This window comes from Macaca nemestrina, chromosome 6 (assembly GCF_043159975.1).
Source record: "Macaca nemestrina isolate mMacNem1 chromosome 6, mMacNem.hap1, whole genome shotgun sequence".
Classification (NCBI taxonomy): Eukaryota; Metazoa; Chordata; class Mammalia; order Primates; family Cercopithecidae; genus Macaca; species Macaca nemestrina.
This window is the reverse complement of record NC_092130.1, coordinates 165,541,394-165,829,751: the sequence shown is the minus strand read 5'-3', so window position 1 is coordinate 165,829,751 and position 288,358 is coordinate 165,541,394. Positions and strand designations below refer to the sequence as shown.

The following is a 288,358-nucleotide window of genomic DNA, read 5'->3' as shown; positions in this document are numbered from 1 at the left end:
ATATCAAGCATGTTGGGATATTTGAAGAAACCTGCAAAGTAACACACTTTATATGCATCATCTCACTAAGCTTTATAAGCATCCTGAACAGTACATACTATCCCCGTTTTACAGTTGAGAATACTGACACAGAGAGATATGTAACTCTTCCAAGATTACTTACCTAGAAATGGGCAGAACTGGAATTTCAGGTATATCTGACTCTAGAATCATAGTTCATCATTTTCGCTTGTTTGCTTTTCTGATGAGTTTGTAGGTACTCTTACTCTTGTTGTCTTACTCTTGTGCCAATGTAAAATTTAGCTCCATAGAAAAGAGGCCACTGGGAATGGCCAGGTTGTAATTATCTAGTCATCAAACATTACAAAGGAACTGACTGAGCACGAAGGCTAGAAGAGACCAACTCTTGGCCTTGGTCACACCACTGGACAAGCAGGTGCTACTATCCCTGGTTAAGCAGGATGCCTCTGGGGCCAGCACAGCCTTTTACATGTGGGTGTCAGATATTGGCTGGACAGTTGGAGGAGGACTGGGCAGATAGGGTGTTGGGAATGCAACAGCATCTGGGATCTCTTTATATTGGTAAGTTCTATATTCCAGATTAATGTGTTAGTAAAATAACTAAAAAAACTATCAGATTCGCATTTCATGTAATACCTTAAACACTTGTGCATACCAGCACTAAGCAGAACCTGAAAGAGCTCAATCTGGATGGATTGTATACCTGGCTGATGGAAGACACACAGTTTAAAAATAATGGAAACTATGACCATGCTTTGCAGCAAAGAGCTCTCACAGTCAGGTGCAAATAATCATGCCTGAGAAGGTAGGAAAGGATGTAAAACAGACCAGGCTAGCTTTCGGAGTTTGATAAATTTCAGAAGATTTGAAATCCTGGATCATTTTATTGTTCTTTTACTTAAAGAGAAGTCTTGACCAAAATATCTGTGAACATAAGATTGAAAATGAGAGAATAAGCTTTTAATTTCAGCTCGTGTAGATGTAGGTCAGAACAGAGTGGAGCCTCTATAGTAACTTCCAGCTGTGAGCAGAACTGTTCTCTCTCACCCCTTCCCCCAGAAGATCCCAGGAGCTCTGTGTCACTCCCTGAAGATTTTACGTAGACAGGAAGTTGTTAAAAGACTCTCTCTTGGATCCTCACAGAGGGACTCCAGTGCACTTCCTGAAAACCTACGAAAAAATAGTTTTATATTTAGTGAAAATGAATGGAAACGTGAGTGTCAGCTGACATTGTCTTCTGAAGTCAAAATTTAGGAACAAATCCCGGATGTGGGAGATGAGATAGACACCTGTCTGGGTTTTTCCAGACACATGAATGTGATGAAAAACAAAAATGGTGGTAGAGAAGGGCTGTCCTAGATTTACAGAGACTGAAGAGACGTAATAACAAGTGCAATGTGTGAACGTTGAGTGGATCTTAGGTTAGGAAAAAAAAGTTGTGAAAGACATTTTTGGAGACAATAAGTATTTCAAGGTGAAGTCTTATAATGACTGTAATTTGCTATTAAACCACTCAGAAGAAAAAAAAAAAGGAGATCAAACTAGAGAGATAAAGAAAACATAGTAAAATATTAACAGTTGGTGAATCTAAGGAAAGAGAATACAGGTGCTTCATGATACTATTCATTCTGCTTTTTTGAAGGTTTGAAAGTTTTATAAATAAAAAGTTGGAGAACACGATCCCTAAGACTGCGTCTCTTTTCTGGAATGCCACATGCAGAACTCATCTCACAGATCAGCAACTGTCTTCTGAGTGCCCACCAGGTGCAGACATCTTCTTGAGACATGTTTTATGTTTTGCTTAATTCTATTTTGTCTTTCCCAGAATGGTGACTTGGCTTTGCACACACTCAGCACTTTGAAGTACTGCTATAATTTTTAAAGTAAATTCTATTTTAAATAAATGCTGCTTGCTAGATGAGTCACCTTGGACAATTTACTTCACATTTGAGAGTGTATCATCTCCCTGATTCCTGACACTCCCATTTGTGAAAACTTCATCTCCAAGTTTCTCCTCTTGGGTGGTTGGTTTCTGAAGATGCCCAGAGCTCATGCTGTGTCTGGGAGTGACCACAAGATGGCACTGTTTCAGAACACTGTTCTACTGGGAAGGAGGACATGAGAGTGTAGTTGAGCCATTGACAAAGCAAGCTTCAATGGCAGAAGGCTGGCAGATCGAATGCTGTGTTGGATATCCAAAATATTTGAAACAAAGACCTAGTAGGTGGACTGGGAGAAAGACAATATGAGTTGTCCTTGTTATATCCCTTGCCTAGAGCTCAATCAATTTATATAACAATATTCCCATGGAACTTGAAGTATTTTCTTGTTTGTACCACCACTGAGTTTGTAATTTTCCTCCAGCTGTCTCTGTTGTCATGTGTTAATGCAACTTCACTTGGCATTTTTCTTGGTTATCCATGACCCACTAAATTTACTATGTAAGACATACAAACTGCATTCTACATTATGCTCTCTATTTGTGGTACACGTTCTAAATATAACTAACAATGAATATTCTTGCCTCCTATATGTATCCATAGAATTATAGATTTTTGGATGTTACTATGATCCATCCATCAACCTTAAAAATCAAAGAAGAAAATGTTTCTCATTTAGAACCATTGTGTATGTTCTAACCATTATGTAGGTTGGACTTTTATATTCTGTAAGGATCTGGTGACTGAAATGTATGATTTTGATGACATTGCGACAAAGCAAACAAAAGTCACCTTTGTCCCAAGTCCAGTGGAGACTCAGTAAATTCCAGAAGAGTCTAATAGAAACAAAACTTGATGACTATGCAATTTTCTTTGGATGAGCTTCAGATTGAGGCTATAGATCACTGTGAATGTCTAGGAGAGTTCAGTGTTGCTGAAACCGACCCAAAGCTTGAGAAGAGGATAGGAGGCTGTTCTGGGATCCTCTTGCAAATGTGTCCCTTATTCCGTAAATCTGCTTGTCCTTGTCTCTGGTGAAGGCTCTTGGCAGGACTCTTTTCATTTCTGCAAGGTGAGCTTGATGTCTGGTGACGCATCATTTGGGGTCTTTTTCTCTGACAGCCTCCTGATAAATTCTTCCCCAAATAGACAGCCACGTGAGTAACTGTGTTTAATGGATTATCTCTTTAGGACAGTATAACCTTTGGATTATTCTGGGCTGAGTGAAGTACAAATGTTTATCTTCCACTTGGCAAACCTGCAGAATTAAGCTCATTTATCAGGTCAGCCGGCAAAATGGCTTCCTACTGTGTAAAGATGCAGTGGTGTGCATAGAAGAGTTTATACTTGGACTGGGGCCTATGAACCTAAATTGTCATAGGCTGCCTTAGTGGTTAGTGTATGTTCTGCTATTTCACAATTATGGATTATCTTTTTTTTTTTTTTTTTTTTTTTTAACATGGAGTCTTGCTCTGTCACTCAGGCTGGAGTGCAGTGGCCAATATCAGCTCACTGCAACCTCCACATCCTTGGTTCAAGCGATTCTCCTGCCTCAGTCAGTAGCTGGTATTACAGGGGCATGCCACCATGCCCAGTTAAGTTAGTAGCGATGGGGTTTCTGCTATATTGGTAAGGTGGGTCTCGAACTCCTGACCTCAAGTGATCTGCCAGCCTCAGCCTCCCAAAGTGCTGGTATTACAGGAGTGAGCCACTGTACCTGACCTACAGTTATGGATTATCTTTTGTTTCTGATTTTCTGAAAGCTCCAGGGATTAACTGTGAACTGGGATGAATTATTGTGAAGTCTACTGTTCTGCCTATAAACACTAGAGTCAGTATTTTGCCTCTGACATCATGATACACTATTGTTATCCAGACTCCATTCTTCAGATTTGCATTTGATCACTGATTAAGTTTTTCCCCCCTAAAGTGGAACACACTTTATCACCCTGGAAAGTAATGACTAGAGCTAAAGTTTTTATAACAGACCCTATCTTTTCCAATTGTTTATAAAACTTTAAAATTAGGAAAAGACTGGAATAATTTAGAAATGCATTAAGGCAGTTATTTCCTGATTGGTTGCATGAAGTTACCACAGTTTCTAACATCTGTTCCTTTCAATACGTTAGCAAACTGCACCATCTCAGGTCGTTAGGATAGGAACTGGCCAGGGCATCCCATTTTGCCTTTAAAGTAGTTCCAGTGTCCTGCAGGATGTAAGGATTCCAACATTAAACAATAGCTAATGGTAGCTATGCTGCCAGGAAGAAAGATTTCAAAACAACAGATTAAGCAAGATGACATACTCTTTTATGGTTCAAAGAATGTAAAATATAAGATGGTGTAAATATTGAATGAAAGAGAGTTGTTTTCATCTGAGTGGAAACTTAGTACTAAATCTCTCAACTGAGATGAATTCAGTAGTGTTGGAGATGTGAATGATTCTGACCTGATCCCTGATTCCTTCAAATGGCTGAGCCATGAGTCCTCACTACTGCCTGATAGGTTCTCATCTCTTTCTTTTTTCAGGATGTTTGAAATTTTAGATTTTTAGCACACAGAGCAACTCCACAGGTCGTCTTCTGTTTTCTTCTTCTTCCTCTTCCTCTTCCTTTTCTCCTCCTCCTCCTCCTCCTTCTTCTTCTTTGATAGGATCTTGCTCTGTTGCCCAGGCTGGAGTGCAGGGACACAACCATAGCTGACTGCAGCCTCATCCTCCTTGGCTCAAGTGACCCTCCCACCTCAGCCTCCTGAATAGCTGGGATTGCAGATATGTGCCACCATGCCTGGCTAATATTTTATTTTTTGTAGAGACAGAGTCTCCTTATATTGCCCAGGCTGATCTCTAACTCCTGGCCTCAAACTATCCTCCTGCCTTGGCCTCCCAAAGTGCTGGGATTACAGGTGTGAATCACTGCACTCAGTCAATATGTGATTTCTTAATCACCCAGAGCACCCAGCTTTATTGTTTGCCAAAGATCGCGTTCATGAGATACTCTGGCTGGAAAGGGTATCTTACAAGCTAAAAAATTTTTATGACAGAAGCTCTTGCTAAGAGCATTGAATTATGATGTTAATGTGGTGTCTCAATTTATTAAATTTACTTTATTAAGGGAATTAATATCATTATAACAATATTGATGATGGCATATCCTGAATTTACAAAGGACTTTTCTACCTGTTGACTCATTGGGAACCATCAGGGCGAAAGAGAACCTGTGACAGGAAATTAAATCTTGGGATCCCCAACTCATTCAATCAATGTGAAAAGTTAAAACTGGATCATGCCTCCCCCTTTTGGTTCCTAAATGACACAGCTACAGGATGAAGAGCTGCAAACCTTCCCCATATTTTGCCCACAAGGAAATTCCTAGTGAGCTGCAAGATCTTTACCCTAAGGTGTTTCTGTTAAGATTTCACCACGTCAATGTAAATTGATAGATTATCTTTACAGGTGCAGTCACCCCCCTGCTCACCAGACACAAATACATAGCTGATTGCTCCCCTGCCCCATTTTACATAATATCTTATGGAAAAATGCAGATTCTGGCTGGGCGTGCTGGCTCACGCCTGTAATCCCATCACTTTGGGAGGCCGAGGTGGGCAGGTCACAAGGTCAGGAGTTCGAGACCAGTCGAGACAACATAGTGAAACTCCGTATCCACTAAAGATACAAAAAATTAGCTGGGTGTGGTGATGGGTGCCTCCCAGCTACTTGGAAGGCTGAGGCAGAGAATCACTTGAACTCGGGAGGCGGAGGTTGCAGTGAGCTGAGATTGCGCCATTGTATTCCAGCCCTGGCAACAGTGCGAGACCCCATCTCAAAAAAAAAAAAAAAAAAAAAAGCAGATTCCCTGCATTTTTCCTCTGCCCCATTTGTCTATGTTATCTCATGTAAAAAATGCACATCCACTGAGCCAGACAAAAGCATGAATGACTATTTTTTCCTACCCCCCCTTACATGAAAATTGTGCACTTCTCAATATTCCACCCTTTCACTTTTAAATTTAGAGGTCTCAAAATCATCTTCAGAGAAAGGCATAGACCTGTCTCCCAGGCACGTGTCCTTAACTTGGGCAGAGAAACCTCCTAAAATGATTGAGACTTGTCTCATCATTTTTCTCGATTGACAAACCTAATAATTTAAGTAAATTTGACACCAATAGTTTTTATACCTTTCTTGAAGCAGCCATGTGAAAAAAATAGAAAGTGCCATGATATTAACGTCGTTATTGTGTAATGAGCTGAAAAAGAACAGTAGTTTACCAAGCATGTAGAACTAATAGTCTAAGAAGAACAGTTCAAAGAAACCCTGGATGAGTTCCCTGTCATTGAAACTAAAAAGAAGCCACAGAATTGGGATGTGTTGATACACGCCACTAGAGGGGCCTCCATGGGACTGATTCTAGTAGGAAGAAAAGTTAGGTTTATTGTCCATTGACAGCCATGCCTGTTCCAGTCGTGTGAAGCTTAACTATGCCCTAGGAGCTAGATATTTTTCAGCTCAGCGAGACAGAGCAATCAACCATGGTCTCACACAACCAGTATGTGGTAGGGTGAAGGTTATCACCCAGATCTGTCTGACTCTAACCAAGCCCTTTGCCTGAAGGCAGCAGTCACCTTTAGGAGCACGACAAGGTCTTTATCTGCAGAATAGACTGTATCAATCATTTCAACGTCACTGCTAGCCAGTGATACAGAAACAAACTCAATTCAACTTGGATTCTCCCTGAATCCTGAAAATGTCTCTGAGTTCTGAAATGGTTCTGATGGAAGCTAGAGATAATGGTAATCATCAGGACAATTAATTGACACTTCTCAGACTTCTTGTCTACCTTTCTACCTACAACTCAAAGGGGAACATTCTTTTTTTTTCTTTTTTAAAATTGAGATTATCAGGAAGAATCAGAAAGGCTCGGTCAGGGTGCTGCAAGGCCTGATTACACAGAGTTATTAATGACGTTTCATTCTTCTGCAATTGTCATGTTCGGATCTGCCCTCCAAAAGGAGAAACAGGTAAAGATGATCCCACCTAACGAGGAAATAACCTTCTCTACAGAAATGTGATGTCAAGACATTCAATACTTTTTTGAGGTTAGTAATGTAAGAATAACCACGTAGGGGCAGGGAAAGTCAGAGATGCTAGAACCAGGGTCTCGAATCATAGATTTCAGATTCTTGCAAATTGGAACGGCTAATGTGTTAGCTAATGGGTATCGAATAATGTATTCCCATACTATACCTCTCCAAGTAATACCCACATCCCATTATAGTACTTTTTCATTATTGTAAGTTAAAAAAGTTAATTTAGCTTTTTCTCAAATTGGGAGAGTTTGGCCAGAGAAGAAAAAAATTTCTATGTGCAAAAGGAAGCAATTTTAAATGCTTTTTGGTCTGTTCACGTTCACAATGCCTTGTATCCTTCTCAACCAAGGTCTCATATTACTTCAGGAACAGGGTAAAGTTTAAGTTAATGTTGATGATATTTGTGGCTGTCCTGAGGGGGAAGGAGAGGCAGAAGTTGCTCATGCAAGAGCATCACATGAAGGGAATATTGGGCCAAGAATAAAATGCTCAGATCCAGAGACTTCACCTTCCTTGTGCGTACCCAATACCTTAATTATGCAGAACAAATTCATTCCATGTCATCTCCCCTTCAGCTTTGATGCCCATTTTCCTTACAGATATTTATATGAAAATAGCATCACTGTTTATTAAGAATTTGTTTTTTTTCCTCTTTCTGAGGGAAACACTCCCTTTAAAAATAGTGACTTTTGTCACCAAGCCCTGAGGGATAGATCCACATTGTCCTGATTGTAACAATGCCTGTTAGTTGACAGGGAAACATGAAACTTCACAGTTAACATTGAAGTGAAGGCTCTGAGTTAAAATAGATACGCTTTTAGTGTAACTGGAAGCTGAAATATGCATAAACAATAACTTCTGCTGATAAATTCTGTATTAATTCTCCATAAAGGGCCATTGTTGGCCTTCTCAGATAGGCTGATGGTTTCAAAAAAGATCTGGTAAAAAGACTTCTTTAAAGCATCTTGCACTCTGACAAATAATAAAACATATTTTAGAAGATTTCCTTAAGGGATCTTGGGTTCTGACACATTATGTAAGAAATCTTAACAGTATTATTTATAACTAAAGCTTGATTTTGAGCCCTTGCTTTAAGCTAGGGACTGTGCTAAGCACTTGGCGTCCATTACCACACTTAATCATTACCACAGTAGTTGAGGCAGGACTTCTTACTGTCTGCATTTTACAGGTGAAGAATTTGTGTAGCAGAGAGGCTAAACAGCTCATCCCGGAAAATATAGACAGTCAACTGGCAGAGCAGAGGTCTGAGCTTGGGGAGTCTGCCATTATTGGTAGTGGACTTCATTAGCTGTTAAAAAACTATACTACCTCTCAACCATAATCCCATTGGTTGTTCATTCATAAAAGTCAAAATTTAAAAAAAATTCTAATTGTTAAAGAGCTGGAGAGTAAAAATTTCATTGCATAAGCAAAAATTTCCCACAGTGGACTCTTTTGTCTCATTAGGCCAATTCTAAAATCAATCGGAGCCTGAGTTTTTTGGCTTCTTTGTGCAAGGGCAGCATGAGCTTTTGAGCATCATTTGTTTTCGTAGTGACTTCAGGCATATCAATCCTCAGCGAAATGGCAGTCATAGGATTGGCGGAGTCGTCGTCTGACCCACGGAAAGCAGACCGGCTCTCACTTGTTTCCTGCTCTCTCCGGAGCACACACCCATCCTTAAAGCTGTTTGGTGAACAAGCCTCATTCAATAGTGAGACAGAATCAAGGGCCAGTGGGTGAGGAACAAGTCCTTCTAGAAAATATGTGGGCAAAGTGTTCAGTAGGGAGACAAGTTGTTCTCCTCTAATGTCCTCTTAAGGAACAGCACGCCTTTCTCTGCCAAAGAAATAATTCTCTCTTCAGAGAGCTGCCGCAGTGAATGTCCTTGAGTCCAAGTGGGCTGTCTCCTTAGGGGTGTGCTTGTGTGTCTATATCTGCTCTCTATGTATAGAGAATGATGCATGAGGCTTTGCAAAATGGAAAAGTAACTGGAACTGTTGATGAGCTGAAATGATAAAGGTAAACTGAAGTAAACAATATTTTATTTTAAAGAAAGGACAGAATGATACTCTCTTGGAGTTCATATTTTTCACCAAAAATGCCTCAGGCTTAATCACAGGCCTATCTTCACAAACATAGCTTCCAGGATGGCCGGATTAGATTGGGTCTGTTTTTTCATCTCAACCACTCAAAGCACATCATATATTTTAACTTTTGTGAAAACTCCCCTTAATAAAAACTAAAGTAGTAATTAACAGTCTGAGCAGTTTAGCTGCCAAGAGTCCCTATGGCTCTTGCCTGCTTGTAGATCTACAAGGACAGGCGCTGCATACCAACAACCGTGGAACAACATTGTTTCCTCTTTTACTTGTTCTCCACATACCTTATAACCAGTTCGGGATTACTACTATCCAATAAAAAGGTTTATTTTTTTTTCATTATTATGCTAGAAAATTGGTGATCAAATGTGTCTTTTAAATGCAAAACATTCTTCCAAATGCATCTTTTAAATGCAAAACATTCTTTTGAGTAAGAGGCATTTCAATGAGATACTTTATTTCAGGATTTTCACCATCACACTAATCTTGAAATGGCTGGACCTGTGTGTGTGTGTGTGTGTGTGTGTGTGTATGCACGTGTGAATGTGTATGCACAGGTAAGCATCAGTGTACTGGCTCAGTACCTGAACCTCCAGGGTGCAATATTTATTAAGGAGGCCCTCCCTCTTGTGCAAGTGCAAGATTGGTATTTTCAAGTGAGCACCTCCTTAAATATTGGCCTTAGGTGTCTCGTACCACACCCATTCTCTAATAGAAGGGGTGAGCGGTGGAGGAATTGCTCACTTAGTTTCCTATCCCCTCATGGATAGTGGAGGCCTGTGACGCTGCGGATGGGTAAAGTCTGTGAGCTAGGCTAGACATGGCAGGGCTGTCACCTCTCCAAGATATTAAAAATGAAAGAAGCTAAAGCAGAATTGCAAAATTTGCGATGAGTTTAAAATGTCTGTAATTTAACTCATTGATGCTTCCAACATACCTGGTAACTACAATGTATTATAAATGTGTTATTCACAAATTAATTCTATGATAAAAATGTGAATTCATAGTACACTCTAGGTGGTACAATCTATGAATGGGAGTCATGTTTAAAGTTGTCAGATAAAAATACTCTCTCGAAGCTGCTAGCATATCTTCCTGGCTGCATGCACCCACTCATTTGTTGATAAGGCCAGGAGTCTGCATTCCAGACCCTCCAGCTCTCCGGAGCCTGAGGCGAGTGGCCCGTTAGCCCCTTACCTCTTTTGCATAGGTCCTATATTGGGGGGTCTAAGTGACAGATGGTTATGAGCCCAGTCAGTTTCGAGAAATGTATTAGTCAGGGTTCTCTAAAGAGACAGAACTAATAGGATAGATGTATATATAAAGGGGAGTTTATTAAGGAGTACCGACTCGCATGATCACAAGGTGAGGTCCCACAATAGGCTGTCTGCAAGCTGAGGAGCAAGGAAGCCAGTCCAACTCCCACAGCTGAAGAACTTGGGTTCTGATGTTTGAGGGGAGGAAGCATCCAGCGCAGGAGAAAGATGTAGGCCAGAAGACTAAATCAATCTAGTCTCTCCATGTTCTTCTGCCTGCTTTTATTCTGGCTGCTTTGGCAGCTGATTGGATGGTGCCCACCTAGATTGAGGCTGGGTCTGCCTTTCCCAGTCCACTGACTCAAATGTTAATCTCCTTTGGCAACAAACATCCTCACAGACACACCCAGGAACAATACTTTGCATCCTTCAGTCCAATCAGGTTGACACTCAATATTAACCATCACAAGAAATAAATACCCAGTCCTGGCAACCTGACACTCAAAGGGGTTCTTCAGAGAAGCAAAGTGCAGGGTGACTTCTGAGCAGCAGCAGGGAACCCCAAATGGAGTTTAACCTTCAGGTAAAGAAGAGAAACTGACCAAGGCTCTCATCCTGTGAAACAGCAACCTTCAAATCAGCCAGTGGCTTTCCATTGGCTATGTGTTAGGACCACTTGGGGGAACTTTAAAATCTATAAGTGCCCAGGAATCTCCCCAGACCCATGAAATCAGAATCTGTCGAGATGGGTTGGACATTTCTAGTTTTCCAAAGTTCTCCAGGTGATGCTAGGGTGCAACTAGGGTTGGAAGGTATTTTCTGAGGAACTATGACAGGCTGGCCGGGTACATTTACCATTTATTTCTGCAAAATCTGTGACCTTTGTTTGGTGGAGACTGAAGGGGAAGGCCATAAAGGGCAAGGAGAATGGAGGATTCCTAGAAAAGGCACCATTTCCTGGTCAGTACAGCCTGGTAGGCAGGAGCGATTGTTTGGGAGTGAATGGGAAATCCATCATCCTTTCAATGAGAAATGGATGGGGAAATGAAATCATATTTCCTAGCTTCCTTTCATACTCCCTAACTTCTGTCCTACAGCTGCAATAAATTCTGAACCCTGTGCCCCAAAGATGTATGAGGACAGAAAGTAGCTAATGAAGTTCCTTTTCCTGATCATCAAAGACAGCGGTAATGATTTCACTTCCATCCCAGATCTGGTGGCCAAGGGGATGCTGGTTCCCAGATCAGAAAGATCGAGTTGACTGGAGATAAGGTTGCTTGCTTCCATGGTTTAAAACTTCAACTCATCTCTCAAGCTCGGGTGATGCCAAAAACAAAGACAAACAATGCACCAGAGAATGACATAAACTGTTCTGGAAACCTGTGAGACATTTAGGTTGTATTTGAAAACAACGGAAAAAAATTACAAACATAATTGGAAACTTTCCCCATCGATTTTCTCAGAATCTCAAAGGACTAAATCCAAATTTCTGGGACAGGTCTGTGGGTTATATAAATGTTAAGAGTGGCCTGTCCTGAGATGCTACGATTCTGGAACTGTGACCAAACAATGGCAACCTAGCTGCTTTGCCTTTAAAAATACTGTGTAGGTGTATTAAAAATAGCCAGAGAAAGCCTCTTAGCAGATACACATGACACCAGGGGGCCAGTCAGAGCCTTCTGCCTTAGACACACAGACAGATTTTCTCCTTCCAAAAAAACAAAAACAAAACAGATTCCATATTAGGCATTTGTGTGTGTGTGCGTGTGTGTGTCCAGGGAATCATTGGTCTGCTTCTGGTTTCATACTATAGAAAAACAATTCTTCATACATATATGATGAGTATATGGAGCAAACTAGTGGAAAGAACATAAACATGATAGTACTCTATACCTGATTTCATTTCTGACTGGCCCATTTACCAGCTGGTTGACTTCTTCTCTCACCTCTAGGATGAGATAAGAAGACCTCCCTGGCACATTGATGGTAGTCAGTCAATACAAGCTATTTCTTTTTTCCCTGTGACATGAAATAAGACAAATGTAAAACGTTTAGCCCACTACCTGGCACATAGTGAGTGCTTAACAAATGTCGGAAATTATTGTGTCTTTGCATCAAAAGCATTCTCTAGCATATAAAATACGCTGAAAATTTCTTTCTGATGCAAGAATTAGTGTCTGCACCATAATATATAACTCTGATGTCATGTTCACTTTGCACTGGGCACTGTTGTAACTGCTTAACTTCTGTAAATGAAATCCAGTCTTCTTAATAACACAATGATACAGGTAATATTACGAAAGCATTTGATAGAGGGGAACACTGGGGCAACAAAGACTCAACTAGTTTTGCCCCAGGAAGGGCCTCTGCCGTAATGCTTGCCTATACCAGGTCTATTTCCACCCTGATCTTCCAGTGACAACAAATCCATGCTGACTAACAGTGGAGCATTTCCTGGGGGCAATTCAAACCAGGGTGTAGAGAAAACAGGCAATGAGATGGACGGAAGGTTTTATTCCAAGCACCTAGTCTGGGAGACTTTGTTCTAAGCGTCTTGTAGAGCTTTAATATCTTGGGGAGGGAGGACTTTCCTCATACACATATTTAAGGCTTTCCCCAGAGCAAAGTCAAGTCAACAAATAACAGAGCTACCGGCAGTTCTCAGCATGAACATGCTCTGGCATGCAGGTGGCAGAGCTTTCTCTAGGTCCACGTGCTTCTTGAAGGCTGGTTGTGTCCACCCAAGCATCCAGTGTGTCCATCCTGGCCGCCCATTGTGATTCATTCATGGGCCATTTGCTGGTGGTGTGGTGCCAGCTGGGTGGACCTGGCCCTTAGTTACATTCTCTGAGGTCAGAATCTTGGTATGTGAAGACAAATCTTGGTATGTCCTGTGTAAGGACATTGACATAATAAATGAATCCCTGTGTCTCATCCTGACAGTGTAAAGTACCTTGAGGTGATAGAAATGGGCTCCATCTGGTGCATGATTTGATAAAGCTTGTTTTACTGCTCTTGTGACCCATCTATTTTGGCTCTGTGCTTCCCATTCTCAGGAAATGGAAATGTTATGGGTAGGTCTGGGTCACGGTGGAAAAATCATAGGTTGCACCCCTTTTGTTATCTAGCCTTTCATTATACAAATTGAAACTGTTATCTTTTTCCTCCCAAGTTAACTGCTTTCTCTCTCTGTGTGTGTGTGTGTGTGTGTTTTAAATCTTAGCCAATAAAGAAAATGTTTGAGGAAGAAAACCCTTTAATTTTAAAGTTCAAACTGTGAGGAAAGGAAAAGGGTCACTTTGATTATGCCACCATGTGTGGTAAATGAAAAGTTCTGAATTTCTCATAAATCATCACTCCTCATAACAAACATATCAGTGTTCTTTTGTTCCTTTCCACCCTAACCTAGAGAATGACATTTTCTCAGTTTGTCCATTTCTTTATTAATGGCAGATGCATTCCTCCTCCTCCTTTGGAAATAGCGTTTTTAATTCAAATGTCACTTGTTTCTGTTGCATTTTGCTGATGAGATGAATCATAAGATGAGGGGAACTGATGCATTTTTGTTTTTCTTTCCCTGAAAGCAAACACTTTGAGGCAGCCTCCAGGGCATTTACAACCCACATGTAACTCGTTAAAGGTTCATTAAGAAACTCTTAAATTGAATTTGTTTGTGTAACCAGTGTTTATATTTCTCTAGTTGATGATTTATCACTTAAGCTACAGTAGCACTCCCGGTAAGACATGTCCAGGCTGTGGATGGGGACTCAGACTTGCCCATGTTTCTTTATGTCTTGGTTTTCAGGTCGCCTGGATGTGGACCATCCCATTTGCTCGGAAGTTTCCTGGCTGCTATTGCAGAAGGAAATGTCTTTATAAAGGCAGATTCTGTAACGTGAGCAGTTTCATGCACAGAGATTTTCGAGCAAATTAGTGGCTTACTCACTTTGTCTGAATAAGGGAGCTGAAATGTGATACTCTTTCAAATGATGTGCTTGGCAGGTTTGGACAAATGCAATTTGCGTAGCACAATTGCGTTTATAAGCATTTTTGTGCATACAATTGTTGGAGCCTCAAAACGACTCTGTGAGGCAAGTAGGGTGGGGACTCTGAGACAAATAGTGTTCTTTTTCTTTATATAGATGTGCAAAGTTCTCAGGGGTTAGGAGGCTGGACTTTCACTTAATAGTTGTAGAGTCTCTAGATAACTGAAGCAGAGTTTGAAAAAAGTGTTACTTAAGCCTAATATCTTATATAACATTTTTCTGCTCCCCTGACCACAGCTGCCATTTTTAGAAGTTAAAATTTCATCAGGAAGTGGTAATCATATGTTGAGGTGGAGGTGGAAACTTCTTTTCTCTTTACTTTGTTTTCATGTGAAGGCACCTAAGTTAGAGTAATGTTCCTGGCCTGATACTTTTACCCTTGCTGTAGGTATCTCATGAATTTGGGGGAAGTAACTGGACATGCTCATGTTGTCTTTTCTCAGTATTAAAGCTGACAATTTGATATCTATGTTAGACCCAGGGTCTAGACTCCATAATTCATAATTTGATCCAAGAAGTTATGGTGCTTGATTTTTTACCAGAACTCCCATCTCTCCTCCTTATCCATCTACCCCTCTCCCTGCGACCCCCATGTGCACAAAACTGTGGCAAAACAATTTTCCCTCTAGCCAAAATTGTTGGCTTACTATCCATTTTGCTTTTCAGATTGTTATGGTTGGAGGAGAATGGTAAAATATAAAGATGCCTTTAAAATTTGTTATTGATACGTTGAGTTGTAACCAACTCAGGAATTTTTTGGTGGGGGACATGGTTAGGGACAATGTCTTATTCTTCTTTGTATTTTCCTAAATATAGGTAAGTTCTCATTGTTTAGGAGCTTGAATTGAATTGAACAAGACAAGCAATTGTTGCTATGGTTACCTTTCCTTGGGTGTAACTATTCTACCTGCAAATTCTACTACCTGTCCTTTTACATTGCTCTCTCTCTCTATATAAAATATATTATATATATTATTATATATTATATATAAGTTACAGCTGCTTGGCACAAGATGTGAAATATTTAAAAATATGACAAAAAGTTATCAATAGAGATAACTGCTATTAGTAATTTGATGTATTTCCTCTCAGTTTTCTTGGTGTCTGTCTGTCCTCTGACTCCGTTTTTCTCTATATTTGGCCCCATTTGGCTCTTATCTCTACACGTTTTCTTAGTCTAACCATCAATATCATCTTTTCTCTATGGATACTGTTTTCTCACTCCTTATTATGAGTATTTTTCTTGGTTCTTCAATATCTTCTTGAAAAATTTTAACAAGGTATCTTATCCTCTCATACATTATTAGGAGTTATACTTTGGTTGATGTTTAAGTTGTTTCAAGTTGTAAATAATGCTGCAATCACCATCCTTGAATATAAACCTTTGATCAAAGCTTTATCTCCTTAGCTGCAGTGTTACAGGACAAATAGGTATGCCTAATTTTTGGTCCCTTGATAATTATTATCCATTAATTTTTCTGAGCTTTTGGATTCTGGGATGAATAATTTAAGTCTTTTGACCCAGATGCCTTTTAAAAGCTCATCCCAATAGCCGCTAGTTTTTATGTTGCTTATGTGATTTGCAATGATATGGGATTCCCTTGGCCTAAGAGATACGTGTGCATACACATAAATGCACAAGTGATTATCATTTACACTGATCAGAAATGCTCATAGAAAACTAATTTACACAGTCATGTCTTGCAAAAATTTTGATACAATTACTTTAATTTCAAGTTTTCACAACAGCAAAACATATACAATCCTCTAACAGTCTTTTTGTTTCTATGTATTGGTACCAATGCATAGAAGTACCAGTAACATTGGTATTTCAGCTAGCAGAGGTTACAGGCCTGAGAATTGGCCTATCGAGGTGCCAGGGGTGTTTCAGGTCTAACTATTCCAGGTAACTTCTGAGATGAAGGCAAGACTCAGTGAAAGGCTCCTCACTTGTTTACACTCCAAAGGTTGACCAAATTCGTCACAACCAAAACAATGATTTGCGGGTTTTGTATTTGTATTTTCTTGGAAGGTTTGGCCATGCTGGTCACAACAAAGCAAAACTGTGGGTCTAAATGTTATTCCATTGCTCAACTAGGGCCCTCCCTGACTGCCTCTTTAAAGCAGAGAAGTGAGGATTGATGGTATTGGCATAATTCTCATTGTTCCTATAGTGGGAATTTTTCAGTAAACTCAGCCCTAGTATTTACAATGGTTATAAGGACACCACTGTGGTGAAAGTGGTTACTGTAAACTATAAACCATGCATGGCAAAAAATTGGCATGCAGGTCACCACCCCCTCCTCCCAATGCCGGGGCAGACGTCGCAGTGATTCGCTGCATTCCATGCCCCTGAGACTCCTCAGTAGGATGTGCCAGTGACCAGAGATCAGGGAGTGTCCATTAATTGGAATCTGTTTGCCATTCCTGCCTTAAACTGTGGATATACTGACTTTGGAAAGAAGAGATGGCTGAAGAAGCCCTTGATGATGTTTTTTGAATCACTTTAATACTCTTCTGTCTCTTTAACTTAAAAAAATTTAGTAGTGGTAAATACACATAATGTAAAATTCACCATCTTAAACATTTTAAAATGTACGGTTCAGTGATGTGAAATGCATTATCACTGCTGGGCAACCAATCTCAGGACTCCATTTTCATCTTGCAAAATGGAAACTCTGTATCCATTAAACAACTCCCCATTCTCTCCTGTCAACTATCACTCTGCTTTCTGTCTCTAAAATTTGACTACTCTAGGTACATCATAGAAGTTGGAATCAAAGAGTGTTTGTGTTTTTGGAGCTAGCTTATTTCACTTTAATGTCCTCAAAATTTATCCACATTGTAGCGTGTGTCAGAATTTTCTTCCTTTTAAAGAATTGATAATAATCCATTGTGTGTGTGTGTGTATATATATATGTGTATATATATATGTGTGTGTGTGTATATATATGTATATATCTCCCACGTTTTGTTTATTTATTTATCTGTAAATGGACACTTGGGTTGCTTTCATCTTCTGGCTATTACAGATAATGCTGCCATGAATATGGGTGTGCAGGTATCTCTTTGAGAACCTGCTTTCAATTCTTTCAGATATGTATTCAAAAGTAGAATTGTGGATCACAAGGCAATTCTATTTTTTAATATTTCGAGGAAGCGTTATACTATTTTTCATAGCAGTGGCACCATTTTATATTCCCACCGACAATGCACAAAAGTCCCAATTTCTCCACATCCTTGCTGATACTTGTTGTTATGTTTTTGATAGTGGCATCTCAATGGTCATGAAGCAGTATATTAGTCTGCTTTCACACTGTTGATAAAGTCATAACCAAGACTGAAAGAAAAAGAGGTATAATCGACTTACAGTTCCACATGGCTGGGGAAGCCTCACAATCATGGTAGAAGGCAAGGAGGAGCAAGTCACATCTTACATGGATGGCAGCAGGTAAAGAGAGAACTTGTGTGGGGAAACTCTCATTTTCAGATCTCTCGAGACTGATTCATTATCATGAGAACAGGACAAGAAAGACCTGCCCCCATAATTCAGTCACCTCCCACTGGGTTCCTCTCATGACACATGGGAATTTTGGGAGTTACAGTTCAAGATGAGACTTGGGTGGGGACACAGCTAAACCATATCAGGTGGCATGTCACTGTGGCTTTAATTTCCATTTCCCTAATGATCAGTGATGTTAAGCGTCTTTTCATGTGTTTATTGGCCATTTAAATATCTTATCTGAAGAAATTTCTATTCAAATTTTTTGCTCATTTTTGTATTTGTTTGTGTGTGTATGTATGTTGTAGGAGTTACCTATATGTTCTAGATATTAACTCCTTATCAGATATGTAATTTGCAAATATTTTCTTTCATTCCCTGGGTTGCATTTGCACTCTGTTGATTATTTTCTTTGATGCACAAAAGTTTTTCCATTTTATGTACTGAATTTTGTCTACTTTTGCCTTTGTTGTCCATGCTTTTGGTGTCATGTCCAAGAAATCATTGCTAAATCCAGTGTCACAAAGTTTTACCCCTATATTTTTTAAAAGAGCTTTATAGTGTAAGCTCTTACTGTGTCTTTAATATATTTTGAGTTAATTTTTGTATATGGTATAAAGTGAGGGTCCAACTTTATTCTTTTGTATGTAGATGTTAAGTTTTCCCAGCACCATGTATTGGAAAGACTGTCCTTTCAATATTGAATAGTCTTGGCACCCTTTTCAAAATCAATTAATCATATATGCAAGGGTTTATTTCTGGCTTCTATATTCTCCATTGACCTATATGTCTGTCTTTATGCCAGAACTACACTGTTTTGATTACTGTCGTTTTGTAATAGGCTTTAAAATCAGGAAGTCTGAGACCTCCAGCCTGTTCTTTTTCAAGATTGTTTTGGCTTAACACTATTTTAAGCAAATTTATGTTAAATTTATAAAGTTTATATCGTGGAACTTTTTTCTGCCCTATTTACCAGACAAAGTTTCCCACTGAAATGATTGTTTTTCTTGAAATAAATAACCACAAATCTGTTACCTATTTTAGGTACATTGATTCTTTGAAATTATTTGCCTATCCTCGTGGCTGATTGGAAAACTTCATTATGAGTCATGGAACCTGACTTCCAGGCCTAGGTCTGCCACCAGTGAGCAATTATGTCATCAGACAAGTCACATAACTTGATAAACTTCTTAGTTTTCCCCTTCATGAAGCGTAAAACTTTGACAAGATTATTCTTAGGGTCTCTTTTGTCTCTCAATGTCTAAGTTTTTATAAGGCAGATTAGCATTCAGATATTTGCCAAGTAATTATTTCTTTTGATGTAATATACATGTTTTTGTTCTTGTTAAACCTTTCTACTTTTTCATCATGACACATGTGCAAATATCTCCACATACATACATATGTATATATGTATGTGTGTACATATATATGTGCATATATATATGATCTATTGATGTCCTTCCTGTAAAGAGCATAGCTGAGCATCTCAGATATGGAACCAACCAGACTTCTGATATGCAAAGAACAAACAACTTTTTTTTTCCTCATTGCTCCTCATTAAACTTAATCTATGGAATAGTGTTTTTCCAACCCTGGGTAAAGTCTTTAGCATCTCAGCAGATTTGAACTTTGCTGGAAAATTAAAAGTCCACCCAGTTGTAAAATCATGGGACACCTTATGCCACACTTGCACAGCTGTTTCACGGTTAATTTGGGGCTTCTCTTCTACTCTGGCTCCAACCAGCCTCCAAATCAGATTCATGTAGTGGGTGTAGTGGGCAGAAATGTTGTCCTCATCATGGGCTGTTTCTCCCTCTATGAGATAAACTGTTCCACCCTATTCCTTGCTCACTAGCTGCTGTTTGGAGCCCTGAGAGAAGAAAGACTAGACGGAAAGGTAAGGAAGCAGTTGTTTTCCTGGTAAAGTTGTAATCTGGTCATGTTTCCATCCGGTGTGGTATCTTCAAAATGTTGACTTTTTTCTCTTGTTGCATGCATCCTTGTCCCTGCAAACTCTGGAAGTTCAGGTCATTACCTGCACAGTCCCACCTTTCTCTTTTCACGTTTAGACAGGTGGGAATCAGGGAGTCATCCTGTTGTCTTCTAAATTCTAAGGTATACAGCCAGCCTTTCCATGGAGTTCTCTTAAAACCTTCTTCACCTGGCTTCCAGGAAAGGGAAAACAGCAAATCAGAGCACTGTCTGCAGAGAAGGTCCTTACGACTGGACTTTTCAAAAACCCAAGGAATTCTGTCTTCTGTTATGCAAGCTAGAGGGAAATAAAAGGGCCACACCTGCAAAGCTGTTTCACAGTTTCTTGACTAGGACTCACGGCTGCTCTAGACTCTTGCTATTCAAAGTGTAGTCTTTGGACCAAGGGCAATGGCTTTACCTGGGAGCTTGTTAAATATACAAACATTGCGTTGTACAAAATCCCCAGGTGATTCTTGCACACTTTAAAATTTGAGAGGCACTGATCAAGAACTCGGAATGGATAGTGCCTTAAAATGTGTATAGGAGTCTCTGCTGAGGCCAGGAAAAGTCACGTTCAGCACCCTGTTACATACACATACACCATAAGGTTATAAACAATAAAATATTGAGACAGTACATGGATAGAAAGGAATGAAAAGAGAAGATGAGGTGACAAATTTTTAACACTAATTAGGTCAGATGGAATAAATTTTAGGGTTAGCAAGCGTTTCATCTGATGTCATCACATTGGTACTTGTAGAAGTCTATTTTCCATTTATTTTCAGTTTATTTTTCACTTTGAGTCTTGGTTGCATGTTCCCCCCCCGCCCCATCTTTTGTTAATTGCTTTTCCTGCCATGTCTTAGTCGTTGCCCTCCTAACCCCCCTGTGCTAAGTCAGCAGTTTGGGTTCTTTATTTGTTTAGTTCATGTGATTCAGAGATTTCTTTTTGTAAACTTGGTAAACTTTTCCATATTTCCAGTTATATTGTTAGTGGGTTTGGAACATTTTTTCCATTTATAGAACCCTTATTGAAGTTGTTGAGTCTTGGAACTGTTAACTATTCAGTTATTTGTCATAAAAATATGGTGTGTGTGTGTGTGTGTGTGTGTGTGTGTGTGTGTGTGTTTAATGGGAGTCAGTTAAAATAATTACAAAGAAATTGAGGCTAAATAAAACTGCAATTTGTTGTTTTGTCAGTAGGCCAGTATGCTCTACTTATACATTAAAAACATATACATTTCAACATTTTTGTTTCCTTTAATTGTAAATGACTTATCTGAAAAGCTTTGGGCTGGACTTAATTTCTGCACGCCATCTGTTACCACTGGATTTTAGACCATTCTGTTTGGCTCAGGCACATAGAACACAGTTAATTTCCCCATCACTCTTCTGAATGCAACTATTTATATTACAATTTGTGAAGTTAAACGTATTTTGATATATTAACTTCTTCATCTTCTTCTGGCAAATGAAACTTTTATCTTCAATTGGAGTTTTTAATAGTTGAAGACGTTTAAGATAAACAAACCTCAAGGACTTTTTCTTCCATTCCTACATTTCTTTGTTAGACACCCACTTACCCAACTCGTGTCTCTACCATTTAAGTATCATAATGTTCACTTTGTTTCCCTCACTCTCTCTTATTGCAGGGCTAGCCAGAAGCAACATTATGCAGCTGGTCTTTGGTAATGCAGCTTTTTCTTTTTTTTTAGAGCTTTAAATTTTGGAATAATTTTATATCTACAGAACAGTGGCAGAACTTTCTCATGTACCATTCACCCAGTTTTTCCTATTAACATACGACATAATTGTGGTCTAGTGATCACATCTAGGAAATTGACATTGGTCTATTTACTTGCTGTGATTTGAATATTTGTCTCCTCTAAAACTCACGTTGACACTTACTCCTCAATGTGGTAGTATTGAGAGGTGGGGCCTTTAAGAAGTGATTGAGTCATGAGGACTCTGCCCTCATGAATGGATTAATCCATGTATGAATGAATGAATGAGTGGGCTTATGGGTTATTACCAGCATGGGTCTGGTAGTTTTGCAAAAAGAGGAAGAGAGAGCCGAGCTAACATGCACATCCCCCTCACCATGTCATATCCTATGACACCCTGGGACTCTCTGCAGAGTCCCAGTAAGAAGGCCTACACCAGATATGGCCTCTCTGCCTTAGACTTCTCAGCCTCTGTAGTAAGAAATAAATTCTTTTCCCTTACAAGTAATGCAGTTTAAGGTATTCTGTAATAAGCAACAGAAAATGGACTAAGATATTACTATAACCAAACTATTTTATTTAGATTTCACCAGTTTTTCGACTCATGTCTCTTTTCTCTTCCAGGATACCATCCCAGATACCTCATTGCATTTAGTTCTCATCCCTCCTTAGCCTCCTCTGACCTGTGGTAGTTTCTGGGTTTTTCCTTGTTTTTCATGACCTTGTGAGTTCAGGGATTTTGTAGAATGTCCCTCAACTTGGGTGCGTCTGATGCCTTTCTCATGTTTGGATGGGGGTTCTACATTTTTGAGAATAATACTACAGAGGTGAAGTGCCCTTGTCATTGTGTGCAAATGGCAGTGACTGACATTGACTTGAGTTATAATTGGTGAAGCTGACCTTTACCACATGCCTAAGGTTGTATCCAGTAGGCAACCTTTCATTTATAATCTTTGGCACTACAACCCACTTTCTACACCATGTTCCCTTCTGCTTACCCAGAATGGATAATAATTCCCTTCTTCCCTTAAGATAAATCTCTCAGAATTTTTTTTTGTATTTTGTACTTATTTATTTGTTTTCTAACTTTTATTTTGGGTTCAAGTGTACATGTGCGGGTTTGTTACATATGTAAATTGCATGTCATGGGAGTTTGGTGTACAGATTATTTCATCTCCCAGGTAATAAGCACAGTACCTGGTAGGTAACTTCTTAATCCTTCCTCTCCTCCCACCCTCCACCATCAAGTAGGCTCTGATGTCTATTGTCCCCTTCTTTACATCCATGGCATTCAATGTTTAGCTCCCACTTATAAGCAAGAACATGCAGAATTTGGTTTTCTCTTCCTGCATTAGGGTGATGGCCTCCAGCTCCATCTATGTGGCTGCAAAGGATATAATCTTGTTTCTTCTATGGCTGTGTAGTATTTCATGGTACACATGTATGATATTTTCTTTTCTTTCTTTTTTTTGAGATGGAGTCTCGCTCTGTTGCCCAGGCTGGAGTGCAGTGGCATGATCTTGGCTCATTGCAACCTTCGCCTCCTGGGTTTCACTGTTCTCCTGCCTCAGCCTCCTGAGTAGCTGGGACTACAGGTGCCCGCCACCACACCTGGCTAATTTTTTATATTTTTAGTAGAGACAGGGTTTCACCATGTTAGCCAGGATGGTCTCGATCTCCTGACCTTATGATCCACCTGCCTTGGCCTCCCAGAGTGGTGGGATTACAGGTGTGAGCCACCACACCTGGCCTATATGTACCATATTTTCTTTATTCAATCTTCTGCTGATGGGCATCTAGGTTGGTTCCATATCTTTGCTATTGTGAATAGTGCTGTGATGAGCATACATGTGCATGTGTCTTTATGGTAGAATAATTTATGTTTCTTTGGGCATTTACCCCAAAATGGGGCTGCTGGGTTGAATGGTAATTCTATTTTGAGTTGTTTGAGAAATTGCCACATTGCTTTCCACAATGGCTGAACTAATTTATGTTTTGCTCAGCAGTGTATAAACCTTCTATTTTCTTGACAATCTTGCCAGCATCTGTTATTTTTTGACTTCTTAATAATAGTCATTCTGACTGGTGTGAAATGCTATCTCATTGTGGTTTTAATTTGAATTTCTCTAATGATTAGTGATGTTGATCATTTTTTCATATGCTTGTTGACTGAATGTATGTCTTCTTTTGAAAAGTGTCTGTTCATGTCCTTTGCCCATTTTTTAATCAGACTGTTCATTTGTTTCTTGTAAATTTGTTTTAAGTTCCTTATAGATTCTGGATATTAGATCTTGGTCAGAAGCATAGTTTGCAAATATATTCTCCCAGTCTTTAGGTTGTCTGTTTACTTTGTTGACAGTTCCTTTTGCTCTGCAGAAGCTCTTTGATTAATTAGGTACCACTTATCAATATTTGTTTTTGTTGCAATTGCTTTTGGCATCTTCATCATGAAATCTTTGCCAGGGCCTATGTCCAGAATGGTATTTCCTAAGTTATATTCTAGGCTTTTTTTTTTTATATATATAGTTTTGGGTTTTAGATTTAACTCCTTAGTCCATCTTTAGTTGATTTTTGTATATGGTGTAATAAAGGAGTCTAGTTTCTATCTTCTGCATATGGTTATCCAGTTATCTAATCATCATTTATTTAATAGGGAGTCCTTTCCCTATTGCTTGTTTTAGTCAACATTGTTGAAGATCAGATAGTTCTAGGTGTGTGGCATTATTTCTGGGCTTTATTTTCTGTTCCATTGGTCTGTGTGTCTGTTTTTGTGCCAGTACCATGCTGTTTTGGTTATTGTTGCCTTGCAATATATCTCAAAGTTGGGTAATGTGAGGCTTCCAGCTTTGTTCTTTTTACTTAGGACTGCCTTTGCTATTTAGGCTTTCTTTTGGTTTCATATGAATTTTAAAATAGTATTTTTCTAATTTTGTGAAGAATGTTATTGGTAATTTGATAGGTAGTTTGAATCTGTACTCTGCTTTGGGCAGTATGGCCATTTTAACAATATTGATTCTTCCTATCCATGAGCATGGAATGTTTTTACATTTGTTTGTGTCATCTCTGATTTTTTTTGAACAGTGTTGTAGAGATCTTTTACCTGCCTGGTAAGCTGTATTCCTAGGTATCTTCTTCTTTTTGTGGCTATTATGAATGGGATTGCATTCTTGATTCAGCTCTCAGCTTGGATATTATTGGTGTATAGAAATACCACTGATTCTTGTACATTGATTTTGTATCCTGAAACTTTGGTGAACCTGTTTATCAGATCTAGGAGCTTTTGGGCCTAGAGAAACTATGGGGTATTCTAGGTATAGAATAGTATAATCTGCACATAGAGATAGTTTGACTTCCTCTCTTCCTATTTGGGTGCCTTTTATTTCTTCCTCTTGCCTGATTGCTCTGGCCAGCATTTTCAGTACTATGTTGAATAAGAGTAGTGACAGTGGGCATCCTTATCTTGTTCCAGCTCTCAAGGGAAATTCTCCCAGCTTTTGCCCATTCAGTATGATGTTGGCTGTGAATTTGTCATAGATGGTTTTGAGGTATGTTCCATCAGTGCCTAGTTTGTTGAGAGTTTCTAATATGAAGGGATGTTGAATTTTATTAAGTGTTTTCTTCATCTATTGAGATAATCATGTGGTTTTTGTTTTTAGTTCTGTTTATTTGACAAATCAGATCTATTGATTTGTGTATACTGAACCAATTTTGTATTCCAAGGATAAAGTCTACTTAATTGTGTTGGATTAGCTTTTTGATGTGCTGCTGAATTCAGTTTGCTAGCATTTTGTTGCAGATTTGTGCATCTATGTTCATCAAAGATACTGGCTTGAAGTTTTCTTTTTTTGCTGTGCCTCTGCCAAGTTTTGGTATTAGGATGATGCTGGCCTCATAGAATAATTTACATAGGAGCCTTTCCTCTTCAATTTTTTGGAATAGTTTCAGTAGAAATGATACCAGCTCTTCTTTACATTTAGTAGAATTCAGCTATGAATTCTTCTGGTCATGGCTTTTTTTTCTGGTTGGTAGAATTTTTATTATTGACTCAATTTCAGAACTTGTTATTGGTCTGTTCAGGGATTCAGTTTCTTTCTGGTTCAATCTTGAGAGGTTGTATGTGCCTAGGAATTTATGCCTTTCTTCTAACTTGTGTACATAGAGGTGTTCATAGTAGTCTCTAAGGGTTTTTTGTATTTCTGTAGGGTCAGTGGTAATGTCCCCTTTGTAATTTCTGATTGTGTTTATTTGGATATTCTCTCTTTTTCTTTTCTATATTTTTAGTCTAGCTAGCAGTCTATCTGTCTTATTTATCCTTTCAAGGAACCCACTCCTGGAACTGTAGATTTGTATTTTTTTTATTATCTCAATTTCCTTTAGTCCAATTCTGATTTTGGTTATTTTTAATTTTCTGCTACATTTGGGGTTAGTTTGCTCTTGTTTCTCTAGCTCCTCTAAGTGTGATGTTAGGTTGTTAATTTGAAATCTTTCTAAATTTTCGATGTGAATGTTAGTGCTATAAACTTCCCTCTTAACACTGCCTTAGCTGTGTCCCAGATATTCCGGTATGTTGTATCTTTATTTTCATTACAAGGAATTTCTTAATTTCTGCCTTAATTTCATTGCTTATCCAAAAGTCATTTAGGAGCAAGTTTTTAAATTTCCATGTAATTGTATGGTTTTGAGTGATCTTCTTAGTTTGGTTTCTATTTTTATTGCCTGCGATCTGAGAATGTTTAATATGATTTCAGGTTTTTAAAATTTGCTGAGAATTGTTTTATGGCTGATTGTATGGTTGATTTTAGAGTATGTGCCATGTGCATATGAGAAGAATATATTTCTATTTCTTTTGGGTGGAGAGTTCTGTAGATGTCTATTAGGCCCATTGGGTCAAGGATCAAGTTCAGGTCCAAAAATATTTGTTTTCTGCCTTGATGATCTGTCTTATAATGTCATTGGGATATTGAAGTCTCCCATATTATTGTGTGGCTATCTCAGTCTCTTCATAGGTCTCTAAGAATTTCCTTTATGCATCTGGGTGCTCCTGTTTTGGATGCATATATATTTAGGATAGTTAGATCCTCTTATTGAATCTAACTGTTTACTATTATGTAATGCCCTTGTCTTTTTTGATCATTATTGGCTTAAATTTTGTTTTGTGTGAAATTAGAATAGCAACCTCTTCTTTTTTCTGTTTTCCATTTTCTTGATAGATTTTCCTCCATAGCTTTACTTTGACCCTATGGCTGTCATTGCATGTGAGATGGGTCTCTTGAAGACAGCATACGGTTGTGTCTTCCTTGTGCTTCTACATCCAACTTGCCACCCTGTGCCTTTTAGTTGGGGCATTTAGCCCGTTTACATTCAGGTTAATATTGATATGTGTGGGTTTAATTCTGTGCTCATATTGTAAGTTGATTATTATGCAGACTTGATTGTGTTTTTGCTTTGTAGTGTCAGTGATCTACATGCTTAGGTGTGTTTTTGTGGTCCCCAGTAATGGTCTTTCTTTTTCATATTTAGCACTCTTTTAAAGACCTCCCATAAGGCAAGTCTGGTGGTAATGAATTCCCTTAGCATTTACTTGTCTGAAAAGGATCTCGCTTCTCCTTTGCTTATGAAGCTTAGGTTTTCTGGATATGAAACTCTTTGTTGGAATTTTTTTTCTTTCAGAATGCTGAATATAGGCCCCCAATCTCTTCTGGCTTATAGGATTTCTACTGAAGGGTTCAATGTTAGCTTAATGGGGTTCCATTTGTAGGTGACCTGTCCCTTTTCTCTGGCTGCTTATTTTTTTCTTTCACTTTTACCTTGGAGAGTCTAATGACTATGTTTCTTGGGAATGGTCATCTTGCATAGTATCTTGCCGGGGTTCTCTGCATTTCATGGATTTGAATGTTAGCTTCTATAGTGGGGTCAAAAAAAATTTCATGAATGATATTCTCAAATATGTTTTCCAAGTTGCTTGCTTTTTCTCTTTCTTTCAGGGATGCCAATGAGTCATAGATTTAGTCTCTTTACATAATCCCATATTTCTTGGAGATTTTGTTCATTCATCCTATTATTTTTTCTTAGTTTTGTTTGTGGTATTTTAGAGAACTAGTCTTTGAGCTCTGCGAGTCCTCCTTTAGCTTGGTTAATTTTGCTGTTAATACTTGCAGTTGACATTTGAAATTCTTGAAGTGAATTTCTTAGCTCTATCAGATCAGTTTGGCTCTTTCTTTAAATAGCCATTTTGTCTTTTATCTCCTATGTAACTTTATTTTATTCCTTGGATTCCTTAGATTCCTTGGATTGGGTTTCAACTTTCTACTAGATATCAATGATCTTCATTCCTATCCATATTCTGAATTATATTTCGGTCATTTCAGCCATTTCAGCTTGGTTAAGAACCATTGCTGGGATACTATTGTGATCATTTGGATGTAAAAAGACACTCTGGTTCTTTGAGTTTTCAGAGTGCTTATGCTGGTTCTTTCTCATCTGTGTGGGATGATGTTCCTTTAATCCTTGAAGTTGCTGTCCTGTGGATGGTTTTTTTTTTCTTTTATCTTCTTTGATGTCTTTGGCAGTTTGATTGTGGTATAAGGTGGGTTCAGTTGACTGGGTTTGTTTCTGGAAGATTTTAGGTGGCTGAGGCTCAGCTCAGTGCTCCTTGTCTGCATGTTCTTACTCTGGGAGGCTGTAACTGGGTCTCTAGCTTTGTTCTGTGGCCCCTCAAAGTTAAAAACCTGCTGTGCCAGAGAGACCAAGGTGTTCCCAGTCCACTGGCCACCACACTTTGAAGGGTAGTGTTGGCCAAAGCACTTCATTGGGGTGTTGGCAGCATGATCCATGCTCACTTACACATGCCGGTAGCCATGGCAATATGGTGGGGTGCGTGTGTGTTAGCTGGCAGAAGCAGGGCTGCAGCATTCCTGCATGTGCTTCCACCTGCAGTGGGGCACAAGGGGGTTGCCTGCATGTGTTCATACTGTCAGCAGTGGTGGTGCAGGGGTGGGTGGGGTTGCCAGTGTCTGTGTGTGTGTTTGCACCAGCAGTGGTCTTGGCATGGGGGTGTGGAGCCACTGGTATTTATTGGTGCATTCACAACAATTGTGGTGTCAGCATGGATGGGGCGAGATTGCTGGTGTTTGTGTGCACATTTGCACCAGCAATGGTGGTGTGGTTGAGTGCCCACATGTTAGCTGGAGGTGGGGGTGGTGGGTTGCGCTCGTATCAGCAGCCGCAGCAGGGTCTACACACACATGCACTGGGAGGAGAGAGAGTGTGAGGCCCACACATGTGCACACAGCAGCAAAGAGGTTGGGGATAGGGGAAAGGTTGTGGGCAAGTGAACACCAGAAAAGTGGCACAAGGGAAGCTGTGATGAAAAGAGACTATGTGTGGGCTGGTGTGCATCAGCAGGGTTGCTCTGCTGGAGCTCTCTGATAGTCAGGCAAGGTCTACCGACAAAGGAGCTATGATGAGGGTTCCTGGAAGCACCCTGGTTGAGCATCTGAGGTTGCAGTGCCATCAGGTGTGGCCAGGCTGGGGCCCCAGCAGAGGCCAACAGACAGGAGAGCACTCAGGGTGGACTTGCCCCACCTCACAGACAAGACCGCCCTCCTCTGTCCAGGTCTGACAGTTTCCCTATGGCCAAAGTCACCTAGAGGACCATGACGAGCCTTGGGGAATTGGTGTCCCTGGCCAGCTCCGCTGCAGCTGCTCCCACACCAAACTCTGCAGGCTCCGTACAGGCTGGAGTCCTGCTCCTACCCCCTCTCTAAGCAACTCTCCCTGCCAGCTCAAGTGTCTGTGGCGGTCATGGGGTTTTCTGCTGCCTGGAGTCTGGAGGTCCATGGTGGGAGTGGGCTGCTCCTTACCTCTTCAACCCACCCCTTCCCCAGGAGTCGCTGGGGGCTAGGAATGAGTCCTGGTGCTCAGTAAACCTGTGCAGGGCATCCAGGTTTTTCCCCTTCAGCCCAGCTTGTGTCCTCACTCCATCCACTCTGAATGCCTTTCCTCTGAAGTCTGCTTAAAGGGTGCCAGTCTTCCTGACATCCCCGTCTCCCAGTCGTAGATGTTCCTCCTGGCTGCATCTAGTTGGCCATTGTGGCTGAGACTCAACTGCATTTTTTAAAGGAATATGTGATAAGAACATTGAAACTTGATATTTCAAATCATATGGACCAACTCCAAAAAATACTCATGCATTCCTATGAAAAGCCTCTTCACAATCAGAAAAATTTTTGAGAGAATTATATATAACCAATAAAACATTTAAATATTGTTTTCTCTCCAAGGTTATTTAGATTCCCAGCTTCATCTCTAATAATAGAACCATGGAAGAGAAGGCTTTGTCTCCTGTTAAAATTATTTCAGCCATCAAAAAGTCTGACAGGCAGCTTGGCGAGAGTTTAATCTTTTCCTAGGCTATGAGGCAGGCTCCAGGGAGGAAGAAGAGTTGGGAGGACTGTGTAGTTTCTCTAGAACTTTTGACATCATTCTACTTCATCTGCTGCCTTCTCTTCCATGCAATAAGTTCTGCCCTGGGCTCCCTATAATTTGTAATACTGTTAAAAAAAACGTAGTAAACCATGGCAAGGGGCTAGGTCTAAGTGAGGTCAACTTACCATTTAAGAGAGGAGCAGGCTAGGGTGTGTGGGTGCAAGATTGGGTTTCCCAGCAGCAAAAATGGGTAATGCAGATATTTGCCAATCATTTTGTTTTTGTTTTTGTTTTTTGTCTTGAGATAGTCCTTGTTGTTTTGACTAGGCAGTGTGTTGTACTTTGCATGTGATTATTTTCTGAGATGGTTGCTTACTTTCTTTCTCTCTTCACTTCTTCTTTGTCCAATAGGCTTTATTTTCTAATCTTCTTTGTGTCATGATTTCTCCCTCCCTTCTATTTTGCATGCACCTGTAGCAGATAGCTGGTGACCCATACTTATGCCTAAAGCCATTCCAGAGTCACCTGCCAGCAAAACCTGCACACTCTGATGGCTCTGTGCATCTCTTTGCCTGAGGGTGGTCTCTGACAGGGGGAGCAAGCCAAAAGACAAGGTAGTTAATTCTTCATGGATGACCCTTATCCAATAAGGGATAGGAGTCGGTGGATAGCTATCTTAGTTTCCTTCCCCCTCAGGTGAGACAATTCTGAGCCAGGATCTGCACCAGCACTGTCTAACAGAACTTTATGTACTAGTGGAAATGTTCCACCACCTGCCCTGTCCAAAATGGTAGCCACTAGCCACATGAAGCTATTGAGCACTTAAAATGTGGCTAGTGTGGATGAGGAACGGAAATTTAAATTTTAGTTAATTTAAATGGAAATTTAAATAGCCATATGTAGTGAGTGGCTGCTGGGTTAGACAGTGCACACACACAGTCTCTCAGAAGGTCTCTGGTAGGATTGAGCACCATTGTTGTCCCCCACTTATTACTCTACCTCTCATTGGCTTTCCTGTTTCTAGCCTCACTCCCCTACCCCTCTGTACTTTCTGGAATTACTCCCCAAGTAAATGACAGGCTTAGAAATTCTTTTCTCAGAGACTGTTTGAGGGGATCCCAACCTAAGAAGCATTTGTTCTGTCTTTTCTGGTCCCGCTCTGTCTCTCTCCTAGTGTCTCTGACCTTTTTTCTGTGCTTCTGCCTCTGCATTCCTGCCTCCCAGTGGGTCTAAATGTACTAGGGTGTCAACGTGGGACATTTCCTGTGCGCAATATAGACATCATTACAGTGCTGTGATGAGTGGAAACAGGCCTCAACTGTTTGCTTTCATTCTCAAAGGCCACCTTCTGACACTCTGGTGTGCACTACAGAGAAAATACAAAAGAAAAATTTTTCTTTATTCCTTCTGATTCTTGTTTTATTACCACAGGAATACATAGAAATCAAATTACCTATGCCCTTGGGCTTTTGCTGTAGGTCACATTCATCTCTTAAAAGGAAATAAGACAAAATAAAATAGAAATGACTATTACATATTCAAAGAAAGATCTTTTTCAAAAGACTAGAACAGTCTACTTGTTAAGAAAGATCTATTACCTTGCTGAAACTATTCATTTCTGAGTTTCCTACTTGCTTAGGATTGATGTTTGCCATAGAGAAGGATATTCCCCTCAAGGAAGAAGGGCACGGGGCACAGGCAAAGGCACAGATACAGGAAATGTGGGCTTCAAAGAAATTTATTCTCCTCCCCCACGCACACCTCTTGGAGCTCCTTAAATCTCATTGTGCAGGTCCTCAGTGCTCTGCCTGTTCTCACATCTCGGTCTTTTGGTTGCTTGCATTAATTCAAACTGATTAACTAACATCAAGAGTTTCTAAGACAAAATCTGCTATGTCAGTCCTATGAGCAGGCAGAAAGATAGAACAATATGAGGTGACATCCAATTACAACACAGGTGGGCTAGCCAAGGAAAACACTTTGCTTTTAGGAAGCATCCTAACGTTACTCTAGGATGCTAATGTCATAAAGAACATAAAGACAAGTTATTTTTGAATGTGTTTGGGGTTTTCTGCGATAAGTTTTACATTTTTTCTGTTATCTTTAATTCTTATTTATTCTAAATCCAGAATTGAAAACAAGAAAGCAAAGCTACCATTATTTCTACATACATGATATGTTATGTAGAAAATCCTAAAGAATGTATAGACAAACTATAAGAACTCATAGGTAAATACAGTGTGGGTGCAAAAATCAATTATATTTCTATACGTAAGCAACCAAAACTACAAAATCAAATTTAAAATATATGGTGCAATTCGTATGTTTATTGTGGCACTATTCACAGTAGCAAAGACTTGGAATCAACCCAAATGTCCATCAGTGACAGACTGGATTAAGAAAATGTGGCACATATACACCATGGAATACTATGCAGCCATAAAAAAGGATGAGTTCGTGTCCTTTGTAGGGACATGGGTGCAGCTGGAAACCATCATTCTCAGCAAACTATCGCCAAGAACAGAAAACCAAATACCGCATGTTCTCACTCATAGGTGGGAATTGAACAATGAGATCACTTGGGCACAGGAAGGGGATCATCACACACCGGGTCCTATTGTGGGGAGGGGAGGGGGAGGGATAGCATTAGGAGATATACCTAGTGTAAATGATGAGTTAATGGGTACAGCACACCAACATGGCACATGTATACATATGTAACAAACCTGCACGTTGTGCACATGTACCCTAGAACTTAAAGTATATAAAAAAAGAAAAGCCTTAAAAAAAAAAAAATATATATATATATATATATATATATAGTGCAATTTAAAACAGTGTCAAAAACAAGTGCCTGGAGTAAATATGACAAAATATGTGCAAGGTCTTGTCACTGAAAACTCCAAAACATTACTAAGAAAAATGAAAGAAAATGTTATAAATGGAAGAGTGTGTCAATGTCATGACCCCAAAGACTCAATATTATTAAGATATCATTATCTTCAAATTGATTCTTAAATCCACACAATCTTATTTTAAAGTCAAGCAGGATTGTTTTGTGGAAATTGACAGTCTGATTACAAAATTTATGCAAAGAATCAGGATCACACAAGTCAATCTTAAAGAACAAAAGCAAAACAGGAGCACTGAAGCTAAACTATGATAATCAAGGCCATGGTATTCATACAAGAAAAGAAACATCGACCAATGGAAGAAAATGGAGTTCACAAGCAGACCCCAATGTATACATTCATCTGACTTATGGCAAAGATAACACTGCAATGTAGCAAGGAAAGAGTGAGTCACTTGGATGTCCACGTGAAAAAGAAACATATCTGGACCCTGTCTCACACTACACAAAAAGTAAATTCTGAAAGAATTGTAGATCTAAGTGTGAAAGGTAAAATGATAGAATCCTTAAAGGAAAAACATATCAGAATATTTTCATGACCTTGGGAGAGGTAGAAATTTCTTTGAAAAATGAAAATGTACCCACCATCAAAGAAAAATCTATAAATTGGACCATATTAAAATCAGAAATTTGTATTTACAAAGATCATCATTGGAAAGTGTATTAGTTTGTTCTTGTATTGCTATAAAGAAATACCTGAGAATGGGTAATTAATAGGAAAAGAGGTTTAATTGGCTCATGGTTCTGCAGGCTGTACAGGAAGCATAGCAGCATCTGCATCTGGGGAGGCCTCAGGAAGCCTTTAGTTATGCAGGAAGGCAAAGAGGGAGCAGGCATCCTACATAACAGGAGCAGGAGCAGAGAGGGTGGGGGAGGTGCTACAGACTTTTAACCAGAACTCACTCACTATCAAGATGACAGTATCAAAGGGGATGGTGTTAAACCATTTGTGAGAAACCGCCCCATGACCCAATCACCTACCACCAGGCTTCACCTCCAACACTGTTACAATTGAACATGTGGTTTGGGTGGGGACACAGATCCAAACCATACCAAAAAAAAAAAAAAAATTCAGCCCATGTGTAGGATGAGATATTTGCAGGACATATATCCAAAATGTTCTATATCCAGAATGTATTTTAAAAAGCAACAAATAATAAAGAAACACGGAAAAAAACAGTAGAAAAACGGGTAAGAGACTCAAACAGACATACCACAAAAGAGGATATCTGGATGGCCAATAAGCATATGCAAAGGTGCTCAGCCTCATTAGTCATTGAGGAAATGCAAAATAAAATCACAATGGGATGCTACAACACACTTACTGAAATAGTTAAAATGAGAAAAGAATAAAAATGCCAAGTGTTGGCTAATCTGTGGTGCCATCAGAATGCCATATGCAGCTGACAGAATGTGCACTGATAAAACACCTTGGTAAGCTGTTTGGCAGTGTCTATTAAATCTACACATATGCATACGCTATGAGTAGTAATTCCACTCCTAGATAGATGCCCAACAAACATGTGTGTATATATATATATATGTACAATATATATGTAGTCTTGGAGGGAAGGTACTTTTTCACATTTTCTTGAATAGTTTCAAAGATAATTCATTACGAGATTAATTTTGACTCCTTTGTGTGTGTGTGTGTGTGTACACACAAATATTTGTGTACATACTAATAGTGTTGCTATAAATATTCTTGAACATTCCCTGAAAAATGTATATGTATTCTTGAACATTCCCTGATATACATATATACACATATATATTATTTTATAAAAATATTTTTATATATTATTATATATAAATATTTATATATTATTTATTATATATAAACATTATATTATATATAAATATTTAATATGTGTGTATGTGTATATATGTATATCAGGGAATGTTCAAGAATATTTATAGCAACACTATTCAAAATAGCCAGAAACTACCCAAATGCCCATCCACAGTAGAATGAATAAATTGTACTATAGTCACACAATGGAGTACTTTGGAACAATGAGAATGAATGATCTACAACTATATTATGCAGTATGGTTGAATTCACAAATACGATCTTGACTAAAAGAAGCCAGACACAAAAAGTATGTATGATGTAATTTCATTTATATAAAGTACCAAACAGGTCAATTGTCAGCATAGGGTTACCTCAAGAGTGTAGTAACTAGGAAGCAAAACAAGAACATTCTCTTTCTTGGGTGCTGGTTATATGCGTATGTTTCTTCCACGAAAATTCATTGAGCTTAATACTTTTGCTCTGTGTAGTATACATAATACTATGGTGAAAAGTGACAAAAAATCAAGCATTTGTGCTAGATATACCTTTTGATAGAAGGACAGTTTTTTCACATTTTCTTGAATAGCTTAAAGATGATTCACTATGGGATTAATTTTGACTCCTTTGGTCTCCCCACCCTTCCTATCTTTTGACTATTTTTTATAACAGAGGGAGAGTGGGAAGAAGCAGGAACAAGGGACAAAGTCCATTCACCCAGATGTTACGTTTCAAAAAACTTAAGGAATTAGTAAAATATTCTAAATAAATGTGTTAATATTATGGAAATCTATAGTACTTTCTTTGTGTATGACCTCTGATTTGTTGCCTGGGAATACGGAAACTTTTTGTGTGGAACATTTAATGTTTATAGAATATTTCAGTTATCTGTGGGACCTCAGTGTTGTTGCAGGGATAATAGATCAGATGATGCTAAAGCCTTTGTTGTTTTAACATATTAAAATGGGACCACACCCATTGTTGGAGTCCACCCTTCCATGTATATTTCAGTTAGGTTGTCTCTGAAATGTTAAGTGGAGAAACGTGTTTTCTTTAAATCCATGGAGGGACCAAACCTTAACATTATCCAAAAGTTTATTTCTGTCAGAAATTTAAAGTTGACAAAAGAATCTATTTTATCCCTTTTGTTGAGATCAATGACACATTAATTTGATATTTTATTCTCTTGATGTCCATATCAAGGATATTTCATATAAAATTAAACAACACATTATATACATGGTTGAAATTCTTCATAAGAAAATATTTTTCCCCTTGCTCCATCCTCTTTCCCCCACTTTTCTGTTCCTCTCTCCTTTTTTTTCCTTTGTCAATCTCACTTGACTGAAGGAAGAAGAATAATCTCATTTTTCAACCTACCTAGTGGGTTTATCTCTCACTAGAACACTTCCTATTTTCTTTGCTCATATCCCTTAAGAGTAGAAGATTGGGAGTGAGAATGACATCAGCAAGATGGTGGAATACACAGTCCCAGCCCTCACGTCCCCACAGAAACACTGATTTAACAAAGATAGGCAGAGCAAAATACCTTTAGGAGAAGTTCAAAATGCCAGAGAAGAAACTACAGTACCCCAGATGAGCACAAAACTGAGAAAAGCCATGTGGAAATTAGTAAGAAGGGAAATTTTTACCTTCCCCAGGTCAGACCTTTCTCCAGGCCAGCACAGCTTAGTTTCAAGAAAGCTTGCCTGGCCTGAGACTTCTCCCTCAGGGGAAAGAGAGAGTGAAGCAGGCACGGCATTCAGACATTGTCTGAAGGACCAGCTTCCCTCCTGTCTCACCCAGAGCCCTGAGGGAACTGGTGTCATTTGAATGCCTGAGGAGAGTTAAGAACAAAGCAAAGAGTGAGGGCAGCTTCCTGCAGTCAACAGGGCTCTGCAAGATAGGAAGAAAACACACAACCCCGAGACTTTCCCCCAGGAGGGAGGGAGGAGCAGGAGTGGAGTGTGCATCCAACATCTTACACTTTCAGTGCATTTCCCTAGAGAAGAGGAGCAGGTGGCTTACTGCAGCCAGCACACCTCTGCAAGACTGAAAGAAGACACACAACCCTGAGGCTTCTCCCTCAGGAGGGAGGGAGGGAGAGGAGCCTGCACCTCCATAGAAAAGGTTTGAGAATATATGTGTGTGTGTGTGTGTGTGTGTGTGTGTGTGTGTGTATATATATATATATATATATATATAAAATAACAACCACTGGAGACAATGTAGGGAAATTGGAACCCTTATATGCTTTGGTGGGAATGTAAAATGATGCAGTAAAATGGAAAATGGAAAACAGTATGGTGACTCCTCGGAAACTTAAAAGTAGAGCTACCATACGATCCAGCAATCCAACTTCTGGGTATATATCCAAAAGAATTGAAATCAGGACCTGAAAGAGATATCTGCATTCCTATGTTCATCAGCTCAAAAGAGCCAATATGTGGAAACAACACAAAATGTCCATGGGCAGACGAATGCATGAAGAAAAGATGGTATACATACACAATGGAGTATTATTCCACCTTAAAAAAGAAGGAAATCCTAGTATTTGTCACAGCATGAATGAACCTGGAGGAGATTATGCTGAGTAAAATAAGATAGTAACAGAGGACAAGTAAAGAAGCAGAGATTAGAACGGTGGTTGCCAGGGGCTGAGTGGAGCAGGGAATGGGAAGCTGTTCAATGGGTGTAAAGTTTCAGTTATGCACAATGAATAAGTTCTAGAGATCTGATGTACAACAAAGTTCCTAAAGTGCAGTACTAATAATACTGCATTGTGTCCTTAAAAATTCAAGAGAGTAGATATAATGCTAAGTGTTCTTACCATAAAAAAAACCTAAAAAAGCAAAAGAACAAAGGGGTATGAAAAAACTTCTGGAAATGATGGACACGTTTATTACTTTGATTGTGATGATAGATTCAGGGGTGTATGTTTCTGTCCAAACTCATCAAATTGTATTTATTAAATATGTATAGTTTTTGATATATCAATTATACCTCAATAAAGTTGTTAAAAATAGAAAATTGGGTAATTTTGTATTCCTCTAGCCCATATTTAGCACTGGATTTTCCTATAGCACCGCACTATATTTAATCCAATCCAAGTTTAGCTACAGGATAATCTTTTTTCACCACCGGTGCTTGGGTCATGTCAATTACTTGGGACACTCCAAACCTGCTCAATATTCCTCTCTTCTGCCTTTGTTTATGTTGCTTATGCCTTCCTTGGCTGGTAATGGCTCCCAGCATCCCCTTTCCTTCCACTTGCCACACAGGTAGAGTCTTTCTTCAGGGCCCAATTCACATGCTTGGAAGCTTTCTCCATTGTCTTCCCAGTTCTGCTCAGCACATTTCAGTGTGTGTCATAAAGCATTTGCCCTTCAGCCTGTGTTTGGCTTTGTTGCCTTTTTATCAGCTTCTCCCACTGTAAAATTGTGGTTTTATTTATGTTGATAATTCTCTAGTATCTAGGATGGTGCCTTTCACGTAATAGATGCCTAAAACATATTTATTGTTGCAATTTTTAAACTTATTTCAAAACATATAAATAAAGTTTGTGTGTTAGTAATATTTTCACAACTCTACCCATTTGGAGAAATATTGTGATTGAAATGGCTTCTTATGTGTCTGTTAAGGGGTTCTAAGCTAGAATATGTTGGAATTAATGTGGCTGGCTCATAAAGTGGTGTCTCTTTGACTCTGATATCTGTTTTGAATTAAGAAATTTCTGATACCAGAAAATACATATCACTCATTCACGCAAATAAGAAAGAAATAGCCAACCTAAGTCACAGATTAAATAAATTACATTTCGTTACTACCCAATACATACAACTTCTGGGTATATTAATATTTGACAGCTAAGGAATATTAGTAATTTTCTTCAATAAAGATAGTTATCTATAATAAGTATATATTGTTTGTTGAAAGGGCACTAATTAAACACTTTAAACTAGTTTGTGATTATAAATAGGTGATATAATGAAATTATAAAATGTCTGTACCCAAGTTTTGCTTATTATGTCAGTTTGTTTCCAAACCTGTTTTCATAGTTGAATTATAAGTAAACGTTATTCCAAATCTTTCCAAATTAACAGCACAAGAATTAATGAGAATTTTGCCAGGAGCACTTCAGAGTTTACACACACACAAACTGAAATCAAGTCACACATCATAACTCAAAATCAGTCACACTCACTTTTGAAAATGTTTTTATGAAAAAAGGAATAAGTATGCAACTCCATTGAATGACTATTGCCTCAAGTAAAAGAGCTATGTGGTTCTAAAATACTGTAGACAATGTTTATAAAAATAACTATTTATTGGCCCAAGGTGTCATTATTTCTGCTTTGGATAGAGTAAATCAGAGAAATCAACTAATGAGTTTTGCACAGGTTGGATGAGCATAAACTTTCTTGAACTTTAGTTTTCTCTAAGCCTCAAAGTTTCATACTTTTAAATCTTGTTTACTTTCAACAAGACATGATTTCTTTGCTTCAGAGTAAACAGGCTATAAAAAGTCTCATAAGTCATCTTGGGATTTAGAAAGCTCTTACCAAACAAAAATCTTAATGGGTTCAGTATCCATGATTCAGAAACATACGGATTGAATTTCCCTTAAAATACACATGAGCTTGAAAGTTAAGGGTGAAAGTGGTTGGCCAATTGTACTTGGGGTTTTGTGGGAGCCAAGACTTTCGGAAAGGCACTTGAGACATCTCTATATCCTGAGATTCAATCAGGTTTTCCAATTCGGAGTGAGCTCCTTGTTATCACAAGCGATGTGTGTATGTAGCATGAGGTGTTCCCATGGAGGTTGGACAACCCTTTGTAAAGACTGATGGCATGTGGCATGCTATATAATCAAGATCATTTGTTTTCTTTTTATAAAAACATTAACATATATCACTAATTGTCTTTTATCTCCAACATGAAAGAGCTTAACCTTTAATATTACAAGTATAGCAACATTATGACTCCTAGTAAGTCAATTTAATGTGGGTGATAAGTATCATGAGTGTAGACAACATGTGAGCTTCCATGCCATCTACAGTTTTCTCTCTTGAAGAGGGAGAGTATATAAAATCTTCTGTTTACTCAGAGCCCAAGCACCACCTAGTTCTTTGATTATGAGTTTATAATGACAGATTCCTCAATAGTATACATATAAGGTACTGAGACAAATTTTGATGAGTGGCTTATGGGATTGATTACATTTTTATGGCCATTCGCAGTATGTCTTTGAACTGATGGAAAGAGTTGTCTAGCACAGACAACTTTTTTTTTTTTTTTTTTTTCATAGCCATTGGAGGTTTTATGTTCTTTGGAATCTGATGGGTGGTTTCTTCACTGCTAAGAAGGGAAAATGCTAATTATACTTCCTAGCTTTAAGATGAGATCATGTATTTAAATGAAACTTTTAATGTGGTGGTAATTTGCAGTTGTTTTGGCTCCATAAACTTTGCTTGCAAGATGATATTTGGTTTGGAGTGGGATCATTTAAAGATTGCATAAAAAAGACCTCTTTGAACGTGATATGGCATGGTACACATTTAATCTGATAGAATGCTAAGCAAACCAAGGAATCCCAGCTTTCCTGATCAGGAAAACAATGCGTGAGCTCTGTCTGGTGCTTCCTGGTTGGTCAGTGGATGAGGCCCAGAAACGTTTACTCTGTCCAAGAGAACCAGAATGGTTTATTCTTTCTTCCTCAGTGTTGGGCTAAAAGGTAATCAGCTCAACGGCTTAAGAGTTAGAAACTCTTTCTCTATAAAACCTAAATGGAAGCTTCTCAATGAAAGTCAAATTGTAATATAAAATACGTTCTCTTCAAGATAATTTCTGTATGTTTTCGGATAGGCTAGGTAAAATCATTTCTTTTTAAAGCCTCTTGATCAAATTCTTGTACCTTTGAACACTTAAAAAAAAGGAAAAATCATTTTGAGAAGCTTAAGAGACAGAAGAGATGTTTTCACATAAAAGGTTTCCAGATAATTTCTATAGATAACTATGTGAATCAGATTGTGCTGAGATAAAAAGCAAACCCCCTATTTCAGAGGCTTAAAACTGCCACACTGAACATGTCTTGGGGTTCTGCCCCCACATAGTATTATCTTACTCTGCAATCCTGGCTAGACTTGCAAGCCATCATAGCAGAAGGAAAGAAGAAAATGGTGAAGTATGCACTGATTCCTCTGCTCAGAATTATTTTCTCTTCTTTTTCTTTTCTTTTCCTTTTTTTAGGACAGGGTCTTGCTCTGTTGTGCAGTCTGGAGTGCAGTGGAGTGATCACAGCTCACTGCATCCTCAAATTCCCAGCCTCAAACAATCCTCCCACCTCAGCCTCCAGAGTAGCTGGGAATACAGACACGTGCCACCATGCCTGGCTAATTAATTTTTTTTGTAGAGATAGGGGTCTGACTATGTTGCCCAAGATGGTCTCAAACTCCTAGGTTCCAGCAGTCCTCCTGCACTGACTTCCCAAAGGGCTGAGATTACAGGCATCAGCCACTGCACCTGGTCCCTTCTGCTCAGAATTCTTGTCACAAGGCCACCTACTTCATGTGGAGTTGGTGCGGTTCTACATATGCCTGGAAGGGGAGAGCTGGGATAATGGTAAAATGCCCCAATGGCTATCATACAATTTCATATGCTTACAACTTACAAAAATCAATTAAATTTTCACTAAAAATTTTATTCATTTGTCTATCTCTCGAGAATGCATTACAGGTTGGTTATCTTTTATCTGAAAAGCTTGGGACCGGAAGTATTTTGGATTTTGATTTTTTTAAGATTTTGGATATTTCATATACATAATGAAACATCTTGAAGATAGGCCCCAATACTAAATATGAAATTCACTTACATTTCATATATCCCTTATACACATAGCCTGATGATAATTTTATATAATATTTTTGATAATTTTATACATGAAACAAAATGTGCATGCAATGAACAATTAGAAAGCAAAGATGTCACTGTCTTTTGTCTGTGCTTGAAAAGTTTCAGATTTTGGAGCATTTTGGATATGGAATTTGTGTATTGGGGAAAAGTGAGTAATGTGGGGCTTGTTGAAAGCGAGCATTGCCCCTCCGTACCACAGTTAGGGAATCATGGCTTGCCACAAATAATAGACTAATTGACCAGAAGAAGCCATTTTATAAATGGAAAAGCTTTCACTTCATTTAGATACTTAGAAGTTTGGCTGAATGTGCTGATACTTTTTTTCAAAGAGGAAAAATAGTCTATGGGCAAGATTATAACATCCATCCTGAAATGTTTTGTTACACAGGTCGAAATAAAGGTAATAACATTTTTGTGTGTGTGTGTGTGAATGAAGAGAGTATTAGCCAGGTGTGGTGGCTCATATCTGTCATCCTGGAACTTTGGGAGATTGAGGCAGGCTTGAGCTCAGCAGTTTGAGACCAGACTGGGCAACACAGTGAGATCCTGTCTCAAAAAATTTTAATTAAAAAAAGAGAGTATTATTCTATAGCTACATAAATATCTAGGAATAAATTTAACCAAGGAGGTGAAAGACCTCTACAAGGAAAACTACAAAACAGTGATGAAATAAGTTGAAGAGGATGCAAACAGAAAGACATCCTCTGCTCAAGTATGCTCATGGATTGGTAGAATTAATGTGGTTCAAATTACCATACAATCCAAAGCAATCTACAGATTCAGTGCAATCTCTACCAAAATACCAATGCCATTCTTCACAGAAATTTGAAACAAATATTAAAATTTGTATGAAACTACAAAAGACCACAAATAGCCAAAGCAATCTTGAACAAAAAGAACAAAGCTGGAGGTATCATACTACCTGACTTGAAAATATTCTACAAAGCTGTAGTAACCAAAATAACGTAGTACTGGCATCAAAACAAACACATAGACAAATGGGACAGAAAAATGAACCTTCAAATTAGTCCACTTATCTACAGCCAACTGATTTGGACAAAGTTTCCAAGAACATTCACTGGGTAAAGGATCGCCTTTTCAATAAGTGATGCTAGGAAAACTGGGTGTTCAAATGCAGAAGAATGAAACTAGACACCCACCTCTCCTCCTACACAAAATCCAATGCAAAATGGATTAACGACATAAATGTAAGATCCCCAAACTATAAAACTACTAGAAGAAAACCTAGGGGAAATGCTTCAGGACATTGGTCTAGGAAAAGATTTTCTGAGTAACACCTCAAAAGTCCAGGCAACTAAAGGAAAAATGATCAAATGGGATCATATCAAAGTGAAAAGCTTCTGTGCAGCAAAAATCAGTTGACAGAGTAAAACTATAACTTATAGAATGGGAGAAAATAGTTGCCGACTATTCATCTGACAGGGAATTAATATCCAGAATATACAAGGAACTCAAAACATCTCAACAGTAAAAAACCAAACAATCCAGTTATAAAATGGACAAATTATCTGAATAGACATTTCTCAAAAGAAGTCATACAATGTCCAACAGACATATGAAAAAATGCCCAACATCACTAATCATCAGGGAAATGCAAATGAAAACCATAATGAGGTATCGTTTCACCCCAGTTATGATGGCTATTATCAAAAGATAACAAAAAATAACAAATGCTGGTGAAGATGAGGAGAAAAGGAAACTCTTACATGCTGTTTGTGGGAACATAAACTAGTACAACCACTATGGAGAACAGTATGGAAGTTGCTAAAAAAACTGCAAGTAAAACTATTATAACTTATTATATGATCCAGCAGCCCCACTACTGGGCATTTATCCAAAGGAAGGGAAATCATATATTGAAGAGACATCTGCACTCCCATGTTTGTTGCAGCACCATTCACAATAGCCAAGATGTGAAATTAACTTAGTGTCAAACAACAGATGAATGGAGAAAGAAAGGTGGCGTTTGTACACAGTGAAATACTATTCAGCCATAAAAAGATGAAATCTTGTCATTCATGGCAACATGAAGAGAACTGGAGGACATTATGTTAAGTGAAATAAGTCAAGAACAGGAAATTAGACACAGCAGTTCTCAATCGTATGTGGAAGCTAAAAAAAAGTTGATCTCATCAAAGTAAAAAGTACTACAGAGGATACTAGATGCTGAGAAAGGTAGAAAGAAGTGAAGAGTATAGGGAGAGATTTGTTAAAGGATACAAAAATTACAGCTAGATATGAGGAATAAATTCTAGTCTTCTATAGCACTGTAGGATGACTATAATTATAATATATCATACAGTTTCAAATGACTAGCAGATGGATATTGAATGTTCCCAAAAAAGAAATTATAAATGTTTGAGATGATGGGTATGCTAATTAATTACCCTGATCTGATCATTATGCATTATATGTATCAAAACATCATTATGTACCCCATACATATGTACAATTATTATGTCAATTAAAATTTTTTAAAAAAAGAATATTATTCTAGTCCCCACAAAATTATTTATAATTAGATGTTACTATAGAAAACATTGATATAATTTGCCTCAAATACATTTTAAAAAGGTTAATTAAACTTTAACTTGATCTAATTCTAACTTGGCTACCTCCTGAGTCTTGTGATCTCTTTATTTGCCTTTACTGGATTTCTTTTTCATCTTTTTGTTCACTTATCATTTGACTTATGGCTATGTGTTTCAAACAAATGTCAAAACCATTAGAGGGCCATCCAGTCATTATAATGGGTGGTATCCAGCATAGTTTCCTAAATAGACTACAATACAAAATATTAAGATGTATAGTGTAAAGTTACTGTTTAATGAAACTTTGGTTTCAGGTAATTATGTATATGTTTGTGCATGTATATTTTGTGTGTCTAGGCTGTGATGTTAGCACCTGTCAAAAAGTTTGAAAATAATAGACTGGAAGCTTATGTTTTGCACAAGGAGATTCAAATTGTAACTGAATAATTGAATCAAACTTGCAGTAAGAAAAAGGGCAATAGAGTAAAACATTTTTTTGTCATAATGCCTTCAAATGTCTGATTATAAACTAGAAGGAAAATATTTAAAAATATATAAGATTAAGTAAGGCAGTTTAATTACATATACAATTCTAGCAAATATCTGTAGCAAAGAACTGTTCACATATTCTTGAATCATGGTTCTGCTTGCATATCCGTTCTGGAATCCAATTAAAGTTGGATCAGAAACAGAGAGATTATAGTGTACCCTTGGTTTGTTTAAAATTCAAATGCTGAAATAGAACATGCCTTCATTTGCTATAATTGAAACAAATGATTTCTGAGATTGTATAATTAAACCAGTAAGGTCCAAGTTAGGAGGAAGCACACCATGTCTTATGCTCCAGGCTAAACTTCTGTTCACAAGGCCATTGTGTGCTTCTCTGTTGAGTAGAGCTTCTACTTGAGAAAAGTCCATAAATGTGCTTGAGTGTGGAAACACCTCCCCCATATGTTGGTTCTTCTCTCAGTGTCCCAGCAGGAAACAGGCTGTGCACTCAAAAGAGGTGATTCAGGAGGTGTCAATGAGAAGAGTATTTGCAAGAAGCAGAGAAGGTGAAGGTAAATGGGATAATAAGGAATAATAGAGGATAAATGGGATAATAAGGGATAATAGAGCACCCCAGGTTTAGCAGGAAGGGGAAGTTTCACCTCCCCAGGTAGGAAGAGGCAAGAAGAGCAGGTTATTAGATTGGTCAGACCTTTATCCATAGGAGAGCTCCACCTGGAAGGAGAGCAGTGGTTTTATGTAGAAGAGCAAACTCTTACAAGTCACCACTTGGGAGGGAGTTGGAGAAATAAATGCACCAATAACTCTGGCTTCCTAATCTTGATTTCCTGCTAATACCTTGCCTTGGCCAAACCATCCAGAAACCTGAGGTCAAGGGGCCATATTGCTACAGTCCATAGAAGTCAACATAGAGGCAAAAAGCAGGGTTAAAAGGATAAAGTGAGGTTAGGAATTGGAGAGATGAATAAAGTCCAAGTTAGAAGGAGAGTTGAGATTTCACCATACCACATGACACCATATCATATGAGAAAGGGAGATGAAGGGAAGTGAGCTGTGGCCCTTGTGTTGTATTCCTGGGAGGAGGGAGCTGAAGAGATTTGTCTTCTGGAACAAAGCCATCTGAAGGTAAAAGGGTAGGGCTATGATCCTGGGAGTGGGGTGCTGAAGCTAGTGTAAGAGCACCTACATCATATGCTCTGGGCTGTGGAATGTAGCCATCCTAAGAGGAACGCAAGCTATGTGTATGGTATGGGGGAACTTAAGAAAAACCTACTCAACAATGCTTTTTAGGCTGACTGACATCATTCAATTATTTTTCCATCTCAAATGTCTAAGTTTTCTCTGGACACAGAAAACCTTGCTGATATACAGATTTATGGAACTAGAAAGGCTTTATCATTGCATGAACAAACTGAAGAGAAAATAATGCTTTAATATCCGTGTTTTTGCAATGAAGCCAGGCAAATTTGCTAGCAAAAGTCAGACAGTATCAGAGAGGGGAATCCCCCAAACTGATTTAAAAACAGATATGATTAAATAGGAAATGATACTTATGATTGGTTTAAGGAAGATAAAGCACCAAGAGAATAATCACTTATTTTGATGTCTGTATTTGGTTGTAAAGTATATTGATAAATAATTTGAGTGCATTCATATCTTCGCTCTCCAACTGTCATGAGATCTTACATTTCTCAAACCTAGCTACTTCAACATGGGTGTTTTCAGAGTTTGATGGCCAGGGTTCTCCATCCTGAGGTCACAAATGAGGTTATCCTTAAGAGTGGCACGCAAGCAGATGAATTTTAATGATGCTGATGAATTTTACTGCTTGCATTATGCTCTTTGTGAAACTCTAATATTGGCATATTTATGACTTTATGACACTTTGCTTTTCTGTGAGGTTTGATGCATATTTGTAACTTTATGACACTTTGCTTTTCCGTAAGCTTTGATGCAAGTCTACTTTTATCAAGAATGAATTTGTATTCATGGGCTTTATGTAACTTTCATCTTCACTCAAAAATGTCATAACTGGTGGACGTTGCTATTCTTGAGGTGTGGTAGTCTGAAAGACAAACTGGCAGACAGTAGAACTGTCTGAGGACTTTCCAAATCCCAGCATTTGAGAAGTCTGTAATAACTGATTTACGTGTCTACTTTTTGTCTTACTGTATTCCCAAAAGGATTGACCGGAAATAAAACTATGAGGTGGGCTTTTTGTTCCTGGAACTCACATTCTTACTTTCCATTGCTGCTCACTAACCTTTGCATTCATTTAACACTAAGGTGACTTCACTGTGTGTTTACTGAATATCTGCTAAGTCCAAATCACTGTGGCAAGTAGATGGGAAACTAGTAGGTCAGAATTTGCTACCGTATGCTCACAAAATTGTCTTGGAAATAAAATGATCCTACTAATTCTGCACTCCAAAACTACTGTGGCACCCCATTGTGCACAGAATATACTCTCCAAATATTATCTTACTGTTCAAGTCCCTTTTTATGCTCCTCCTAACTTGGGTGCTTTTACTGTGGAGTTATACATTTTTTATTTGATTCTCTTTCCTCCTCATCCTCCATGCGTTGATTGCTCCATTTTCTCCCTTTCTGATTTTAAATTTTTATCTCTTTCTATAATTTTATTATATGTAATTACTATAACACAGCTACAATTTACAACTAACTACTTTAATGTAGTATAAAGGTATGGGTTATTTAAGTCACACATGATTGCACTTAAGGCAATTTATTTTTACTAGTTGGTTATGTCTGTGAGCAACTTGAGGGCAGGGATTCTGTCACTGAATTTTTATATCCCTAGAGCCTGGCACATAACAAATACTTTAACAAAAATGGGCTTAGAGAATAAAACAAGTAAGAGATAATAGAAATACACACACAGTTTTCTAAAATCAGTATGCTGTATACATGCTACTGAGTGGTATGAGCCACATACTATTGAATATTAAAGATTCTGGGACTGAGCTCGTAAGTTGGGGACATTAAGAATAATTTCAAAGAAAGGTTAAGTATTGAAGTGCTCTTTGGACTATCAGGACTTTGATAGCTAGAGATGGGGAAAATGCTTCTTTTTTTGACCATTTCCTACTTTCAGTTTACTCTCACTTGCAAAATCCTAATGCAGAGAAAGCAAGGTAAACTTTATCCCCCTTTCCAGCTCTGAATAAAAGTAGTAGCTGCCAGGAGCATGGTGTTGAGAAGGATGCTGAGGCCCAGTCTGAACAGGACAGAACTAAATTCATGGGTGCTGAGCAATTGACACATACTGGCTCACTATATTTATGTCACAGGATGGATTAGCTCACTTCAAACATTACAAGTAGCTTTCAGACTACATTGTGTAATATAGGAGGCAGGAAACTTCTTAGGGAAAGTATCTCCCCTTGTGACCCCTCCATTCTATTTCTGTCCATTTATTTTCTTATGTTAAGATTTTCCTACTTCTAAGACGAATCCTGATGGCCAAGCTACCCTATCTGTGATCTTAGAGACCAGGATAACGTAGTAGGGCTTCCTAGGTAAAATGATAATCCTCGGGGTGTGCTGTACACACTTTGTAGGGTTTTGAATGAAACAGTTATGTACAATCATAGGGTACATAGACCCTTTGATTCTAGAGTCCTGTGATAGATTACAAATTAAACTCTGGTGTTTCCTTCAAATGGGTCTGGGGAGAAGTGTGAGGCAATGTGACATCCCTACACTTTGTGCTGCCTGCGTGGGTGGAAGACTGCCTCCTCGTCCCTACCAGCATCAAGACACATCGTGTGTCCAGACTGTCATAATATTTATCCACAACATCTGGTATGAGACAGAGAGTGAAGTCTGTGCCTTCATTCAAATTAGATTCATGACTTGGTTTATTTGAACTGGTACAGAGGAAGAAAAAATCTTTATACAAAATAACATCTGGGAAGAGATGTACTTGCTTTTCAAAACACTAATGGTATCATAAATTCATGAGTTTCTAGAATGATGGCAGATGTCTGAATGGGAAATACTACAAAGAAAGAAAACTAAGAAGTAAAATGGATTTAAAGCACATAGCGCTCTGGTTCCTCAGGTATTTCCCACTAAAGCCAGAATTAACTACTGATTCTTCCTCTTTAGTAGGGCAGGAGTATGGGGGCCATACTGAGTCTGATGCCAGAGAGTCACTCATTTCTCTATGTGGTCATGGCCATCAGTGAGATGACTGAGCTTTGGGAAGTGCCAGGCTGAACAGTGAGGCAGGAAGGGGACATCTCTTATTGGAAGCAGAGTTTGCAGGGTGGTGCTGACTACAGAAGTTGGAGCATTTGTAGATGAGTTCCTCTGTGAAGGTGGATGGGGGTACACCTGTGGATGTCCTCTCCTGGTCACTGAAGATTGTATCATCACCAAAATCACCGGAATCTTCCCTATTCTTACTAAATGTTACTGTTGTTTTTTATCTCAGCCTGGGAAGGGACAGGAAGGGGTCACAGGAGGAACCAGAGTTTTAAAAAATATATCTTGAATGCCAGAGGTCTTTCTTGTCCTTCTTTATTGAGTACTTTTAGGCAAATAATATTTTGCAATGCCAAATGACACTTTTCTTTTTCATATTTCATTATACCTGACCCTCTTCCAATTCAACCAGAGACCTCCATTCCACAGGGAAGAGTTAGGATTGCTATAGAAAAAATTCAAAGACAGGGAGAGTTAATAGCTTTAAAATTCCAAAATAGGCACTTAAAGTCTATTGTAGGGGCAAGAGTTATGAAAGAAAAAGGCAAATCTTGCATTTGCAAGAGTTATTTGAGAGGTGTATTGAGTGTTTTGTCTATTTTTATTTTACTTTTTAGAAAATAAAGCAGAGTTTTGAAATTGATATATAATAGTTGTACATATTTTGGGGAGTATATGTGATACCTTGATACATGAATACAATGTATAATGATCAAACTGGGGAAACTGGGATGTCAATCACTCCAAAGATGTTGGGGACATTCAAATTCTTCTCCTCTAGCAGTTTTGAAATATATGACAAATTATTGTTGACTATTGTTGCCCCACCATACTATAGAATCCTAGATCTTATTCCTTCTGTAAAATTGTATATTTTCTTTGTTTAAAAAATAATTTCAACTCTTATTTTATCTTTAGGCGGTACATGTGAAGGTTTATTATCTGGGTATATTGTGTGATGCTGAGATTTGGGGCAAGAATGATCCTGTCACTCAGGTAGTGAACATAATACCCAATAGGTTTTCAACATTTGACTCCCTCCTCTCCTCCCACTTCTAGTAGTCTCCAGTGCCTATATTTGCCATCTTTATGTCCATGTGTACCCAATGTCTAACTGTGTTTTCGTACCTTGTAACTAACGTCTCTTCTTTCTCCCTCCTTGCTATCCCTTCTAGCCTCTAGTAGCCACCAATTAACTCTCTAGAGTTCTCATGAGAACTCTACAGAGATGGAAAAAAAACGGTCCTAAAATTCACAGGGAACCACAAAAGATCCTGAATAGCCGAATTCTTCTTGAGCACAAGAACAAAGCCAGAGGCATCACACTACCTAACTTCAACATATACTACAAATCCAAAGCAGCAGGGCATAAGCATGAACACAGACACACTGACCAATAGAAAAGCACTGATAACCCAGAGGTAAATCCACAGTTTACAGACAACTCATTTTTGACAAAGGTGCCAAGAACATACTCTAGGGAAAGAACAGTCTCTTCATTAAATGGTGCTGGGAAAACTGGTTAATCATATGCAGAAGAATGGAATTAGACCCCTATCTCTCCCCATGTACAACAATTAAGCAGGGGTATTTAACCATTTTTATGCCATGGACTCCTTTGGTGATCTGGTAAAGTTCATGGACTACTTAGAATAATGTTTATAAAAACATAAAATACATTGTTTACAAAATTGCAATTTTCTTGAAATACAGTCATCAAACTCATAAGGAATGACAAATGTCTCATAGGATAATATGTATGCTTCTTCCTTAATGCCTCTGATGACAAGATCTCATGGTGGATCTAATGACTTTATTATTAAGTGGTGATGAGTGCACATGATATTCTGAGATGTCTACATCTGCAATGTGATATGAAAATATATGTGAATTTTTTGGTAACAAGGCCACAAATTCTAAGTACTGTGGTTGGTTGCCTGCATTCATGTTGTAGGAAATGTTAATTTTCAGTTAGAATTTAGTGAAAATAAATATCTACTTTTTTTCTCATTTAAGTTCACACTTAATTATTATTATTTTTTTTTGGAGGTGATGTCTTGCCCTTGTCCCCCAGGCTGGAGTGCAATGGTGTGATCTCGGTTCACTGTAACCTCTGCCTCCCGGGTTCAAGTGATTCTCCTGCCTCAGCCTCCTGAGTAGCTGAGATTACAGGCATCAGCCACCACACCCGGCCAGAATCTTTTAATTCTATGGATTTACTGTATTAGTATGTTTTCATTCTGCTATAAAGAACTGCCAGAGACTGGGTAATTTATAGAGGAAAGAAGTTTAGTTGACTCACAGTTCAGTATGGCTGAGGAGGCCTCAGGAAACTTACAATCATGGGAGGAGATGGAGGGAAAGCAAGGCACCTTCTTCACAAAGTGGCAGGAAGGAGAAGTGCCGAGCAAAAGGGGAAGAGCCCATTATAAAACGGTCAGATTTCGTGAGAACTCACTATCAGGAGAACAGCATGGAGGAAACCACTCTGGTGATTCCATCACCTCCACCTGGTCTTTCCCTTGAAACTTGGGGATTATGGGGATTACAATTCAAGATGAGATTTGGGTGGGGACACAAAGCCTAACCATACCGCCTGCAGACCTCAAGTTAAGAACCCTTTAACTAAAGGCAGGTTTAATGGAGCCAGACCTAAAGTTAGTTTGTATACAACAGAAGCTGTCTGGAGAGACAGATGCCTCTGCCCTGAGGGAGGGGGAGCAGGGAGAGGGGAGCTGGTATCTGGAGCCTGCCTGGCCTCTGCTGAGGGGGCTCTGTCTTGGCATCCTTAAGATCTAGGTGTTACCCACCAGTGCCTACAGATGATCCCTCACCACACAACAAGGAGGGCACGCTTTCTGAGATGCAGATCTTGGACTTCAGAAGGAGCAAAACCAGTAACAAAGGGCGTGCCTAGTTCGCAGAGCACATATTCATTCAGTGTTTCATGAGCAATGATTTCTTGAGCACCTATTAGGTGCCAGGCCTGTGCTGGGTGCTGAGGATATGATGGTGGGGAGTACACTCCTGGTGCCTGCTTTCATGGAGGACACAGGCAAGCAATTAGTCAGAGGAGTGCTAGGACAGTGCTGTTCAGGTCTTAAGGGGCACACAGGTGGGTCATTCACTCAGCACATAGAGATCAGGAAGAAATTCCTGGAGGAAGGAGGTGGTGGAGAGCAAAGGTTGAAAATGGCTTCTCCCAGAGGAAATAAAAGCAGGAGAGGGAATGGCACATTTTGCACTCCTGAGGATGGCTGCTGCTTCAGATGTGGAAAGGGTGAGGGGAGGAGTGAAATTTGAAAAGTGAGGGGTGAGGGTGGAGGTCGGCTCACTGGGACCCTGGCGGTGGTGTTAAGGTTCTTTTGAGAGCCTTCAGGAAGCACTGAAGTGTTTCAAGCAGTGGAGTGGTGGAGCCAGATTTTCATTTCAGAAAGAATAGTCTGTCTGTGGAGAAGATCATGGATTAGTATGAGATGAGAATAGAGGCAGTGAGACCACAGCGGGGACCTACGTGGGAAGATGCACCTGGATGGTGATGGTTAGGATGGCAGTGCTGGCATTTGGGATAAGGAGAAGTGGACAAGTGCAGGAGATACTTTGGAAGTGGATTTCATCAAGTCAACAATTAGTTTTAAAAAACAAGGAAGAGGATGGAGTAAAAAATGCCTTCCTGGTTTATGGCCCAGCTCCTTACTGACACCACCCCACTCCATATCAATCCATAATATTATTGTTTCAGGAAAGTGGGGGAGGGAGGGAGAGAGAGAAAGGGGGAGAGAGAGAGAGAGAGGGAGAGAGAGAGAGAGAGAGAGAGAGAGAGAAGAGACAAAAAAAGTTTACTAAGAGGAAATTATCAGATATCTAGGAGAAAAGTAAGGAAAAATAAAAGCCCAGGGAGCATGTTTCCAGACGAGACAGTGGTCAATAATGCTAAATGCTGCTGAAACACCAAGTAAAATAAGCTTTGAGACGTAACTATTGCACTAACAACAGAGGTCATCAGAGAATATGGCATCAGCAGTTCCTTCAGCATGGTGGGTAGGGCACCAGGTTCCCATGAGTTAAGAATGTATGATGGGTAGGAAAATAGAGCAAAATTTTAAAGACATGTGGCTGATAAGGGAAATAGATAAAAGATTATAGCTGGAAAGAGATTTGTCCACTAGTAATTTTTTATTCCAAGAAACAGAAAACCTAAATCAAAGTGCATAAACACAAAAGCAATTTATTGTTCTTCATGGCTGTAATTAGGTGGTGATGTCGTCTGAGAATGAAGGGGACAAAGGTGAGACTGTAAATTTGAGAAGGGCATGTAAGGGGGACACTACTAAAGTTGGGAAAGAGAATCAGCCAGGGAAAAAGAGTCACAGCGAATAGGACGACTTAGTGCAGGCAGAAAATACAGGGTGTAAAATAGAAAGTACTGTATTTTTTTGTGTCAACCTATTTCAGATACTAAGCATTTACTAAAGAGCTTCTTTAATTTTGGCAAATCCAAAGTATTGTCATGCCATTCCCATTGAGTTCATCCTGTTTTGTATTAATTTCCCATTTCTGCATGACATATTAGTTCAAGCTTAGTGGCTTAAAGCAACACCCATTTATTATCTCGGTTTTCATGGGTCTGGAGCCTGGGTACTGGTTAGTTGTGTCCTCTGCTTAGCATCTGAACTGGCTGAAATTAAGGTGCTGGCTGGCACTGCAGTGTCATGTGAAGTGCAGGCTCCTCTATTGAGTTTGTGGGTTGTTGGCAGAATTCAGTTCCTTTGGGTTGTAGGACTGAAGTCCCTGGTTTCTAGCTGCCTGTTGAGTGTGACCACTGTCAGTTGTTAGGGGCTGTTCTTAAGTCATTGCCACATGGTCCCTTCCAATGTGGCAGCATACTCCTTCAAAACCAGCAGGATAAGCTCCTTGAATTTTTATTTTCAGGGCTCACCTGATTAAGTCAGCCCTATTCAGGATAATCTCCCTTTTGATTAACTCAGATTCAACTGATTAGCAACCTAATCATGGAAATAAAATCCCATCATATTCAAAAGTCCTGGCAACACTCAAGGGGAGGTAATTATACAAATGTTTACATGAGGTGGTGGCAATCTTGGGGTTATTTTGGGATTCTGCCTACTGCATTTTATAACTTTTTTTTCCACATAGCACCTTCCTAAATTATTAAATATTTTGTTACTGTGGTAAATTGAATAACTGGTTTTCATCGCACTGTTCTGTAGAAACATCACAACTACACGTCTGCATATCTGCCATGGTTTTGGGGTCAGGGAGGATAATTTCCCACCTCTTGGTTTTGGGATTGGCCAGGTGACTTGCTCATGAAGGTTAAAGGGATGGCAACAAGAAGGTGGAAAGAGTTTTCAGACCCAGGCGAAGAATTAATAGGTGCAGAAGTGGGGAAAGAGGAGGATTGGGGATAAGATAATCTCCAGTGCAGTTGGAGGAAAGTTTGGGTCAGAGTCATAGGGAATCCTCAAGCCAAAGTCACCCGGCTGAGTCCTGCATCTTGCAGGAACAGACCTGTGTTAGTAGCCTCCATCCCCAATTTCAGTCATTGGCTGGGAGCAGCCTAAGGGAAGTGCAGCATTGGCATGAATACAGGGTAAATTCAAAACAGCAACAATTGGTGTCTTCAGTTGATCAATCTCCTTGCTGCAGGATATCTGAGTGGTGCATTTTCATACATTCCCTGGCAGAGCAATGTTATTAGATGTGATGTGGTTAGAGGTTGCAAAGTGCTGGCTTGGTTGGATTGCTATTTGATGTGGTCACCGTTGCCATCACCCTGGGTAGCCAGTATGTGATATGTGGAGCATATCCACATATCTGCCAACTTGTAGAATCATGGGTGTTTTTCTTACACATAAATAGCTGACTCATAAAATGACTTAATGCAAAGTGCTTCATATAGCATTCTTCAGCAACATAAACTAAACAATGTTAGGTTGTATATTGTAAGGGCGAGGAGGAGTAGTGAAGTTCAGACACGATCACAAAATGAGAAGGATGCAGTATTTCCTACACAAATGAGTAAACTGGGATTTAGTCAGGTGAAATTAAGGGTCCTAGATCACAAAGAAAATTAGAAACAAATGGAAAAATAAGTCAGACTAGTCTGGGTCTTAATATATACCTCTACTGTCAATATCACAGATATTGCAAGGTGATGTTTCTTACACATGAAATAGATTTTCAATCTCTTGAATAATATTTGATCATAACTCTTCTTAATTAGAATGAGAAATGAGATAACTTTAAAATTGGGTATCAATTTTATTATAGAGTCACATCTGATTTCATGGCATTTTGAGTTTCCGAGCTAGGAAGTTTGGAAATAATCAAAATCAGAGAGAGAAAAATATGTGTATGCTGGAAAATACACAGAATAATAGAGATCACAGTGTGGCAGCCCATACACTCTGCAGGTGTGCTTTGTTGGCAAGCATTTTAAAAATGGAATTTTATGCCTTTAGTAGGGGAAGGTATTCTCCAGTTCCCCCAAATCCTGCTACCTTCCATTGTTTTATACACCTGGCCAACCTCACTTACTTAATATACTTCCCTAGCTCCTGAAGGTATCTGAGCTTACAATCCTTGATTCAGAATTATCTAATATGATGTTTTCCTTGTAGCTATGGGATCTCCACTAGTGGCCGCTACATTGTTAACTCCTTGATTCCCTAATTAATGTATACATTCATTCAATAATGTCTAGTCAGTGCCAACTTTGGACAGATACTACTAAATAAGTAAATCATGTAGAATATTTGAAGGTGAGAAATAGTACAGCAAAAGAGAGAACATAGCAAGGCAGAGGAATTGGTTTTATAATTTTAAATTGAATGGTCTCAATTTTAAGTGTGGACCTCACTGAGAATATAATGTTTGAGCAAAGACTTGAAGGAAATTAGACAGATGATTTTTGAAATGAGTAGGAAAATCTTTCCTGTAACTGAAACATATTTTTATCGAAAATAGTTCCCAAAGTTAGTGGCTTTTCTGTTTCTGGAAGAACAGCAGGGATAGGATCCCATTGCTTACATTTTTAAGGTTCAGCTTCTCCCCTATTTCAGGGCTTTTCTAATATTTCGAGCACCATTACAAGAAGTCAGCCAGTGTCTGCCTTTTCCTTGAATTTCTGTGTCATCTGGTTTATCCTAGCACTCTGCATTGCCACGTGGATTTACTTTTGTGTTTAAAGAGAGGAGACTCTGCAGGTAGAAGTAGGGTGCGGGCACCATTCCTTTCAGAAGGCATCAATGGTTCTATTGTGCAGGGGGCACATTTTTCCCTTATGGATGGCTTCCATGGAGCAGAGCTGGAGCTGAGCCACAGACAGAAAACAATTTCTGTCAAAGGTGGCAGAATAAAGCATCGACAGCCCATTGAAACACAATCGCAGGCTTTGACTGGAGTAGCCAAGTCTAATTGAAGCCATCATTTCACGACTGAGAGGGAACTTTCTCTGGAGAAGCTGAGGTATGCATTATCCAAACAAATTCGATCCAGAACTCAGAATTTCAGAGCTACAGAATTTGCTATGTTGGAAAAAAATTGTTTCCTTCTCAGACAGCAATACTGCACTAAAAGACCCCAGGGATTACAGCCGATATCTGATCTAACATTTAATACTGGAACACAGCATTTGTACCCAGACCCTGTGGCCTTACTGTTGAGATTCAAAGAGGTGGTTAAAATGTTTATGCTTCAGAGAAGGAGGCGATGAGAATGGGCACCATTTCAAAAATGTTGATTTTGGAGAAGTAATCCTACATAAAAGACTTTTTGTTTCTGTCCTTTAAGATGAAATGGCACTGTCTAGCCTTCAGCTTTGGGCTGAATTATCGTAAGGACTGTTTTGTGTGCATTTTCTCTCAGTTGTCAACACCAAAGCAAAATATAAAGAAATCCTTGTCACTGCCCAGGAATTTCTGGGATGTAGCTCACATTTAACTTTTCCAGGCATGTTAATGGGCCTTGGGTAATATTTTGGTAATTCCACCTAACAAATCGGTTGCTATGAATCGGCGGTGGGAGGTAAAAAGGTAATGGGGAAGTGGCAGTGGGATGAGGGACACTGCTGAGCACCAAACTTGGTCTCAGGTATCTTTTCCAAATGAATTCTGGCCACCCTCCAGCAGAGGGAGGGAATCTAAGAAAGGGACCTGTTCACTATTCGGGTAATGGGTACACTAGAAGCCCAGTCCCCATGAGCATGAACTATATTTATGTAACAAACATACATAAGTATTTCCTGAATCACATATATGTGTATATATATGTATATATATTTATGTGTATATATATGTATTTTGTTTTAAATAAAGAAAGGGACCTACATCCAGCTAAATTCAGGAGGAATGAAAGGATAGGTTGAGGCGAGGGTTTTAGTTTTGGTTTCCCTCAAAGCAGATACTCAGATAAGGATTCCAGAACAACTAGTTTCCTTGGGAAGTGAGGAAAGACATGGGTCAGGAAGGGAAGGCAGCCAATAAAGGTATGCTACTGGGCGGCTGGCATTTACTCTCTCTGGGACATTCTGGGAAATGGCAGAAAATGGAGCTAAGCCAGTGTATTCTCTCAGGACACTAACAATTTTCATCAATCCATTTGTCCAACAAATATTTTTGACAGCCACAAAAGCAAGACCCTCTTTCATGCACAGGGGCAATACATTGGTGAACAAAACCAAAATTTATGTCCTTATGTAGCTTTCATTCTAGAAAGAAAAAAGATAACCACAGAATGAATAATTAAAGTCTAAAACTATGTCATCTAGCATGGTAGCCTCTAGGTATGTGTGGCTCTTGAGCACTTGAAATGTGATCAGTTCAAACTGAGATGTGCTGTAAGTATAGAATACATGCTGGCTTTTAGAGACATTCTATTAATATGAAAAAAAAAGTAAAACGTCTCATTCATAAGTCTTTATTGATAAAATGGTGAAATGATAATTGAGATATGTGGAATTAAGTAAAATATATTGTCAAAATTAATTATACAATTAATTAATTGTCAAAAATTATGTAATTTTAAAATTACATAGTGGCTACTAGAAAATTTAAACTTTCATATGTGGCTCACACTATATTTTATGGGACAGGGTTGATTAGGAATGTAGAGCCTGACTACTCAGTGTGTTTCAAATTGTAGCCACATACCATAACAAGCTGGAAGCTTGTCAGAGATGCAGACTTTCTAGCCCCACTCAGGCCTACTGAATCAGAGTCTGTTGTTCAACAGGATTCCCACATAAAGTGTAGGCATGTCAATGAGAATCACTGATCAGTAGTGTGCACTTTTTGGGTGTTAAGGTGAAGAACAAAGCAGGGAAAGAGGATATGACATCCAGGTAGTTGCATGATTTTTGTTCTCATACAATTTTAGGTATGATGTCTAGGGGATGTCCTCACTAAGTCTGTGGGAAGATCTCCCTAGGAAAACAATAATGGAGTAATCATTCAGATATATTGGAAAGACTATTCCAGGAAGACAAAACAACCAGTGCAAAATACTGAGGCATGTATGTTTAAGAAGATAGAGATAGTAAGCATGGGTGAAGTCAAATGACTGCAGGTGTGGTTGGGCAGGTGGGGGGCCAAATCCCATAGAGCCCAATAAGTCATAATGATGACTCTGGCTTTTGTTCTGAATGGAACAAAATGAGGTCTTTTAGTGAAGTATAGCTGTCTGAGAAGGAAACAATTTTTTTCCAACATAGCAAGCATAGGAAGCCATAGTCAGATTTTGAGCAGAAGTATAACATGATCTCACTCTTGTTTCAATACAAACACTCTGGCTGAAGTGTTGAAGAGATTATAGTGAGTCAGGAGTGAAAACAATAAATCTAATTATATTGCAACAATCTAGGCAAGAGATCATAACGGTTTGCTACTGTGATAATCTAACTTAGATATAAGGTGGCTTGAACATGAGTAGTAGCAATTAAGGTGATGAAAAGTTAGACTCCTGGTTTAGTTTGAAGAAAGATTCAGCAGGATTCTTTAGAATAATCAATGATAACTCAAGATTTTTTGGCCTGAACAAATGGAAATTTTTGTCATTTTTCTGAGGTAGTAGACAGTAGGGTACATGCAGATGTAGGGGAAATATTAGGAGCTTGGTTTGAACAGGTAAAGACTAAGATGCTTATGGCTATGCAAGTAGAGTTGAGGTAAGCAGGTAGATTTATGAATCTGAGTTTCAAAGGGAGGTTTGTATAAACTTGAAAGATTTTGCATATAGTTGATACTTAATTCCTTAAGATTGGAAAAGATCACAAGAAGCTGAGAGTAGACAGAAATGAGGAAATAAACTACTCAATTTCTCAACACCAAATATTGGTATTTTAGATGGAAGGGGAGGAGCCAGAGAAGGAGACTGAGGAGTAGCCTGAAAGAGAACAGGAAAATTAAATGAGTGTAGAGTCCTGGAAATTTAGAGGAGATGGTGTTTGAGGGAGTAAAGAGTTATCAGGTAGGTCAAAGAATGTTGGTTCTTGTATTAGTTCACTTTCACATTGCTATAAAGAACTACCTGAGACTGTGTAATTTATGAAGAAAAGAGGTTTAATTGACTCCCAGTCCCACAGGCTTAACAGGAAGCATGACTGGGAGGCCTTAGGAAACTTACAATCATGGCAGAACATGAAGGGGAGCGGGTGCCTTCTCCACATGGTGGCAGGAGACAGAGAGAATGAAGTGGCAAGTACTACACACTTTTAGATAACCAGATCTCATGAGAACTCACTCACGAGACAGCACTAGGGAGATGGTGCTAAACAACTAGAAACCACTGCCATGATCCAATTACTTTCCACCCGGTCCCTCTTTCAACATGAAGGGATTACAATTTGACATGAGATTTGGGTGGGGACATAGAGCCAAACCGTATCAGTTCCCAATTAAGATAAGGACTGAGAACCAACTATAGAATTTAGTAGCATGGTATTGCTCAGTGATCCTGAGATGAGAAGTTTTTGTAACATATAGGTAAGAAAGCTAGATTGGATTTTATTCAAATAAGATTGAGAAGAGATAAACTGGTGGTAGTAAGTATAGTTAACCTTTCTGTTGTTATAAAATGAAGGACAGATTAGATGGTAGTTAGACTAGGAAAGTGGGGGGTCAAGAGAGAATTAATGTGGTGGGAGAAATAGCAGCATGCTTGGTAATGATCTAGTAGAGGAGAAAGTTGATGATGTGGAGAGAGAGAAAAACCACTGCTGATGGATGTCCTTGAGCAGGTTACAGGGCATAGTATCTGGTGGATCAGTGGATCTGGTGGATTAGCTGGGAATATAGACTATTTTTGCAGAAGAAAAGCTCATGACTGAGGATATATACATGTGCAGATGCATGTGTAGATGTACTGGTAGCAGCTTGAGGAAATTTCCTTCTGATTGCTTCAAATTTCTCTGTAAAGTCGGACAAGCCCATGAACTAAGAAAAAGGATGGGAGAGAAGCTGTCAATTTGAAAGGAGAGGAAGAAGGCACAATATAATGGTTCAGAAGAGTGGGAGGCAGAATGAACTGAGGATGCATAGCAGGATTGCTGGGTGGCATTAAGGACCCACTTGAGGTTAATGACTGTAGCAATGACTGTTAATTGTCAATCAAAACCCTTTATTACTTTCTTCCATTGTCATAGAGTTTTAACTGGGCACTTGGTTACCCAGCCAGTTTTACTGTCATGGCTTCCTCTGTAGCTTCATGTGGCCATTTTACTCATTTTAAAAAAATAAACTATGAAAAGAGATGTATACCCCAACCACATCTGGGCCATATCACTTTGGATATGAATTCCTCCTAGTTCTTTCCTCCTATAGCTTATTAAATAAGGTATATAAGATATATATATCTTAAAAGTAGCCAGCCCCCCAAAATATCTTTTATATATATTTATATACATCTTAAATATATACGAGAATATATGTTACATTTAAACTATGTATCTATTTAAATATATAAATATAAGTATCTTTAAAAATATAAGTATATAGATCATATATATGTATGTCTGTGTGTATATATATGTCTTAAAGAATATAATATAGCCTTTGAGGACTGTGGCAGATTTTATTTTTCAAAGTAGCCCAAATCAAGAAGTAGAGTCTATGTCTCCTTTCTCTTAAGTATTGGTGGAACTTTATGACTACCTCTTTCCATAGTATATGGTAGAAATGACACTATGTATTACAAAATGTCATACACTGCTACCTTATTTTCTTGGTATAGTAGCCTGTGGAATTCAACGACCGTGTTGGAAAGAAGCTCAATGGACAAGACTTAAAAACTCTGGCACACACTCCTGGCTGAGCTGCCAATTAACAGCCACTGTCAACTTGCCAGTCATTAGAGTAAGCCAGCTTCATTCTATATTCCCCAGCTGAGCCTGTCTAGTTGGTTCTGTTTGGAACAGTGACAAGCCATTCCTATCAAGCCATAACCAAATAGCAAATTCATGAGTAAAATTAATAATGGTAGTTGTTTTAAGTCACTAAGTTTTGGAGTGATTATGCAACAACAGACAACTATAACAGATTTTGTACCTAAGAATGAAGTACTTCCATACAATAAAAACCAAAACAAAAAACTAAAGAAATTTGACATAGACTTTGGGACGAGTAATAGGCAAAAGCTGGAAGAACTTTAAAAAGAATGTTAGTGAGAACCTAAAGGACCTCAAGGATAATGTTAATGGGAACGTAAAGGGAAGCTGTCAGTGAGGGCTCAGAGAAATGTGAGAAAAATGTTACTGGAAGTTGGAGAAGAGAAAATCCCTGATAGGAAGTTGTGAATGTTTTGCAACACTGTCATCTGTGGTAGCCTTGAAAATAGGGAATACACCTAATGAAGGACATCTTGAAGATTTAGATAAATTTCCAGAAAGGTTATCAAAACTTTTCTCCCTTGTGTATAATAAAATAAAAGAGGAGAGAGATGGGCTAAAGAATGAACTGTTAAAGAAGCCAGGACTTTCCCAGCTTTTCTGGACCTCAGTTTCCAAAGTAGACTAAAGATAAGATCCAGAGTGGAATTGTAAGGTTTTGTGTGTGTGTGTGTGTTTTTTGCACCTCATAAACATCTCAGGGGCTACCCTTTAGAACCTTTCTCTGGCTCTCAAGGCCAGAGGGCCAGAGAAAGATTCTAAGGGTCTAAGGATCTTAAGGCATCACTTCTCACAGATTCTCTCCTTTAAACACTCTGGCTTATAAGAATCTTAAGGGCATTGTCCAGCAGTAGCCTCAAAGGGAGGTAAAGAAGGCTTATCTTGAAGCATGTTGTGTTTTTGGCTTTTGTGTAGAAGAGAAAAGTCACAACATTTTTAAAAGACTTTTCTAAAATAAATACTTCCAAAGTGAGCTAAAAACAGACAGACTTAGCACAAAATAAGAGGCTTTAAAACAAACAAACAAACCATGAAGATTGTATCAATCAGGCTGATAAAACCACATAACTGCAAACATGGGCCACTTTTAATAGGAAGTCAGAAGGACTCAAGAACTTTTGGGGGAGAACGTCAAGGAATAGGATTTATAACTAATAAGCAACTGGCATCTGCTGCCTAGCTGGATTTCAGAATCACTGTGATCAATGACTGCTATGTACCACCTGATTTTACCATTTTTGAACAGGAATGTCTAAAGTGGTCATCCTATGTTTGTCCCACCATTGTATGTTGGGGGTATGTGTTATGAGATAACTTTTCTTTTTAGTTCATACATTTTCAGAATGAGAAGAACGATGATTAAAGAGCTGTACCTGAGAAGCTACACTTGCAGAACTCATCCATACCTGGATCTGATTTGGGAGATAATATTCTGAATCTTAAGCCTAAGCCTTATGCTGTGCAGTGAGATTTGAGGTCTTGGGGTGAGGTAGGAGGTGAGACTGAACATTGGAGGTGGGGATTCACACACTAGCCCAGATCGAGGACTGGCTAAAACAGGGCCAGGGTGGAAGCAGCTTTCCATAAGACGTACCCACTAATGTGCCATGTCAGTTTATCATTGCCATGATAACACCCAGACGTTACTGCCCCTTTCCATGGCAATGACCTGGCGACCTGGAAGTTATTATCTTTTTCCTAGAAATTTCTGCATAAACTACCCTTTAGTTTGTATATAATTAAAAGTGGGTATAAATATGACTGCAGAACTGCCACTGAGCTGCTACTCTGAACACACTCCCTATGGGGTAGTCCTGCTCTGCAAGGATCAGTACCTTTGCTGCTGCTGTAACACTGCTGCTCTAATCAAAGTTGCTGTCTAACACCAGTAGCTCACCTTTGAATTCAATTCCTTCCTGGGTGAAGCCAAGAACCCTTCAAGGTTAAGCCCCAATTTGGGGGCTTGCCTGTCCTGCATCAGGCGGAGGAAGAAAGTGTATTTTTGATGTGGGAGGGATGTGTATTTTGTGATGGAATGGAGGACTATGACAGATTGCATGTTCAAAGGTGTCTGAAAAATTATATCTCATCCTACATACTCTTAAGGAGACTTGCCATGTCTCCTTGCCTTGAATCTGAGCACTGTTTGTAATTTGCTAGACTATAGAGTATGGTGAAAGTGTTACTAAATAACTTCTTCTGAGATAGGTCATAAAAATGCCATATGCTTCTGGTTTGTTCTTTTGTGGTGCCAGCTCTTGGAACCCAAACACCATACTGTAAGGAAGCCCAAGCATCCTGTGAAGAGGCCCATATTAGAAGCATTTGCTTGCCTTGTGGCAGGTAGATCTTTCAATCCCCAGTAGAGACTCCTTACCTGATACTTCATGAGACAGAGATGAAATATCCTTGTCACATCCCGCCCAAATCATAGATTCTTGAGTAAAATGAATGATCATTTTTGTTTTAAGCTAGTAAATTTTGAGGTGGCTTTTTATTAAGCAATTAAATAATGGAAACTCAATTATATCAAGATACCACACCACTCTGTTTTAGCTTCCACTGTTGCTGCTCAGAAGTCATCTGTCAGTCTAAATCATGTCCCTCTACTTTTTATCTTTGTGCTTCTCTTAAGGCTAGACTTTGTCTTTCTTGTTTTTCAGTTTCATTCTGTTGTATATAGGTGTCAATTTATTTTAATTTATCTTGCTTGGATTCATTTGACTTCTTGAAACTACGCTTTGATCTTTCCCCATATCTGGAAAAACTTAAAGTGTTGCCTGTGTTCCATCCTTTCTCTGCTCCATCTGGAACTCAAAATATTTGGATGTTAGTGAATATTTGTTAGTTTTAACAATGAAATATTTAGAGTGCCAGGAAAGGAGAGAGAATGGAGCAGGCAATATTTGAAGTGATAATGGCTGAAATTTTCCAGATATACTCACTCTAATCTCCATGTGCCCTCTTCTGTGTCTAATACACTATTAAACCTATCTACCAAATTTCCATTTGTAATTACATTTTTCATTTTTAAAAGTTTATTTGCTTTCTGCATAAGAATACAAGATCATTACTTTCTTTTACTTTGTAGATATTTGCGAGCCTGGCTTTTAATTTTTACTCTGAAATGTTGGTTATTGTTAATAATGTTGGTTCCTTATTCCTTCAAGAATTAATTGTAGGAAGATTTTGAGGTCTAGAATGCAGGCAAATTCCTGCAGGTAAGATTTGAGTTTGCTGTTGCCAGGTTCTTGGGAGCCATCCTAGTCTGGACACTCTCTATACTGAATGCACTGCGTGAATTTGCTGATCTGAATTTGGGCAAAAACTCAGTACAAAAATTAGCTTGTCATTACCATTTATCTTTCTTCTTTATTTTTCTTTTCTTCTGCTTTGCTTATTGCCAAAGCAACTAAGCAATTTTCTTGCTGTCTTTAGTAATGGGGAGGTGTTACTTTTTCTTCCAGTTAATCCTTAAGCTGAAAGTAGAACCTTTTGGGGTCCCAGCTTTATGGGGGGAAGGCCTATTATTAGACCACCCACGTTGTCTGTGTTCTGCATGTTCTAATTGGAACATGAAAATCACCACTCCAGTTCCCACTTTGGCAAATGCCCTCAGGCCAAAAGGACTAAACCACATGGCTTCCTATTATAGCTTTCAGCTTTGCTTAGATTTTGGCCATTGGCCGCAGACAGTCTTATTATCTTGCAGCTCATCAATGCTTTTAAGATGATGTGTTTTTGTGTTTGTTTTCGCTAGAACTTTTAGTCATTTTTCATGGGAAAATCAGGCCTAATACCTCCACACCATATTACTAGAAATGCTTCTCTCCCTGTGTGGCATAGTCAGGCCTTCTAAGTGCTTCCCAGGTCCTTTGGGCCTTGTTCCATGTGGATTTTACAAACATGAATTTAAGCCAATGGCCAGATATGGAATATAGACTAAAGATTCCCGAAGCCCATTAGAGAGAACAGATGGGACTTGCTTCCATCACTACCCCACAATGGAAAGAAATAATTTTGGAAACAGAGGGAGTTCCTAGCAGAGTAACCAACATTATGTGCCTTCTTTTACACACATGGCATATTTAATCAGAAAACAGAATTTAAATGCCACATGCATGGCCTTCAATAGTCTTTGGCTTTTGATTAGGGATTGAAAACAGTCCCCCAGCTGTGGCTATTTGTTTATTTGCTAGCATAGAGTTTCTAAATGACATTTAGGGCAACTGTTCACTTGTGGTGGGAAGGTCCATTAAAAATACAGATGGCTGTTAGATGGGCTTTATTAAGTTTAAGACTAGAAGCAGTTTTCAGTAGATAAGAAAATGAGATGATAATGTAAAATAGCATAAAGAAAATGAGATTTGCTTTAAAATATCAGTGTTCAGAGTATTTGAAGAAATATCCAGGCACAATTTTACCTTAATTTCCCCGTCAATTTTTCTCCAAATCTTACATCTCACTCTGGAGTAAGTATTCATGATTTTGAGAAATACTTATGTATGTTTTGCAGTCTTAAGAAACACACAGCAGTTCCCAAGGGTATAATTTCACAAGAAAAAATACTACCCACAAAATTAGGATTTACTAATAGATAAAAGGAATCCTATAATGACATTTGAGAAGAACTATCAATTACCATGAACATAATTGTAGATGCTTGGGGCTAGGGACAGAAAGAACTAACACCAGCTCTGCACTGCATAGCTTATTCTTTTCCAAGTGCCTGCCACATCCAATCTCCACTTCTTAGAAAAAAAATTTTTTTAAAAAGTTTTTTGCATCTAGATTTCTAAGAGATGGGTCATAAAACCCTGTAGATTTAGCTACTACTGATGGGTTTGGGGATGATGTCTGGACTTAAGGAAGCTGAGTGACTTAGGATGTTATCCTGCATAAGGAGCTCTGTATAATAGAGGCAGTCTGTTCTTTTTGGTGCTAACTTTAACAAACCAATTAGATCTTATTTTTGGGGAAGTTTAAATGTAAGATAAGAAAGACCAAAATAGATAGTAGAATAAAACAGGGAGAAGAGGCTATCAGCAGAAAGCAATGATGCAGTAGAAGCTATGAATTGGCAGAACCTATGAGGTAGGGCAGCAAGCAGAGAGAGGCAATTTTGAATGGCCAGAGAAAATGGGAAGGAGGAAGCTGAGAAGAAAGCTGTTGGATGACAGTGCTATCATTGGGATGCTCATCTTCTTAGTTTCAGGAACAGCATCCAGCTCTCCAGGAAGACTATTTGATTACTACATCTGTTTTTTTTTTTAATCTTAAATTACTCATGTATCATTCCAATAAACTCTCAGTACTTCAAGAAATGTGTTTCTCTTCCTCCCTCCCTCCCTCCCTCCCTCCCTCCCTCCCTCCCTTCCTTCCTTCCTTCTTTCCTTCCTCCCTCCCTCCCTCCCTTCTCTCTCTGTCACTCTCTCTCTGTCTCTTTCTCCCTCTCTCTCTTTCCTTTTGACATGGTCTGGCTATATTGCCTAGGCTGGTCTCTAACTCCTGGGCTTAAGTGGTCCTCCCACCTAAGACTCCCAAGTGTCTAGGGCTATAGGCATGTGCCACTGCACCTGGCTTCTGTTTCTTAATAAGTGGAAGATATTAATCAAACCAACTCTGATGGACAATAAACAATGACCAAATGGGCATTTTAATAAATTTTTCATGAGCTGATTAGTCAAGGTGGTACAGTAGGTGTATATTTTGAGACCCCTTCCTCTTCTTCAAACCAAAGCAATAATAAATTTTAAAAAATTATATATTTTATATATATACACATATATATATGTGTGTGTGTATATATATATAAAATTTACAAAGAGAAAAAATTTAAAGTCATGGCCATAATGAAAATAAAGTTGTATTTGGGAGGCAGAAGGGGGCAGATCACATGAGGTCAGGAGTTCGAGACTAGCTTGCCCAACATGGAAAAACCCCTTCTCTATTACAAATACAAAAATTAGCCAGGAGTGGTGGCACACACTTGTGGTCCCAGCTACTCAGGAGGCTGAGGCTTGAGAATCACTTGAACTTTGGAGGCAGAAGGTGCAATGAGCTGAGATCGTGCCACTGTACTGCAGCCTGGCTGACAGAGTGAGACCCTGTCTCAAAAAGAAAAAAGAAAGAAAAAAAAAAAAAAAGAAAATCAAGTTGGAGATGTCTTGAACTGAAGCTGAGCTAAATATAACTGACACAGGAGCATAGAACCAACAAGGCAGAGGTCCAGATGAAGAAATGGGCAAGAAGACTGTGTGTTCCATTCCTGTTTGTTCAAAGAAAATAAAAGTGCTCTGTGTGAGCTGGGTGGCTATGACCAGCCTTGCTGCTTTACAGCATATGAAAGGGAGGTGAAAGCTGTGCCCATATTCTGCCCCAGACCCACTTCTTAGGGAATGAGGAAGAGGCAGACTCTGTCTCATCCGCAGGATGTGGCCAACTTTCACTGGCTCAGGGTCAGGAGCAATAATGGCCTAATGGGACAGAGCCTTGGGTAACTGGATGGAGGCAAATGGAAAACTGTTGGATAGAGAAGGGTGAGCTCAGAGCCAAAGAAAAAAAAGACAAAAGAACAAAAAAGCACCTACTCAAGCTGAACAGAAGATGGCAATTTAGAATCAAGACTGCAACATCAACTCTTACCTGAGCCTCCAGACTCCTGGCCAGACTTGCCAGCTCCATAATCCTGTGAGCCAGTCTTTCAAAATATGCCAATATGTGCCCTCCACCCTATATACTTTTGCTTTTGTTTCTCTAGAGAACCCTGATTAATACAACAACTATTGAGTGTCCAATTGGAGTTTCAACACACACACACACACACACACACACACACAAACACACACACACACACGAACAAGAGAGAGACAGGAAAAAGGAGAGAGAGAAGAAACTTTAGTTTGTTATGATGGCAGAGAACTCTAGTAACTTGGTATATTTAGCACTTTCTTTTCTGAAAAATCAGACTTCCTATGGAAAGGCATTCTCAGGGTCAGCTCACTTACTGGGGCTTCTCTAACTTAGATTTCAGTTTGGGTTCAAAGCAGCAACTCTAGTGCTCCTGTCTGTGGTGAGCAGCAGAATATTTCAGAACACTCTGGTCTCGGGAAGAAAAGACCCTGTGGCATTTTCAAAGCCAAAAGGATCATTGGTCGGAGTCAGCATTAAATGCAAGTTCAGGAGGTCTTAAAAGTCATTGCTCTTCAGGTTGTTTACTCTGACCTTTGTTTTCATTTTTCTTTTTCTCCAATCTTCACTTTTTCCATTTCATCCTCTCCAAGTGGAGAAGGATTGTGAAAGCATTTGGTGCACACCATTGGGCCTTTTTATTCATTTCAAAGAGTGCTCTACTATGGTTATGTGGATGTCACGTCCAGTCAATGGAGTTTAGGAGGTGCATAAGTTTAGGAGGTGCGTAAAAAAACATACCTGTAAGAAAGACACACAGTGATACTGGGTTAGGCATGAGGGATATAAACATGTGGACACATCCATTTCTTGAAAGTTGAAGAGCTTTAGGGAAGACAGACCAAAGAACAGAACATTTCAATACACAACATGATGAGCATGGTGGGCAGGTAACTCTTACAGGAGACCCAAACTCATGCCTAGGAGGGAATGAGCTGAGGTCAATAAGGCTCCTAGAAGAGGAGTCACACTTGAGTTGGTGAAGTGTAAGAGTTCACAGGCTAAGTTATGCTGGTTCACTTTAGGTCACAGGTCAATGTAAAGCCACTTAAAGCTTGTTCTGACCACAATTTAGCCAGATTTATTCTATCCTCCTATTTAACAACTGTATCATAACAGTAAATTGTGTGGTTGGAACATTGAACACTTTGCGTCCAACCCATTATGTTAGCCATGAAACTTCTTGAATAGATCTAACATATTAGGTAGATTTATTTAACATGTTTATTTTAGGGAAGCCTAAGCTGTATAGACAATTTCATTTATCCTGATATCAAATATCACTGAAAGGTTAAACTTGGTGTTCAGTGACATTGTGCAGCCAAAACTTCCAAAGCTAAAATGGAAAATAATGGCTGTGGCATCCTTTCCAAGAAATCTCTATGACACCCAATCTCAAAACTTCAGAGGACTCAGCTGTTTCAAACTGGAGCTCTGAATACTTCAACTGGACAGTGTCATGGGACTTGGATTCCTCTAGCAAGCAAGAAGTAGAAGGAAGGAAAGAGCAAGAAAGGGAAATAGAAAAAGAAAGAAGAAGGAAGAGAAGGAGGGAGGAAGGGAGAAAGGAGGCAGGAAAAGAGCACAGGCGAAAGAGAGAGAGAAAGAGAGAGAAAGTGGTTGATCATTAAAAGAGGTCCCATTTCCATTACTGATGAAAAGTAATTAAAGGAGATACCCTTGGAGGAGAGAAGTGGAGCAAATGGTGGGCTAGAAGGCCCTACCAATCATCCATTCTATGGGAACACCAAATTCAACAAGTATCTACACAAAAAAAGTATCTTCATAAGAGCCAAAAATCAGGCGAGCACTCACAGTAGCTGGTTTCACTTCATATCACTGAAATAAGCACTGAAGGGAGTAGGAAAGATAGTCTTGAATCACTGATGCCACTCTTTCTCATTCCCGTACAGCAGGAGAAAGGTAATCTGTGCTTTTGAGAGAGGGAGAGAACAGTGATTGTGAGGCTTTGCATTGAACTCAGTGCTGCCCTGTTACAGCAGAAAGCAAAACTGGGCTGAACTCAGCAGATGCCCACTCATGGAGGGAGCATTCTGACCAACCCTAGCCAGAGGGGAATCACACATCCCAGTGGTCAGAATGTGAGATCTGGCAAGTATCACCACTACAGGATAAGGTGCTCTGGGGCTCTAAATAAACTTGAAAGGCACTCTAGGCCACAAGGGCTACCAGTCCTAGTGCCGAGCTGGGTTCAGAGCTAGCGGATTTGGGGAGAATGAGACTTACTGACACACCAGCTGGAGCAGCTAAGGGAGTGCTGGTACCACCCTTCTCCCAACCCAGGGTAACATAGCTCACAGCTCCAAAAAAGACCCCCTCCTTCCATTTGAGGAGGGGAGAGGAAAGGGTAAAGAGACTTTTGTCTTACATCTTGGATATCAGCTCAGCCATAGTAGGATAGGGCAGAGGTCAGAGTCGTTAGGCCCCTATTCTAGGCCTTAGTTCCAGAACCAACATTTCTAGACACACTGTGGGCCAGAAGGGAACCCATGGCCTTGAAGGGAAGATCCTGTCTTGGTAGGATCCATCACCTGCTAACTGAAGAGCCCTTGGGCCCTGAATAACCAGTGGTAATTACCAGGTAGTACATGGTTGGCCTTGAGTGAGGCTCAGATGTGCTGTTTTCAGGTTCCAGTTTGACCATAGAGGGTAGAGCACTAGGCAGACTTTTAGGGTCCCCAATCCCAGGCCTTGGATACTGAATGGCATTTCTGTAGCTTCCCTAGGCCCAAAGGGGAGCCCACTGCACTGAAGGGTATGTTTCAGGCCTGGCAGCATTCACCACGAGCTGACTGAAGAGCCCTTGTGCCTTAAATGAGTATCAGCGGTAGCCTGGCAGTACTCCTGGTAGACCTGTGGTGGAGGTGGCCACGGAGTGAGGCTCCTCTTCCTGTGGAAACGGGAGGGAAGAGGGGGAAGAACCGTATCTCATGGTTTGAGGGCCAGCTCAGCCACAGTAGACTAGAACGCCAGGTACACTTCTAAGGTTTTGACTCCAGTGTGTAGCTCCAAGACATCTCTGGACCTGCCTAGGGCCTGGGGGAACTCACCACTTTGTAGGGAAGGACATAAGCCTGGCTGGCTTTGCCACCTGCTGATTGCAGAGTGCCAGGACCTTGAGCGAACATAGGCAGTAATCAGGTAGTGGGATAGTGGTAATAGCAGGCCTTGGGTGAGGCAGTGCTATGCTGGCTTCAATTCTGATGCAGCACAGTCTCAGTGGTGGAAACAAGGTTATTGTGTCACCCCATCTCAAGCCCAAAGAGGCTCAGCACAGACCGACCCCATTTCTTTGGGAGAAAGCTAGGGAAAATAACTGTATTTGTTCTTTTCCCAGTTTTTGAAAAGAATCAGCCTCTGCCTGGAAATACAGATGGTTATTCTGAAACTTATGCAAGACCACCAAGGTGGTACCTCTACAAGTCTGCAAGAACCACAGCATTACTGGGTATGGGATACCCCCTAATGCAGATACAACTTATATCACAACACCCAATTCCTTTCAAATACCTGAAAAGCCTTGCCAAGAAGGATGGGTACAAATAAGCCCAGACTGTGAAACTACAGTAAATACCCAACTCTTTGATGCCTGGACACTGATAAACATCAAACATCATTGCCGTCCAGAAAGAAACATGATCTCACAAAACAAACTAAGGCACCAGGGACCAATCCTGGAGAAGCAGATATGTGAACTTTCAGACAGAGAATTCAAAATAGCTGTGTTAAGGAAACTCAAAGAAATTAAAGATAACACAGGGAAGGAATTCAGAATTCTATCTGATAAATTTAACAGATTGAAATAATTAAAAAGAATCAAACAAAAATTCTGGAGTTGAAAAACGCAACTGAAATACTGAAGAATGCATCAGAATCTCCTACTTGCAGAACTGATCAAGCAGAAGAATTAGTGAGCTTGAAGATAAGCTATTCAAACATACACAGTCAGAGGAGACAAAGGAAAAAATATCGATGAAGCATGCTTACAGGATTTAGAAAATAGCCTCTAAAGGGCAAATATAAGAGGCATTGGCCTTAAAGAGAAGGTAGAGAAAAAATAGGGATAGAAAGTTTATTCAAAGGGATAATAATAGACAACTTCCCAAACTTAGAAAAGGTATCAATTTCCAAGTACAAGAAGGTATAGAACACCAAGAACACCAATATCAAGCATCTTTTGTCTTCACAAAGAAGACAACCTCCAAGGCATTTAATAGTCAAACTCCCAAAGGTCAAAGATAAAGAAAGGATCCTAAAAGCAGCAAAAGAGAAGAAGCAATGTATAATGAAGCTCCAACATTTCTGGTAGCAGACTTTTCAGTGGAAACCTTACAGGCCAAGAGAGACTGATATGACATATTTAAAGAGCTGAAGGAAAAAAACTTTTACCCTAGAATAATATAGTCAGTGAAAATATCCTTTGAACATGAAGAAGAAATAAAGACTTTCCCAGACAAACGAAAGCTGAGGGATATCATCAACACCAGACCTGTCCTACAAGAAATGCTAAAGTGAGTACTTCAATCAGAAAAAAAAGAACATGAATAGGCAATAAGACATCATCTGTAGCTACAAAACTCACTGGCAGTAGTAAGTACACAGAAAAACACAGAACATTATAACACTATAACTGTGATGTGTAAAATACTTTTAAGTAGAAAAACTAAATAATGAACCAATCAAAAATAGTAACTACAACTACTTTTCAAGATATAGACTGTCCAAGAAGACATAAATAGAAGCAACAAAAAGTTAAAAAGCAGAGGTATGAATTAAAGTGTACAATTTTTGTTAGTTTTATTTTTTCTTGTTAGTTTGTTTATGCAAGCAGTGTTAAGTTTTTATCAGCTTAAAATAATGGGTTATAAGATAGCATTTGAAAGCCTCATGGTGACCTCAAATAAAAAAACATACAAGAGGTACACAAAATTTAAAAAGCAAGAAATTAAATCATACCACCAGAGAAAATCACCTTCCCTAAAAGGAAAATAGGAAGAAAGAAATAAAGGAAGAGAAGACCACAAAACAACCAGAAAACAAATAACAAAATGGCAGAAGTAAATACTAACTTATCAAGAATAACACTGAATGTAAATGGACTAAACTTTCCAACTGAAAGACATAGATTGGTTGAATGGATGAAAAAGAAACAAGACCCAATGACCTGTTACTTATAAGAAACACACTTCACCTAAAAGACACACATAGACTGAAAATAAAGGGATGGAAAAGGATATTCCATGCCAATGGAAAGCAAAAAGCAGCTGGAGCAGCTATACTTACATCAGACAGAATAGATTTCAAGACAAAAACTATAAGAAGGGACAAAGATTGTCACTATAAAATAATAAGAGCACCCTAATATGAAGCAAATATTATTAGAGTTAAAGAGAGTGATAGACTCCAAACAATAATAGCTGGAGATTTCACCACCCCACTTTCAGCATTGGACAGATTTTCCAGATAGAAAATCAACAAAGAAATATTGAAATTAATTAGCACTATAGACCAAATGGTCCCAACAGATATTTATAGAACATTTCATTCAATGGATGTAGCATACACATTCTTCTCAGCACGTGGATCATTCTCAAGGATAAACCATATGTTATATCAAAAAACCAATCTTAAAACATTCAAAAATTTGAATTAATATCAAGCACCTTCTCTGCTACAATGGAATAAAACTGGAAATCAATAACAAGAGAAACTGTGAAAACTATACAAACATATGTCAATTAAGATCTAAGAAAGTGAGTGCAAACCAAACCCCAAATTAGAAGAAATAATAAAGATTAGAGCAGAGATAAATGAAATTGAAATGAAGAAAACAATGCAAAGATCAATGAAACAAAAAGTTGGTTTTTTGAAAAGATAAACAAAATTGGCAAACCTTTTGTCAGACTAAGGAAAAAAAGAGAGAAGACCTAAATAAGTGAAATCAGAGATGAAAAAAAGACATGACAACTGATACTGCAGAAATTCAAAGCATCGTTAGTGGCTACTTTGAGCAACTATATGTCAATAAATTGGAAAATCTAGAAGAAACGGATATCCTAGACAAAACCTACCAAGATTTAACCATGAGAAACTTCAAAACCTACATAGATCAATAACAAGTAACAACATTGAAACTGTAATAAAGTCTTTTAGCAAAAAAAAAAAAAAAAAAAAAAAAAAAAGGCCCAAGGAAAAGCCCAGTATTTGATGGCTTCCCTGCTGAATCCTACCAACCATTTAAAGAAAAACTGATGTCAGTTCTACTCAAACTATTCCAAAAAAAGACAGAGGAAGCAGGAATACTTTCAAACTCATTCTCCAAAGACAATATTACCCTGATACCAAAACCAGACAAAGACACATCAAAAAAGAAAACTACAGACTAATATAACTGATGAATATTGATGCAAAAATCCTCAACAAAATACTAACAACCCAAATTTGACAACACATTAAAAAGGTCATTCATCATCACCAAGTGGGATTTATCCCTGGTATGTAAGGATGGTTCAACATATGCAAATCAACCAATGTAATACATCATACCAACAGAATGAAGGACAAAATTTATATGCACATTTCAATGAATACTGAAAAAGAATGATAAAATTTAACCTCCCTTCATGATAAAAACCCTAAAAAAACTGAATATAAAAGGAACATACCTCAACATAATCAAAGCTATGTATGGCAGACCCATAGCTAGTATCATATGAAATTGGAAAATACTGAAAGCCTTTCCCCTAATATCTGGAACATGCAAAGATGCCTACTTTCACCACTGTTATTCAACATAGTACTGGGAGTCCTAGTTAGAGAAATCAGATAAGAGAAATAAATAAAGTGCATCCAAATTGGAGAAGGAGAAGTCAAATTATCCTTGTTTGCAATGATATAATCTTATATTTGCAAAAACCTTAAGATTCCACCAAAAACTATTAAAACTGATAAATTTAGTAAAGTTTCAGTATACAAAATCAACATACAAATATCATTAGCATTCCTATATGATAACAGTAAACAATCTGAAAAAGAAATCAAGATAGTAATCACATTTACAATAGCTGAAAACAAAATAAAATACTTAGAAATTCACTTGACCAAAGAAGTGAAAGATCTTTATAATGGAAACTAGAAAACATTGAGGCAAGAAATCAAAGAAAACACAAAAACATGGAAAGATATTCCATGTTCATGAATTGGAAGAATCAATATTGTTAGAATGTCCATACTACCCAAAGCAATCTACAGATTCAATGCAATCCCTATCAAAATACCAATGAGAGGCCAAGGCAGGTGGATCATCTGAGGTCAGGAGTTCAAGACCAGCCTGGCCAATATGGTGAAAGAAATCCTGTCTCTACTAAAAACATAAAAAATTAGCCAGGCGTGGTGGTGTGTACCTGTAATCCCAGCTATTGGGGAGACGGAAGCAGGAGAATCACTTGAACCTGGGAGGCACAGGTTGCAGTGAGCTGAGATCGCACCATTGCATTCCAGCCTGGGCAACAAGAGCAAACCTCCATCTCAAAAAAAAAAAGAAAAAAAAAAAAAAAAAAAAAAAGGAAAAAAAGACTAACAAGGCACATTCCTTGCCAGTCATGACCCATGGTCATAAGATGTTTATAGCTGAGGAAACAGCCTAAGATACCTACAAAAACACACCCCTACAAAAGCAAAAAGTCCAGATGTCCCAATACCCGTAACAATATATGCTTTCAAGATAATTGTAGTTATGCTTTGATGTATTCAAACAGTAGAATGCCAAGGATCCTTTTCTTTAAATCAATAGAATAATAAATTTTGACATGCTGTCAGCCCATGTGCACATAGGGACAGCTTAGTTTTGTCTTTATAAGAAAAACTTAAAACGGTGCACTCCTCCTTTTGCTTTCTGAGGATACCCTATGCTGTAATGGAGTAGCTTTCAGTAAACTATCTCTTCTCACAGCACTTTGTAACTTGCCTTAAATTCCTTCCTGCCTAAGATCCAAGAAACGTCTCTTGAGGCCTAGATTGAGACTTCTTTTTTTCTTAGTAACAAAACCAACTTTAGAAATGAAGTTGGTGAGAAGTTGTCAGATTTCATATATGTTTTGAAGGTAGAAACAAAAAGATCTGCCAATGGATTTGAGGTGTGAGAAGACAGGAGTCAAGGATGATTCAAAGGTTTTTGGTCTGAGCAAATGGAGTTAATATTTACTAAAAATAAGGAATATTACAGGAAAGGCAAAGGATTTGATTTGGAAATTCGTTAAGTCTGAGATGTCCAGTAGATATCAAAATGGAGATGTCGGCCATAGAATCAGCTATAAGTATTTGGAAGACAGTGAGAAGTACAGCTGGGAAATAAAGCTTCAAGTTAGTGTATAGATGGCATTTAAAAGCATGATACTCAGAAAGATCTCTCAGGTGCCAAATATATAAAGAAAATAAAAGTGAGCCAGAATTGAACTCTGTAAGGTGGACAGGACAGTTATTGTATATTACAAACAAGAAAACAGATTTAGAAAATTTAAAGAATTTGCTTAAAGGAGAGCAATTAGGAAGACCCCAGGATTTCAAATTAGTTCTTTGGCTTCCAATTTCTTTCTTGTTTTTAATAATGCAGTGTCTTTTTTATAAACCTTTCTGTAATAGGAAAAGTTTGATCAGTACAGATGGATTCTAACCTATTCTCTTTCTTACTGTTCCTGATTAAAAGATGTAATAACTAAAAATAAATTGAAATTTTAGTCATTTTATGGACACATGATTTTTTTCTCTGACCTAGTATAATAGCCTAAATTGTCACATTTATCCATATATTTACATCAGAAATGAGTTTGCATTTGAGACAATCTTAAGTAAACTTCATCAGTTCCAAACCTAATTCTGGATTTCATTAAAATGAAGTTATGCTCTGAAAATCTTATCTGATGGTATCTTATTGATGTTCTTCTCATTCCCATTTTGGGAATGGATAGCTTATGGTTGGTTTATTGTATATTGTCTTATGCAGCTGTGATTCTAATACAGTTTTGGCACACAGTAAGAGCTTAGTTAATGCTAGTTGTTATTAGTAGTATTTTCAAATAACAGAGAACCTAGGCTGATGCCCTAGCTCTTCCACTAGCCCTGTAATTTCAGATGCTATGTTTTCTATGAAATTTTGTTGAATCAAATACATTTCACTTTCCTGCTTAGTACAGTAATTGTGTAATGTAAAGTTGCACACCACCACAGCACGATTAAATTAAAAGCAACAGCAAAAGCACTTGTCTTCCAAAAAGGAAGAAATAAATTCTAGAAGCATAACTCCTAGAACATTAGAATGGAAAGAGACTTTATAAATCACTGATTTTAACTGCTTCAGTTTATAGCTAAGTAGAGCTTTACACTGGAGGAAACTGAGGCCTAGAGGAGTCTGGGTACAGGCCAGCTGGGACTGGAATTCCAGCCTTCTGATGTCAAGTGCTAGGGCTCCATCCCCATATGACAGAACAAAGAAAAGAAGAAGGTAAATTAATGCATTTGACTGGCACCCTCAAACATTTCATTATAGTATAGATTTAGAGGAGAACAGAAAATCAGGAAAGAAATGAAAAAGGCAAATTTTCTGCAGTATTTGGGACTAAAAAGTGTTTTAAGGAGCACCATAGCCAAAGCATAGGAAGCAAACCCTATCTTCATCATTCACTTACTAGGACATCTCCATTCCTTATGCCTTCATTTCCTCTTCTGTAAGATGGAGATAAAGATAATTGGGCTGTTTCGAGGATTGAATATAGTGCGATCCACAAAACATTTAAATAATGCTTGACACATAGTAAGAGCTTAGTTAATGCTAGTTATTATTAGTAGTATTTTCAAATAACAGAGAACCTAGGCTGATGCCCTAGCTCTTCCACTAGCCCTGTAATTTCAGATGCATAACTGAATGTTTCTGAGCTTCCGTTTCGTGCTGTACAATGGCATCATAGTAGTTTGCCTGCTGATCTTATGGTGATGTCAAGCACGAGGACAAAAATGACAATGGTAAGAACAAGGGTCCTGAAAGGGAGAATATCATTTTAATAATTCTTATTTCCATGCACTGTGTGTGATATTCTCTTTGTAAATACCTTGTCTGAATACGTTTTTAGTCATAGTGTTGACATGATTATTACTATATTAGTTGGAAGAATTAAGAGAGCAGCTTGTTTCGATATTGAAGAAAAAGATACAGGACGCTATTAAAGACCAAATATTAGAAGTTTAAAGAATGTAATCTAATAAATTATTTTATATCAAATGAGATCTTCCTAAAGTAATTAGTGAAAAGTACACATTAATCTAGTTTTCCTGGCACAGTGACAAGTCTAATTAGCTTGCTTTTTAAAGCAGTTGGATGGGATTTATAAAATGTTAAAATTACTGAAAGAGTATGGTAATTGTGAAACTTTTCTGTATAAATACCTTTTGGAATATGAAAATGGGGCAGAAAATAATTTTTATTAACCAGTGGATAATTAAGAATCAGAAGCCGTGATGCTTGTTTATGAGTTCCATTTGAATTTTCTGTAGGCACTTTCTTCATTTATGCTTCATTTATTTCATCTTTGAAGGTACTGTTGATTTTTAGCTCTTCTGCTCATGACACTGAATTATGAGGCTTGCATTATAAAAGCTCCCCTGAGTTAGTAACAGAATATTAACTATTGTTTGAGATAGTTACCCTTGTGAAAATACTATTTTAATTGAACAAAGGAAACATGATTAAAATTACAAAACACAGGGTGGTGGAGTATGGCATATTTTTATATATTTATAGTCTTACTTTTTAGTGACATATTCATTACATTTTTATGTGTAATTTTCTTCACAGTTTTAAAAATTAGTCACTTTATCACTCAGGTTACTGGTGCCTAATGAAAAATTTCACATTAAAGTTTGAGTTAAGAGGAGTAAATACTAGTTCTTTCTATCATGTCAAAAATCAGACATATCAGATTTCCATACTGATTTCCAATGAAATATCTCCTCCTAAAAGGAGGCCTGTAATGAATGAGGGATAAAGCAGGCTGCTTGGTAGGTTGTTCCCAAGGCAAAACTGTGATATAAGTAGGTCTTGGCATCTGCTTGTTTCTATTTCTGGGCTTGTTTCCCATTTTCTTGGTCTCTGCCTCAATTCTCCTTTGGCAGGTAGGAACTTCTTTCCTCTCAGCCTGTCTTCCCTCTCAGTTTTATCAAAACATGGACTAAAGAAGGGCTTTGATTTCAGTCCATTTTACTCTGTGTGAATTGAAGCCAGTGAATTATTTTTCCCATGGTTACTTACATTTGAAGTCTTAGCAACAAATATTGAAGAAAATACTTTCTTCTTTGTAATCTACATTTACATCCTTAATAGGTAAAGGAAGCATATTTTTAAGCAGAAAATCAAGTCTCCCTTAGTGACTCCATGATCATGCATTTAATGCTTAAAATGGGTAATGATGACCAGCATCATAGTGAGCACTCCTATTCAAAATGCTGGTGGGATAAAGAGAGGAGATACATGAAGAATTTTGCCTTTGAGAAACAGAGGCATATTTGAGAAATCTTTGGGATTTTTTTTGAGAAATCAGCATATTTAGTTCTGATTGAAACTCTCAAGCTTACTTTCAGATCTTGTTCTCTTGAATTTTATCTTTTTTTAAAAGATGATAAACAAAGCTTTTTATTTTATTCATTACTTTTTAAACTTTTATTTTCAGTTCAGGGGTACATGTGCAGGTTTGTTATATAGGTAAACTTGTGTCTTGGGGGTTTGTTGTACAGATGATTTTGTAACCCAGGTACTGAAATGGAAGAGAACCACGATCTGTATCCTCTTTAGTTGCTTATTTCATTGAATATGTCATTAAGTTTTATTTACATGCTCACTCTTCTCAGAGACAAAGAATGGTGAGTGAGAGTTATATAATATATAAACAAGAAACATTTAAGAAGAATGACCATGTAAATATGGACCATTTGTTTCTGACATACAGTTGTCATCTCGTTAACTAGACTGTCTCTGATAGGCAAATACATTTCAATGGAAAGGTAAAACACTCTACCTAGAAAATGATTGTTGGAAAATCAAATATGAAATCTGAATTATTCGCAAACCAGAAAGCTCAAGATCTGTGCTCTCACCACTAGTTTAACTCTGCCCCCTTGTGCGCACAGGATGCATTGAGATGGGGCCAATAAGCTTCCTAGAAGACAAGGCAAGTCCAGTGTCTTTCCTTAAAGGATTTGATTTAAATCTCCTGGAAAAATCATTTACAATTTCTGTATCTTATAGAATAATTTTATAAGGTATTCATTAAATAATATGATAAACATTCTGTGGAAAAATAATAAACTACATTAAATTATATTTAGGAATAGAACATCTCTCTAAAATTTGTATAAACTTTACACTCTACAGTGAAAATGATATCCTCAGGAACAACTTGTGCTGCAACAGACCAATGGGTGAAAAGATAAGACATATGAATCTATACCCAGGTGATTTTTGGTATAATTCCCCGTCTTACCTCTATAATATTCTCAAGTATGACTGTACTTCCTAAAAGAGAAAACATTTTGACTTAAAATTCTAACTTAACAAAAGATTATTTGTTTTATTCTAATACATTTACTACAGTGCTTTAAATACCAAACAACTTAAGTACTCATTAAAGTGAACTCTGAAGTACTCAATTAACTTTGAAAGCGAATTGACTTTTTATAGCAAAAGCCTTAACAGTGTACTGAAGGGTTTGTGATATATGTAGAAAGAAAACAACAATAGTAGCCAAAGATGGAAGAGGCTGCAAATGGAAATAGATGGTTGTAAGACTCTGTTATAGTGAAGTGATATAATGTTAATTTAAGACTTACTATGATAAGTTAAAGATGTATAATGTGATCCCTTAATACATATATAGCCAATAAAAAACCAATAGAGGAGATAGAATAGAATACTAAAAAAGTATTTGATTAATCCAAAAGAAAGTAGTGGTGAGGACTAAAAGAATTAAAAAAAACCCGGAAGGAATAACAAGAGAGCATAGCAAGCTGATAGAATTAAACAAGATTCCATTAATAATTGTGTTCAGTTTAAATAGGCTAAAAACTTTATGTAGAAGGTAGGTTGTCAGACTAGGTAAGAAAAACAACATATAAGTATATGTTGTTTATGAGAGAGTCCCAATAAATATAAAACAAAGCCAATGGAGAAGTATAAAATACAATACACTAGGCAAATTCACACATTATTGCACAAACTAGACTTCAAGGAAATGTGCTTTACTAGAGGTAATGAGGGTCATTTCAGAGTGATAAAAGGATCAATTCATCAGGAACATAAAAACATGAAATGTATACACATAACAGAGACACTATGACATAAAAAAAGGCAGAACTTAAAGAGAAACAGAAGAGTTCACCGTAATAGTTGGAGATTTTAGCACTCCACTGTCAATAATAATTAGAAGACATATATGAAAATCAAAGCATTCAGATTGATGAACAACTATAATGACCAACAACAAAACCATCTAGAACATTGTACTCAATAACATAGAGTACACATTCTTTTCTAATACATGTGGAACATTCATCAAGACAGAATACATGACAGGTCATAAAACATGTTTTGATAAATATGTAAGAATTGAAATACACAATATAGTATTCTGAACATAAGAAAATTAAATTAGCAATTAATAAATCTACAAAATAACAAAATATTGGGAAACAAGCAACCATTCTTTAAGTATGAATTAAATAATTCATTAAGTATGAAATAAACATTCATTGAGTATGAATTAAATAATATGAAGACACAATATATCAAAATTTATAAGATGCAGCCAGAGCACTACTTAAGGGCAAAATTATGGCTATAAATATGTAGAGTAAGAAGCTATAAAAATAAGCCATAAAAAAGAAACAGAAATTAAAAATAAAAAATTAAACACAGAATTACAAAAATAAGAAGTAATAAATATGAGTAGAGATAAATAAAAGAGTAAAACATGAATAAATCAATAAATTTGATATAAAAATAATAAAAGTAAGAATACCCTATCTAAATTTGTTCTCCCCTGCAAGGAAAACAAAACAAAACAAAACACAAAGAGAGAAAAAACACAAACTACTAATATCAGGAATGAAAGATAACACTTCACTACCAATCCTGCAAGCAATACAGATGACAGAGGAGTATCATGAATAATTTTGTGCCAATAAGTTCAACAATTTAGATGTGATGGAAAAATTTCCACAACAAGCACAAGAAGAAATTAAAAATCTATATACCTGTGTCTATTTATAAATTTGAATTTTTAGTTAAAAATTATCTTTCAAAAAATTGCCTGGCCCATAGGTTTCACAGATTAATTCCTTCAAACAAAACACTCCTCAATTCCTTTCATCAGGACATATATCCTTGATACCAAAACCTAAAAATGGCATTACAGGGAAAGGAACTTATAGACCATTATCTCTCTTGAACTTAGATTCAACAATTCTCAAAAATTTACAAATTAAATCCAAGAATACAAATAAATGAATAATTCATCATGGCTAAGTGGGGTTTATCCCAGGAATGCAAGGTTGGCTTAACATGTCAAAAATCTTTCAATGGAATTTGCCACACTAATCATAAAAGGAAAGGAAAACATGACCATGTTTATATGTGCAATGAAAGTATGACAAAACTCAGCACACATTAATGATTGAAAAGAATTCTTTCAATTTTTCTGTATATTTTAGATATTTTTATTTTTACTTTTTATTTTATTTTTAATTTTTTGAGATGGATTTATTTATTTATTTTTTCACTCTGTCACCCAGGTTGGAGTGCAGTGATGGAATCTCAGCTCACTGAAATCTCTGCCTCCCAGGCTCAAGCGATCCTCCCATCCAGCCTCCCAAGTACCTGGGACCACAGTTGCATGCCACCACACCTAGCTAATTTTTTGTATCTTTTTGGTAGAAACGGGGTTTTACCATGTTGCCCGGGCTGGTCTTGAATTTCTGAGCTCAGGCAATCCATCTGCCTTGGCCTGCCAAAGTGCTGGGATTACAGGCATGAGCCACTATGCCTGGCCTATTTCAAATATTTTAAAATATACTGTTGGGAAAAAAATTGTAGAGACATGATTATGTACAATATTATAAAAATATAATTATCCTTAATTGATCTATAGATGCAATGTAATCCTATTAAAAATACCGGCAGGGTGTTTGTCTTTTTTAAGAAACTGTTTCTAAAGTATGTTTAGAAACACATACACACACCAAAAAAAAACAGGAAGAATGAAAACAAAGAACAAATTTGGAGGACTTACCCTACCTGATTCAACACTTACTATGAGGATATAATAATCAAGACAGTGTGATCTTGGTCTAAAGATAGGCATGTAGATTAATTAATAGAGACGTCAGAAATAGATTGATCCATATATAAATTTCTTTTTTGATAAAGACACCAAATTAATTCAATGTGGAAAAGGAACCTTTCAACAAAAAGCTCTGGAGCAGTGGATATCTGTAAGGAAAAATAATAAGCTTCAGTTCCTGCCTCATGTAATATATAAAATTAATTAAAATTAATTATAAAGTAAAACAAAAATTGTCTAGAAGAAAACATAGCAGAATATCATTTTGACTTTAGAGTAGGCAAAGTATTCCTAAACAGGGTAAAAAGAGACAGACATGTCTTTTTTCCTATTTATGTTACAAACTGTAAGTGCTTTTATCCATTTTAATGGCTTGCCTGTTCCCAGCATTATGTGGATCTTCAGCACAAGCTTCTCACTTATATAACAAAATGCAATTTTACTGCTACGGGACATATTACATTGGAGGTGTAATGGTAACACTCAAATAGATATTCAAGGTAATTTTTAAGGAAAAGCAGAGTGAGTTAGAGTGCTTTGGTCAAACTTCCAAGGAAGTGAGACTTGAACCTTGAAGGCTGGTTTATCAGTTTCCTATTGCTGCCGTAACAAATTACCACAAACTTAGTGGTTTAAAACGCAGATTTATTCTTAAAGTTCTGGGAGTCAGAAGTCCCAAATCAGCTCACATCAAGGTGTCAGCAGGGCTGCATTTCTCCTGAGGCTCTAGGGGAGGATCTGGTTCCTTCTGGAGGCTGCAGTATTCCTGGTTCATCTTCCTAACCTCAAAGTCAGCAATCACATAGCTTTGTCCTCTGCTTCCATCTGTAAATGTCCTTCTCTGACTGCTTCTCCTGCTTCCTTCTTTCACTAATAGGGATCATTGTGATTACATGGGGCCCACCCAGTTAATCCAGGATAACCTCCCCATCTCAAGATAGTTAACAACCATATCTGAAAAGGTCCTTTTGCTGTCTGGTGACATAGTCACAGGCTCCAGAAATTGGGGTCCTTATTCTGATGATCATATCTGGATAGAATTAGGATAGCTAGAGAGGAAGCACCTTTTAGATCATAAAAAAATGAGTATGCTTTCATTGCAATGAGGAAGCTTTCAACTGGGTTAGAGTCTCACACTGGGATGTAATGAGAGAATGAATCAGCTGAGGGGTGTTTCAGTGGGCAGCCAGGTAATCAGGAATATTGCTTTCCAGGCACAGCAGTTTTTTTGACTTTTCTGGTCAATGGGAGTATTTTGAAGTTTTTAAAGTGTGGAATCAAAGTTCCTGGAGCTTTATAGCATCTTAGGGGAAGTCCTGACCCCATCCTGTGCCTTCAGGCATATGAAGTGTGATGAAGTTCATTTTAAAGATAAGACCACAAAAGTCTAGCTGTTGCCTTACCTGAGGCATAATTGTGGAGTATTAGCTAGCCTTGTTACTGCATGAAGAGTGATTCTGGTTTGGAATTGGTGATACAAATTGTCTATACATTATCTTCAAGGGTCATTCATTTGTTAACTTTTCCTGTGGCCACATAAAGAAGAGATGAAATGTGTCTGGGCTTTTCTGCCAATCAAAACTTCTCGAAGTCACAGATACCAATTCTAATGACAGTCAATTAGCATGTAATATTTTTATATTCCATGGGAAATAATAATGAACCTTTGAAATCCATCTGAATTCAAGGGAAATTTTTTAGACCGCCTGAAAAGAATGCTTGCTTGGTCGTCAAACTCTGAAAAGAATTTAATGCTTGTGAATATTTCCAGTCTTCAACTTTAACAAATTTCTTCTTAATATTGTTACTCTTTGGAATTCTGTCCCTTTCTTGTGCCTATTTAAACACGTCACCTCATATTTTTAGAATTCTCTATACTAGTATGGCTAACTATGAAGTCTTGCATATTCATGGCTATATATAAGATTTCATTTGATTAAAAATGGAATTGGAAATACAGGGTTAAAGGAACTTACCACTTAAAATAATTTAGGAATTAATGTCTTTAAGAAAATAGTAAGAAGATTTCGTGTTTTTATATAGTTATCCCTTTTGATGCCTTTTTTGGTATGATGTTATATCAAAGTTGGTTCTGAAGTATATACTTTATGATTTTTACATCTTTTCTTCTAAACACACATTCATACATTTTGTTTACCATCTTATGAGAGGTATCTGCAATTTTTTATATGTATAAGTTTAATATCACTTATCAACATTGCTCTTATACCCAACAAGTTTTTTATTCTCAGTATTAGCACAATACTTTAAGTAACGTATGTCTCTTGGTTTAACACCAGGTACCATACCTATCAAAACTTCTTTTGTACAGCTATATTTTTCTTTTCCCCAAACACCTTGCAAATGTTACTTTCTAAGTACAACCCAAGACACAATTAGTTTCTAAGATACCAGTATCATTGTTGGCAAAACATAACAATCTAGGGAGTTGCTTATTGAAGGATGGATAACTCTACGTGTTTCCCACAGTGGTGTGGGAAAATAATAGTGCATCAGGTAAGGTTACTGCAATATTGAAGAACTACTAGGGAGATTTTTTACCCCTTGGGGCTTAATTTTTATTCATTTCAATTCAGGTGAAATAGTGTCCCTTCAGCATTGGTTGGCACATGAAAGAAGATTAGCATGTAGAAACCTATATATCACTCTGTATCATGAAATGAGGAATGAAGAACTATGTCCTTCTTAGGTCCTTGAGCTCTAATGGACAAAATGTGGTAGCAGAAAAAATATGGGCCCCTAATTTTCAGCAGGAATCATTTTTAATAAGTCCATGACAGTGGATCTTCTTCACCCTGCAACTGAGACTTCGGACCACTCCAGAGAGATGAGGAGGAATGGAGAATTGTTGTTCTTCTGCTGGTGCATTTGCTCACAGCTCCACACATTGCGAACAATCAACTTTCTTCAATGGATGAAAGACAATTAGCAAGGGCCCTTTGACAAAGGATGGCAACGGGCGATGTGGCAGGCCAGGAGTAGTGATGGATTATCCATTGAGAAAAGTGATTAGATCAGCTCCTTTAGATAATGGATTATTGCTACATTCGTTCTGTTTCCAAATTTGTTCCTCGATTTTCTTTAAAGGTGGCTAAAACCGAAAATCACTTTTTTTGTTTGTTTTTGTTTTTTGTTTTTTTTGAGTTGGAGTTTCTGCTCTGTTGCCCAGGCTGGAGTGCAATGGCACAATCTCGGCTCACTGCAACCTCCACCTCCTGGGTTCAAGAGATTCTCCTGCCTCAGCCTCTCAAGTAGCTGGGACTACAGGCACCCACCACCACACCCGGCTAATTTTTGTATTTTTAGTAGAGATGAGGTTTCATCATGTTGGCCAGGCTGGTCTCAAACTTTTGACATGATGTGATCCACCTGCCTTGGCCTCCCAAAGTGCTGAGATTCCAGGTGTGAGCCACCATGCCCGGCCAACTGAAAATTACTTTAAGAGAACAATGATCAACCTAAGACAAATTCAAACCTAGATACAAACAAAACAAAGTTATAAAGTTTTCTCATTAACATAAGCCAGGTGGAGGACTGATCCTTTGGAAATTATTTTCTATATCACCTAAGCGGCAAAAGTCCCCTTAGAATAGTCAAGGACGTTGATGGATAACTCTTGAACTTGGGCTTAGAGTTGACTGTCTACAAACTCCAGGTGAAGTTTAAGGTATTTCAACTAGGTTTTTGTAGTTTGGGGTCTATAAGGAGTTTCTGAAAACTGGCACAACAGTGGATTATTATCTCTTGGATCTAAGAGCTAAGTTGTTGTTAAATGGCTGTGGATGATGATTCCACAGCAGGGAGCCTGGACTCAGAATGGACGGCCTTGACAGTTGAGGACATTAGTACTATAGATCAGTGGATTTAGGTAAGGTCTCTGGCTGTGGGGTTCAAGTGACATCTTTCTTTGACAAACTCTGTAAATGCTTATCTCACAGACATCCACATGACTGTCTTAACTCCTTCAAGTTTTTGCTTAAGTATCACTTTGTAATGGTTCTTTATTTAAAATTGTAGCATATCTCCACCCCCTTCACACTCCAGAAGCCTCCAATGCTGCATTCCTTTTTCTCTTTTCCATAGTTCTCATTATCATTTAATGTACTATATCATTTAATTATATATTTTGTGTTTTTAAAATTGTGTCTTGATGATAAGATCCAAAAGGGCAAGGATCATTGTTTTTTTTACAGTGCTGAAACTCAAGGAATGTTTATGTAGTTGGTGTGCAACAAATATCTTTTAAATGAATGAATTAATGGAAGGAGTGAACGTGGTCCTTGGTATACTTCAATAATGCTTAAAATAATCATAAACCAACATTAGGCAACACACAAGTGTCCTGCCACTGGAGGGCCCTAGGTAATAACAAAAGTCTCAACAATCTAGCCATTAATATTTTATGTGGGGAGAAACCCAAACTTTTATTTGCTGAAGATTTCCAGCTCATCAAAACTATGGTTAGTATATTTGGCAACTTCATGCATTTGCAATATTTGCTTTTTAAATCAATATTTTATCCTTCAATTGAGTTCTTTAATTTTTCCATTTGGAAGGCACGGTTTCCAAGTAGAAAATCATTTTTCATTGGGTACTTTGATTACTAATGTAATGAATATATTTATGCCAATTTGTAAGTTTAAATAACAACCTTCTTTGGAACAAATTCCTTATCTGTAAGATCCATGAAGATCACCACAGTTTGGCTATGAGAGGAGACAGGGTTAATGAAAATTTAACTTTTCCAGAAATTCTGAGAGTTTATATTGGCATAGTTTAGGTTGTCAAAGATTTTCTTTATTTATTTATAACATGTGTCAGTAATGTCTAGCTTCGTCTTATAAATTCATATATGTTTTAATATATGACATATGAACATATATATACCTATACATATATGATACATGAATACATACTACATGTCTATGGGCAATATATACATATCTATGAGTATTTAGTATTAGGGATTTTATTGAGATTTACATTTTCTAATGACTTTAGATTCAATATGAACCTCAGAATTTGCATGGTCAATGTAGTAAGATCATATTTTCCCTTTCCAAGAGTCCCCTAAAAGAAGAAATTAAATTCAAAGATTTAGAACTGACATTGATACTTTGCTCAAAAGTTTGACAATTCCATTATTTTTTAATGGAACTTTTCAGAGCTCCCAACTCAGGAAGTCTTACTTAGGAAGTAAATCAAAAGTTACACATTTCAAATGCAGAAAAAAATGAGAAATTTTATGGCAGCCTGTTGTGAACCAACCTAGTTTGTGTCAGTGGAGGTTGAAATTAGGATGGTCTAAGTCTCAGGTAAGCCAGGCAAATATTCACCTGGTGCAAGAGAGACACCACCAACAGAAAATACTTGGTTTCCAGGACACTAAAATGAAATAAAAATCTTCACCTGCAAATGTACCTGCTGGGGTGGCAGGGGCACTTCTGAGGACAGGGCACAGGGCCAGATGGCTGGTTTCACCACCTGCCTATGCCAGGGCACCGTTTTGGGTTCCCCATCTTGCTCTCATTGTCTAGGTGTTTTCTGACTCCTCTTTCCACCATGGGGAGCTTTTTGTCCATGTCACACATCTGCAAGGGAAGATACAAAATCTTTTATACTCAATATTTTAAGATAAGTAATCTAACATTGTCTTCCATTTATCATATTTTCCTTTATCCACAGGAAGAAGAGAGAGAATTTTGGTCTCTTGTGTTAAACAAAAAAATCCGATTTTCTATGCTTTTAGAGTTACAGATGCTAGTTTGAAAACAGCATTTAATTACCATGCAATGCTTTGAGGTGGAGTGTGTGTGTGTGTGTGTGTGCATGTGTGTGTGTGTGTACATGCATGCATGTGTGTGTGTGTAGTGGTCCCATTCCAAAGGACATAACATTAAGTCATTCAAGCCCACAGAGTTCTAAGGGAACTTCCAAGACATCCTAGCGAGGAAATTTTCCTGGTACCAAATGCCAAGCAGAATTTTATTCTTAAAAGATTTTTGGGTTTCAACTTTGACAGGATGTTTGAAATGAATTTACTATTTGGAATTTCATACCCTTCTTGCTCCTTCATAAACAGCCTCTTCTTATCTTCTCAGAATTGCATTTACCAGCCACAGCAGTTTGGGACGGCTTACAGTTTAAAAGCTTCAGAGAGGAACCCTTTTGCTCAGATTGAACCAGAAATCGAGGACATAGAGTAATGTTACGGACTGAATGGTGTCCTCCAACATTTATAGGTTGAAGCTCTCACCCCAATGTGACTGTATTTAGGGATAGGCCCTTTAAACTGGTGAAGTTAAATGAGGTCATTAGGGTGATATCCTAATCCAACAGCAGTGGTGTCCTTATAAGAAGGGAAAGAAACACCAGGGATGTGGCTACAGAGGAAAGACCGTGTGAGGGCACAGCAAGAAGGCAGTCATCTGCAAGACAGGGAGAGAGGCCTCAGAAGCCAACTCTGCTGACACCTTGATTGGGGACTTTCCACCTCCAAAACTGTGCAACAGTACATTTTGTTTGAGTCATCCAGTCTGTGGGATTTTGTTGTGGCAGCCCTAGCTAACTAATATAAGTAGTGATAAAACGTTAACAAAAACATAGGATATAGTAGTTATTTCAATATGAGGCCCACTGGTTGTTTGCAATAATGGCTACACTTTTTTGCAGCTCCTTCTGTTAAGAGGTGGTGTCTCTTTTTTTACCCGCTGGATGTCTTCTGATTGTTTTTCCAAAATCTCTCTCTGTGTCTCCATCCCATTCTTGCCCGCAGACGCTGACCTATATAGACCACACCAATCAGCTTGTCTGCCCTCTGACTTCTATTGCGTTGGCTATCAGGGAGCACCAGCAGGTGATGGGAGAGAGACAAGAGGGTGATAAGGGCACTGATTTGCCCAGAAACTTGTCTGCAGGGTCACTATGGGTTGGCTGCATCTCCTAAAGGAAAGTTCTCTCCACCCAGACTTCTACCTGCTTTTGGGTTCTGGTAGCTGCCAGCTCCCTTCATCTCTTCAAACCTAAAGCTGGTAGAGAAGGGATATGGTTTGGCTCTGTGTCCCCACCCAGATCTCACCTGGAATTGTAATAATCCCCACATGTCAAGGGCAGGACCAGGTGGACATAATTGAATCATGGGGGTGGTTTCCCCCATGCTATTCTCATTACAGTGAGTTAGTTCTCATGAGATCTGATGGTTTTATAAGGGCTTTACCCTTCATTCAGCACTCATTCTCTCTCCTGCTGCCCTGTGAAGAGGTGCCTTCTGATTGTAAGTTTCCTGAGGCCTCCCCAGCCATGTGGAACTGAGTCAATTAAACCTCTTTCCTTTATAAATTACCCAGTCTCGGGTATTTCTTCATAGCAACGTAAGAATGGACTAATACATGAAAGCTGTTTCTTTCTGCTGCTTGCTGGAAAGAGACTATAAGTAGAGAGGCTTCTATTGTCCTAGCTATCCCAACTGAGGCCATCAAAAACTTGCTAACTCCAGCTGACTTACTAGTTGACTAAAGACCTATGAGTGAATGCAGCCAAGATCAATCAACACTATCCCAGGTTGGAAACAATCATCTAGTTTAGCCCAACCCAAACTGCCAAAATGCAGAAGTGGAGCTAAACAAGTGAGTTTGTTTTAATCCAAGTTTTAGGAGTGGTTTGTTATGCAATCAGTCTTGGTAAAATATTGTAGTTCATCAGGGCTCAAGGCCCTTCCAGTTCACTGCTCTGCCATTCCAAAAGTATCAGCTGTATCCTGATATTCACAAAGAGGCTGCTGGAGTGCTAACCATTACATTTGTATTCCAGACTGGAGGAAGAGGAGAAAGGCAAGAGGAGCCTTCCACGTGAAAAGGTGGCCTCTATTAAAGGAGCTTGCTTAAGAACACCACCCAATGTTTCCCTTATATCCTTAGCTATGCCAATTTCCAAATAAAAATGAGAAGCATAAGTTTGATAGCTGGGCACATTGCAACCCAACCTCCACATAGGAGTTCTGTCATTGAGGAAAAAAAGGAAAAGTGAATATCACTTAGCAGTTAGCAATGTTACTACATTATTGTCATGAACCCTCTGAGATTTTAGGATAGCTTAACTTTGAGTCTGTTGATGAATGACTCTTATTCTATTACATAGAATTCCTGTGTCATAACTAGGTTGGAGTCCTCATGTATGCCTTTATCTTATTATCATTTTTCTTTTTGCAAAGTGAAAGCAAGTTTATTAAGAAATTAAAGTAATAAAAGAATGACTACTCCATAGACAGAGCAGCCCCGAGGGCTGCCGGTTGCCCATTTTTATGATTATTTCTTGATGATACGCTAAACAAGGGGTGGATTATTCATACCTCCCCTTTTTAGACCATATAGGATAACTTTCTGATGTTGCCATGGCATTTGTAAACCGTCATGGCACTGGTGGAGTTTAGCAGTGAGGAAGACCAGAGGTCACTCTCGTTGCCATTTTGGTTTTGGCGGGTTTTAGGGCCAGCTCCTTTACTGCAAACTGTTTTATCAGCAAGGTCTTTATGACCTGTATTTTGTGCTGAACGTCTATCTTATCCTGTGACTTGGAATGCCTTAACTGTCTGGGAGTGCAGCCCAGGTTTCAGCCTCATTTTACTCGGCTCCTATTGAAGATGGAGTTGCTTTGGTTTGCATACCTCTGACATTTCCCCCCTTTCTTTTATAAGAAAGTCTTAATCCTAAGGGTTGCAGAAGGACAAAGATCCATCTTCTGTAACTTCTTCAGGCTGAATAGAGGCGATGATATTCCCACCTACTTATGAGGGTCTCTTGCAGTCAGAGTAGAGAGGAGCTCATTCAGAAAGCATCAATATGGCGAGGGCCATTCGTGACTCTTGAGTTTCGACAAGAGGTGATATCTGGAAGATTAATAAGTGTTTAGTTTAAGAAAACATTCAGTAAGCTTTTTCTGTATTCCTACACAAAGAGTAAAACAGCAATATATTCCACAGAAGTAAAGCAAAATAAGTAAAGTTATTCCAAGTAAACTAAATTAGAAGGCTTCTTATGAACTGGGCAACTGTTGGAACTAAGCTTATATGGGGTTGTTAACTGATTGTAATGTGTCCAGAATTACAATACTGATCCAGATTTTTACATTGCCCATCCCTCTTGTTTCTTCTGAGTAGCAGTCAGAGATCACTGATTGGTTCATAGGAATAAGCAGGGTTATCCTAAATTGCAGAAACAAACTTAAAAACAACTAATGAGGCTAGAATTTAATAACAAGTGTACCACAGTTCTGGAACATAATATTTCTGACTCCAGTTTCCCCTTTTAACTAAAGACAAATCATGGTAAGACTGACTTGCTTTATTATATTTGGTCTGATTATTTGTATAAAGTGCAGCAAGAATAATTATTTTTCACATAGGCTTTTTAATTGGCTTTGAAGGAGCTCTGTTTCATAAGGAATCTCAGATAAGACTTTTTTAAAGCTGAGTTCTGCCATGGGTTTGTACCTTCAAATACCTATGAGTTGGGTAAATTTCTCTCATTTGAGGGCCTAAGATAACTTGGGGCTCCTGGACCTGCTAGAAAGTGACATTGTATACTTATCACAGGTCAGAAACCCCATATAGGGACTGTGTAGACAAGGTATGAGGCCAGTTCCCCAAGGAACTGGGGAACTCTTATTGGCTCTACAGGTCAAGTTTGATTCCTTGAAGGAAAACACACCATTCCAGTCAAAACCTTGGTAAAACAACCAATTTCTCCAAATTGTGTCCCGTTACAAAAGAAAACAGATTCTTGTTGCACCTGTGCTAATAACTATATTGCCATAGGTTAAAAGGGTACTCACAACTAGTTTCCAAATTCCAGAGAAATCAGGTATAGAGAAACAAATATGCTCTAAATTTTCTTCACAGGAGTATACTTTACTCAATTGCTGAAAGCTGTAAATAGCTCCAAAAAAGTTTCCTTGACTCTGAGAAACAAAATAAAGGGTTAGCAATGTTTTAAGCAAAGTTAAAAAGATTACTTCAGTTTTCTATTGGTTCAGTTAATTCAGTTAATTCCTGTTCTATTTGATATACGTGAACATTCTAGCTCTTCATGAGAGTTCTGAAAGTTGTTTCCTCTATTCTGGTGTTATAATTTTCAGTTAGAAACCTGCATTTAAGAACACCTGCTAGACTTCTATAGTTCATTATAAACCACCTTCTAAAGAGGATTAAAACAAGACAATTGTCTGTGGATGACAAAATGTTTTAGGACAGTCACTATTAAAGCCACAATTGATAAGGAAATGTGGTAACTTCTGTGGCACACAAAATTTTATATAATTATAATTATTAACAACGTACACTAAGTCATATTAGAATTACAGGAGTTTCCCATAACTTTGGAACATATACCAATAACACATTTATGCAAATATAGTTCCAAGAAATTTGATAATTTCACATTTGATAATGCTTCTTGTGTGACTTTTACACCAAATAAACCAAATTTCACTTTCACATTAACGTACTATTAATGTTAAACTCAATATTTAATAAAACCTTATAGACATATTTACCCAATTCTAACGTGTAACCATAAGGTAAGAGTCTTATAAACCTTGCATAACCCTTTACATTATTTTTTTTTTTTTGGAAAGAGCTGATCAAAAAAACCTGTTGTGCTTTTATTCCAATGTTTAATTTATGGAAAAACTGAATAATACACCCTTTAACTTTAGCCAATATGTTCACACACAAAATCTCTTACAATTAATTTTTATGAACCTTCCACAACTTGTTTAAATCTTTAGATTATTTTCTTACTTAAAACAATCCTTTAACACCTTAATCTAGGCAGAAAAAAAATCCACATTCCCATGACTTCTTATCATCTTTCACCAAAACACATTTTACTTTCTTTACACACCTTCCATGCAAAATTGTTTTTTTACTAGTTTTAATTACATGTTATAATGTTAACTCTTAGAAACTTTTATTTTTGGTGGAAACCTTAGTAAATTTGAAATTTTAATTATTCACTAGGTGTGGAGCCTAGCCTAGGACACACCAAGCAGAAGTGCAGATAAGAGTTGACTCTCCAGCATAGCTAGGGGATGTGGCTAACTCCACATGTCCCCAGGCCTTATCTAGAATCTAATGGCTTTAAGGTAGGTAAATTGAACAATTTTCAAAAGTCAAACAAACAGTTTGACCTTAAAACATTTAACAAATCTGATATCTGACCTTAATTTAGACCAAATGTCTACATTTTCAAGACATTTTATTTTACCAATAATCATTAAAATGGTCTTTATTTCCAAAAGATTACTAAAGTTATGTGAACAGAAAGCATTAAGGTTTCTATTGTTCTGACAAAATATTTGGTGTAAGTGCTTATTTTTCTAAGCCAATTAATGAGAGCTCTTTGATATATAAACATACAACACATATACAGTCAGAATATTCAGCACTTGTAAGATTTTTCATTTGCCAGTTTCTTAATTGGATTATAGACTTCAGGGTGGAGCCCTTGGAAAAACAGGGCCAGGAAAACATGCATTTCTAGGGCTAAATAAGCAGCAAATAAGCAGCTGAAGGCAAAGACAGATCCCCAAAATTAAGGATGCCATTTTAGACTGGTTCCTGAATTCCCAAAAGGAGGGAAATAATACGGGAGAAGACAGTGCAATGCTTCTACTTTGCATTTCAATACAGGGCAACCCAAATCAGCCCATTTTGTATCAGCCATCCCTCATGGGAGTCTCGTCTCCCAGTGAGGGGTGGGAATGTTTCCTTATCTTCCAGGTGGCCAAAAGCATGTTTCTCTGATCCAAGTATGCAAAGAGTTAAGTATCCCTTCATAACTACTATTAGCCATCCCTTAAAATATATTTCCTCCTTAGTCAGTTATTACACACAAAAGCTCTCTCATAATGTGAAGTAATTTCTGATACCCCCCAAACTCAAAACCATCAGATAACACAATGCAAAACAGAACAGAGCCTTTGATTTTGAGAGGGATCTATCTGCTTTTAATTCCCGGGGTTTCATGAAGAAAACAGCTTGTTTCATTGTTGTTGTTTTTTCCCCCAAACGGGGTCTGTGGCACCTCCTCTGTTTTCCCAAGGACTCCCAGGCTACGAGAAGTTACCTTAGGGCCTCTTATTTGTGCATTAAGAGTGGTAAGACCAAAAAAATGGAGAAAAATAATTCAGTCGACTGAGAAGAAAAAACCTTTTTCCAGAAAGGCAAGTTCCAAGAAGAGAAAAACATAAAGGCCTTTAAAATGTATCGATAGCTTGTTTATCTACTTTTAATTAAGCTGATTTTAACCATAACACTCTTTAATAAAGTCTTTTTAGAATTTAATATGCCAAATGGCCAATATTTCTGGCTTTTGAACTTCACCAAAGGTCGCCTCCTAGGTGCTTAGAGAAAGGAAAATTTAAGACAGTCCACAGAGAAGAGACTAGACAAGGTCATGCAGTTATTAAGCCAATAACTACTTACTTCCTAGGTGGGGAATGGAGCCTGGACAGCCACCTTCAAAATGCAAAACCTTAGCTAGTGAGCTATAGCAAGGGGCAGTCTCCACTTCTTTTCCCAGCATGAGTCAGAGTAGTTAATTTTGAGCTTGCAAAGGCTTTTAACTATTTAATATAATTTTTAGAGCTAACTATGACATGAACCCTAAAATTCTTGTTCCCTGTAGGCAGAGACCAAAAGAAAGTACTGCCACCTGGTAAAAAGGTGAAGCTCCCAAGGGAATAAAACAATGTGGAGACTTCATTCAGTTTTTCTGTTTGTTCCAGGGACCTGTAGCTAAGTTTGTTACTGACCAGCTTGCTGGGGTCATCTTGAAAAGTGGGCTTACAGGGTTCTAAGCCCGTTTTTTATCCTGAAGTACCCCTCGACACGGAAAAACGAATTCATAGCACAAAATACACCAGTTTAAGGCTAGCCTTAGAATTCTTTTTCACATTAATCAAAACTTTACAGAGGAGATACACACTGATTTTTTTTTTCCATTCATTCAACTGTTTGCACAGAGAGAGAGAAGCCAGAAATCTGACTGCTGAGAAATTCTTATCATTTTGCCCAGCATGCCAGGCTTCTGGGTCCTCTTTCCCTGAGCAGCCCTAGTGATCCGTCTTACCGACTTGCGGCATCATCGCCCTGGGGACCAAGCCACACCATAAGGAATATTATTATTTTTTCGTTCTGGCCAGAGCAAAATACATGTGATAAAACATAGACATTAGCTACTCTGCTTAGCACCTAATATCAAACTGGCAAGGCCTAAATTTGCCCCCAGATAGGCCCCTTCATCTTTAATCCAACCTCTGACTTGGAGTTTCAACACGTGGTCTCTGGGCAAGGTGGTTACCCTAAAAGAAAAGAAAGGAAAAGGAGAGAGAGAAAAACATTGTCTGTGGCAGGGTGGGGAAGGTGAAATGCCTAGGGAGGACAGAGAAAGACCCAGCCATTGTGCTGACACTGAAAATTTCAGGCGGCTGAGGCTGCTGTTGTGAAGGGATTTTTTCCCAGCAGTCCCATCAGTTCTCATGTTTCCCCTTTTAGGGAGGAAAAAGCTCCTCATGTACCACGATCCTGTAGGTGCCTAACCCCGTCACCCACAGCCATCAGCAAAGCGTACAAGACAGATTACTCCAAAAAGAATAGCAGTTGACATCCCATAATGCCAAACCTGTTCTTTTTTTTTTTTTTTTTTTTTTTGAGATGGAGTCTGGCTCTGCCGCCCAGGCTGGAGTTCAGGGGCGCAATCTCGGCTCACTGCAAGCTCTGCCTCCCAGTTTCACGCCATTCTCCGGCCTCAGCCTCCCGAGTAGCTGGAACTACAGGCGCCCGCCACCACGCCCGGCTATTTTTTGTATTTTTAGTAGAGACGGGGTTTCACCGTGTTAGCCAGGATGGTCTTGATCTCCTGACCTTGTGATCCGCCCGCCTCGGCCTCCCAAAGTGCTGGGATTACAGGCGTGAACCACCGCGCCCGGCCCCTCGCCTTTTATTAAGAGGGGCCTCTAACCCACTGGGTGGTAGAAGAGATTCTAACTCCCCTAAGTTGGGTCTCTAACCCAATCTCATTCTTTACCCGCTCGCATACCCCACCACTTACCCAAAGTCATCCAAACAGTGCTGCAGTCTATTTCCTTTGGGTCAGAGGGGTCTTCTCAGTATTGTCCCTTTTGTGGTTTGTGAGAAAGATGTTACCAGAACCCACCACTTACCCAAAGTTAGCCTTTGGGTTGGGGGTTTCCACGCTATAGTCGCTTCCGTGTTCACCAGAATAAAGTTACAGGACACCAACGCTTACCCAAAGGTAGCCATTGGGTCAGGGTTTCTGCACCGTAGTCCCTTCTGCGGTTGCCAGAAATACGTTACAGGAAAGGGGTCCCAATCCAAACCCCAAGAAAGTGTTCTTGGATCTCGCACAAGAAAGAATTCAGGGCGAGTCCACAGTGCAAAGTGAAAGCAAGTTTATTAAGAAAGTAAAGGAATAAAAGAATGGCTGCTCCATAGACAGAGCAGCCTATCATTATTTTTAATAGAGAAAGCGTCTCACTGTCACTCAGGCTGGAGTGCAATGGCATGATCACAGTTTATTGTAGCCTCAAATTCCTGGCCTCAAGTGATCCTCCCATCTTGGCTTCCCAAAGTGCTAGAATTACAGGTATGAGCCACTGTGCCAGGCCATATATGACTTGAAAAACGAATGTGGCGATTCCTCATTTGGCTTTGTTTCCATTTGTCCTCACACTTGCCCTAGAGATACAACTGTGAAAGCTGATTGGCTTTCAAATGCTTCATATCCTTCTGAGACTTGGTAGTGAAGGAGGAGGGCAAATGGCAGGAGCATTGTTTTGAAATCTACCCTGAGATCAAACACTAATGTGAATAAGACTACCTTAGTATCAATAGTTTAAATGAGAATGGAAGATGTGGGGGAAATTGTTAGGGTTTCCAGATTCTTTTAGCACTTCAGAATTTTGTCAGTTTCTGTTTTAGTTCCCACCATGTAAAGCTTACACTTGGAAAGCCTGGTGCATGATCGTGACAAATATGAAAATGGTCCATCCTGGGATAAATCTGTGTAAGAATCGATGGCAAATAAAAATAAACCTATCTACTGAGGTGACTATATATTTATCCTAAGGTGTCCACAAAAACAAAATGTTAAATTAAATTACTGTGCACGTCAGTTGGTGCCCAGAACTGTTAGAGATGCTTTAGAGCGGTGATTTTGAAGTTATCTGTGGGGAAGGACCCTTTTATAAAGTTTCGCACCTCTTCATGTCTGCTACATGGTTATCCTGCATGTGACTAGCAGACAACATGTATCATGGGACTCATCTAAGTGGTCCCTGCCTGTTCACTGGGTAAGCCCACTGATCACATGGTTGGATGTTCTGGCGATGGAAAATTGCTATAAGAATTTCTAAACACTTACTCTTGATTTATGTACTTATCTCATTGCAGTGACAAATGGCTCACAGACCAACAAATAGCTCACAGACCAGCAGTATGCTCTGCACCAGGGGAGCTTATAATCTTGTTGGGAAGATAATAATTAAGGAAGGGAAATCATTATTTTTAAGGCAGCAAGTAAGAAAGTGGGAGGTGATGTTGTTTCTGTTCTGTCCCCAACAAGCAGACCTATAAACAAGAATTTGGGTGGAGAGAGTGCGTGGGAAGATGCTAGAAAGTATCTACCAGAAAGTACCTTTAGGGATGTGGGAATGCGAGGGAGAGAAAGGAAGGATGCCAATCAGAGTGCGTCTATTAGCAGGTTATTTATTGCTGTAGGAGATGAATCATGCTGGACCCCTTAGACTATGTAGGGACTGAGTTGTCCCATACAACATACTGACAGAGCTGAAGTATCTGTCCTTCAACTTTCAGATGTCATTGCTTGAAGGTTGCTTTGTTTCTGGGGAATTCTGGAGCAGAAGCACTTCCTCCTGCTCTACACATGAGCTGGGCACATTCCATTGACCACAGAAATCCTTCAGGCCGAGTCACAGCTTCCTGTAGAAATGGTGAGGAGTGAAGGGACATGAGTGGGCTTGGTCAGCATCTGCTGATGCCATGTGTTCTATAAATAAACCCTACGGACTGTGGAGACTATCAAGGGTTATTCAAGAAAGTTTTCTTGGGGGAACTTTACTTTGAATGTGGCTATAAAGAATGGATACAAACAGAATGTCAGAGACAGAAAGGCCTAGCACTGGGAATGCAGATAGTGAAAACAAGGACAAAGATGATAGTAAGTAAATAGCTGTGAGAGCTACAAAGGAACAGCCTACCTGGAATAGATGTACCATATTGCCTGGAGTAGAGGTGCCACAATGGGGAACATGTGTGGCTTGCATGGTATTGGTTAAAGATGTGTCATGAATGAAATATAAATAATAAAAAATGATAATAATTGCTGACATGGAGTGGGCATTTATATGTTTCTGCTACTATCATGTCCATGGAGTGGGCATTTATTTATGGCTGCTACTGCTGAATGCCTTATTTTCATTATGTTTTATGTAGTATGCATGAAACTTTATTCCATGACTTTCAGGTTTAAGCAATTTTTTAATATAATTTAAATCTACTCCCCAATCCTACTCGCTCAGGTGATGGAAAATTCTCTCTTGGTTATGTTTTATGGGAACTCTTCCCCTTTCTCAGACCACGCCTGAGTCCCAGAACAGAACATCTAGAGATGAGTCTGCTGGCCTTGAGTTCACTTTGCTGCTCAATTTCCAAGCTCACGGGGCTCCTTGAAGACAAGTAACTCTGATATTCTGTGTCAAGCACCGGCATAAGAATCTTTGTCAAGGAAAAAGTACTTTGTGGCTTTTCCCATTTAAGGTTCTGAAGGTTTCCTTGTGGAAACCAGGTACTGCTCCCACTATTCGTGGACCTGAAATGTCCCATCCACCACCTGATATGGTTTGACTCTGTGTCCCCACCCAAATCTCATCTCAAATTGTAATCCTCTTGTGTCAAGGGAGGGACTTAGTGGGAGGTGATTGGATCATGGGGGTGGTTTCCCCCATGCTGTTCTTATGGTAGTGCTTGAGTTCTCACGATATCTGATGGTTTTATAAGTGGCGGTATCTGCTGCGCTTTCTCTCTCTCTCCTGCCTGCATGTAAGACGTGCTTTGCTTCCCCTTAGCCTTCCACCATGATTGTAAGTTTCCAGGGCCTCCTCAACCGTGTAGAACTATGAGTCAATTAAACCTCTTTTGTTTATAAATTACCCAGTCTCAGGCAATATCTTTATAGAAGTGTGACAACAGACTAATACACTAACCCTAAGGAAGGATTCTCAAAATCTTCTATGCTCATCTATTTCTGCCCACTGAGATGCTGAGACATCCTGGGTGTTAGGGGTGCTTGAAAATTTCTCTTTTCACTTCAAAGATCTAAACTACCAAGGGAAGAGATGCAGAATTCATAACACAATGTCCATCCAGCTTCTCAGGATAAGAGAGAAGGGCTATCTTTCATTCCGTTCAGTGTTCTAAATCTATAAATACAAAAGCTTTAACTGATATTCAATAGATTATTTTACAATCGGCACAACAACTCTATGAGACAATATTATAAAGCTCATTAAGGAAACTGAGGCTTAGTGAGATTTTAAAAATACACCTAAGATTTCATTGTTTGTTAGTGTGAAGTATGTCTAACTTCATGATGTAACACCTAAAAACCATGTATGTGGTCATTTAAATTTCATTGAAAATTTTGCAAATTTTGAAGCACTTGCGCAAGGTTAAGAAAGCAGTCTTTTGAATGTTTTGAAGCATGGAGAGAATGGAGATGTGGAAAATTTTAAAGAAATTGGTTCAGCAATGCACAGATGAGGTTAGGAGCATCAAAACTAGAAGATGTCACCCAAGATGATTCATTGATCACTGAAAGGAACAGAAGAGGAAAGTTGAGAAGAGATAAAGATAGCATAAGATTTCAACATCTGTTCTCCTTATACCCCCATCTGTTTCATTAAAATATTTAAGTTTTTCCTTACATAATTATCACATAAATGGCTGCATGGAATAGTTAAAATCTAATAATCTTGTCATCATGCTTTCAGACTAATTCACTTATAATTACCATTGAATCTGAGATTAAATCTTTCTGATGAACTTCAAGATTAATTTGCCAATGGAACAAATTCTTTGGAACTTTGATTGCAATTGTATTACATTTACAGAATGCGTTTTAGATGAGGTGGCAGATCTATATTATTGAGATTATCTGTGTTGGAACATGATATAATTTCCTACCTTTTCAATTCTTCTTTGATGACTTTCTATAATGTTTAAATTTTTTCTTTATATCAAGCTTGCACATTTCTCATAAAGTAAATTTCTGTACATTTTATAATAACTGATGCTATTATAAATGGGTTTAATTTTGTTATACTATCTGATTATTGCTAATATAAAACAAAGCTATTAATTTGTTAAATTAGTGTCATATTTAGCCCCATAATACTGAATATATTTTATGGGTTCCAAAAGTTTTTCCTGTTTTTTTTTTCTGAGTTTTCTAGATAGGGAAATTATATATTTTTAAAATAATAATTATTTTCTAAGAGTAATACTTATCTTGCCTTGCTTTAGCACATTGGCTAAACACACAGACAATGTTAAATAATAATGATAGTTAAAAGAAAAACTTTTATAGCAAGTGGCATAAGTCTGATGAAATCTAAACTATTAGTGATGCAATACATCAATTTACTGTTTTTGATTAGGTTTGTTGAATAAAGGGCTGTCGTTTGTTCTCAAAACCATAATTCCAAGGCCAATCACTTCTTTAAGAGGAAACTCATTATGAATGGGAGATGGTTGAATTCCATAGGATGCTAATGTCTTCAAGAGACAAGATCTCGGTACCTGAAATATCTATTATTACATGACATATTGTTGAATGGTTCATTTCCAGATAACTTTTGACCAAGTCAAATGTATCTCTACTACTATTAAAAATGTCTCATTTGGGAGAGTGGCATACTAGGAAGTGTATACTATCAAAAACAGCAATAAATACAACATATAATTAGTTGTTAAAAGAATTTAGGAGTTAATTCACATTGGGTCCTTATTTCAAGTAGGGTTACATGATTCATGTAGTTCACTTTTATTCTTTGTTATGTACCAAAATAAAATGACATCATTAAAGATAATCTGAAAATAACTAGAATTGTGTCACTACTTACATTCCTTTAGAGAACAAATAGACACATTGGCAGGGAAAGTAATCAGAGGTAGTGCTGGGGAAATGCTAAATGTCAGAAGAGGCAGAGATTTTTAAATACCACCTGAAGTGAAGTCATGTGCTTGGAGGGAGGATGCTGGAGAAGTGAGCCCATTGTGGAGTACTGACACTGGCTGGGAAATGAAACAGGTGTCCAAAATAAAAATTAAAAAAAGGAAAGTAGGCTCTTTGGCTGGGACAGAAATTGTATCCCATGATACAGAAGAAGAAGGCCATCATAACCGCCATGACCAAACCTCCAAAGCTAATGTAAAATGGATAATTGGAACAATTTTGCCTGATTGGTGTCTTTTCCTTATTTTTCCAAGGACATACTTTAGTGGTGATTCAAAAAGATTATAAACCTCAGACAAAGTATGCAGGGCTTCTTATCAAATTGATTCTAGCTACTTGAGTCTTTCCTTTGGTTTTAGACATGAGCTCCTGAATAGGAGAGTGGCTACTGAGAGCTGAGCTCTGGCTGAGTCTATACAGACACAATCGCCTGATGAAGAAACAGAGACATTCCTCTGAGAAAAATTGGCATGAACAAGTCAACATAAAAAGAATGGATGATTCAATAAAACGAAAAGGAAATGACTTCAGAACACATAGCAGATATTCAAGAAATGGCTGATGGATGGCATTGAATTAACTTTGGTAAATGAAATACAATCCCACATTGCCTTATGCTAAACAGGTGTTCTCAAGTACTTGAATGATGCCTGTGAAATCTACCTTTGCTGTAGGATCAAATGTGCACCTCACTTAGCATTGGCCAACAAAGTCTGTTGAGCAGATTGTGCACCCTATGCTCTTTGCTAATGTTTCTACCAATTTTGGTCCTTGACAAGACACTCACTTGTTGTCATGAAGTAATATTTCATGAATTGTCAGTGTAATACTCATGACAAAAAATAGTGTTGATTGTATTTAAAAAAAATCATAGAAAACATTCTCTTATGTAGAATATTAAAATTAGTATATCCTGATAAGCCAATATTTTGGTTGTTTAAAGATTATGTATTGACAATGCATCCATTGAGCAAAATCAGCATGATTTTAGTTAGTTTCTGATAGTCCACCAGGATCTTGTGATTTCTTAAGATCTTTTATTTTTTTGAGACAGAGTCTCACTCTGTTGCCCAGGTTGGAGTGCAATGGTGTGATCTCAGCTAACTGCAACCACTGCGTTCTGGGTTCAAGAGCTTCTCCTGCTTCAGCCTCCTGAGGAGCTGGGATTATAGGTGCCCGCAGCCATGCCCAGCTACCTTTTGTATTTTTAGTAGAAATGGGGTTTCACTGTGTTGGCCAGGCTGGTCTTGAACTCCTGACCTCAAGTGATCCACCCACCTCAGCCTCCCAAAGTGCTAGGATTACAGGCGTGAGCCACTGCGCCTGGCCAAGATCCTTATTTTGCAGTAGTAATCATTGTACAGCACTACATACAAAATCTAGTCATTTTTAATTTGATTTAACTGTTATTTAAATATAAGGTAAATAGAAAGTTTAATATATAATTCTGAATTACTTTCCAGAGGGACAAAAAATATCCTAAGGAAGTTGAAATTTTCTTGAAAGAGAAGAATTTCTCAAATGGCTTCACTATAAAGGAGATATGTTTTTAGGAAGATGTGTGTCTCAGGGAACATTATAGAAGAGAGATCTTATTTATGATCAAAACAATAAAGCTTTTTTATTTTTTAACTTTGAAAAGCAAAAGGAGACTCCTGCAGTGGGGAGTGGGCTCTCTGTCCCTGTGGCCTTCACCTTTCCAGCCCTTATGGTACCTTAGAATGAAATCTGCATGAGTCTGGTACAAGAGCAAAAGAGACCAGATACAATTCTCATGACATTAAGAGCATATTACAGCAAAAACTGGTGGTTCAAACTCTGCAAGGTTTGAAACACTGTCCACATACCAATAAACACCAGAGCTACAATATTTAATTAATGCCATAGCAGACACAAACAGCTGCCAAGCTCTTTGCCACCCATAAGTTCCAATGCTGCTCTGCTATTATTATATGCTATGCTCTATGCAAATATTTTGTTTTCTTTTTTTTTTTTTTTTTTTTCAGACGGAGTCTCGCTCTGCCGCCCAGGCTGGAGTGCAGTGGCCGGATCTCAGCTCACTGCAAGCTCCGCCTCCCGGGTTCACGCCATTCTCCTGCCTCAGCCTCCCGAGTAGCTGGGACTACAGGCGCCCGTCACCTCGCCCGGCTAGTTTTTTTGTATTTTTTAGTAGAGACGGGGTTTCACCGTGTCAGCCAGGATGGTCTCGATCTCCCGACCTCGTGATCCGCCCGCCTAAAGTGCTGGGATTACAGGCTTGAGCCACCGCGCCCGGCCAAATATTTTGTTTTCAATGAAAAGATCCATTTTTAGCAAAAAATGCTTAGCTCACTTTTGAAAGTCCTCTGGCACGTCTCTAGGATAAGAAGCAGCAAAGGGGAAACCTTCAAATACAAAGTCCCAAAGTACTTACAAGGAATTTTGTGGAAGCAGATTATGGTATCTCCTCTGTAAGTGAGACTGAAGAAGTGCCATATGACTAAGGTACCTCTCCTGGCTTTTTCCTTTTGAAGTATGCACTTGTTGTTGGATTGTCTAACACCCCTTTCTTTTTGAGGATGACTCAGCTCTTTTCAAGGAACTGCTTATTCCTTGACCAGTGATAATACTCTGCCAATTTACCTATCTTCTGCCAGAGACCTGACAGAGGTAACAAAACACAAACCAGGCTGATCAGTCTTTCCCTTAGAATTTTCCACTTGTAACTTGAAGAAGAGTGATCTTTACTGTCAGGTGGCAAACCAGGAAGATATGTGTCTAGTAGCTGCTCCCAGTCTTAAGGAGAAAGCTCACGTGCCGCAGTAGATAATGAAGCTGACCACTGGTATGAAGCAGAAACCAGCTCTGAGACACCCTGTAACCTCAAGCCCCTGATTTCAGCTTTCTGCAGCCCTATCTGATCTTTTCCAGTGATGTGAGTCAACCAATTCCTGCTTTTGCCCAGGTTGATTTTTAACAAAAAACAAAGCAAAACAATATTTATTTTAAAATTTATTTTGACCTTCTTCTCATACAAAATTTTATTAATCTTCCTTCAAGTCTCAGCTCAAGTGTCATCTCCTCCATGAAGATCCGTATATCATTTCATGTATATCTCCCAGAAATTCTATATTATATATACCTCAAGGTATAACTCTTTGGGCAAACATGTTTGGCACTTAAATATTTATTCACTCTGCCATATTGCCTCACAAAAGTTTAGGCCAATTTGCTATATAAAGCTAGTTGTTTACACCATTGCCAACATTAGCTATTATTGAACTTAAAAATAAATGCAAGTTATCAGCAAAAATGATCTTATTGTTTTAATTTCCATTTTCCTGACTTTAGTTTGAAAATATTCTTGCAAGTGTTTTAACAAGTTTATTTAAAGTGTAAAAATTAGTATGGGCAAAAATATCATCAAGAAACTTTTTTTGTTAAAATAATTTTCTATTGTTGAAAATGTATAAGAACAGATAAAATAATTTTTAAGGTGTCTGGATATAAGATCAATATGCAAAATCAATGATCAGTGGTTTTAAATTTAGTGGAAAGGTATTAGCAAAGCAGTAATAAAACTATTTGTCTTTTATTCAACTTATATAAGTAATAATTAGTAAACATAGACATACAAAAATGAAATATAGGCACTATCCCGCACACAGTAAAATTTACACCTGATGAATTTAACTCTGGAAGTGTTTGCTTGGGATAGACAGTGGCCACAAAGATAAACTCACAATGGCAACAGCTCAGATCAGTAAAATCTTAAACTATCTGCTTCAGAAAACAAACCCACACCAAATTCCAAAGAGAATCTGGTAAAAACCATGAACACTCTCTGAGGAAACGCACACACACAGACACACATATACACATATAAACACATGCATATACACAACTCTATATACTTTATCACATATAGTATCAGAGATTTCACTGAATAAAAACCCTAAGTTGATAGAAAATATGTGCACTAGATAGTTAATTATTCTTATTATTCCATTTGGTATTCTTGAGAAGTGAGAAAAAGACATTCCCGGTGATGGCATTATTTCTCTCCAGGTTCACAGCACTCCTGTACATATTTGAAACTTGTGCATTTGTTTGTGACCAAGTAAGCCTATTTTAAATGTATGTATTATATAATGCTTAGTTTGTGAGTCCCTAACATGTAGATAGCATTTTTAAATCATTAAAAGGAGAAAGAAGTAGATCGCAAGAAAAGAGTTCTCAGAATCAGTTCCTCAGTCACTCTGGAATATCTAGATCTTTCAGAGTATGAGAACTCATAAAAGAAGACCTAAAAAGAGGAAAGTTTCTTTGGTACAAGGCAAACCAGGATATTAGGGAGTGTGATGTCATGAAGCTAAAAGAAGAAAGCATTTAAGACCAACGAAGTGGTCAACTATGATGAATGTTGCTGAGATGTTAAGTAAATCACTTTTTTTTTAGTATGAAAGTTAAAAGACAAAAGTATTTAAAGTAATACCACAATAATGTAATGGATAAACAATACAAAAAGACATAAATTGTGGCACTAAAACACAAAATGTGTGTGAGGGGATGGAGTAAAGTTGTTAGATATTTTTATGTGATCCAAGTTAAGGTGTTATCAGCTAATATAGCTTGTTATAACTAGAAGATGTTTTATGTAAGCTTCATGGTAACCACAAAGCAAAAGCCTATAGTAGATACCCAAAAGATAAGAAGTAAGTAATCAAAGCATACCACTAGAGAAAACTATCTAGTCACAAAGAAATATAGAAACAGAAAAAAAGAAATAAAAGATCTCCAAAACAACCTGAAAACAATGAACAAAATAGCAATAGTAAGTCCTTGTTTACTAATAATTACCTTTAAAGTAAATGAAGCAATATCTCATATCGAGAAGCAGAGTGGCTGAATGGATTAAATAAAAAAGAAGGAAAAACAAAACCCAACTATATGCTGCTTACAAAAGACTCGTTTACTTTTAAGGATGCACACACATTGAAAGTGAAAGGACACAAAAAATTCATGCAAATAAATCCAAAAGATGGTAAGGGTAGCTGCACTTAGATAAAACAGACTTTAATAAAAAATGGTAAAATGAGACAAAGAAGATAATTATACAATGATAAAGAGGTCAATTCATCAAGAAGATATAACAATTATAAATATATATGTACCTAACACCAAAGCATCTAAATATATGAAGCAAATATTAATAGACCTGGAAGAAGACATAGACTGCAATACAATAACTCTAGGAGACTTCAATCCATTAATTTTGACAATAGACAGATCATTGAGACAGAAAATCAGTAAGAAAACAATGGACTTAAACTACACTTTAGACCAAATGGACCTAATAGATACATACAGAGAATTCCATCTAGCAGCAGTAGAAACCACATTATTTTCAAATGCACACAGAACATTCTTCAGGATAGGTCATATATTAGGCCACAAAACAAGTTTTAGCAAATTTAAGAACATTAAAATTATAACATAAATATTTTCTGATCACAGTGGTATGAGACTAGAGGTCATTAACAGGAAGAATCTCAGAAAATTTATGCATTCATGGAAATTAATATGCTCCTGAGCAACCAATGGGCCAAAGAATAAATTAAATGAGAAATGTAAAAATGACTTGAGACAAATGAAAATGAGCACCACATAACAAAACTTACAGGATGTAGCAAAAGCAGTTCTAGGAAATTTCATAGCAATAAACATCTACATTAAAAAAGAAAAAAGATCCCAAATAAATAATCTAATGCTACACCTCAAGGAATTAGAAAAAGAAAAAATTAAACTCAAAGCTAGCAGAAGGAATGAAACAATAAAGATAATAGCAAAATAAATGAGAAAATGTAGTGAATATATACCACATTGGAGTATACCACATGGAATACTACTCAGCTGTAAAAAGAAATGAAATAATGGCATTTGCAGCAACCTGGATGGAATTGGAGACAATTATTCTAAGTAAAGTAACTCAGGAATGGAGAACCAAACATAGTTTATTCTCACTTATAAGTGAGAGCTAAGCTATGAGGATGCAAAGGCTTAAGAATGATACAGTGGACTTTGGGAACTTGAGGGGAAGTCTGGAAGGGAGGTGAGGAATAAAAGAATATGCATTGGGTATGGTGTACATTGCTTGCATGATGGGAGCATCAATGTCTCAGAAATCATTACTAAAGCACTTATCCATATAACCAAACACTACCTGTACCCCCAAAACTATTCAGATAAAAAAAATCAGTTAAAAAAGTAAAATAGGAACACATAAGCAACTCTTGGATTTGCAGCATTGAAGTTATTGCTGACACTGGTAAGAGCAATGTCACTGGAGTAGTGCAGATGGTAGGTTATTGTAGTGCATTGAGGGGTTAACACAAGACGAAGAATTAGAGACGGTGACAATGTACAGATCCTTCCATGAAATTTTGTTTGAAAGGGAAGAAATAAATGGGGAGGTAGGTGGAAAGAGATGAAAGGGCAAAGAAGAGATTTGTTTTTTAAATTATATATGCCAAGGCTTATTTGTATACTAGTGTGACTTACTCAAAAACAAAGGAGAAATCGATAGGGTAGAAGACTAAATTGCCATAGGATTAAAGTCCTTGAGAATGTGAGAGATGATGATATCCACAGCGCTGGTGGAGGAACTGGCTTTAGAGTGGAGACATTCTTTTAAATGTAATAAGAGAGAAGACAACATGTCAGGTACATACCATGGAAGATTAGTTAATTCAGAAGTAGAAAAGAGAAAGTTCATTTTTTAATAGTTTATGCAATATGAATTATGTTCATCAGCTGAGAGGTATGTTTAGGGAGAAGTGGCAAAGAGTGTTTTGAAAGAAGAAGAAAATAAGAAATAGCCATTTGGAAAGTGAGAAAGGAAATATATTAGGCAAGTCCAGTAGGAATGATGAGTCGTGGTAAATTGTCCTCTGAAATATGTGATCATAAATTTAAAGTGCGACCATACAGCATAGTTTTATAGCTTTATCCAGTAACAGCCACTCCATTTCAGGGAAGGAATTGGGGGAGTTCTTTTTCTACCTTTTGATTATGAATGGAAGAAGTGGAGTCAAGGAGTTAAGAGTGTTCGTGAAAAGATTATAATGATGGACCATGTAATTTAAATTGGGTAAAAAAAGACATAAAGCTATGCAGATAAACATGGATACAGAAAGGTCATATGCTTAGTGGATTTTATTTTTTTTTTGGAAAGAATTAGCAGTGAAAATGAATACAGTGTTACTGGAGTCATTATCAAAGAATAAGAGATGTGGTTGGGATGTTGATAGATGATGACAGAAGGTTTGCTGAGTGGCAAAGTCAAATGACATAAACTCCCCAGGTAGAGCAAGGTTTGAAATAAAGAGAAATAAGATGACTTGGAAATAGCAGTGAATAGCATGAAGCAACTTATCCCAACTCCATGAAAGACATGAATAGCCATGTCCAAAAGTCAATGTTGAAAGACATGAACAGTCACTGAACAGCATTCACTAAATAGGACAGCAAAGGAATTTTAGTATTGCCAGAGGATAGGACAGAAGATGAATGAAATTTTCAGAGAGGTTGAGGATATATAGAAATTTTCAGGTGACAGAGCACCAGGCATGGCTCAAGGGCCACAAGTGAAGAGGATTGAAAAGATGGGTCAGGTTCAGGGGAGTACAGAGGCCAAGGATGACCTGGGAGGTTTAGGCTTCTCTGACAGATGACATCAGGGTTGGGTTGGTCCAGAGACCTTGAGAGTAGGCAGATAATCAATTTAACCTGGGAGGTCTGGGTCCAAGGCCTTAATGACTGCAAGCTTCTGTTGTGTGCCAGGACAGCCTGGGAGATGGCTGCAAGTCTCCCTTCACAGAGGGCTGATCTTTTAGGCAGCAAAAAGTATGAGACAGTTGGGGTCTCTTGTCTCCTGCAGAAAAGTAGTACAGCAGACCATGGATCACCTGTTTTGGCTGAAGCAAATGACTTTGAAATGACCTTTACTCTCCTCTCCCTTTGCATGATTCCAGAACGCCAAGTAATAAAGGTTATTGACAAATCTTGGGAAATAATGAACCTCAGCAGTTTCACTCTCTTCAGGTCTCTATACAGTGTCGTATGCCCAGGTCCCTCTTGTAGGGCATACTGACACAATCTCCCTCCAGAATCCCCTGTGAAATATCACTCTCATAGAGATCCTCTCTGTGAAGAAACTCTTTAGCCCATTTTACTTAGATCTTAATGTCTTCCAGACAGAGATTGTATCTGTGTTACATGCTGTAGAGGTGGCCGTGATAAATCATTCTTTGCTCAAGACCAACAAGAATCGGTGAGAGAATGCATTTAAACAGCAGAGACCAAGTCAGCCAGGAAGATATCTTTGGGTGGAGAATTCCTTCCTCTGTCTGGGAGACTGAAAGAAATGGTAATGGAGAGGAAATTACAAAGGACCAGGAGCTGATTTTGAAAACTGAAGTTCCATTGCTGTGATTGCTTAGACACAGTCCAAGTGCACTGCTAATCACACAGTCCTGGGGCACATGGCCAAGTGGCAGAACTGGGTGAACTGTTTGCCTTCTGTAGGTTCACAGGATAGAAAAGTCTTCTACTATTGTGCATGTTGAAAAGACCACGTCCTTCAACTCAGTCTATTCTTGACATTCTGTCCTTGAGTTCCTGGTGCTATTACTGAAAGGACCCATCAGATTTTTTCAATTTCTCAAACAGCTGCAATTTGTAAGAACCCTGACTGTCACTTTAAGTATTTTCTAAATTCTTCCCTCATTATAGAAGCTTGAAAATAATAACCTCTTTTTAATGGGTGCAAATGGGCAGAGTTAGTTTAGAGTCAAGTTATTCGTCATTCTGGTCTCGGTCCTGCTACAAATTAGGGGAATGACTTAGAAGAAAGACACTTTGCTTTGCTGGCTTTGTCTTCTCATCTGTAAAATAAAGGAATTGAGCCCTTTCCAGTTCTAACACCCTGTGAACCATAAAACAGAATTCCAAGAGGAGAGAGAGCAGTTTGTCTCCTGACCCTCTTAACAGGAAAATTGTGCCCCACTGGCAATCAAGAAAATAAAAAGTTAAAATCCATGTCATTTCAACTTTTGGTCATCAAGATAACAAAGTAAAATAAATGATTGTCTGGGCTGTATTGAGTGCAGAAAAAAAGACCCTCAAGTATTGCTGGTGAGAGTGTAAAGTGGAACATAAATTGGAAAGCAATTTAGCAATAGTATCAAGAAAATTAAAAGCATACAAGTCCAACAATTCAACCTTTGAAATATTTACTTACATTTTCTATAATAAATATGTACTGATTTATTATAAGCAAAAAAGAACATAGAGGAAGTAAGTAGAGAAGGGAAAGAAGGAAGGAAGGAAGGAAGGAAGGCAGGAATGAAGGAAGGGAGGGAGGGAAATCAGTCTTGGGCCATAGACATCCCATGTATAATTCTGCATTCTGAAAACCTAATTATCCTTACATGGCCACACCTTTTGGGTTACGAATGAATGAAATGCAGTCTCTGATAAAGTGGAAGTATATGTTAGGGCCACTAGCATATGTATTTTGAGTTTTAAATATTTTAATAATAATTTTGTGGAAGCTTCTTTATATTTACTAATTCAACAGAAAATATGGAGCATCCACTAAGGGCTGAGAATGGTCTTCAGTATGCCTGATAGGGCAGTAAAAAATACAGATACTCTCTGCTCCATTTGATATGATATATAAGATAAATGTTGATGAGAAGAACTTGGAGGTTACAGAGTGCTGAGACAGGGAGCTGCTATTTTTTTTTTTTTTTTTTTTAGGATGGTCATGGACAATCTCTCTGCAAAGGTGATATTTGAGAGTCTATCTGCATATGGTGATGAGTAATCCATGCACCTATCTAGGGGAAATTATGTGAGGCACAGGGAACAGCACATGAAAAGGCTGTGGGCAGGGCATCACTTGGTATGTTTGGGGAACCACCAAGAGGTTAGTGTAGCTGGAATGAAGTGAACAGCAGGGCTGCCACCCCATGGTGTTATACAACCCACGTGAAGGCCACCATATGGTGGCTTTCATAGAGGCAGTAGCAAAAAATGAGATCAGAGATATGCAGGAGGTGCAGAAAAAAACATCAGAGAGTTGAAGGGGGTAAAGATTATGTATCATCATGCAGCTGAGATAAAAAATTTGGATTTTACTCTCAGATGGAAAATCACTGTGGAATTTTGAGTATAGTAGTGGTGTAATCCAACAAAAGTTTCAAAAGAAACTTTATTATGGCTCTATGTTAAGGGTAGATTGTAAGAGAGCAGGTTAAGGCAAGAAGACCTGATAGGCAGCTGGGAAAAACAACCAAGATGTCACATCATGGCAGCTTAGCTAAGGCTGGGTGTGGTGAAACTGAAGAGAAACTATCAGATTTGGGATCTGGGTTTCTCGTATGTTCTGCATAGGCCTGTTGAGTGGGTTGGCTTGGTTATGGTCTGTGAGATAGAGGAGTTGAAGTAGATGCCAACCCATTTTTTTAGTCTAAACAACTGGTAAAATAGAATTTTTGTTTTTTCATTTACTGAGATGAGAAAGAATGTAAGAATGCAGGATTATTTTTGTTTTCTGTTTTTAATTTTCTTTCTATTTCTTTTGTTCTTGGCTGGGTTGAATCAGGAGTACAATTTTTGACATATTAAGTTTGAAATGGATATTAGACATACAAATGGAGTTATTTAATAGGTTTTGTATATAAATGAATTGGATATGCTCCATTATTTTATTCAAGTTTTTCTTTTGCCTAATGGCATGGTTATAACTTGGTTGTGTTTGGAGTTTTGTTTGGGGTTATATAAGGGAATTTAAATATAATTGTATATACTTAGGCCCCATGGGATTCAACCTTTAATTGATAAATGCATTTTGTGGTCATGTCAGTATCCTTGATGTATTTAAGAGTGGCATATGCTGGTATAAAGAAAATTTTATTTTTATTTTTGTTTGAAAAAAAGTCTATACTTCTATAGGCTTTCTTTCAGATGGAGTGATCCTGTACCCAAGGAGCATTCCTTATAATGTTTCAGGTTAAAAAATATATTTAAAGTTGTTTACTAAGATTTACCTCATTCAAGAAATGTGTTCATTCTACCATGGGAAGCGGGAGAAAAAGAACCTAATTGCCATCCTGAAGCACTTTACTGAAAATGTGTCCCAACTTTGTTTCAAGTCAATCCAAAGTGAAATTTTTCTTAAAATGAGGGAGAAAAAGGGGATCATGATTTTACTATGAAGTACATCTGGCTGGTTAAGTCAATAGTAAGAGAGAAATGATGATGGTTTTACTTTGCAGGCTTAGCTCATCTTTGACATTTCCTTTCAGAAAATGGAGTGTCTGCAACCTTTCACATACCTCACTGACGAAGCAGCTGCAACAGAGCTGGTATTGGAGGCAGATGAACCCTCACTTGTGATCAGAGGAGTTTGAGGGAAATTGGACATCTCACCTTTGGAATGTGGCGTGTTTTTCTGAATAGAATGGTTATATCCTGTGGGTTTATGCAAGAGCTTAGTAGTTTATGAGGGATGAAGATAAACTAAGTTTGCAATATTTTTTAATTTTTTTTTTTTTTTTTTTTTTTTTTTTTTTTACTTAGAGGCTGGTAATTGCTACAAATATTTAAATAACATATTGGCATTTATCTAGGGAATAGCAAATCATATTCAAACACACTGTAGGACAAGACGCAGGCACCTGCTTTAGTCAGGATTTTTTTTAGTTGTGAGAGAAAGAAACTCAGTGTCTGAGGCATGGAGGGAGTTTGTTGGCTCACACAACATCAGGTCTAGGGTAGGTAACAGGAGGTGAGGACAGAGCCAGGTGCTTCCACAGCAATGTCTGGAACCTGTCTCTCTCCCGGTCTTCTGGCTCTGTGCATTCTGTCTTGGCTTTATTCTCAGACAGCCCCTTCCTTCATGGTGGAAAAGACGAATCCCAGCAGCTGCAGGCTTATAGTCCATCGGCTAAGCAATCTAAGAGGAAAATGGAGTGCCCCTTTCCCAGTGTCCTAGGGCAAAACCCAGGACTATTCTGATTGGCCTGGCTTGGGTTGAATACTCAATCCTGAACCACTCTCTGCGGCCCAGGATGGAATTTTGTGATGGAGTGAGCAATGATCACATGCCCACAATTGGAACTGCAGCATTAAAATGAGGATTATTAGCACCTGCACCATAGGAGGAGACTGGGTATTGTATTACAGTTTGCTAGGACTGCTAAAATCAGATATCATAGATTGAGAGGCTTGAAAAACGGAAATGTGTTTTGTCCAGTCCTAGAGGCTAGAAGTCCAAGATCAAAGTGTTTGCAGGGTTGGCTTCTCCTGAGGCCTCTCTCCTTGCTTACAGATGTCCACCTTCTTGCTGTGTCCTCACATGGCTCTTTCTCCGATGTCTCTTTCTCCTCTTGTAAGGACACCAGTCCTATTGAATCAGGTCTCCTTTATGGCTTCATTTCACTTTAATTACCCCTCTCAAGACCCCATCTCCACATACGGTCACATTGGACTTTAGAGCTCCAACATGTCAAATGTGAACTTGGTGGTGTAAGGGAGAGTCACAATTCAGTCTATAACAGGTGCTGATTTTTCAAAAGGAAGACTAGTCAGACAGAATCCTGTCTCTCATGAAAACTGTGAGAAGAGGTAGCAGAAGGGTGCTCCAGGTACCAAGTGATAAGACATGGGGAATTCTTGCTCAGATCATTCAGGTGCTTCTTCCAGAGGACACAGAATAGTGTGGTCAGAGTAAGGAAGGGCATCCCAAGCCACACATGGGCAGAGCTTTGATTCCTTGAATGGAAACCCTACACAGCTGTAATGAAAAGGTAAGACTGGGATACAGTCTTCTGACATCTGGGATACAGTCTTCAAGCTTCTGACTTCTCATCTCAGTGTTCATCTACCTCTTCAGGCCAGGGTTTGTATTTCCTAGGACTTGCTTTGTTGATTCTCTTACATGGAGTAAGGAATAGCCACCACTGAGGTCAGCATTCTTTGATGGCATTCTATTATTAAAAGTGGAAGAAGGAGAAGATGAATGTCAATGGAGGCCCTAAGAATGACTGCAGTGGAGGGAACAATAATTCTTTTTCACTAACCTCCTCCTAAATTTCTTCTCAGGGAGAGGGGCCCATCAGAATACTTGAGTAGCTGCTCCCCAAATGTATATGGAGCACTGGATCCAACCTGCACAAGGGCTGGACTGTGGCGGGCATAGAAATGTGCCCCTTCAAAGAAGGATTTGCTTCTAGCTGTAGGGAATGGGGTCACCAGGTGGCCTCCAGCAGTCAGCTCCCGCAGGCTCTGCTGCTGTTGAAAGAGCTGGCTTGCCTACATTTACGTCCTTCCTGGTGATGCCTGAATCCCATGGATTAAAACTCCTAGGGAATTTTAAAACAAACAAACAACAAAAAATCCTAGCTAATTTAGCAAGGTCACAAAATGCAAGGTCAAAAATCAAATCTGTTATATTAATACATACATTAATACATGAATATTACATTCATCAACAACAATTTAAAAAAAGAAATTAAGAATCAATGCTTTCCTATCCACCTCCTAGAAACCTAAGGGAGGGGCACTAAGTTCTCAGGGTTTGCCTACATCTGGGGGTTTCATCTTATTGAAACTGTTTTCCTAGCCACCCATAGACCCTGCCCAAAAAGCAAGGAGGAGTAAATACAAGGAGATGGGGGGTGAGACCAGCAACAACGTGGTGAAAGACATATTCAAACAGATTTTTATAAAGTTTTTTTTTGGGTAAAGTACAAAATGACTTACCTCTTGTTTAATCCTAAGAAATTCTCAATAAAATTCACGTTTATACTAATTGCCCTTAAAGTAGCTAGTTACTGTTCCTTTCGTAGGTTGAGGCTACTGTATTTTTCAATTTACAATCATTTCTCTATTGCCCAATTACTTAAAAATGGCTATAGGTCCCTTTGGAGGAAGGACCGGGGAATCAATTACCATGTATATTTCCATGAATTTTCAGGGTCCTTCATTCTGTACACCTGAGCACCTATTTAGCCAGTGGGTTTTGAGACTGAAAGTGCTGACAGGCCAGAGCACTGGGCAAGGGCTCATAGTATTTTATTGGGGTCACTACCCTACCATTAGTCTGCTAATCATTCATCCTTTTTTTTTTTTTTTTTTTTTTTTGAGATGGAGTCTCTCTCTGTCGCCCAGGCTGGAGTGCAGTGGCATAATCTCAGCTCACTGCAAGCTCCGCCTCCTGGGTTCACACCATTCTCCTGCTTCAGCCTCCCGAGTAGCTGGGACTACAGGCACCTGCCACCTCGCCTGGCTAATTTTTTTGTATTTTTAGTAGAGACGGGGTTTCACTGTGTTAGCCAGGATGGTCTTGATCTCCTGACGTCGTGATCGGCCCACCTTGGCCCCGGAGTGCTGGGATCACAGGTGTGAGCCACCGCGCCTGGCCCATCCTTTGTTTGTTTTTCATTGAGTAATGCCCTGGACAGATGTCCATTGATTTTTGTCCCTCAGAATGTCATATTAATGATCTCCACAACTGTCTATGGCTGCCACTCTGGCTTTGCCTGCTATTGCAATAAATGTGACCTCATGACTTCTGGGTGATTAAATCTCACCACCTGGCCTCTATTATTACCAGGTCTTGTTTTCCCCTGTACTATCAGTGAGTAGAGTTCTTCCATAACTGTGCCTCTTACCATGAACCCTGGTCTACAAAGGAGAATGGCTGCTGAACTTTTTAAAATTCATACTGGTGACTCTCTCACCAGTACATTCCTTATGGTCCTGGGGAATAGTGTATCCTCTGATCTTTTCCATGGGGCTTAATCATCTGGTGGATTTTCCCATTATATGTATGTATCCATCCCAGCACATTTACTTTCCTAAGCCTTTTTCTACCATCTTTCATGACAATTATGGCATTAAAACTTCATCAGAGGGCGATGCTTCTTTCAGAATTCTACGAGTCAACTTTCCTACAAGTTTGCACTATCTCCCTTGATCTTTGCCTGGTTTTAAAGCATAGCATCTCAGGAGAGCACTCCCATGTCAGCACACTCTTTCCTACCCAGTTTCATATTCTGAATATCTTAATCTAACATTCTCAGAGTCTATTTCCACACACATGCCTCCTAGATCTTGCCAGTACATGCTGGCTAAATCTTTCAGCTCCCTTAAAGTATAGCCCATTTCCTCCTTTAGCAGAATCAGCTCATCCACAGCTAAGCTATGCTGTGATTTACCCCTATAGACTTAATGGCCCAAATTTGAGGTGGAGGAAGATTTTGAGTGGAGCACCTGCTGTGAGGGGGAGGACTCTCCATTGTCTTCCAGCATGGGATGGAGTGCTAACTCTTACTAGAGAAGAGTGGATAATTTATGCATACTCAGATGATTCAAGTGAGTCTAGAGAGTCAAAATCTTTGGAGCATCAAACGGATGTGCCCATCCCATGTGTCAGGATCCAAGATTTTTACAAACAGGGTTTCAGATCTAGGCTTATCAGATCTACCTTAGTCGAGCATTTAAAATTCCTTGAAGTTCAGCCTTTTGGGTTCTTAATTCCTGGGCTTAATAATCTTCTGCTCTGTTGCTGCAGGATATGAAAGCTTCTTTGTAATAGGTTCTCATTGCTCATTATGATAAGTCAGTTGTTAGTTGTATTCCAGTAGGGCATTAATGCCACTTAGCAATAGCCCTCCTATCTTGTTATGTTTATATCTACTGTTTTATCCATGAGTCTGAACTGATCCATTACATCCTCTCATCCATTGCCTTCCAATAGCAGACCATTCTAATTTATTACTGGTGAAGGTTCAACATTTGATCCACTTCCACGTGCCCAGGGCACATGGCCTTCCACCAAAACCAGCTTAGGATTCTCATTGTCATCTGAGCAATGAATGATTCATCTCCAAAACTTCATCTTATCACCTGCTTTTTCAGAACACTGTCAGTACTAACTCTTTGAGGTCGAGCTCTCTGAAAGCAGATGTTGAGACAGAGTGTGTGATACAAAATATTTAATAGGAATTAATCCATGGGAAAATAAGGGGGAAGAAGTTCAATAGCGTAGAGGAAGAAGTTGAACCGAGATCCAGGCAGACAAAACATTGGCCCAAATAGCAGGGAACTCTGGAGTTAATATTGCCCAGCTGGGCTGAAATAACTGGGACTTTGTACCTCTGCCTTATTTAGTCACCAGATGCACACTGCTTAAAACAGAATTAGGCAAAGCAGCTCTCTATAGATAAGGCAGGTCTTGAAGGAACTGATAGCTGGAGGCTGTGTGCCAATCCTATTTCCTACAGCTATAGTTGAAGTCCTTCCTTGAAAGGGGAACTGGGCAGTGCATCTTTGTGTCTATTACAGATATTGTCTCATAGGTCCCAAGATACTGTTCCTTTTCTTTATTTCTTTGTTTCTTTGTTTATTCTTTCTTTCTTTCTTTCTCTTTCTTTCTTTCTTTCTTTCTTTCTTTCTTTCTTTCTTTCTTTCTTTCTGTCTGTCTGTCTGTCTCAGACAAAGTCTCTCACTTTGTCACTCAGGTTGGACTGCAGTGGCATGATCTCAGCTCACTGCAGCCTCCACCTCCCATGTTCAAGTGATTCTCCTGCCTCAGCCTCCCAAGTAGCTGGAAATACAGGCTGTTCCTTTTCTTTAATCTTGCATTGTTTCTGTGTATTGGTTCTTGAGTTCATTGGCTCTCGTGCTATCTACAATCTGCTGTTGAGGCCATGTTGTAAATTTAAAATTTTTATTCCTTTTACTTTCTGTGTTTTAGAATTACCATTTTTTAAAAATCCTGTTTTTTGTTGAGATTTTTTATTTGCTGACTCATTTAAGACCATATTTTCTTCAAATTTTCAAGCATATTTTCCTTTAATTCTTTAAGTATGCTTAAAATCAGTGCTTCCAAGTTTTTACCACAAAGTTCAATATCTGGTCCATTTTTTAGGTTTGCTTGTAATGACTGACTTTTTTCTTCACTAGGGTTAACACTTAATCCTCTCTTTTTGCATATCAAGTTTTTTTTATTGTATAATAGACTGTGGATGCTACTTTGTAGGACATCAGAGTCCATTTGTCCTTTTTGAAGAACACTGATATTAATTCTGTTGCATGGATCAGTTAGTGATTGACTAAATTTGAACTTGGGTAGGCTTAGCATTATGTGTTATTAGAGAAGATCTATAACAAGACAGAAGTATTTTCCAAGGCCCTCTAGGTTGGTTGGATTCAACCTTCAAACTCTTCCTTTGCAGATTATGTTAGGGTTTGATGTTAGGCTTCGTTAGAGTGGATTTAAAGTTGACATCCTCTGGGACATGGTCCTCCTTCCTGAGGATGGTCCTTTCCTTGTCTCAACTGGATAATTTTAAAACTATTTTATTTATATTTGTAATTCACACATAATAATTATACATATTTGTGGGGTACATAGGGATGTTTCAACACATATAATGTATAACACTCAGATCAGGATGATTAGCATATCTGTTATCTCAAACATTTATTATTTCTTTATGTTGGGGATATTCAGTATTATCCTTTTAGCTATTTGAGCCTATATATTATTGTTAACAACAGTTATCCTACAGTGATATAGAATACCAGAACTTATTTCTCTTATCTAGCCATAATTTTGCACATATTACTTTTTGGTTTCTAATTTGAAATGCACATGCAATCATACAAAAGCCTATTCAGTAATGAAACGTAAGCCTCCCTCACATCCTTGTTCCTCAATTCCTCATTTCCAAGGCTGCCATGTAAGATTGTTCAAGTCATTTGCTGCACAACCGCACCTGGCTGAGGTGGTTGTAATCTAGCCAGAGCACTGCTGCCTAAGCCATAAATCATGGCTCTGAGAAAAAGAGTCCTTTTTATCTCTACCACACAAAAGCATTTTGCACCAAAGTGGGTGCCCTGCTCTTTTACTCAAAGGCATGGCTGTGCCTAGTTTCTTGTATATCCATCCTGACATAGTCTAGGTTGTCCAAACACATACCACATACTGTATGTATGAAAAAGTTATTTTAAAAGAATAAAGAAATGGCGATACAATGGTGACAAAAGGCAATACAGTACAATCAGAGTTCAAGTATTCCTAGATAATCCATTCAATGAAGCATGGTAAAATTGAATTTAAATGGAGAGAAGAAAATTGGAACAAATAAATCTTAAGGAAAGAGGCCTAAGTGTAATCATTGTTGGATTGTTTTCCACTTGAGTAATCTTTAATTCACATAAATTGTTTAAGCAGCTAGTGAAATTGATTGTATCCATTGCCAAGGAGGTTGACATTTGGTACTTCATCCACAATGTTCCCCACGGCTTAGAAGAGTGTGGAGGCTTGTTTGTGGTCTAGCAACCACTGCAGAAACTTTCAGGATTTTAGTCTGCTGAGAAATCTGAGAAGGGGTGTCCCCATGTGAAGACTGACACTTCCATCTCATTCACTCTAATGTCCTTCAAAACAAGAAGAATTGCTCCAATGGATAATCCTAGGGCACTCTATCAATTTGAATCCTAACATCTCTATATTCATTCTATCTGGGGTGAAATTTCAACTGGTTCAGAGAAAACAATCATTAAATCAGCAGATAAGTGAAATTATGAAATTTGATTATAAGGATTGCTCTGCCACTCTGCGTAACTTCTGTCTTTGTTTCTGTTTCATGTTTTGTCTCATTCCAGAAGACCCATACTGGTTTTCTTTTGGGTTCCAATGCTTTTGCCTCAGGCTGTTTGTATTTGTTGTTCTTTAAGTTCTGAAGACTTTTCTCTACCCTGAGATTTCATCCGGTGAACTCACATTTATCTTTCAAACCTTGGCTTTAATGTTCATCCAGCAAGGCAGGTGAGTGCCCCATCACAGCAGCTTGAACGTCCCCTCTCATTACATCCACCACATTTAAAACTACCTGCTTACGCTTGATTTCAACACCAGACCGTAAGCTCCATGGACACAGGGATCATGCCTGTCTTGTGATGATGGTATTGTCATTGCTGAGCACAGTGCCTGGCTCCTATTAGGCATTCAATAAACCTGTTGAATAGACTCCATCATTGAGTAGATGGAATTGTAAAAGCTATTCATGGCCCTACAAAAGGAGAATTTTTCCCTGTTAAAAAAAAATAGAACTAGGACCTCGCGCAGTGGCTCATGGCTGTAATCTCAGAACATTGGGAAGCTGAGGTAGGAAGATTGCTTGAGGTTGGAAGTTCGAGAAAAGCCTGGGTAACATAGTGAGACCTCGTCTCCACAAAAAAACAAAGAAACAAAGAAACAAACAAATAAGCAAAAAATTAGCAGGATATGGTGACTTTAGTCCCAGCTACGTGGGAAGCTGAGTTGGGAGGATCTCTTGAGCCCAGGAGTTGGAGGCGGCAGTGAGCTATGATCGTACAACTGCACTCCATCAGCCAGATGATTTTTAAATTAATTATGGGGTAAACAGATCTTTCCACACTGGCTGGGTTGAAAATTCAAATGTCTTCCAGTAGTGGTCATCTTCAGTATCTTTCTCTTTTGACCTTGTAGCAGCCAATCTCCAGTAATTCTCACAGAGTTGAGCGCACATATGCTGCCCAACGCTTAGCCAGAACTAGTGGGGACATTTTGGTGGATTTTTTTGGGGGGTTATATTTAATCATGGTAAAATATATTAACATACATTTACCATTTTAATAATTTTTAAGCATGTAATTTATGTGGCATTAATTACATTCATAATGTTGTGAAACCATCACTACTATTTATTTCCAAAACTTTTATTACCCCAAACAGGAACCCTTTAACCATTAAGCAATGATTCCCATTCTCCTTTCCCCTGGCCCCTGGTAATATCTGTTTATTTTCTGTCTCTATGAATTTACAGATTCTAAATACTCCCATAAGTAGAATCATGATAGTATTTGCCCTTTTGTGTCTGGCCTATTTTACTCAGCATAATGTTCTCAGAGTTCATCTATGTCATAGCATATATCAGAACTACATTTGTTACACCTGAATAATATTCCATTGTTTGTATATATCACATTTTGTTTAACTGTCAATCCATTGATGAACACCTGGGTTGCTTCCACCTTTCTGCTATTGTGAATAATGCTGCTACAAACACGTGTACAGATATTTCTTTGAGACCCTACTTTCAATTCTTTTGGGTATATACCCACAAGTGGAATTGCTAGATTATATAGTAATTCTATTTTAAGTTTTTTGAGGAACCACTCAACTGTTTTCCATAGTGGCTGTGCCATTGCACATTTTCACCAACAGTGCATGAGGATTCCAAGTTCTCCATGTCTTAGCTAACACTATTTTCTCATTTTATTTTTATTAATAGCCATCTTAACAGGTGTGAAGTAGTATTTCATTGTGGTTTTGATTTGTATTTCTCTTATAAATAGCAACATTGAGCATCTTTTCATTGGCTCTTTGCATATCTTCTTTGGAGAAATGTCTGTTCACATCTTTGGTCCATTTTCAAAATGGATTGTTTTTTGTTGCTGAGTTGTATAAGTTTTCTATATATTCTGGATATTAACTCTTTATGAGATATAAAATTTGCAAATATTTCCTTCTATTCTGTGGCTTGTCTTTTTACTCTGTTCATCGTGTGCTTTGGTGCACGAAAATTTTAATTTTGATAAGTCCGGTTTATTTCTTTTTTGTTTTGTTGCCTGTGTTTTTGGATATCAGATTCAAGAAATCATTGCCCTATGTTTTGTTTTGTGAGCTGTATAGTTTCAGGTCTTACATTAAAGTATTTAATCCATTTTGAGTTAATTTTTATGTAAGGTATTATGTAAAAATAATACTTCATTATTTTGTTTATGGATATCCAATTTTCCCACAGCCATTAGTTGAAAAGACTGTTGAATGGGGAAGCACCCTTGCTGAAAACCATTTGGCCACATTCATGAGGGTTTATGTGTAGGCTTTCTATTGTATTCCATTGGTTTATATGTCTTTATGACAGTACCACACAGTTTTGATTACTGTAGCTATGTTGTAAGTTGTGAAATCAGGAAGTGTAAGATCTCTAATTTTGCTTTTTGTCAAGATTATTTTGGTTATTTGAGGTACCTTGAGTTTTCATATAAATTTTAGAATAGGTTTTCCTATTTCTGCAAAAATATAATTGGAGTTTTGATAGGTATTGCATTAAATGTGTAGAATTATTTGAGTAGTATTGCCACCTTAACAATATTAAGTCTTCCAATTCATAAACACGAATGTCTTCCCATTTATTTGTGTGTTCTTTACATTTTTCAGCAGTATTTTACAGTTTTCAGTGTAGAAATCTTTTGTCTCCTTAAATAATTTTAGTCCTAAATATTTCATCATCTTTTGATGCTATTGCAATGAAATTGCTTTTTAAATTTGTTTGAATTGTTTGTTGTTGGTGTATAAAAATGCAACTGATTTTTGTGTGTTTTATACCCTGGAACTTTCCTGATTTTATTTATTAGCTGTAACAGTTGTGTTGTGAAGTCTTTAGGGTTTTTCACTTATAAGATGATGTTCTCTGTGAACAGGGATTATTTTATTTATTCATTTTCAATTTGGATGCCTTTTATTTCTTTTTTTTTTTTTTTTTGTCAAGTTACTCTGGCTAGAATTTCCAATAGTATGTTGAACAGAAGTGGTAGAATTGGGTATCTTGCCTTGTTTCTGATCTTAGGGAAAAGTTTCAGATTTTCACCAATGTTTATGAGGGTAGCTGTGGGATTTTCATATGTAACCTTTATAACATTGAGGTAGTTTTCTTATATTCTGTTTGTTGAGTATTTTTTTAACCATGAAAGGGTAGAGAACTTCATCAAATGCTTTTTCCTGTATCAATTGAGATGATCACATGTTTTTTTCCCTGTATTCTGTTAATGTGGTGTGTTACTTGATTGATTTTCATATGGTAAAAAGCCTCCTTGTATTCCAAGGATAAAACACAGTTGGTCACGGTATAATCTTTTTACTGTACTGAAGTACTTGGTTTGCTAGTATTTTGTTGAGTAATTTTGTATCAATATTTATTAAGGATACTGGTCTGTAGTTTTCTTTCTGCTTTTTGGTATCAGGATAACTCTGCCCTCATATAACGAGTCAGGAAATGTTCCTTCCTCTAATATTTTTGCAAGAGTTTAAGAAGAATTGGTGTTAATTCTGCTTTAAATATTTGGTAGAATTCACTAGAAAAGCCATTTGGTCATGGGCTTTTCTTTGTTTGAAGATTAATTAATTAATTTAATCTTCTTACTAATTATGTTTATTCAGACTTTTATTTCTTCATGATTCAGTCTTGGTAGATTGTGTGTTTCTAGAAATTTGTCCATTTCATCCAAGTCATTCAATATCTTAGTCTCATAATATTCTCTTATGTTTCATCATTTATTTTGAATTTTAGTAATCTAAGACTGCTCTTTTTCTTAGCCAATTAGCTAAAGATTTGTCAATTTTGTCAATCTTTTCAAAGAACCTAATTTTTTGTTTCATTGATTTTCTTTAGTTTTCTATTTGTCTATTGGGTTTGGTAACATTTTTTTCTTTTTCTTTTCCTTTTCTTTTTTATCTTTTTTTTTTTTTTTTTGAGACAGAGTCTCATCTGTCACCTAGCCAGGCTGGAGTTCAGTGGCACAATCACAGCTCACTGCAACCTTGACCTCCCAGATTCAGGGGATTCTCCCACCTTAGCCTCCTGAGTAGCTGGGACTATAGGTGCATGCCACCATGCCCGGTTAATTTTTGTATTTTTTGTAAAGATGGGGTTTCACCATGTTGCCCAGGCTGCTCTTGAACTCCTGGGCTCAAGTGATCTGCCCACCCCAGCCTCCCAAAGTGTTGGGATTACAGGCATGAGCCACCATGTCTGACTAATTACAATTATTTACTTAAAGTCTATTTTACCTGATATTAGTATAGCCACTCCTGTTGTCTTTGGTTTGTATTTGCACAAAATATCTTTTTATATCCTTTCACTTTCAACACATGCTTGTCCTTATCTCTTAAGTGAGTGTCTTGCAGACAGAATATAGTTGAATTTTTAAAAAATCCGTTCTGTCAATCTATGTCTCTTGATTGGAGAGCTTAATTTATTTACATTTAAAGTAATTATGATAGGGAAGAACTGACTATTGCCATTTTATTATTTGTTTCCTGCATGTCTTATAGCTTTTTAGTCCTTCATTTCTTCTTGACTACCTTCCTTTGTGTTTAGTTGATTTTTATAATGACACTTTTGATTTCCTTCTCATTTTCTTTTGCATATATTTTATAGATATTTTCTTTGTGATAACCATGGACATTACAAGTAACATCAGAAAGTTATACAAATCTATTTTAAGCTGATACCAACTTAACTTCAATCACATACAAAAAGTACTCCTTCATAGCTTCATGCTTCCCTTTACGTTGTCACTGATTACAGTATATACTGAACTTATTAACATAGATTTATGAAGATTTTTATGCCTTTGCTTTTTAAATCTTGCAGAAGCATAAAGAGTAGAGTTATTAGCCAAGAGTACATTAATACTGGTTTAACATTTGTCCATGTATTAATCTTTACAAGAACTTTATACATTCATATTGCTTTGAATTGCTCTCTAATGTCCCTTAATTTCAACTTGAAGGACTCTCTTTGATATTTCTTGTAAGACAGTTCTAATTGTAATGAACTCCCTCAATGTTTGTTTATCTGGGATATCTTTGTCTCACATTTTTGAACAATAGTTTTGCCAGATATGGAATTCTCAGTTGACAGATTTTTTTTCTTTCAGCATTTTATATCATTTTACTGCCTTCTTGTCTGCAAGATTTCTGCTGAAATATCAACTGCTGAGGTCATCAAAGATCATTTGTTTTGTTGCTTTTCTCTTCCTGCTTTCATAATTCTATCTTTTCTTTGGTATTCAATAGTTTGATTATAATGTGCCTTAGGATAGGGTTTGCCTTCCTTGGGGTTTGCTGAGCTTCTTGTATTTGAATATCCTTGTATTTCTTCACATTTGGAAGTTTTTCATCATTATTGCTTCAAATAAATTATCTGCTTCTCTTTTTCTCTCTTCTTTTTTGATCCCTACAACATGTACTAGGTCCACTTGATGGTGTCCCATAAGTCCTTTAGGCTCCCATCACTTTTTAAAATTTGTTTTCCTTTTATTTCTCAGACTAAATAATTTCAAATAAACTGTCTTCAAGATAATTGCTTCTTTCTTTTGCCTGTTAGAGTCTGATGATGAACACCTCTAGTGACTTTTAAAATTCAGTTATTATATTTTTCAGCTGTAGAATTTCTATTTGGTTTTTTATAATTTTTCTTTGCTGATATACTCTTTTTTTATAAATCATTTCATAGTTTCCTTTAATTCTTTGTCCACGTTTTCCTTTAACTCTTTGAGCATATTTAAGATAAGTATTTAAATGTCTTTTTCAAGTAAATCTAATGCCTGTGTTTCTTCAGGGACAGCTTCTGTAGATTTATTTTGTTTCATAAAATGGTCCCTTTTTTGTTTTGCTGCATACCTTTGAGCTTTTGTTGAAAAGGAGGCATTTGTTAAAAACAGCCACCTATTCCAATCTTTGCACGCTAGCTCTGTGCAGGGGAAACCTTTCACAAATCATTCCAACAAAAACTTAAAGTCTTCTTAGCCCTTTTCAGGCTTATGTCCCTGAATTTGTGTTTGTGCTTTTTCCAGTTCCTCTCTATACATGGCTGCTTTTAAATGTCTTAATTTCCCTCAGAGTCTCACCTGTGCTTCTTCTTGGAGCCTTAGCTGTTCTGTTTAATTCTTCAATCAGCAATCTATTACTTCAGGCATCTAAGGGTCTGTAGTTTTTTTTTTTTTTTCCCTTTGTTTGTAGTTTTCATAAGCTTTGTCTTCTGCTTAACATGACTTTCTGTAGCTTAACATCCCAGCCAATTTTGGGTGGCTGAACTCCAAGTGAGGTGACATAGACACAAATCTCTCAGTTAGCTTATAGACAGGTTAGAACATTGCAAATTTGCTCAGTTCTGCTCTTGCTGGTGGAAGGTACCTGGAGATCAAGCCACCACTTCCCCCTGAACTGTGCTGTGCCGTGCCAGCTAAGAGGTGGAACAAGGACAAGTAGAATACCACAAAATGTCCTAGCATTTTGAAGTGGCTTTTTCTTGATTGAGCATTTGCTTGGTTGCCATAGATCTTTGACTAATTTTCCAGAGCTCCTATAAAATTATTTTAATCAGTTTCTAGTTATTTGCTTAATGTTTTCATGAAGGAACAATGGCCTGGAAGTTCCTCGTTTGCCATCTTGCTAATATCACCCTCCCTCTTTTTTTTTTTTTTTAATACAATGGAAACTTGGACCAAAACATGTGGTATCTGAAAAATGATGTTCTTGTCTAAGTGAACTCTCAGCTGGTCTAGGAACTAAAATGGATGCTCAGCACATCCCTGGGACACTGAAATTCCTATTTTGAATTGTTACTATGTATTTCCATAGGAGCCTCTGAGAACTGGAAGGGCAAGGGCAAATAGTCTGAAGAAGACTTTCTTTGTCAGGCATTATATTTTCCCAATTAACATTTCCTGCAGACTTCCTGTTAAAAATGCGAAGATTAGACAAAGTTGGCTGACATTGTAATTGTCCCCCTGACCTTTCTCTAAACACAGGAAGTAGGACCATCAGTTCAGATTTACGTCAATTTATAAACCAGAGTGGATTACTGCTTACTAGGTGTATTGCAGAGGAATTAACTTTTAATTGAGGTGACCCAAAAAGGGAAGCTGTTTCAGCAGAGACCTCTGCCCCAAAATATTGGCTTTTAATGACCAATTTCCTTTCATGTCAATTTACTAGAAATTGTTAGGTTCCGGAATCTTTTACTTACCTCTGATGCTGGAGAGTAAACTCAGGAGAGAGGATAAACACTAATTAAGTTTGCTTTTGTGACAGGGAACTGAGAATGTCATAAGTCTGCTGAAGAATGTCAGAAAGGGAAGAAAACATTGTGTGTTGTTAAATAATAGAACATTTAAGCAATTAAGCTCTTGACCTTGAAGCTCCCTTAATACAGAATAACTTCTATCGCTAGAGCTCATAAAATGACTGTGGACACAGGTTCATTAGAAATGATAACCACTGATTATAATTGTTACATGCCTTATGTTTCTCTTGTTTTTGGACAGTTGGTCTCTTCCACTTGCGTTTGCGGATTTTGCAAAAACTGACACCCATAGAGTGGTTTATTTAAAAATTGATAAGTAAATTTTAAAAATTGTTTATATAGTTATCAATCTATCTTCTATTTTTTTAGGGTACTTAGTAAGAATGCGTCATTTCGATGAAGTCAAGGAATTATTTTCTTGTATGATTTAAGGAATTCTTTCCCACTATTTTATAGTTGCCACCCATGTAGTGGGACTATCAAATGATGACTGCTCACGTTTAAGGAAGAAGAGGAAGGCTTATTAACAGTCTAGACAAATGATGATAAGATTATTTAAATTCTTTTAAATTTGTATAAAGTTATGGGGTACAAACACGCATACATTATGTAGTGGTGAAGTCAGGGCTTTTAAGGTATTCATCACAGGCAGAACATACCTTGTACCCATTAAGTAATTTCTTATTCTCCACTCCTCCCACTCTCCCTCCCACACACATCTCTTCTGAGTCTCCAGTGTTTCTTTCTCATTCTACACTCTATGTCCATGTCTACACTCTATGTCCATGTCTACACATTATTTTGCTCCCACTTGTGAGAACATGTAGTATTTATCTTTCCGTATCTGTTGTTTCACTTAAGATAAAGGATTACTTAAATTCTAATTATGTTCTTATACTAACCCCTATGTAACTTAAAGTAAAGAATCACACAAATTGGCATAAGAACTGCGTACTAAATGAAATAATTGATAAATATGCTCATTAAACAAACAAGGAGGTACTATGTGTAAATATAAATGGGTATGATCTTGCTTTGACACCCTTCTAATTGAAATATGATTTTTTTCTTCTCACTAATGCTTATTTTCTCAGATAAGGAAGAAGTAGATAGAATAAAGAATGAAGGAAGTATACCAAGCAATTTCTTTATTTTTAATGAGCTTGTAAAATTGAAATTTCAAAGTGCTATATATTTGTCACAGTGAGGTACATTCTGAATCACAAACAGAATTTTCATTGGAAATCTTTTTTTGAAAAACTACCACATGGATAAAAATAAATGTCCGTTTGCGTCAGTCATGGCAATAACAATTCAGGATTATAATCAGAAATCTCTTTGTTTGAAAGGAGCCCTGAACACATGCTGATGTTGGCAGATAGAAAGCGTTGGGGGTGTCAGTTTCAGGACGAGCTGTATTAACCCCACCCACCTCTTGAAAAATTATTTTACTATCACGGAGAACAAGCCATTTTCGCTGATGAATACAGTCATCACTGCAATAGCTAAACATACAGGGAACACATCAGAGTGGAAAAATAAACATCGATTTCCTTGCTAAAATCAGTAAGTCTGTCTATTCCATTTTGTAAAGGGAAGTCAGTGACCTTTAGTAGGGAGTGTTTCATGCACGATTATAACTACTTCTTTCGTTAAATCTTACATCCTAAACTATGAGGTTTGAAAAAGGCAACATTTGTAAAAATGAAACTGCTTTGAAAGTCTACTAGTGCCTTGAAACCCAGGGACATCAGAAGACTAAGAAGTGAATTTTCCATAGTAGCATGAGCAAACATGTTCGAGTACTGGTAGATTCAGTCTTTCCCACCTTCCCTCTCCAAGCAGATTCCTGGGGTTGGGAATGAGGAAGACTTGTAATCCAAACACATATTTGCTTCCCCAAAAAGTTTTTATAACAAGATTCCCAAGCTCTGTTGATTGTAGTTTCTGTTAAAGAAAATTTATCTTTAATTAATAAATCTTTGTAGTTTTCTACTAATACTCAGATCCAAGCACCCTGAGAATTTTTCTTATTTCTTTCTTTGAAGTTCAGTGTTTTGCTCCTCATATTCAGGGAAGCAGTGTAGGAAAGCCAATGCTGTTTTACAGGCCCCAGGTGAGTTATTTTAAACTAAGAAGGTTATGTGCAGGAAACCCCCTAGTGGGAACTTTTACTTGGATGTTGCATGGACTTTGATCTCTTTCCTCACTGCTCAGCATGGGGAGAGGCTGCTCCCAGCTCCTGCTGACCCAGCTATGTTCTCAGCCATAGTACTATTTTGATACCTGTGGTTTTCTTGTTCTCGTGAGATCATGTGTTTGCTGGTGGGAAGGGTGAAGGAGCAGGAGGCTGACCTAAGAGTTTTGCTTGAGGTATGAGATTGGGATGTGAAGTCTAGAAGTGAAGTCAGAAGTGAAGTCTGAAAGTCAATAAATATCAGAAACAAGCTTTCAATACTTCTATCCAGGAATCTGTCTCCTGCAGAAAATTCAGACCACAGTAAGCAAAGCCCCACAGCTCAATACAGTAGAATAGTAGATTCGATGTATTTAAATAATAATGAATAACTAAATTTATTTAAATCAAACTACTCAATCAAGCCTTTGAAAAGATTTTAGAATACCTATATGTCCACTTGTACATCTATCTATCCATTTGTAAGACTCAAATCTGTCTTAAGAATATATCACTGAAATGCAATAAATAGAGCTAGATGAACTCACACAAAATCGTGACAGGAAATCTTTTTTTATAGTTAAGTAATACCTTCAGCTCTTGTTTATACACGGTTAACTTGGAGTGAGTTTTCTCAGTGTTGCAACCTGGGGCAGTTAATAAGGGCCAAATGGAGAAAGAAATCCTGCCCAAGAGGAAAGGGGAGATTTCTTAATTACTTCCAGTGCCCAGGAAGAGTTATGAAAACTGGAGAATGGAAGGTAAGATGGTCACCTCACGTGAAGATGAGTGGTTTCTTGGAGGCAGAGAGAAGGTGGTTTCTCTTTGGCTTCATTTGTGTAAGTTGTTAATATATTATTTTCAGAATGATTTTCAGAATAATGTCATATACCACTGCAGTGATTTCTAGAAACCACAGCTTCAGTTAGCTATATTTCGAACACATTCATGGCTCTGCTGACTTTGCAATTCTGAAAATTTATTCACACAAGAAAATGTGTTTGAAGGGGATCTTGGAAACCTCTGGTTACATAATGTAATATGGGAAGAAGAATGCAAAGCTGTTTGTTAAATACATATTTTTTAGTTTCTGGAAAGTTTGTTAGAAGTAGAATTTTATGTACCAAGTTGATTGAAGTTTTTTTTCCACTGGCAATAAACAATGTTTAAGTGTTTAGCTTGTCTTAGATTTTCTAACATTAATTTTGAATTGAGTTCTCTTCAGTTGTTCATTCATTCATTCTTTCTTTCTTTTTCATGTTTTCCTCAAGCATGCCTATCACTCTGTTCCCTTTGATAGAATAAAGGCCATCCTAGACCATTGGGCTTTTGAGGAACCCAACGTGTAGTATGTTTGCTGATAAATGTTTTATCATTTTATATATAAAATATATATAAAATAATAAAAGGGTTTGAAGTACACACTTAATACCAGAAAAATTAACACAGCAAATCAAGAGTGAAATGAAAATACAAATTAATCCTAAAGCATGTGCAACTAGCTTGGAAGATTTTTGAAGGCCAAAAAAAAATTCTTATTTTGAATTCCCCAGTGCAACTGGAGTATGTTTGGTGGGTATTCAACTGATGCTTGTTGAATTAATTCAACACAATAAAACGTTAAAAGGCAGCAGGCCGTAAACTGCTGTCTCATATGCTTGTTGTTGGGACATATTAAATTCAGAATGTTTTGACAGAAGGTTAAGCTCTGTATGATTCTTCTATTTCCATCCTCCATCTATTTTCAGCTATTTTCATTACATTACCCACATCTCTCAAGAGTTCAATTCTTTCTGCTTTTGTTTCATTATTCTAGACAGGTTTTTGTGCTTTAGAAATGCTCAGCAGAGTGCTTTTTAATTCACTGTTTTTCAAGTAAGATTAATTTTTACATTTCCCACAGGTTTAGTCTTTAATCTGCTATATTATAGGACTAGAAAAACATAGCAACAATGGGTAGATGAGGTTTTGAATTTCAAGACGTGGAGCCAAGTTGATGGTACAACAGAAGGGAAAAATATCTCTTTCTCACACACAGAAACATCAGTAATGTGTTTCGTGGAAACTTTTAGGTAGCTAGATCCCAAATTTAAATGAAAAACAAAAAAGTAAGCAAGCTAGGGAATCTATGAGTAAGTAAGCAGAGGATATCAGCCCCTGCCATTCTCAGTGGATTTGTCTGATCTATATATTTCTTCCAATTTTAGACCCAAATTTCCCCAAAAAGGCATTTTAAAAAAATTGTATAAGCCAAAGTGACTTAATTCTTCAACACCGTTATGTTCATAACTTGGCAAATGATCATCTCCAGCTCTTTGGAGAAGGTTGTTAAAATTCATCTTGTAAAGAAACCACCTAATTGACTTATTCTAGGAAAAGCAACAACTCTTTTTAGTGTAATGAGTGACCTTAGGGACTTTATTATATTTCTACTGCATAGAACTCAATCTGAAAGGTTTAAATATAGTTCTTTATACCAGAGAAAATTCCTTAAACACAGTATTTTATTTTATTAATGCTAAGTGATTGAGAATAGAAGGTGACTGGTCTTTTTGTTAACGGATGAATTACAAGATTAAAGAAAAGTGTCTAAGTAGAATAGCAAATATAGTCAAGTTAAATAGGAACGGGGCCAGAGTTGTGAACATGGTCTTACAGAGGGACATTCTGAACTCTAGACTTTTGTTTATGAGAAAGCTCTTTTTTGTCATGACCATTTATATCATTCAGTCACTTTTTCTCCTTGTCTAAAGGAGCATGTACCTCAGTGTCGTTTGCCATGCTCTACAGCTACTGGCTTGTATCGTTGCTTCTTCCTTTCACCCAAAAAATTCCTCAGAACTCTCTACTTCGTCATCCTCTATTCACTCTCAATCCATTATAGTCTGCCTTTTGCTTTCACTTTCACCCACACATTCATTTCTAGAAAAAAAAATAGTAAAGAGTTTTTTTAAAAATTGTTTTTATTTCCCTTTAAGATAGGTGAATTCATCTTAGGAAGTAACTAGTTTTAAATAGTTTTGAATTTTGAACAATTGCCTATCCACTGATGTCAATTTAAGGAGAAAAAGGCTCTTTAATTTATTAAATAAAGAAAAAAGAAGCTTCTGCAGAATGAAGAAAATGTCAGGCCTTGGACTTTGACTTAGAAAACCAGCCACGGTATTGCAGATAAATGACATAAGTTTATGGAGAATCTTAGATCTCTTTGGCAAAGCTTAGAAGAAAGAGAGTGAAAAGCAATCATCTGATGGCTTATTCCCAGAGCCCACCTTACCTGGCATTTCTGCATTTTTCCACAATCTTGTCCCTAACTATTTCTGGTAGCCTTCTCCCAGTCATCCTCACCCGCACTGACTTTCTTACACGTAATTTTATAGTTTTCCACCTGCTCCTTCTCAGTCACCTTCTTGACTCAATAACTGTCGAGATGTTATTCCCCAGGCACTCTTTCCAGTTGTGGACCCTCCTCTGAGCTCCAGACCTATGTTTCCATTTTCTCCATGCAAATCTCAACTTGCTCATCTTTTAGGGACTTTATATTAATAGATTCTAACTAATATTTTACTCCTTTCACCTTTCCTGTCCAAACCTGTGTCTCCTGCTGTGTAAATTGCCCCACATAATGGAATTGTGTTGCCTCAACATTCTCATTCTCCATATCCAGTCACCCCCAAATCCACTGTCAGATCTTCTTCTGAAATAGCTGTCCAGTCTCTTTTCCCTTATCCACTCACCACCTGTTACCACTCACCACCTGTCACCAGCATGTTCAAATAGTCTCTTGCCTAGGCCCTCTATTCCTAGTTTCTTTTTCTTCCAACCATCCTCTAAACATTCTAGAGTGGCTTTCAATTACTCCAAATCCTAAAATAAAGTGGAAACTTTTAGCTTGTCGTATAAGAACTTTCAAGCTCTGGCTCCAGTCTAGTTGGCCAGCTTCATCTTCTACAGGGTCTTCCTTGGCACCAGTCAAGAATTTTTGTGATTTCTTGTCAGTTATTCCACTTGGAAAGACCTAATTAAATACTACTTATTCAAAAGTGCAGATGGAATGTATATCCTGTTGATGCCCCCCCTCAATCTTCGTTCATTCCAAAGGGATTGGTCCATACCTCTGTTACAAGAATATAGAAGGTGCTCAGTACGTTCCCTCTGCAGCTCAAGGAAACCTAGATTTGTTTACTATATATAGACAAATTATAGTTGTATATATTTATAGGTTTCCTGGATTTAAAATCCATTGATCTGGCATAATTCCTGGCTTACCTGTTTGTTATATGACCATGGATAGGACATGTAAATAGATTTAATAATAAACCACCTGATGAATTTGTGAGAGTTAAATAGAAAAAAAGTATATGAAATGACTTTGCAGATCATAGTATTTTATAAAAATACATTTTTGTTCACTGTCCGTAAAAGTTGATCAGGAATAAATCTGATGGTTCGCATCCATTTAAGAATCAGAAAACAGAACAAGTTCACTTTATGATGGTTAGAGAGGTATGTCTTTCCTTCACTCCTGATTTCTATGAAGAGAGATTTTCTTGGTTTCTTTCAATGTCTTTACTTTCTCTAACTGAGAATATGGAATAAATTACCTGATAGATAAATATCAGAATAATAGCTGGTGGGCATTCTAAGCTTAGCTTCACCCTTCTTTGTTTTGAGAGCTGTCTTCACAGAGAGGAGGAGTTTTCTTCTGCTTCCCCTCTGTAGAGGATGAAATGTGTGGAGGAAAACCTGTCCACTTGGTCAGCAGACCTAAAGCTATGTCCACCAACCTGGATTTTATCTGTTATATTGGTAATATAGTTTGGATTTGTGTCCCCACCCAAATCTCAGGTCAAATTGGAGAAGGGACCCAGTTGGAGGTGATTGGGTCATGGGGGTGGATTTCCCCCTTGCTGTACTCATGACAGTGAGTGAGTTTTCACAAAATCTGATCATTTAAAAGTATGTAGTGCTTCCCCCTGCTCTCTCTCCTGCTGCCATGTGAAGAAGTTCCTTGCCTCCCCTTCACCTTCTGCCATAATTGTCAGTTTCATGAAGCCTTCCAGTCATGCTTCCTGCTAAGCCTACAGAACTGTGAGTCAATTAAACCTCTTTTCTTCATAAATTACCCAGTCTTAGGTAGTGTTTTATAGCACCACCTAATGCTACTTGGACTAATGCAGAGAATTGGTACTGAGAGTGGGGTGCTGCTATAAAGATAACTGAAAATGTGGAAGTGCCTTTGGAACTGAGTAATAGGCAGAGGTTGGAAGAGTTTGGAGGGCTCAGAAGAAGACAGGAAGATGTGGGAAACTTTGGAACTTCCTAGAAACTTGTTCAATGATTTTGCCCAAAATGCTGATAGTGATATGGATGATGAAGTCCAAGGTGAGGTGGTTTCAGATGAAGATGAGAAACTTATTGGATACTAGAATAAAGATCACTCTTCCCATGCTTTAGCAAAGAGACTGGCAGCATTTTGTCCCTGCCCTAGAGATCTTTGAACTTGAGAGAGATGATTTAGGGTATCTGGCAGAAGAAATTTCTAACCAACAAAACATTCAAGATGTGACCTGGCTGTTTTTAAAAGTGTGCACTCATGTGTGCACAAGGGGATTTTCTGCAACTGGAACTTATATTTAAAAGGGAAGAAGAGCATAAAAGTTTGCAAAATTTGCAGCCCAGCCACGTGGCAGAAAAGAAAAACCTTTTTTTCTGGAGAGAAATTCAAGCCTGCTGTAGAAATTTGCGTCAGCAAAGCGGTACCAAATGTTAATAGCCAAGACAATGGGGGAAATTGTCTCTAGGGAATTTCAGAGACCTTCACAGCAGCCCCTCTTATCACAGGCCCATGGCTCAGGACATAGCACCCTGTGTCCCAGCCACTCCAGCTCCAGCAGTGGATAAAAAGGACCAAGGTACAGCTTGGGCCATTGCTTTAGAAGGTGCAAGCCCCAAGCCTCGGCAGCTTCCATGTGGTGTTGGGCCTGCAGGTGTGCAGAAGGCAAGAGTTGAGATTTGGGAACCTCTGTCTAGATTTCAGAGGATGTATGGAAATACTTGGATGTCTAGGCAGAACTCTGGGAAAAGGATGGAGCCCTTATGGAGCAAGGATGGAACCTCTACTAGGACAGTGTGGAGGGGAAATGTGGAGTTGAAACCCCCACACAGAATCCCCACTGGGGAGCTGCCTAGTGGATCTGTGAGAAGAGGGGCATAATTCTCCAGACCCCAGAACAGTAGATCTATGAACAGCTTGCACCAGGCACCTGGAAAAGCTGCAGACACTCAATGCTAGCCCATTAAAGCAGTCATGGGGACTGTGCCCCTCAGAGCCACAGCGGCAGAGCTTCCCAAAGTCTTAGGAGCCCTCTTCTTGCATCAGCATTCCCTGGACATGAGACATAGAGTCAAAGGAGATTATTTTGGAGTTTTAGGATTTAATGACTGGGCTGCTGGGTTTGAGACTTGCATGGGGCCTGTAGTCCCTTTGTTTTGGCCACTTTCTCTCATTTGAACTGAGGGCATTTATCCAATGCCCCTTGTATCTGGGAAGTAACTCTTTAAAAACTCTTTCTTATTTACCACTTATTATAACTATCTCCTTGCTACTGTTACTAAACAATTTTTATGTGAACAATTATCTTTCTAGGCATGAACAGCTACTTAATTTCATGAAGTTGCATATGTTTATGTCATTTGCCATATTTTGCTTTCGTTCTTGTTTTTTGTATACTGTAGTTTCTCCTTATCTATGGGTGAAACATTCCAATACCTCCAGTGGATGCCTGAAACTGTAGATATCATCAAACCCTATATATACTGTTTTTTTAATCTGATAATTGAGAGGGCTCCTAGGTGACTAATGAGTAGGTAGTATATACTGTATGAAAATACTAGACAAAGGGATGATTCACATCCCAAGTGGGATGAAGCAGAACAACATGAAATTTCATCATGTTACTCAGAACAATGGCAGTTTAAAATTTATGAAATGTTTATTTCTGGAATTTTACATTTAATATTTTTGGACCAGGGTTGATCATGAGTAACAAACTGCAGAAAGTGAAACCACAGGTAAGGGGGGCTATTGTACTTGACCCTTCCTGCCTCTTGGATTATATACTACTGAGCAGGAGACATTGTTATACTCACCATTGCAAACCTCCACAGTACCTTCAATATGCCAGAGGTTTACTTAATATTTGGTGAATTGAGTGTGTAGCTCCATGTTAGATTATTAGACTCAGTGAATATTAGAACTATTGCATTCTTGTATACTTTAAGCCAGTTATTCTTGATGGGAGATGATTTTGCCCCTAAGGGAGCATTTGGTAATATCTGGAGATGTTTTTCATTTTCACAATTGTGTATGTTTAGGGTTCCATGGTATTTAGAGAGTAGAGTTCAGGGATGCTGCTCAACATTCTACAAGGCACAGGATAGTTCCCTGAAACAAAAAATTATCTGACCCAAATGTTGATGGTGATAAGGTTGAGAAATCCTGCTTTAAACACAAAAAATATTATCCACAAAAATACCTTTATGGTCCAATATAGTCTTGTACTAATAATAATAACCAGAATTTTAAAATAAATATCACTTAAATAGGGTTCAGCATTTTTTGAGAAATGCAACTCTGTTATTTGAGGGATTTCTGAAATTAGAAATTTGAGAGTTTTTATAGAGCTTTTTTCCATCATGGTGCGAACTTTATTAACCTCATAGCTCATCTCAACTTATGATATAAGTCCAATAGAGGAATATTTCTCCTGCTTTGAAAATTTGGTTTATGGCTGGGCGCGGTGGCTCAAGCCTGTAATCCCAGCACTTTGGGAGGCCGAGATGGGCGGATCACGAGGTCAGGAGATCAAGACCATCCTGGCTAACCTGGTGAAACACCCTCTCTACTAAAAAATACAAAAAACTAGCCGGGTGAGGTGGCGGGCACCTGTAGTCCCAGCTACTCGGGAGGCTGAGGCAGGAGAATGGTGTAAACCCGGGAGGCAGAGCTTGCAGTGAGCTGAGATCCGGCCACTGCCCTCCAGCTTGGGTGACAGAGCGAGACTCTGTCTCAAAAACAAAAAAACAAAAAAACAAAAATTTGGTTTAATGTTTTATAAAAATGACAAACAGATGCCAACCTTGCATATGTTTTTAAAAAGTAGTTTCAATGTTTTCAAATGTGTTTAAGTTTTATAAATGTGATCATAGAATAAAATGTTATGGGTATATTTAGTTTTTTATTATGTATTATTTTGCAACTGAAGAATTAAATGTAAAGGGCATGAAAGAGCCTGCTACAGATAAAGACATAGAAAATAGAGACATAGAGAACAGAGAGAATAATACTCTTTTCCTTTGCTTAAGACATAAGATACTCATTTTCTGCTTCATCCATCTTAGGCAAGCTATGGTATTAGGGAAGTAGTGGCAGAATGGTTATGTTGGGAATTGGAGAAAAAGCTGTGGCAAGACTTGTTTAAAGTAGAAAAAGAATTCACCCCTGCGTTCCCCTTTTCTAGCATCTTCCTTCTCAGTTGCTAAGAATGTGGCACAGCCTGTAAAGTAGCCTGATTCTTTATGTGGAGTGCGTGATTCTGTAGTCCAGTAATATTTCAGGGAATGCTAAAGTTGTGATATTTCTGCCATCTGCCTGTTGAGACATTGTCATATCATATCTTTTGATGCTTGGATCCACAAGAAAAAGAAATAGGAATTAGTTTTCTACATTAGGAGGTTTTCACCTTATCTCTTTTAGTTCAACAAAAGGCAGGGCACATGCGTTTTCTACTCCTCTCTCTTTATTTAAAAAAATGATAATGATGATGATAATAATACCTGTCCTACATAAGTGAAACTACTGGTTTGAGGATCAGATTTAATAACATGTGGGTTTTGAAAGCTAACGCACTTTACAAATTACATGAATTATTATTTAACAAGCACGTACTTGAGTTTTGAGGAGAGAAAGAAAACCCTTGAAAACTTTTAGAAGCCTCCTGTTTTTCTGACAATATGGCAGTAAGTGAAAATTTTCCTTCTGGAGGATCCTAGAAACTGCTGTGTTGGGTCACAGCTTTTGAAGATAGAGTAAATTTTACTGTAAGGAAAAGTTGATAGAATATGTGCTTCCCCCCACCCCTTTTAAACTTCAAAAATAAGACTCTAATTACGGATATCTTTTCCAGATTGAACCACCACTAATTTAACCAAAAACATGTGTGTGTAACAAAAGAACTTGTAAAAGGAACATTTGAGGTTTCACATGGATTTTTGCAAAAGACAAACACAGTAAAATCACAGAATTGGCTGACGGACACTCTGCTATACTAAGGCTATAAAGGTTTTATTGAATCCTTGGGACTTATAATATCCATTCATCCTTTAAGAGAAACGAAAGGTCTTAATCCACAGAGGATCTTTCCACAGCTTACCAGAGAAGCAAATCCTCCTACCTTGAATGACACAATCTAGGGCTTTCTGGAGCCCATTGTGATTTGCACATCTGATCTTCATCGATCCCAATATCAGATGTGCTGTGGAGAGGTCTCAGCCCTGTAATTTAGCATATGACCTGAAATGATATGAGAACTGGAGTTATTGCAGTATGTTTCCGATTAGGAAATTGCCCATTTTGCAACTCTCATTTCAGAAAGATGCCTAATAATGCCAAGAGTACTAAATAGATATTCACCAATCACCAAACAATGTAAGTTTAATTGACTCATATTCAAGATGAATGTGCTCAGAACCAGACACCTAGAGACCACTTATTAAAACCAGGAAGGCTGACAAATGGAGATTCACTCCACACCCCATGGAAAAGCCCTCAAAGTTTTGTAGTAATATTGAGAAAATTTATTTAATAAGTTGAATTCAATAAACAGTTCATTTTCCCTGGTGCAGCCTAGTTACACACTCTTATTTTCTTTGTCCTTTCTCATAAGCTGTTAAGAGAAATTGTTGAGAAGTTGAGCAGACCAATACACTAGACCATGAGCCTTAGAGGCCGTCAGCTAGCTTAGATAGATAGGCAATATCTGCTGTATTATTACACTACTTGGAAATGAGGAGGGTCATTGTAATGAGAAATGTCCTTTGGACTGTTTTGAAACACTGTGATTGAGGGGGAGGAGAAAAGGGAGCTGTTGCTGAGCAGTTATCTATCCCTTTTGTTAATTATAGGGCCCAGTACATCCACATTCCCAGTCCTGAGCACAACAGATTCTTCTCAAACATGAAGAAAAAAGAAAGACCTGTGGGCAAATACTATTCCTTTTTTTTTTTTTTAAAGCAGCTTTATTGAGGTATAATTGACAAAAATGTACATATTTAGGGTGTACAACATGATGATTTTATATGCATATACATTATGAAATATTTACCACAATCAAGTTAATGAACACATCAATCATGTCACATAATAACCTTTTTTATTTTGTAGTGAGAACAGAAGATCTAGTCTCTTACAAATGTCAAATATACACTATAGCATTATTAAGTATAGTCACCATACTGTACATTAGAGTCCCAGAATGTATTTATCTTATGAATGCAAGGCACTTGGGGTAATGCCTTTATTACTTATCTCTCAAATTCTTCTATACTGGTAATAAAAGTAATTGTGCAGCCACCATCTCTAATAATCACTGGTTATCTGTTGATACATACAGCAGTTATTATATAGAATAATATTATAATTTCTTGTCTAAATACTTTCAGTAAAAGGTAATAAATATCTGGTTAAAGGCAGCAAGTAATTCAGGGTCACACACATTTTTCCAATATTTAACAAAATAAAATTTAAACAGTTAACCAAAAAAAAAGCAGCCAAAAATTTACTAGTAGCAATCAAACCAGGAAAAATACTGAATTTTATGACAAATATTTCTAAAGGTGAAGCCAAGGAAAAATCTCAAAATGTTTCTACGTGGGTTTAAGCAATAGTGAGATCATCAGCCAGAAGCAATACCAATGAAAGACTGATAATTAATAAAATCTTATGAATATGTATCACTATTCTTTAATGTGGAGAGATGTGAGTCAATGAAATGAGTAGGAAATATTGGGAAATTAGAAAAATATTCAAGTATGAAACACCTACATGTCACTATAAGACCAGAGCAAAGGCAGAGAGGACAGTGAGGGTTTGCAGTTTTCTGGTCCCTTGCTGAACTGGGAGAATGGAAGGAGTCTACATCCATGGTGGGTGGAATGAGTCCCTGTGCAGGATTTTTAATGGAATTTTGGAAAGGAAATCAGAGTTCATGTCCCTTTTGATGAGTCAACCAACTAGGCCCTTACACTCACCAATTTGTACACTGAAACTTCAAAAAAGTAAACAGACAGCAGCTCCTAGACCTCAAATTATAGCTTGAGTAGGAAAAGACAAATCAATCCCATATAAGAAGAGAAGGAAATGGAAGATAATTCACTTATACCATATTAGAGCTCATAAGTTCTGCATATTTTGCATAAGCAAGGTGAAAAAAAAGTCATGACAGATATGCAAATGTATTAAAGCAAAATGTTTTAAATGGGAAAAAGGGGAGAAAGGAAGGAAGGATGAAGGGAAGGAAAAAAAGATGCAGCAGGCATAACAAAATGGACTCAGTTTGAAAGAAAACACAAACCAAGAAAAAGAAGCAGATTTCCCACTAGTGTCAAAAAAAAATTGAATAAGATTCATTCAATAAAACAGGCCTATGAATTTTTTTAAAAAAGGGAGAATAATGTTAACATGGAAAGTGAAATAAAGAGATAAAATTGAGAACCAGACAAAACATTACAGAGTTACCAAGTTAACCATAAAGGGAAAGGAATGTAATAATGGCAAAGAGAAAATCCTTGAGATAATTACTCTGAATTCAGAAAAAAAGGAGACAAGGAATAATCACAGAGTCGATGAAAAAGATGGAAGGCAGAAATGATACAACATAGGAATAATTGGTTTCCTTTAATTAGGGAACTGTACTAATGGAACAGAAATAAGTTTACAGAAAACTTTTCCCCAAAGGAAGAAGGAATAAACTGTATATTGAAATGACATGTGGTATATAAGCAAAAAATTGATAAAGAAGAATTTACATGGAAATTCCAAATAAAATCTGAAGACCTTCAATTGCCTCAGAGCCCAAGGTGACACATGTGTCCATTGCCTCTGTGACTTCATCTCCTATTTATTCTTGGCAGCACTCACTCTTCACTGGCCATGCTTGTCTTCCTTGCTGTCACTGAATACATCAGGGTACAATAATGCCCAAGGTCTTTGCATCTGCTCCACTTTCTGCCTAGAAGGCCCCTCATCAGATACCCACATGCCTGGGTTCTTTATTACCTTCCCAATAAGACTTTCCCTGCTTGTTAAAATCGAAGCACAGTATTCAGTCACTCTTATCCCACTTTCTCACTTGATTTTCTCCATAGCAATTATCTCCTTCTGATATATTATGTAATTTACTTTTTATTTTAGTTTATGTTTCTCTCTACAATACAAGGTATGCACCCCCAAGGGCAAGATTTTGCTTTTGTTTTTGTTTTTACTGCTCTTAGTTCTAAAAAAATGACTGACATAGTATAGATAATTGATAAGTATCTATGAAATAAATGATGCCTGTGGGTAATTACTTGCTAAAGAAGCAAGTCAGCCATCTCCAGTGAACAAGCAAGAATGAATCAATAAAGACTGTAAAGGCACCAGGACTAAGTCTGACAGGCAGTGCTGTGCCAGAGCCAGTGTGCCTTGGCTCCTGGAGCCAACTCAACTCTGTGTTCAGTGACATCATATGGTAACCTGAAGTCAGCCATGAGAGCATTCATACCACAGAAATCAGCAAATGCTACAAGTGAGGGCATTTTTTCCTAGAGGAACTGGCTATTCAACCTTTACTAGTATGTGGCTATGTAAAGGAAGCAACCAAACATGGAATCAGAAGGCTGAAATTTGAATCCCAGCTCTACTACATACTAGTTCTCTAATTTGGGAAGATCATTTCCCAAGGCTGGGTCTCGGTTTTCTCAACTTTAAAGTGAGAGGGAGGAAACCCGTCATGAAGGTGGTCTGAGAAAAAACACACGGAAGGGACTTTGGAATGTCTGAGCTCTACTCACTTGGCCTCTCCACTCCACATAGCCCAGGCACCGTTGAAAACCCTCACTGTCTACCCCCTGGATTATCTGGGCTATCAAGTAACGAGATTTATTTGTATTTACATGGTTGGATACAGCTTCCCGTATTTTGTTAATAATTTTGACTTTTAGTCTGTAATTTTGTAGTTTAGCTACAAAATTCTGTAGATAAGACTTTTCTATCTTGTTTTGGAATCAAAGTAATACAGATATCATTAAATAAATTGAGAAGCATTCTCTAATTTTCTGTTCTCTGGGAGAGTTTTTATAAGACTGACTGAAATAATTTCCTTTTGGAATATTTGATAGAACTTGCTTGCTTCTGGACCTGGTGGTATTTTGAAAGCTATATTTCTATTGATTTGATTTACTTAAAGGTTACAAAGATACTAAGAGTTTTGTTTTTGTTGATTCGGCTTTGATAAGTTATATTTTCTCAGAAATGTGTATATTTTATCAAATATTTAAGGCCAATAAACATTCAAAATGTTTTCTCTTTTTTTAACTATAATTTTTTTTTAAAATAGCACAATCTACAGGAAATACCCATTATGTCTAAGGCAGGTAACCTGACTCTAACATTAACAAAATACTGCCTAGCATCAGGAAAATAACTCATGCCAGGTATCAAGAAGTCAGAATATTAGAAAACAAGAAGACAAGGTACATAAGGTACAGTTAAAAACAAAAGGAAAGTACCATAACAAAATCAAAATTGCTAAACAGGAAGAGAATATAAAATCTGTAGTTTCCATATTAAAAACAGAAATTGTAAAAGTAAATATACATTGCATTTTAAAATAAGGCATATATTTAATTTACTAGTAAAGATGAAGACTGAAGGGTGGGAAACATTATGGCTAAATTTATATTTTTAAATTGATTATGAAATTGGGCTTTTACATGGAATTATCAATTTGGTAGATGCTAAATAACTGTGTGCCTCATTGCTGCTCTTTTATTTGAACTGTTTGTTTGTAACCTCTCTTTTTCCACTGGGTTGGTGTTATTTTTTGTTTGTGAATCTTATTTTTTCTCTGTGAGTCTCAATTTTTTGATGTACATATGGGGAGCTTATGCCATTAAGTGACCATAATAGCATCTCAGATATGTACATACATGTACACACAGATAAAAAGAAAAAATATATATATATCTTCATGGTAAATTTTTATCACTAAGAATGCTTTAGGGCATAAAGCCTATTTGCCTGTTACTAAATAGCCATACTAGGTTTATTTTGATTGGTTTTACCTGGTATATCTGTTCCCCATGCCTTGACTCCAACTTGCCTGTGTTTTAATTCCTTGTCTGTTATAACATATAAACCTGGAATTTGTTTTTCCCTTCTCCTGCCATTTCAATTGATTAGTATTTTTAAATTCAAATTTTCTCTTTATTTTCCTGGAGTTTACACATTGTGTTTCTATCATGTTAGTGGCTACCCTTAAATTGTTAACATTAGTAATTGATTAACACAGCCTCAAGTTAATCATTATCTTTATTCTCTTTTCACATAACGTAAAGACCTTAGAATAGCTTAAAACTAACCAGTCCCCCTTAAATGTTATTGCTAGCTAGTGCACTATTTCAATAGAGTTCTAAGAACAAGTATTATTATTGTTTGAAATAGTATTTGTTTAGATATAACCATGTGTTGACCATTTTCTTTGCTCCTCCTCTTTAGTGGATCTCCACCCTCCCTATTGGAATCATTTCATTTGTTTATAATGCACTTTTTAAAAAGTGCATTGTATGTTATGGCATATTCTCTTGTTTTTGTTTCTCATTTGAAAAGATCTGTTTTTTGGTCTTCATTCTTGAATGATAGTTAAGTTAATGGCTATTTTCCCACAGCAATTTAGAGATATCAATTCACCACGGTCAATCTTCCATTGTTACTGTTGAGCAATCTACTGCCTGTTAAATTCCTTTGTGATTAATCTCCCTTTCTCTCTGACCCTTTCGCAGTTTTCTCATGGTCAATATGTGTAATCGCTCACTGTCGTAAATGCCTTCCTGTATAACTAGCCTAAAATATTTTCTGTGTTAGGAAGATGATTTTTTTCTTAGTCGTAGGAAAACTATATTCTATATGGTTATTTGCCGTTCCTTTAGTAATTGTTTCATTTAATTAATGTTTATGGAATATCCTCTACATTTATGGAGTTGTTCTAGGTGCAAGCAATAGAGGCAAAAACAAAGCAAAGAAGGCCTGTGCTCTAATAGAGCTTATCTTCCACTTTTAATTAAGTCTCACCTCATTCTTCCATAAGCTTTCAAAATATTGGGTTAATTAGCAATTTTCCTTATGTGCTCAATTTTCCACCCCTGACAATTATTATCTTTCTTGTAAGCCTTCTCAACACCTACTTTGTAACCTTGAGTTTGCAAAAGTATATTAATGATAAGCAAGGCTCTAATGAGGACTTTGATGGTCTCAGAGTCAAAAGTTCTCTTTAATTTCAGAGTTACAAAAAAGCACACCAAGGCGGAATTTAGGCTACTAGTACCCTTGTTCAAGCTTCAATGGTTGAGCGGTCTTGAAAAAATTCCTAAACCATTCTGAGTACTAATTTCCTAAATTCTAAAATGAAGAAGTAGTCTCAATAATTCTTCAAGTTCATCTAGTTCTACTGCTTTACTTTCCAAAGCAGTAGCAAGTAGACACCTTGGATAAGTCCTGAAATTTATCCTCTCCTATTCAGTTGTAAAGAGAAAGAGTGCTCTTTGCATAAGAGCATTTGTATCAGGAACGACTTCATTTGAGAGTACAGAAAATCTGATTTCATGGATAAACAAATGGGAGATTAGATTTATTATTTCATATGATAATAGGTCTTAAATAGGTGACTTCAGGATTAATATAGCGGCTTACATATGTCACAAGGGGCCCAGGCTCCTTCTACTTTTCTACTTTGTCATAATGAGCAAGAAGCATTGGTTCTCACTGTGGCAGGATGGCAGCCATGCCTCCGAGCCTTTCGTTTCCCTTTCAGGAAGCAGAAGAGACAAGGAGAAAAAGCTGAAGAGGCAAAGTGGGCCACAGCAACTGAGTCTATTCCTTTCTTTTCTTTTTTTCTTTTTTTTTTTTTTGTTTTTTGAGACGGAGTCTCGCTCTGTCGCCCAGGCTGGAGTGCAGTGGCCGGGTCTCAGCTCACTGCAAGCTCCGCCTCCCGGGTTCACGCCATTCTCCTGCCTCACTCTCCGGAGTAGCTGGGACTACAGGCGCCCGCCACCTCGCCCGGCTAGTTTTTTGTATTTTTAGTAGAGACGGGGTTTCACCATGTTAGCCAGGATGGTCTCGATCTCCTGCCCTTGTGATCCGCCCGTCTCGGCCTCCCAAAGTGCTGGGATTACAGGCTTGAGCCATCGCGCCCGGCCGTCTATTCCTTTCTTAAAAAGCTTTCTTGGAAATTCTCCCACTGACTTCCATGAATGACTAATTATCCAGAATTGTGTCACATGGCTATTACTATCTATAAATAGCCATGAAAATTTTACTATTTTAGGTTTCAGCATTTCTAACAAAGAAAGCTAACATGTACTTAAATCAACAAAGTCATTACCCATCTTGCCTTTGTTAAAAAAACAAAACAAAACGTAAAGACTCAGATACAAGGAAATGTTCTAGGAGAAAACATCTAATCATTACACAAACAGACAAGACAAAATTCAGTGATGGAAAGTAAGAATTAACTGAAAAGGTGTGTTTTGAATGGAATCGTAGTAAGAATTAACTGAAAAGGTATGTTTTGAATGGAATCGTGTTTCCTTCACTCTGCATTTTGATCATGCCACATGTTCTCTTGATACAAAAGCAAGATGCTTTCCATTACCTTTGTTCTATATACACACAGATGATCTTAAAGTACAGAGACAGAGGGACAAAGGAAGAAGGGAGGTATTCAATACAGAGTTGAATGTGGTTACTTTCTATGTTCTCAAGCCACCTTGACTTGATGATGATCACATAGCTTTTAATTATATACAGTGGAATTCATGTTGTCAATCAACTGGGTTTATTCTGTGGACTGCTCTTTGCATAGAGGAGAGTGGCTTTAAACAAATTATCTTCTATATTGTTTGATTTTCCTGCTGATATGAATCCTCTCTAGTGCACTCGGCTCTCAATGCTTAATGCTTTAGGTATACCACGAGTCTGACTGCTTAATGTTGCTTAATGCTTCAAATATGGTGCAACATAATGGAAATGATATGAGGTTAATGATCACAAGACCTGGATTCAAGTGCTTCCTTCTCTGAAGCTCACCAATCTTATCATCTGTCAAAACATTAAAGGAAACATTAGTACCCACACCATGTGATTGTTGTAAGAGTCAATGAGAAAAAAAATAACCATTAAGTCCCACCTATTTATATTTGTTTTTGTTGTATTTGCTTTTGGGTTCTTGGTCATGAAGTCTTTGCCAACGCTAATGTCTAGAAGAGTTTTTCTGATGTTATCTTCTAGAATTTTTATGATTTCAGATCCTAGATTTAAGTCTTTGATCCATCTTGAGTTGATTTTTGTATAAGGTGAGAGATGAGGATCCAATTTCATTCTCCTACCTGTGGCTTGCCAATTATCCCAGAACCGTTTGTTGAATAGGGTGACCTTTCCCCACTTTATGTTTTTGTTTGTTTTGTCAAAGATCAGTTTGCTGTAAGTATTTTGGGTTTATTTCTGGGTTCTATATTATGCTCATATAATTTAATTAAAGAGCTTCTGCACAGGAAAAGGAACAGCTGGCAGAGTAAACAGGCAGCCCACACAGTGGAAGAAAATCTTCACAATCCATACATCTGACAAAGGACTAATATTCAGAATCTGCAAAGAACTCAAACAAATCAGGAAGAATAAAACAATCCCATCAAAAAGTGGGCTAAGGACATAAACAGACAATTCTCAAAAGAATATATACAAGTGGCCAAAAAACATATGATAAAATGCTCAACATCACTAATGATCAGGGAAATGCAAATCAAAAACACAATGTGATATCACCTTTCTTCTGCAAGAATGGTCATAGTCAAAAATCAAAAAATAATAGATGTTGGTATGGATGTGGTAAAAAGGGAACACTTCTATGCTGCTGGTGGGAATGTAAACTAGTACTACCACTATGGAAAACATTGTGAAGATTCCTTAAAGAATTAAAAGTAGAACTTTCACTTGATTCAGCAATCCCACTACTGGATAGCTACCCAGAGGAACAGGAGTCATTATACAAAAAGATACTTGCACATGCATGTTTACAGTGCACAATTCACAATTGCAAAAATATGGAACCAGCCCAAATGCCCATCAATCAATGAGTGGATAAAAAAATTGTGGTCTATATATGCAATGGAATGCTACTCAGCCATAAAACAGAATGATTTAATGGTATTTGCAGCAACCTGGGATAAGATTGGAGACTATTATTCTAAGTGAAGTGATTCAGGAATGAAAAACCAAACATCCTATGTTCTGGCTCACAAGTGGGAGCTAAGCTCTGAGGATGCAAAGGTGTAAGAATGATACAATAGACTTTGGAGGCTCAGGGGAAAGGGCAGGAGGGGGATGAGAGATAAAAGACTACAAATGGGGTTCAGTGTATACTGCTTGGGTGAAGGGTGCACCACAATCTCACAAACCACTGCTGAAGAACTTACTCATCAATCTTTCCTGTAATTGTGGAAAATTAGCATTCAGCATTCTACAAATCTCATGGAGAAATAGACAAGTAATTATGTATTTTATAATATAATCATCACTAAAATATAAATAATACACAAGTGAAGCAGTAGTTATAATGATTATCTAAATCTCTGTAGAGGGGATAGGAAGGGCTGCTTAGAGAATATAATCCTTGCACGGAGACTCTTAAGAACATATAAGATCTTCTAGGGAGATAAGATGTGGGAGAGAATTCATGAAGAAGGGGAGGAGCCAAGAACTACTGAACGTGATGTATTAGGAGAGGTGTGATGGATAGAAGGCTGGAAAAGAAAGCAAAGGTCACACCGAAAACAGTTTTTATCATCTTAGAGGAAAAACGATGCTCATAAAGAGCCTTAGTATATGCCTGATTAAGGAGGTACATTCTGTTGTGTAGGCTATAGGGAAGTTTCAAGAACTTTGAGCAAGGTAAAGAACAAAGAGAGAGAGAGAAAGCGAGAAAGAGAGATAAACAAAGCGCCCCAATAACATTGTCTAGAATGGATTGGAAGGGGCTGGAAGCCTGTGAGTAGGCTGTTGCAATTGTCCTACATGGAATGATGGATGATACCATGAATACGTGGGAGTGGGCAGGTGGGTTGTGGACTATTTGGGAAATAAATTAACTGAATGTTTTGATCAATTTGATATGGAAGGGAGTGAAGAAACTGATTGAGACTCAGATTTTTGACTGGATATTATTATTCTCTGAGATAAGGAATTTAGAGGACAGAGTCAGAGTGGCTTAAATGATTGAGAGTAAAGTTTGAAGCAACCTGAGTTTGAGATATAGACAAGGTAGGAGATGGGGCTTTGGAGGATCTAAGTAGCGATGTACAGACAGCCATTAGATATCCTGTAATTCACTCATTCAATATTCATTAAATATCTATGGGTCAGGCACTAGGCTGGGCAGAGATGATGTAAGATGATAGAATAGAGTTTTCTCAAGGATTTTATTGTTCCACTGGACAATAGTCGTATACTCCTGCAAGCTAAATGAAACCATGTAAATGTTAAGATAAAGGTAAATAAAGAACATGAGGGGTAGTACATTAATTTGGTTCTTAAAAGGAACACCTAGAATGGAAGTTCATTGGGTTAAGAACATCAACATGGAGGCAATTGATGAACCAATGGGCATTGTTGATATTGCACAGGGAAACATGTAAGATGAGAAGAGAAAAGTACTGAGGTCTACCTAGAAGTCACCAACAAGCTTGAGAAAGGGGAGGCAGGACAGAGTGGTATTTAACAGCTGGGGTGTTTTTTCAGGAAAGACTAAGATGTGAGTCCCAACTCTGCCTCTTCTGAATGATTACCTTGTAAAACTTATTCAACCTCTTTAAGGATATTTTATCTTTTAAAAAATGAGCATATTGTTATTAGGTCTGACTCAAAGGCGTGTAGAAAGAATTAGAGAAATGATGTTTAAGTCTAGAAAACATGTAGTATTTTATATTAAAATATTTAAAGATATTTTCAATCTCCAATAAAATTGGAGTTTAAAGATGAGAATAAAAACAGGGAGACAGTCCTGTCTTGGAAGCTAGGAAATAAAATAATTTCAAAATAGAAGTCAGTAGTCATCTGTGCCAGATATTGCAGCAAGGCTGATATAGTGAGGAATAAAAATTGTCTGTTGGGTTGAGGGATAGAAGGCCGTTTTTTGCCTTTAATGAAAGTAGTTTCTAATGTCTTCTGGGGCCAGTGGTTTGAAGCTGGATGGAGGGTAAAGAATTGCAAAGAGCAAGACAAAATTATTCTTTCAGGAATATTGGTGCTGAAAGAGAAGGTAGATAGCCTGAGGGAGATGAAGTGTCAAAGAAAGAGCATTGTTTTTCCTCTAAGATGGTAAAAACTGTTTTCTATGTGGATAAGAGAGAATCCGTGAAAAAGGAAAATGGTGAAGAAACAGGAAAGAAAAAATACTTGGGTTGAAGTTCAGGAGACTGTTGAAGACATGAGGCATTTACTGCTGGGTGAGCTTTGAAGAGGACCTAAGTTAGCAGGGATGGAGAAATTATCTTGATGAGGTCATCTCTGTGTGTTGAGTTTCAGTTTTCCTGGAGATGGGTGGTTATTGCCTAATGGGGTCAAGCAGATGGCTTCTATGAATGGAGCTGGCCTGCCTGAGTGCATCTGCAGACATTATGTGAGTGGTAGGGCTTGGATAGAATTAGAGCACTGAGGCTCCTCAGTCCCAGCTGGTTGTACCTTGTAAGAATATTGAGGCCAAAGTTGTGAGACATTCCAGTTTTTCAAAAGAAGCCAAAAGCTTGGATTTTATGTGAAATATCCTGGTTTTATTTGGGTTCTCATTTAAAGGGAACAAAAAGCCAAGCCCAACACAACCCACCTGCATGCTAGACTTGGCCCATGGACCACTAGCTTGTAACTTCTACCAAGAGAAGAGAGAATGCAGTGTTGGAGAAGATAGAGACCATGAAGCAGGAAGCAGACATCCTGTCACCTTGGTCAAGAAAGCATAGGTCTCTGAACTAGTAAGGCAAATACACAGACGGGGCACACTGTCAGAGATCAGGAGACTATGAACTATCTCACTCATTGTTGCTGTAAAGGTGGGTTTAATGGTTGCTGTGGGTTTAATGGTTTAATGCTTTAATGTTGCTGTGGGTTTAATGGAAGACATCAATAAAAATAATAAGAAAGCCAATAACAGCTTTCATATTTTAATCCCCACCTTGCACTGACACGTGTATGCTCAGCCATTCTTGCATGCGCTCCTCCCCTGACCACTCCAAACACATCCAAGCATCTTCCTCCATTACCACCGGGATTCTTCACTTCTCCTCTGCTCCAGAGGAGCTTTCAATCCAATTTCATCCCCTTTCCCACCTTATCCTGACCTTAAACCTATTGGAAAGGATGGCATTTTCCTATATTACAAGAGTAAGTTGCATTCCACTAATATTATAGTCTCCTTGGCTCCATCTCTAACCTGGCAAGCATGGAAAAAATGGAAGTTTACATATTGAAAAAAAAAACAAACTTCATGTTTTGTTTGGAAAATGTATGACTCTGACTGGAGATAGTATAGTAATGCAGTTCCTTTATGGTGTGGGGGGATATTGTGACATTTCCTAAGCATAGTAGCTTCGTGGTTTCTTGGATGGTAAATGTCTAAAGGAAACTTGCAAAAAGTTGTTTTGTAAACTCAACAGAAACTTAAGATAAAAAATGTCATTTTTGGCTCTAACTGCAATAATTGCTTAGAGAGTACCACATGTGTATTTTTAAAAGGTTTCAGAAGAAAATACTAAATCATTACATGCTGAATTATATGTATATTTCTTTAGTAAAAAATGTTGTTTTCTCTTATTGTAGAATGTGGAATAAGAGAAGTGTTCATTTCTCTTCCTGTAGGTAAGTATAATTGTGGTAAACCTAAAGTAAGACTGATGGCATATATTGCCAGGAGCAAAGATATAAATAATGGCTGGATGGCACTACCAGGGACCTTCAAAAGCTTTGTGCAAGAGGAAACTGCAGGTGTGCACTCACTGCTGTGTCCTTGGTGACTAGCTCAAAGTCTAGACTATGCAGAGGGCTCCCTAATCATTTTTAAAAGGAAGAAATGGGAGTTATGTGTGAGATACGTATTTTAGTTTGCATATAACTATTTTGTTACTTTACTTTTTAAAGTTTGAATTTGGCCTCAATTAGATTATTTTCTTTATTAGATTTTTATTTTAAATATATAGCATTGGTACTTCATTGTAGTAACTCAATAAATTTTTGGTATGTCTACACAGCTCTTCCACATTGAACTAATTTGTTCTGATTTTTTCCACTTAGCTGCTAAAGTCCTTCAGCATTGTGTGGATACAGTAAGGATGTATTTTCTAGGAAATTCAAGAGAAGTTTTTAGTCCCCATTGCAACTTTTTCAGTCTCTCTTCTGTAGAACACTAGTGTGAGTCAAGATGTTAAAGAAGTCTGCCAAAAAAAAGTTTATGGTGGCCAAGTAAGTTTAGGAAATATGGCATTTTGGGACTAGACATTTGAGCCTTGATATATATTAGTTTATTAAGAGGTCTGAAAAATCCTTCAATAAAATAAATCTTTTCAGTTTTATTTATCCAAGCACACTCAATATTTTTGACCATGGGATCTATTTCTAGTGGTATTAAGTGTTCCATACAAAAGGCTTACAAAATGTTGCCCTGCCCTATACTTATATAGTTGTGCTAATTCTTAATATATTCTAAATCAAATTGAATGTATCATGAAAAAGAAATAAAACTAAAAGAAATTTGGACGTCACTTTCTTTCTGATACTTGTAAGGTTTTTCTTTATTTTTAAATAATATACAGTGAACTTTAAAGTATACGAAATGTGTGCAAAGTAGTTAAATGACCTAACAGTGTTCTTTGGTTTCTAATGTATAATTTTCTAAGCCAAAAAGGACACTATGCACCTTGGAAAGTGGAGAAATAGATACAGTTATCCACATTATTGACCATTTTCATTTTGTCTGTAATACATTCAAAATTCCCAAGGCTACACTGCATTGTCTTCAGACACAATAAATTCTACTTTGAACATGAAACATTCAGCTCTCTGGTATTGGCAGAAAATTGTCTCCTGACATGCTTATATGCCATAGAATCTGAAATGTTTTCGAGATGAGAGAAAATTTGATGTTGTCTATGTCAACATGATATGGACTGTGCTTTATAAGAAACTGAAATCCAGTTTCTATTAGGTTTACATACATTGTTCCACCCTTGGGGAAAGAAATATGTATAGTAAACATATGATAAGAGCTGTTGAGAACTGACAGTTCTTATTTAATTTGTTTTAAAATCCAAAGGCATACTATATTTCTAAAGAGCCTGAGACATCCACATTGTAAAAGTTGAGCAGCTAAGCTGCAAAACAGATTAATATGTATGACTGGAATTTAGCATTCCATATTTTATTCATACTTCACTCTTCGATGTATTCTGGAAGGTTGGTAAAATTATTTTAGGTCTCACTTTTTTGTCATGGAAATGGGGATAACAGAGGGCAGGATATGGATGTGTCCTCTCTACAAGAAGAAATTTAGAAAACAAAACATTTTGACTGCATAGGCTCTGGAACTGACCTAGACAGCTTGGTTTCCTAAGCCTTGAAAAAAATTGAATTCAGGAAGATCATGATTCTAATGTCTATGACGACTACATAGATAAGAAACAGCAGCTACATGGACCAAGGGATAAGTATAATCAGGCAGTATCACATTGATATCTTTTCTTCATCAGTTCTGAGAAAAACTGTTAAAAATGAACAACTGCTTGTGACATAAGAATAGGAGTACATCCACTGTCACTCTTTTACACAAAAAGAATAAATAGTGCTATAAGGGAGAGAGTTATTTGGCTTATTCAATGCCTTTGGACGTTGTTGAACATGAGTAGTCCTTTGTGAAAATCCCAAATTCCATGGACAATTAAGATTCCAAGATGCTTATTCAAACTATCCAGAAAAAGCTTCCCCTGGTCAGTTCAACAATAATTAAGTATATACATATATAAAGATCTTTGGCAGAAAATCTTTATTGGATTATTAAATAAAATGACAGGTCTGGATAGCTAAGCCTACCCAGCCTCATTGTTGCCTAGGCTGGAGTGCAATGGCGCCATCTTGGTTCACCGCAACCTCTGCCTCCCAGGTTCAAGTGATTCTCCTGCCTCAGCCTCCCAAGTAGCTGGGATTACAGGCATGTGCCGCCACAACAGGCTAATTTTGTATTTTTAGTAGAGGTGGGGTTTCCCCATGTTGATCAGGCTGGTCTCAAACTCCCGACCTCAAGTGATCCACCCGCCTCCCAAAGTACTGAGATTACAGGCATGAGCCACCGCGCCTGGCCTTGTCTCTTCCCAGTCTTCATAAGCAGGAGTCTAAGGCTTTGAGAGTAACTCTTTAACAGAGAAGCCCTTCTAAGGTTTGTGACCCTTCCTGTTGAGAAGGTTACAAAGTTCCTCTCCTTAGGTTATGATATTTGTCCAAAATGGAGTATTTGGTGCTTCTGGAATGATGTGGTTACAGAGAAAGCCCTGTTGCATAGAATGCTCTGTGTATCCCATACTGCTTCCTTTTGCTGGGAATACAGGAAGACCACATTCTCCTAAATCTCTTGCTGTGTAGTTGGGGCAATGAAACTGGCCACTGTCATGTGCATGTAAGTGATGTTTGCTACTTCCATATTTGGTGCTTTAAAACATCCCATGGGAGCAGTTTGAATCCCTGAATTACCCACCCAGAGCTGCCCAAACTTCATTACATTTTGTGAGAATAAAAACTGGACTTTTTTTTGGTATTATGTCACTGGTTTGTGGGTTCATCTGTTGCAACAACTAGCATTAATTATCCTGAGTAATAAACTCAGAAAACAATCAAATAAGCTGGCAGTCAAGTACTTTCATTAAATTTTGTCCCATTAAATATTTTTATATTGGTTGATCTCATTAATAATGGGGCAAAAGTGTCCACAGGCCCCTCATACACTTACCAATAGTCTAGGAATGTGGTATCACATGGAAACAAGCATTAATAGTCTGAATAAACATATCAAAGGGTGATGGGTTGTTATTTTGTTTACCTTAATGAAAATCTTATTCACAGACAGATTTTTATTTTAGTGTGGCTTAGATTCTTTTAGTCCATTGGCCTCAGGGCTTTTAAAAATGTACATTATAGGCTGAGTTCTGGGACTTCTGTCCCAGAGAAACAAGAATCTTGTGCAATTCAGGCAAGAATACTTAATTTTAAGTATTTATGGCTACTTAGTATTTACTACTAGTGCTTTCTCAGATCTGTCTCGTGCCTCCATATCAATCCATATCAGCCCCACATAGAACTAAGCTACATTACATTTCTGTTGAGTGATAGGAAAATGTAATTTGAGTCAGAGGTATTCAAATATATGGATAATTTTCCTGCGGAATAAATAGACACTCTTGAGGACACTGGTTCCATTGGTTCCTACATTTAAATGACACCATTTGAATGTAGGAATCGATGGATATGTCTGTCCAGCTGATGAGGTGAGGGAGGGAGTGGGCCATGTGGAATCAGCAATGGCCTTGGGACTGAAAAGTCTGCTGCCAAGTTCTTACCTGACAACTACTGTTATGTGACCTTAATATTTATCAGGAATAACTTAGTGTTTGAGAGAGTCAGTGTTCTGATTTGTAAAATGGGGATAATAATATCTGGCCAGTTTCCTTCACGTGATTGCTTTAAATTGTAAATAAGTTAATATACATGAATGTGTTTGGCAAAATGTTATACCAGCCTATTCTTATGGTTAATTTAGGATTATTAGTTAGGAGTCTTGAACCAAAGCTGGAAAAGCACAAATGTGCATGCCATTCACTTTTTGAATAGAGACAACGTGGAGGAGCTATTAGAAGGGAGCAACTCTCACCCCACTCATCCACAATTGCTCAGTGTTTAGAGTTAAGAGGTTGAAGATCCCCTGCCTGCAGAACTTCAGCAATGGACTCCTGTGGATGTGCTAACGTCAGCGAATAAAACAATATTTTTGCCTCTAGATTAGTTAGCCCTTTAAGATTAAGAAAATAGGCAGACTTCACTGGAGGGGCTTTTAAATAGGGGGAGAAAAAGCATCCCAGATACAGACAGAAATCATGTGATACAGATCATAAAATTTCTCCTGAGCTGGATTTAATTAGAAATTGCTGGAACTATTTGGCATACAAACAGCTGCTGTCAGATCTGCACAGCATTTCCCAGCCTTGGAACAGCTGTATATAGTTTTTCTTTCTCTTTCCAACTAGACCTATGTAGAAAACCTGTTATGTTCTGGCAAGAGCTTGGAGTTATTCTCATGAGCTAATCAGATCAGCTTAGACAATACATGAAAAAGATTTGAGTGTTTTATATTTAAACAATCCTTTATCCTTATTTTGTTGAAACTTTCTCAGAATGTTTTCAGTGTGAGCTCGTGAATTTTTTTGAAGGGAAAATATTTCAAAGCACTCTGGAAGCTCTAGCAGTATTGCAGAGGGTCTATTACACTTTGAGCCGGTACAATTTTAGTACCCTTAAACTCATGTGAGCTGGAGGCACTCTTTAGCTCAGGCATTTGGAATGTGCTGCTAATTATAATGAGGTGAAGGGGCGAGGGATCTTTGAATTTTGTACTGAAAGGATAGACAATGCTTCTTGTCTTGAACAGTCACCATGCAAATGAATTGTGGTGGTCACAAGGATGAGAAGAGGGTGAATATTTCTGTGTGGTCCTCCCCACTACTGGGGAAACATTAATTTCAAACACATGCTTCACTGGTGATTAATAGTATTATATAGCCATGCCCAAGGGAATACAGGGTGTGTGTATGCGTGTGCAAATGTGCGCGTGTGTGTGTGCATGCGTGCACACCCATAAAAGCTGTTCTGAAGAGTTCATGGGACTTTAAGATCTGCTATGGGAGTGGTTCTACTAGGGAAATTCAAATCCTTTCCCCCAAAAGCAACTCTAACAGTGGACAAAATGGTCAAACACAACCATTTCGCAGCACTCTAGAATCTGATCAAAAGCATGCAACTTGCTAAGAAGGGCTTATTCATGAGAACTACTGGATCTTGGTTAAGAATGGAATGAACCGGTGACTCTATTCCCAGGGGCTATTTCTAGCCTCCCAACTCTGTCAGTGTAGTAGCTCAACCAGGGCAGGCAGGGCATTCATATAAAACCCTCCAGCTTAACCGTTCCTGCAGAAAGGGTGTCTTCATCCTTTCTGGCTGCTGTAATAGGCTAGGAGGGTTATAAACAACAGAAATTTATTTCTGGAGGCTGAGAAGATCAAGGATGAGGCACTGACAGATTCAGTGCCTTGTGACGGCACCCTTCCTGGTTCAGGGCCCTAAGAGTCCACTTACTGGCAAAGAGGTTCATTTAATTTGGAGCATTACCAGTTAAATGGGCAACTTGGTGGTAAGTGAACAGGGAGGACCAGCAGCTCTGTTTGCATGAGATTGTGAACCCATGTGGGGCAAGCAGTATTCAGAAGAACAGGCAGAGAGTTAGCAGATATTTTTCGGATGTAAGAGAGCTTTAAAGGCTTGCTAAGCTCTGCCCTATGGTGGATTCTGCAGGCTGTATGCATGCACAGCAGAGATCAAAGCAGCTCACGCCACCATGCCACACATCCTTGGCAGATGCATCCTGAATACAGGGGTGCAGGGTAGAGGGGAGGGAGCCAGTCATTGGCCCCTTCATTGAAGATTCTTCTATGCACCACTAAAAACTTTGGACTCAATCCAACAGCAGTGAAATGTCACTTGGATTTTGAAAGAATCACTGTAGTAGCCACGTGAAATGGGGAGAAGATGGGAAACTAAAGTTGTATTCCTCAAACTGTGATGCCTTGTCCTTGAATAATAAAACTGTATCAGGATCATCCAGAGAGCCTACCAAAATGCAAATTCCTGTGTTCCAGCTCAGACTTACTGAATTAGAAGCATAATTCAGCAGTTCAGGGGTAGGGCCCAGGAATGGACAGTTTTTACAAACATGGCAAGTGATTGTGATGCATCCTAAGTCGGAAGGTTTAAAACCAGGGAATTGAGAGGCAGAATGTTGGTCCAGGTGACAGAGGAGTTTGAAATTAGGAAGAAAAAAAGAATTGAAGTTTTTGAGCACAGAGGAAATATCATAGTAGTTTGGTCATTCTAACTGTACTATGCAAAATATTTATACCTTTTGGCAGCTGCAGCTTCCATTTTGAGTGATAAAATATCATAGCTTATTCAGATGCAATTATGAATTATGTATGCACCACACTAATTCCAATTAACAGTATATGGTCACTAAATTTAAAAATAAGAAGAAATTATAATTACTAATCAGCTTAAAATACACTATTATAATAATAAGATGTTTTATGTAAGCTTTTGAGTAATCAAAAATATACATACAAATACACACATCAGAGGAAGAAAAAAGTCAACAGCATTACAATAAATCAATAAAACACAAAGGAAGATAACAAGATAGGAAAATAATTACAATATATAGAGAAAAAAATGAATAAAATGGCAACAGTAAGCCTTTTTATATCAACCACTTTAAATGGATTAAACTTCTCAATCAAAAACATAGAATGGCTGAATGAATAATAAACAGGACCCAACTATAGGCTATTTATAAGAGACTCTCTTTATATGTAAGGACACACAAAGGCTGAAAATGAGGAGTTAGAAAAAGATATTCCATGAAAATGGTAACCAAAAGAAAGCAGGATAGCTATACTTATATCAGACTAAAGAAACATTGAGTCAAAAACCATCATAGAGACAAAAAAGACATAATATAATAAGATCAATTCACCAGGAAAATATAACATTTGTAAAAATATATGTACCCAACATTAGAGTACCTATAGATAAAGTAAATACTGACAGAACTGAAGAAAGAAATTGATAGCAATATAAGAATAGTAGAAAACTTCAATATAACACTTTAATAACAAATAGAACATCCCAAGAGAAAATCAATTAGGAAGTGGGAGACTTGAATAACACTATAGGCCAAACGGATCTTACAGACATATACAAAACATTCCATCAGCAGCACACTATATATTCTTCTCAGGTGCACTCAGGAATTTTTCCAGGACAGATCACATGATAGACCACAAAATAACTCTTAACAAATTTAAGAAGATTAAAATAAACTAAGCATCTTTTCTAACCATAATGTCAAACTAGAAATCAATAACAGAAGGAAAATTAGAAAATTTACAAATATATGGAATTTACATAACATGCTTATTAAATGGGTCAACATACTTATGAAATAGGTCAAAAAGGGATAAAAAGTGAAATCAGAAAATATCTTGAGACAAATAAAACTAAAAACAAATTGTACTAAAACTTATGGGATGCAGCAAAAGTAGTTTTAAGGTGGTTTATAGTGATAAATAACTTCTTTAAGAAAAAATAACAATATGAAATAAACAATTTAACTTTTCACCTCAAGGAACTGGAAAAAGAAAAACAGGAAGAATAATAAACAAAATAAATCTAACATTAGTAAAAGGAAGAAAATAACAAAGATTAGAGCACTAATAAATAAAAAAAGACCAGAAAAATAGAAAAAAATCAACAAAACCAGGAGGTTTTTTAAAAGATAAAATTGACACACCTTTAGCTAGGCTAATAAAAAAGGAGACAACTCAATTAAATAAAATCAGAAATGAAAGAGAAGACATTATAATTGATGCTGCAGAAAGGAAAAGGTCATATAAGACTTGTATAAACAATTATATATGCAACAAATTTGATAATCTCAATGAAAATGATAAGTACCTAGGAATATGCAACCTACCAACACTGAATCATAAAGAAATAGAAAATCCAAACAGATCAACAATGAGTAAAGATATTGAGTTGATAATCAATAATTTTCCAACAAAGAAAAGCCCTGGAACAGATGGTTTCATTTATAAATTCAACCAAAGATTTAAAGCAGAATTAACACATATCTTCTAAAAAGTTGAAGGGAAGGAACTCTTTCAAACTGATTTTATGAGATCAGCATTACCTTGACACCAAAGCCAGACAGACACAGCAGGAAAAGAAAATTACAGGCCAACACTCTTGATGAACATAAGTGCAAATGTTTTCAAGAAAATTCTAGCAAACCAAATTCAACAACACACACAAGGATCACATACCACAATAATGGGGGATTTATCACTGTAATGCAAGGATGGTTTAATATACACAAATTAAGAAATGTGATATACCACATTAACAGAATAAGGGATAAAAATCACTTGATTATCTCAATAGACCCAGAAAAAATATTTAACAAAATTTAATACACTCTTTGGATAAAAATGTTCAAGAAAATAGGTATAGAAGCAATTTATCTCAATATAATAAAGGCAATATATATTAAGCTTAAAGCTAATATATAATAACTGGTAAAAAGCTGAAAGCTTTTCTTGTAAGATGAGAAGCAAGACAAGGATATTCACTCATGCCACTTCTAGTCAACATAGTACTGGAAGTTTTAACCGGAGCATTTAGAAAAGAAAATGAAATAAAAGGCATCTAAATCAGAAAGGAAGAAGTAAAATTATCTCTGTTTGCAGATAACATGATCCTATTTGTAGGAAACCTTAAAGACTCCACCAAAAAGTTTTAGAACTAATAAATTCAGTAAAATCATAGGCCACAAAATGAACACACAAAAATAAGTTTCTATACACTAATAATAAACCACTAGAAAATATTAAGAAAACAATTCCATTTAGAAAAAATATTAAGAAAACAATTCCATTTAGAATAGCATCTAGAAAAATAAGTGAGAAAACGATTCCATTTAGAATAGCATCAAAAAGAATTAAGTACTGTGGAGTAAACATAACCAAGGAAGTTGGACTTGTACAGTAAATACTATAAAACATTAACACAAGCAATTAAGAGAGACACAAATAATGGAAAGGCATTCTATGTTTATATATTGGAAGATATATATCTTCTTATCTTGACATTGGTCTTGACAATGCACCAAAACATAGGCAACAAAAGTAAAAATAAGCAAATGAGATTATATCAAGCCAAAAAGCTTGCACAGAAAAAAAAAAGCAAAATGCAAATACAACCTATGGAATGAGAGAAAAACATTTGCAAATCATATATCTGACATGGGATTAATTTCCAAAATATAGAAATAACTTCTACAAATCAATAGCCAAAAAGAAAACCCAAATGGATAATAACGTTGGATAAAACCCAATGGATAAAGAAAATGTGATACATAAATACAGTGAAATATTATTCAACCTTAAGAAAGAAATCCTGCTATATGCAACAATATAGATGAACCTACGGGACATTATGCTGAGTGAAATAAGCTAGTCACAGAAGGACAAATCCTGTACAAGTCCACTTAGTATGAGGTATCTATAATAATAAAACTTATAGAAACAGAGAATGCCATAGTGGTTGCCAGGGGCAGGTAGGTGGGGAAAATGAGAAGTTGTTGCTCATTTGAAGAGTATGAAGTTATAGTTACACAAGTTCTAGAATAAGTTCTAAAGATCTGCTGTAGAACATCGTGCCTATAGTTTACAATACAGTATTGTGCACTTCAAACTTTATCAGGATGGTAGAGCTCACATTTCAAATTCTTACCACACACAAGCTGGACACAGTGGCTCACACCTGTAATCCCAGCACTCTGGGAGGCTGAGCCAGGCGGATCATCAGGTCAGGAGATCAAGAACATCCTGGCTAACATGGTGAAACCCGTCTCTACTAAAATACAAAAAATTAGCTGGGTGTGGTGGTGGGTGTCTGTAGTCCCAGCTACTCAGGAGGCTGAGATGGGAGAATGGTGTGAACCTGGGAGGTGGAGCTTGCAGTGAGCCGAGATCACGCCACTGCACTCCAGCCTGGGTGACAGAGTGAGACTCCGTCTCAAAAATAAATAAATAAATAAATAAATAAATAAATAAATAAATAAATAAATAAAATTCTTACCCCACTCCACCCCCCCGACACACACATGCAGAAAACAGAAACAAAGAGATGCAAGGAAGCATTGGAGGGTGTTGGGTTGAATATGTCTACTATATTGATTGTGGTGATGATACAGGTATGTGTATATGACCTGTGTAAGTTTTCAGGATGGAAATGGTGTCACTTGTATCAAATCCTAACAAAAAAATAAGTGAAGGCAGGAGTTTAAGAAGGGAGGGCCCTCACACACATATGCCTATGATAAGAATTAGTACAAAGCCTCTCTGGAAGACTCTCATACACATAAGCCCATAACAGAAACTTTTGCTGAAGTTTTTCCTTCCCTCAATTTCTTTGGATATGTCTATGGTTCCCATAACCCACATATCCCGGATTTGCAAATCCCCTGTGCACTTCTGAGTAAGCTCATTATCTTGAAGAATCTATCTCTGTTTGTTATTTAGGTGAGCAGTCCAAACTCATCAAACAGTACACATTAAATATATGCAGTTTTTTACATATTAATTATATCTCAATAAAGCTGCTTTAAAAAGCATAAATGACTGTACTAGTTTTTAATTGCTATTGTAACAAATTACCACAAACTTAGTGGCTTAAAAAAACAAAAATCTATTATCTTAGAGTTCTGGAGGTGAGATGCCCAACACAGGCTCTTAAGAATTCATTTCCTTGTGTTTTCCAGCTTCTAGAGGCTGCCCATATTCTTTGGCTAATGGCTCTTTCCATTTTCAAAGCCAATAGTGGTTAGTTCAGTCATTATGACTGATTACACTAAGCCCTCCCAGTAATTTTTTTTACACTTGGCCTGCCCAAATTACCCTAGCGGATGATACAGCCACTGTATTGTGAGGAAATGCAAGGCTGCCCCATGGAGAGGCCTGTATTTTAAGGGCTGTATTTTAAGTTCAGCTGATTAGCAACCTTAATTATATCTGCAACCCTAATTCCTCTTTGCTATATAATGTGACCTATTCCCCAGTTCTGGGAATTAGGACATGCACATCTTTGGGAGGCCATTATTCTATTCTATATTCTGTATTTGAAAGGAATGTATTGGTTATAGGAAAAGATTAGCAAAAAAGATGGGATATCAGTGGTCATTTCATAGATTTAAACACATATTACAGTATATACTCTATCCATTACATATGTGAATCTCACATATAATACTAGAAAAGACCATAGAAGAAGTTGAAAGTATGAAATCAATGTCTACTTAGCACATCCTGGATGCAGAAACTTGGTTGAGTTTCTTACCCTTTGCTCTCAACTCTGCCCATGGCTTAATTTTCCTTTGTAAAATGGATATTCTTATTAGCTAATAAGAATAGTACCCAGCTCACATACAATGTTATCATAGATATTTCTTTCCCTGCATTCATTATATACCTATTATCCTGACACTCATACACATTAGCATTTGCCCTAAGTTTTTATATTTTAATTAAAATGTATTTTATATACATACATATATATGTGTGTGCATATATATGCATGTGTATATATATATACACACACACATACATATACAAATATACACATATATACACACACATGCATATATACATACATATATACATCTATATATGTACATACATCTATATATACATACATATATATAAACACACACACACTGGGCAAATGCTAATGTGTATGGGTGTCAGGATAATAGGTATATAGTGAATGCAGGGAAAGAAAGCTCTATGATCACATTGTATGTGAGCTGGGTACTATTCTTATTAGCTAATAAGAATATCCATTTTACAACTGAAAATTAAGCCATGGGCAGGGTTGAGAGCAAAGGGTAAGAAACTCAACCAAGTTTCTGCATCCAGTAAGAAGAACCTATAAGTTTTATCCTAGAGCTAATGTTGTAAATCACAGTAGAATTTTACCTTTCATTTAAAGCATAACTTTTAATATGTGACAGAATGCATTTTGATAAATGGCCACAATACTATTTCCCATCCATTTGCTCTGCTTACGTGTTTTGGAAACTCCTCCCATTGAGAGATGGTATCTCTGTTCCCTCCACTTGTATATGGGCAGACTTGCAACTGACAGCAAAAGTGACAGTATGTGATTTCTAGGTCATAAAAAATACATCTTCAGTCTGATTCTCTTGAGAGTCTCTCCCTTGGAATTCTCTCTTTTGGAGCCCAGGCACTGTATTGTAAGGAGGTGTAAGCGTGCCCCTTGGAGAGGCCCATATGGAGAGGAACTCACAGCACCAACTTGCCAGCCAGGTGAGTGAGCTATTTACGTGAAGTCATTCAGTGCCAGGTGAGCCAACTGGATAACGCTGCATAGGGCACTGTTGTCTCCATATTTGTCATGAAAATAAGTAATTGATATTTTCAGCTTTTAAATTACAGAGATGCTTCTTATGTAACAATAATGAACTGGAATAGGATGACTCTCTGTTTCTAAAGTCAAGTAATTGACTCTATTCCTTCTTTCCCCTCTAGAAATGACATTTTCTGGCAGTTTGGTATGGTAGTGGGAAGAAAAGCAAGGGCCGTCACCTGATGGAGTATGTTTGGAATGTGTGATCCTCCTCCACTGAAGAGTACATTGTAGGGTCTGACAGCAGAGTTCCTGTCGCTCAATCATGTGAGGCCTGAGTCTAGGGACTTGGTGTCTTCCCCTTGTCCAGGGACTTGGTGTCTTCCCCTTGAGGCCTCCCCCAAAGGGTTAATAGTAAAATGAAGGCCATAATCAGGTTATTAATTTAAGGCATTAAAACAGTGCTTTTCAACTCTGTCACACACGTGATTCACCTGGGAAGATGTAAAAAGTGCTGATGACTGGGTGCTGCTCCCATACCCAAATGATTCTGATTTAATTGGTTTTGGGTGGGGTCTGGGGATTACTATGTTTTAAAACTTCCCCAGGTGATTATAATGTGCACCTATGTGTAAGGACCACTTGTTTAGTGCTTAAAAAGAGGATTCTAAAATGAGCAAAAGAGGAAATAAGGATTAATTGATGGAGATAAAAAAAAAGTGCCTGGAGCATTTGCAGAGTAGTAGAATTCTCCATAGGCATGAAGCAGACACACCCGACAGCAATAACTTAACTGAAGCATACCCTGAGAGTGGCCCTGTGGTCTAAGAAGAATGTGTGCTCAGAGTTCCCAGCTAAGGAATCTGGGAGTGGCCAACCCAGCGTTTCATTCCTTATCTGTGAGGAACATCTGAATCTCTAGCTCATCTTGTGAAATGCAGGCTGTACAGGGGTCTAGGCCTGTTGTTTTGGGTTAAATGAAAGTGGCCAGGTGGAGATTGCTAGGGGGAGGATGCTAAGTGAAAATGCTGTATAAATCACATGCTTTTTACAAGTGGTTGTGGTTCTCCTGTCCAGCCTGCTGCCACTGAACTGCCCTGTATGTAAGTCTCCTCAATGAACCCTATGTCTTCTTTGCTGGCTCCAGGTCTCTTCTTCAGCCTCTAGAATGTGGTACCATCCCTACCGAAGTCAACAGGGGTCTAGCATGACAATGAGCAAGGCAGCAGAGCCTGGTGTCTATTTGTGTGCTTCAAGTTGGTTTTCTGAAATGTCCCTGTGGTAGTCACTGGGACAACTCCCCTAAATCCAGTTACCCTCTCCTTCTGAGCTTATATAGATTGAATTTGGGGCCCTGTTATGCTTTAGTGGGGCCATAATACTAGTACTGGCCAATGGGGTGAGAACTCGAGCATTTATTTGCAGGTTTTGGATCCTCCAGAATGTTTATTAATTTTTTTCCTTTCTAGCATGGACATAAGCAACATTTGAAATGTGGCTGTTCCATCAGCATGGATCAAAAGCCATTATACAGAATCAAAAATGACTACCAACCTTTGTCATTTATACAGTGTGAGGGAGAAATAAATTTCTGCTTCAAGCCACTAAGATTTTGGAATTGTTTGTTACTGAAGCATAACCCATAATATACTGACTAATACAGAATGCGAGCAAAATGAGCATGCATTTTTCTTCAGAGAATGAGGAAGCAGAATTCCTATCCTTCTGCAGTCAAGTTATGCCCAGGATTCCTTTAAGGAAAACAAGAGAACAGAGAAAAGACAGAATTTTCAGTTCATGCTTCATGAATTAAAGCAACATGCTTTTGCTTCAAGTCAGAGAGCTGAGTATTTTATTTTATTTAGAAACCAGTGTTTGGATACTGGCAGTTTTCCCCTAAGGGTAAATTGGATACTATGCCAAGTTCACACTCATGGAATTAATTGACTGCTCGACTTTCAACACAAGGTATCAAAGCCTTCCACATTAGTGACCCATGTAAAACAAACCTTACCACATGGTCTGTGGTTTTCAAGAAGTCTTCTATTAAATGAACTACTCAATATAAGTTTACTGCAGGGGGTGGGAGGAAACGGAAAAATACATGCACACTTAGAATGGGCCTTTGTGTGTTTTCTTTCTTCTAATTTTATATCCAAGGGCATTTTTTCAAAACTTTTTGGTATTCAAAAGTCAACATTATTTGGCAGAACTTATTTTAGTCACAGGCTTATTCCTAGTGTTGGAGCACAGAAGAAACTAGTTCTTTTAAAAATAAAGCCTACATGTGGAACTCCCATTGTTTGTGCATTTTTGATCAGTTTACTGAACTTCTGATGGTCCTCTTTGCCATGTAAATGCTTAAGGTCGTCTTCAGGCCCAGCCTGCTTTGTAAAGATTCATTCTGTGTCTATTTCCTGTCCAGTTATTTTCTGGGGTCCTCTTTTTCAGGACTGTCTTTGGAGAAGCTTCACATTCATTCTTGAAGGCAGATGCACAGCTATGGCAGAATATCTTGTGGTGTTTATGTCTGCATTTTCTACCCAATATTTCCTTTTTCCCCTTTTACATTAAAGAAGGCTCACAGACAGGACTAAGAGCAGGAAAGACCTCTGATCTCCGACATTTAGTGGTTAAGACAAAATATTTGACCAGAAGCAAGGGGGAAAATGAAGCGTCCCTCTAAACCTACAAAACTACAAAAGATGTTCCTGATTGGAGGAAAGAAGAAAAGGGGAGACTTTTAAAATATAGTGAATTAATAGAAAATTTGAGGTCTAGTAATGGCAACAGATCAGGAGATGATTTTTGTTGAAAAGACAGTTCGTTATTCATAGTTTTTCCCAAAGGGAAGTAGGGGGCCCAAACAGGGCAGGGTTGATCAGGGGCAGAGAGATGGGGGGAAATGGGGCAAGAGGTTTTGTCATGGTTTCTAATGAAGAAACAGGCTAAGCAGGGTCAGCTGATTTAGGATGGCTGGTCTGAATAATTTTAGCAGGCTCTGGGGCATAAGGGCTGTCCCTGGTGGTCCAGCACTTGGCCCTGGGGTGACTAGGACCAGTGGATAGTGGCCCAGAGTATAAGAGGCCAGTCCAATAAAAAAGGTGGTTGGGGTATGGGCTCCTTATTGGTTTATTTGCATTTCACAAAGCACACCTATGGGCACGTTGCTTACTGTCTGTAGGTATTGGCTAACCCCGGGAGGAGCAGGGCTAGTAGGACCCCAGATATGACAGCATCAGATACAAAAAGTAAAAGCCATTGTTATTTCAAGAAGGGTTTTTCTCTCTAATTTTTTATATCAGTAAGACCCAAGACAGATATGCAAGGCCCCAGAGCAGAAAGAGCTGCATTAGTTACGTATTGCTGTGTCAAAAATTACCCCAAGACTTAGCAGCTCAAACCAACAAAGATTTATGATATCACAGTTTTAGTGGGTCAGGATCTAAATTTGCTTTAACTGGATCCTTTGTTCAGGGCCTCTTACAAAGCCTCTATCAAGATGTTGGTCACGGCTGCAGTCATTTCGCATCTTGGCTGGGGGATGATCTGCCGCCAAGCTCATTCGCGTGATCACTAGAAGGGTTCAGCTCCGCTGAGCTGTTGGATTGAGGGTTCCTTTCTTGCCATATGGGTCTTTCCCTAGGTCAGCTCACAGCATAGCCGCTGGTTTCCATCAGTGAGCAAGCAAGAGAGCAAGAGAGGGAGAGCAAGATGGAAGCCAGCATTTTCCATAACCCAATGTCAGAAGTGACAGCCCATCACTTTTGCTATATCATGTCTATTAGAAGTATCAGTAGATCCTTTCCACAGTCAAGGAGAGCATGGATACCAGACTGCCTCCCACATGGACTAGGGTTTAATTTCTTGGCATTGTATCAGGGAAGCAGTAGATCCCACACAGCCTCTCTGCATCAGGACATAAACAAACTTGGAAAGATGCCACTACCCAAGTCTAGGACACAAAGTCCCAGTCCCCAGGCCTGATTGCCCACACAAGCCAAAATTATGGATATTTCAGAGAACACCTGAGTGACTTAATAATTAGACCCTTCTCCCTTCCTCCCAAAATATGTCAACCTCTTGGAACTTTGAGACGGCATGAGGACTGGGGAGGTGATTCACTAAGGTGACCAAATGTGGACACCAGGACACATTTGAGAGTACTTATAATGATATGGTTTGGCTGTGTTCCCACCCAAATCTCATCTTGAATTGTAGCTTCCATAATCCCCATGTGTCATGGGAGGGACCTGGTGGGAGTTAATCGAATAATGGGGGCGGGTTTTTCCTGTGCTGTTCTCACCATGGTGAATAAGTTTCAGATCTGGTGGTTTCATAAAGGGTAGTTCCCCACACATGCTCTCTTGCCTGCCACCACATAAGACATGCCTTTGCTCCTCCTTCACCTTCCGCCATGATTGTGAGGCCTATCCAGTCATGTGGAACTGTGAGTCCATTAAACCTCTTTTTCTTTATAAATTACCCAGTCTTGGGTATTTCTGAATAGCAGTATGAAAATGGACTAATCCACATAATTATGCTAGGGTAAGCCAGGACTGTCCCAGGCAAACCAGGACTTAGGATCATCCCAGGGCTAACCTGAAAGATGATAAATTTGTTTCTGCTGTCCTGCTAAGGGAGGTCCAAATGGAAATTAAGTTGATGTGTGGAAAATAAAGTTCTGAACTGCAAGCATACCTGCCATGCAATCCTTCCCTTTGTAAGGATTTCATTACTAATCCTTACTGGGAAATACTTGTTGGGAGAAGATGTTGAGGAAGTTGCAAATGTGCCAGTATCACATTTGATCACATTAATCACAATAATCACACTTGACCATCCCAGCAATGGTCTGTAGTCTTATTACCTTGCCAGATAATATCTTTATATCCACCATGCCTGAGTGTGGAGTCATCCTACTCCTTTCTCACTCTAGCTCTGTAGTCCCTAGGTTATACAAATGCTTCTGAGGTAGAGTTAGGTCAGATCAGGACCATTGAGGAGTCTGCATATCCTCCCAGCCATATAGGGAGTGTCATTGTATCAGGCAGAAATGGTTCTCCTTGCTGGTTAGTGCTGGCTAGCACCAGAATCATGCTACAAATCCTTATAAATTATTTTCCTTAAGGAGAGGTATTTCATCATCCGGTACAAACGGTGAGTTTTTCACCATACAGACAAAAACATAACATCTTTCATTTGCATGTATGGATGTTTAAGACTTTTAAACTGTCCAGTCTGTAAGAATGAGCAGATGGCGGGTTAACGGTGAACACAGGCGTGTGCTTAATACAATTTCATGATTTCATTAGCAAATCATCTCAGTTGCCACTCCCAGTACACTTCTTTGGGTAAGAAACAAATACTCGTGGTTAGTAGTTGTTTGATATGAAAATCCTTTTCAGAGACTTTCATGCTTGTGGTTTGTAGATGTGAGACATTTGTATTTTGCACCAATATATATTTTTAAATCCAAGATGTGATATAAAATAAACTAATGTTGCAAATCCGAAGGATGATTTTAAATCTAGAGTTTATTCTTTTTATTCTAATACCAGGAGGAATTAGAATCTCCATTAGTGTTTTTGATGGAGTCTCGCTCTGTCACCCAGGCTGGAGTGCAGTGGTGCTATCTCGCTCACTGTAAGCTCTGCCTCCTGGGTTCACACCATTCTCCTGCCTCAGCCTCCCGAGTAGCTGCAACTACAGGTGCCCACGACCACGCCCAGCTAATTTTTTTGTATTTTTAGTAGAGATGAGGTTTCACTGTGTTAGCCAGGATGGTCTTGATCTCCTGACCTCGTGATCCACCCACCTCGGCCTCCCAAAGTGCTGGAATTACAGGCGTGAGCCACTGCGCCCAGCATTCATATCTCTATTCTAAATCTTCAGTCTCACCAGGAAAGTCCCTACGTCTTCTATTGTTTCTTTTCATAAAGATGACATAGTGATAATATTTGCTGGGAGATTTGTGGCTGTCCACTATGACTGACATTAATAGACTAGTTTTCTCGATTATTACTTTGCTTTTATATTACATTCCATTTCAGTTTTCTGTGGACATGCTTTATACACAGCACTAAATCTGCAGAGTTTGTATGAGCCTGTGTCTTTAAACTCTTGACAATTCTGAAGTTATTCAATATTTGCTATAAAGATCCTGAAAGGGGAACAATGCCAAGTATTTTTATGTATTTTTGAGTAGCAGAATTCATAGAGAGTTTGAGTGCATTTCTTTAAAAGAAATTAATTATCTCCTTTAGCTAGGATATATAAAATATGGATATTCTATTTGGTCATTCATAAAATATTATAAATAGATACCATGTAAAGCATTATTTTCTGTGTTTGACTGAAGTTGGTGTCAGGAGTAGCTTCAGGAAACAGTCCTCAAAATGTGTTTCTGAGATTGAGTTGCTCATAATACTGGGTGAGGACTCGAATAACCTTGTACTTTGGGGAAATAGGACACCAGTAATCCATGGCATGCAATTCCATGGTAATAATTCAAATTATTACCTGTGGTAGCACAGGGTGAAATATACATGTGGGGTGGGACATTGGGAGATCAAGTGGCTGTGGCATTTAGGCACTATGGCAGCTGTAGTAATTGCAAAGGTTGCAGTCACACTTGGTATGACAGAATGGCATTGTTCTGTATCCCTTCACTAACTCCCACTGGGATGAAGCATATTTCCCATCCCCACTGACTTTGGACTTGGCCACATATCTTGCTTTGGCCAATGGAAACTGAGCAAATGAGAGGTAAACAGAGATATTTCTATAGTTTGAATGTGTCCTCAAATTTTATGTGTTGGAAACTTAATCTCTAAAATCATATGTTGACTGGAGGTGGGGCCTGTAGGAGGTAATTACAATTAGATAATTAGGTAATTAGAATTAGTCACAAGGATGGGATCTCCATGATGGGACTAGCTTTATAAGAAGAAGGAGAAGGGAGAGCTGAGCTGATATACACGCTTGTTCCCTCTCACCATGTGATGCCTTCTGCCACATTATGAAGCAGTAAGAAGGCCCTCACCAGAGTCCAAGTAGATGCAGATGTCATGCTCTTGGACTTCCCAGCCTCCAGGACTATGAACCAAAATAAATGACCTTTCCTTTAAAAATTACCCAGTCTGTTGTATTTTGTTATAGCAACAGGAAATAGACTAAGATAGGTATTAAATAAATTGTGCAGTATAACTCACATCTGCACCCCCAAGATTACTATGAGAAGAGCTTGTCCCAGGGCTGGGCGCGGTGGCTCACACCTGTAATTCCAGCACTTTAGGAGGCTGAGGTGGGCAGATCACGAGGTCAGGAGATCAAGACCATCCTGGCTAACACGGTGAAACCCCGCCTCTACTAAAAATACAAAAATTAGCTATGCGTGGTGGTGGGCGCCTGTAGTCCCAGCTACTCGGGACGCTGAGGCAGGAGAATGGCATGAACCCAGGAGACAGAGCTTGTGGTGAGCCAAGATTGCACCACTGCACTCCAGCCTGAGCGATAGAGTGAGACTCCATCTCAAAAATAAATAAATAAATAAATAAATAAATAAATAATAAATAAATAAAAGAAGAGCTTGTCCCTGCTAGCTACTGATTCTTTAGCCTGGTTCTCAGGATAAGACAATTGGGACAGATGCAAGCCTAAGCTAAGGCCAAACACAGCTCAACTTCAACTCAAACCAAGGTCACTTCAGCCAGTCCTCAGACCTGTAGTTGACAAAAGTAAATGCTCTGTTATAAGCCATTGAGTTTGCGGGGGTGGATTGTTACAGGGCATTCATTGACAACTGACTATCACATCTGGCTGCTGCTTATTGCACTACATATACGAAAAATATCTGCTTAAGAACATGCATGGAGAACCAGAAGCCCCCAGTGATAGTTTTTAAGTAGTCTTTTATCTCATGCAGACTCAGGGCAGATACAGTGAGCATCAAGCTATGGTTTGAATGCTTGTGTTCCCCCAACATTCGTATGTTGGAATCTAAACTTCCAAGATGATGGCATTAGGAGGTGGCATTTTTAGAAGGTGATTAGATCATGATGGCAAAGCCCTCATGAATGGGATTAATGACCTTAAATAAATGACCCCAGAGACCTCCCTTGCTCTTTCTACCATGTGAGAACACAGGGAGAAGTTGGCATCCTGCAACCTGCAAGAGACCCCCTGCCAGAACCTAACCATGGTGGCATCCAGATTTTAAAGCCACTAGAACTATGAGAAATACATTTCTGTTTTTTTGTAAGTTATTTAGTCTATGATATTTTCTTATAACTGTTCAATGGACTAATAGTCTTACTGTAAGGGTTTCAGAGATGTAGGGCCAATTAAATGCTAAAAACTGTCTCTTACTCTAAAGTGGAAATTGATGTGGAGAAGGATTCAGAGAAGTAAAAGTGACAGTGCATGCTGCCTGCCTGTGCCTGCATACTGAGATCTCCACTAATTGCCTGCTCCATTCTGTCATTCATCCATATTCCGGAAACCCAGCCTTGCCTGCCCTCTGCTTTCCAAACCTCATTCATTATACTTTCTCTCAGAACATGTTTCTTTTCATCATATCCAACCTCTCTCTCATCTTGTCCAGGATTTTGGTTATATGAAACTGACAGGAGATATTGAGCTATGATTTCTGGCAGTAAGTGAATTTCTCATTGAAAATTCCAAAGCTTGTAAAGGTCCCGTGAACTCCTTAAGTGTAGGGGCTATGTCTGAACTCATCTTTGAGTTCTTAAGTCTTATACCAGTCTCTGCAATTCACGGGAGCTTAATCAATCAGCTCCTGTAAATTTTTCCCCCATGGGGAGAGGAGTTTAACATCTGCTATATTTTTCAAATATATCTGTAAAAAAAGCAAAAAAAAAAAAAAAAAAGTTTGCATGGCAATAAAGTTTGAGATAAATCTCTGAAGGGTTAAGTATGTGTTATTAAAAACTCCAGATTTGCAAAACCACAATGAGATACCATCTCAAACCAATCAGAATGGTTATTACTAAAAAGTCAAAACATAATAGATGCTGGTGAGGCTGTGGAGAAAAACGAACACCTATACACTGTTGGTGGGAGTGTAAATTAGCTCATCCATGTGGAAGACAGTGTGATGATTCCTCAAAGACCTAAAAACAGAGATATCATTTGACCCAGCAATTCCATTAATGGGTATATACCCAAAGGAATATAAATCATTTTCTTATAAAGACACATGCATATGTATGTTCATTGCAGTACTATTCACAATAGTAAAGACATGGAATCAGCCCAAATGCCCATCAATGATAGACTAGATAAAGAAAATGTGTACTTATCTGCCATGGAATACGATGCAGCCATAAAACAAACAAACAAACAAACAAAACAAGATCATGTCCTTTGCAGGAACATGGATAGAGCTGGATGCCATTATCCTTAACAAACTTATGCAGGAGCAGAAAATCAAACACAGCATGTTCTCACTTATAAGGGGGAGTTAAATAATGAGAGTACATGGACACAAAGAGGGGAACAACAGACTGTGGGGCCTATTGGAGGGTGGGGGGTAGGAGGAGGGAGAGGATTAGGAAAAATAACTAATGGGTACTAGGCTTAATACATGGGGGATGAAATAATCTGTACAGCAAACCCCCATGACACAAGTTTACCTAAATAACAAACCTGCACATGTACCCCTGAACTTCAAATAAGAGTTAAATTAAAAAAAGGAAAAAAGAAAGATAGAATTATATTTTTAATAATGGTAGATTGAATTACTTAGAGTAACCCCTTCTCTGAAAACAAAATGCTGAGAAAAAAAACCCCTCCAGATTTGGTTGAGGTCCTGGTCCTACTGGACTGCCCTCTCCTCTCCCCCGCAACTCTCCTGAAGCATTTATGTAAATGTTGCTCATTCTCCGCACTCCAGGTGCCTCCGGGTTGGGAAGAAGGCTGTTTCTTCTCACTTCTCATCGCCACTTCCAAACTATTATGTCTCTACTCTTTACTGCCAAATTGTTGATGATTCAATTTGTCCACAGGAGTAGGACACAGACTGGAAATGTAGGCTGAGTTAGTGCATAAATGACCCTGTGGATCATGCTATGGATTTAGGATTTTATTCTGTAGGGAGCTATTGAAAATGTTGATCAGTGGCATGGCACGATCAGATTTGCCTTTTGGAAAGATAATTCTGGTGGTGTGTGAAAGCTGAGTTTGAGGGGGTTCACACAGAGCAGGGAGCAGCTAATATGCTATTCAAACAATTAAGTTCAGGCTTTAATGTGGCATTGAAACTGAAGAAGAGAGGATAGATTCAAAACCTATTTAAGAGGCTCAAAACCTATTTAAGAGGCTCAAAACCTAGCACTTGCTGTGTTGTACCCTAAAGGCTCTTTCAGTTTTCATCGATACCTTCTCTCCCGATTCAGACAACTTGTGAGTGTGTGGCCTGGTAGAAGCATCTGCATGCCAAAACAGGATCCTCATATTCTCTGACTCTTGTCCATCTCTGAACCCACTCCTACACAGTCTCTATTGGACATCTTCTTCCCTCAGAATGAATTCTCTAAGACTTACATTACATGAGTTAAAGTCATATTCATTTAATGTTCTGATAGTTAATCCTCTTCTCTATGAAATATCAGTCGATACTTAGGAAGAGGAAAGCATGTTTTGTGTTAAAGTAAAAAAATGGCAAACACAATTTCTCCTTAGCTAATGAATAGTAAGATGTGTATAAGAGAATATCTCAAAAACGGTTTCTCTCAAATTAAACATTAAATGTAATAGAAAAAGAAAATAATGGAAAAGTAATAATTCACTTTGGTTACATTGTTTATATTACACATGATCAACAGTGTGGAAGTTGCCGTGGTTCATAAATAGTCTCCATATGGTGTCAGATTATTCACTCTGTCTAGCAATCTGCAAACAATTTTCTCACATGATGCCAATTTTTAAACATACTAAATATGAGAGGTTTACCCAAACACATGAATCTGTACACTTTTTTTGAGATAACGTAACTTGTTTAATGTCATGGAAATTCACCTACAGATTTATTCGAAATAGTATTTCTGTATTTATATACGACTTCATTCTGAAATTGTATCTCTTTTTTTGAGATAACACAGTTTGTCTAATATTGTGGGAATTTACATCCAGATTCATCTGATGTTTTATTTTAAGTTAAAAAATGCAGGTTCTCAACAGAACTGATTGTAGTCCTTATTCACATTGTATAGCACCTTGCTGCCGTTGTGCTAGAAATCAGGGAGAACATACCTCAAAGCCAAGGCGAGCAGCAGTCCATCCTGATAGGTCCCATTGAGGGGCGAAGATCTTCCCAATGCTGCCGAGTGCCTTGTGGGAAACTAGGAGAAAACCAAGCCTCTATTTGCATGAATAAAATCTCCATATGGCTTCAAGAAGCTGTGCATGTGTGTGTTTTTAAAGTAGTTTGCTCTTTCCCACGATCATAGGAAGAAGATCATGCTTTAAGAATTTCAGTTTATAATAGCCATGCAGCTGTGGTTTAAAAAAATCAATAGTTGTGTGTGTGTGTGTGTGTGTGTGTGTGTGTGTGTATAAAGAAGGCAGATATTGAAAGAAAACAAGTCAAGGGACAGATAAAATTATGTCAAACAAAACCCAAAGGTGTGTTATGTAATGACAGAACTTTGGTAACTTTTGCACAACTTACTTTGAAAACCTTGAAGGGAAACTTCAGTGTAGAAAACCATCACCCTTCCCTCCTTGCCATACTCTCTCTGTAGGGGTGGAAAGGGCTACAGAAAGTCCCTATTGTTTTTGTGTGTGTTGTTCACTGTTTTCTATTGTCCCACCCACTCATTCCACACTACCTACAAGGACCAGCTGTGGCTCTCTAGTCATGAGACAGAATCCACAAGGGACACACATCCCTGGGGCATGGCTAAGACTAAGGTGAGGAGAGTGAGGTTGCTGGTCTTTGTGCTGTAGTGGGTTGGATAGTGGTCCCCAAGAAGCCCATCCAAGTCCTAACCCCTGGAACCTGAGAATGTAACCTTATTTGGTCAAAGTCTTTGCAAATGGAATTAAGCATCTCCAGATGACATCATCCTGGATTAAGACTGGGCCCTAAATCCAATGTCAGGTGTCCTACCAGAGGAAGGCAGAGGGCAGGCTGACACACAGAAATGCAGGGAGGATGGCCATTTGATTAAAATGAAGGCAGAGATTGGCCTGATGCCACCACAAGCCAATGAACACCAAGAGCCACCAAAAACTGCAGGAAGCAAGGAAAAATCCTCTCCTGGAGGCTTCAGAGGGAGTGTGGCCCTGCCAACACCACAAATTCAAATGTCCGGCCCCCCAGAACCATGAGAGAATAAATTTCTAATATTTTAACCCACCTAGTTGTTTGTGATAACTTGTCATGGTAGCCCTTAGAAGCTAATATAGGTACAAAATATGAGAGTGCCAAAAAACCCTGTAATCAACAGAAACAACATTTTGATGCGATCTTTCTTAAAAATTAAAATTAATGTTTAAAGAGCCAAACTCATTATAAACAACATGTAGAAACTACAAACACAGATAACATCCATGAGGTCATAGCAGGGATGGCCATGACCATCCTGGGTGCCCCGGGTGGGCTGACCACAGTAGGTTAATAACTTGGGACTTTTTAACAGAACTTAAGCAAAGAACAAATGGTTCCACTTTAGTAGAGGCCAAACCCCCCATGGGAGAAGGAGAATAACCATAGCTGCACCCAATATCTTTCCTATGCTTCGGGTCCAGCTATGCCTGGTTCACACACCACAAGACAAAAGCTCTGAAGTGAGCCAAAGCTACAGTGGAGGACTAGCAAAGATTTTGTTTAACCTCAAGTGCTTTGAGACATGCTTGGTAGGAGTTAATTCCTCTATGTGGCTACATTTCCTTTAGGTTTATGGTTCTAGCACCTGCCTTCCTGGCTTCTTCTGCCTCTGACTTCGCTGACATCCTTCCAGCCCATCTTAGAGTCTGGCCAAAGCTGGGAGCTTCAGAAATGAACTGATTCTAAATGGAGGAACTGCCTTCAGTGGAAACCAGCTGTTTGTGCTCTTCCATGATCTTCTGTATGGAGCATGAATCTGTCTTCCTGGCCCTCCTAAATTGTCACGGGGCCCCACTAAAGAATGAGGGTCAGAGCCTGGTGAGCTACCTGACAGGTGGAGGGTCTGCTGTTCAAGAGCAGGCAATGTTCTCACTATCAGAGAGATGCATCACATCCACTGGTCAAGGTTGCATCACTCATGTCTAGGGAGACACAGGCTCTACCAAGAGCTCCCTCTCCAATTCAATTGTATTTCTAAGTGCCTACTGAACTCTTCCAATATACCAGGCATTGTGGCAACTTGGAGCAATGGGGAGAGAGAGGAATGGAATAAAGTCACCAAAAAAAGTGAAAATATCTAGTAATAACTCGCAAACGCCCATGGACAGTGGGCGTACAGGAAAGAAGGAAAGGTCTACATGAATGACTATAGGAGGCTTAGGTAGCCTTATTTCTCCCTAAGACTCTTTCCACAGCTACAAGCTGTTTCCTTGGATTATTCAAAATATGCCAAAGATCTCCCATGGCTCTTTTCTACCTGTGGAGACAAGTAACAAATTCTGAAATGTCTCTATAACTTGTCATGACTTAAAATCAAGCCACAGAAAGGAATCAAGACCTGCATGATCTTTGCATTCCAATAATCAGTGACTGTAACTTACCACCTTTTTCTATAATACAGCTGGAGGGAATGATTTTCACTTGTGATTTTAGGGCAGGTTTTTTTTTTTTTTTTTTTTTTTTTTAATGTATGGTGCACACATTTCAATTACTGATGATATCCTGTATTAAAATCTCCACAGATAACGGTGGGAAATGCAGTAACTAATCTGAACTTTTAAGGCTATGAAGCTGAGTATCCAAGTATCTGGACCTAGTCTTTAAGTCCAGATGTGAGTGGATGTGACATCGACTTAGAGGAGGATGTAGCTCACACGGTCCAGGTCAAGAAGGGCTGAGGCAGTTAGGTTCTGAGTCACTGTGGGGGTTGGGGGTGGCTAAAGTGCTGTGCAGGAAGTGTCATGGTGTCCATGTTTCTGCACAATGTGGGGTTCACTTTTATCTTTCTCTCCAAGCAGGAAATGACTTCTTCTGCCAAAAGAGTTTAAAAATCCATCCTATCACCACAGCCTGCAGCAGACTGATGATCCTACAGAGAGAACACAGCTGTCAGAGCAAGTGAGCACCGCTTCTCACAAAGAGACTGAATGAAACTGCTGGCAGACACAGAGCCCTGAGATCAGAGAGAAATGCAATGGGGAAACACAGCCAGTGCCAGGAGTTTGCAGAGGATTTTGGATGAAAGCAAAGCCTTCCATTGAAATCAATTGGTAAAGGTTCAGTCCATAAATGATGGACTTTGAGTGCATATATTGGGATATGTTTACTAAGATTTCATCACACAGGCTCAAAGCTGGAGATGGCCATCTCATACCATCTCATGTTTGATGGGAACAGCCCAGGACACTTTGAACAGGGTCCAGACTCAACCAACACCGCATCTTTAGCCCCAATAAAAGCTATTCTATGCTCCCTCATGAGGAAGGACTGTGGACTGATATCACGTTATTTAAAATGTATTCTTAAGTAGGTACATGGGAATCTCAAATCGCAAATGCAAGTGCTCTAAGACTTCTATTTTTTTAAATGAATGTAATTCTGTTTGGAGCCTCTGCGCCGTCAGGCAGTAGAAATTTAATCTCAGACAACTCAAGTTTATGTCTCCACCTCTACCTCTTTTTCTCCAAATCTATGTCTACATGCTCAGGAGACTGTATTGTGCTCTTCACTAGGCTAGGGGGAAAAAACTGGTTTTCCACCCATCTGGCTGTCCTGTTTTGTCATCCTTTCTGGTCACTGGAGGGCCATCCAAGGTTACTGCTGGCCTCACGCCCCAGGCTGAACACAAGGTTCCCCATCTCAATTCTTCTATGATTCCAGGGCCATTCCTTAGCATGCTACCCCATCAAACAGCCTCTGCAGCTATCTCCAGGGCCCTTTGGGAATTTTTCCATTGATCATGCTCAACCCAGGGCCATGGCCACACTGACTTTGCCTAGGGCCCCATCTACTTACATGTGCTTGTAGCATTATTACTGCGGGGTTTTGCCACCTCCTCAGAGCCCTCTGGAAAAGACCATGTGACCTTCTCTGCTGTGGATGAGTAGGACAAGGGGGGAAATGGTAGAGTCTATGTTCCTCCCTGGAGATCCTCTAGCATCTCATGGCCATCTTTCTGGTTCTCTCCTATCCCCAAGGACTAGGAAGAATTTTTTCTAGTTGTAGTGAAGGAGGAGCATACAGCAGATATGCTTTTCCTTAATAGACATTCTCCCAAGTCTACTGTTTGTGCCTTTTCTCTGAGCTTTGAGCTTGTAAAACCAGAGCCAGCTTTTCTTGAGTCCCCTGCTTGGTGCTGCAGCTCCCCTTCTGCGGGCAGTGGGGCAGATGCCTACCTGCCTGAGTGAGAGAATGAAGTTCTTCAATGAACTTCAAATGAAGTTCTAGGTTTAGTTAGCCTATCTGGCATCATTCATCTTCTGTGGAAACTACAACCAGTTTATTAAAAATACAGTTTCAAGGCATGCTGACACTTTAAAATGTTCACAAAGCATTGCTGATTGCTGGTATTTCCTCGCAGTCTGCTTCTTTCACTCAGACAGGTAGGCACTGCACTGCCGCTCGCAGAAGGGGAGCTGCTCCACCAAGCAGGGGACTCAAGAAAAGCTGGCCCTGGTTTTACAAGCTCAAAGCTAGGTGTAGGCAACCTAACTGGCATCATTATTAGAAATATTCCTGGTCTATGCAGACTCTATCTCTTAGAATTAAGATTCTTATGTTTATAATGGGAAATAAAACAACATGAACATTATCTTTCAGACTTATCTCCTTGAAAGCTATATTTGATATGTAGGTTCATCAACACATCTGAAACATAATCAGAATGTGGTAAGTACCTAATGTCTAAATTCAATCGAATACAGTTTTTTTTTTTTTTTTTTTTTTTGGGTGGGGGGTGGGCAGGGTGGGGATTCAAGTCTAAAGTGAATGACTTACTGGGAATAACAAGTTAAGCCTAAATCTTAAACATAAAACGTTTCCACCATCTATATGTAGATAAATACATCTTTCTCTTTTAACTAAAAAACCTAATATTGAGTCTATGCAGTATTGAGAAGTCAGTTGTTTAGGAAATTTGCAACTTGTTATTCACTTTGCGGTAAACATAATTTTAACGTAGTGACCAAAATTTTATCACTTCCAGAAAACTCTAAAATTTGAGCAAAATAACCTTTTATTTCAAACATTTATGAGGTTCTCTATATCTAGTTTAAATCAGTCTTGCAGCGTTTTATCATTCTTCTTACAAATTCACTTAACAGAAAGTGGTTTCTAGAGTTGGAAATAGTGTTAGAAGAGAAAGCCAATAGAAACTTCAAATGAAATGAAAAAGCAACAAATGTCAAATAAAGTTTAGACTTATTGAAATTGCTCACTAAGTTTCAAAAGGGTTGACAGGCGCAGAATTTATCTTGATATAGTTAATGTCCAGCTCTTACCTCCTTGAGGAAAAACTGCCAAATAACCCAATAAACACTGGGCTGCTTACCAGAGGCAGCTTAAAGATTTGCACCTGCAAAGTTAGAGAAACATCTTAGATAAAAGGCAAGAGCTTTAATTCTTTCTGCAGATTTAGGCCCCCCAATTAGGACACTGGCTTAATAACATCTGACCTAAATGTGTGACTATTTTGCAAGGGGAATGTACTGAACTTTAGAATAAAAGTTGGTTTTATTCTAAAACTGGTTTTTCAGTTTTTCAGCTGCCAGTCACCTTTATTCTGCAGGGAAAAAAAAAAAATACAGTTTGCTTTGTGGTACAACGAGTATCAAAATGTGGATTGTAAGTGGAATCATACAGGTCACACCATTCTCTTAATAATCCAAGCCTTTTTATGCCTTCTACTTCCTGAGAATTATCGAATACATTTTCTCATTTGGTTCTCAGAGGACACGAGTGGTTACGGAAACAGAATTTCGGAGATTACATCACTTGCTCAGGGTCACTGGGGATAATTTATACACAACACCCCACATTGCCCCTCCTCCCCCACCCCATTTCCTTTACCTGATCAGTGTCTTAGTCAGCTCAGGCTGCTGTAACAAAATACCGTACACCAAATGGCTTACACGATAGGTATTTATTCTTCATGGTTCTGGAGGCTAGAAGTCCAAGACTGAGGAGCTAGCAGATTAAGTTAGTGGTGAGAGCTCTCTTCCCCGCTTGCAGATGGCCACCTTCTTGCTGTGTCCTCACAGGTAGAGACAGAGATCATATGGCTCTTCCTCTTCTTACAAGGACACTAATCCTACCCACCATGGGGCTCCACCCTCATGACCTCCTGCAAACCTAATCACTTCCCGAAGACTCTACCTCCTAATTACCATTCATTGAGGGTTAGGGTATATGAATTTGGAGATGGGGGGGACATGAATGTTAGTTCAAAACAATCAGCAACCAATTCCTTCAGGAAGCCTTCCCTGACTTCTCATTCTGATTTGGTTTCGTGGTCCCTGGAGGCAACCCCAGGGAATCTAGATCTTTCTGTATCATAGACTGCACATAACAGTGGGTCTGAACACTTGAGTTTCTAATAGTGCTTAGCCAGGTGGACCTGCGTAGTTCCTTCTCACCCCAAAATGTGGGTTATTGATATGCAGCATTGTGAATCTAGCCCATGATCCTTCCACACACAATCCCTCTCTTTTTCTCTGTTCTCAGTGACTTTGAAGGCCATGTGTTGAAAGTAGCATGAGTGATGGAACATTTTGAGTTTTGCTTTACATCAAAAGAAAATACAGTCACACATCATTTAACAATAGGCGTATGTTCTGAGAAACGTGTTGTTAGGTGATTTTGTCATTGTGTGGACATCAAGGAGTGTACTTACACAAATGTAGATGGCATAGCCTACTACCCACCCAGACTACAATGTGTGGCCTATTGCTCCCAGGCTCCACACCTGTAGAGCGTGTTACTGTATTGAATATTGTAGGCAACTGTAACACAATGGTAAGTATCTGCATATCTAAACATATTTAAATATAAAAGTACAGACAGGCCGGGCGCGGTGGCTCAAGCCTGTAATCCCAGCACTTTGGGAGGCCGAGACAGGCGGATCACGAGGTCAGGAGATCCAGAGACCATCCCGGCTAACACGGTGAAACCCCATCTCTACTAAAAAATACAAAAAAACTAGCCGGGCGAGGTGGCGGGCGCCTGTAGTCCCAGCTACTCGGGAGGCTGAGGCAGGAGAATGGCGTAAACCCGAGAGGCGGAGCTTGCAGTGAGCTGAGATCCGGCCACTGCACTCCAGCCTGGGTGACAGAGCAAGACTCCGTCTCAAAAAAAAAAAAAAAAAAAAAAAGTACAGACAAAATAAGGTATAAAAGATAAAAAATGGTATACCTGTATGTGGCAGCTCTATTATAATTTTTTTTTTTTTTTTTTTTTTTTTTTTTTTTTTTTTTGAGAGGGAGTCTCATTCTGTCACCCAGGCTGGAGAGCAGTGGCACAATCTCCGCTCATTGCAAGCTCTGCCTCCCGGGTTCACGCCATTCTCCTGCCTCAGCCTCCTGAGTAGCCGGGACTACAGGCACCCACCACCAGGCCTGGCTAATTTTTTGTATTTTTAGTAGAGACGGGGTTTCACCATGTTAGCCAGGATGGTCTCCATCTCCCGACCTTGTGATCCGCCCGCCTCGGCCTCCCAAAGTGCTGGGATTACAGGCATGAGCCACTGCGCCCGGCCAGCTCTATTATAATCTTATGGTACCATTGTATACCTTGTCTGTAGTTGACCAAAAAATTGTTATATGGTGCATGATGATATGTAATAGAAAATCCCTTTCTTTTACTAAAATATAATATAATTTTACCGTATCTTTACCAGATGAATTATTGAAACTGACTACTGATGAAGAATTGAAGTTGAATTTTGAGAATATGTTACTTATTTCACTTTACATAAAAGTTAAAAATGAGTATTTTGAGCTTGCTGAAAATACTTTATGATTTCTTCTCCTGCTTACATAAAGATACCTCTGTGACTGCAATGTCCTTATGATTGAGAATCATTAGCACAAAACATAAGAGCAGTTTAGATACACATTATCCCTTGAGAAAGGCTGTCACCAATCCAGTCTAGATTATGTAAATGAACAAACCAGAGACAAGTTTATTTTTCACGTGGAAAACCTTATTGACATGCACAATGTTTATTCAAGCATAAAGCTGTTTTATTCAGGAACCGCTGTTTTACTCATAACGAGTGTCATAGTAATTCTCTATATTAGTCTTCCCAAAATACATTCTCAATAAGCAATTTTGTAAGTTTTTTGGTTTGTTTGTGCTAGGTTTATTATCATTATGCCTATGGAAACGTAATTTTGTGACTATTGAATTTAATAATCAAAGATCAGACTTGTATTTTGTATATTGCTTTATTTTTTCCAGTTTTCCATTTTTGTTAATTATTTTAAAATATTAGTCCATGATGGATTGGGGCGGGGGGGGAACTAACAGCCAAGTAAAGCAAGTCCTTCCTCACACCTTAAGAAACACCGGGGTTCTTGCCTTGGGGCTTATGGTGAGGGGAACCAGATGATTTGTCTCTCTAGTCCTCAGGAACCAGATTAGTGCCACATCTGGGTAGGACTGATGAGTAGAACACAGCCCTACCCATAGATCCTGAACCATAGCTGCACACGGTGACGGGGTGGGATTTTGTGTTTTCTCTCTAGAGGTGGTGGTGAGCGTACTTTATGTGTGGGAAGAAGAGTGAAATTATTTGCTAACCAAAAATGGATACTGTTTCAGAGTGCTCAGATAAGAATTGTGTTAATGTCAGCAAGGAAACGAATATCCAGAGGTACACAAGCTGATAACATAATAGTAGTTAACTTTCTTTGAGCTTAGTCTATGACAGGTTCTACGCAGGATTTCCCAACCTTGGCACCATTGACAAGTGGTTGAGGGGAGGCTTTCCTGTGCACTGTAGGATGTCTAGTAGCATCCTTGGCCTCCACTCCCTCAATTCCAGTGGCATCCCTGCCCCCGTTGTGATGACCAAAAATGTATCCAGACATTGCCAAATGATTACGCCAGAGGGATAATCAGTCCCGGTTGTGAATCACTGGTCTAAGTGCATTGCAATGGCAGGTCTCTGAGTAGGTGCTGTTACTATCACCTGCATCCTTCAGATGAGGACAATGAGGTGCAGATTAGCTAATGAAGGAGCCCAAGGTCAGGAAGATAAGTGACAGAGCTGGGGCTCGAACAAGCACATGTGGCAGGGACCCAGACAGCTGTGTCTGGGCTGCCTGAGCTCTCCCCAGCTTCCGTAGCTGAAAGGTGGTAGTGGCTTCAGCCTTGCAGGCTTGCTTTCAAGGAAAACATTGTAGCTGTGTCTCCTCCGTGACCTACTTTGAAAAACTGAAGGAAGGGTTACTGGTTCTGTAACACAACTTAATGCTTTCCTTAGAAACTTGCTCTTCTTCTCTTTCCTTTCTCAGCAAAACAGTACCTCCAATGAACCCGTTACTCAATTCAGAAATTTTAGCTTTCTTCTTTTCCAAAAACCCCTAGCCCATTACAAAGTTGTAGAGTATCATGCCTATAAATTCAATTATAAAATAATCTGAAGTAAAAACCTGTTTTTTTCTCATAAAACAATACTGTGAATATTTTCATAGATTATTAAATATTCATCTTCAGTATAACATTTGATGTCAGCATAATATCCCATCTTTGAGAAGTAGCCAATCTATTTAACTAAGTCCCTATTTTGGTGCACTGCAAGTTTTTAGTTGCACTGATGTTTCATGTGTCATGATAATTTTGGAATGCACTGGGCTCTTTGTGTGCATCATCTAATTTAATCCTCACAACATTTTTAGATGGGAATCATCACTGCCATGACCAATTATAAAAAATGTTCAGGAAGTCACCCCATAGCAGATACTCAGCAGGTTTAGGCTTCAATAGCTCCAGGAATCATGCTTCAGCTCTCACAGCATTGCTGCACTAAATTAAATTGCTATATATTCAACTATTAAGATTCAAACAGAAAAAAAACAATAGAAAACATTTTATATTTTTTTGAAGTGTCTAAATCAAGGTAGAATTTTAATAATAATAAGCTCTGGTATTCAGTCTCCCTATACCCTTAATAAAGACAATTGTTGCCATTACACATTCAGAAAAAGAACTTTAATTCTGACACTATTATGTTACTAACCATTAATAATTTAAAATGACATCTGCCTTTGTACCACACTCAAAGAGTTTTCTAAGAATGTTTTTTTTTGTATCCACAAAATTTTATACAGAATTATGACTGCATTTGAGGAACATTTTGAGTATTCTCCAATGCTTAGAAGTACAAAAGCGTGCCTGCCTATAATCCCAGTACCTTGGGAAGCCGAGACGGACGGGTCACCTGAGGTCAGGAGTTCGAGCGCAGCCTGGTCAACATGGTGAAACTCCGTCTCTATTCAAAAAAAATACAAAAATTAGCCAGGTGTGGTGGCGTGTGCCTGTAATCCCAGCTACTCAGGAGGCTGAGACAGGAGAATCTCTTGAACCCAGGAGGTGGAGGCTGCATTGAGCCAAGATTGTGCCACTGCACTCCAGCCTGGGTGACAGAGCAAGACTCTGTCTCAAAAAAAAAAAAAAAAAAAAAAAAAAAAAAGAGGAAAAATGTCTGTTTCTTGTATCATTCTTATCACTGAAATAAGTCACCTAAACATCTTTGCTAAATGGTCCTTTAGTTTCAGTGACTGTTCATTCTCCAAAATATTGAAAATTTTCTTCTCTAAAATGAAGTCTCTAATATTGTTTTCCCATTAATATGTATCTGTCTTACTGCCCATTAAAAAAGTAATATACATTACATACTTTATATCTTTAAGGCATGAGGTATTTTAAATAAAATAGAAAAATAATTGTTTCTATTGTCCCATGTTGTTCTCCTCCTTTTTGTCTTTTGAGTCTCTTTAGCAGTTTAGAGGCAAATGCCATTTGTCCTGTAGTTAGGCTTGAAAAGTTGCATTCTTTTGAAGGACATAGTGATTCAGAAGATTAAAATATTTTATCCTACATTACTGTAGTGATCATATACTTCAACTTGCAGAACAGAAAACTTCACTAAAAATAAGAGAAGATCCAAATATTCTAAGCTTAATGAGGGCCATATGTCCAGCTGGAAATAACTTATTACAATGCTTGCAATAAATACTCATAAGTAGGACCAAATCAGATAGAGAAATAGAATAATATAGAAATGGGGCAATTCTGGGGTTATGGGGTGGGGAATAGGCACAAGGTGCAACCTGGAAAGGCAAACGAGCTTCAACTCAAGGGGTAACTTCCATCATTATCATTAGACAGTGGCTGAACGGAACACATGACAAAATAGATTCTAAGGCTGTGCCTGAGCGTATGGGGAAGGTTTTTGTCATTGACTAGTGATGTCCTCTGAGTAAGAATGATGGTAGGGATGTTATGAATTCACCCAGTAGAGGATGAGAGATGAGAGAGATATGGAAAGGACTTAAATACTAGGAAGCAGAGAGGAGCAGGCAATGAAAATCCCAGGGTATACCTGGAAGTTGGAGGAGGCACCAGACGTAAGGAGAGGAGGAAGGCACACAGGCCCAGCGAGGATGCAGCACCAAGGGAGGCTTATTCGGGCAGCTCTCTCGACCCACAGCCTGCATTTGGATTCCCCTAAAAACACAGATCCCTGCACTACTCCACCGCCAGCCAACTCCCGGACCAGGGCTCCCCAGTGGAGACGCAAAGCTATCCTGCCTTCCAGGACAATTCAAGACATTTGAAATCCAGAGTACATGTCAGCAATATATGTCATAGAATGTTAGAGGAGGAATTTTAAACCGTTTTCTTTCTTTTTAAAAACATTTCTGTTCCAAGTAGCCCCTTAAAAGGAGTGCTTTTTGGATTTATCTGTCTTGCTCTCCATTTTTCTATCTGCTCATTGCCAGTTATTGTTAGGAAACCTGAATGAAGCAGCTCTTTCATCTTTCTAATTTTCTTCTCTTTTATTTTTTAGTCGTTATATCAACAAGTTTTTGGGGAAATATTTTTATTTCAATATCCCCCAAATAACTTTGTAAAACACTTTACGCCTGACATACAGTTTACAATGAAAGCTAAAACATTCAGCCAAATGATTAAATACTAGCAAAAGATATTATTTCCAATGCATTATAAATATTGACATTTTAAATAGAAACAAATATTTCACTCTTTTAAGTGTATCTAAAAGAATTTAAACTATCTATTGATTTGATACCCACATCATCCATTTTAACAAAATATGAACAAATTCTTCTTGGAAAACCTTAAAGTCTCTATTTTTTTTCTTTCTTCAACTTGCATTATCATTTTACTTTCTTACAGAATTTCCTTCTAGTATAATATATTTATGTTCAGAATTTGGTCACCCTGTCCTGCTACTCTGCAACAAAATTATAGATATAAATATAAAACTTAGAATGCTTTTATTTCATGTGGGTGTACCTAAAGTTAATAGAATATCTTCCAGATTATCACTGAAACCATTAACAGTTTCAATTTTATTTTCAATTTCAGTTTACAATTGACCAACATAACATAAATATATTACAAATTTTGCGAAACAATTTTAAAACTTGAGAAGTAAAATTTTGCTGCAAATGCATCTTTTAATGAGTTAGGTGAGAATGCTTTTTAAAAATTAGTTAATGGATCCATGGATTAAAAAAATGAGACAAAATGTAGCATCAGCTCTACTCTTTTTTATAAATCAGACAGATGCAAAGTATGAAAAACAGTTCTCATGAGTAAATAGAGTATTTTTATTATTGTCTTGCCTGTCAATTCTTGAATTCCTTCTAACTTGGAAACCCATCTACCACTCAAAGAACTCCTACACCACTGTTTTGAATGACTCCTTTGTTTAGGGCACCCCAGGTTCTTACCATCTGCACAGAGCTCCTTATTAAGGTGTGTACCTGCTTGAGTAAAGTGAGAGACAGTAAATCACGAAGTGGGAAGTAAAACAGATAAACCCGCCAGGCGTGGTGGCTCACGCCTGTAAATCCCAGCACTTTGGGAGGCCGAGGCAGGCGGATCACCTGAGGTCGGGAGCTCGAGATCAGCCTTACCAACATGGAGATACCCCGTCTCTGCTAAAAATACCAAATTAGCCTGGTGTGGTGGTGCATGCCTGTAATCCCAGCTACTCAGGAGGCTGAGGCAGGAGAATCGCTTGAGCCCAGGAGGGGGATGTTGTGGTGAGCCAAGATCACGCCATTGCAATCCAGCCTGGGCTACAAGAGTGAAACTACGTCTCAAAAAAAAAAAAGGTGAAACTGTACCCCCATGGGGGATGCATCCTTAGAGTGTTCCCAAGAATTTTAAGGTGAATCTGAAAAATAATTCCCTTAACACCACCTTTGGGTGTGTAAAGTACCCCCAGGGAGGGGGCAGATAGCCCATTATAGAGACCTTTGGTTTAGAGAAGGAAGAAATTATGGGGAGTTCAGGAAAGTTTTGTGGAGAAGCTGGTATTTAGGTGAGCTTCAAAGGGTGAGTGGGATATTAATACTAAAACTCTACTCAAATTAATTTTATTATTTCATTCATAGATGGTACTGCTTATCATCTAAAAATTCCACAGACACACAGAAACCCTATCTGTACATTGATTTACTATTTGGGAAATACCATAATAATATATTATAAACATAGTGATATAAACTATAATATCTTTTATCACTGAGCATTGAGTTACCGGGAAAATAAAAACTTTTCTTTAGATTGTTACAGTAGATTGAATGTTTGTGTCCCCCAAAATTCATATGTTGAAATCCATGGCCTTTGGAGGTGGGGCCTTTGGGAAGTAATTAGGTCCTGAAGGTGCAGCCCTCATGAATGGAATCAGTGCTCATATAAATGGGACTCCAGAGAGCTTTCTCATCTTCTTTCCACCATGTGAGGACGCAGTGAGAAGATGGTATATATGAACCAGAAAAGGGGTCCTCACCAAACACAGAGTCCTCCAGCACCTTGATCTTGGACTTCCAGCCTCCAGAACTATGAGAAACACATGTTTGTTGTTTTAAGCCTACCAGTCTATTGTATTTTGTTATGGCAGCCAGGACTGATTAACACATTGTCTAATGAGTTCAATTACAAATATATGAAGTGTCAATTAAAACATTATAAAGAATCAGAATAATCATGACAGAATTGGAACTCGTGACATCAATGAGACTGAGTCCTTTAAATCTAATTCTTAAAAATTTTGACAGTTATTCCCTATGGCTTTAATACAATGGATATATTAGTAATGATTACTGTATTATCATTTAGTAAAGTATGAATAATCAAATTAGGATTAGGTAGAATTCTATATAAATGAAAATATATTTCTCTATAGAACAAGCAATTAACAAATATGCATTGACTTCCAACTCTGTTCAAGTTAAGAAATACATGTGAGGTAATTTCTCTCTACTTCTTCAGTTGAATTATCAAAATATTTGATATTAAAAATCTTGTGAAGCAAAGTACATTATATTTCAGGGTCACCTCATTAAATTTTTGCAGAAAACCTAAAGTAACTCACAAGTATGTCCCATAAATAATTAATGAAACTTTGTTAGTGAAAAATATAATCAATCTACAAACATTATTGGACATCCCTTCTAGCACCATGTTAGGAGGTATGTGAGGGGGTGTGTGTGTGTGCGTGTGCGTGCGCTGAGGGTGTGTGTTTGTGTGTGCACACGTGTGTGTGTGTGTGTTGGTACATCCCCACTCAGAGAAATGGATAAATCAAGGAAACCTACTACTATAGTAAAGGGCAGTAGATGTTACCACTTAGGGAAGTATAGATCCTATGGCAGCCAAAAGGTGGAGAATGAATGTCAACTTTGTGGGGAGATAATCATAAAACCCTTTTTGGAAGAACTAAATCTTGGTTTAGAGAGCCAGAAGGTAAGAAAAAATGCTTACTTTCTTCCTGAAAGCAGAAGGCTTACAATATGAGATCAGGTGGTCTGGAGTAAAGGCAAGCAGTGGATACACGGGAGTGAGTGGACACACCAAAAAAGAGTTTACCGCACCCATTATGGTCCATCAGAGAACATCCTCCATGAGAGTGTCTGAACAACCCAGGAAGGCAAAATGACTAGGTTGGTTGATGTTTGCCAATCCTTGTCAACAGCCATACCAGAACTAATGTGACAGGAAAATTAATAGAGGTGCCATGAGGTCAGAGATGGAGGCTATATATGGGCCCAACAGCCTGGATTCCCAATTACCAGGGCTGATCTACCTCCTGCTACCACTGGCCCTCCAACCTATCAGCAACAAAGAACAATGGTAAGACCTGATGGCCCTGTTTTTCAAGTGAACAACCAGTTACTTGATAGCAAGTCAACCACACTGGGTACTTTCCATGTGGGAAAGGCCAGTAGTTCATCTTTGCAGGGATACTTATTCTGGCTTTGGGCTTTCATTTCTTGCCCAGAAAGCTTTAACCAGCTCCCCTATTCAGTTTATGGCATTCTACAGGCTTGGAATCTCATCTGATATAACGTCTCTCCAGGTGATGTATTGTACAGTTTCACTGGACATACTGGAAAATTTTAACCAGAAGGCTAATGTGATTGATTCTGATTGTAGAAAAATCATTCTGGAAACACAGTTGAGGCTGAATTGGATAGAAATGAAACTGGATTCAGGGAGAAGAGTTGGAAAGCAACTGAGATGTGATAAGGTTCTGAAATAAGGTAGTGGCAGTGGAAAGGGCTTAAGAGATATTAAGGAGTAGGATTTACAGGACTTGGGGACTGATTAGATAACAGGGTTAGGGAGAGGGAGAAGTTTAAGATAACTCCTGGATCTACACTTCCTTATCATCCTGCTTTTAAAAATTAACCATGGAGGGATAAATTAGACTTCAGTTGATTGACAGAGCTAGAAGAAAAATAACTTGAGAACTATTTTGTCTCCTTGAAATCTAAACCATTTTAATCCCACTTGGGATCAATTCTGTTATTCATTATAATATGAAACATTATACTTTTTAAAAACTCTGAATAATGAAAGAGGAACTAATTCCCCTTTCACTATTTTGTTTTTCAAAAAAATATGATCCTTGCACATATATATTTGTCTGGATAGAATAAAAAGACCTTCCTTGATTCTTTCTTGTGTAATGTGTGGGCAAAAGGAAAAAGAATGAAAATATAATTTACTTTGAATTATTAATGATCTAATCATAACAGCTTAATTCAATCCAGTAAAATCCATTTATTGAGTTTCTATGCCACGTGATGCTCTGGCTGGGTGCTGGGCTGTACCATGCCTACGCCAATTAGAGGCTGCTGAAAATGCAGGGCCCAGTGGGAGCTCCTGAGCTAGACAGAACAGGTGACCAAATGATTTGTGTATGGAATTGCCAGGACAGAGTTACAAAATGAGTTTGAAAACCTGGAAACAGAGCCTGAGTTACAGAAATTTTTGTGCTCTAGTTTTTTGCACATGTAAATGGATTAAAACAGTGTGATATTTGATTTGGCACACTAGATTTGAAAGTGAAAGATCTGCTTTGTGAAAGACTGCTAAATTAGATTCCTGGAAACTTTCCCTATCACTCTAGCAAGGAGGACTGGGTGATTTCTTACTCTTGTTAATGGATGACTAAGCTCAAGACCTTTGCTTTACATCCTGGTGTCTTTAGGTCTAAAATAAACAAACAAATTCAGAAGTAGTTTCTCCTTTAATATAAATCAAAAACGAAGCAGAAAGAAACATCATATATCAATGGTGATGTTTCCTAAAAATATATTTAGAGTAATTATACAATCTTTAAACTTGCACATCATTTTTCTTCTTTTAAATAAATATTGATCAGGAATACAATGTAAAGCACAAGTCAAAGAAATGCAAACAATGATGCAATATTAGTACATCCTCTACTAAAACAAAATAATTTTATTTTTATTTTTTATAATTTCAGCTTTTATTTTTGATTCAAGGGGTATGTGTGCAGGTTTGTTACATGGGTATAGTGCTTGATGCTGAAGTCTGGGGTATGATTGATCCTGTTATCCAGGTACTGAGCAGAGTACCTGATAGTTTCAGTCCTTGCCTCACTCCTGCATCCCTACTTTAGTAGTACCCTATTGATATCTATTGTTGCCATCTTTGTGCCCGTAAGTTCCCAATGTTTAGCTCCCACTTATAAGAGAGAATATGTGGTATTTGATTTTCTGTTCCTGCATTAATGCACTTAAGATAACGACCTCCAGTCACATTCGTGTTGCTGCAAAGGACATAACTTCACTGTTATTATTGTTATTATTATTATTATTTTGGGATGGAGTCTTGCTCTGTCGCTAGGCTGGAGTGCAGTGGCGCAATCTTGGCTCACTGCAACCTCCGCCTCCTGGGTTCAAGCAATTCTCCTGCCTCGGCCTCCTGAGTAGCTGGGACTACAGGTGTGCACCACCATGCCCAGCTAATTTTTGTGTTTTTAGTAGAGTTGGGATTTCACCAACTCTATTGGCCGGGATGTTGGCTGGGATGGTCTCAATCTCTTGACCTCATGATCCACCCACCTTGGCTTCCCAAAGTGCTGGGATTACAGGCATGAGCCACCACGTCCAGCCAATTTTATTATTTTTATGGCTGCATGATATTCCATGGGGTATATGGACCATATTTTCTTTATCCAATCTGTCATTGATGAGCGCCTAGGTTTATTCCATGTCTTTACTACTGTGAATAGTGCTGTGATGAACATGTGAGAGAATGTGTCTTTTTGGTAGAATGATATATATTCCTTTGGATATATACCCAGTAATGGGATTGCTGGGTGAAATAGTAGTTGTGTTCTAAGTTTGTTGAGAAATCTCCAAACTGCTTTCCACACTGGCTGGACTAATTTACATTCTGATCAACAGTGTGTAAGTGTTCCCATTTCTCTGCTGCCCCACCAACATCTGTTGTTTTTCACCTTTTAATAATAGTCATTCTGAATTGAATGAGACAGTATCTCATTGTGGTTTTGATTTGCATTTCTCTGATGATTAGTGATATTGAGCATTTTTTCATGTTTCTTAGCTGTTTGTATGTTTTCTTTTTAGAGGTGTCTGTTTATGCATTTGGCCCACTTTTTAATGGGGTTGTTTGTTTTTTGCTTGTTGAATTGTTCACGTTCCTTGTAGGTTCTGGATATTAGACCTTTGTCAGATGCATAGTTTGCAAATATTTTCTCCCATTCTGTAGGGAGTAGTCTGTTTATGCTGTTGATAGTTTCTTTAGCTATGCAGAAGATCTTTAGTTTAATTAGGTCCCACTTTTCAGTTTTTCTTTCTATTGCAATTACTTGTGAGGATTCAGCCATAAATTCTTTCCCAAGGCCAATGTTCTGAATGGTGTATCCTAGGTTTTCTTCTAGTAGTCTTATAATTTGAGGTCTTACATTTAAATTTTTAACCCATGTTGAGTTAATTTTTTTATATGATTAAAAGTAGGAGGCAAGTTTTATTCTTCTGCAATATGTCTAGTCAGCTTTTCCAGCACCATTTATTAAATAGGGGAGTCCTTTCTCCGTTGCTTATTTTTGTCGACTTTATCAAAGATCAGATGGATGTAGATGTATGGCTTTATTTGCAAAATTTATTTGCAATCTATTTTGTTCCATTGTTCTATTATCTTTTTGTACCAGTACCATGTTGTTTTGGTTACTGTCACCATATAGTGTAGTTTGAAGTCACGTAATGTGATGCCTCCAGCTTTGTTCTTTTTGCTTAGGATTGCTTTGGCTGTTCAGTTTCCTTTTTTGGTTCCATATAAATTTTAGTAAAGCTTTTTACTAATTCTGTGAAAAATGATATTAGTCATTTCATTAAAATAGCATTGAATCTGTAGATTGCTTTGGGCAATGTGGCCATTTTAACAACATTGATTCTTCCTATCTATGATCATGGAATGGTTTTCCATTTGTCTGGATCATCTATGATCTCTTTCAGCAGTGTTTTGTAGTTCTTCTTGTAGACAGCTTGCACGTCCTTGGTTAGATGTATTCCTAGGCACTTTACTTGTGTGTGTGTCTATTGTAAATGGCATTGTGTTCATGACTTGGTTTTCAACTTGAACGTTATTATGGAAAGGTTACTCATTTTTGTACGTTGATTTTGTATCCTGAAACTTTACAGAAGTCGTTTATCAGTTCCAGGAGCCTTTAAGAGGAGTCTTTACAGTTTTCTAGATATAGAATCACATTGTTAGTGAAGAGAGATAGTGTGACTTCTTCTTTTCCTATTCGGATGCCTTTTATTTCTTTGTCTTGCCTGACTGCTCTGGTTAGGACTTCCGGTACTATATTGAATAGGAGTGGTGAGAGTAAGCATCCTTGTCTTGTTACAGTTCTCAAGGGGAATACGTCTAGCTTTTACCTGAAGAAAATGGTTTTCATTCACATTTTTATTAAATAACAAATCTTTGTCTTTTATTTGTTTATCAAACTGTTAAGAGTTTACCATATGTCAGTCACTTGTGTAATAACTATTATTATTAATAATAATACTCATTCATTATCATTAAGTAAATAATACAGACAAGACCTCTACTTTCAATGTCAGAAACACTTGTTCTCTGTCACATTTAATGCTACTAGGTCTCCTTTTGAATGCAAAAGGAATGAAGATAGCCAACAGTTGGGAAATTATTTTTCTAATTACTTCTATGATTTTTATCTAGTTTTCATTACTTGCATGAAGCATTCTTTAAGTTCTCTTGGATCATATGGAGATAAAGAAGATACAGTTCTTATCCTTAAGGATTTTGCCGTCTAGTGAAAGTAATTGACCAATTCCAAGATTATGGAGATAAACTAAGAACTCCATGTTGTCCTTCATGTGAAGTTTTTGTAATACAAATGTCCCCAAATTACACTCCTTTTATTATACTCTCACCTGGTAATTAGCCTGCATACAGCTAAAAATGCTAAGATAAAGGAAATGGATAACATTTTAAGCATTATCAAGAGTTTCTTTTATGGAAAGCCTCTCTTAATATTACAGAAATTAACACTTTTAAGAAAATATAAAATAAAATACTAAGTTATGCTATAAATTTAGTAAGCACTTAATTTTTACAGCCATTATAACAACTTCCTAGGAAAAACCCACAAAACTTGAGATAAGTTTGCCATCAAATCTTTAAGAAGTAGTTGACAGTAAGTGAACATGAGAAAAACTGAGTTCTCTAGAGTAGTTGAATTGACTTACAAGGCTGGGAAGACAGCAGAGAGGTTTGGCTTATAAGGCTGAGAGAGAGGGAATGTCATGCCTCTCACATCATAGAGAAGAAAGAGAAAGAGGAATGAATTTATTCTTGCCCAGTTTGGGATCTGAAAGTAAACAGCCATCAAAATGGCCTACAGCCAAGGTCAGACATGTTCTTGCACCACTGCCAATAGAAAAAGTAGTTTCCTGTAGCTCAGTTTCATGCCCTGACCCAGAGATGCCTTGAAGAAATGGCAGCCTTTTAGTAGCTACAGAGAAAAGAAGCTAAATAAGTCATGACAGCAGCAGTGGTGAGCTAGTGGCATTATTGCTATGCTAGGAATATGATGGCACAAGGACATTTTGGGTGACAGCAGTGTCAAGTATGTAGATTAATTGAAAACTCTTCATAATTCCACATAGTAGCCAATTGAGGTTTGTGAGATACCACAGGAATTCCACCCAACTACCTCCCGTGAGTGGGAGAAAAGGACTTAGTGGATATGAAGGTTCCCAAGGGTGAATTCAAAGTTAAAATATCTTTATAGTATCTTATACCAGAGGAGGGGGGAGGGGGAGAGAGAGAGAGAGAGAGAGAGAGAGAGAGAGAGAGAGAAAAGAAGAAAGAGAAGGAAAGAAAGAAAGAAAAGAAAGAAAAGAAAGAAAGAAAGAAAGAAAGAAAGAAGGAAAGAAAGAAAGAAAGAAAGAAAAAGAAAGAAAGAAAGAAAGAAGGAAGGAAGGAAGGAAGGAAGGAAAGAGAGAGAGAGAAAGAAAGGAAGGAAGGAAGGAAAGAAGGGAAGGAAGGAAGGAAAGGAAGGAAGGAAGGAAGGTAGGAAGGAAGGAGGGAAGGAAGGAAGGTCACACTAGTAACAATATTCATTCATAGACATGAGGAATTGGGAAATTGATTATTAACATCTGCTGTGCTTTTTTCAGAGGTCACAGAATAGCTCAGTGTTCCCTCAGTTTCTCAGTCTCGCTTTCAGTAGGATTTAGCTCTGACCATTGGAATACAGGCAGAAGTAATGGAAGTCACATCTAAGCCTGGCTCATGAATACACTCCTCAAGATTATCCAGCTGTTTCCTGCCTTGCCACTGTGACTTAGAAGGATCGATATGGCATAGGGACAGGATGAAAGAGGACGGCCTGTGGTCCTGTATTAGACTTTATGTAGGCAGGAACTAAACCTTTCCTGTGTTAAGTTCCTCAAACTTGTCTATTGTGGCAATTGAGGTGGATTACCTGTACAAATACAAGTCCTAGATTTCTGTCATTACTGAGGTGATGGGATAGAATTGCCACTCCCGACTTTGAGATACCTCTTCAGAAGGCCTTTTAGTAAGAATTATCCCATTTCTCAACTTGGAAGATGACTCTTTTATTAGTTTTAAACTCATAGAAACAAGGGGCTGGACATAAACACAGTGTATTTTATCCCAGTGGTCTCTACTTTGTCTCAAGTATAAGTCTGATTTTAGGCTATACCAAGGAGTTAAAAAAAAGGTATCTAAAACTGCTAAGTGTATGGTCTAATTGGAGAAACAAAACACTCTTACCTTAGAATCTAAAAATAATCATTACCAATCCTACAGGACCCTTTCCTTATGTTAGGACACATCCATATGGTTAATTATCCATATTTTTTGTGTAAGGACAGAGATTCTGTTCATTTAGGGATGACTTTTATCTTAAAGAGTTTTGTGTGTCAGTCATTAGCATTGCACTTTTTTACAAGTTATTGACGACATACATTTTAGACATTATAGTAGATCCTGGGACAACCAATTATAAAGTTATATCTTTTTATTTGTACAATTTGATCTTGCATTTCAAACTTACATACACACACACACACACATATATATCTCAACAAGAACCCATGTGAAATAGAATAATAAGGGCAATTTATACATGAATCAACAACATCTCCTCCACTCAAACCTGTCACCTTCAGGAAACTATAAATATCTTTTGTATTTTGTTGCCTTTAAAAAATATCATTACACTGAAAAGTGGTTACTCTAATCAACTTTTGGAGCAGGTAATAGAGATAATAAGCTTGAAATAAGAAAATAGAATAATTGCATAGCTGACTCTAAAAGTTTATTATGCAATTAGCTACATGCACTTGTTTGCCCTTTTAAATTCTAGACTACTACTATAATTTTTTTAAAAAAACTTTAAACACAGAAAGAATAACAAAGCTATAAAACATGTAGATCTGCTTACAACTCAATGATAACTAACTAGATGATCAGATGGGTAATAAAATGGGGAGTTTCCCAATAAAACAAACCATTTAACATCAGATAAAGCCTACTTACAAAGGCAAAAAATTTTAAAATTTTACCTATCAATTTTGATTTTAATAACACAGCCTGAGGATATTTAGTGATTTGCCCATTAGAATGAATCTTTTAGGAGATTTGAATTGGAATAAATATTATAACGAATTAATATTATCAAAGTTAACGTCTATTTAATTTCTGGCTGTAAAACTAGCATAAATCACATTTTCATGATCCATATGGTATCATTTTTTCCAAGGTAAAGCATTCAAAATTAGTGATTTCACTTTAGTCAGCGTAGATACAAACTAGGCACAAAATGCAGTGCTGATATGATCATGAATATTTACTTGTAAATAAAATAAGGTAACGTAAGGCAGATGGCCTGAGCTTAGCTACATGGTAATACATGTGATATTTAATCTCACTGTACCTAGAGTTTCCTTGTTTCTAGATTAGCTTTTATGCTGAAATCACTTAAAATTATTCCTAACTCTAAAATTGTCTTTTCATTAATATACAAAGAATAATATGCAGAGAAATGCATTTATAAGTAACACATTCATATAGACAAGACAAATAATAGTTTATAACATCATTCCATAATGATTGCTTACTTTTGTTTCAGACTCATTATATGCATATTAAGCCTTCTTAACAAAATTAAGAAAGTGCATTATAATTAACTCAAATTATAGAAGAGGAAATGATTTAAAGAGATTAAGAATCTTCCCCAGCTAGAATTGATAAAATCCAATTTACATTTAATTACGGTTAGTTCATTTGATTTGAGACATTCTGAAAAGCCCAGTTCTTGATATTTTATTTTCTCCCCACTGTCATTGGGTCAAACACTCTATGCTGGAACTCAGCACCATTCCTTTCTTGCAAGCATTTCTCCATATTGCATGGACTGAAAGCACCAGACTTCCCTGCCATTAGAGTCCCATTTAGATTCTTCCAATGAGAGGTTCTTAGTGAAATTTGAGAGGCAAAATAGAAGTTTCTATTCTACAGTGGCAAATGGCTATATATGTTGCCAGTGGCTTTTTGATGACTTCTTAGAACTATCTATGCGGTGCTATAAAAATATGAGCTCATTCAGTGACAGTTTTCTAGGATTCCAGCACTTCTGAGATCCTACTGCTAGTAGAAGGCTTCTGTGATTTTCACTTCTCTGACCTTTCCGGTTAGAAGCTGTGGAAGCTTCTAATGCCCAGAAATAGCAATGGTGGTTTCTAGTTTCCTTACTGAACCTCTCAGATACAGAATTTGATGCCAAAATTGGACATAGATACAGAACCTCCTAGATGGTAAGCTTAAATTGGTTATCTGACTGTGTTAGATTTGAAGGCAGTAAATGATCTCAGGACCAATAAAATATGGGCTATTGGTAGTTCACAGCATGCAGAGACAAAGCTTTTGCTTAAAATAACACTCTTGCAACTGTGTGACTACTGAAAAGAAAGACGCTGGAAGGCCAAGTGGCTATTCCAATACAATGTTATAGGGGAAATGATTATTATACAGACTTTGGAATTATTTGACAGCTTCATATTGCAATAGAGAGCTTTGAGTCAGACAATGGCAAGTTTATGGTTCAGAGAAGCAGAGAGCTCTATAATGATCCTAAAAATATATCTCTTAGTACTTACACAGCCAAGGGATCCAAAACCCAGACTCCAGGTTTGATCCTATAGGCTGTAGAATTTAAACACTAATTGATTTCTTTTTCATCAGGTCTCTTATGTGAAAATTAAGGATTAGACAAGACCGGGATCTGGAGAACTGGAATGGTAACTTTTGGATGTATCCCAGTGACTGAGTATTTTGATCCCCTCCTTTCATTGAGCCTTCCTTTTCAGAAGAAGCAGCCACTGCTGAGCCAATTCCTCCATCATTCCCCTCAACCTTGCCTAACGATTCTCCAGTGACTTACCCTGAGACCATCTCTTGCATAGAGATACTGATTCTCCTTCTATCCCACTCCCAATATCTCTCCTGGCTGCTTGCCCATAATTAGCCCAAATTCAGACCCAATAGGAGATAGCATACATACCAAAGATCTGTGCATTTTTTGCTCATTTATATTAAGGAGAACTCAGGGAATGTGTGTGAGGAACAGATTCTAAGCAACAAAGACCAACGTATAAGACACTAACATTGAAATAGGTTAAATGTGTTGATATCCCTGCTAACACTAGAGCTTCTGGATTTAATCTGTGGCTGAAACATCTGAGAGAAACTCTTACAATTTTATTGGTTGGCTAATTGAAACGTGGACTCAGGGATTTCCTTGAATAAATGAAGCTGAGATATAAGAATTTCCTTAGCACAACAGAGAGGAAGGAATCCAAAGGCTAAAAGAAATAGGTATATTGGAATACATTGATTATGTGCAATCAATTCATTATTTCTCTTACCATGTGTCTGTGGAAGATCACAGGAATCTAGAGGCTACCCCTTTCCAAAGACTTTGAGAAAATATACTGATGAGGGGAACAAAAGCATCCTTATAGGTATTGTAGTGACTGTTGTCTATAGGTCAGGGATGATGGTGGGAGATACTTCAAGGAATTGAGTTCCTATACTTTAAAAAGGAATAAGGACATCCCAGAATATAGAAGCCACTGACACCACTTAAACACCAGGAACAAGTGGGCATGGTTATAGAAATGGACAGCAGAGTTGGAGTGGTAACCGGATGGTTTCATTGGAAGATATTTGGAGCAGTGGTTAATTGATTATGGTGCCTTTAAAGTTGAAAAAGGTGGGAAGCTTGATCAAGTATTACTTAAAATATATAATCCAAAAATGTCTAGATTTTAATTCAACACAATGGATAGGGATATCTCACCTTCCACTTAATTCCCAGACATGAAACAATTCAAGAAGCAAGAGTGCTTTTTTAAAAAAAGTTATTTTTTATTTCAACAGGTTTTTCAGAAACAGGTGGTGCTTGGTTACATAAGTTCTTCAGTGATGATTTCTGAGATTTTGGTGCATCCATCACCCAAGTGGTATGTCCTGTACCCAATGCAAAGTCTTTTATCCCTCACCCACATTCTACCCATTCCCCCAAGTCCCCAGAGTTCATTGTATCATTCTTATGCCTTTGCGTCCTCATAACTTAGCTCCTAATTATGAGGGAGAACAAGCAATGTTTGGTTTTCCATTCCTGAATTACTTTACTTAGAATAATAGTCTCCATTTCCACCCAGGTTGCTGTGAATGCCATTAATTCATTCCTTTTTGTGGCTGAGTTGTATCCCGTGGTATATACATAACACATTTTCTTTATCCACTTGTTGATTTGCATTTCCCTGACAATTAGTGATGTTGAACATTTTTTCCATATGCTTGTTGGCCATTTGTATATCTTCTTTTGAGAATTGTCTATTCATGTTCTTAGCCTACTTTTCAATGGGATTGTTTGTTTTTTGTTTCTTGCTGATTTGTTTGAGTTTTTTTGTAGATTCTGGATACTAGTCCTTCATTGGATGTATAGACTGTGAAGATTTTCTCCCACTCTGTGGGTTGTCTATTAACTCTGCTGGTTATGTTTTTTGACCATTAGCAAGATTAACCAAGAAAAAGAGAGAGAAGGTCCAAACAAGCTCAATCAGAAACAAAAGGGGAGATATTACTACTGCTACCACAGAAATAAAAAAATTATTCAAGACTACTATGAACAGCTTTACAAGCATGAACCAGGAAACCTAAAGGAGGATAAATTCCTGAAAATATACAACATTCCTAAATGAAACCAGGAAGATATAAAAACTCTGAACTCACCCATCTGTTGGTACACCCATCACTCAAGTGGTGTACCCTGTGCCCAATGCAAAGTCTTCTATCCCTCACCCACGTTCCCACCCTCAAGCAGCGAGATTGAAATGGTAATTTAAAAATTGCCAACAAAAAAAAGTACAGGACCAGATGGATTCACTGCTGAATTCTATCAGACATTCAAAGAAGAATTGGCACCAATCCTATTGACACTATTCCACAGGATAGAGAAAGAGAGAATCCTCCCTAAATCATACTGTGAAGCCAGTATCATCCTAATACCAAAACCAGGAAGGAACATAACAAAAAAGAAAACTACAGAAAAATATCCCTGATTAATATAGCTGCAAAAATCCTCAGCAAAAGACTAGGTAACTGAAGCCAACAGCTTATCAAAAAGATCATCCACCACGATCAAGTGGGTTTCATACCAGAGATGCAGGGATGGTTTAACATTCACAAATCAATAAATGTGATATACCATATAAACAGAATTAAAAACAAAAATCACATGATCCTCTCAATAAATTCAGAAAAAGCATTTGACAAAATCCAGCGTCTCTTTATGATTTAAACCCTCAGCATAAATGGCATAGAAGGGACATACCTTAAGGTAATAAAAGCCATCTACAACAAACCCGCAGACAATATACTGAACAGGGAAAAGTTGAAAACATTCCCCCTGAGAGCTGGGACGAGACAAGAATTCCCACTCTCACCACTTCTATTCAACATAGTACTGGAAGTCCTAGCCAGAGCAATCAGACAAGAGAGAGAAATCAAGGACATTCAAATTGATAAAGAGTAAGTCAAACAGTCACTGTTTGCTGATGATATGATTGTGTACTTAGAAAACCCTAAAGACTTATCCAAAAAGTTCCTAGAGCTGGTAGATGAATTCAGCAAAGTTTCAGGATACAAAATTAATTTATACAAATCTGTAGCTCTGCTATACACCAGCGACCAAGCTGAGAATCAGATCAAGAACTCAACCCCTTTTATAATAGCTGCAATAAAATAAAATAAAATAAAATAAATAAAATAAAATAAAATACTTAGGAATATACCTAACTAAGGAGGTGAAAGATCTCTACAAGGAAAACTACAAAACACTGCTGAAAGAAGTCATAGACAACATAGACAAATTACATCCCATGCTCATGGATGGGTAGAATCAATATTGTGAAAATGACCATACCATCAAAAGCAATCTACAAACTCAATACAACTTCCATCAAAAGACCACCATTATTCTTCACAGAACTAGAAAAAAATCCTAAAATTCATATAGAACCAAAAAAAAAAAGAGTCCACATATTCAAAGCAAGACTAAACAAAAAGAATAAATCTGAAGGCATCACATTACCCAACTTCAAACTATACTGTAAGTTCATAGTCACCAAAACAGCATGGTACTCATATAAAAATAGGCACATAGAACAATGGAACAGAATAGAGAATCCAGAAATAAAGCCAAATACTTATAGCCAACTGATCTTTGACAAAGCAAATGAAAACATAAAGTGAGAAAAGGACACCCTGTTCAACAAATGGTGCTAGGATAATAGGCAAGCCACAGGTAGAATGAAAGTGGATCCTCATCTCCCACCTTACACAAAAATCAACTCAAGATAGATCAAAGACTTAAATATACGACCTGAAACCATGAAAATTCTAGAAGATAACATTGGAAAAACCCTTCTAGACATTGGCTTAGGTAAAGACTTCATAACCAAGAACCTAAAAGCAAGTGCAACAAAAACAAATATAAATAGATGGGACTTAATTAAACTAAAAAAAGAATGCTTCGATTGAAGGGAGGCTATGTTTCCTTGAGAGAAACCTTGAGGGACTGACATGCACATTTATAGTAAATCTGTACTCTCACCTTCCCAACAAGACAATTGGCTTTTTCACATGACTGTGACTTCAACTGGAGAAACTGACTTATTAGGACCCTTGCTGATTTTTTTGGACAGTTGCCTTGAGCCGAAATGAAAATCAAAAGGCAATGCTCTCCCACCAGTCAGAGAGAAGACTTACAGAAATCAATGGGGTTTTGGTCCGAGTCTGTCTCTTGCATAGATATGGTTTTGCAAATCCATATCTATTGCAGTGGATCTGCAAAACCATAGTGGTTATATTCTCTGTTTCTGAATGCATACTTCATTTAGACAAAGTTAGCAACTAGCAGAATTTCCACACAGAGTTGGGGATACTATGCAAGAAAGTGACAAGAGAAAGTCCTACAACCACTACCAGAAAGTAAACAAAAGTTAATAACACATTCCTGGAAGAATTGCAGAAATTAATATCACCATAAAAGCATTGAAAAATACCAGGGAAATGAGTACTATTCCATCCTCATTTAGTTTATCCAATTGACCTAGGGAAAAGACTGATAGATCTTGGAGAGTGAGTGGATCATTGTAAACTTTAGCAGATATTCATTCTAATTGCAGTAACTTCTGGCACTTGGTATTCAACTACTGACCCAGAGAATGACTTCTCATATATACTAATTAATAAAGAAAATTAAAGGCAATTTTCTTTCACTCTATAGGAAGAGCAAAACAGATTAACTGATTTATCTCAGAGCTGTGTTAATTTTCTGGTATCTTTCATAATCTAATCCACAAAACCTTGACTGCTTCACTGACTCACAAAATGTTAAGGTTGTCACTGGGTTGATAACATTATGCAGATAATACCTGATAAGCAGATGTAGAAAATACTCTGGATGCCTTGCTGAGGAAAGATATAGGGCAATCATTCTATTAAAAGCCTCCCTGAACTTTCTAGTGGCATTATGGCCTCAGAACTTTGAGACATCACATTTTAATGTGAAAGACAATTTTCTTCACCTTTTACTCCCAAGTTCTAAGAAAGAAATGAAATACTTGGAAGCTTCTTTGAATTTTAAAGACAGCCTATACTATATTTAAGTGTGCCGCTCTGACCCACATACTAAGCATTTCTTCCTTTTTTTTTCTTTTTTCATGAATGACTTTGTTTTTTACTTTACACAGTTTAAAATACAATATGAAATCATTTTTGTTAAGGCTGCCAGCTTGCCCAGGCCTCTCTGTCAACTGCATCTTATGACCACAAATCTAAATGGAGCTTGAATTGTCTATGGTGCATACGGGAATGCTATACGGAGTCACTGACAAGCTCCCATGAGAGATTCACTGTGAATACTTTAGAGCAAAGTCGTGCCCTCTTCTGCACATAACTTTTTCCTTTTCAGAAACAACTCCTGATACTGTACTGGGCCCTGCTAAGAATTAATCACCTGATCATGGGACATTACATGAAAACATGACCATAAAAGGTGTATCTGATATATCAAGTCATAGTGATGGGCCAGTATAGAAGCAGTTTTCTTCAAGTAGAAGTCCACCTACAAGATCAGACTTAAGTAGGTTCCAAAGGCTTAAGTAAATTTAGTGTACAGATGACTCACACTCTCATGAAACCTATTCCTAATGGACTGCCATTCTCACTAAACACACTCTGTCTTCACAGAGCGTTTCCTCTGACCATTGAATGAGGGAGAAAAATGATTGCTCTTGCTTTAAGTTGGTTCCACAGGATTCGCTGGCACTCTTCACATTTGAATGGTTACAGCTTCACAGCTCTCTCAGCACATGCCCTGCACACCAGGAGGAAGGAGAAATACTTTTAGGGGAAAGAACTCCCAGCATCTTGTTTTTCATTGTGCATAACAGGAGAATGACCAGAGATAAATTTCTATACTAATTTATGGGCAGTGTCTAACAGTTTGGCCAGACGGTCAATTTTGGAAGAAATTATTCTAGAGGATAGATGACAAGAAGGTATAAGAATGGAGCTCTCAGAATGCAAAGAGATTATGAAAATGTTTATTTTCCATGGGAGTGCTAATCAAAGGTCACTCATTATGAATGTCAATCATCTTTTCGTAGCCACCTCAGTGCTTGCTTTACAGCCCCAGGAACTAAATAGTCATGGTAATAGGATTGAGGTTATCGCTGGGATCAAAAGCATAGGCTTCATCCAATCAAAGATGATTTGGCTGTGATCACTGCTGAGTGTTCAACACACCACCAGCAGAAGCCAACACTATGAACCCCTAACATGGTGCTATTTTCCAGAAGAACTAACCAACATCTGATACTAGGTTGATTGCATTGGAACTTTTTATAATGGAGGAGAGAGTTGTTTCTCCTCACTGGAATAGCTGTTTCCTCTTGATATGGATTAACCTTCCCTTCTGTCAGTGCTTCTACCTGGACCCTTATCTGTAGAATTAATGATACTTTATTCACAATCATGATGATAATGAATTCATTACCCATGAATAAGGAATTAATTCCACAATAATAGAAGCTAGGCTGATAGGAAAATGGAATAGCCTATTGAAGACAGTTTTATTTGGGCTTGGAGACAATACCTTGCAGAAGCTAAACCAAATACCTATGCTTATGAATATGATATAGTGCTCTTTCTCCTATAATAGGAAATCACAGCTCCGAGAAACAAGGAGTGGAAGTGGGCATAACTCTTCTCAATATTTTCACTTAAAAAATGACCCTCAAAATTATGCTTCCTCTTCCCTAGCGTTGGTCTCTACAGACTCTGAGATCTTGGTTCCCAAGAAAGAAAAGATTCTACCAGAGGGCACATTGAACTTGAAGATCATGTTGCAACCTGGCCACCTTAAACTTCCAATGCCATTGAAATAACAAAGAAGAAGGTTACTGTACTGACTGGGGTAGCTAATCCTAATTATCAAGAGGAAATAGGGCTAATGCCATCAGGGAAAGAGAAGTATACCAAAAATGCTGGAGGATCGTCTGGGTGTGCCTCATATGATTTCTAACACTGTTAATGAAACTCACAGTTACCCAATAGAGGCAAGACTAATAATGGCTTGGAACACTCAGAAATGAAGCTTTGGATTTCTCTGCCAGGCAATAGTGTACATCCACTTGAGATGCTGACTAAGGACAAAATAAATATGAAATGGGTAATAGAAGTAAACTTTATGATCAGTTACAGAAGGAAGGACTTTAGTAACTATGCTTATATTCTTTCTTCATATTTTTAATATATATATATAATGTATTTATCTTAGCAAATTCTTTTTCTACTACCTTATATAAGGAGTATTGTTAGTCATTAAACGTATGTCTCTGTCTGCAAAATTATAGGACATTGGGTATGGATTGTGACCAAGACAGAAAAAGAATGAATATCCAGAAATGAATACAGTGGCATTAGGATTATTGTGTCTTGCCTTTTGAGGGAGAGATTGAGCACAACTTTATTAGACTAAGGGATAGTTCTCACATGTTAGTTAAAAGTATAATATTATTATTGTTTGGAAATTTAAATATATGAGTATGGAGAGCTAAACTAGATATTGTGTCTTGATATGTAATATGATCCCTGCTCTTTTAAACTCTGTCTTGTTACATGGGGCTTGACAGTTTGGAAGCTACATTAAACAGATTTACTAGCCAGTAGGGAATCTGGTTTAAATTCTGCCAGTGAAAGGCATTTGTGTGAGGCTTGGAAGTGGAAGATATAGAGAGGCCATTATTCTCCAGGAGCAGCTGGGCATCTGCAGATGGCTGACGGGGGGTTCCGCCTGTGGCTTTCAGGTGTCCTCTTGCAAGGCTGTAGGCAGCATAAATCATTGGTGGAAGCTTATTAGGATCCTCCTACTTTCTTATTTTTTGGTACGCTTTTCAGCTTTCCTGACCTTGCAGTAATTGTCTAAGACTGCTTTTCTGTGTTACACCCTTTCCTGCTTAAAATACCCAGGGTGGTAGCTGGTTTTCTGACCAAATCCTGATTGGTATCTAGACTGCATCTTTATTTCTGTATTTGGCTACTTTGTAAGGTTGTGTGATGTGAACAGTGAAAATATATGCCTATAAAATATTTCAAAAGACATGCCTAAATAAGTGTTTATCTGCAGCATTCTCTTAAAATACAAAGACAGCCCATAAATGGAGTCCCTCTGTATCCATGGAAGACTGGTTCCAAGACACCCCCATGGGTACTAAAATCTAAGGATGCTTGAATTGTTTATATAAAATGTATAGTATTTGCATATAATCTATGAACATCATCTTGTATATTTTAAATCATCTCTATATACTTGTAATATGTAATGCAGTATAAATGCTATGTAAATAGTAGTTACACTATATTGTTAAGAAAATAATGGCAAGAAAAAAAGTCTGTGTGTGTTCAATACAGTTTTATTTTTTTAATATTTTCAATCAGTGGTTGGTTGAATCCATGGATGCAGAATCTTTGGATACAGAGGGCTGACTGTATATGTAAATATACCATATGTTGTGAAATATAGCTCAAGTGGTTCAGCTATAATCAAAACAGAATAGATTTAATTGGACCGCTCGAACACTCAGCCAACTCATATTTATTATGCTGGTGTTCCAAAATGTTACGCTGCTGAATTTTCTGCCAGTTTAACTTACTGTGACTTTGCCAACATAAATGGGAATAGAAGAAGAGGTTTAGTTGTGTGAAAATCATCACAGAGCCAACCATATGTTTATGCCTTTTCAAAACATTATTATTATAAATTTATTTCTATCTTACTTGAATTCCATACTCTTCTGCATTGCAAAAGAGGAAGGAAATGAGAGTGGTAGCTATTTTCAGCAGGGAAACCATATTTATTTTTTCTTTTAGTTAGACAAGTAAACTCTTCTAATGTGCTTTAGTCAAACTGCCTGGAAAAACTTGGTATTTCTAACGATGTGTCAATGTTGTTTGAGTGACATTGTGTAGATTTAAAAGAACAGAAAAAAATATTTCCAGGGTAGAAACCAAATATCTCAAAATGAGGTAGATTCATTATGGAAAATTGAGAAAATATGTTAAAGAATGAATTGGTCAAGAAAATACCAAATGATTTATAATCAATCCATTCTATTTCTAGGCAATCTTTCTAAAACAACTTTTTAAAAGAAGAAGAAAAGCAATTTTGATGATTCTCATTTAGAGAACAAAGTCTAAGCTCTTTGGCATAGCACACAGACTTCCAGGCCACTCGTTCCTTCCATTCACCCTCCACCACTCCATGGATTGGCACACACCGCAGTGCTTCCATATGAGACTATTTGCTAACCCGGAATATGCCAAGTACTTAACACTCTTGCTTGGGCAATACTTGGATCTGAATTCTTAGCAGTTTTAAAATATCTCTAGGTGTTTATATGTGTCTCTTCAGCTGGACTGAGTTCAATTAAGTATAGAGATTATTTTTACATCTCTTTATCAAAGGTGCTTAGCAAATATAGATGGTAGATACCAATAAATTGTTGATACATGCCATGAATAAATGTATGGATAAATAATAGTTTCGATTTGAAAAGAATAGGAGGTGTTCTTTTGTTCAGGTTCTATGTTTTACAAAAGGAAACTGAGGCCTAGTGAACTCTATTTTGCTCCAATGTACAGCAGTAGCACTGCTGGTACTGGAACAGGGGTGTCTCTGCTTTCCATTCAGAGATCTTTCTACTGTTTCATTCCTGGCTAATTTGGAAATTTGTTTGAAGGAATTGTGGTTCGTTTTCTATTTGCTCTGTAATGCTCCTAACATCCTTGGGGACATCACTCACACTTTAAAAATAATTGAGGAAAAATACCTATAACTTCAGACATTCAAAGAGCTACATTAGCCTTCTAGTTTTTCACCTGGCTCCTTGCCTGCCTAGCATTTCATCTCTCATAAAACAGCGGGCCCGTTGTGGCAATTATTTACAAAGCACAAGCCTCTATATTTGGTATAGACTCTATGTTCTATTTCTATATTTGACTTTTCATTTTTGAGTTGTGGGAATTCTTTATAAATTCTGGCTATAAGTCTCTTGTCAGAGAAATAGATGATAGATAATTGATAGAGAAAGCGATAGATATTAATAGATAGCTATTTCCTACTAGAATATGACTTGTCTTTTTGTTATCTTCCTAGTAATTACTGAAAAATAGAAGTATTAAATTTGGATGAAGTCTCATTTATACATTTTTTTCTTGTGTAGCTCATTCTTTTTGTGTCCCTAAGAAATATTTGACTACCCCAAGGTCATGAAGATTGTCTGTGATGTTTTCTCTGAGAACATTTGCAGTTTTTTTTCTGTAAAGTTTAGACCTATTTAATTCACATTAAATGAAATTTTTGAATGGTATGAGTCAAGAGCTTGATCTTAATTGTTTTTCTGTATACTCACTTACTTGTTGCAAAACTACTTTTGAGATTTTCTTTCCCCATTTAGTAGATTTGACATTGTTTTGAAAATCAATTCACCATATATATGTGGGCCTATGTCTAGACTATCTATTCTGACCCATTGATATATTGGTTTATCATCTTGCCAAACCCACTCTGTCTTGATTACTGTAGCTGTAAGTATTTTAAATCAGAAAGCTTACGTCTTGCAATTGTGTTCATCTCTTTCAAGACAGATTTTGCTATTCTAGATCCTTTTCATTTCCATATGAATTTTAGAATCTGCTCACAAAATTATACAATGCAATACATTGGGTCTATAGATCAACTTCAGGACAATAAACATCTGGACAATATTGGTTTATGGTCCATGAATGTGAATATTTTTCTCCTTTCATTTAAATCTTTATTTCCCTCAGCAATGCTTCATAGTTTTCAGTAGATATATTATGCATCTTGTTAAATCTCTTCCTAAGTATTATATTTTTGATGCTATATTTTTTAGTTGAGAAGACAAAATCCTACTATTTTATTTCAAGATTTCTAAGTCTCAGTTGCATTCAAATAAATTGTAGAAAGAGTTTATTGTTGGACAGTGTTTAGATCTTGGAATGTAATTCCGCACTGATGTAACTGTTAGAAAATGTAAGTTATTGATCCATGCTAGGCCATCCAAAATTAATTTGATATTACTGGAAAGAAATGAGTCATAGACCTATAAATGAATCTGTACACACATAAATAAATCTGTATTAATATTTGAAAACTCTTCTCACTTGATAGTTGATTTATCTTTCCAAATTAGTCATGTGTTAACTCTTAAGTATCTTTACTGATTAAATGTGTGCTGCTTATTAGCTCTAACATATGACATATGGATGTCAAGCAGGACTGGTGATGAAAACAGAGACTGCAGCTTGTTACTTAAGCCTACGGTTGACAATATGACTTTTCTACAGAGGTGCAGTGACTAAAGGTAGCTATAATATCTGCAAAGGAAACCAGAGGAGACCAACTGGACAAAGAGGCAGTACAAACTTAGCTACCGTGAGCTGGAATGCAACTGTGTGTTTCATCAAGAGTGGGTAAGCTAAAATTATTTATTGCTTCCATTATTTACTCAAGCTAATAATATATTTGTATTCCAAAGATCTTGCCAATGGTCACGTTTCATTTTACCTAGTTAAATGTAAAAAATCAGTCCTAATATCAAAACCGTTCAATTTTCAGAAGAAATAATATCCTCAGCGTACATATCAACACATAGCAATGACTTTTTATTCATATTTTGTTTCCCTGAATGTGTAGGTGTTTGAGTTCCTGGTATTTCTTCTTTTACACCAGATAAGGACTGTTTGAAACTATTTCATCATCACCATTCACTCCAGCCATTCTGATTTTCACTGCTACAAAAATGTTGGTGTATAAACTGCTGTGTTATCCTATCTTAGGAGAATCAGAGTACTTGAAATCTTTTTTCTTTTTTGGTAAAATGGCTATCTAATTCTGAAGAACTGTGCTTGAGATACTTTTTTCCTTTTTTTCTAAGACCAATGAAGGAAAATCACAATCTATTCCTAGTTTAGCTACTTTCTTTATATTTTTTCTTGGTTTTTAAATCTCTTCTCCATTCTAAGCTTTTGTGTAAGTATCCATTCCTTCTACTGTTCCACTGATTGTATATTCAGACTCTGCAGCATACATCTGAAGATGATGATAAAGGCTAGCAGCCTGCCCCTCCTGGGAAGATACTGTAGTCCTCAACTCAGACCTGGGAAAAGAAGAAACCCTGTTTTCTTGTCTGCACCCACCTAGTGGACTTTCAATCATTCTTAGCTGGAAGGAGTGAGTGAAGGTGTGGGTTGTGGTTCAAATGTCATGTACTCTCGGTTGCCTGCAGAGTTTTAGTAGATTTTCTTGAATTTTTTTTCATTTGCTGTATGCCTTTAGGACAAATTTCCAAGACCTCAAACAGTTTGTTTTTTCCTAGTTTTTCACCAGTTATGCTTTTTTCTCTGGAAAGTGCATCCACGGAGCTCCTCATGCTACCTGCCCAGAACTAGAACTCTACAATCCACTTTTAATCCCATCTAGTATCTTTCAAATTTTTAAATATTAAACTATTCATCCTAGAGTTTCAATTTTGTTCTTATTTATAGTTACCATTACTCTGGTGGTATTTCCTTTATGTTTTCTCATTATGTTCATATTTTAAAAATTTTGAACATCATTATGATAAAAGATTTCACATAATGTCTGCTAAATCCAACATTGTGGTCATTTCACGGTCTGTTTGTATTGCCTGTTTTTTTCTCTTGGTTGTCAGTCACATTTTTAAGGTTTTCATTTGCATGCCTATTTTTTTCTGTATGCAAAACCTTATGAATATTTTATTCTAGGATATCTGAAATAGGTAGTCTTTCTTTGAAAGGTGTTGAGTTTGTTTTGACAACAATTAAATTACTGGAACATCCTTTGATCTTATCTGACTTGGTTTATGCTTTGTTAAAGGAGACTTACATTGAATTTGTCCTTTGCCCTAGCATGTCCCTTATTCCCAAAGCATCACTTCTCTTGGGTCTACATTGAATGTCTAAGTTGCCCCCTGTTGCATTACTGAAATTACTACATGTTAGAGCACTGCATGATCTCTGCATCTCTGTGGCTCTCATTCCAGAAGCCACTCTCTGCTAGGCATCATGTTATTTTGCACTGTGCATGCACAGCTTACTCCCAGTCAAGAGGTCGAAGGAAACCTCTGTGCAGATCCAAGGCTCTCTCTTTGCATTTTCTCCTCTTAAGCATGCCAACACACAAGATTTCATCTGACTCAGCAGCAAGGGATTCTTATCTTTGCCTTCTCAACTTAGCAAAATGAATTTTTTTGGCTTATGCACTATTTCCCTGTGCAGTCATGAAGAAAGTACTCACAGTCTGAATGTTGAAGAAAATGTGGAATTAACTTTGCATATTTTTCTTTTCTCAAGAATCACTGTACTGTGACGCTCGTTGTCCACTGCCAGAAAATGGTTCTATGATATATTTGGGTGTTATCGTTGTTTATTTTGGGAATGCAAATCTGATAACACTTTCTCCTTCATAACTAGAAACAGAATTATTGCCTCCTCCTGACCGCTTTTAAAGATATATTAAAACTTATTTATAGATTCTTTAATATTTTCAATCTTATTTACATCTATCTATATCTCACCTAGATGCCAGAAGTTTGCACTATTGTAGTCAATTAACTCTCATTTATAATGTCCTACCCTAATTGAGAAACCACAACACTTTGTGATTCAGTACTCAATAGTGTACAAGAGAATTCTAGCAGACGCTGCCATGGAGTCTAAAATTCTTCTCATTCTTTCTGTGTAAATCAGCAACTAGGCAAAGTTTGTCTCAACTTTACGCACAAGAGGAGATATCTATCTGAAAGGGAAACAGGTTTCTGAGAATTTTAAAGAACATAACATTACTTCAGGAAGTTGGAAATCTGAGAGTGAAGAGACAGTAAAATTATCCAAATAAGTTGTACAACCAAAGTTGGGCCATTAGAAGGGGAAAAATCCCTAGCTGAAAGAGAATAAATTTAATGCAATGTAAACAAATAACAGCCAAATGTTTAGTTAGCATAGCATTGCTACAATGGGGTAAGCTTTATTTATTATTTTGGTTTGACAAAGTATGTTGGAATTGATATTCTCCAGACATCCTAAATGCTAGGAAAATGTTATTAGTGATATAACATATGTGAATTGACCTAAAAAATTCTCTCACTTGTATACGTGTTAAACATATTGCTCAAAAAATGTCTAGTCAATATAATCACACTTCATGGTTAGAAAACACTTCAATATATAAGATTGCCATTAAATTTGAAATGGAAATGTTAAGCCTGCCGAAGTTAAGATACCTTCCAAAGGAGTACTTCATCTGTGGCATCTTTCAAAGTGGTATAGACTAGCTGAAATGTCCTCTTTTTTTTGTGAATGTGGCAACTTTTACTATGAGTTTCTACTTTAGGCACTAGAATTCTCAGGTGAAAGGAGGAGGAGTTTTGCCTTGAACCAGTGTCTCCTAATGCAATGCTCTATCATGTGACTTTAAATTTCAATTGGCTACCGGGCACGGTGGCTCACGCCTATAATCCCAGCACTTTGGGAGGCCGAGGCGGGCGGATCACGAGTTCAGGAGATCGAGACCATCGTGGCTAACACGATGAAACTCCGTCTCTACTAAAAATACAAAAATTAGCCGGGCGTGGTGGTGGGCGCCTGTGGTCCCAGCTACTCGGGAGGCTGAGGCAGGAGAATGATGTGAACCCAGGAGGCAGACCTTGCAGTGAGCTGAGATCACGCCATTGCACTCCAGCCTGGGTGACAGAGTGAGACTTTGTCTCCAAAAAATAAATAAATAAATAAATAAAAATTAAAAAAAAAACAAATGAATTTCAATTGGCATACAGATTCCATCAGGTGATCATTTCTTTGTTCATGTGAGTTGGGTGGACCTAGAGGTAATGAAAACACATGCCTAGCTCTTGTCATTTCAATGTTGTGGAAACTCCTCCGCTACATGTGATATCTAAAGCATAGAGTAGGCCATGCCTATAATCCCAGCACTTCAGGAGGCCGAGGTGGGCAGATCATTTGAGGTCGGTAATTTGAGACCAGCCTGGCTGACATGGTGAAACCCTGTCTCTACTAAAAATAAAAAAAATTAGCCAGGTGTGGTGATGGGTGCCTGTAATCCTAGCTACTCAGGAGGCTGAGGCAGGAGAATTGCTTGATTCCAGGAGGCAGAGGTTGAAGTGAACAGAGATCGTGCCATTGCACTCCAGCCTGGGTGACAGAGTGAGACTCCATCTCAAAACAAACAAACGAACAAACAAACAAAAGCAACCAACCAAACAAACAAAAACCAATAAAGCCTGGAGTATTCTTACTTAACTAATCAAACAGAAGTTATAATCACAGGCTAGAAAATTCCATAATGATATGATTGATCAAATCCTGCAAGTTACTCACATAATAAACCCAATATTTTAGGAAGTTATTTTCCAGATTGCCCAAATGCTGCTCCTCTGTTAAAAGGATATGTACACCACTGCACTCCAGCATGAGCAACAGATTGAGACCTTGTTAAACAACAACAACAACAAAAGGATATATAGATAATAATATCTGAGACTCCTCAATAAATACTTTCACTGGGTAAAAATTAAATAATTATGTGCTCAGCCTATGAAAGTAAAAAACTGAGAAGCATGCATTTGGTCAGTTTTTCTGTATGTTTTGCAAATATGTAGTTTAAAGTTACTATCTAATATGTCATTTAGTGCCCCTTAAAAAGGAATTCATCTTTTCTCTAATTTAGTTCCTGGGGAAAATGTAAGTTTCTACAAAGTGTTTGACTTTCTTTTCTTTTTCGGGCAATGAATAATAGATAATTCCATGTGTGTGTGTGTGTGTGTGTGTGCACGCGTGTGCGTTTCCTTATTTGCTTGTTTCACCATATACATGTCAGACAAATCAAGGGCCCAGGAGTGATATAGCTCATCTCATATGACCGGTAGGATCATATGACTGGTAGGATCATATGACTGGTAGGATCATATGGCTATATTGATATTGTGGGAAGAGCAGCACACACAAATCAAAGAACTTGGGTTTAGGTTCTTGATTCTGCTTCTCCCAACTTGATGTGTCGAATAAGTTACTTATTCCTCTGGGCTTTGATTTTGTCATCAGCAATGTGTGGCTAATTATACTGATCCCAAAGGATTACTAGAAATGCCAAAGGATCCACATCGGGGAAGTTAAATATTAAATGTCAAATATCAATAATATGCTATTATATAGTAAAAAACATATGCAATCCACATTGTACAATGTAAACTGTAAAAGGTTGAGGGATATTATTCACTGCTTCCTCTGACCTGCTTTCCGTTTCTTTTTATTCTATAGAATTGTAGAATTATAGGCTTGGAAAAGACATTAGAGTCATCCACCTCCATGGCCCAAAATATGTAGAACTTTTCAAAACTACAATATATAAAGAGTGATTGGAAACATGACATTTTCAGTGCTTTGAGTAATCCTGGTTTGTCCCAATACTTTAAAGTACATTCTCATTCATCTCTTCCCACCGAGGATCTTTTAAGAAGTCACAGTTTGTTTCCATAAGCACCGGAAGTTATGAGAGAATATCTGACCACAGCTACTACCTGGGAACTTGTCATAGAGCAATCAACATTACCGTTCAGCCCATGCAATTTCTAACTGAAATGAGAGGAAGCAAGACAGAGACACTGATTGGAGCCTGCTTGGTGGATGTCAACATGAATGCCACCCCTTTAGCGACATCTCTTCTGACTCCCCTATTAAAGTGTACTCTGGTACAAAGAAACCAGAGGACATACAATTAGTTTCAAAGTGGGAGACAAAGTAAAATTCAAGAGACTCAAAAACAGTCATTTAGAGTGATTAGCAAAACAAAGATATAACTAGAAATCATTCATGTTGTCTACAAAACATCAAATATAAATACCAAAATATATTAGGATTGCAGAGACACATTGATAAAAACATTTTCTAGAGATGTTCAAGAGCATGAAAATAAATAAGAATATGAGATTGGAATATAGATATTTAAAGAGTAAAAGAGATAACCAAGGATGCAGCTTTTTATCCTGTGGAAATTACATATTTTCTTCAAATGTACATAATACAGTTATAAATGTTTTCGTATACTACAACACAAATAAAATTATAGTAGGAAAAAATTCTACAAAGCACAAATGATATATACCATATATTCTGACTAGACATATATTAGACGTATATTAAGACAAGAAATTCATAAAAATATTCACCAACTCAGAAATTTTTGCATGGCTTCTCCACTTAACAAATGTCATTTTAAAGACATATTAAATCTATCATTTTTATTTTTAGAATATTACAGAAAAGCATTTCATTTAAAAGTATCACTATGTAAATGTGACGGATGAATTGACCTAAAAGGTAATAAATTGGCCCTCGTTAAATATTAGCATTAAAGAACCATGCTCTGAAAGCAAAGTTTAAAACTTTGATGTAGCATATTATATCCTCCAAATTTTTTATTCCCTCTTCATTATTAGAATTAAATATCCATGTGACTTCTGAGTACCTCCTACTACAGCAGACAGCTTATATTTCCTTGTCCCATTGATCTTGAGCTTGCCCTGTGATTTTATATCCCAAATGGAATGTTAGTAGAAGTGAAATGAACAATGCTACTGCTAATCAGCGGTTCTATACATAAGGAATAGGTGGACACTGAGTATTAGGGCTGTTCATTATGCAGCATTATTGCAGCAACAGCTGATGAGTATACAGTAATCGTCCCTTATCCTTGGGGGATATGTTTCTAGACTCCCCGGTGGATGCCAGAAACCAAAGATAGTGTGAAACCTGATTGCCATATATATATTCCATCAACTGGATATACCTGTTCCATCAACTGGAACATGTCTCTTTCTGTTCATGTCTTCCACCCACAAACACAATGCCTTTTCCATCTTAACTAAGCACTTAAAACACTGTAGCTATAACTTTTGCAGTTAGAGATGTCACAGCAAAACTAGCATGAATTTATTTTCCTTTCCTCACAATTTCACAGAGAAGATTCATTCTTATGATAGATCTTAGTAACTTCAGCATACAATTTATTTCTTTTCTTATTAAGTGAAGAACTTTTGCTTTTTCATTTAAAGAAAGCACTTTATGGCCTCTCTTTGTCATATTTTAACTGCCAGCATCACTGCTCTTGTACTTTGGGGCCATTAGTAAGTAAAATAGGGGTTAGTTGAATACAAAGCATTGCAATATTGTGACAATCTGATCACTGAGATAGCTATTAAGTGACTAACAGGGCAGGTAGCACGTACAGTGTTGGATATACTAGACAAAGGGAGGAACCACACCCCAGGCAGGATGGAACTAGAGGGCACAAGGTTTCATCATGTTACTCAGGGCAATATACAATTTAAAATTTCTGAATTGTTTATTTCTGGAATTTTCCATTTAATAGTTTTAGACCGTGATTGACCACGAATAACTAAAATCACAGAAAGTGATCTGTGGATAAGTGGGGAATGTTGTACTCAATCAGAGGTTTGTAGGAAATATAGCCAAGAGTGAATGTTTTAAATCATTGAACAAAAGCCTCTTTACTCCACAATTAAAAAAAATAAACAAACAACACAATTAATGAAGACATTGTAAAAGCAAATAAATAAATAATTATATAAAATTTTAAAATAATGCAATCAAAATAAGTTACAAAATATGAGTTTGATTTTTACATATTAAGTAAGCCGAAATTTAACATTTAAAATGCTTAATAGTGATAAAGGTGGTACTTGCAACATTCTACTACTGAAGTTTAAATTGGTTTAGAAATTTTATGAATCTTTAACAAACTTATAATCTTTGATTAAATAATTCATTTTCCAAAGATGCTTCCTAAAGAAATGACAGAAATATGAGTTACTTTTAAATAAGGCATATATAATATTATTTTATATGCCAGTGGGGCCAAGAAGAGAATTTAATGCCCTACCATAAGGAAATGCTTCAATGAGCATCGTGATACATATATAAAGAAATATCATTTTTGAAACATAAATAGTATTTTCAAAGAATTTGCAATGACATAATATATTTGTAATAAAAATTTAACAGCAAAAATACAGATTCTTAAAATAAGAGTCTGGAAGAAAATGTTCTAAAATATTACTAGTGACTATTTACTTCCTGTCCTTCAATTTTCCCTTGACTGCTTTATAATTGGTTTCTTACCACACTTTGCTACATATCAATTCTTTTTTGTTATTTTAATTTTTATTTGAGATTCAGGGGTATCTGTGCAGGTTTGTTAAAGGGTACATTTCATGGTGCTTCTAATGATCCCATCACTCAGATAGTTAATATAGTACCCAATAGAAAGGTTTATAAGTGAGAACATGCAATATTTGGTTTTCTGTTCCTGCATTAATTTGCTTAGGATGATGGCTGCAGCTGCATCCATACTGCAAAGGACATGACTTTGTTCTTTTTTATGGCTGTGTAGTATTCCATGGTGTATATGTACTGCATTTTCTTTACACTAGGTACTGATGGGTACCTAGGTTGATTATGTCTTTGCTATTGTTAATAGTGCTGTAATAAACATAAACACAGTCGTTTTTTGGAAGAATGATTTATTTTCCTTTGGGTTATATACCCAGTGATGGAATTGCTAGGTCAAATGATAGTTCTATTTTGAATTCTTTGAGAAATTTCCAAATTGTTTTGCACAGGGCTGAACTAATTTACATTCTCATCCACAGTGTGTGAGTGTTCTCTTTTCTCCACAGCCTCACCAATATCTGTTATTTTATCTAATTCCAAAGCTAGCAGAAGAAAAGATAAAACTAAAATCAGAGCAGTACTAAAGGAAATTGCCACCCCAAAACCATATAAAGGATCAGCAAGATGAAAAGTTTCTTTTTTGAAAGGAGAAACAAGAACAATAGATAATTAGCTAGATTAACAAAGAAAAAACGAGAGAAGATCCAAATAGGCACAATCAGAAATGACAAATGAAATATTACAACTCATCCCACAGAAGTGTAAAAGATCATCAGAGACTATTTCATGTTTTCACATTTCTATGTGAACAAATTAGGAAATCAAGAAATGGATAAATTCCTGGAAACACACAACCTCCCAAGATTGAATCAGGAAGAAATGGAAACCATGGACAGACCAATAACAACTTCTGAAACTGAATCAAAAATGTGAAACCTACCAACCAAAGAAAAAACAAAAGCCTGGGCCAGATGGATTGACAGCTGAATTTTACCAAACACACAAAGAAGAGATGGTGCCAATTCTACTGAAACTATTCCAAAAAATCAAGGAGGAGAGATTCTTCCCTAAGCCATCCTATGAAACCAGTATCATTCTGATACCAAAACCCAGCAAAGGCACAACAACAACAACAACAACAACAACAACAAAAAACTACACGTCAATATCCCAATATCCCTGAAGAACACAAATGCAAAAATCCTCAACAAAATACTAGCAAACTGAATCTAGCCGCACATCAAAAATTAATTTACCACAATCAACTAGGTTTTATTCCTGGGATGCAAGGTTGGCTCAACATACAGAAATCAATAAATGTGATTCACTATGTAAACAGAATTAAAAACAAAAATCATTCAATGTTCTCTTGAAGTGCATTAATAACCAACTTTTCAGATACCAAGGATGACATTTTTTGAGTCATTATGCTTTTTGAGCTTTTCAAAGCCTTTGACACTTTAAGCCTCAACAACTACTTCAAATATCTCAAAAGTTGTTTTATTACTTTCTGGTAGTGCTTTCCCTTGGGCCTCTTGTCCCTGTAATCAGTTTCTCCTTTTTCTTGATAGGCTTCTCTACCTCTGCTTAACTGTAGTGTTCCTACAAGTTTTGGTTCTTGGTTTCTTTTTTCTCAATGCACAAATTTTCTCTTAGAAAATTATAGCTTAATATTTCTAACCTTCTAATAAAACATACTGTTTTGATTGGAGCCATCTGTTTACTTCTGGAGCCTAGGGTAGAATCAACCACACTTGAAGTACATTAACTGGAAGTGCTGTTCCCTAAAGGGAAACTGAGGAATTGTTATCAAAAGAAAGGGTCATTAATGTTTGGTGTTGTGCTGATGGCAAATACAACGGATCTTCTCAATGGAACATTCTTGTCTCCAGGTGTTCTCTACTTAAATTGTCCCCCCATATACACTCTGTCTTGCCTGGTGGCATCACATTCCTGCGCACAACTTGTATGAGTCACAGTTGTAAGCAGAGCAGGGGCCACAATCTAAAGGTTGAAGTTCAAAGTACTTAGTGACTTGTTCCCTAACTACTTTTCCAGCCTTGTACCACCCTCACCCGCCTGGACAGGCATACAAACCTTCACTTCAATGATGTTGGTAGTCCTTTCAGATCCCCTAACAGACCCTGCAACTCCCTTGGTCCCATTACTGCATTTGACATGCCTTGGGTCTTTTAGGGCCTCATTCAAATTCTAAGCTTAAATCATGCCCCTCCCATGGCTTATATCACAGCCTCATGTTGTGTCAAACACTTATGTATTTACCAGATGCTGAGCCTCTGGAGGATGTAGGTAAAAATTCATCTCTGTATTCCCCAGAGTAACTTACATACCGCCTTTCAAATAGTCAATAAATGTTTGTTGAAATTGTTGACTTGTGGAATTACGCAGCCTTAGGCTGAAGAGCAGAAGTTGGGATTGGCACAGAGCTCAGTATTTTCAGCGTGTAATTTCTTCAGGCCTCTACAGGTGACTGAATCCTGACAAGCTGCTGGGCAGGAAAGGTGATTCAAATTACATATTTAAGGGAAGATGTAATTTAGCCCATGTGTTGGGATAAAATAAGCAAGCACTCAGAAACTTCACACAAATAAGAAAGAGGCCCAGTGTAAGCTACAGGGGCCCCGTTGAAGTGTTTTAAAAACACATTTCCCACTATTTGGGGGAGTTTCTCTAGTATTAGAAAAGAAAGAGTTCCTGGGCAGGTTGGAACTCAACTGATTAGTGGTTAGACTCTGAATAAGAGGTGCAGAAATTTTCCTACTTTGTAAGCATGTCTTTATTTGCATAATGTTCTAACAGCTTGGAGAATACCTGAGATACTTGTGACTTGTGAGGGAAAAATGAAAGTAATCAGAATTTTTTTTCTTTGGAGACAGTCTTACTCTGTTGGCCAGGCTGGACTGCAGTGGTGTGATCTCTGCTCACTACACCTTACAGGTTCAAGTGATTCTCCTGCCTCAGCCTCCCAAATAGCTGAGATTACAGGTGTGCACCACCATGCCCTACTAATTTTTTTTTTTTTTTTGGATTTTGATTAGAGATGGAGTCTCATCATGTTCCCCAGGGTGGTCTCAAACTCCTGAGCTCAAGCAATCTACCTACCTTGGCCTCCCAAAGTGCTAGGATTACAGGCATGAGCCACCCCACCTGACCAATAAATGTTTATATTAAGTGGTACTTAAAATGCTTGCCTTTTGTCTTATGTCATTTTTACGTAACCAAATAGCCATAGCAATTAGCCTAGGGTGGTTAGAAAAGAAATACATTTTGATCATGAGGGTCACATACACATACACATATGGGGCAGTATCACTTTTTGAAGTAGTAGAAAGAGCATCAAACAGAGTGCGCTAATATGTGGTCTCTAGCTTAAGCAGTAGGACTAACTAGCTCTGTGGCTATGAAAGTATTTCCTAAATGCTCTGAGCCTCTCAACATAATCTGAGAATCTAAGTCACAGTTGCAATTGCCTTTAAAGTCATCATAAACTTTTTGAGATCATGCAATTCTATATTTGATAAGATATTATATGTAAGATATATAAAAATACCAAAAAGGGGTTAGACGAATCTGATAATAGGCAGTCAACAATGCTTTTCAATTATCTTGGGCTTCAGGGGCTCAGAACTTTCTATTATCTTGGGGTAGAGAACTAAAATGAATACATATTGTCCTGTCTTTTAGTTATAAAGCTCTTTTCTTGTTTTACTAGAGAAAATAGCCTTCAGTTCTCATGTGAAGAAGCTATTGCACTTGTCCTGGCAAGAGATAATATTTCATTAGACTAGGGTAGAAAGAATTGAGGGATAATCAAGTTTTGAATATGTTTTAGATATAGAGTAATATAATCCATAGAAATACAAGTTGTGTGATATTTCAGAAAGAGAAGAACCAACTGTGATTCCTAGATGTAGGCCTGTAATAAATGGGTTGATGGTGGTGCTATTTATTAATATGAGCAAAGATTAGGACCCAGGAAAATTTGAGTAGGAGTGGAGATAATGGCTTTTTTAACACATTAAGTTTGAGTTATCTTTTAAATATCCAAGTGGAAATACTGAGTAAACAATTGAATATACAAAGTCTAGGGATATGCTTAGAGAAGAATGTGCTTTAAGGAGGGAAGGGTCAATACTGTCCAATGTTGCTGAGGTTCAAGTATGATGAGTATGTGGAATTCAACACAATTTCCATTTGAGAATTGTGGTCATAAATTCGAACTACATTCAGTAAATTTGACTTGTCACTTTCTTCACTAATATTTACCTACTCAGAAGCAGGTACCATGTAACAGGACAGGAAGTTTAGACAGGTTTGGGTTCCACTACATGAGTGTATTAAAGGGAGAGAGGTAAAAAGGAGATTTTGCAAGACTGTGGTTTCACTTGATGTAGCCAGCAATACACTTATACTGAGCAAGCTACAACTACATTAACTCTTCTGTCCTATGTCATACTCTAGTCCACAGAGAGTGTAATTACCTTCTATTCCATGAGACTTCACACTGACCTAGTGCATGGATGATATTATGACCTAGTGCATGGATGATATGACTGGACCTTGAGAGCAGGAAGTAAAGGCCACTCATCCTAAGACACATGATTGCCAGAGGGTAGGAAAAAAAGTTTCATAAAAATTCAAGGGTCTGCCTTTTTCAGCAAGAGTTCTAGGAATCTAGCACTATGTGGGGTATCAAGATATCTCTTTCAAGGTTAATGACAGGTCATTGCATCCGACCTTTCTAATACTAAGAAGGAGGCATAGGGCTTAATGGCCTTTTAAAATTTTATTAGCAACATATACCTCATTTGTATGTGTGTGGTGACCCATTTACTGAAGTTTCCAAAAAGCTACAAAGTTTGAGTGGAACACAGAATAAGAGAATGCCCTATAATATGTCCAGGTTGCTCTGAAAGTTTTTCTGCCACTATGTGTGTGACATGTAGGGACGTTGTATGAACATCCTTGAAAGGATGGTCCAGAGAAAGCCTGTCAGTGTCTCTAATTACAGTGTGTAGAAATGACAGACAATTGTCCCAACACAGTCCAGCAAAACAAAAGCAATATCTCACTACAGGGAAAAGGTCAGGCAGATTTTCCTGCTGCCCGTTATAAAATACTTGATTTTCCCGCCTTGAGATGTAAACTCATTGTATATGCAACATCTAACTGGGCTACTTCACGACACCTTAGTAGAACCTGGAGCTTAGGAAAATTGACACAAACAACTCATGCTGCTTGTTGTTCTGTGAGTAATAAATGTTTTCATCTTTGGTCCAGGAGACTCATGTCTTCTGCTGGTGCCCAAGAAACTGTGGCAGGCTAATTTCTTAGCTTGGAAGTATGGTGTAATCTCAGACTCTTTACAGCTGCTGGAAATTTTTGGTGAGGAGGATGGGATGCTTACAAAAATATGTCCTTCTGGAAGAGAAAGAATAGAGTCTTGTAGGCCTGGTTTGGGAATCTGAGAATACCCTCTATGATCGAGTAGAAAATGCCCTCACCCAAGTATGAAGTAATGGTCGCCCATTATCCTACCTGTTGCTGCACGTTTGGAGGCTGAGCTCAAGGAGTAGAATTAAAACAAGCCTCTTGAATAGTGATTTCAGTTTTGCGTGCTCTCTAAATGGCAGAGCAGGAGGTAACATTTATCATAACAATGTGGAAGCAAGTCCTGAGACCCCAGACAAATGGCCATGTGACTATAGCTACTGAATCAAGGAGTCCCTAAAGCAGAAATAAATGACATCAGCAATGGGAATGAAGAGCTTTGGGTGGATCAGAAATATCGCCTGAGCCATAAACAGCCTCTACAAGAGAGAAAGTCAATGTGTGTGCTATATGGCTGGCATGGAGCTGCTTCCTTCCTCTCTACCACCAATCCCTCCCTCTCCTTTTACCCAATTTCAAATGCTTTAAGAGAAGGATGATTAGGGTGTGGCTGAAGACTGTTTCCAACGGCACTAAAGCCAGACGCAAACAGCTGAACATACATGAAAATTCTGTGAAGGGATGGAATGCTGTGGTTGGGACCTCTTGGACTAATTTAATATACTCTCGCTGTTGTTTCCACATCTGAATACATAAGAGCAATTGCTGTGTTGACGTGACTGTAAGTGCTTTAAGGGATTTTCCCAATCAGGAAGAAAAGTGCTGATGGTACAAAAGCTCCTGCCACTTGCCATCAGTGGGAACCAGGATTTAGAATGAGTGCCTCTCTCCTCTGATGTCTTGTTTGTCGGCAAGTCAGAAGCCTCAGTCTGAATTACACTGACTGTGATGTTATCACACCTCTACCAGCTGGGGTGGTTGATAAACCCTGACAAAATTCAGTCCTGCTTGCCAAGTTGTTTCTTAGAACAATGTGGATAAATTGGGGCCGGGCGTGGTGGCTCAAGCCTGTAATCCCAGCACTTTGGGAGGCCGAGACGGGCGGATCACGAGGTCAGGAGATCGAGACCATCCTGGCTGACATGGTGAAACCCCCTCTCTACTTTAAAAATACAAAAAACTAGCCGGGCGAGGTGGCGGGCGCCTATAGTCCCAGCTACTCGGGAGGCTGAGGCAGGAGAATGGCGTGAACCCGGGAGGCGGAGCTTGCAGTGAGCTGAGATCCGGCCACTGCACTCCAGCCTGGGCGGCAGAGCGAGACTCTGTCTCAACAAAAAAAAAAAAAAAAAAAAAAAGAACAATGTGGATAAATTCAAAATGCTTAGTTCCTCTGGGAGTCAAAGAAAAACTGCTGTATCTTCAATGTCCCCAGCACCTAAAAGGAGGTCCAACACCTTATTTGATTCTTTAGGTATTGGACTACATGTGACTCACTTGGGCATTCAGCTTTCTCATTTATATCAGCTGCCCATAAATTAGCATGCTTTGAGTGGGAGCCAAACCAAACCAACCAATTGTAGAGAAAGTTATCCAGCAAACTGTGGCATGCTCTTTTTACCTTTGGGATCCCATAACCTCAATGATCCCTTTGAACTGTAAGTCTGTGTGACTGATGATTTTAACATCTGGCAAAGGAAAACAGCTTCCCCACAGGCACCTCTTGAAATTATGGATTCATTGCCTACCTGACACAGCTACCATATAGCCCTCTAAGAGTACTTATTAGCTAACTATGGGTGTCTTGTTAAAACCAAACTTCTGACCCATGGAAACCTTGTGACCCTCAAGCCTGATGCTCCCATTTGAGGATGGTTAACTTGGATTTCATGAGTAACCAGGTGGGAATGGCCCAACAAATATCACTTGTCAAATGGAAATGGAATGTTCAAGAACATAGTTGGCCTGCCCCAGTGGCATCTGACTTCAAGTAGGGCAGAATCTCAAAACTTGCACAGTTATTGACAGACAACAAATGAACACGCCATCTACTCTGAATGGAGACATTATCTTCATCTTCCAAGGTTATTTATACATAAACATCATTTAAAAATAGTCAAAACCAAAAGCCATCAGCAACTATGCTCACAAGGTACCTAGAAATGCAAGCAACCCATACATAATTGCCGTCCAACAATATGCTGGCACTGGATAAACGTGGGCGGCTACATTTCACTTGAAGGACAGTGAAGGAAAATCCTCCTGGTGAGCAGAACTTTGAGCAGTATACATGATGGTTTATCTTCTTTAGAAGGAAAAAACAGATATTCAGATATATATTGATTCATGGGTAGTGGCTAACAGTTTGACTGATGGTTAGGGACTTGGAAGGAAGATGATTAGGAAAATGGTGTAAGAAGGTCTTGGGAGGAGCTATTTGGATAAACTTTTCAGAATGGACACATAATGAAGACATTTGTGTTCCATGTGAGTGCTCAACAAGGAGCAGAGTAAGATCTGAACAATCAGATAGACAAGATGTTTTGTTCTGTAGACATCAAGCAGCGTCTTTCCCTGGTGTCATATTCCATTTTGTGCTGCTGTAACAGAATACTAGAGAAACAGAATACCAGAGACTGGGTAATTTATAATGAGCCAAAATTTACTTGGCTCATGGTTCTGGAGGCTGGGAAGTCCAAGATCAAATCACCGGCATCTGGTGAAGAACTTCTTGCTGCATTATAACAAGGTGGAAGATGTCACATGGGGAGAGACAGAGGAAAGTGGACCAGATTCATCCTTTTACAAGGAACCTGTCCTGTAATAATAAGCCCATTCCTGAGATAACAACGTTAATCCATTCACAAGGGCAGAACCCTCATGACCTGATCACTTCTTGAAGGTCCCACCTCTCAATACTGTTGCATTGGAGATTAAGTTTCCAACACATAAACTTTTGGGGGCACATCCAATCCATAGAACCTGAGCTTCTGTGTCTTGGCCCAGTGGGTGCATAGACAATGTGTCCATGATAGCAGGGATAAAAGTTATGTATGGGATCAAACAGATTTATTTCCAGGGCTGATATCACTCTGGCACCTACTGAGTGCAACATTTTCCAACGACAGATAAGACACTAAGATATTGGTGGCACTACTCCCACAGGGTCATCAGTTAGACATCCTAATGGCAGGTTGATTCTATTGGATTGCTTCCATTGCACTTAGTTCTCATCAGAATAGAGATTTTTATCTTCCCTGCCGGCAAAGCTTTTGTCCAAACCATTATCTATGGGCTCATAGAAGCCTTATTCATCATCATAATATTCTACAACATTGAATATGATCAAGAAACTCATTTCACAACAAATGAAAGGTGGCAATAAGCTCATGCACACGAAATTTCTACCATGGTGCGCACATTTTCATTTATCCATTGGCTGTTCATATATATGCTCTTGTAAAGTGTTTTTTGAAGTCTTTTGCTCACTTTTTAATAGTGTTTATCATTTTTATTATTGATTTATAGGAATTTTTATATAGTATGAATGCATTTTAAAATAATTACTATAATAGCATCTGCAATGATAATCTACTCCCAAAAGAGATTAAATTAGAAATTTACTTATTTGAATCTGAGACTGAAACTATATGTATATTTTATATGAGCTGGTATATTAGTCCAGTCTCACATTTCTATAAAACATAGCTGAGACTAGATAATTTATAAAGAAAAGAGGTTCAATTGGCTCAGGGTTCTGCAAGCTGTACAGGAAGCATGGCATCATCAGCTTTTGGGGAGGCCTCAGGGAGCTTTTTCTCATGGCAGAAGGCAAAGCAGGAGGTAGCACCTCACACGGCCAGAGCAGGAGGAAGACAGAGAGGGAGGAGAGATGCTACATACCTGTACTTATTTAATTACTTTTAAACTTTTATTTTAGGTTGGGGGTACATCTGAAGTTTGTTAAACAGCCAGATCTCACTAGAACTCGCCCACTATCGTGACAGTCCCAAAGAGGAAATCCATCTTCATAATCCAATCACCTCCCAACAGGCCCTACCTCCAACAATGGGGATTGCAATGCAGCATGAGATTTGGGTGGGGACACAGAGCCAAAACATATCAGTTGCTTATATCAATAAGGTCCAAAAGGGTTTTCTTCTGGTGAAATGTGCAGTGGAGAGGCTAGAGGAGGTGATTTGCTTGGTAAGGACAGAACCCAGAAAGTATGTCTCAGCCCTGCACTCTCACAGAGAAGGGGAGGAATAGATTAACTTCCTGGCTTTCATCTCAGCTTTCTCCAACCTCCAAAATGCTAAAACATCTTATTGCCTGTCTGAAGGCACTGAACTGGAACTCAGTTATCAATCATTTGGGACTTTAAAAGAAGACAAATTCAAATGCTTGTTTTCTTACTTGTCTTTAAAAACCTGAATTGGCAACTCAGGATCCAATGGCAGAATTGTGAATAAAATATTCCTTTCTTTAGTTGTTTAGAAGACAAAATAACAAAGGTAGTTTAGAGCAAATATCTGTCTCCATTGTTCTTTTACGTGTATACAGTTTTCATAAGCTTTGGAGACTAGTGATAGAATTGAGAAAAGGGTGAGAAAACTGGGATAGATGGCAAAAATGCCCACTTATTTCATAGCTTCTTCCAACAAGAGGTGGAGTATATTTCCCTTGCCTTTAAATCTGAGCCAAAATGATGACTTCCTTTGACCAATTAAATGTAGCAGAAGTGAGATCACAGAAGTTCCAATCCAAGGCTTCATGAGGCCTTAGTGTCCTCTTTTGGAATTCTGAGGCCACTATAGGAAAAAGCTTGGGCTAGTCCGCCAGATGACGAAAGGCACACTGCCCAGTGATGCCTCTCACTCTGAACCACCAATGCCAGTAGCCAGACATCCAGCAAAGCCATCCTAGATCATCCTGCAGTGATCAGCAAAGCCAGCCCAGATCAGAAGGATCACTCAGCTGATCCATGGAGTCATGGATAAATCAATGCTGTTTTAAGCTGTTATGTGATGAGGTGGTTTATGAAGCTAGAAAAGCTAACTGACACAGGGCCCTTTTTTAACAAACTTGGTGAATCGTAGAAGCCCGGAACTACATGACAACTGCAGACACACAAACATTGCAGCCATTCTGCAAATACGGAAGGCCGATAACCAGGCTTTTATACTCTAAGATTTTATTAAAAATATATCCTGAAGTGGCCCATCTGCTTTAGAAAAGGTTATGGTAGACTTTTTGGTCTGGATTTCAAGAACTATCAAACAGTAAAGTGGCGTATTTTAAAACTGAAGAAGACAAAATAGCCTATGTCTGCTCAGGTAAATAATCCCAACATTATAGAAGCATTATAGAAATTTCCTTTGTTGATTGTATCATAGCAATATTTAACTGAATGCTTAAATGTTTAACTTAATACTTAAAGATACATTGTAAATAGTCACTTGCACAAGGCAAGAAAATGTTGAACCAGGAAAGCCTGTAGTCCCAGCTACTCAGGAGGCTGAGGCAGGAGAATGGAGTGAACCCGGGAGGCGGAGCTTGTAGTGAGCCGAGATCGCACCACTGCACTCCAGCCTGGGTGACAGAGCAAGACTCCATCTCAAAAAAAAAATATATATCTACACACACACACACACACACACACACACACACACACACACACACACACACATATATCATTTAAAATGGTAGTTTTATTTCTTTTTCTCTTTTCTTTTTATTTATTTATTTATTTATTGAGATGGAGTCTTGCTCTGTCACCCAGGCTACAGTGCAGTGGCACAATCTTGGCTGACTGCAACCTCTGCCTCCCATTTCAAGTGATTCTCCTGCCTCAGACTCCTGAGTAGCTGGGATTACAGGCATCCGCCATGAAGCCCAGCTAATTTTTGTATTTTTAGTAGAGACGGTGTTTCACCATGTTGGCCAAGCTGGTCTCAAACTCCTGACCTCAGGTGATCATCCCACCTTGGCCTCCCAAAGTGCTGGTACTACACCACTCCCAGCCAGTAGTTTTATTTCAATTACCTTTGTATTTCCAGTAAGAAGAAGATTTTTTTAAAGTGAAATTTTTTTCCTTACATTTTGCGACATTGGAAACAGCTTCCTTAAAGGAAATCAAAATATCTAGAATCCAAAGGCAACTTTTGTTTGAGTACTGGTTTGCCCACTTATTATGTGAGCTTGAACTAGTTCCTTTTAATTTTTCCACCTGTATATTGAGGTTCATGATATCTATTTAACAGAATTAGGTGAGGATTCAATACAATAACGTTCATTAAAGGAGATGACACATTGTAAATGCTTAACCAGTATTTACTACTACCCTGCAATTTTATAATTCTTAAATTCTTGTTTTGAGTATGTCTGGACCAAGAAAAAAAATGATGGATAAATATCAGAGCATCATTAAATTGATGATCCCAAATTAAAGAAGCAAAGCACCTGAGTTCACATTTCTTTATATTATTTTTGTCACTAATAATATTCCATTATAATAACCAAAATGTGACATTTTTGCAAAATTCTTTTTTCCACAGTAATAATTATGTGTTTTTATTACTGTTCTTTAGATATAGTGCAATTACATGGCACTCTATATTTATGAAGGGGCTGTAATATCCTATATGTTCCTTGACTGTGTCTTCAGCACTTAGATATATGTAGGCCAGATCTTATTACTCCATATTCTTAAGCAGGAAAGTGAGAAGCTGTTAAATTAAATGACCTACTGAAGGTCACGTGATGATAGAAGAGTCTCAGTGTTCTGCTTGATCCCTTGCTATTGGTACAATATAGGCTGATACAGGTTCACACTTGTGAATATGAGTGCCGTGTTTTGTTAGCCATTTTAATCTGCTTTTAACTGGCACTTTTCTGCTTATTTTGGAACTTGTTTTGTTAAGGCTTCTTTAGACATAACCCAGAGATGACAGGTTTGGAGTTTGAACTCAAAATGGAAACACTGGGTATGTAAAATTTATTTACTGTTAGCAAACCACAGCTTCCAGTTATTTGGCTTTCTTTAAAATGGTTTTTTTTTTTTTTTTTTTAACGTAAGGAAAGTAATTTTAAACACTCTTGGACAATTGATAATTTCTTGTATATTAGGTAACTATGAAATAAACCAATTTTTAATGATCGAAGTGTAAATAAATCAAATACATATGGATACGATTTTCTTTAAAACACACATGGGTTTAAAAACAAAATAAAATTGCTCAGGGCCAAATACATCTGGAATTTTATTGAGCCCAAAACATTTGAAAAGTAGATTGTGACCTTCAACAGACTGTCACCGTGGCTCAATCCTAAACTTTTTTTGTTTTTTAATGTATCTGGTGGAACCTAGATCAAGAGTAAGTTACTCTCAAGGTGAGGTTAAGTGTACTGAAATGATGACTTCTCACCCTAAATGCCCTTTGGGCAGACCCACTCCAGCACCTGAAATTTCACCATCATAAGCACTTTTTTTTTTTTTTTTTTTTGAGGCGGAGTCTCTCTCTGTCGCCCAGGCTGGAGTGCAGTTGGCACGATCTCAGCTCACTGCAAGCTCCACCTCCCGAGTTCGCGCCATTCTCCTGCCTCAGCCTCCCGAGTAGCTGGGACTATAGGCGCCTGCCACCGCGCCTGGCTAAATTTTTGTATTTTCAGTAGAGACGGGGTTTCACCGTGTTAGCCAGGATGGTCTCGATCTTCTGACCTCGTGATCTGCCCGCCTCGGCCTCCCAAAGTGCAGGGATTACAGGCGTGAGCCACCACGCCCGGCCAGCACTTTTTTTTTCTAAAGAGATTTATCACTTGGAAAAAACAGATCCCTGCTAAAAAAAAAAAGTGAATAATATCAGGAAAAAATAATAAAGCAGTTAATATTTAAGTAGCCCTTTATAATTAACAAACCCTTCACTACGTAACTGCTTGAATGCTATTTTTACATGTAGCTTATAAGACATATTCAAGTATTGCATGTGAGGCTTGGAAAGGAAAGTGATTTGCCCAAGATGTTAGGGCTCAAGCGAGGACAAGAACCAAAGACTTCTATAACTAGGATTTCACTATGCCACACTTTCTCTTAGATAGCATGCCTTTGTTTGCCCTTGCCAACCCATTGGTTGGCTTAGCTTCTCAGCCTATTAGCTGCCACCTGGAAACACTTAGAATAAAGATCTTTAAAAATGAGACGTGCAAAAAACAACAGATGCTGGTAAGGCGGTGGAGAAAAGGGAATGCTTATGCACTATTGGTGGGAGTGTAAATTAACCCAGCCACTATGGAAAGCAGTCTGTAGCTTTCTCAAAGAACTTAAAACAGAGCTATCATTTTACCCAGTAATCCCACTAACGGGTATATATCCAAAGATAATAAATCATTCTACCAAAAGACACATGCACTTACATGTTCATTGCAGCACTACTCACAATAGCAAAGACATAAAATCAGCCTGGGTGCCCATCAACAGTGGATTGAATAAAGAAGATGTGGTACATATACACCATGGAATACTACATAGCCATAAAAAGAATAAAATTGTGTCCTTTGCAGCAGTATGGATAGAGTTGGAGGCCATAATCATAAGTAAACTAATGCAGAAACGGAAAACCAAATACTGTGTGTTCTCACTTATAAGTGCAGGCTAAGCATTGAGCACATATGGAAATAAATATGGGAATAATAGATACTGGGGACTACTAGAGGGTGGAGGGAGAGGGGGGTTAAAAAACTACCTATCAGATACTATGCTCACTACCAGGGTGATGAGATCCATACTCCAAATCCCAGCATCGCACATTATTCCCATGTAACAAATTTGCACATACATCTAAAATACAAGTTGAGTTTTTTTAAAAGGGAGGAATTATGTGGAAAGAAAAAGATTCAAATACAACATCAATATTTTAAAAATGGGTGGCAGAAAGAAACGTTCAAATAAAAAAGTGAGCAGTGAGTGCAAGACTGGGGTGGGGTGGAAGAATGGGTGTTTTTTTGAGATGTAGAGTTTGAAGTCTTTTAGGATGTCCGAAAATGTCCCTTGGGTAGTTGGAAATAGAAAGTTGGGAGCACAGGCCAGTGGCACAATGGATAACACATCTGACTATGGATTAGAGGATACTAGGAAATAGAAAGTTGGCTTTGGGGTGACAGGATTTTTATAGTTACATGTCTGCCTGGAAGACAAGAGGTGAAATAGTGCCTCAAGACAATACTCTGAGATAAAGGCAAGGAAAACAAACTTCATATGCATAGACACTTCCTGCATCTCCTCTATCCTGTTCGTGTCTTGCTTTACTGCTCTTGTAAGTTTGAAACTCACAGAGAAATTGTTTTGCAAGAGTTGCCCTCCTCTGGGCATAAATGACTATACTTAAAGCATAAAATTACCATAATTTGAGTGTGCCACCTACTTTCTGATAGCTCTGACTGATATATGTTTACATTGCTTAAGGGAAATAACTTCATATTTGTTGTAGATAGCTGGTATTCTGTTTCTTAAGCCGTGAAGGACACTTTGTTCTATAGGAAGTGTAATCCCTGTGCTACCTCCTGCCTTATACATAGGATAAAACACTTAAAGTCACAAATAAGAAGAGTTACTGTTTTCCCATCGGTAAGCAAGCTGATTCACAGCAACATCTATACATATAGGTATGCTGGCCGGATTCAGGTCTTATAATAAAATTATTTAATAAAACCACATGTTGGGTTATTTCAAATTCACAGGACAGAGACATCCTCAAACATCATGTATGGGATTGGGATAATGGGCTATAAGGATACATAGATTAGTTAATACAAACATATTTATTAGAGGGTGTTTTAGATTTAACTGTGCCACCTCTCCCCCACCCCCACACACACACAAAAAGTATGTTGCAGCATCAATCCCCAGTGCATCAGAATGGGACCTTCTTTGGAAGTAGAGTCTTTCAGAGGTAAGCAAATAAAAGTGAGGTCATTAGGGTGAGCCCTGACTTAGTATGGGTTAAATATTGATATTGTGTAAGAATCCAAGGTCCTTATAAAAAAGATATGCACAGAGAAAGATGATGTGAAGATGCAGAGGGAGAAAACAGCTCTGTGACCGGAGTGATGCAGCTACAGGCCTAGGAACACCAGGGACTACCTGCAAATACCAGAAGCTGGAAGTGGCAAGGAAGGATGCTCCCCTAGAGTTGTTAGAGAGAGCATGGCTCTGCTGAAGCCTTGGTTTCGAGCTTCAAGCCTCCAGAATCATAGGTCAGTAAATTTCTGTTCTTTTTCAGGCCACCCCTGCATTCTTAAGAAACTAATGCAGAGAGACACTGTGTTTCTGGGGCAAGGTGAGATGAAAGAGAAGAGCAGATGAATCTGGAAAGATGGGTATTGTAAAATAGAAAGGCAGTAATGGAGACGAGCTCTGACAGCAATTGAAGGTCCAGTCCTGCCTACCAGAAACAAGTGGGGCCCATGGGTTCTTCATGGGCCTCAGAAGCAGGAGTTCAAAGATCTTTAGTGAGTTCTCAGCATTCGTGTGAGTGTTAGTTCTATTTCCCACCTGTGCCCGCCTTCAGTGGCCCACTGGCTCCCCTGCCTTCTGCTCTACATCTTTCTCTTTCTTCTCCCTCAAAGTTCCACTTCCTCTTAGATTTTTCTTCTTTCTCATGGAAGACTGTACCTGGTCCTTACTGATCACCCCTTTAACTCATTGCTTCTCTATGTATCTTTTAAGCCTCAGTTCCTATTCATAATTTCCTGTGTTTCTCTTTATTTCACAACTATTTTGCAAGAGTGACATAAGGATTGGACTAGCATCCCTCTTTAGCTAGATTTTTTTTTCTGCAGTCCTTGGAAAATGGATACCATAAATATATAGCATTATAGTATATACTAAACACATGTGAAGCTTCTTATCAAACTAGGCTGAGCCATGTATTAAGCACAAGGATCTCCTTCCTCCAAATTAAAGGCAGGTCAACAGGCCTAAGCAATACGTACCATGACTCATCTCTCTTGATTTGAGGGCTTACCCTGAAAAGTCAAAGGGATGCCTTTTTCTATGTGTGCATCCTCTTGTATGTATATGAAGAATGAGACAAAGGAGAGAAGCAAGGGAAAAACAAGATTCATTTAAAAATCATGTTTAATAGGACACTCATGTGGAGGAAAGAACTTTTAGCCTTTCTTAAGCACCATGGACATAAATAAGAGCTTGTCTTTGTGGCACAGTGAGTTGAGAGAAGGAGCTCTGGGGCTAATGTGTGTTATTAATACACCTTCCATTTCATTCTTTTTGGGATGGCTTCTCTCTCTCTGTCTCTATCATCTTTTTTGTTCTGGTGCATATTCCGTAAATATTATGTATTATTACAGAAAAATGATCAAGCATTGATCCATGTGCATTTCACATTCTATTTTCACAGAATTGATTCTTGTTTATTCAAGGGCATTCATTGCCCTTGGGATTTATTTAAACAGACATTTAAATTGAAAAAAAATTATTAAGCTTTGATTTTCAAAAGAGGCATTTAGAGACATTTCTGGGGCATCAGCCATGAGAGACAACATTTTTTAGATAAAATAACAATTTTTAAAAATAAAAATGTCCTAGAAATAACAAAGCAAAGCAAAGAGGCAGAGATAAGAAGCTTCACCTGTGAGTTGTAGGGTACATGAAGAGTTGGACCATCCTGGCTGGAAAAGGAGGTTGGATTTGCCTATGATAACCAGAGTGAGGAGCAGAAGGGGCAGGGGAAGGAAAGCCAGTGGAATCTTCTTGATGTGGAAAAAACATCAAGGTTATGCTTAGCCTCTGAATAAGTGAAAGTGTCCTTTAACAGCACCCAGTACTATAGTACTCTCTTTCTCTTTGCCACCTACTGATGCCATCCTATGGATAGCTGCCAGCATATTCCCTACAGACCACCAAGCAGAAATTATGTACATGTGCTTTATATGACTCCTGAGTCCCTCCTCAATACCCCTTCTCACTGGCCCAGCTGACTTGCAAGCTCCTTGAAACAGAAAGACTTTTGGGAACGGTGTGAAAAAGAAAGCCCCCTAACCTTGTAGCTGGAGTCCAAGCTCTCTCTATGAGTCAGCACAAGAGGTACTCTTGTATGGTATTAGGTTAACTAGTCACCTGTATTTTCATTGTTATCACAAATTACATTACACTATGCAGTCCCAACGCACTTATCAGACTTTTATTTAATATGTATCAACATGAGAGAAATCACTCAACACCAATAGCATTAAATGTATTAAATATATTGTCAAGATTTAAAATTAGACCCTACAAATTCTCTTCTCTTGTCAAGTCAGTCTTTAGTTCCAGAGATAAACTTTTGAGTATGTATGAGACTATCTTTCCTCTCCCATATTTTTCACTTAGGTTTCTCAGTCCCACCTGAGGTCTCACGGGGTCGCAGGTAAGTAAGTGCTCATTGGACAAACATGGCCTGAAAATGGACACTAGAGCCAAGGTATTCCTGTAGCGTATTTAAAGTATAGAAGCCACAACAAATCCTAGAAACAAATATGACTAGTGTATAATGTGCAGTAGAAGCACCAATTATTTTGGCAGCAGCTTTCCCAAAACCTAGTGTTGCCCAAACCCAATACCTGACTTGCAATTTTCATATTTGCCGTTCTGAATGATGAGCTCAAGAAAATATGCTGAACCCTTGGCATAAGCAAATGTTTACTGTATCAGGCAGAATTGGCAGACAATGTAAATGTTCACCTTGTAGGTCTAGTCCCAAAATGTCTCCCTTCAGATGAGCTGACTGTGTATGGAAGTCATTTTATAACACGGTAAATTATAATTGGTAGCCATGCAAATTATTCTCATGCATAAACATGCAAATTCTGTTCTGTCTGGTGGAGGTTCAGTTGAGTTGCCTCCTCTCTGTGGAAGAAGCTAGTTTTGCCTCAACTTACATGTTCATTTCAGCCAGCATTTCTTTACTTCATATAACTGCGTGCTTTTTTTTTTTTTTTATCTCTCCTTTGAAGTGGTTATAACACCTGCCTGATTCCCTCATTGGTTAATGACTTAAAATCTTTAACACATCTTCATTTTATGTTTTATATGAAACTTCAAATGCTTATCATGCTGGTCCATGCATGACAGCAACATTGACATACGACTTACCATAGATTAGTTTCTGTTCCAAGCATTTTTACATATACTAACTTAGTTAATTCTCACAGATCTCCAATAAGTAGGTACTACAATGATTCCCATTTCTCAGGTGAGGAAACTGAGACACAGAGAGATTACATGTCATTCCTAGGATCACAGTCAGTAAGTGCCAAAGACAAGATTTGAAACCCAGCTTGACAGTTTCAAGAGCTGATGGTTTTAATTCTTCTCTCCCTCATACCAGGAGTCTAGAAACCATCACTTTGTAGCTTAAAATTAAGGACATTATGTCTCCATATTTGTTTGTGTGTGCAGAAGAATGTCTACTAAATGGGTCAATTCTGCCCTTTCTCAGCAAATGACTTCTAAAACTTTCTATTTTTCTTGAAAACATTAGAATTAACAATGGTGGTTTCTCTAGTTTTCAATTTTTTACTGGGGCTCTTTTCTTACTTAATGTTTATTAAATAAATTACTATGTCTTAGTATTTTCTCTTTGACCCTGCCTTCCTGGCACTAGACTACCGAGCTGGATGTTGGCTATGACTGGGCAAATAATTTCCACTGTTACTTTTAAGCAAGGTGATATATATATCACTTTGTGTATATATATATGGAACTTCTCCAAATAAGGTTTTTGATCTTGGTTTTCCTAGAATCCATGAATCATATGTACCCTATAAAACCTCATTTCAGATTAATCTAAACATCATTCTCTGCTCCTACAACTAAATTTCTAAACACTGATTGGAAAAATCATTTGCTTGGCTGCAAAATGTTACTCAGAATTTAAACTACTCCATCCATGTTAGAATCCAAGGCTTTTTAAGCCCATGCTATTGCCGTTACTTTCAAAGTGTGGTTTCAGTGATGATAATGAGAATAGCCCATAGGCTCCTCCAAAAATGTTCACTTTTGCTTACTTTTTGAATTGTCCAGTCAATTGCTAGCCTTCACTACTCTAATAACAGCACAACTTTCCCTTTCACACTGTCCCTTTCCTGAAAAGAAAAGAAACTTGGTTGCTTCTGGAGTAAAAGCCAGCAGAAGATGAAGAATTGGATAAAGGACAAAATATGAATTTTGGAGCATATGGGTGTATTCTGGATATTTGTCCTTTATCAGATCTACTATTTGCAAATTTTTTTTCCATTCTGTAAGTTGCCTTTTTACTCTCTTGATAGTGTCCTCTGACGCACACAATTTTTAATTTTGATTTTTTCATGTCTTATTAGAAAAATTTTGCCAAATCCAATGTTATGAAGATTTCCCTGTATGTTTTATTCTAAGAGTTTCAGAGTTTTGGTCCCAAATTTAGGCCTTTGATCCATTTTGAGTTAATTTTTGTTATATAGTAAAAATGGTTCAATTTAATTCTTTTCTATGGGGATATCCAGTTTTCCCAAAACCATTTGTTGAAAAGTCTGTCCTTTCCCCATTGAATGGTCTTGGCACACTTGCTGAAAACCAATTGACCACTTGAGCTCATTTTTAAAAAAGAGTTTACAGCTTCTGAGAAGAATAGAGATCTTTTTTTAAAAAAAATTATGCGCCAAAAAGGATTGAATTCACAGTGTTAGTTATACAGAATTGATAAGTATCCAGACAGACCCTGGATCTAATTTTTGGGATCAAGATTTTAAAGGTATGAATTGAGCTTTCATAGTTTAAAAAATGTTAGTATGCATTAGTGTGCTCAGGCTGTCATAACACAATGCCCTAGACTGGGTGGCTTAAACAGCAGAAATCAAATTTTTGCAGAGTTCTGGATATTGGAAGTCCAAGATCAAATTGCCGGCATCTGGTGAGGGCTCTGTCCTTGGGATGCAAATGGTCACTTTCCTATGGTATCCTCATCAGTAGAGAGAGACAGCAAGCAAGCTCTGGTGTCTCATCCTCTTATTATCTAGGCACCAGCCTGATAGGATTAGGGCTTACCCTATTACCTCATTTGACCTTAATTACTTCCTCATAGGTTCTGTATCCACACATAATCACATAGGGGGTTAAGGATTCAACATCTACGTTTCAGGAGGACACAGGCATTCAGTTTATAACAAACAAACAAAGTAGGGAGTTCATCCCTTTGGGTCTTCATGCTAGCTTGTGCACAAGAAGGAAGAACAGTTTTCCTAGTGCTGCGAAATAGTGTCAGGTACCTTAGAACCAAGAAACTTAGTGCTGGAAGGGGCCACAGAGATGATCCAGTGTACTCATCCCATTGAACTGGGTGAGGAAACTACACCTGAGAGGTGATGGACTTTGTGTAATACAAGGTCATGCAGCCAATAAGTCAGACTCATTTTGAACTAGTTTTGTAACTCTAAATTTATTGCTCTTTCCAGACTGAAAACATTTAAAATTCCACATCCTCTTTTTCGCCTTGTTAGAAATCTTGTTAAATTCTCTTTGCCCTAATGGCATGTAACATGTTCAGGCAGGAAGAAGGAGTCTTTGTGTTTCATGAAATCATGATTTTTTTACATGAGTATTTCTCACAGATAGAATAGGAGCAGTCTGGTCAATTTATCTTCTTCCTTGTTGGCAAGAGTTTGAGACTCTTGGCTTCCAACTGCATGCAGACGGGTATCAGAGTTGCTATCATAATCAAGAAAAAAAATGATTGAATGTTGCCAGTGCAAAGAAATGGTGGAGAACATTTTATTTCATGAAACCTTGAAAAGTCATTTTTTCATAATGCTGAGTTGCTGGAGCATTCATTCGTTCTGTTGAATAAAAGCACATCTCTACTTATCAGCTGGAAGGCTTGAGTTCTGTTAAGGTTTTGTGTCTAGGACTCACGTGGAGGAAGGAGTTCAACTCTAGTCAGTTTCCTCCATGGTGCACATTTTGGGGTCCTGAGCAGATATAGAAAGTAATAGGGCTTTAATGCCATGTTATTATGGAACCCATTCGACAAAGCAAATGAAAGATGTATTTCTCACTATTTCACCTTCATGTCTACTGAAAAAAAAAAATATATATATATATATATATAAATATTCTAGCTAAGACTCTACTCAATTTGAGGCAAGTTCACAAGCCCTCTGTTAGCTGGTGTAGATGAGATTGTCTGTTTTTCCTTGACATTCAACAATTCCACTCTTTTAGTCTTTTTTTTTTTTTTTTTTTTTTTTAATTTTGAGACGGAGTCGCGCTCTGTCGCCCAGACTGGAGTGCAGTGGCGCCATCTCGGCTCACTGCAAGCTCCGCCTCCCGGGTTCACGCCATTCTCCTGCCTCAGCCTCCGGAGTAGCTGGGACTACAGGCGCCCGCCACCACGCCCGGCTAATTTCTTTTTGTATTTTTAGTAGAGACGGGGTTTCACCATGTTCGCCAGGATGGTCTCGATCTCCTGACCTCGTGATACGCCCGCCTCGGCCTCCCAAAGTGCTGGGATTACAGGCTTGAGCCACCGCGCCCGGCCTCACTCTTTTAGTCTTTCTGGCATGCAACAATTCTGAATCTCTGCAGCTAGGCTATGTATGGCTGATGTCATTCCCACACATGGGTGAAGCCCACTCCGCATACATTATGGAAAGCAGCTCGTGTTAGTATTTAAACACTGCAACTTGTCTCCCTGCCAAGGGAAGTTCAGGGCCTCTAATAAGCCCCATGTGTGGGGGAAACTTGTTTGGATTTTGGAATTTGCCAGTTTCTGTAAAGGAATGTCCTATGAAAATACAGTTCTGTATTGGTCACCATGGCATCACTTTGTCACAGTTCAAGTGCATTTGAGGGTTTAATATTCTTTGAGGAATGTCTTCTTTTTTTACATTCATATAATATTGTGCCCTACTAGAAAGGCAGTGAGCAGCTCATCTTGGTTTGCTAAGGATCGCAGCCTTAGTACCCCTCTGGGTCTCAGCTTCTTCACCTAAATCCTGCAGGAGTTTTAGCTCTGATGCTTTACGGTTTGCCAGCAATCAAGTGCTCCCACTACTTGTTAATCTTTACTTTAAAATTTTTCAATTCTTAGTTGCTTACTCTGCCTCATCAACCTTCAGCTCTTGATAAACCATGCCCATCTCTTCTTTTACCACTTGTACTTTGAATTTCTTCCTGTCTATGGAGAAAGCCGTTGCACCTGGCTGATGGTTCCATTAATGATGCACATTCCCTCTTCTCTGAGCCCCATTACTCTTTGGAATCCATGACTTCTATTATACATTCTGAAGAAGCCCCTTTCAGGTCACAAATGACCATGCTCAGCCTACAAGTTTTCCAGGGGAAAACCAAGCAGGCTATCAAATACCCCTTCCTCACCACCACAGGTTGGCGAAGATCTTATAGAACAGAGAGGCATAAACCTAATGCAGCATAGCACAGATAGTCTGAAGTCAATTCTAGACAATACAGTGATGGAGGTATTTTGCAGAAAGCACACACTGGAAGAAAGCAAACCTCTAGATTATAATGTTTCACTACTTTTCTAAAGAGGAAGGATTTAAGTTAATATTAGCACCACATATATTATTTGGTATTTGTGGTAGATATATTTATTATCAAATTGCCAATTTAGTAAATATGCTGCATATTTAAGTTTAGGAATTCCCAATTAATCTTAGTTTTTTAAAAAAATTATAGATTAGAAATTTGTTTTTAATATCAACAGTTAATTCTTATTCAGAAGTTATAAAGATCCAGGCACCATACTAACTAAATGCCTTATATTTCTTGGAGGTAATGATTAAAGAATAGGGAAAAGTAAAAATAACCCTATTCTTCTAGTTTTGTCAATGGCCATGACCACTAAGCCACCAGAGCACATAGAAACATGAGGACATTTTGAAAAAAGATGATGAATTCTGTTTTGAGCATTGTATTAGTCTGTTTTCACACTGCTTTAAAGAACTACCTGAGACTGGGTAATTTATAAAGAAAAGAGATTTAATTGACTCACAGTTCCAAATGGCTGGGGAGGCCTTTGGACATTTACAATCATGATGGAAGGCAAAGGGGGAAACAAGGCATGTCTTACATGATGGCAGGAGAGACAGAGAGAGAGAAATTGCCACACACTTTTAAACCATCAGATCTTGTGAGAACTCACTATCATGAGAACAGCATGGAGGAAACCGCCCCAGTGATCCAATCACCTCCCACTAGGTCCCTCCCTCACATGTGGGGATTACAATTAGGGATGAGATTTGGGTGGGGACACAGAACCCAACTGTATCAAGCATATTAAGATGGAGGTCTTGGTGGTACAAAGAGATGGAGATATCTAGGTGGTCATCATAGTTAGTCTGAAACTTGAAGAAGAGGCTAAGTCTATACATTTGAAAGTGATTGACATACAAACATAAATTAGCTGAAAATTTGGATTAGGGTAGGTCATTCAGAGTAGGCCTGATGGAAAATAAAATGAAGAAAATCTAAGATGGAACCCCAAAGAAGGCAACATTTAAGAAGAATCTTTGGGTCACTTCCAAGATGGCTGAAGAGGAACAGCTCTGGTCTGCAGCTCCCAGTGAGGCTGACGCAGAAGATGGGTGACTTCTGCGTTTCCAACTGAGGTACTGGTTTGTCTCACTGGAACTGGTTGGACAGTGGGTGCAGCCCATGGAGGGTGAGCTGAAGCAGGGTGGGGCATCGCCTCACCCGGGAAGTGCAAATAGTCTGAATATTCCCTTTCCTAGCCAAGGGAAGCTGTGACAGGCTGTACCTGGAAAAACGGAAAACTGCCACCCAAATACTGCCCTTTTTGACAGTTTTAGCAACCAGCAGACCAAGAGATTCCCTCCCATGCCTTGCTCAGTGGGTCCCATGCCCACAGAGCCTTGCTCACTGCTAGTGCAGCAGTCTGAGATTGACCTGCGAGGCTGCAGCCTGGTGTGGGGAGGGGTGTCCACCATTGCTGAGGCTTGAGTAGGTAAACAAAATGGCCAGGAAACTCAAACTGGGTGGAGCCCACCACAGCTCAGCAAGACCTACTGCCTCTATAGACTCTACCTCTGTGGGCAGGGCATAGCTGAAGAAAATACAGCAGACAACTTCTGCAGACTTAAACGTCCCTGTCTGACAGCTCTGAAGAGAGCAGTGGTTCTTCCAGCATGGTGGTCAAGCTGTCAGAATGAAAAGATTGTCTCCTCAAGTGAGTCCCTGACCCCTGTGTTGCCTGACTGAGAGATACCTCCCAGTAGGGGCTGACAGACACCTCATACAGGAGGGTGCTCCTCTGGGGCAAAGCTTCCAGAGGAAGATCAGGAAGCAATATTTGCTATTCTGCAATGTTTGCTGTTCTACAGCTTCCACTGGTGATACCCAGGCAAACAGGGTCTGGAGTGGAACTCTAGCAAACTCCAACAGACCTGCAGCTGAGAGGCCTGACTGTTAGAAGGAAAACTAACAGAAAGGAATGGCATCAACATCAACAAAAAGGACATCCACACCAAAACCCCATCTGTAGGTCACCAACATCAAAGACCAAAGGTAGATAAAATAAAAAAGATGGGGACAAATGAGAGTGGAAAAGCTGAAAATTCCAAAAACAGAACACTTCTTCTCCAAAGGATTGCAGCTCCATGTCAGCAACAGAACAAAACTGGACAGAGAATGACTTTGACGAGTTGACAGAAGTAGGGTTCAGAAGGTCAGTAATAGCAAACTTTCTGAGCTAAATGAGCATGTTCTAACCCATCGCAAGGAAGCTAAAAATCTTGAAAAAAGGTTAGAAAAATGGCTAACTAGAATAAACCGTGTAGAGAAGACCTTAAATGACCTGACGGAGCTGAAAACCACAGCACGAGAACTTGGTGACGCACGCACAAGCTTCAATAGCTGATTTGATCAAGTGGAAGAAAGGATATCAGTGATTGAAGATCAAATTAATGAAATAAAGTGAGAAGACAAGGTTAGAGAAAAAAGAAACAAACAAAGCCTCCAGGAAATATGGGACTATGTGTAAAGATCAAATCTACATTTGATCGGTGTAACTGAAAGTGCTGGGGAGAATGGAACAAAGTTGGAAAACACTCTTCAGAATATTATCTGGGAAAACTCCTCCAACCTAGCAAGGCAGGCAAACATTCAAATTCAGGAAATACAGAGAACACCACAAAGATACTCCTTGAGAAGAGGAACCCCAAGACACATAATCGTCAGATTCACCAAGGTTGAAATGAAGGAAAAAATGTTAAAGGCAGTCAGAGAGAAATGTCTGGTTACTCACAAAGTGAAGCCCATCAGACTAACAGTGGATCTATCTGCAGAAACTCTGCAAGCCAGAAAAGAGCAGGGGCCAATATTCAACATCCTTAAAGAAAAGAATTTTCAACCCAGAATTTCATATCCAGCCAAACTAAACTTCATAAGTGAAAGAGAAATACAATCCTTTACAGACAAGCAAATGCTGACAGATTTTGTCACCAGCAGTCCTGCCTTACAAGAGCTCCTGAAGGAAGCACTAAACATGGAAAGGAACAACAAGCACCAGCCACTTGCAAAAACATGCCAAATTGTAAAGACTATTGATGCTATGAAGAAACTACATCAAATAATGGGCAAAAAACAAGATAACATCATAAAGACATGATCAAATTCACATAAAACAATATTAACCTTAAATGTAAATGGGCTAAATGCCCCAATTAAAAGACACAGACTGGCAAATTGGATAAAGAGTCAAGACCCATCAGTGTGCTGTATTCAGGAGACCCATCTCACATGCAGAGACACACATAGGCTCAAAATAAAGGGATGGTGGAAGATCTACCAAGCAAGTGGAAAGCAAAAAAAAAAAAAAAAAAAAAAAAAAGCACGGGTTACAATACTAGTCTCTGATAAAACAGACTTTAAATCAACAAAGATCAAAAGAGACAAAGAAGGCCATTACATAATGGCAAAAGGATCAATTCAACAGGAAGAGCTAACTGTCCTAAATATATATGCATGCAATACAGGAGCACCCAGATTCATAAAGCAAGTCCTTACAGACCTACAAAGAGACTTAGACTCCCACACAATAACCATGGGAGACTTTAACACTCCACTGTCAATATTAGACAGATCAACAAGACAGAAGGTTAACAACGATATCCAGGATTTGAACTCAGCTCTGCACCAAGCAGACCTAACAGACATCTACAGAACTCTCCACCCTAAATTGACAGAAAAAACATTCTAATCAGCACCACATTGCACTTATTCTAAAATGACCACATAGTTGGAAGTAAAACACTCCTTAGAAATGTAAAAGAACAGAAATCACAACAAACTGTCTCTCAGACTACTGTGCAATCAAATTAGAGCTCAGGATTAAGAAATTTACTCAAAACCACATAACTACATGTCAACTGAACAACCTGCTCCTGAATGACTGCTGGGTAAATAACAAAATGAAGGCATAAATAAAGATATTCTTTGAAACCAATGAGAACAGAGACACAACATACCAGAATCTCTGGGACACATTTATAGCAGTGTGTCGAGGGAAATTTATAGCACTAAAGGCCCTCAAGATAAAGCAAGAAATATCTAAAATCAACACCCTTAACATCATAATTAAAAGAACTAGAGAAGCAAGAGCAAACAAATTCAAAAGCTAGCAGAAGGCAAGAAATAACTAAGATCAGAGCAGAACTAAAGGAGATAGAAACACAAAAAACCCTTCAAAAAATCAATGAATCCAGGAGCTGGTTTTTTGAAAAGATCAGCAAACTAGATAGACCACTAGCAAGACTAATAAAGAAGAAACAAGAGAAGAATCAAATAGATGCAATAAAAATGATAAAGGAGATATCACCACTGATCTCACAGAAATACAAACTACCATCAGAGAATACTGTAAACACCTATACTCAAATAAACTAGCAAATCTAGAAGAAATGGATAAATTCCTGGACAAATATACCCTCCCAAGACTAAACCAGGAAGAAGTTGAATTTCTGAATAGACCAGTAACAGGTTCTGAAATTGAGGCACTAATTAATATCCTACCAACCAAAAAAAGTCCAGGACCAGACAGATTCACAGTCGAATTCTACCAGAGGTACAAAGAGGAGCTGGTACCATTCCTTAGGAAACTATTCCAACCAATAGAAAAAGAGAGAACCCTCCCTAACTCATTTTATGAGGCCAGCATCATCTTGATACCAAAGCCTGTCAGAGACACAACAAATAAAAGAGAAATTTAAACCAATATCCCTGATGAACATCGATGAAAAAATCCTCAATAAAATACTGGCAAACTGAATCCAACAGCACATCAAAAAGCTTATCCACCACGATCAAGTCGGTTTTATCCCTTGGATGCAAGGCTGGTTCAACATACGCAAATCAATAAATGTAATCTATCACATAAACAGAACCAATGACAAAAACCACATGATTATCTGAATAGATGCAGAAAATGTCTCCGACAAAATTCAACATCTCTTCATGCTAAAAACTCTAAATAAACTATTTATTGATGGAACATATCTCAAAATAATAAGAGCTATTTATCACAAACCCACAGCCAGTATCATACTGAATGGGCAAAAACTGGAAGCATTCCCTTTGAAAACCGTCACAAGACAAGGACGACCTTTCTCACTACTCCTCTTCAACGTAATGTTGGAAGTTCTGGCCAGGGCAATCAGGAAAGAGAAATAAATAAAGGGCATTCAATTAGGAAAAGAGCAAGTCAAATTGTTCCTCTTTGCAGATGACATGATTGTATATTTAGAAAGCCCCATCATCTCAGCCCAAACTCTCCTTAAGCTGATAAGCAACTTTTGCAAAGTGTCAGGAAACAAAACCAATGTGCAAAAATCACAAGCATTCTTATACAACAGTAACAGACAAACAGAGAGCCAAATCATAAGTGAACTCCCATTCACAATTGCTACAAAGAGAATAAAATACCTAGGAATCCAACTTACAAGGGATGAAAAGGACCTCTTCAAGGAGAACTACAAACCACTGCTTAATGAAATAAAAGAGGACACAAATAAATGAAAGAACATTCCATGCTCATGGATAGGAAGAATCAATATTGTGAAAATGGCCATATTGCCCAAGGTAATTTAAAGATTCAATGCCATCCCCATCAAGCTACCAATGACTTTCTTCAAAAAATTGGAAAAAACTACTCTAAAGTTCATATGGAACCAAAAAAGAGTCCGCATTGCCAAGACAATCCTAAGCCAAAAGAACAAAGTTGGAGGCATCACGCTACCTGACTTCAAACTACACTACAAGGCTACAGTAACCAAAACAGCTTAGTACTATTACCAAAACAGAGATATAGACCAATGGAACAGAACAGAGGCCTGAGAAATAACATCACACATCTACAACCATCTGATCTTTGACAAACCTGACAAAAATAAGAAATGGGGAAAGGATTCCCTATTTAATAAATGGTGCTGGGAAAACTAGCTAGCCATATGTAGAAAGTTGAAACTGGATCCCTTCCTTACACCTTATACAAAAATTAACTCAAGATGGATTAAAGACTTAAATGTTAGACCTAAAACCATAAAAACCCTAGAAGAAAACCTAGGCCATACCATTCAGGACCTAGGCATGGGCAAAGACTTCATGACTAAAACATCAAAAGCAATGACAACAAAAGTCAAAATAGACAAATGGTATCTAATTAAAGAGCTTCTGCACAGCAAAAGAAACTATCATCAGAGTGAACAGGCAACCCACAGAACGGGAGAAAATTTTTGCAATCTACCCATCTGACAAAGTGCTAATATCCAGAATCTACAAAGAACTTAAACAAATTTACAAGAAACACACAAACAACCGCATCAAAAAGTGGGCAACAGATATGAACAGACAGTTCTCAACAGAAGACATTTATGCAGCCAACAGACACAACAGAAAAAATGCTCATCATTATTGGTCATCAGATAAATGCAAATCAAAACCACAATGAGATACCATCTCATGTGGTGATTATTAAAATGTCAGGAAACAACAGATGCTGGAGAGGATGTTGAGAAATAGGAATGCTTTTACACTGTTGGTGGGACTGTAAACTAGTTCAACCATTGTGGAAGACAGTGTGGCAATTCCTCAAGGATCTACAACTAGAAATACCATTTGACCCAGTGATCCCATTACTGGGTATATACGCAAAGGATTATAAATCATGCTACTATTAAGACACGTGCACATGTATGTTTATTGTGGTATCATTCACAACAGCAAAGACTTGGAACCAACCCAAATGTCCATCAATGATTGATTGGATTAGGAGAATGTGGCACATATACACCATTGAATACTACACAGCCATAAAAAATGATGAGTTCATGTCCTTTGCAGGGATATGGAAACCATCATTCTCAGCAAACTATCACAAGGACAGAAAATCAAACACTGCATGTTCTCACTCACAGGTGGGAATTGAACAATGAGAACACATGGACACAGGGCGGGGAACGTCACACATTGGGGCCTGTCAGGAGGTGGGGGACTGGGGGAGGGATAGCATTAGGAGAAATACCTAATGTAAATGACGAGTTGATGGGTGCAGCAAACCAACATGGCACACGTATAACTCTGTAACAAACTTCACATTGTGCAGATGTACCCTAGTTTAATAATTATACTTATTATTATTAAGTATAATAATAATTAAAAAGAAGAGTCTGTGAGAGAGGCAAGGAGAACTAGCTGAGAGAGATATCTAGAGAAACGAATATCCTGTCATGTACTCAAGAGACGGGGAAAGGTTCTGCTATGTAAAGTGCTTTGGAATGGTCCCAAAACCAAATCTGCTGGTATTTTGAATTGGGCCATTGGGTTACTGCAGGGAGAACACTATTAGCAAAGAAGAATATTCCATTTCACAAGTGATTTAGGGATGAATGAGGAGTAATCAGAGGGACGTAGCAAATGAAGAAACACTATTAAGAACATTTGGATGCAAGGTAAACTCTGAATGATAGCTAGAGAAACAAGGGACAGATTTTACTTTTAAGAAAAGAGAAACTTTGAGTATTTGTGGATTGAGGCAAATTTTTTGTTGGATGATAACCAGATCTAGGATGTGGTGAGTGATAGAATGTACAGTGAGAGATGGTTGGAATTAAAGATACAAAGCTAGATTTCTAGGTGCACACGCTACTTGGTATTGTTATTCAGTGTTAGAAAGAGAGGAAGATGGTAGATATGGTCTTAAACTATTCAGTGTACCAATGGAATTGACCAGGGGATCAGTGGGTGACAGTGATGAAGAAGCATAGAGCATAGTTTTAGCTAGAGGGCCTGAGCTTCAGAGAAATAGGAGCTCTTGAATGAAGGTGTACAGATAACAATATGGAAGAGATCGAAGACTGCAAAAGAAATGACAACCCCAACTCCTGCCTCCATCTTTTGTGCAGATTGGTCCCTGTCCATTAGGGAAGAATCACAAGAACATTTCATTCCTCATCTAATCATTTGGAATTCACTTATAAAGTATTTTCAGGTTTATAGAAAAAAATTCATAAGATCACAATGTGCTTTGGGACAGCTTAAACTGAAAACTTTCTGTCTTATGGACCAAAGCAAGTATTTTTTATTTTCTAGTCGCTCATTCTGAATAAGAAAAACATGAATGGTCTACATTTCTAATTAAGGCTCTAAGAATGTCTACTATACATTTTCTTTTCCCTGGAACCTTTCTGACAAGGTTAAGAGAGGCTGTGGTAATTGCCAGCACATTGCGGATTCAATTTGGTTTGAGGAGAGAATTTTAAAACCCAAGCTCAGCAGGCCAAACCTGACAAAAGGTTTAAATTTTGAAATAAAGGCCCAGGCCTGCAGTCATCTCATTAATACCCGTGGACTCTGCTTGTGTATGTATCTCAGCGACAAGCCCTATGCAATCAACTATAAGCTTCTACCAGTAACCTTTGTGTCTGGATATTTTACTTGAGGGGAAAAATAATAAGAGGCTGCTGGTTTTAGAAAAGTCAATAAAGCAGGTACTTCCAAAGGAAGAACTGATGGTGAACTTGTGAGGCACAGGGCCATTCTTGGAACTGACATGTCCCCAGGGTTACAGGACAAAACAGCTCAGGAGAGAGAATTCTCCCATGGTAATTTTGCATGAATTACACGGCACCTTAAGTGTTTCTAGGACACCCAAGAAAAAGAATTATTCATGCCTCCTTGATCATTTCAGCCTAACAGCATAAACCAGTATAAAAGAAGGGCTGCAGTGCAATGCTGTTGGGCCTGGAATGATTTGCGGAGCAGTTTTTCCCTCAAGAGACTCTCTAAGGGGAGTTGGGGATGGGGAAAGTTGCTGCAGGTTAATTGTGAAGCGGTTCCAAGAATTACAATTGGCATGCAGGCAGAAGGTATTAAAGGCGACAAAGTGTAGATGGGGAGATGCCTGGGTTAGGGAGGGGGAAAGGAGGAGTGTATAAAAGCCAGGATGTTGCAAAGGGTTTACTTAGCTGCCAGGAGCTCTGAAAGTGAGAAAATGGTGCATTACCAAGGTAGAAAATCACTTAGCTACCAAGAGCAAAGAAAGTGTGTAACTCAAAACCAAAAGGAGTTTTGCTGATGGAGGTGTGAGGCCAACTCTGGTACCCAGTCAAAGCGTCATTGTGCGTGGTGAATAAACATGAAGTCTTTTTGTGTGAATTGCTGACTTTATCATTGGTTTCAGGCAAATCTATCTTTGTGTTTTGACTCTTTCACTTTCTGTTTAAGTCTCTTTTACTAATACTTGATGTTCAATAGACTAGCCTGTCAAATAATATGCGCTGAGATTATTCTTTGGAATGGTCCACAACTATTTTAGATTTCTAAGAACTGTGTCTTTTAGATTATATTTTGAGTGTTTCCAAAATAATTGTCTTTCTCTGTAAAACTCTAAAAGCTACTAAAAATAAAACATGTGAGAATCAATTACACTGAGAACTACATCAAACAGCTTCTGTTTGGAGAACTCTTTAGAGAAAGTGGGGAAAAAAGGAATTTTCATAGATATTCATTAATATTCATAGAATAAAAAAAGTGTAAATTTTTCATGCACATTTTTCCCGGAAAAATACTATGGTAGCAAAACAGGGAATTTTTAACCTCACCTTTGACTTTTTAAAAACAAAATCAAACAAAAAGATGACACTGTGAGCTTCTGCCTACTTGCTTTGTTCGGGTTTTTCCCTCTAAAATATCCTCTCTTCCCTTTTCTATGCATCCTAGGCCCTTTGAACTCACTGACTTTTCCCCTCCTCTGTGAAGCTGCTGTTTGCAATCCTGCCTATGGCGATTCAGCACTCTTATACCATTTATTTTCTTGTATAGTAATTTAATGTTTCATAAATGTGTTTTGTTTTCATAGGTAGGAAAAGCTCTTTGTGGAAAGAGAACCCTTCAAAATGATGATTATTTTTTATTTGCCTCTGAATTCTCCTCTCCATTCAGCTTTGCAAATTGGTGCTAGGGATGTATAGTCAATTCGTATTTATTGATTAAATAAAAAAATGCAGTAGCTGGAATGCTAACATAATTTCTTTAACAAAAAGTATATAAACCAAAGTTTATTCTCTGCCAAGACATATGTTTCTATCTACATGATTCATTTTATTGCCTCAGGTTTAAAAGCCCTAATTTCCTCTCCCCCGCAGGAAGGCATTGAATAAGAGAGATTTTAGAAAATCTTATAAGCATATGGTGTAACATGCTTGTCTCCTGTGCTGTAAATATTGGGAAAGATGCATGGCATTCACATTGCCACAGAAGTACAACACTGAACTGGTTTCCCCACAAAGAAAAATGAGTGAGTTTAGAACTTGTCAGGTTAGTGAACACACATTTCACTTTGCAAATTTCACCTGTCCATCACTTCATACAATATTGTTCAGGGTCTTCCTTTCCTAAGTATATACTTGAAACATTATCAAGAAGGAAGATATTGCCATAACCCCAAAATACTGAAACATGCTCTTTGATATTGTTCTCTTTTTGAAGTCACCCATCTTCCAATTATGTCAATATCTCTGCCCCTGTTGGCTCTTAGCTGATGGGCAAATGTTATACACTGTTCAAAATAAAAATGTAAAACTTATGCAAATCTGTTTTAGTGAGAATTGCAAATCTTGCAAATGATTCAGGATTTCATAAAGTCAATGAAAGTGATGTTGGAGAAATATGATACCACACAGAAAAATAAACTCTACTTTAAATGTCTAAATTTTACGTCAAGAAACTTAAGTTAGAAAGAAAATATATAAGAAAATTCTTTCCTAATTTGGAGGTGGCAAAGGTCTCAGTAAGACAGAGAATCCAGAACCCACAAAAATAAGGACTAAGATCTTTAATCACACTAGAAGGAAAGAAAATATCATGATTCAATTAAGGATACAAAAAAATAAAAACCAGCAGGGCAGGCTAGGAGAGAGGATGAGTTATTAAAGGTTAACTTTATCTGATTCTAACACATTTATGCAGTGTTTATGGAGAGAGGCTATTTCCTCCCCTTTCCATTGTCTAGAGAGAAAGACACTAAGAGATTCGCTTACAAATTATAAGAGGTATCTGCAAAAAAAAAGATATATTTAGTTCCTGAGTTAAATGAGTACTTGGTCATTACGCTTATTAACCTTCACTGGTGTTATTCCTGCAGGGGACTGTGCATTAGAGAGCAATGGCACAAAAGCCTGACCAGGTGGAGAAGAAATGGGGTTACCTTTCTAGGTTCCTGATCTTGAGAGACATGGAAAATGGATCCTGCAAATTGTTGGTGGATACAGAGCCAGAGATCAAGATGCTAGAGAGAACCTGGATTTAGGAATCCTGATGCAATATGAGTCTCTAGCAGAGACTAATTAAAATCTCTGGAGTGATTCATTCAAATTTGAAACAATGGCTGTTTGAAGTAGACGTTTGAGTACTGTTGGATAATTTTAATAGTGAATAACTCAAATCCTCAGAAAATAAAAATTGGTTAGAAGAATGAGCTTACTTGAGTTGTTTAATTTCTCTGTGACCACCAACTCTTTCTGTCTGATAATTGTGCAGGGGAATGCATGAAGAATTAATTTTGACACTCTTATCTTAGACCGTCACCCTAAGCCTGGAATGTATATCAGAAATATGGCCAACACACTGAGACGGGAGATAGGTGAGGTCATGTTGTCTATGCAGGAAATAATGATGCATCGGAAACTGAAAGTATTTTCAAACGACAGAACAGCTACCCAGGAAGAAAAGACATTTGAACCTTGGCTGACCCATCCTAACAGAAATCTGCAAGAGTAGTGGTGAGTGGAATGTGAGAATGATAGGCACTAGTGGAAGGCTTTAAAGAGTGTGCAGCGGAGGTCATCAAGTTTCCCGAGATAGGCAATACCTATGTAGCTCTAGCCGCATAATACACTGGCTAAGTATTTTAAGAATTGCAAAGAATAAGAAAGAAGGCAACAGCCTCTCAGAAGCGTGGCTCCAGAACGTTTTAGAAAACATTGCTCTCACATGGCAGGATACATATTATCAGTTATTGGACTACTCTCAGTGAAAGATTGTTATGCAAATTTAGGCACAAGACTAATTCTTGAGCTTCCCAGAGCTGAAAGAAATGCTTAGATCATTATCTGGAACTTGAGATAGAGCCAACTCGGCTGTGACAGCAGCTCTGAGCATTGTTCAGTGATGAACTTGAAAAGATCCGTAATTAGAAGACTCAGTGTCCTAACATAAAAACTGTTTCTGAGATAACTGCTGAGGATTTAGGGCAACAAAAATGCCCATGTTGTTGTTTTGCTTCTGAGGAAGATGGTTACTTCCCTGTAGCCTGCACCTAGGAGACTCTACTGCTAATGATGGAAAAAGAAGGTAATCCTGAAAACCTCACACAATGAGAGGCACTCAGGTGAAAGGGCTTTGATTTTCCAAATGATTAGGCTCAGCGGTGTTAAGGACCTCTTATTACACAGCCCACAGGAAGCTGAAGAAGGGGGTGTGGTAGACTGAGTGATATGGTTTGGCTGTACCCCCACCCAAATCTCATCTTGAATTGTAGCTCCTGTAATTCCCATGTGTTGTGGGAGGAGCCCAGTGAAAAACAGTTGAATCATGGGGGCAGTTTCCCCTACATTTTCTCATGGTATTGAATAAGCCTCATAAGCTCTGATGGTTTTATAAGGGGAAACCCCTTTCCCTTGGTTCTCATTTTCTTTCTTGCCTGCAGCCATGTAAGACACGCTTTTCGTCTTCTTGCATGATTGTGAGGACTCCCCAGCCACATGGAACTGTGACTCCATCAAACCTCTTTTTCTTTATAAATTACCCAGTCTCAGGTATGTATTTATCAGCAGTGTGAAAACAGACTAGTACACGGAGTAATCATCCCATAGCTGTCTGTCTTCATTGGATAGTCTCCAGAACTTGTCAACATTATGGGACTTTACAGACGTGACCAAGTTAAGGATCTTGGGATGGGAAGGTGATCTTTGTGGGCCCAATGTCATCACAAGTGTCCTTATAAGAGGGAGGCAGGAGGGTCCAAGTCAGCGCGGTGTGAGAACAGAAGCAGAAGTCACAGTGAAGCAGGACATTGGACCAAGGAATATGAGCAGCCTCTAGATGCTGGAAAAGACGGAGAAACGATCTTCTCTGAGAATTTCCAGGAAGAAGGCAGCTCTGCTGACTCATTTAGGACTTCTGACCTCCAGAACCATAAGTTAATAACTTTGTGTTGTTTTAGGCAGCTAGGTCTGGGGTCCTTTGTTATAGCAGCAGTAGGAAGCTAATGCAGGTGGACAAGACTAAAATCCCCACTGAGTGATCAGAACTTGTCAGTGAGAGAGGCTGACCACCTCCACACTGGCCACCCTGTGCTAGGCCCCCTCAGAGTGAATTCAAAGTTAACTTCACTGCTGATGCCCTGAGTTCCACAGCAGGGGTCAGGCCCCCACACAGGAGCAAGAGCTGCCTGTTTCAAGGTGATGTCATTGGGCCTGTTGCTTGGGGGCTGATTCTGACTTTGGTTAAGAAGAGAAGACAGCTAGAGGCTCACACTGCAGACAAGCCCTCTCTGTTGGATACACCCAAATCCTTAAATTGGGAGATCTGAGCTCAAGGAAACAGTTCACTCTTAGGTTTCCCTGGGTTCATCAACAAATTTCTCAGTATCAGGGAAATCCAAGAAGGAATTAGGACCCTTCAGAGTTGAAGAAGGCAGAATTGGAGTTGAAGAGGCTGCAGAGGAGGATCTGTCACCATGAAGAGAGAGGACTAGAGGTGTAGCACTGCAGAGTCATCTGGAGAAGTACCTGGGAAATGCCAGATACAAGACCAGACATTGCTGTGCCTTTGAGAGGTGACCTGCACTGGTGGTGAAGGACCTTCTGGTGAGCCAACAATTTGGTCACATATGGTAACTGTGAACCAAGAGTGGCCTCTGGACAAGTCACACCCAGCCCCCAGGTTTACCAAAAGCCCAGCTCTCATCCTACCACCAAACTCTGCTGTATATTCTACAAATTTAGCTCTAGGTTGAAGCTTATTAATCCTATTCTGCAAAACACAGCTCCTTAAAAGACAGCATCATTGACTTCCCTTTGAGACCTCACCCTCACACCAAAGTGCATCCTAAAACCCTGGCCGTCTCCCTGGACAGTCTTGGAATAGGCTTGGGGGGATGCTGTACGTGGATGGATCTGAGAAAATAGGGAGAATGAGAAGTCTTTGGGAATGAGTTATGTGGGAGGGGCAGTGGGGAATCAGTAAAATTTGCTACGTGATATCTGCTGTGCTCATAAGATCTTTAGTGTCAACTCTAATACTCATGACTGGACTATGCATTTCAGTTTCCCTTTAAGAGCTACACTAAACTGCTGCACCTTGGCCACTTCAGGTTTACTGCAATGTCTGCATGATACAAGTATTCAAATGCAGAGTGTAGCTTTAAAAGCACATTTGTCAGCCCCTTTAAAAATAAAAGAAATGTTGGCAAACATTTCACTTTTTTTAAAGTCATATTTAAGCAACCCGAGTGTTCATCAACAGATGAATGGATTAAAAAAAAAAAACCGTGGCATATACATAAAATGGAATATTATTCAACCATAAAAGAGAAAGAAATCATGCCATTTGCCACAACAGAAATGAACCTGGAGGACATTATGTTAAGTGAAATAAGCCAAACACAGAAAGACACATACTGCGTGAGCTCCCTTTTCTGCAGAATCTAGGATAGGCAAACTCGTAGAAGCAGAGAGTAGGATAGTAGTTGCCAAAGGCAGGGAGGTGGGCGACACAAGGCGATGTTGGTCAAAGGGTACAAACTTGCAGTTATAAGATAAACACATTCTTGGGATATAATATACAACATGGTGCTAAAGTTAATACTACTGTATTATTTACTTAAAAATTTCTAAAAGAGTAAATCTTAAATGACCTCATCATATGCAGTCACAAAATGATAATTATGTGTGATGATTGACATGTTGATTAACTTGATTATGGTAATCACTATACGTTATATACGTATATCAAATCATCACATTATACACCTTGAATATATAGTATTTTTGTCAATTATATTTCAGTGAAGCTGGGAAAATGTAGTGTTTAAATTCCCAAGTCTTTATTTATTCAATTGAATTGAATAAATACCTAGTGAACGCTCAAAAAAGGATTTTGTTTCATTTTTTTTTCTTGATTTGTTTTAAGTTGATCACAGCCAGGCTGTTCACTTGGGCTGTGCATTTACATCCCCCCACTGCATGTCCACAGCCAAGGCCATTTTAAAGTTGAGAAACCAAGACTTGGGTCAAAGTCACTTTGTGCTTTCCATTGCATATATGTATCGACCTTCTGTAGAGCAGCCTAATGGTCTAGCCAGCCATTCCTCATTTCCTATTTTCAAATTACAATACTCACATATGTTTTGGGAGCCTCAGCACACCTATATTAAGACTTGAATGAAGCATTTTCTGTGTAAAGCAACCATCATTAATATTTGCAGTAGAAAGAAGCAGCCACACAAAGTGTGGTATGTCAAATTTACCAGCCCTCCAGAGGCCAGTTTCCTCACAGCAAATCCTAGTGCGTATTATCACCAAAATGCTGGTGCCTATGTTTCTAATGCATATAAAGACAGGCAGAGTACTCCTCAAAGAAAAAGAATAGAGCAAACTCAGAAAAATTCTGAAATAAAAATGTAATGGAATGAAATCCAAGGCAACCAAAAAAAGGAAGAAAAGAAAAGGAAATTCACTCCTCAGAATTCAGTAATAAAATACCAATGAAAACATAAATATATGTAAAAAGTATGCTGTTCTTCCTAAATACTCAAAGCAATGGATTCCAACCATAGCTAAAAAGCATTGGTTCCTAATAGAGGCAGGACTCAAGTTTTACAGAATGATTAATCTGATTGTTAAACATACTTGCTTACAAAACCAAAAGCGGAGTGAAAACACACAGTGGCTTGCATCCCACAGAATGGGCCAATTGAGATATATAAACTACAAGAGGCTGGGTTTAAATAAATTATGGTTAAGTCAAGCAGACAAAATGCAAGGCATTCCAAGTTTTTCTTGGGAGGAGACCTCAATTGATCCAAGTGGCCTCCCAGGTCAAGCAGTTGCATCTTAGTTTATAACCACTGAGGAGGAAAGCCTCCCAAAATAATGCTGACAGAAAGGGAAAGGGAAAGTTTATAAAAGAAAAATGTAACATGACATGGCCAGTTAATTTGTTGCTGCCCTGTTCTTCATATCATCTACACCACAGCCAGCTGGCAGCCAAAGCCCTTGGACCATCTCTAGATGAAAAAATCAGGACAACCTGGAAGCTTCTACCAAGCAAAAAGTTTTTAAGACTCTTCTGTGTGTGAAAGAGACATTGGTGGATGCTCTCTTGAGGGGAGGGTGGTTGTGAGACACAGTTCATCCCTTAAAAGAATCTAGAAAAGCAGACGTGTGCATATGCACGCACACACACACACACACACACACACATATCTTTACTACAAAGCAGAGCCCATTCAGAGCCACGGAAGAAAAGACAAGTGCCCTGTGAGTTCAGGAAATTCTCAGTATCCTCAAGCAAAAGTAGTTTTACCCTCTTTTAAATTCCCATAGCATTTTGTGCCTTAGATCTTTTTATTAAGAGGAGGAATAACAGCAATGGCCTCATGTAATAAGAGGACGAATGTGTGAAATGCATGTGTATGAAGAATACCAAAAATAGATTCAGATGTAAATGTAGTCAATTTTAACAAAACATGTATGGAGTGTCCACTATCTGTCAGGCACTGCCCCAGGCACTGCGCACAAAATGAATTTTCTTGTGCTCACTATGATATGGTCTTCTAAAATGTAACTTGGAAAATCATTTAGAGGCCAGGCGTGGTGGCTCATACCTGTATTCCCAGCACTTTGGGATGCCAAGGTGGCTGGATCACTTGAGGTCAGGAGTTTGAGACCAGCCTGGCCAACATGGTGAAACCTCATCTTTACTAAAAATACAAAAATCAGCCGGGCATGGGGGCAGGCACCTTAGTCTCAGCTACTCAGGAAGCTGGGGCAGGAGAATCACTCGAACCTGGGAGGCAGATGTTGCAGTGAGCCAAGATCGCACTACTGCACTCCAGCCAGGGTGACAGAACAAGACTTTGCCTCAAAAAAATCCCCAGTTAGAAATGAAAATATGCATATAAGTAGCTGACAGGGATGGCAGTGGTGACCTGTCTGGCGCAATTGCTGTGAAGACACCAGCTGCAGCGGGGAAGGCACGGCTGCGGTTGTGCACTTAGCAGAGCTGATGGAGGCCAGGAACAGGTGGGAGCCCTGTCCCCTACTGAGCTGGGAGACAGGAGCCCCATGCTTCTGAGTGAAGGGCAGCCATGCAGCTGCCACTGTGGACCCAGGCATTCCTGTGCTCTAGGAGGCCTAGGAAGTTTGGCCGCCCCTGCAGGCTTGGAAGTGCTTGCTCCTGATCCCTGGCCTCTACCTGCTCCTGGCACCTGGTCTGATTTTCGAGTAAAGTTGAAGCCAAGTCCAGGTGCTGCCATGACCTGGACAGGTGTGCACGTGCTTGGGGCTGCACTGACACTCCCACTCCACCTCGGACCCCTCTGAAGCTTTGCACCAAGGAGCTCAGGAATGATGCCGGGGTGGGGCTGAGGGTGGCCTGGCACAGGCCTGCAGGCACTCCTCTGCACGAACAACCTGGGCTCCATGGATGGCATGTTGATGGTGGCAGGAGGCAGACAGGGTCCTGAGCAGAAAGGGGCCAGTCTCTAGTGAAACCTCACCTTCAAGCCAGGGACAGCCTGAAGTCTGAGGACTGGGTGCAGTCTGGCCCAGAGTGAGAATAGTGCTTTTTCCAGGCTTACCCATGGCTACCCATGGACCAATCAACACACACTTCCTCCCTTCTGAGCCCATAAAACCTCCATACTCAGCCAGACTTGGACAGACGTTGGGACTATGAGCCGTGGGAAGGAGCTACTTACTGCAGGTATCCTGAGAGTTGTTCTGTCATTCAGTGAAGTTCCTCTCTGCCTTGCTCACCCTCCAGTTGTCTTTGTACCTCATTCTTCATGAATGTGGAACAAGAACTTTGGATCTGCTGAATAGCAGGATGAAAGAGCTGTAACACAGACAGAGCTGAAGCATACACCCTCACTTGCCACATTACAGGCAACAAGGAGAAAAGAGCTGTGACCCTTCGGGAAGTCCAGACCTAGGGGCTCACCAAGCCACTATTGTGATACCCTCTTTGGGGCTCTGCAATTCCTGGCATCTCCAAGCTTCTGGGCATCACTGTATTTCCCTTGTCCAGACATAGGTACCTGTAGTGGAAGCCGTAGGCAGTACATCTGATCCAGCCACAGCCTCGCAGGGAGGTGGCATCACCTAGAGCTCCCTGCAAGGCTGTGGTGTGACAACACCTAGAGCTGCCCGACCCACCAAAGCAGCTGGTGTGCCTGGCTGTGTGTAGTGGCCGGACTTTGTGCTCACTTGTCCACACACCCCTCACTATTCCACACCTGCATTGCCCTTGGCAGGCATGGGATCTGGGCTGGTAGTGAGAGCCGAGCACAGCCTATCAGGCTGAGTGAGAAGAAATGTACCCAGTTGGCACAAGCAATACTCAGGCAGAAGGTGCCAGCAGCCACAGAGGTTTCTGGCTGGCAAAGTGACACCCCCAGGACCTTATGACATTTTGGGGGTCTCATCTGGGATCTGCAAAAGGATAAGTTTTGGAGTTCCTAAACTCTACAATAGACAAAATTAAAGAAAAATATTGAACCTCTGTCAGCCAGTTAAAAGAGACTAGCATGGCTGCTAGACTTAATACATAGAGAACAGGCTTACTAGAGAGGACACTGACGATCCCCCATCATCTGTGGGTGTTGGGAATGTTGGCTGTGTTCCAATCCAGTTTCCCTTCATGGAGGTCTAGCTACCATGTGAGATCAGAAGGTCCTGGAACAACTACAGGTATCTGACTGAGTCTACACTTTGGTGTTATCCAAAGGCACCTAGACTAACTCCAGTCACCAACCACCCATTAGGGTGTCAGCACTAGGACCCCCAGTCTTTCCTATCTCCCTCCCTCTCTCCCTCCCTCCCTCCCTTTCTTCCTTCTTTCCTTTTTTTCTTTTACTTTTCTCTTTTATTTTCTTTCTGTCTTGACTGCCATGGCTGCTATCATCTTCTTTACATACAATATTAAGGATGTTGTTGCAAACCACAGAGATATTACTGGGTAGAATGAGCATTTGGCTTAGTCATCAGGAGTGTAAATCAGAACAATGTGGTTTCTGTCTATTCTTAGAAGTGAAGAGGATGTAACATTGAGAGATTTCTTTCCCCTGTTGAGGAAACCTATTAGCATAGCACAAGAGGCCACTTCCCCCAGGCATCTTCACCTCCTCTGCACTTAAGTTGTTTTTTCCCTTTCCTCCACCATATCAGGAGTCAACATAGTACCATGGAGGAGCTTTTCTATGCAAGGGATAAATCTTTTCTTTTGGAAGGCATCTTACTAGGCCAGGTCCTCAATTCCCAGGACTCCCTTTCTCTCCCTTGTTTGAGGAGGACCTGGTCCCACAGCTTCACCTGCTTATGATAGGGAAACAACAGAGAAGCTACCCCCTCCTGGATGCAATCTGGTGAGGCCTTCCTGAGACTAATTTAATAGGTTCATACACCCTCATGAGGCACCTTTTTGTCTCAAGCTTTGATTTGAAACCCTAGAAAGGAAAACTACATCTGAGAGACCAAGAGGCAGATGACAGCAGAAGTCTAAGGGCACAGTGCAGGTGACCATGACTAATTCCTGCATATTAGTTCCCTTGCTTCATTGAAGAAGGTCATACTAACATCTATGGCATAGATGTGGTCTAGGGAACCCAAAGGGTGGAACCCAAAGGTTACTGACAATGGGATGATAGGCAGTGAGTGGGAGAGTACAAATATTCCTACCAACTAGGTCTCCCCACTACATAGGTGAAAGTCACACTTGCATCCATGTGCAGCACCTGCAAAGATTGCCAGGACTTGAGAATATAAGGATGGAAGAAAGAAATGGCACACCTTTTTTTCTCTCCCCCACACACCCTGAATATTTGCTGGAAAAAGAAAGGAACAAAGTGACACCTTTTCCCCCTCTTTCCACATGGGTAACCAATCATCTCCAGCCTGCACTCTTCTCAAGTGCATCCTGAATCACTGGAACTCCTTTGAAACTCAGACTCTGGAGGAAAAAAAAAAAAAAAAGAAAAAGCTTTTTCATTTTTTCCTCCTCTGTCCTCTCTTCAAAGGTGGGTAATTGCATCTCCATACCACAGGACATTCCTCTCAGAGGCATCCCCCAAACTGGGAAAAGTTTAATTTCCCTAAACTTTAAACTGCTTGGCAATCCTTAAAGAAGGACAACTTTTCTTTGTCTGTTTCCCCTTCAAAGGACTCCAGAGTTGATAGGCCTCCATTGCTCGGGGAAAGGGAACCCACAAGCCTGACATACCAGCAAAAGGGTAAAAATTCTTACTAGTTGGACTTCTGGCTTCTCTCTCTCTATGCAAACTGGTTGTAGAAATGAAAAAAAAATTACTATATTTTCTGCCCCTCCATGAGTTCAAAAGCTAGAAGTATCAGCCATTTGGCATGGCTAAGGTTAGGTAGTAAGATATTTAAAAGCACTTCTTTAAAAAGGAGCACTATGGTTACCGGCTTAATTAAAAGTGGATGTCCAAGCTATAAATATATTTAAATGGCCTTTATGTCTTTTCTCTTTATTGGTCTTGCTTAAAAAAAGGATTTTTCTTCTCAGTTGATTGAATTATTTTTCTCCATTTTGTCTTGCCACTCTTAATGCACACATGAGAGTCCTTAAGATAACTTCTGATGGCCCGGGACTCCTTGGGAAAAACAGAGGAAGTGACACTGACCCCATTTTGGAAAAATCCCTCTGTTTTCCTCATGGAACTCCAGAAATTAGAGGTGGATATATTCCTCTCAAAATCTGTTTTTGTCTTCCAGCTGTGCCTGCTTATTAGGCCCTAGAAACTACATGTTTTCCTAGCCCTGTTTCTTGAAGGGCTTTACTCTAAGGCCAGTAATCCAATTAGGAGATTGGCAAATGAAAAATCTTGCAACTACTGGATCTTCTGTCTGTGTAGTTATATAGTTATATACGTGTTATGTGGTCAGACCTTGGCCAGTAATCTAATTAGGAGATTGGCAAATGAAAAATCTTACAACTACTGGATCTTCTGTTTGTGTAGTTTTATAGTTACATGTGTGTTATGTGGTCGGACCTTGCGCTTGCTTGCCCACACACCCCTCACCACTCCACGCCTGGCTTGCCTTTAGATCTGGGGCCAGTAGTGTGAGTTGAGCATGCCAGGCTGAGTGGTCAGAATAAGCCCAGTGGGCATAAGCAATACTCAGGCAGAAGGTGCCCCTGGCCACAGAGGCTTTTGGCTGGCAAAATAACAAGCCAAGGATCCCATAACAACAGTATTTATTCTCAAAAGAAAAAACAGAGTTTCCTTTCTATCAGGGGTAAGACCTTCCTATACCATGTAGGTCACCAGGACCATGATTCCAGCTGAGTTCTCCATCCTCCTAAAATCTAAAAAATCAGGAATGGTGGCCTGATATGAATGTTCTGTATTTGAAAATGTTTAAGAGAGATTGCCAATTTATCTACCACCATAGGGCTTCATAGATAAGCTTTGCTATTGCTGGGAGTCTATCACGGTTGAGAGTTCAACAAATCCATGGGACAGCCATGTAATATTGAATGACTTATTATCAAACTCAGTTTTGTTGACTACATATTTCAACCACCATTAATATCTGAAGTCATGTCTAAATGGAGAACGGGTGAGCATACCTGCAGGAGTATGAGTCTATGAGAAACTATTTTAATTTCCTGGAGATGATGTAGCAAATTATCAACAAACTTCTGTTGTTGACTTAATACAACAGAAACTTTTTCTCTCACAGTTCTGAATCCCAGAAGTATGAAGTCAAGATATTGGCAGGACATCCCTCCATCCAGAGGCTCTAGGGGAAAATACTGCTTTGCCTCTTTCACCTTCTGGTGGCTGCTGGCATTCCTTGGCTTGTGGCTGCATCTGTCTTCACATGGCCCTCTCTCCTCTGTGTGTCTCTCATCTTCCATGTCTCATAAGACCTTTGTTGTTGGATTTTGAGCCCACCTGGATAATCCAGGATGATCTCATCTTGAGGTTATCATGTAATTACACCTGCAAGATGTACTTTTTTTCCAAATAAGGTCACATTCACAGCTTCCAGAGGTTAGGCTATGAACATACTTTTTTGGGGGGTGGGGATCATCATTCAACCCTCTACAGGGAGCTTTGTGGAGAATAACATATTCAATAGGAAGGGAGAATTCAGGCATCTAAGTTGATCCCCAAGACAATGGGTCAGAAATATAGGGTATGTAAAAGCAACAGGCTATGTGTGGACTTAATTAATCCCAGTCCCTCTAGTGCTGGATCGTTGGAATTTCTGTAATCATCTTTGAAAATCTCATTAAAATGAAAAGACTAAAGGGCACGTCCACCCTCAGGATGCTGATGCTTTGAGCCTGCTGGTTCATAGCTTAGAAATAGAGTAGGTGAAACTGTGACAGTATCTCTCTATTATGAGGTTCTAGCTCAGATACTGACATATAGAAATAATAGCTGAATACGTTAATGAATAAACAAAACCTAGATCCTAAGCTCAGTACCACCTTCAGGCAGCAACAGGAACTGGAGTTGTTTTAGAGCCATTGGAAAGGAATAAATGACTGGATGAGTGGAAAGTTTCTGAAACCTGCTGTTATTAACGTCAAGTTTCCTGGAGTCTTCTATTCATGAAAAGCCAAGTTCTGTACCTTACTTCATAGAAATGTCCCAGTGTGATATACTATAATCATATTTTGGCGATGAGGTCACAGCATTGGAAGTCAGGTGACAAGGGAACTAGTCACATGCATTTCTAGTCATGCCACCTTGAGAAAGCAAGTTGTTTCCCACCAGCCTCACTAGTCAACGAATGTGCTTTAATCCATGTCCACAGCAAATGCACCTGAAATCTCCTACCTGCCAGTTTTAGCAGCAGAGCCACAGCACTGCCCTTCCCGTGGTGTGTCTCAGAGTTTTCTGGGTCCTGAGTGTCTTGAGATCAGAGTCTGTTCTAGCTCTAGTCTAACTGCTTCTAATCGGAGTAGGGTGCAGGCAGTTTAGTAGGCTTTATACTAATCAGTTTTGTCTTATACGCCAAGTCCCCCCAACCTTTACAGTGGGCCAAGGGGTTGGGACATTTGTTCTCTTGCAGTGCTCATGGTGAGCGCTGGCACTGCTGACCCTCAGATGGGAGCAAAACTCTGCAGTAGATGTTGGGTCCTCTTTTTTGTTTGCCTCCCTATTGCAACACCTTGTGGTAGCATTTCTTTCTTCAACCCATCTGCATAGCCACGTTCCTACATACAAGTGGGACAAGGTATCAGAAGTGTTGCCAACAAGAGACCTATCATCACTTCCTTTTGCTTTTCTGTGGCAATTCTCCTTGGCACCTTAGAGTTTTCCGATTACGTCTTAAGGATACAAAGGGTCAGTTGAGTCCCTTTCCTATAGGTAGTGCATCACTCATTCTGTATCTCTGGCACATGATGATATGGTGATACTTGTTGTTTAAACAGTAACATACTTCCATGTTGGTTAGTCTATATGGCTTCTACCTTGTGTTTCTCAAGGTCCCGTCTCTAGCTCCTTCGTCTCCTCCCTTGTCCTCCCCTGACCTTTCCATTATTAGTAGCTAAAATTTAGTGTCCAGCACAGGAGGCATCCAGAACCCTGTTCCAGCTGTGTGGTTAATGTCTATTCTGCCTGTTCAGTGCCTGGCCCACACCAGCTGTTAATTTCTTGAATATCACCTCTGCATCTATGACCTCTGGGCACTTTCCTCTCCCCAGCTTCCAAGGAGAGCTATTCAGTGTGGTTTTCTGGGACCTGCTTTGCTGAGGAAGAGAGAAAAAAAAAATTTAAATCGCTGTTGGGCCCCTGCTACTTTCATTTAAGTTCTCGATCTCAGATTCTTGATCTCAGATTCTACATCTGCAAATTACAGGAGTTAAACTATGATCTCTAACCACCTGCCCCCAGCTCTGAAATCCTGTGATTTCATATTATTTTGAGAAAAAGAGAACATTAGTCCTAAAAGAAGTTAAGGAATGCTGGCTCAACAATCAATTAAGCTGGTGTTTATTGACTGCCACAGTATAGCCTTGGATCCTGTGGGCAACAGAATTCTGAACTTGTAGGTATGAAACTGATCTGGGATGCTGCCATTCTGTGGACTGTTCCAAAGAACAAGAATAAAGTAGCTGATTCAGAAGACACCTCTAATTTACACCATTCACCATTCCATTCCCTTAGGAGAGGTTATGAAGTCAGAGCCAGACAATCTCAATTAAAAAAAAAAAAAAAGTACAAACAGGCAGAGAATGTCCCTGAATGAGACTATACTGATGGTTATTTGTTTGGCAGTTTCTAAGCTTGTCTCCTTTTACTGCTTTCTCTTTTTTTGCCCATAGCCCAAATTACTGGAGCACAATGTCTATGTGACAAGTAAAAAGAGGCTTGCATCAGAAAGAAAATAAGTAAAGGACTTGGAAAATCCCTAAGCAACTTGTAACTCTCCTCACTTCTGTAGCAGTTCTAGCTTGCACCAAGGTTTTTTGTGTGCTGACTCTAAAATGTCAACTGCTCATGGAAATGGGAAACCTGTTATCATGGCTCATGGTAGCTGTTTCCATTTATAGGGCTATTACTGAGATGCCAGGGATCCAAAAATTTCCATAGTTTAACTCATACAGAGTGACATGGAAAACAGAAAGAAGAAAACCTTGTAATAAAAACAAGTGGTTTTCCTATATAATCCTGTCCTCTTAATTTCACAGTTCCCTAACTCCTGCACAAAGCAGGGTAGCTGGGAAAGATGAGTACATTGGTATAATTTACTGTACAGAGTTTCCAACCTTTAGCTGTTGTGTTGATTTTTCATTTTAAAAAAAGAACAAGAGGGATGTGTCAGTATCATGTCATTGCTAACAGGGGTTTCACACACAGCTGGTTCCTAAGTTGGTATTTGACAAAACAGCTAACTGACTCAAAATATTCACAGAATCTACTTGCAGCTGGTTCTCAAGTCAGTATATTACAGACAGCTAATTGACTCAAAATATTTGCAGAATCATATTTATGTTAATTTAATATATGAGTAACAGTCAATGGGCTAAATTCTTAACATCATTAATACTTTAAGAAACAACTGAGTAGACTTAGAGGGATTTGACGACTTGGGCTGTATGATAAAATAAAGTTTATTTTTGTACTGGGTATTTCATGCTTTGTTAAACAAACTAGCCTGGTTTTCCCAGGCCTTCTGTTAGTGCCTGAATTTCTGGGTTCTCTTGAGCAAGGGTGTTGTAAGAATTACTGCATGTATAGCAATGCTGGCAGCTGCCAAGTGTTCAACAGTCATCAAAAGAACAAATAAGATGCTTATCCATATTTAAAACTGGATACCAAATAACACAGACCAGATGAAAGTGGCACTTTATGGAACAAAGCACAAGAGCATCTGGGATGTTTTCTCTATTTTTGGTCGGCTCATTTTAGGGAGGCGTGAGCTGAGACTAAAGAATTTCAGAACAAAGATGACAAAATTATTATAAACCAGTATGTATTCTGTATATTTTGCTTCAAATCTATGACATTCAGCTAATATTTCTACAGTGTCAATGGGTAAGATGCCATTTTTATTTCCTTGCTAGGCAAATCTTGGTGCTATTCCCAAAGCGTAGAGTATGATGTTTCAGGTTTCAGATGTCTGGTTATCTTTCATCTCTTTCCAGTCTAGGGTAGAGTAGTGTTTGACTTGCAAAGGGTTAAATCAAATCATAGAAATTCCCTGGTGGTAATCCTGTAGAACTGAGCTCAGACTCACTCAGGAAAGAAATGGATGTGTCTTCTTGTTTCGATGATAAGTGCATAGGACACTCCCCACAGGGTGAAAAGGGAAGTGGCATATGATTTGTTTTTATTTTTAATTGACAGATAATAATTGTATATATTTATGGGGTATACTATGTTTTGACATATGTGTGTATTGTGCAATGATTATATCAAGCTAATTAACATATCCATTGCCTCGCCTACTTACCATTTTTTTGCGGTGAGAACATTTAAAATCTTTGTCAGCAATTTTGAAATGCACAATACATTGTTCTAAACCACAGTCATCATGTTGTGCAATAGGTCAGTAAAATGTATTCCTCTTATCTAACTGAAACTCTGTACCCTTCGACCATCTCCTCTGTCTCTATTTCCCTGGCCCCTCCTCTACCAGTACATTAAGGTTTTCTAGAGGGACAGGACTAATAGGATAGATGTATATATGAAGGGGAGTTTATTAAGGAGTATTGACTCACACAATCTCAAGGTAAAGTCCCACAGTAGGCCATCTGCAAGCTGAGGAGCTAGGAGCCAGTCCAAGTCCCAAAACCTCAAAAGTAGGGAAGCTGACAGTGCAGCCTTCAGTTTGTGGCCAAAAGCCCAAGAGCCCCTGGCAAACCACTGGTGTCGGTCCAAGAGTCCAAAAGTTGAAGAGCTTGGAGTCCGATGTTTGAGGGCAGGAAGCATCCAGCATGGGAGAAAGATGAAGGCTGGAAGACTCAGTAAATCAGCTTATCCCACCTTCTTCTGCTTGCTTTATTCTAGGCATGCTGGCAGTTGATGAGATGGTGCCCATCCACACTGAGGGTGGGTCTGCCTCTCCCAGTCCACTCACTCAGATGTTAATCTCCTTTGGCAACACCCTCACAGACACACCCAGGAACAATACTTTACATCCTTCAATCCAATGAAGTTGACACTTAACATTAACCATCACAGCCAGCCTCTGGTAACCATCATTCTACCCTCTATTTCCAGGAATTCAACTTTTTTAGGTTCTAAAAATAAGGGAGATCATGCAATTTTTGTCTTTCTGTGCATGGGTTATTTTGCTTAGCATAGTATCCTCTGTGTTGCCACAAATAATTGAATTTCCTTCTTTTAAAAGGCTGTATAGTATTTCATTGTGTTTATGTATATTATATTGTCTTTATCCATTGATCTGTTGATGGACACTTAGGCTGTTTCCATGTCTCAGCTATCGTGAATAATGCTGCAGTAAACATGGGAATACAGATATCTCTTCAACAGACTGATTTTAATTTCTTTGGATACATACCCATGAGTGAGGTTGTTGGATTACATGGTAATTCTATTGAGAACATACAATTGGGAAAAGACAGTTTCTTTGATAAATATTTTTGAGAAAACTGGATATCCACAAGCAGAAGAATGAAACTAGACCCTTATATTATACACAAAATGAACTGAAAATGGATTAAATACTTAAATGGAAGACCTGAAACTGTTAAATTACTAAAATAAAACATAGGGAGAAGTTTCTATGACATTGGTCTGAACAATAATTTCTTGGATATTTCAAAAGCATGGGCAACAAAAGCAAAAATAGGCAAATGGGATTGCATCCAGCGAAAAAGCTCTGGATAGCCAAGGAGACAATTAACAGAAGGAAGGGATGATCCACAGAATGGAAAAAAACCATACACTTATTTGTAAACCGTACATCTAATAAGAGGCTAATATATGAAATATACAAGGAATTCAAACAACTCAGTAGAAAGAAAGGGACTTCCATTCCTGAGTTACTTCTCTTAGAATAATGTTCTCCAAGTGGGAGCTAAGCTATGAGGATGCAAAGGCATAAGAATGATACAATGGATTTCGGGGACATGGGGGAAAGTGTGAGAGAAGGGTGAGGGATAAAGACTATACATTGAGTACACCACTCAGGTGATTGGTGCACCAAAATCTCAGAATCACCACTAAAGAACTTATTCATATAACCAAACACCAATTGTTCCCCAAATACCTATTGAAATAAAAAATTAAAAAACACTGTTAAGAAAATGATAAGCCAAAGACTGGGAGAAAATATTTGCAAAACATGTATCTGCCAAAGGAGGACATATACAAACTCTATAAGAAGAGTTTTAAAAGAAAGAAAGACAGAAAGAAGGAAGAAGGAAGAAAGGGAGGGAGGGAGGGAGGGAGGGAGGGAAGGAGGGAGGGAGGGAGGGAGGGAGGAAGGAAGGAAGGAATGACGGAAGGGCCTGAACAGATATTTCTCAAAAGAAGACATATGAATGCCTACAGGTATATGAAAGAATTCTCAACATCACTAATCAACAGGGGGATGCAAATTAAAATGATAATGAGTTATCATGCCATACCTGCCAGGATGGTTATTATCAAAAAGTCAAAAGATAACTAGTGTTAGTAAAATTGTGGAGAAAAAAGGAACCCTAGTATACTGCTGGTGGGAAAGTAAATTAGTGTAGCTATTCTGGAAGTACCATCTTTTGAATGAACTCTCTCAGCCATCCAAAGCTTGGGACAAAAGGACAGGTAAGTATTATTTGAGGAGAAAACCTGAGAACTATTTGAAGCCTGGAGCTAGGCTGACAAAGTGGTCTTCAGTGTTAGGTAATTGGACACGTGTGGAGCAGAGGATTCTAAAAAGCAAAAGAGGCACGAGGAAATTTTAGTGACACACTTTGTTTTAGGTCTGATTTTCCAGACGTAGCCCCTGGTGGAGGCACATTATGACTTTCATGACCCCCAGACACCCTGATTCATAATCGGTTAGTGAAACATACTGCTTTTCTGCAAAAGCCAAGATATGTTGAACCAACTGGAAACAGAAAGGGCAGTAAGAAGCAAGAACAAATAAGAAAGAAAATGAGAAAGAAGGCTGGCACCCATAGTGTGGCAGTGGAGGTGGCCTGGGATGGGTGAAGTACAGCTGACCCTATGGTTTAGGGGCACCTGGAAGTATTGATGCACAGTGGATCCTGTGATACTGGTGAGAATTTCGAATGGGTGATGCACAGTAATATGGTTTGGATCTGTGTCCCCTCCAAATCTCCAGTGTTGGAGATGGGGCCTGGTGGGAGGTGTTTTGGTCATGGGGGTGGACCCCTCATGGCTTGGTACTGTCCTCAGGATAGACAGTGTGTTCTTGCAAGATCTGGTTGTTAAAAAAGGGTGTGGCACCTCCACTTCCTTGCTCCTGCTTTCACCATGTGACGTGCCTGCTCCTGCTTCACCTTCTGCCATGAGTAAAAGCTCCCTGAAACCTCCCCAGAAGGCGAGCAGATGCTGGTGCCATGCTTCCTGCACTGCCTGCAGAGCTGTGACCCAATTAAGCCTCTTTTCTTTTTTTTTTTTTTCTTTTTTCTTTTTTTTTTTTTTGAGACGGAGTCTCACGCTGTTGCCCAGGCTGGAGTGCAGTGGCGCGATCTCGGCTCACTGCAAGCTCCGCCTCCCGGGTTCCCGCCATTCTCCTGACTCAGCCTCCTGAGTAGCTGGGACTACAGGCGCCCGCCACCGCGCCCGGCTAATTTTTTGTATTTTTAGTAGAGACGGGGTTTCACCGTGGTCTCGATCTCCTGACCTTGTGATCCGCCCGCCTCGGCCTCCCAAAGTGCTGGGATTACAGGCTTGAGCCACCGCGCCCGGCCTAAGCCTCTTTTCTTTATAAATTACTGAGTGTCAGGTATTTCTTTATAGCAATGCAAGAATGGCCTAAACACACAGTAAACGCTATGATGACAAGGATCAAAAGAGGTCCACCCGAAATGTAGAATTCAGAGAGGATTTTTAATGGAGCATGCAGCCATCTGCACTTTAATATCATAGTCTCATTTTAGATATGGATGTTGGTATTCATGAAGGAATGGGCAGCAGGAATCGGTTTCTTCTTCTGCATCTGAGGATTCCTCAGGGCAGGTTTCACTGGGAAGCCATGGTAATTCATTGCAGTATGCATGCTCTAGCCTGGTGCCCAGTCCAGAGTACCTGTGTCAGGATCTGAATCCAGCACTGTGTCTTAATAAACTGAATTACTGTGAACTGTAATAGTGAACTGCAGTCTGTCTGGTAGCTCAGGTGATCTCAGAACACCTACATTTGTGAGGACAGAGTATGCATCTAGGTCAGAAACCTTACCCATCAAGAGATGGCCAGTTAGTGGGGGTTTAGGAGCAAAAATCCAAATTTCCTCTTCCAAGAGCTTTCCTTCCCTGGTTTCCTTTAGTTTTTGTTTGTTTAAGAAAATGTCTTGGTTTATAGATAGTTAGAAATTCACCTACTTGTAAGAGTAATATCTATAATATTTTAAATATTGATAGTTATTACACAGCATTTTATAATAATTATATTATATTATGCCCATATGTTATGTACATTAATATATTACTATATTAATATTGATCTAGTATTTTTAATGGAACTGGTAAAACTGTTCTATTGATTTTAAATATAGAGGAAGTAAGCTGCCTGATAGAAGCGTCTTTGGGTGTTTGATTCTCTCCTATATCCTATTGGTTAGAATAGTGCTAGGGACATAATAGGTGTGGAAGAATATATTAGCTGAATGAACATAGAGATATCTTTCAAGAGACTGTGCTTTGTACAAAATTATATTGATTAATTTCTCAATTCAAATTATTGGCCAAAGCAGATCTGGTAGCTAAAGACAGTGTAAACTTGTGAAAAAATAAGTTAAAGAAAGGGGGAAATGGAAGGCAAAAACAATGCACTAGTTGTATTTTTCCATGACTTTGAAGTGTCTGCTATTGTTCAGACCAAATATTCTATTCCTGTGCTAAAACCAACCCATTAAAAGAAATCATTTGCTCTGGGCTAAAATGATTGAGAAATAAGAATTCTAAAGTATATGTACTTTCTAAAATTTCAAGATACCAAGTCAGGGTTGAAAGTATTCAGCTTCCTATATCCTCAAACTTTCTTCTCTTTGTTTAGTGTAGCTTTTTGCTGTATAAATACGCTGAGAAAAATCAGATAAAATGTTAATTACTTAGGCAATATAATACTAAAGAAAACAAGTGATCACTTACCACTATATGGCTAAAATAGAGATGAAGTAGACATAACCTTACATTTAAAACAGATTTGTTTTATAGTAAGTCACTCATTCTACAGATATTTCATGAGCAACTACTACATGCCATATAGTATTCCAGGTGTTAGGGATAAAACAGTGTACAAAACTGATAAGAATTCTTGCCATTATGACGTTTATATTCTGCAAAATTGTGTTTTCATAGTTTTATCATAGATTTAAAAAATATTCAGTAAAGTTACTATCTTCTAGAACAGGAGTCACCAACCTTTTTCTGTGAAGGGACAGGTAATAAATATAGTAGCCTTTGGGGGGCACCCTTTTCCCTCACCCCCAGGCTAAGTAAGCGTTGAATGCAGGGCAACCCCCTCTCAACAGCTTCTCCCAAGAAACAGCCAGCCAGAATGGAGTCATTTGCTATGCAATCTTCTATCGCTGCACGTGCTCAACACACCACCCCACATCCAGTTCTTTCTAGCCCTGTTAATCCTCTTTATAAAAGACAAGCCCTGTCAGCCTCATCCTTGAGACACTTCAAGATTTTATGGCTGGGCATTCTCCATATTGCAATAGTCTCTCTCCCTCATGACAATTTTGTTTCTGAACAAAGTCTCTCCTTACCTAAGTCCAGTTTTGGTTTTTATTTGAGAGTTTGCTGACTTAACAAAAGGGAAATTAGAATACTTGCTTTCTCAACCTACAGCTGCAACCTCCACATCTAACTGACATGTCAGAGCCTTCTCTGACCCATGGAAGGGAAAACTCGGCTCCCAAGAAACTGAGCAAAGCTGTAAAAAGAAATGAGAATGTGCCCAAAGCGATCTTTCCCTCAGCTTTATAGATGTTAGTAACATTCCTTACGGAGACTTACGCAACAACAATTTTCACAGGATCATGGTACTCTTAAGTTGCAGCATCATTTTGAGAGCAATCATTTATACTTTAAATAAAAAATAATTTTAAGGGTAGACAAGATTTTCTCTTTAAAAGCCAAACATCATCCAGCTTTTTAAAGTACAAATAAAAGCCACTGAAGCATTCTATAGGTTTCAATTTTAATAAGACAAATGTTGATATATATGTAAAAAAAAACTTCTTGGGATCGTCAATAAATTTTAAGAGTAAAGGGTTCTTGAGGACAAAAAAGTAAGAGTAAACCACTGTTGTAATCAAAACTTGAGTTGATTGTCTCCGGGCCTCATTGATCGATTTTTTCTGATAGACCCTATAAAGAGTCATTAACTGTCTGGGCTCTAGGAGACACTCATTGCCTAGGTTTGCATCCTTGTAGCTCAGGAAGCTGGTGATAGCTACCTGAGGGATTTAACCAAAGTCAGCTTGCTTCATCTTTTGCAGACATCACATTGACATTGTGAGGTTTTTGCCAGGTTTTTTAATTATCATTATTTTTCCAATTATTTTTTATTTTTCTCTTTTTTTTTTTTCTAATTTTGGTCTGTATTTTATTTCTCTCCATTTTTATTTTTTCTTTTCTTTTTTCTTATTCTTTCATTATTCTTCCCATTTTACTTCTTGTATTTTCTTTTTCTTCATGCTTTTTCTTTTTTGCCTTTTGTCTTTTATTTTTATTTCCTTGATTTATTTCTTCTGTCTTCTTATTTTTTATTCTCCCCTTTTATTTCTGATTTATCTTTTTCTTTTCTTCTCATTCATTTTTTTCCTTTTCTTTATGTTTTTCTCATTTTCTTCTTACTTCTTCACCATCTGGCCCCACCTGCACTAGAAATCCTTGTGGGCCTCACTCCCACAGTGCTGTGAGTGCAGGCGCCTCACCCCATCCCCCCAGTAACTGAGGGATGCCAGGGTCCAGCACAGCCTCACAGCGAGTCCTTGTCGCCTCTCCAGGTCCCTCAAAATCTGAGCAATCGTGGTACCTCAGGCGGAATCAGTTTCCTCATGGATGAGTCCATTTGCAGCTGCTTCTTGCTGGACAGCTCTGACAGGCAGGGCACCAGCAGAATTAGCCCCTTAGGCTAAAATTCCCCAGGGCTACCTTCCCTCTCTGCATGGCTCCAGCCTCTGTCTCTGACCACCGGGGATCCCTGGAGTGTCCTCAGCTAGGTCACCTCTAAGTTGGTCTACAATCTGCCTTGCAGGTATGCCAGAAGAAACCTGGATGAACCTGAAAGTGAAGGCTAAGGGGAGATGCTTAGGCCTCTCGTGGTGGCAGCAGAGGGAATAATAGAAAAAGAGGGTTTCCCAGAAGCCAGACCACACTCATTAGGCTTCCGATGGAGACCGAAGACCACCCACTCCACAGGGCCCCAGGAGATGAGGCAGGAGACTGGCAGATTCTGAGCAACCCCGGCACAAGCGCGCGACGCAGGAGAGGTGGTCCCAGTCAGCCAGCCAGAGCACCGGGCGTGGAGGCATCTCACGGCCGCGCAGTGTCCCAGCGGACCTCAGGCAGCTCCCTGGCCTTGGAGATCCTTGCTTCCAAATTAGCCAGGCGGCTGCCAGGAGCTGGAGGAAGCAGCAGGAAAGAGCGCCTCAGCCCCACCTGGGCAAGACTGCAGAGACTGGCCTGAACGTGATGTCTTCCTTGCTGGCCCTTCTCCTCTTCCTTGACCTTCTGTGATTTTTTCTTACATGTTGTAAGGGAAAAGAGATGTGTCTTTCTCCCATACATCCACCCGTGTCCAGAAACTCCCTCTCCCGTTCTCCCCCAGAGGAGCCGCAGGACGGGGAAGGATGGGCAGGGCTCTCCCTTGGTACTAAAATGGGAGAGTTCCCTCAGCCCCCTCACAAGACCTGAGGCAGGGGTGTGGCTTGCCCAGCAGCTCACACCCCCAGGGGGAGCGTGCAGAGGAGCAGGTGCAGAGGTTGGGGTGAGTGCTTTGGGCTCTGGCCTGGCACAGTAGTGTCTAGGGGTGGGTGCCTGCAACCCTGGTATTACAAAGCTCTTTCAGCATTGCTGTCTGCAGACGGCTTGAGTGTTAATCAACTCAATGGACCGCCTGCCTTATCACAAGGGCGGAGTGTGACAGCCTTCTGTATCTCAAGCTCTTGTCCAGTGTCCCAGAAGAATCAGATCACAGGTGGGCTGCAAGGATGACTGCAAGGTTTTATTGAGTGGTGGAAGTGGCTCTCAGCGAGATGATGGGGAGCCGAAGGTGGACCGGTGAGGCAGATAATCTTCCCCTGGAGTTCCCTCTTTCTCCACGTTGTGAGCTTCTTCTCTCCTTCTCTGCTGCTCCGCCCTGCCTCTCCCTGCCACTGTTTGCCACGCTGCTGCTCTCTGCTCCTCTTCACCATTCTCTGCCGCTTTCTTCCTCTGCTCCTCTTGACGTTCCACCACTTACGTGTGTGCCTGCTAAGGTCTTGGGTTTATATGAGCACAGGACTAGAGGCATGGCAGTCCAGAGTGGTCTTGGAAAATGCAACATTAGGGGCAAAAAACAGGAGTGCCCGTTTTCACTTAGGTCCGCAGGCACAGGCCCCAGGGTGGAGCCCTCACCACGGACTCCCGCCCTTCTCTACCCAGCACTTCTCTGCCCCCTTCCATATCAGTACTGCGGTTGCATGGAACATGTCACCAGAATTAACACATTGTTATTACCAAAAGAAAAAAGGAAAGGAAAAAAATCCCCACAGCTACCTTCTCTCTCTGTCCCTTGGGCCAGGGAAACTGGATATGTGACATGACCCAAGACAGCTGCTCAGGACACAGCATGCTGGGGCAGGGGAGGAATGTTCTGGTCAGTGCCTTGGGCTGAGCCCACTTCGGGTTTCTACCCTCTCCTCTCCAGACCACCAACAGAGGAGGCCTTTAGGGGCTTGAGGTCTGGGCAGCTGGGGGCCAGGAGTAGTGGGAGCTGCTCTGGGGCTGCTGAGATGAGGACGGGGTCACTGTCCCTGCTCCTTCCCCAGAGCTGGACATTCCCTTCCGCAGCTGCCGTGAGGACATTTATTCTCTTCCTCAAAAGTGGGTGCCATCCCTCCCCCGACCCCACTGTTGGGTAGAGGGAGGATGACCCAGGGCTAGGAGTAGGGAGGCAACTGCAGAGAGGGGTCGGCTGTCTCTTTGGTGCTTGGTCTTCATTATCAGCACTCATCTGGGCATGTGCTAATTCCACATGGGGACTTCTCCCCACCCCCACCCTTCTGTCTCATCTCTTGGCCTTGCCTCTGTTCCTGACACTGTTGCATCTCCATAGGGTGGGGGCAGACAAGGCCCAGTGGCTCTCACTGGGTCACCTTCACGGCCATGTGCAAGGGGAAGCTATGGGCCCTTGGCTGGGGGTCTCCCCTGCATCTCTTAATTTTATCTCTGCTGTTTCTGTTCTTGAGAAACTCCTGGAGGGAGTTGTGCACAGAAGTGGCCCCCACACTCACCTGAGTCCTACAGTTTTTGGTGATGGATTTTGTTTTTTATTACCTCATTCCCTTGATTTATAAGGACTCTGCCCCTACTCATCACATGTGCTCCCAGCCTAGGCTCAGCTGCAAATCGAGCCCTTGGGTCCCAGAAAGTGGTCTCACCAACTGCAGCCTTCTTATCCCACATCCTGACCATGAGCTCTAGCTGAAACTCTCAGAAACAGCCTAGTTCTTTGAGAGGGGTTGGCTGGGCTCAGCCCACCAGCTTCTGGACTCAGTTTCACCTCCGGATCAAACAGGTAATAAAGAGAATGTTGGCAAGGGAGTCTAAACATTATGCTGGATGCATGTTAGGGCTGCAAGAGAGGGAACAGCCATACCAGTTAGAAGGCAGTTACAGTCCAGAAAGAATGAGATAGTTTAAAAAAGGATATCCACAAAACAGTCCAGATGCATCTCGGAAGCAGAATCAGCAGGACTTACTGGATTAGGTGAGTGGTAGAGAGTCAAGGCCAGCTCCTAGCTGTCCAGCTTAAGCCACGGGGTGGATGAGAAAGACTTGATTCAGCACAGATTTACATGGGAAAACCAATGTTCAGTTCAGGACACATTAAAACTGTGTGGAGTGTGGATGCCATGTTACCATTTGGATATGTGACATTGTGTCTCAGAGGAGAGGTCGGGACTGAAGATAACATTCAGAAGCTTCAGCGTGGGAACAGTGTTTAGAACCATGGTGGACTAGACCATTTTTGCATTGCTATAAAGGAATACCAGCAGCTGTATAATTTATAAAGAAAAGAAGTTTAATTGGCTCACAGTTTTGCAGGTTGTACAGGAAGTGTGGTGCCAGCATCTGCTTCTGGTGAGGCCTCAGGAAGCTTACAGTCACGGCTGAAAGAAGAAGAGGAGCCTGTGTGTCACATGGTCAGAAAGGATGCATGAAGGAGGGAAGGAAGAGATGCCACACACTTTTAAACAACCAAATCTTGGATGAACTCAGTGAGAATGCACTCGTTACCATGGGAAGGGCACCAAGCCATTCATGAGGGATCTGCCCCCATGACCCAACCACCTCCCACCAGACCCCACCTCCAACATTAGGGATTACATTTCAACATGAGATTTGGAGGGGACAAATATGCAAACTGTATCACATGGCAATTGAGGAGACTATCATAGAGAGAGGAAAGAGAGTGAAGAAAGCCTGGACTGATTCTTGAGGAATTCTGATATTTGAAGATAAGGACACGACAACTAAGTTGGAAAGTAATGAAGCAGAAAGGCAGGAAGAAAATAAGGAATGTGGTGTCAACAGAGGCTGGCAGCAAAAAGAACAGAGACAGGGCTTAGGGGATCAAAGGGTAAGTTCAAGGGAGGCACATGTGTAGGCAAAGGGGACACATGGGAGGTTTGGCCTTTGAAGACAAGAGAGGGCCTCCCTTTGTTTTACAAGAAAGAAGAAAGAAGATTTGTCTAAATCAGGGGTCAGCAAACCTGCAAAGGGCCAGAGAGTAAATATTTTGAGTTTCCAGGCCCATATGGTCTCTGCTACAGCACCACTGCTATGGCAGGAGGGCAGCCACAGAAAATAAGTCAACACATGCGTGTGGCTGGCTTCCAACGAGACTTTATTTATGGACACTGGAGTTGGAATTTCATAGAATTTTCATGTGTCATAAAATATTATTCATCTACTTTTTCCAGTTATTCAAAAATGTAAAAACCACTGTAAGCTGGTGGGCCGTATGAAAACACGCTGAAGGCCAGATCTGGCTGATGCGCCATCGTTTGCTGGATCCCGGTCTAGATACTGGCAGGAACGTAGTAATATTTCTAAAACAATTGTGCATGGGGGCTGGGGGTGTGAAGGGCAACATGTTCCACTCACAGAACTCTGTCACTTCAGTGAGGTGTGAGTCACAGGCTTCAGCTGAGGTAGGAGTAGGCTTGAATTGCCACAGGCAAAGAATTCTTGAGAAGACAAGGAAGCTGTTTTATCGGAATAACACAGTGGCATGCAGAGCAGAGTGGAAATCCCACAGAAGCATGACGGTGTCTACCGATGGGAAGGAGTGAGGCTCCTGGAGGCTCTGACATGGAAGCTGAGTCTTCAAGGATGGTCCGAGATTGTGAATTCATTTAAAAGTGGGAAGCAGTATTAAAGTGTGAAGAGACCAAGAAGAAGTCATCATCTGCTACAACATGGCCGTTTACAAGTGACAATAATCACATTCAATAATTTCTGTTTTAAGCAAATTGCCTTTGAATGATACTAAAACAGAGATTGACTGTAGTGTAAAATGTCCAGACATCCCCCAACAGGCCAGTGGGCTGCCTCGCACACACATCTGGTCAGCATCTGGAGCGCACAGAGGAGAAAATTCATCATATTTGCTCTGCATGTTAAACTCGGGGGCAGCCAGAGAAGTTCTTGTTTGTTTCAAATCAGGCAAATTTGCTCAATTTGGGAACAGGATATATATAAGGCCTTAAATGCAAGTCCCATTTCCAGTTTCTGTGGAGTCTAGTATAAGCTCCCGGAGGATAATCTCACCTTCAAACCAGCTCAGCCTTTGTTCCTTCTGGAATGGTACAAGAAGAGTCAATGTCTAAGAGAGCAGAGCTGAGATTTCAGAGTAGGGATTCACAATTCTGTGTTCTTAAATTTATATTTACATTTCAGAGTGTCTGGTAAATCAACATTTTTTAAAGGCAACATGTCGACTCTAGTTATTAAAAGATTTGTTCAAGAACATTCACATTTTAGGCTTTAAGATCTCTTTTGGAAATATCCAGTTAAGTTCATTTTAAGTTGTAAAAGAAATACACACCTTTAGGGGGAGGTGGTTTTTAGGTAACATGCATGTTTTGCAATGCGAAAAGAACTTGAAACGTTTATGGAGAGATGAGTTTAGAATTGTCTTTGCCTTGCACCTCATATCAAAATAAATCCTAGGCTCCTCCCTTTACCTAGTGTTTTCCTTAGAGGAAGATCTATTATTGTTTCCTTCTTACGATAAACTGGTTTTCAGTCTCTTTTTAAAATTTTTATGTATTTATTTATTTTAAGATGGAGTTTCACTCTTCTTGCCCAGGCTGGAGTGCAATGGCACAATCTTGGCTCACTGTAATCTCCGCCTCCCAGGTTCAAGCAATTCTTGTGCTTCAGCCTCCTGAGTAGCTGGGATTACAGGCATGCACCGCCATGCCCGGGCTAATTTTATATTTTTAGTAGAGATGGGATTTCTCCATGTTGATCAGGCTGGTCTCTAACTCCCGACCTCAGGTGATCCACCTGCCTCGGCCTCCCAAAGAGCTGGGATTACAGGTGTGAGCCACCACGCCCGGCCTTTTGGTTTTCAGTCTTTACAAACAAAAACACAGATAGAGGTAATAATGATCTCAGGCTTTGTAGAATTCCCACTGTAAAATGTCTATAATAAATCAATTAAAACTATACACAGGGTGCAGATGCCAGGTGCCTCTGATTAGTAGACACCAACGGGTTGGAAGTATTATTAATAACTGGCAGGTCAGAATTGCTGGGATTGGAAGGAAGTAGTAACTGGTAACTAGTGTTAGTCTCTGAAGATGCACACATCACCACTCGAGACCCCTTTCACCGACTGTTCGAACAAAAGAGAGAACAGATCACCTTTCTTCAAACTTTGTTTTAGTTTAATTGAATATTATAACAAATTAAAATAAATACAGCAAACTAAAACAAAAACACTGGACTTTTCTATGAGTGCAGATGGTGAAGCTGAATGCAGAGAGCTTAGCTTCTTTTCCGAAGGAGTCCTCAGATGATGAGAGGCAGGGTCACATGGGATGAGAATGGGAATCTTTATCCTCTAAAGTGGTCTTAGACCTCTGGACAGATGGTGTCCCAGGAAACCGACTCGATCTGATTTTGACAAATATCTTTGTTTAAATCTTCTGAAACCTGGAACATTAAAATAGCTTTGTGCTCCTTTTAATTTCTGGCAAAGAGAAATTGGTTTGGCTAAAGAGCTCTTTTGGAGGGCATTGGCATGTTCATATGTATAGGATTTGCCTTTTAGCCCAAGCTAAATAAAAAGTCAGACAATTATGGCTTTGGAGTTCTCTTCCAAGAGGCAAATCAATATTTTTTTTAAAGGCAACATGTAGGCTCTAGTTATTAAAAGATTTGTTCAAGAACATTCATATTCCATAACCTCATGTCAGAAAAATTCAAGCAGTAAGATATCTAAAGAGTGGGTTTTTGCAGCTTTACCCTTTTCCTTGTTAGCACTTCATAAAAAGTGACAATCCAAATATCCTTTGGCTTTTTTGCATTGACTTCTAACTCTTACCTTCTAGTGGCTTCTCTCTTTCGATGAGCACTCATGTATACTTTTTTCTTCTCTGTATTCAAGAGTATTTGAAACCTACTTTCCTTGTGAGAGACATCATCACTCTACAGAAATAACTGAATGATTTTTCACAGATATAGTACATAAGACCAAATAGTCACAATATGTGTCTTGATATTCTGCACATCACACAAAAATACGGATGCTATAAATTTCCTTGATTTGGTAACCATAAGTCCAAGGAAACATTAAATTTTATTTTAAGGGCCAATAAGCAAAATAAGGTTTTGCTTTTATAAACTAAAAAGCATTGGGGGTAAAGAGATAGCTTAAAGCTATTTTAAAAACAGCATTTCTTTGCATTTAGAAGTGGGATGGCTAGGATGTGAAGGCAGAGATGAGGCCAAAATAGCTTTAGAGATTTTTATCTAACATTTCTAAAACTTGGAGTGTATTCTGTTAGGGATAAAATAGACAATTTCTTCTAATTTAAAGATAGAATAATTTGTACGTACAATCGAGTATGCTATGGAATTTTTAGTCGTTTGGCCAAATGAGAAATACAATTAAACTTTCCCTTGAGGGGGGAGATTTTTATTTGGGAAAAGGGAAAGGGCAAAGAGAAGTCATACTCTTCTACTTACAGTAAACCAGTTATAAAATTAAAGAAGATTATTTTCTTGCTTGTGGGGAGAGTTGTAAGAGAATAATGCATTTCTAACTTTCTCTAAATACAGGGACACGTCAATTTTTTGCCGTTTTCGTGCCAATTCAAAGCCAACTCCCATAGAGGCAACATTGCATAAGGAGATGAAATATTTTCTACTAAAAGAAAAACACTTTGAGTGTTTCCATATTTTGTTGTTGTAGAATGCTTTTCCTTTTAAAAATTCTGTTTTTCTCGGTTGTTTAGCCAAACTTCCAACCAGGCACATCTAGCATCAATGAAAGAAAATGTCTTTTTTTAAAAAACGGAAAGTTTTAGCCAAACCGAATATCCTGATTTTTGATAAGGAAGTCCCAGTAAGGATGGCTTCACGTTTTGTAGATAATTTCTCACTTTCATGTTTCTGTTGGAGGTCGAACGGGGTTGCTGCCTGCGTAGCACGGCAGGGGCTGTGAAGAAGCATGGCCTTAGCATTCTTTGGGAGATTCCCTGGTGTTGGGAATTCTTTAGGCAACAATATTACAATCCTGACTTTTGAACTACCCATCTGGCAGAGGATTTTCAACTCTTTTCTCACCCAGAGAAAGCTGAGATAGTGAAAGAAACTGCAGCAATGTCAAAAAGGATGAAAAGGATTGACAATAACGTTTTATTTTTAGAAAGCATTTATTTGAGCTTTACACTCCTGCAGGCATGTAAAGATAGCCTCTTTATCCTTTTTGTTTAAACTGAAGAACAAAAACAGTTCCTAATAACTACTACTGATATCTACTCTCAGAATACACTCATTAGAAAAAGCAGAAATCTTTTTAAAGCATCATGTTAAAGTTTGCTGTTTCGTCCAAATAAGAATGACACTATTTTAATATACTCACAAGTGGTTTAATCAGTTTAACATTTATAAATAAAATAAATAAACGTAAATGAATAAATAAGTAAGTTCGTTCCATGAGAGTATGTATTTAATCTGTTTTATTTACTGATGTAGCTTCGGGACTTGGAACAGTTATCTGGCACATGGTAAGCTTTCAGTAAGTATTTTTGTATATAAAGAAACAAATGAATATTGAGATTCGTCTTGCATAAATGTACCCTAGAACTTAAAGTATAATAATAATAATAAAAAAAGAGGAGATTTGCAGGCTCCAAACTGTTTTATTTTTCAGATTACTAGTTTAGTCTTAATATATCTAGTGCATTTAATGTATTATTATTGTTGCATTTTATCCAATAAATGGCCTTCCTTCCTGCTCTTCCTTCTTCACCATTTTTCTGTTCTACTTTGATGTTATATGATGATTTTTCCCCAGGCCATGCCAATACTCACAGTGGACAGGAATCTGTGACTCGCAAAAACCAATTTCTGTGGTTTTCTTTTGTTTTTTCCTTTCTAGTCTCCAATCAAGTGATGGCTTTACCGAGGCATTTTTATATTTCTCAATTTGTCACCATTTTAATTTTAATCTGTTTTTCTACTTTTGTCGATTATTCTTAGCTTTGTTTTTCCATTTTCCTCCAATTTTCATTAGCTCAAATAAATATCACTAATATTCAATCTTGTTATCTTTGGTTCAGGGTATATATGAGGATTTCTCCAAAGTAAAAACTACTTTCTTTCTTTTCTTCTTAAGTGGTAGTTTATTGTTTTGCATATGACCAATAGTTTAAGCTCTTTTTCATCTCTCTTTGTTCAAATTTGCAATTGTTGTTTACATTTGCAAATGTTGTTTCCAAGTGTTTGTGTTGCTCTTCATAACTCTGTTCTTATATGACATTTCCTTATATAAAAAAGCTTTATTGAGATACAATTTACATAAAATAAACCGACTGTATTTAAACTGTATAATTTGATGAATTTTAAAAAAAACGACCAGAATAATAAACAGATTCATCGTCTTTAAAAGTTTTCTGGTGACCTCTGCAAACTTAGTTGGGGCCCTCTGAACACCTCCAACCTGGTCCCTAGGTAACCACTGATCTGCTTTCTGTCATTATAAATTAGTTTGCATTTACTATAATTTTATATTAATACAAATGAAATAATACAGTCTGTACTCTTTTGTTCTTTAGCTTTTTTCACCCAGCATAGTTCTTTTGAGGTTCATCTTTGTGTGTGTGTATGTGTATGTGTGTGTGTGTGTGTGGTGTGTATAATTCAGTCCTTTTTATTCCTGAATAGCATCCTATTGCAGAGATGAACCACAATTTGTTTATATACTTATCTATTAATGGACATTTGGGTTGTTTCCCGGTTTTGGCTATTATAAATAATGCTATTATGAACATTCATGTACAAGTCTTTGCCTGGATACATGCTTTTGTTTTTCTTGGTTAAGTACCAGGGAGTAGAATGACTGAGTCATATATATGTGTACACAAATATATATATATATATATATATATATATATACACACACATACATATACACACACATATATGCATATACATATATATGTGTGTATAGATTTTTTTATGAAACTGCCAACTGTTTTCAAAAGTGCTTGTAAAATTTTACATTTTTATCAATTGTATTTGAAAGCCCCATGTCTTCCATTTTCTCACCAAAATTAGTGTCATTAGTATCTTTTTAACTTTAGTCACTTCAGTGGGTGTGTAGTGGTGTCTCACTGTGGTTTTAATCTGCATTTCCCAAACAACTGATGATGTTGAACATCTTTTCATGTGCTTATTTGGCATCCATATATTTTCTTTGGTGAAGTGTCTATTCAAACCTCCTACCCATTTTTTAAATTAGATCATTGGTTCTTATTGATTTTGAAAAGTTCTTTATACGTTCTGAAAATAAGTCTCTTATTGGATGAAAAGTTTGCAAATGAATTCTCCCTGTTGTTTCAGTTACTTAACAGTAGCTTTTAAAGAGCAGATTTTCTTCACTATAATGAAGTTCAATTTATCAGGCTTTTCTTTTATGCATTATGCTTTTGGTATTTTACAGAAAATCCTAAAGAATCCAGGAAGAAACTATTAGAATAAATAAATGAATTCAGCAAAATTGCAGGATACAAGATCAATACACAAAAAACAGTTATATTTCTAGAAACTAGCAATAAATAATCCAAAAATAAAATTAAGAAAACAATTCCATTTATAATAACATCCCAAATAATAAGATGACTAGTGATAAATTTAATGAAGGAGGTGCAAGACTTGTACACTGAAAAGTATAAAACATTACTAAAAGAAATTACTAAAGCCATAAATAAATAGAAAGATATTTTATGTTTATGAGAGGGAAGACATAATATTGTTAAGATGACATTATTACCCAAAGTGATCTACAGATTCAATGCAATCCCTCTCAAAATTTTAATGAGCTTTTTTTTTTTTTTTTTGAGAAGTGGAGAAGCTGTTTCTCAAGTTCACATGAAATTGCAAAGGATCCCAAGTAAGCAAAATAACACTGACAAAAAACAAAGTTGGAGGAATCACACGTCTTGATTTCAAAACTTAGTACAAAGCTACAGTAATGAAAACAATGTGATATTGGCATAAGGATAGACATATAGATGGAATAAAATGTAGAATCTAGAAATAACTTCATACATCTATGGCTACTTGATTTTTCACAAGGGTGCCAAAATCATTCAATGGGAAAAACAGTTTTTCCAACAAATGGTGCTGAAATAACTGGATATCAACGTACAGTAGAATGAAATTGGATCTCTACCTCATAAAATAAACAAAAATTGACTGACAAGTTGGTCAACAACCGAGAGTTAAAACTATTAAACTGTAAAAATATATAGGAGTAAATCTTTATGATCTTGGATTTAGCAAATTAATTTTTTAGATGTGATGTCAAAAGCATGAGCAACAACAACCACAAAATAGACAAATTGGACTTCATGAAAATTAGAAACTTTAGTGAGTCAAAGGATATTGTGAGCTTTGTTTTATAATGCATTTAAGTTAAATGGAAATAGTTTGATCATTTAGAATCTTGTTTATAAGACTTGTTAGAATCAAATCAGTAAGGCAAATTTTTTCACTGTTGAGACAAACCCCTTTGGAGTACTCTACCCATTGCCCCATGAATCAAGAGGTTTCCTTGCCACTGGGAAGACTTACTATTCTTGTCCCTGTATATGTTGAGCTCTTGTTCCTATTCTGATCCTTTCATGCAGTTCTTTCTGTGACATGCACTGGTCAATGCTGAATACTCAAGGAGATCCTTTGCAAATTTTTGAGTTCTCTCTCACTGTGCAACCTTTTCACTTTGGGTACTCTTATATTTGGTCTCCCTAGACTCTCAGATTTGTCTTCTCACCAAGGAAGTCTGCTAGGATCTGCTTTGGTTACACCTGCTTACTCTGTGGACTAGAAATTTGCCTAAAGTTTTTGTTTTTAACAGTTTTATTGAAACATAATTCATTTACCATACAATTTACCCATGTAATATTTATATTTCAATAGCTTTTAGTATATTCACAGAGTTGTGCAATCATCCCCACACTTAATTTTAGACCATTTTCATCACCTTAAAAAGATTACTCAGTGTTTTGTTTCAAATGAATGAGGAACTTTACATATATTGTGAGTCTTTTAAGCCAGACTTTTCTCCCCTATAATACAGCATCATTTTTATCATATTTCAAGTGAATATTTATGTGTAGATCTGTTTGTGAGTTCTTTGTCCTATTCCATCAATTTATTCTTGTGCCAGTAGCACACTGTTTTAATTACTATAGCTGGACTATAGGTCCTAATAGCAGCTTTAAGTAGTTAAGAAGTTTTCC

The 288,358-nt window shown here is 38.4% G+C and overlaps 1 long non-coding RNA gene and 1 other non-coding gene across 3 annotated transcripts; both read right to left on the bottom strand.

The window, feature by feature from the left end:
• Window positions 1–6,865: 6,865 nt before the first annotated feature.
• Window positions 6,866–7,000, bottom strand: LOC112428564 (U8 small nucleolar RNA). The gene has a single exon (XR_003020570.2). It is a non-coding gene; the product is annotated as a U8 small nucleolar RNA (small nucleolar RNA).
• Window positions 7,001–114,781: 107,781 nt separating this feature from the next.
• Window positions 114,782–279,520, bottom strand: LOC105492319 (uncharacterized). Of its 2 annotated transcripts, none has more exons than XR_011624353.1 (3): window positions 279,413–279,520; window positions 140,423–140,541; window positions 114,782–115,867 (listed from the first exon to the last, which is right to left on the bottom strand). It is a non-coding gene; the product is annotated as an uncharacterized lncRNA (long non-coding RNA). The 2 variants fall into 2 exon arrangements; XR_011624354.1 differs by lacking the exon at window positions 279,413–279,520 and adding an exon at window positions 176,890–177,058.
• Between the last annotated feature and the right edge of the window lie 8,838 nt (window positions 279,521–288,358).